We start from the raw sequence: 288,358 nt of genomic DNA on the forward strand, positions 1-288,358 counted from the left end.
TAAATTCCTTCATTATCCAGGCAAAGTGTGATTTAAAGATAGATGCAAAGATAGGCTGGGTTCGATTGACTAGAGTTACTAGATATGCCAATTGGGAAAAAGTTTCCTGCATTATCCTGATCACTCAGATGTTTACAAGTGTTCATTTGTCAGTATATCTTAAAAATGAATCTAATTGATAATAGCATTATTTGCGGCATTTTCATCGTTTTCTAACTATGAAAACTCAATTTTAAAGTAATTTAATGAACAGGTTGTGTACATAATGTCATTCTTTTGATAGCACAGTTTTTGTTCATTGTTTTTAATTTGTCTCCAGTAAATCCTTTGTACTATAAAACATGAGCCCCTGAAATCTGTACAGATGTATAGTTTTAATCATGACATGTACAGGCAAATAAATAATTTTGTGCAAAATCATTGAATTAAATGTTGAAATACAGCTCTTTGTCCATAAAATTAATCCATTTGAAAAACTGGAAGGACCTTAAAGACCACCTATTTGCAAAAGTACAGATCACAGGTATGCATGTAGTTCCTCTAACGCAATTAAAGATCATAAGATGCTTCACAGGAATGTTATGCAGCAAAATTTGAAACTGAACTACATAAGCTTTGGGTGATCTGCCCTGAAATCTTGGTCAGACCAGTAGGCTTCAAAGAGCAACGTAAAAGGAGTTTTAAGGAGTTTATGGAGGGAATTCCAGAGCTTGATGGTCAAACACCAGTGTTGAAGTAATTAAAATCTGCAATAGTCCTGAGGTCGGAATAAGTGGAGCACATCTATCTCGCAATTTTCTTAGTCTTGAAGCTCTTGGGGGAGATCTCCGATATAGAAAGGGAAGACATGAGGAAAGAATTGAAGACAAAACTCAGTATTTTAAATTCTAGGTTTGCCAAATCATAAGTCAATGCAGACAAAAGTCAAATGGAAATAAGAGTTAGGATATTGCAGTTTTTGATGGTCTCAAAGTTATGGAAGATAGAAGGATGCTGACTAGGGCTGCTTTATGTTGGGGAGAATCTGCTATCGGGGTACCTACATTGGGGCTAGGGAGGGGAGCACCATTATTAAAGCAGACACTGTCAGGTACCAGCTAAAACACAGCCATGTAAAGTAAACCCAGCCACTGCAGGACTGACTGCCTGAGGCCACATTCCTGGGGGATTAGAACATGTCCGTCAGTTTCAGATCATCCTGTTACACTCTCATTGTTAATAAAGGAAACCGGTAACTATCGGATAGTGTAAATCGCGCCGATACTACACTTGATTGATAAAGTACTTGCTAATGCCTCTGCTGACGTCAAACTCATTCGGGTCCTGTGTTAAATGATAATACCTGTATATTCAACTATGGAGAACTATTGTGAACGCCCAGACAGCCAGGCGCATAGCAATGAGGAAACCCTTCCAAACAATAAACTTTTGAATTACAAGATCGGAAACTGCTGAACCCAGGATGACTACCCATTGTTCAGCACAGCAGGAGCTGGACAGGTATCTCGGGGCAGCCAATAGAGACACTAATCCCTTCACAGACAGGTGAACCGATCAATGAGAGAACCGAACGAGGGGAACCTGACCGGGAACTCGAGGAAGCGCGAAGTATAACTGCTCCAGGACCGTAGAGGGAGACAGAACGCCTTCTCCAACGAATTGCATGCCTTTGAATTCGTTGTATAGTTTGCCAGTCTTGATTCTGTAATAAACGGTGTTTTTGCTCCAAACTATAGCCGGTCTGATCTCTCCTTCCAAAAAAACACGTGGAGACGAGACCCTACGGGTCCGTCCCAACAGATGGTGAGCCTGAACGTGGGAAGGGAAAGAGACGACCGCAAGTTGGCCACGTTGGCGGACCAGAGGGCAGACAAACTTTCGGCCGAACTTTTAAAAGGTCAGGAAGCGCCTGTTAAAGCAAAGACTTCCAGTAGGTAAATTTTTTAGTTAGTCAGTCTTTGTCTGCTCCCTGATCCTCACCAACACAAACAGTACTTTTAAATCAGTTTGGCAGCAACATTGCAGAGTCCATACTGGTAAACTATTTTCTCACTTCTTCACTAATACCTGCCTGTTTTCGCGGTACTGAAGTGACTAATTGATCCATGGCTAGCCTTAAGTTAATGCGCAGTTTTTGAGTTGAGTTAATACGTGAATTTTGGATCCTGGATGAAGTTTTTGAGTTGAGTTAATACGTGAATTTTGGATCCTGGACGAGGTTTCTGAGTTTTTAAAGTGTGTTTTTCCCGGAGGTCACAAGTGGTTCCGGCAGCCCAATTTTCAGAGGTGACAAAGTGCTCTGACGGGCAATTTTCAGAGGTGACAAGGTGCTCTGACGGACAATTTTCGAAGGTAACAAGGTGCCCTGATGGACTGTCTTCAGAGGTAACGAAGGCTCTGACACGCGAGACGTCCAGTGCTGCAGTAATTTTCTTCTGAATGGGGGATTTTGTCGGGCCCGACGCGCTAGTTGGAAAAAAAAACTCTGGGTCTGAGTTAAGGTACAGCGTGGCTTACGGAGCCTGGACGCTTTTTGAAATTAATTAATACAGCGCTGACCGCACTTGACTGATTGGATCCTTTCTCTTTTTAATAAGCACTTTAACTCTGACACCTATCGATAGACACACTCGCTGCTAACATCCTAAGGGGACAGAGGGCGGATCTCATCTCCTGGTTAGGGTTTACCTGCACAGGCGTTTGCCTTAGACCGGTTGTTAAGAGCAGAGATCTGCCACGCGAAGGTCAGGCTTTTGCAAAACGCTCTGTTTTTAAAGCGGAACCCACCAGGTGAGATCCGTCATGGGGGACTTGAACTTTGGACCACCAAAAATGACCCAATTTCGACCATTACGCCCCGGAGTGCCCTGGTGGCACCTCACGGTTGGCACAGACGTAACTTGGCATGCCCATTTACTACTGGACAGTGTAGCAGTGCACAAGACAGCACTGGATCAAGTGTTTAACCAAGCGCCCGCCCAAAAAGACCTGATATTGACCAAACTAAAAGAGACCTTCACAATTACCGCGCTAATGAACAAAATTTTAAACGGTCTCCTACTCTCGCCGCAGTATTCAGTGCGGCAAACAATAGCCCTAGGGAAACCCCCTACTGATTGGGCACCACCGACCGCCAATAAATCCCTGGGGTGGAAGACGAAACTGTTAGTCACATTCAACCCGCAGTGGCAAGGGGGCCACTGTACCTCCACCACAGCCCCAGCCATTTCGGACGCCCCCGACCGAGATTTGCTACGATTTCACAGATTGTCAGTTTCTGCGAGGATATAATGCCTCGAAACATGTCACTAAAACTAGGGACAAGGGACTGCGACAGGCTGAGACGAGAGTACGGACACACCGACAGTATGCATGGATTGGCATGTATGTGGATGAAAACCAGTGTGGGGCCGGCCCAGTGAGAGAGGGAGTGAGTGAGTGCAGTGATTTTTAACAGATGTGGCGAACGGAGGTGTCGCAGCAAATGTTTCATCCCAGGTCTCGGTGTACAGTGGACCGGCGCCGACAGCCTGAGTGACGGAGAGGGACCGTGGGAAGCCGCCCAGCAGCCGAAAGCAGTTTTACTGCTGTCGGAGTACGTGAGTGTTGTTCCCTACACTTAGCGGTTTGGGATTGATCACTTAATGGTCTGGGATTTTTCTCCATAGTCTCGTCTTGATTTTTAGGATTAAATACCACTTGTTCCCCCACTATCACTTTTAATTACTCTTATACTTGGAAAGGAATACCTGGATGTAGGGAGGGGGCGCAGGAAGGGATGGTGGAGCTTTTTATTTTAATAACACTACGGTTGTGGAATCCTAAGACGGAAAATCCCAGGGTGTCCCGTGCTCACCCTAGTTTTGGCGGGTCACCCTTCTCTGGGCAGGTCACCTCAGTTCTTGGCGGGCTTTCTTGCTTTTGGCGCGAAGGCTCAGGTTGGGCGGGGCCAGCTGACTTTTGGCGCGAACGCTCAGTTGGGGCGGTGCCCATTCGCTTTTGGCGCGAATGCTTACTCTTGGCAGGATTGCACAGTCTAGAAGGGGCTGCTCGCCTGCGGACGTTCCGCCACCCTATTAGCTCAACTACCGCGCCACCACTACACCGATGGGTCTCTCAAGCGTCATTGCCCTACTCCATGGCATTACTCGATGAACAGTTCCTCTTCAGTTACTGGGATGTCGATATGAATCATGCCTCTAACCACATCTTGTTTGACAGGTTGTACTTTTTACTTTTAACTATAACGTCCCGACCAACAACATGCGCATTGCCGTATCGCCATACTGTGCGTTTTCATTTACAATGTTTTGTATGTCCAGTGTTTGGCCGTCCCACTGCCCAAATATCCCCCAACCCACTTATTTTTGTGTCTCTCTCTTTTTCCCCCGCTGGTCACAGGCCTCAGGCCTCCAACTAGGACGTGCTACTCAGCACACAGCAGGGTGCTTGGCCCATCTCTTTTCCTCGCGGCCGCTCGCTCATCTTTTTGTCCGCCGACATGGGTGTTTAGGCCATCCCTTTCCCCTTCTGTTCACAAAGTGCCAAGAACGAGGGGGGGCCCACCTACTCCTTCTTCCGTCTATGCCCTCCACATTTTAATGCCCCTTCTCACGCACCCATTTTTATCTTTTCTCCCAAGTCCACAGATTTTTTCTTTCGCTAAAGCATTATGGACGCTCATTTTAAAGCAATTTCCTCCTGCTACTTGTCCCCCCCTCCTCAAGTTTGCGGCTAGGGAGGGTTGAGCTACTGCTGCCACAGACACTGCCATTTCCAGTCCCTAAAGCGAGTATTGGCAACCATGCGGGGTGAAGATGCCAGCCAGTCTACCTGTCTGAGGCTACACTCTCCAATGCTTTGAACATGCAACCTGTAACTGCCAGTCAGTACCAAACCTTCCCATTGAAATCTCCTACAGACTCCTCTTGCCGATTGTGCTGCCCTATCCTACAACCCCGCTCCCCATTCCCCGCGCCATAGTCACGCCCCTTCATCGTTTTCTCCCAAACCCACACACTTTATGTTCACCGCCGGATCTGAGGTCGTCTTAGTTCTGTCTTTCATTCAGCTTGCATGAATTCAACTGGGTCTTGCTGAATAGAAGATCCGCGGATCCTTACGCTCCATCTCTTTTAAGGTTTTCAGCTCCCTGAGGTTTTCTACCAGGACACAGTAACTCATCTTCTAGCCTCATCTCTCCATTAGGGCATTTCACTCACTATGCTTCCACTGCCTTGCTCTGCGCCCCATCTTCTTTCCAAAGTCTTATGCTCCCTGAGGTTTCCTACCAGGGTTCGGCACGTCGTCTCCAAAAACTAAATGGCTTCTTTCCCCAATCTCATGCTCCCTGAGGTTTGCTACCAGGGCTTTCCCCACTCTCATGCTCCCTGAGGTTTGCTACCAGGATTCGTCACGTCATCTCCAAATAATAAATGGTGCCACCGCCACTGCAAACTTAAAGGTTCCCGACCCCTCTGTTGCACTGTGGGTGCTCACGCCTGCCTTTCATTTTTCTCTGTTACACTCCTGGCCAACGCTCTCTTTTGTCCCCCACCGCACCTACAGTATCGGCAGCACTTTGTCGTCGCCTTTTGCTTGAAGGCATTATACATACAATCGCCTCCCACAGGGATCAATACTCAGCTCCTGCCCAAATCCTTCAGTCTCTTCAACTGCAAGTAGTCCTCTCCAACTCATCTGTTCGTATCTTTTGCAAGGCGCTGGTTCGCGCTGACAACAGCAGGGTCACCAGGTTCCTTTATGATTCTTTTCCCGGGGTATCTTTTAAAGGCTGTTACTTCCCTCAAACTGATCAAATCCTCAAGTGTCAAACGGAGGAAAGTGCTACACAGACAATTTCTGTCCTGACCTGTCTGACCATCCTTTTATGATTCTCTCTCTCTCCCTCTCCTTTACACAGGGATGAAGTCCGATATGCCGGCAGCACCTGCGCATTCTCTTTTGGCTATGACACACGGCCCTTCACACACACAGATCCTTGCATACACAAGGATTATACTTGCACCTCTCTCGTTCTGTATCTCGTTTGGGGGGTCAAGTCCCCTCAGGCAAACAGTCCAATTTCGTCCCACCGCAAATCTCCTAATTGCCCAGAGTTTTACATTGTCCCCCTCTCCATAATCATCATCATCATATCTTATACTGAGCTGGCTGGAAACACATAGGCCACCGCATGCACCACTCCTCTCATTGCTCCAGGTCAGCACAACCTTGAGACGGGACCTGACGGGGAGGTGCAGAAAGAGAGGGGATCATGCAACCCCACCTTGGCACGGTTTCTACGTAGAGTTTGGGTTGTTGCCCTTCTACACCGACATGGGTCTGTTCCTCTTACCACAGACCTCATGTCCAGAAGTATTGACTGGAGAATTTGAGGACTGACTCCCGTCCACTCCGGTCTCCCAGACATGCCACCCCAAAGACCCCATACAACACAACACTTTATTTCCCATTGTAGTCACATAGTTCCTGACTGACCCTGCCATATATCACCCTGGAGATGCGGGGACTCCTTTTTACTGCATTCCCACAGCCCCATCTCACTGATTTAAAGGTGATGAGGTATCATTACTTTTCAACCGGACCCCCATACGTTGAGCTCCACAGGAGACGCCGCTGCCACCAACTCCGACAACACGACAGCCTGTGTGTGACCTCCTACAAACGGACAGGGACATATCCAATACATGCTGTAATGCGACTTCCGCTCGTGAGCCATGATACCGGGTTTTTTTTTGCTTGCGGCCGGTTGCATTAAGGGCGGGCGACGGGGGACCTGCCAGTTAGTCTCTCCATTGGTCTATTACCGCCTTTGCATGAGCTCGGGGTTCGGGCGTAGTAGATGCTATCTCTCCGGTGCATGTCAGCTCCCTCAATGGTTTTCTTCCGAATTCATCTGATCCTGTTGTACCCATGACTAACTTTTCATCTTCATCCACACTGAATGAAGCCTGGTTGTCCAAAGAGCCCCTACTTATTTATTTTGCCCATTTAAATTGGGGATATGTGAATTGATCCTTCCATAACAGCGGGTGGGGGAGATGTACTGTGTGCCCTGGCAATCGAGACACTGCTGTTCTCGCAAGCGGCCCTTGCGGACTGTCCAGTATTCCGGACTAGCCTCAGCCACTCTCGGAGGCCACTGACCATGCTACTGAGCTGCCCACGTCTGTCCTTGTGGCGGTGAAATGGATGTCGCCATCTATTACTCAATGCAGCACGACTGGTTAGCCAATGACGGGTAAGATCCCTCGGGCGAGGGACAACCTAAGACAGGCACAGTCGCGCATTGACATCGGAACGGGTGGCCTCCGTTCGTCTCCATTTGATGAGATTTCTGCCTGCTTGCATCCGTGTCGGACGGTTGGACAGCACTGCTGCTCTCTGGACCATACTGATCTACGGGACCACCGGGGCACAGTACAGTTTCACACTGGGTTTCAGATCTCTAGCGGGTACCTAACTGCTGGTACCAGGCTGTTCCTACTCCCTTTCCAAACTTACAATGCCTATTTACATTTGCCGGCTCTTTGGACTACAGACTTGCGTTTACTAAATGGCTTACTCATTCTAACGCACTCGCGTACATTTCGCCAGCTCTGAATGACTTATTGCAATGCTTGTCTAATCCTGTGCTTTTCGTTATTTCTGCAGACACTGCCTCAATTACTTCAACTATTAGTTTAGCTTAGCATGCAGCTGTGACTATCTATTGCTTAATTGTGTAGCCGCGCATTTTTCAGGGCACCCTTCATCCCCATATGACTGTCTCCCTAGAACCGGTGAGTCTGGTCGATACAACACCGGACACCAGTCACCTCGTGGGGTTGCGTTCCTTACGGGATAAGGGGGTGTGGCCTCTTTCGAGGCCAAGGGAGGGAATGTTGGGGAGAATCTGCTATCGGGGTACCTACATTGGGGCTAGGGAGGGGAGCACCATTATTAAAGCAGACGCTGTCAGGTACCAGCTAAAACACAGCCATGTAAAGTAAACCCAGCCACTGCAGGACTGACTGCCTGAGGCCACATTCCTGGGGGATTAGAACATGTCCGTCAGTTTCAGATCATCCTGTTACACTCTCATTGTTAATAAAGGAAACCGGTAACTATCGGATAGTGTAAATCGCACCGATACTACACTTGATTGATAAAGTACTTGCTAATGCCTCCGCTGACGTCAAACTCATTCGGGTCCTGTGTTAAATGATAATACCTGTATATTCAACTATGGAGAACTATTGTGAACGCCCAGACAGCCAGGCGCATAGCAATGAGGAAACCCTTCCAAACAATAAACTTTTAAATTACAAGATCGGAAACTGCTAAACCCAGGATGTCTACCCATTGTTCAGCACAGCAGGAGCTGGACAGGTATCTCGGGGCAGCCAATAGAGACACTAATCCCTTCACAGACAGGTGAACCGACCAATGAGAGAACCGAACGAGGGGAACCTGACCGGGAACTCGAGGAAGCGCGAAGTATAACTGCTCCAGGACCGTAGAGGGAGACAGAACGCCTTCTCCAACGAATTGCATGCCTTTGAATTCGTTGTATAGTTTGCCAGTCTTGATTCTGTAATAAACGGTGTTTTTGCTCCAAACTATAGCCGGTCTGATCTCTCCTTCCAAAAGAACACGTGGAGACGAGACCCTACGGGTCCGTCCCAACATTTAGAATATTCATGTTTTGAGATAACACAAAAACACGGATGAAGGAATCAGCAGCAGTTGTCCTGAAGCTGGGAGTGAATTTTTTTTTCATTTTGCTTCCTTCTGTTCAAATTAATTTGACTAAAACAATTACATTTGTTTCTTAAACTGGTTTTAAAAAATCCTACTTGCCCAGTTAGAAGAGACAGCTTCATTCTGATTATTTCCTGTTCATTCATTCTACTGAGAAAGATATTTGGAGAGAGGGAAATCAGAATTACTCCCAAATAATAATAATGGAATTTCAGAAGAACAACAGATTAATGTAAACTGGCCTCATATGTCAGAGGATATCTGTGAAATACTGTCTGTTCTGATATAACACAATAATGCAATTTTGCATTATATTGGCGCCATTTAAACTAATGGGGCTAAAATTGTATTATAGCCAACACGGATAAGGAAAGCTCATGTTCTACAAATAATGGTCTATATTCTTCAAAAGCAAAAAAGTCAACTTGTTGTGGAAAAATACATATTATAGTAGAACCAACTGTAATTGGCACACCTTTACTAATTCTAACACTGCCTTGACCTTCCTGTTAAATATCTAAAGAAAAACTATATCAGTTCAGACTACATTCACTGAAGTTTAGAAAAATTCAGAGTATCTCATTTGAACCCTCTAATATTGTAATAGGACTAGACAGAATGAATGCAGGATTGATGTTCCTGATGATTGGGGAATGCAGAACCAAGGGTAACAGTCTATGGGTAGGCCATTTGGGACTTAAATCAGGAGAAAGTTCTTCATCCAGGGAGTGGTGAGCCTGTGGAATTATCTGCCACGGACTGTGGTTAGGGCCAAAATAGTGAATGTTTCAAGAAAGACTAAATAATTATTGGGAGAAAGCAGGGACAGGGTATTGAGCTGATCAGCCATGATCCTATTGCATGGTGGAGCAAGCTCATAGTAGGCCATTCAGCTCTCTTATCTTCTAAAGTGTTTGTATGTGTCTTTCAATGGTCTATTTATCATTAGCAAGGACCTAAATGTCCTTTAACGAATGGTACCTGCCATCGTTATCAAATCTAGCCTATTTGGAACTCAACCTTTTCTGCTCTCTAACCTAGGAAGCCATTCATTTTTATCAACTGGCAGAGGTTAAAGAACTGGCAGGTGAATTGGCCATGCTAAATTGCCCGTAGTGTTACGTAAGGGGTAAATGTAGGGGTATGGGTGGGTTGCGCTTCGGCGGGTCGGTGTGGACTTGTTGGGCCAAAGGGCCTGTTTCCACACTGTAAGTAATCTAATCTAATCTAAGAAGGCCTGTCATCAGCACCTGGAGCAATGGGCAATAATGCCATCTTGAGTGATGCCCATAACCTGTGAACATTATTGAAAAATGTGGCCATGTTTATGTATGCAGCTCATTTCAGGAGTGATTTTCTTCCACAGGGGATCAATGACCACAAATGCTTTCACCAAGGTCTACCAGCCAATTGATGTACTCAATGAGTATGTTAATAGGCTTAGTGTGTTATTTAGTGACAGATTGTCATTTAAATAACAATACTCCATATACCCTCAGGAGAAACCCTTCATATTAGTAGTATTGCAGACAAGTGAACTATGATTGATGACAGAAAGGCACACCTCATTTAGATTTAAAATTAGATTTGTTGACTTGTGTACTCCAAGTTACAGAAGAAAAAGAGTGCACTGATAAGTGCATAATGTGACCCGACACGCCGCCATCTGGGGTACAAAGTGCCGAGGTACAAATCTTAGATGCAAAAGGATAAGAAAATGCTGAAAAGCAGTTACAATGCATTATGGTAACAGCATAAGTTAGCAAAATAAGAAATAAAGCTTAAAAAAATAGACATCACAGTCTCTCCACAAGAGCTTCCACGTAGTCTGACCAGATTCCACTCCCAATTAGTAGCCATCCTTGCTCCAAGGTTGCTATTTGGGCCAGGAGAACAGAGGAAGAGCAGGAACTTGATACCTTTTGGTTCAGTTCTTTGTTTTATTCATCTCATTTGATCCAAGATTTTATGCATTCTTACATTATAATGATGCACCATTTCTGAACGGGCTTTTCATACCATTGTATCTGAGCAAAATGAATATTCCAAGACATTGGAAGCAGATTGGATGAAGTAAGGTGACAAAGTACTTGTAGGTGATGCCAGTTTGTGAACCTGACCTGCTTCTACCCTCTTGCTTTTCCCCAAGGTAGCATTGAAGAGAACCAGAGAAATGCTCCCTGACCAGTTGGGTAAAGAGAGATTTTGGTGAGGTAGTTAATTTAATTGAAAAGTCTGAAAGCCTTAAATCCCAAATTTACAGTATGAAACATGCCTTGATGAGTTGCTGATAGGTCAGAAGACATGCACGATAAGCACAAATGTTTTGATGAGGCTGATTGCCTGGAAAGGCTTTAATCTGAGAAGCTGAAAAGACTACTGTTCAAAGTACTTTTCTCAGTGTGCTTTCACTGTTGCACTTTTTTTTAGAAGGCACTTGACCTGCATAACACTTCCTGTGTCACCTAACCCTGAAGAAAACTGAATAAGAGTATATTTTTTACTTTTATTTTGAGTATTATTGACTTCTCACCTTCAGCTGTGCTTTGTTGGCAGCCCTTACTGCAGCAAGGGAGCAGATTATTCAGCTCCACTTTGAACTCTGTTGTGAACTAAGAACAAACGTCATGCCACCATTAGCAATTCCAGCAGCAGCCGGAACAACGTGTGTAGCAGCAGCATCTCCTTAGCTGCAAGCTCCTCCATAGGACAGAGAGATCCAGCTGGAAGGAGACAAGAGCATTGAAACAGTCATCAGGCAGAGGTGCAGAGCCCTCTCGATTATAGCTGGAAAATTCATGCCTCAGAAGAGTCAAAGTTTCACAATAAGTTGTTTCTGGCATCTGAAGCTCCCTGGAAGAAGACCACCTTCCCAATTGAGCAAATGGACAGACCTCAGTAACTGAAGAAGGACTTATGCCTGAAGCTTCGACTCTCCTGCTCCTCAGATGCTGCCTGAACTGCTGCGCTTTTCCAACACCATACTTTTTGACTCTGGTCTCCAACATCTGCAGTCCTCACTTTCTCTACACCTCAGTAACTGCTGACAAGGTGCTTCCCACTGGAGGCTAACCTGCTCCCTCAGTCACCAGGTTATGTACTTTATTCCCTGCGATGAGGGAAACTGGTGTGACAATTCAAAGTAGTTAGCTGAAGACAATGGAGATGCATCATTTATGAAGGATGACTAAGGCTTCAGTGGAAGAGAGCAACAGGGAGAGAAATGGCCAACCAGATGAGGATGTAATGTGCAATGGAGAGACACTGAGAATGAATGGAGCTGTCCAATGTGGTGTTCTGAGCTTTCTGTTGTAGGGGGATGTTGGGAAAGTCATGTTTGGGCTTGGTACCTGCAACTATCACTCACCCCTCTGACCTCTCAAATGTCCTGATTCCTCCTGGTGAACTGTACCCAGATTGGAGGGAGCAGAAGTCTGCTGCTGTTTCCTTGGCCACTTACATGTACATCTACTTGGTTAAAGAGCTTGTCAACTTCCTCCCATCTTTGGTAGAGCTCACAACGCTGTGTCCCTCTGACTCCCATAACCTCTAAGTAACACTGAAAGATCTGGAGCAGACCTCCACGAGGTCCCCTTTCCCTTTGTGTGATTACTGAAAGCTGAAAAATCTTAACATTGGTGATTTACATATTGTGGTCCCTTTTTAATTAGAAATTCTTGCTTTGACAAGATGGGTCATCCCACCTGCTTCCCAAAATGATCAGGGGACACATGTGGAGGATAGCATTTGGGTTGTTCTGATAAAGTAAGTGGTGGGCATGTGTCCAGAGAATCCGGTTTCAAATCAAAACTGGCTCTGTCACCTTTTCCTTAAAGACTAAAGCTGGAAGATTAAATTTGGGTCATATGACCTCCTCCTTACCTTCGTTCTGATCTTTACTACTGCTTCTCTGTTGATATTATTCTTAATGGTAATCGTCTAATTATTCACCTATGAGATGGAGCTATTTGACACCCTTTATCTTTATTTTTATTTTCAATTAGCCAGGAAGGATCCACTATCCTACCTCTTCCTCCCAGTTATAAAATTTGCATCGAACATTTAATTATTCCAATTGTATAAAGTAGATTATAATTGTGTCCTTAACTTCCTGATATAGCACAAAGCTGTAGGCCTTGCATAATGAATCCATAAGGAAGTCATGGGTCACAGTTTTCATAGAATCCCTACAAGTGTGGAAGCAGGCCATTTGACCCAGCAAGTCCATACTGACTCTCCAAAGAGCATCCCTCCCAAACACACCCCTCTACCCTATCCCTATACCCCTGAGCCAGGGTGTCACCCCGTGATAGGATGCAGTGTTATATGTTAAGGTATGAGGATTGATCATCTTCACAGTTGCATAGTTTGTAAGTAAAAAGCAGACCATAGCAATTAAATTTCAGGTCTCCATCTACTCTTGCTCTGAACATTCTGAAAAGTTAAATTAAAGCAGCCTGTAATTGCTTTGCTCTTAATGTCAAGGAAGTTACTGAACAGCTACACTGATAGTTTAAAGAATAAGAGAAAGGGATCCAGCAAAAATATTTTTGGAAGCTTGGAAGGCGATTAACAAGTAAAGCCTCAAATACATTCCAGAGGCAAACAAAGTAAATATGAGACTGGGGAGGGAGGAATTTATTTTCCTTGGATATTGGGGCTGGTTTTCAGGTAGATGAGATCAATAGAGACCAGAAGGTTACATTTTACCAGAATCAAAATCAGTAGTATGATGGTATGAGGGATTTATTCTGTCCTGGTTCTGTTGAAGAGAGGTGTTATCAACCTGTTGCAAAGGTGTCTGCTTTGTGGAAAGCGGAGTAAATAGGTTTGGATTTAATTTTAGACAAAGAAGTATGAGTGGGTGGAGTCAGGCTCACACACACATGGGGTTTTCGTTTTTGCTTTCAGTTGTTCAAGATTTTTTTGGGGGGGAGAATTGAAGCTGCTAGATCAAGCTCTCTCGCTGCTGCTGCAAAAAGCTTGTGGTCTCTCTCTCTCTCCATTGCTAGATTCATTCTTTGTGTTACCTTCCTCATGGACTGGAGGAGAGAACAAGTGAGCAAATTTGTTTTGCTGAATTTGACCTTAAGGCTTTTTTTGGGATGCTGCTGAACTGAAACAGTGGATGAGTAGTTAAAGAATATTTTATTAAGTATTTCAGTAGTAATAAATTCTTTGTATTATAGCTGTATAAGCAAAATGTATTTTGTTCTTAAAGTCTAGTCAGTTTGACTAATTGAATCACACCTGGAACACAATGCCTTACACTTGCCTTTAAATCAGATAAAAGTTAGTATCTAAGCTTTCTCCTTGATATATTTTAAGTGGGGGGGGGGGTTCATCTGGTCTGTGACAGTGGTTTAAGGGTTTAACATAAACTTGCAGGGTAACAGGACCCATCATGTAGTTTTACGAAGGAGAAAGAAGGTGCACAGATATTGGGAGAGACCTGCTAATAATGTAGGAGTTAACAAGGTATGAGCAGAATAAGAGAGAATGTAATAACTTTGAAATTTCATTGTTAGTGTATCTTTGTAAGCACACAAACCATGGAAAATACATTGGTAAACTATCGTCTTTTGACATCAACAGGGAGGTGGTCTGGAAAAGTGGGTGTTAAACATTTGTGGATTTGCAGAAAAAAAAATAGGAGAAATTGACAAAGGAGAACGTTATTATGTTAGTAGGGTTGGCCTGAAGTGGCCAGATCTATTTTGTACATAGCAGCCATAGTGCCAAGGGGGCGTGAGTACTGCAGGTGTTGACTGAGCTGTTAATTAAACAGGCTACATTGTCCTGGATGGTGCCTAACTTCTTAAGTTGCATTCAACCAGGCAAATGGAGAGAATTCCAAACTATCAGGAGATGAAATAGCCATTGCAGGATTCCTAGTCTCTGACTTGTCCTTTCAGTAACAGGATTGATAGGGCTGGTCCAGTTCAGCTTCTGTCCAATGATGACCCAGAGGATGTTGATAATCGTGCACACTGGCTGCTGGTCACTGCCAGGCTGGTAGTCTGTGCTAGTGATAACCTGTCTTTGGGAAGAATACCTGAAGCCTGGATTGTGTCTGGCCATCCATGAAGCACCTCAGAAATTCCTCCCGGTCTCACCTTGAAGCCTGCCCCTATTGGACAAAAAGGATTCCACCCAAAAGTTCAGATCAGTGACCTTTCAACAGAGGAAAAGACTTTTATTTCATAAGTCCTTCAATAAATTCTGTGTAATGCTGCATATCATTTTGCAGAATGACATGTTTCACAGTGCCAAGTTCTTATTTTTTTCATAAATAATTTGAGTAAGTAAATGACTGATCTTTGTGCAAATTCAAACTTTTCTGAAGAAGAGTCAACTTTTCAACAGCGGGTGGTAAGTTTCACTTAACGGCATTTGGATAGTCTTAAGAACATCAATGACCTGACACGGGGTTTGTCAAAATGGTGAGGTTAGGAGCTGAAATTTTGGCCTCCAAAAAAAAAGTGACCATGTCGAGCTCTGACTGAGTTATAACAACTGCTCTCGCTAACAGAACCGGCCCCCCATCATTACCCTTCTCAGTGGGAGACCGTGACTATTTCCAAGCCAAATAGGATGACAGTGAATGGGAGGGTGGGAAAGGAGGAAATTTTGGGAAGCACTGGTTTAGAGAAACAGCTCTGCTTGGGGGGGGGGGGGAGGATGTGTTATCTAAAGAAAGGATTCTCAGTCAACTCGCTTTGCAGCTGATGGATAACGCGATTTGATTGCAGCCAAGTGGTTTGATTTCCCATCATCGAGAAGAAAACAAACAGTGGTGACATTATTGTTCCTCATTGCAGGATTCTGGGATGTAGGCTGGCTTTATCTGGACTGCTGCATCGAACTGGAATGCAGCAGGTGCCAAAGGCTCGGAGCGGAATGAGAAAGAATCTCCTCTTTCATCCTCGGAGTTGCTGATGGAACAGACTGCGGGAATATGATAGACAGCTTCCAGCCCCTCTGCAGATCCTCATCATAACACCTTCCTTTGTATGAAGAGGGGGCGGGGAGGAGGGGGGGCCAAGGCAAAGGGTTGGGGAGGGGGGAAAGTAAACTTCAAATATAGATTTTAACCTTCAACATTGTGTAAAAAGATATGCAACCATGACTTTTGTGCCGTCCTGGATTCTTGTTGTAATCTCCTACCTCAGTTGTCCTACAGGTAAGCTAGTGCACTTATTTTCCTTTTGAAAATTGGCGCTTTTCGGATAAATGCCGATGCATCCGTTTTTTCCCCCCTCTTCTCGTCTGGGCGAAATTTAGCTTACACTTTATTTTTGGGAACCTGCAATTCATCCATTATTTTCAATGCGGTTGCTGCATCCACACTCTCTGCATTGCTCAGCAGGATGGGGACCGTCATCACCACAGCGTCGCCTCCTGGGCTGTTCCTTTTCCTCACAAACCAGTCACCCTTCACACCCAAATTTCAGAATCGATCCCTAATCGGGCATCTTCGATTTTTGCAGTGTACTTTTTCACGGTATTGTTGTTATTCTTGAAGGGTTTATCAAAGCTGAGCTCCAGGCGGGGAAGAACGTCAGGTCACTCTTACAAGAGACCACTAAACCTCAGCGATTAATCCACGATGTTCACTCAGGAAAGGAAATCAAACACAACCGACTGAGCACCAGGGTCCGGAACAACAGCACAGCTTCTCATGTAGGTTTTTTTTATTTAGCGTTCTGTGTCCAATTGCTATTTTTCTGGGGAAAAAAAGGTTAAAGATGTTTTTTTGTTTCAATGCCATTATGGACAAGACTTTATTTTTACAATCAAAGAAATGTTCGGCAGAATGAATTGTTACTCTAGTGATAATACTGTAAATGGTGCTTTGGGACAGGACTGTATGCACAGCCTGTTTAACTCCTGCGGGGATCTTGTCGTTTGAACAGTTTCCTTCGGTTCATTTTATAAACCATACATGGAACAGGATTCCGCAGCACCACCACCTTCTGTTTGCTCGGTGTGTTGTCTGCCACTGCATTGCATGCGTCAGCTGGGGCTCAGTTGGTAGTACAATCCCTTTTGAGTCTCAATGTTCTGGTTTGAATATGAGAGTCGAGGCTGACAGTCCAAAGCAGGACTTAGGGAGTGTTGCCCAATGGGAGATAGCCGCCTTCAAATGAGACCAGAGCCTCATCAACTTCCCAGAGTGAATTTAAATAATCCCCTTTAGTACCATGTTGAGGAAAGCAGGGGTGTAGTTTCCAGCTGTCCCACCCAAGGATCATTCTCTGCCAATATTGCAAAGTCATTATCCAGGCCTTGCTGGGAGCTTGCTGTGTGCATATTGACCATCATATTCCTATATGACAGCAATGACCACACTTAAAAAATATTCCTTGGCTGTAAAGCACTTTGAGAGGCTGGTAATTATGAAAGATGCTAGATAAGTGCAAGTGTTTTTGTTCAAGTCAATAAAATGCTGGTGAATTAGTTGCAGTTTACAGTATTTTTAATGTAACAGATACCAATCAAATCCTAAAAAGAATTAAACGTACATTAAGCAGTTTAGTTTTTGTTTAATTTGCATTTAAAATGTTTGGAGATAAGGTCCTATTGGAGTATTTTTAAAATTGTCATTTTTTAATAACACCGTCTATTCTGTTTTATAGTTTATTCACCTTGCACAAGCAAGCTTCCTGATAGAAGTATTTGGTTCATCCTTCATTTTGGACCTAGATTTGAACCAGTGAGTATTGTATTCAGAACTGTCAAACAACAGGTGAATGTGAGAGTGGAATTGTTCACCCAAGAGAGTGCAATAAGTTTAAAGGGGCTGGGATTTCTGATGGCCAGATAATTTTTTCTGCAGTGTAGATGGGAATTACACATGGAAACCCTGAGGAATTGCTGGATTCCATAGCTTAAGAAAATGTCTGTGTAAACCAGAGGGTTCAGCACTGCTGCCTGACAGCACCAGGGACCCAGGTTCAATTCCAGCTTTGGGTGATTATCTGTGTGGAGTTTGCACATTCTCCCCATGTCTCTGTGTGGGTTTTCTCCGAGTGCTCTGGTATCCTCCCACAGACCAGAGATGTGCACGTTGGGTGAATTGGCCGTGCTCGATTGCTCATAGTATTCAGGAATGTTTAGGTGAGGTGCATTAGTCAAGGGAAATGTAGAGCAATAGAGGTAGAGGTTGGGGAATGGGTCTGGGTGGGTTACTCTTCGGAGGGTTGGTGTGGACTTGTTGGGCTAAATGGCTTATTTCCACACTGCAGGGATTCTATGAATTGAATACATAGTCTAACCCTTCAGTAACTGTTAAACTGAATTTCCAACTTTATGCACACACGCATCCAAGTACGCCTCCTCTTGACACCATATGCCCCCCCAGATATCCTACAGCTCTCCTCTGGGACCCAGCAACACACTTCTGCCCAGGATCTAACATACTAGGTACTGGACACAACTATGTATGCCATTCCAGGAAGCTGGCTCCTCATCACATCTCTTCCCCCAACACACACACACACACACAATCAAATGCTAACACCCCAACCCCACCCCCCCAAACTGACCAAGGTCAAGAGAATGAAAGATTAGTGGGGATATGCAGGAATGTAGAGTTGAGCTTAAAATCAGATCAGCTATGATCTTATTGAATGGTAGAAGTTTGAAGGGTAAGAGAACCTAAGTTCCTTTTTATTTTGCATGCTTATTTTGTAAAGGATGTAATAGCATCGGCATTGTAGGCAGTGCAGAGATCAGGACGAATTTCTTCTGAGGGCAGTAAATCTGTGGAATTCTTTACTGTCAAAGCTGTATATGCTCAAGGATAAAGTTAACAGATTTTTAATTAGTAACAGAATCAAGGGATTTGTGGTAAAAGTAGAAAAATGGAGGTGAGAATGATCAGATTTGCAATGATTTCATTCAGTGGTGGGGCAGACTCAATGGACTGAATGGCCTATGTCTGCTCCTGTCTTACGGTCAAATGGTCCAAGCAAGAATCAGGTGGAGACAATCACATCACTACAGATCCCACTTTCTCCAGACTGGTGTCAGTTCCCATGAACCATAACCCAATTATCCCACAGCAGTGTTTGAGCCACACCTTAATCTCTCTCATCTGATCTGCCCACACCAATTTGCACATGGCACAGTTAGTAATGCAGAGATTGCGACCTTTTAGGGTTCTGCTTATTAATCTGGCACCTGTCTCCTCATACTGACCATAAGAATTTCCACGTACATCCTGCCTGTGTCATTTGTACATACATAAACCACAATGTCTGTGTCCCCCCACACCCAATGCAAGACTCTTTCCAGCCCTGACTGATGTCCCAAACCCTGCCAACTAGGCAGGCAGCTCAATATGTAGAGAAGTTGGTTAAGATGTGCATCACTTTGGTTTATCCTTAGTCCTTTCCTGCCACCATACTGAGAAATATGGGATGGATGAATGCAAGTTTCAAGGTATTTGGAACTTAGACAGGGCAGGGAGGCAGCTGTGGATAAAATTGACCTTCCATTGATTTTCAATTGACTTTAAGGAGTTCAAACAGCATGTGATTCTCTAATTAGCCATTTTGTGCTCACATTAAAGACTAATTTTACCTCTAATGGGTCACTTTTGAGAGTGCCATAAATGCTGGGGATTTTAAATTATTTATTGAATGAACTGAGAGAAATTTGAAATATGACAATGTTGGGGAGTGTGCAGCAGCAAAGTGTTGAGGCAACCAATTTTGAAGATTGTGAAGTAACTGTGCTTTTTGGAAAATAATTTTCTTGTGAAATAAGCAAACCATTATTCCAACCTCATACATGCTCTGATCAAAATGTACTCACTGAACACTCGTCACATCACAGAGCGAGCCCATTTACCTCGGGGATATGAATTTGGCCATCGTCTCCCAAGTTCCTTGATTTTTGTTATTCAAGACCTGAAACAATTGTCCAAAATATCTGCTCCTTTGCTTCTCCCAAGTTCTTGCCCAGTGATGAGGAGACGTACGGCAGCAGCCGAGTAATAAAAGAAAAGTTTTACTTCTCTTCTTCAGAAGGAGTTCCAGTCAGCAGGTTACCACCCAACAGTGTACGAGAGGAAAACTTTCTGAAGTTGGGAAGGAGTGCATTGGAGAACTGACGTTCCAGAGGGAATGCCTGTGTCCTTTCTTCTGTCTTACTTTGCATTGTTGATCACTTTTTATAAAGCGCTCTTAAAAAAAAGTAAGAGCCTGTTGTGATAAAATTAATCTTCTAAACTGTGGCACTTAATAGGAAATTGCAATTGCTATTAAAGTCTTTGATTTATTGAGCAATAGATGAGTATTTTTAGCAAAAGATGTCAAGCCAATGCATGTCTAGATGCCTGGTTTCTTGTCTCCAGTTAGTCTTGAGGAGAGCAAGTTTGAAAGTGGTTTTGTAAAATCTAAATTGTTGGACCTCCCCCATTTGTTAGTGCTTCTGGATGACAGTATGTTGTGTTACAATGTAACAATCAGATATTAGGTCACATTGGATGCTCAAGAATTAGTAGCAGATCAAAAATCCCAAACAAAGCGATTGACAGAATAGGATGTGAATGCTGAAAACTAACAACACACCAATTTTTCTAAGAAAATCTGACGCAGGATCTGAAAGTGAGCCTTGAGTAATTAGAAAGTCCTTATCTATCTTGGAATGTGGAAGTGTACAGTAATACTTATGAACATGTGCACAAAATAAAGAAAATAAGATTAATTGTAACAAATACTCTGCTAATGCAGTTGTAATTTAGCTGCATTATCTTCATTGCCACTTGTATCTGGGTGAGTTTTACAACTGTTTATTCATTTAGACAGAGTGCAATGACTGAATGTTGGCACTTGTATAAAGTGATTGTCATTGTCAAGGCCAATCTTTTCTTTGCTCTTTGCTGGTTAGAGATGCTTTATGCTGGGAATTATTGAAACCGTTATTTTTTATTGAAAGATCTGGATAGCACCTTCCCCCCCGCACCCCCTTCTTCGGAATGTTAGGGATGTTATCAAACAAAAGTCTCCAATTTTCCTATCTCCAAAATGTCCTACAGCTAATGTAAAACGATTCAAGAGATTGGGTAAAAAGATACATAAACTTATTAGAGCTCATGTTTATATAGACCAAAAGGCATTAGGTAATGTAGTATATTGTAGTCTGTAGCAAAATTGAAGAGGCATTCGTAGTGTAGCTACAAAACTGATGGAGAAACAGAAGCAGAGAGATTGGTGAATGGTTGAATTTCAGATCAGAGAGAAATGTATAGTAGGGCCACATATTTTATATATTAATAACTGGGACATGGGTATTATAAAGGGGATAATTTCAAAATTGGAAATAAAGGAATAAATAGAAACAACAAATTAAATGGTACAACTTTAAACAGAAACAGAGTAGGTTTCACGGGTACAAATCTTTAAAGTGGGAAGCAATGTTGATAGCTGTTTTTTAACAAAACATGAGGACCTGGGCTTCGTAAATACAGTTATGAAGGTGTACAAAATATTTTGAAATCACTGTTTATGCTTCAGCTGGTGTTTTCTGACTATTTCTGCATAAACATTTTCAGAAGGATGACAAAGCTTTAGATGGGGCGCAGAGGGGATTTACAAGAAAGGCAACATGGATGAAGGTGTACTTATGGTTCTGTTCGCCGAGCTGGGAATTTGTGTTGCAGACATTTCATCCCCTGTCTAGTTGACATCCTCAGTGCTTGGGAGCCTCCTGTGAAGCGCTTCTGTGATGTTTCCTCCGGCATTTATAGTGGTTTGTCTCTGCCGCTTCCGGTTGTCAGTTCCAGCTGTCCGCTGCAGTGGCTGGTATATTGGGTCCAGGTCAATGTGTTTGTTGATAAAATCTGCGGGTGAGTGCCATGCCTCTAGGAATTCCCTGGCTGTTCTCTGTTTGGCTTGTCCTATAATAGTAGTGTTGTCCCAGTCGAATTCATGTTGCTTGTCATCCGCGTGTGTGGATACTATGGATAGCTGGTCGTGTCGTTTCGTGGCTGATTGGATGAAGGTCTCCACCTTTGTGCTAAATGGGAAGATGATCAGGTTGATCTCCTTAGAACAGAAAGTAAGGGCAGATAGGTGTACAGGTTTTCAAGATGATGCAGAATTTCTTTGGAGTGGTGAGCTGGTATAGATTGAATGGCCTTATTCTGCACTGTATAATTCTTATAGTCTCCTGACAAGTTAACACGTTAGGAGTCAGGAGTGTGGTGCTGGAAAAGCACAGCAGGTCAGGCAGCATCCAAGCAGCAGGAGAATCGATATTTCAGGCAAGAGCCCTTCATCAGGAATGAGGTTTGTGGGTCAAGGGGGCTGAGAGATAAATGGGAGGGGAGTGGAGCTGTGGGGTTAGGGTAGCTGAGAATGCAATAGGTAGATGAAGGTGGGGGTGAAGGTGATAGGTCAGAGAGGAGGGTGAAGCGGATAGGTGGAAAGGACGATGGACAGGTAGGGCAGTTCAAGAGGGCAGTGCCGAGTTAGAAGGTTGGATCTGGGATAAGTTGAGGGGAGGGGAAATGAGGAAACTGGTGAAATCTACATTGAATCCATGTGGTTGGAGGATCCAAGATGAGACATTCTTCCTCAAGGCAGCAGTGGTAAGGTTTTGGCGATGGAGGAGGCCCAGGACCTGCATGTCTTTGGGGGAGTGGGAGGGGTGCTTAAAATTTTTGGCCATGGTGCGGTGGGGTTGCTTTGTGTGTGTGTCCCGGAGATGTCCTCTGAAGCGTTCCATGAGTAGGTGTCCTGCCTCCCCAGTGTAGAGGAGACTGCATCGGGAGCAACAGTAACTGACGTGTGAAATTGCAGATAAATCTCTGACAGATGCGGAAGGCACTTTTGGGCCCTTGGATGGAGGTGAGGGGAGGTGTGGGCATAGGTTTTGCAGTTCTTGCAATGGCAGGGGAAGGTGCCAGGAGGGGAGGGTGGATCGGTAGGGTGGTGTGGACCTCACAAGACAATCGCAGATGGAATGATCTTTATGGAGCACAGATAGAGGCAGGGAGGGAAATATATCACTGGTGGTGGGGTATGTTTGTAATGGGCGGAGGATGATGCCATGTATCTGGAGGTTGATGAGGTAGTAAGTGAGGGCTAGAGGGATTCTGTCCCTGTTGCGTTTGGAGGGGTAGGATTCGAGGGACTGGATGTCCATGGTGAAGATGAGACTTTAAGGTCCAGGTAAACAAAAGCCGTGGAGGACCTGGAGGGCGTGAGTGGTGTCCCGAATGTAGGTGGGGAGTTCCTGGACCAGAGAGAAAAGACGGTGTTGAGGTATGTGGAGATGAGTTCGGTGGAGCAGGAGCAGGCCAAGATGATAGGTCAGTCGGGCAGTCATGTTTGTGAATGTTAGGTTGGAGTTAGAACCAGGCAGTGGTAGGGTTCCCAGACTATGAGGTTGGAAGCTGTGGGTGGGAGCTCCCCTGAGATGGAGTTGTGTACAGTCTGGGAGTTGATGGTTTGGTGATGGGATGTGAGGTCATGGTCAAGAGGGTGATAGACAGTTAATAAGTAAACCAATCATCTGTAATTTGATTTCTAGCATCTGTAAATGCTCTTTGTAAATATTAAACAGTAGTTGGAGGACAAGGATCATGAATTCTGGAGGTTTGTCCTGTCTTAAAATTGAAAATGTGTTGCTGGTTAAGACTCCTGTCTTAAAATTGCAAAGCATATTTGATTTTAATACATAAAATCCCAACAGTGTGGAAACAGGTCATTTGGCCCAATGAGTCCACATTGATCCCTCTAAAGAGTATCCCACCCAAACCTATTCCCCTACCCTATTAATCTACATTTCCCCTGACCTACTCATCCATGAACTCTGTGGATAATTTAGCATGGCCATTTCCCCTAACCTGCACATTTGTGGACTGTGGAAGGAAACCAGAGCACCCTGAGGAAACCCACACAGACACGGGGAGAATGTGTACACAGACAGTCACCCGAGGCTGGAATCGAACCTGAGTCCCTGGCGCTGTGAGGCAATAGTGCTAACCACTGGACCAGAGAAACTCCTGGGTTGACAGTATTGTTAGAAGCTTAACTGCCCCTTTAGTTTTAATCTGTTTCTTTATTTTAAGCAGTGGGAAAGGAGGTAACGTTTTGAGAATTACATGATTGAGAAGCCTTATCACAAAAATTGCTATGCTGGACATCAGTGACCAATGTCAGTGAGGACAGATGTCATTTACTGTATCAGAAATATTGTTCAATATACATAAACACGCCTTCAAGAAAACCTGTGGACTTTTTCCATACACGTGAACAATGCTTTGTATCTCAGGACTGCCTTACCTTTCAGAGTCCTGTTTTAAATTTTGAATTGAAAAAAGAAGGTACTAACTATTGACTTTGCTTCACCAATCGGTCACAAAGATGCAAATAGTGGAGCACCCCATGAATATCTGACCTGATACAGAGAGGCTCAGTGTAGAATCCTCACATTAACTGAGTGCCTTTTGAAAATCTAAGATGTTTATCGGATTTATTATTTTGAAACAGTGGTGCTGAATTAAGTATGGATTGTAAAATGGGGGAAATGTGTTCTGTTTATATTTTGCTTCTATTTAATCCTTTTAAATATGATTATTAGTTGAAGTCAATTCAGTTTCTCAGTGCAGATGTTTTGTGTTGAAGGACGTTTTTAAAAATTTGTACACAGGGTGTACGAGTATGAAGTGCGGCTACTTATTGCCCATCCCTAACTGCTGTTGAGAAAGTGTCGATGACCCAGTCCATGTGATATAGGCACACACATGGTGTTGTTAGGAAGGGAGTTCCAGCATTTCCAGCTAGCAACAGCGGAGGACCGATGATCCAGTTCCAGGTTAGGATGATATATGGTTTGGACGGGAACTTGGAGACGTTGATGGCCCCACATATCTGCTGCCCTTGTCCTTCTAGATGGTAGATGTCACAGGTTTGGAAAGTGCTGTTGAAGGGGCTTTGACAAGTTACTGTATATCTTGTTTTGGTGGACGCTGCTGCCGTCCTGTTTTGGTGGAGAAGGGAAAACGGTGTGTTGAAAATGATGGCTAGGGTGCCAATCAAATGGGCTGCTTTCACTTGGACAATGTTGAACTCTTGAGTGTTTTTGGAGCTTCATTAATCCAGACAAGTGGTGAGTATATGATGCCACTCCTGACTTATGTGTTTTGTAGATGATAGTCAGGCACGAGACAGTCAGGAGATGAGCATACATCACAAAATGCCAAGTCTTTGACCTGTGGAGCAAGCTCAAGTAAGAAGATGGCAATGTCACATACTCAACACTTGCCAATTCAAAAGAAAAGCCCTGATCAAGATACCAAGCTAGTATGTGATAATTCATTTTTAAACACTTTAACATCAAATGCAGAAGTAATTTTCCACATCCTCTCTGCCAGCAAATAGCTGTGTCCACTGGCAGTCTAAATCAGCAACACAGATTTGCATTATGCACAATCCTGCATTCCAGTTTTAAGATGAGACAATCGTGGGCTGTATATGCCTAAATTTCCAAGGAGTTGTCAGCCTCCCTGTTGGGTCTGCAAATCTGGAGAATGACTTGATACATGTTTCCTTAATGACTTTGTGGAATTTCAATCAGAGATCTCCAGGTTTGTATCGACTTGATTGATCCATACTTTGGGAATTGAAAAGGCCAATTCCTTTCTAAATGATAAGGAACTTCAAACTATGGAGAAGTAGACAGATTTAGGGTCTGTATACAAAATAACAAAAAGCTAGTGGTGGCAAATAAATATTTTTAATGGCAACTTATCTCAAAGGCTGAAAAGGAAAGTGTGGTAGTTAGCTTACAGCGATGTCACGTTTATGTTCAGACCCTCTTAAGAGTATTGTGTCCAGTTCTGCAGAAAACACCTCAGGAGGAAAGTACTGACTTTGGAAGGTTTGCAGTGAAAACTTACTTTATTGATAGCAGGGATAAATTATGAGGGGTGGTTGCACAAGCAAGGTTTATAGATATTTCCTGATCAGCCTGTTTTGCACTCCTCTGCAGCAGGTGGGACTTGAACCCATACTTCCTGGCTCAGAGGTAAAGACACTACTACTGTGCCACAGCAGCCTGATCAAACTAGGTCTGTATTCCCTTAAATGTAAACAGTTTGAGGTGGTACAACTGAAGTGTTGAAGATTAAGGAATTTGACAGGGAGAAGAAATTCCATTGTGTGAGAGTCCAATAAGGGACAATAACCCAAATAAGTGTAGCTGATGGCATAGTGGTAACCTCACTGGACGCGCAATCTAGAATCCCAAACTAAGGTTCTGGGGATAAGGGTTCTGAAACCCACCATGGCACTATGCCCATCGATAAATTGGCTGAAAATGCAAAACTTAGATTTGATGAGATGTCACATTCCTGATGAAAGACTTGTGCTCAACTTGTCAACTCTCCTGCTCCTCTGATGCTGCCTGACCAGCTGTGCTTTTCCAGCGCCACACGTTTTGCCTCTGATCTCCAGCATTTGTAGTCCTCACTTTCTCCTCTTTGACGTTGCTGTATGGATGTAAGTTTGCTTGCTGAGCTGGAAGATTTATTTTCAGATGTTGCATCACCGTGCTAGGTAACATCATCAATGAGCCTCTAGTGAAGCACTGGTTTTTGTGACCCACTTTCTGTTTGTGTTTAAGTTTCCTTGGGTTGGTGATGTCACTTTCTGTGATGTCATTTCCTGTTCTTTTTCTTAGAGGGTGGTAAATGGGATCCAAATTGATGAGCATGTTGTTAGAGTTACAGTTGGAAATGTCTGAAAATGAACTTCCCAGTTCATCGAGCAAACTTACATCCAGAACCTCAACCTGAGTTACAAATCTTCTCAAAACTCGCCATGTTGCTATATGGTTTCTTCCATAATTGTTACCGCTAATAGTCTCCCAGGAATACTGGAATCCAACTGTTGATGGCATGTGAACATGAGACAGCGGAGTTTTAAGATGAGCTGATGGCTTCCTGACAGTTGGAAGTTCTGTTTACAGAATAGCAACATAAGAGTTAAATACATTCCAACTTGTATTCACACTTGGTTCCCTCAGCAACTGCCTCCTCTGAAGACTTACCTTCAAGACAAGTTGCAGTGACATTTTTAAGATGAAGTGGATGCTTCTTGGTGTAAAAGCACCAAATTTTGATGATTATTCTCACTGCATTTATAAAGTTGTGCTTGGAAGCAGGTAAGGGAATAGCGTTAGATGGTTGTGAATATGGCGCAGGGAAATTTCCATTTCACAAGTGTCGTTTCTAATAGTGTATAATTGCAATGCTGACATAGAAATGTGGAAGTACTCAAGTGCTGTTTGAGTTTTATATAACTTTGAAAGCTTTTGTCATAGCTGAGGAGTAGTCTACACTATGCAGACTTGAATTGTTCTCAAGCATGAAGATCTGCAAGACGAGCCCTTAATAGTCAACATGAGCGTAAACCATTACCAACCACAGAGTGAAGGCTATTGGTCACATTAGCCTGACAGCATTAAATATCGCTCGCTCGTAAATGTTTTTCAATATTTTTATCTTTACTACAGTAGTGAATTATCAACTCCTAATCCAAGCTCAAATGTACTATTACCCCCATAAGTAGATTAAGTCCTTCAGATTATAATAGTTGACCAGGAGCAGTGATCTGATCTGCTTGGCTATTTGCAGGAGCGCCTGTAACAGCATGGTGGCTACTGGGAAGATGGGGAATGGCAGGACCATCGGAGGGTCAGGACAAAATAACAAGGGAGCAATGATCACTGTCAGACTAACAAAATACTGGCAGAAATTCAGCAAGAACTTACATTCATACAGTGCCTTTAACATCGGAAAGACTGTAAGGTACTTTAGAGAGTGGGGAGAAAAGAACAAACTGGACAAAAGGAATCGATCCTGGGCTATAAACTGACAAGTTAGCAGAGATGACAGAATTTTGGCTAAAAAAACTGGACTCTGAGAAGTTTATTTTAGAAACAGAAAAGTGGCAGTAAAATTCAATGGATAGGTAGCACAACAGGTTTTAAAATTAAGAAACCAACACTGATATTTAAGGATAGAAATGATATGCAAGTTAAAGTTAACACACGTGAAGATTTATAGCTGGCCGTGTTTGGATAAGTTGGAGTTCATTGATGCAAGAAGGTGAGAAGCGTGCTGATATTGAGCATGTAGTTTTCTAAGAGTGACTGACTAAGGATTTGCAACAGCATTGGGAGCAGTGGTTGGCAAATGTTACACAACATAGGTGATGAATAGGATATTGGGGAATGAAGATCGGCTCACCATCAGACAGGCAGGCAAAATGTTGAGACAAAAACAGAAATTGCTGGGAAAACTCAGCAGGTCAGGCAGCATCAGTGGAAGAAAAAGCAGAATTAACATTTTGGGCCCAGTGATCATTCTTCAGAATTGATTTTACCTCAGAAAACATGACTATATACACTGAAGGTGGAGTGGGGAGGAGTAAATGACAGGTGGGGCAGACAATGGAATGTATAAAGGTCACCCTGGGAGAATCGAGCATTGCTAATGGGCACCATAAGTGGCTGAGAATTGGTTGTTTTTAGTAGCTGTCCATGTGATGACAGGGTTGGGGTAAGGACATGGGAGGAACTGCTCAGGCCCTAAAGTTATTGGACTTAAAATTGAGTCTTAAAGGCTGCAGGATCCCAAGGAAAATGAGATGCTGTTCTGTCAGCTTGTGTTGAGCTTCACTGGAGCAATACACCAAGTTTGAGATGATAGAGATGTTGGCCAGGGAACACGGTGTGTTAAAGTGGCAGGCAACTCAGAGTCATTTTTGCAGACAGAACGTAGATATCATGCAAAGCAGTCTCTGTGATGATATTACCCCTTTTTAACAAGGTTATACTGTCCTTGGCTCTCTTTCTTAGAGAGGTCGTAAAAGCAGTGATTCCGAAAGGTCTTGGTTTGAAGTGTTTTAGGGTCCATTTGATCATAGCTAACAGATACTGCCTCAGGTAAAATGCTTTCAAGTTTTTCATTTAAAAAAGCACTTGTACAATGAAATGGGAGTGGCCAGTTCTCCCAACCCAGCTTTTCTCTGGTTTGGTTTGGATTTTGCACACTGGCTGTTCACTGAAAGCAGGCTGAGGGGCTGCTGGTACAAGAAAGTGTTCCAAGCTGAATCCCTCTGCCATCTCTCTCTCTCTCTCTCTCTCCTTTTTCTCTGTCTCTCTGTCTGTCTCTGTCTCTCTGTCTCTGTCTCTCTCTGTCTCTCTCTCTCTGACACTCTGTGTTTGACTTTTTTTCCTCTTGTGCCAAGGGCTGTTCATGGGTATTTAAGGGCAAACATTTGGAACAGCATCATTAAGTTCGGATAATATGTTAGGTTTTTGGATAGGTTAAGTTATTCTGTTCTCTTTTGTGTTTCATTCAACAATCTTGCAAATAAATTCTGTTTTCTTTAAACATGGTAGTTGGGCCAACTGCATCCCTCCTGGAAAATCCACTGTACACCTGCTTAAAACAACTCACAAAATTAGGGCCTGGGCTACTTTCTTGTAATGTTTTGAAGGGACCTGGCCTCATCCATCAGTCTCCCAGTTTGCATATAATGTCTCCTATGTAGAACAGGCCATGTTGTGAGCAGCAAATAATGTAGACTATATTGAATGAAGTGCAGGTAAATCACTGCTTCACCTGGAAGGTGTGTCTGGGATCTTGGATGATGAGGAGAGAGGAAAATACAGGCAAGTGTTGCACCTTTTGCGGTTTCCTTGGAGCTTGTGGAGGAGGGTGTGCTGTTGGGAGTAAAGGAGGGGTAGACCAGCATGTTTCAGAGAGAATCGTGTTTGTGAAAGGCTGATAAGGGATAGGAATATGTGTCTGGTGGTGGCATCCCACTGGAGGAGGGAGAAATGGTGGTTAATAATCCTTTGGACATGAATGCCGGTAGGATAGAAAGTGAGGACTGAGGGACCCTATTGCTATTGTGAGCGGTTAGAGAGGTGGTGAAGGCCACAGTCATACGTGACTGAGAGCCAGTCAACAACAGTGCTGGGGAATCCTTGATTGAGGAAGTTAACGTCAAAAATGTGGCGCTGTAAAAGCACAGCGGGTCAGGCAGCATCCGAGGAGCAGGAGAATCAACATTTCGGGCAAGTGCTCTTCATCAGAAATGTGGCTTGTGGGCCGGGAGACTGAGAGATGAATGGGAGGGGATGGGGCTGGGGAGAGGTAACTGAGAGTCCGATAGTTAGGTGGACTTTGAGAGGATCCCCTGGTAGATGCTGGCATCATCGGAAAAGATACAACAGAGACTGAGAAATCAGGAGAATGGTGTAGAGTCTTTACAGGAAGCAGGGTGTGAGAATGTATAGTCCAGGTAGCTGTGAGTCAGTGGAAGCTGCAGTGGTAGAAGCCTCACTATCCACTAATCTAGCTTCTTGTGACACATTACAGCTGCAGGGAAGGCTTTTTCAGAGACTGTCAGCTGACACTGACTTGCCCGGCAAGGGTCAAGCCATGAACAGCCTGCTCCCCTGCCCCTATCATTTTGGAGAACAGCCAGCACAAGGCTACCCACGGCAGTAAATACAATGCTACCAAGCCTCTGAAAATTCCGTTTTGGGAGGTCTTGAATTTTCAAGGTTTTAGTTAGACTTGAAAGGATTTGCAGCAAAATAAGTGTTCCTCTCCTTTGGTTTTGAAACAGTCAATCATAAGAAGATTTCACAACAGCATAGATTCCATTGAAGCTAAACTCAAACTTATTTATTTATTTCCTTGTTAATTAGTGAGCTGCTGTGAAATAGTTATGAAGATACCTGAAGCTGTCTAATGCTTATTAAACTTTGATTTTGGGGTGAACATTGAATAAACCCCTTTGTATGTTGCCAAATTCTTTGGCTTCTTCCGTTGTTTATGCATAGTATTGACACTGAGCTCCAGCCCTCATGACCAGCCTCATGATGAGCTTTGATAGTATCAGACAGGAAGGCTGACACAAAGTCATGGATGGGCCAACATTTGCTGCAACTGAACGTCAAGCAAAACCCAGCTGCTCTGGGACAAAATCTGGGAATACAAGCAAAGCCAGAATTGAAAACACGCTGAAACTTAGATTGGTTCTAGGGCAGGAGGAGGTAAAATGTGTGGAGGTGGGAACCTATAGGAGGAATGTGAAGACAAGGATGAATAAGTATTTTAAAACTGAGGTATTGAATTTAATTTTAGACGTGAAACAGTGTTTGTCCTTGATGGAACAAGTGTTCCTTTGCAGTGGAATGTAGCTTTATATTCTTGTATTATTTAAGACTAGCTGTATCGTAAATAATGTAAAACTGTGAAATTATTCTGGATGAGAGAAGTTCAACATGACTTGTATTGCTGAGATGGGAAACTGGTGAATATTTCATGTAAGAAGAAAACTGTTTTTGAAATGAGTGCATTTGTATGCGGAACTGCACTGTGCAACCATAGCAGCCTCTTTATGGAAAACATTCGCTTTCCAGTTTTTTCTTGATATCCCTGAAGGCACGAGCTCTTCAAAAGTGCACTCCATTGCCTCCTGTATTCAAATCGTGTAAACCCATTTTTATCTTGATATGGCGCCTGTTATATCTGTCTGCATTTCCAAGCATGGATCACCAGATGCAGTCGAGAGTGGAGTGGGTTCCAGAAGCAGTCAAATATAAGAGGGAAGTATAAGGCAGGAAAGTTTCTAGCTTTCAAGCTCCAACAAGACTCCAGCAGCTTGGTACGATCCCAGACAAAGTTTGACTGGTACCAGATCCATAAACCATCACTTAATCCACCACTGATGTTCAGTCACAGCCGTGTGTCCCATCTATAAGATGCACTGCAGGAATTCACCAAAATTCCTTCAGACAGCACCTTTCTGGGTTTTACTTCTGGCACTTGGAGAAACACTCCGGTGCTCTCTGGCCCACCAGTAGTGCCAGGAAACCACTTGTTTAATATAGAGCCTTCAATTTATCACTGGCAGGTTTTGCAATGCTTCATAAACCCACACAGAATCAAGTAAATTTAAATTGGACTTCTAATTGCATGTGCAAAGCCTATTTATTTTTTAAAATTTATTTGTGGGACATGAGCATTTATTGCCCACCCCTAGTTGCCCTTCAGAAGGTGATGGTACAGCTGCAGTCCAGGTGCAGGAGGTAGACCCACCATGACCTAGTGATAGTGAAGTAATGGTGAAATATTTTCAAGTCAGGATGGTGAGTGGCTTGAAGGGGATCACAAAGGTCATGGTATTTTCTGCTGCTGTTCTTTTGGATGGAAGTGGTCATGAGTTTTGAAGGTGCTGTCTGAAGGAATTTTGGTGAATTTCTGCAGTGCATCTTAAAGATGGTACACACGGCTGTGACTGAACATCAGTGGTGGATTGAGTGATGGTTCATGGATATGGTACAAGTCAAACTTTGTCTGGGATCGTACCAGCTGCTTGAGTCTTGTTGAAGCTATCCAGGCAAGTGAGGAGTATTCTACCACACTCCTGACTTGTGCCTTTTAGGCTTTGGGGATTCAGGAGGTGATTTACCCACTGCTGTATTCCGAGCCTCTGCCCTGCTCTTGTAGCCATTGTGTCCAGATGATGGTAACGTTCGGGATGTTGATAGTGAGGTATACATTGACGGTAACACCACTGAATCTCAATGAGGGGTGCTTAGATTGTCTGTTATTGGAGAAGGTCATCGCCTGACAGTTGTGTGGTGCAAATATTACTTGCCTATCAACACCAAAAGCAGCGCTTGGATGGGCTCGGAAATCATACAACATTGCAGCAGAGTACAGCACATCGACCCTCGATGTTGCGGTAACCTGTGGAACCAATCTGAAACCCATATAACTTACACTATTCCATTCTTGTCCATATGTCTATCCAATGACCATTTAAATGCCCTTAAAGTTAGTGAGACTAGTACTATTGCAAGCAGTGCATTCCACGCCCTTACTACACTCTGAGTAAAGAAACTACCTCTGTCATTTGTCCTAGATCTCTCTATCACACCTCAGTTTAAAGCTATGTCCCCTCGAGCTGGCTGTCTCCATTGGAGGAAAAAGCCTCTCATTGTCCAACCTGTCTAACCCTCTGGTAATCTTTTGTCTCAATTAAGTCGACTCTCAACCACCTTCTCTCTAATGAAAACTGTCTCAAGTCCCTCAGCATTTCCTCATAAGACCTTCCCTCCATACCAGGCAACATCCCAGTAAATCTCCTCTGAACCCTTTCCAATGCTTCCACATCGTTCCTGTAATGCGGTGACCAGAACTGTACGCAACACTCCAAACGTGACCACACCAGAGTTTTGTACAGCTGCAGCATGTTCTCATGGTTCTGAAATTCAATCCCTTGACCAATAAAAGCTAACACACTGTATGTCTTCTGAATAACACTATCAACCTGGGTGGCAACTTTCAAGGATCTATTTACCTGAACACCGAGATCTCTCTGCTCATCTACACGACCAAGAATTTTACCGTTAGCCCAGTAATCTGCATTCCTGTTACTACTTCCAAAGTGAATCGCCTTTCACTTTTCCACATTAAACTCCATTTGCCACCTCTCAGCCCAGCTCTGCAGCTTATCTACGTCTCCCTGTAACCTACAACATCCTTTGTCACTATCCACAGCTGTACCGTCCTTAGTGTCATCCGCAAATTTACTAACCCATCCTTCTATGTCCTCATTCAGGTGATTCATAAAAATGACAAACAGGAGTGGACCCAAAACATATCCTTTCAGTACCCCACTAGTAACTGAACTCCAGGATGAATATTTCCCATCAACCACCACCCTCTGTCTTTTTTCAGCTAGCCAATGTCTGATCCAAACCACTAAATCACCCTCAGTCCCATGCCTCCTTATTTTGTGCAATAACCTACCGTGGGGAACCTTATCAGATACTTTACAAACCACATCAATCGTTTTTCCCTCATCCACCTGTTTGGTCACCTTCTCAAAGATTTCAATAAGGTCTGTGAGGCACGACTTATCCTTCAGAAAATCGTGTTGACTATCCCTAATCAACTTATTCCTTTTTCGATGATTATAAATCCTATCTCTTAAAACCCCTTCCAACACTTTACCCACAATGAAGGTGAGGCTCACAAGTCTATAATTTCCAGGGTTGTCTCTACACTCCTTCTTGAACAAGTGAACAATATTTGCAATCCTCCAGTCTTCTGGCACTGTTCCTGTATACAATGACAACATAAATATCAAAGCCAATCTCCTCCCTGGCTTCCCAGAGAATCTTAGGATAAATCCCTTCCAGTCCATGGGAGCTATCTATTTTTACACTTTCCAGAATTGCTAACACCTCCTCCTTATGCACCTCAATCCCATGTAGTCTAGTAGCCTGTATCTCAGTATTGTCCTCGACCACATTGTCTTGTCCTACTGTGAATACTGATGTAAAGTATTCATTTAGCACTTCCCCTATCTCCTCTGACTCCACGCACCACATACAACTACTATGCTTGATTTGCTTTAATTTTACTCTCGTCATTCTTTTATTCCTGATACAGCTGTAGAAAGCCTTAGGGGTTTCCTTGATCCTATCTCCCAATGACTTCTAATGTTCTCTCCTGGCTCTTCTTAGCTCTCTCTTTCGGTCTTTCCTGGCTAACTTGTAACTCTCAAGCGCCCTAACTGAGCCATCACAGCTCATCTTAATGAAAGCTGCCGCCTTCCTCTTGACAAGAGATTCAATTTCCTTAGTAAACCATGGCTCCTGCGCTCAACAACTTCCTCTCTGCCTGATCAGTACATACTTAACAAGACCTGCAGTAGCTGGTCCTTGAATAATCTCCACATTTCAATTGTGCCCATCCTATGCATCCTAAATCTTGCTTAATCTCATCGTAATTGCCTTTCCCCTAGCTATAACTCTTGCCCTGCGGTATATACCTATTCCTTTCCATCACTAAAGTAAACCTAACCGAATTGTGGTCACTATCACCAAAGTGCTTACCTACTTCCAAATCTAACACCTGGCTGGATTCATTACCCAGTACCAAATCTAATGTGGCTTCACCCCTTGTTGGCCTGTCTAGGTACTGTCTAGGAAACCCTCCTGCACACATTGGACAAAACTGATCTATCTAAAGTACTCGAACTATAGTATTCCCAGTCAATATTTGGAAAGTTAAAGGCCCCATAACAACTACCCAGACACACTTGCTCCTATCGAGGATAATCTTTGCTATCCTATTCTCCTCATCCCTGGAACTATTCAGAAGCTTATAGAAAACTCCCAACAGGATAACCTCGCCTTTCATGTTTCTAATCTCAGCCCATGCTACAACAGTAGACAAGTCCTCAAATGTCCTTTCTGCAACCGTAATACTGTCCATGACTAACAATGCCACACTTGCCCCTCTTTTACCATTTTCTCTGTTCTTACTGAAACATCTAAATCCTGGAACCTGCAACAACCATTCCTGTCCCTGCTCTATCCATGTCTCTGAAATTGCCACAACATTGGAATTCCAGGTACTAACCCATACTGCAAGTTCACCCACCTTATTCCAGATGCACCTAGTTGAAGTAGACACACTTCAATCTAACTTCATGCTTGCCGATGTCTTTTTGCAATCTTGAAATCTTAGTTCTGACTTCACTATTCTCATCCTCCCTTATAGTCCAAGTACAATTCAGGTTCCCAGCCCCCTGCTGAATTAGTTTAAACCCACCCAAAGAGCATTAGCAAGTTCCCCCCCACCCCCCACCCTGTGCAGGATGTTGGTACCCCTCAGGTTCAGGTGTAGACCATCCTGTTTGTAGAGGTCCCACCTACCCTAGAATGAGCCCCAATTATCCAGGAATCTAAGCTCTTCCTCCTGCACAATCCCTGTAGCCATGTGTTCAACTACTCTCTCTCCCTATTCCTCACTTTGCTAGCACATGGCACGGGCAACAAACCAGAGGTTTGTTGTTCGAGCTCTAAGCTTCCACCCTAGCTCCCTGAATTTCTGTTTTAAATCCCATCTCTCTTCCTACATATGTCGTTAGCACCTATGTGGGCCACAACTTGGCGCTGCTTCCCCTCCCCCACAAGGATCCTGAAAACACGGCATCGTGAACCCTGGTACCTGGGATGCAACACACCCACTGTGTCTCTCTGGTTCCCACAGAACCTCCTATCTGCCTCCCTAGCTATGGAGTCCCTAGTGACTAATGCTCTGCTCCTCTTCCCACTTCCCTTCTGAGCAACAGGGACAGACTCAGTGCCAGAAACCTATACCATTGTTGTTCTGCTCAACAACGGTTGCTGAAGGGAACGGCTACAGGGGATCCCTGCACTGCCTACTGCTTCCCTTTCTGTACCCTGACGGTAACCCATCTACCTTCTTCTTTTACCTGAGGCCTGACTATCTCCCTATAACTCCTCTCCGTAACCCCCTCCGCCTTCCCAATGATCCGAAGTTCATCCAGCTCCAGCTCCAGTTCCCTAACGTGGTTTTTGTGAAGCTGAAGTTGGGTGTACTTCCCACAGATGAGGTCAGCAGGGACATTAGTGGTGACCCTTATCTCCCACATTGTGCAGGAGGAACATTCAATTACCCTCACCTCCATTCCCATTATTCTAAATTCCTAAAAAAGACTTCTGAAAAACTTTAAAAAACCAGTCAACTTATCAATTGGTGCACAAAACCTTTGTTGGTTCGAGGAGGAGGACAGGTGGGAGACACTACCCAAGTAGCATTTCAGGTAAAGCAACCACGCACATGTAAAGTCTCACTTATTCGACAGCCCCATGTCTGCTGCTGCTCAGTGTGCGTTCCACCTATACACGAGGTAAACTTTTATATATTTTAAAATTTACCTTCCCGTCGGGCCCCTGGTCCTCACTGTCGCTCCTCCCACTCCAACTCCTGCCAAGAAAAAAATGAACGATGCTGAATTCCTGAAGTAAGCTATTATATCTTTTAAAATTTACCTTCCTGTCGGTAGAGATTAAAATCAAGCACAATGGAAAACAGGATAACGGAATTAAATTCTATGGCTTCAAACACGGTTGGGTTGACTGGTTTTGGCTTATGTCGCCTTAGTTTGGCCATGAGTGTGTTAAAACATACAGCAGGTATGAAGTTTTTCCTTTGGCAAACCGTACAGCTGGGATATCATTAGAGAACGAAACATTCACCAGTGTCTCCCTTGCAATGCTGCAGCTGGTGTGTTTCACAGTTGACCTCTGCTGTCTGAGTTGGACCTCACTTGATGACAACATGAACTGCAGAATTGTGCACAAAGCTCAATGATTTGCCTCCTGTCTGATCTTGCCGGAATTTACTTCTGTTGCAGGAAGATCACCTTTGCTGCAAACGGAATTGACTCAATCTGATTTTACTTTTTGCACTGAGCAGCACTGAGAATTGGCATTAGTCAAATTTTGAATTTAAATATATAGATATTTTCTAATCCGCATGTTCAGTGATGTTATGATTCACCATCTGGAACAAGTGGGACTTGAACCCAAGATTCCTGGTTCCGAGGTGGGGACACTACCACGGCATTACCAGAGCCCCTTATACTGAGCCAGTGTTTTCATTGTACAAAATACTTAGTTCTCCAACAGTGTACAGTTTAATATCTGGTTTGTCATACACCTAGAGACTTACTGTATATCTGCTGAGAAACAGAGCACTGCCAGAAAACTGCTCACTTTCCACAAATCATTCTGCATATTTGTCTAACCCAAATTATACATGAGACTTTCAATACATTTCCTCATTAAAGGAAAACCAATCTGCTGGATTTAAAAGAACTGAAAAAGACAAGATGATCCCTTACAGAATAAATAAGTTTATTGAGGTCCTCTATTTGGAATTATGCTGCATTTACACTCTGAACCAGGGATTGAAAACTCTCTCTACCTATTGCAGTCTGCATTGTAAGACAACAGATGTAATTTCATCAGTTGTTCAAAGTGAACATTGAGAAATCATTTGTTGATGGAGAGTGAGCTATTAATAACTTGGTGCAGAGTACTTCAGTTATCACTGATATTGTTGGCCTAGCAACAAGGAATGACCCGTATTAATGTGACTTTTTCAGCTTCTCTGCTTTCATTTTTGTTTGGCATGATAGCTGCATTATTACAACTGAAATTGTTCATAACACAAAAGTTGTTTTGATAAAGCATTAATCTCTGGCATTGCATATTAATCAGTGTACTCTTGTATAAGATCCAATAATGATCGCTTGTCATGAAACAACAGTGTTGGTAGCAGTCTAATTTCTGATGGGATCTGCAGTAAGGTAGATGTTCACACTTTGGAAAGGCCTGAGGGAGTGGGTTGGGAATATTTAAAACACTGCCCACTGTGATTCAGTGTTCTTACATAATTTACATTTCTTTGGGAAGACAGTTCAAACCAACTTATTGGGGAAAGCAGTTCAATTGAAAGATGCACAGAGAGCCTGAGAGATGAGCAACATTGGAATAAATCATTGTTCAGAATTGGGTGGAATCTGAACAAGGGAGAAAGAAGAGGAAGGTTCATGCAGGTCAGGTGACTAAATTCATTGAGCTGGAATTGTTTAAAAATTGTGCCGAAAGTACAAATAGCCACATGATCTAATAACGGTAATAGAGACCTGGCTCAAACAAGAGGAAGAAAATCTACTTAATATTCCAGCCTACAATGGACTTAGGATAGGTAAAGCAGAGAGATGCATTGCCAGTGTTACCGTCACATTCAAGCAAACTCTGATATGCTGGAGAGTTCAAAGACCAAATATATTTGGTCTGAATTAAAGTGTAATGGATGAGCTGCTCCATTTACAGGGGAAACTATAAAAGACCAAATAATTGCAAGGGGTTAGAGGAGGACATTTGGTCAGGCAATTGCGAGTGAAATAATAATGGGGATTGTCATCTATTCTAATATAGACTGGAAAAATAGCAATGTGAAGGCCAACACGGGAGGGAAATTTCTGAAATGTGTACAAAATAACTTTCTGATCATTTCCCCAAGAAATGTTTTGTTTGCCTTCTTATTTACGATCTACATTTTGACCGCATAGTAATATAATCTACAGGCAGAGGTTTGACTTCACTAGGATGTACTTCTCTGTCACAATCATCAACCCCAAGGCAGTTGCATTGTCCAACTGCTTGCCTGACCTTGAATCTTAAATGTCGTGCTGCTCAGTTGTGTTTGCATTTGATGACACTATCAGGCTCTCGTCTGAATGTGCCTCAGGGCTGCACCACCTTCTTTAGTTGCTCCATGAAGCTCTGCCAAATGGGCACCACCTTGATGCTGCTTGACTGAGTTTCCATCCTGACAAGTCATAAGATTACTATCATACATCTCTGGAATATCTCCTTTTTGAATCTGTCCTTTTCTCTCTGTGTCTCACAGATGCAGACATTCTCTCCCTCAGTAATATGGGAAAGCATGAGGTAGGAAGAATAGAAAATTGGTGAAATGGAGAGAAATGCAGTGGTATAGCGATATCTTCATAGATGAAGTACAAAAAACTCATAGGCACAGCAAGTACAAAGGAGGCAAATAGAATCTTGGCTTTTGTGTACTGTTCAGGTCGCCACATAACCAGAGGGATGTGGACGCTTTGGAAAGGATACAGAAACAGTCTGTCAGGATGTCGTCTGGTTTACAGGATTTTGGTTATGAGAAGAAATTGGATAAACTTGGTTTGTTTTCACTTGAATGTTGAAGGATCACGGGTGACCTGATAGAGGTTTACAAAATTATGGGAGGAATGGATAGAATGGATAGTCAGAGTCTGTTTCACCTGGATAGAAATGGCAACTACTAGAGGAGCAGTATTTCAGGTAAAAAGAAGGATGTGTTTAAAGTAGATGTGAGAGGCATGTTTATTTACACAGAGGGAGGTAAATGCCAGGAATGCACTGCCAGAGGTGATGGTGGAAGTGGTTACCATAACAATGTTTAAGAAGCATCTTGACAGATGCATGAGTCGGCAGGTAATAGAGGGATAAGAACCATGTAGAGGCCAAGGGCTTTAGTTTAGATGGGTGTCATGTTGGCATAAGCTTGCTAGATTGAAGGGCTTATTCTTGGGTTGTACTGTTTTTTGTTCTTTTTCACAGTCTTCAGCTAATCCAAAATACCTCTTTCATAATGCCCTGTATTATCCTCTTTGACCTGAGAAAGGTCTACTCTATCTTCAAACATATTTTGATCAAGATCCTTATTCTCATTTATAAGTCCTGCCTCAGATTCAATTTGCTAATATCTGCCCCAGCCATATATCCAAACTTACTCTATTAATTCTCCCAATTTTTTTATCATTAATAAGTATATCTACTGTCACTGCACCCTTGCCCTGTCAACACTTTTCTTGAAATTTGTGGTTCCATGTTTTTTCTCTTATGATTGTTGTTCAGATTCAGCAGATTCTGAATTGTTGCTTCTGTCAACTGGTATTTGGCACTGACTCCTGTACTTAATATTTGTTGTATGATCTTCTATTCAAGCAGTTTTTCTCCTCCATCCATTAGTTGGTGATTGTCTGATCTGAAGCTAGTTAGTTAGAGGGGAGCCAGATTCTTCCGAAAGGTACTCAACGAGAAACCAATGACACTGACGCCCTGAGCTATTGTCGCATATCTCCTGATCTCGAGTTTTTGGAATAAATAAGTGACCTGTCATCACAGTATTAGCATGCAGTCACAGGAAATAGCTGCCCAAAAATTGAAACAATTTGCTTTTTAAATAAAAGGCTCACCGTCTGCAATCCTATCTTAAGAGGAAGTTAAATCATGAGCCTTTTATGATTCAGTACATTTGTATCTGTGCGTGCAGCTGGCAAGTTATTCCATTAGAGTGATATGCCCTCTGGAAAATTCAGTTTTGCCTTCCATCTCCTGATCATAATCTTTTTTTCTCTTTGTGCTTTCCTCTCCCAGTACTATTCAGTCTAGTATGCAACCTGACTGTCTTAATTAATGAGTTTGTTCTGTGGTGACATAGCTTCTTTCTTCATCTTTGTGTCTTTAAGTTTTTTTTTGTCAGAGACAGAGAAATAATATAATAAAGTGGAAATTACGGTGTTTGAAATGAGGAACTCAATGCAAATTTATCTAAATCAAAGCTGTTAATATCTGAAACTGTAGAACTTTACAACATAAGGATAAATTATTCAGCTAGTCAAGGTATTTTATTTTCCACCCCCCTCCACTTTTTATTTGCATAACAATGTGAGATCTAATCTCTTATGAGTGAACAATATTAGGATTTATTAAACGTTATCATTTACAGAGGATGGTAAGAGAGAGCTATGTGTTCTGACCTCATGATATGGCTCCTTTTGCAGATGCTCAGTAGCTATACTTGGAGTAATGGTAGAATTCCCTTTGCACTATGATGTGGAGGTGCTGATGTTGGACTGGGGTGGGCAAAGTCAGAAGTCACATGACACTAGGTTATAGCCCAACAGGCTTATTTGAAATCACAACCTCTTGGAGTGTTGCTCTGTCATCAGGTGAAGTCCAGAAGTTTGTGATTTCAAATCAACCTGTTAGGCTATAATTTAGTGTCGTGCGACTTCTGACTTTGTCCCTTTACCTTGTAGTAAAGGGGTACTCCTCTTTCCAAGCAAATCTAAGCCGCTTTAAAAGCACTCCAGCACATTTTAACCAGTGATGAAGTATTCTCTGCACTTACATGTATAACTGATCCCTGTCTGTATCGACATCCTCATTGTCAGTCTTAGACCCATCTCTCTGAGATATCTCTATCATGGTCTATCATACTCATCTTAATTTCTGTTGAGCAATTGACCATAAGATCATTATTATTAACTTGAAACTGGCCATACTATCTGGTGTCACCCATAATCTTAATTATTATACTTCTGGCATTTCTCTCATCACTAATGAGCAAGGACAGTTAGGAACAAGTCATAAAAATGTTGAATTTACTACTCACAGCCAAATGCCAAGAATTAATTAAAAACTAAAAAAAGGTAGGAATCTAATGAATCTGAGGAAGCCTATTAGTAAACAAGTCTCACTGTAAGGTTATCCTATTTAAAACAACCATTTATAAACATTTTCATAGCCAATTTATCATCCATCTTCCAATTTCATTCCACACTATTAGATCAATGTTTATTTTTTGGCAATCTCTCATACCAAAATACATCAAAAGCCTTTAGTTGATGAAGTTTACTAAGTCTCCTTGATTATGCATTCAGAAACTTCAGGGTTCTGTGGGTGTGATCTTTTTGGGTTGAATGTTCCCTGTAATCTTAATATACTCTACATGCTGACTTGTAGTACTCCTTATGGTTTGTCTAGCACTATGTTTTTGACATTGTCTATTGTTTCTTGGATAAGAGGTGGAAGAAGAATAGGGAATATGCATGTGGACTAGGCCTAGACAGAACAGATGTGTAAATGCTTTAATAGGTATGTATTAAATAAAGAGATTAGTGCAAGCAAATATGCTTCCTTCAGAGACAGAAAGCTGAATATTGAATTGAAACTGGAGTCCATCGAACTTCAAAGTCAGGACAGGGCCCATTTCAGCTTGGCTAACTGCAACCATTTAATGGCCGTTAATTGATTTCAGGCAAAACTTCCATCCTACTGAGGAGAAAGTCTTCCCTCCGAGAGCTGCTGTCCTACCCCATTTCCTCTAAATCCATGGGATGGTCATGGGCACTCACATGGGCCTGAGCTACATCTGCCTTTTTTTCAGTGACATTGAACAGTCCCTCTTCAGTACATACACAGGTACAGTTCCTCAACTCTTCTGCTGTTACATCGATGACTGAATCAGTTCTGCATCCTGCACCCAGGCTGAACTGGAGCAGTTCATCGACATTGTTAACAACTTACACCCTGTCCTCAAATTCATTGGTCTATCTCGGACACCTCTCTTCACCTTTCTTGATCTCTCTGTTTCCAGTTTATGGACTGACATTTGCTACAAACTTACAGACTCCCATAATTACCTGGACTACCCCTCTTCCGACCCAGTATCCTGCAAAAACTCCATCCCATTTTCCCAATTCCTCTGTCTCTGTCACATCCGCAGTGTCGAGAAGATATTCCACTCCTGAGCATCCCAGATATCCACCTATCTTCCTCTCTCTGTCATCCAGACAGCCCTCCACCGGGCCCGTAAGGGGAAACCTGGACTCCTGGTCACCGCCCATTTCAATTCCCCCTCCCATCCCCTCTCTGATATGTCCATCCTTGCCCTCTTCCATTGCCACAGTGAATCAGACTCCAGGTTAGAGGAGTAACACCTTTATCTTCGGCCTGGGCAACCTACAGCCCGGTGGGCACAACATTTGAGTTCTCCAATTTCAAATATCCTTCCCACCCATCCCCAGACTGCCTTTCCAGCCACTCCCCCCTCCCTTCCAATCCTCTGGAGGATTCATTCCTCTCATCGACCAACCAAGCCGTACCCACCATCTGTCCCTACCTCACTATGCTGACCCTTGCCCGACCCAACATCCCCCACAGCCCCATATCTGCAACTCCCCTACCCCCCCTTACACCCAAAACCATAAGACCAGAACACATGGGAGCAGAAATGAAACCATTCAGCCTATCAAATGTCCTCCGCTATTCAATCGTGGCTGTTTCTCAACCACATTCTCCCACTTTTGTTAACTTCTCCCCCTCCTGATGCTGCCTGGCTTACTGTGTTCTTCCAGCCTCCTGCTTGTCTACATCATTACCAGCAGCACCACCAGAACATATAACCTGTTGAAGGACTTTGCCTGAAATGTCAATTTTCCTGCTCCTCGGATGCTGCCTGACCTGCTGTGCTTTTCCAGTGCCACACTGTCGACTCTAATCTCCAGCATCTGCAGTCCTCACTTTCACCCAGATAACCAGTTCACTTGACATCAGTTGTAGTGAAAATGCTAGGACATATTGTTAAGAAAGTGGTGTCAGCGTATGTGGAAAATCGTAATATGACTAAGAAAAGTCAGCACATAATCATAAAAGGAAGATACGTTTGTCTATCTGTTAAAGTTTTTTGTTGAATTTATATCCATTAGGTTGGATAGGGATAGTCCAGTGGTGGTAGATTTGGATTTTCAAAAAACATTTGAAAAGGTGCCACATGAAACTGTTAAACAAACAAAATGAGAACTCATTAAATTGTGGGTAATAGGAGGGCGTGATCTTGATTGATTAAAGGACAGCAAATGGACAGAGTAAGAATAAACAGGTCATTTTTGGAAGTCTGTAGATGACATGCTACAGGATCACTATTTGTGCCTCAGCTATTTTCAACGTATCAATTATATAGATGAGGCCACCAAGTGTAATGCGTTGGAGTTTCCAGGTAATAGAATGCGAGGTGGAAAAGTAAGCTGTGAGGAGGATACAAAAGGCTGAAAAACAATATAGACATGTTAAGTAAGTGTGAGGGAGCATGTTAGATGCAGTGTAATGTGGGGAAATGTGACATTATCCATTTTTGAAAAGTCAAATTCAAAAGCAGAATATTTTTCAAATGGTGAACGAGACGTTCACAGGAATCTGGGTACATGAATTGCAAAGTTGTTATGGAGCTACAGTATACAATTAAGAAGGAAAATGATGCCTAGTCTTTATAACAAAATAAATAAATCTTACTGCAATAATATTGGACCTTGGTGAGATCACAGCTAGAGTGCAGCAAAGGTTTTGTATCTGCTTTGCAAAGCAAGTACAACAAAGATCCATTGAAATGGTTCCTAAAGTGAAGGAATTGCCCTATGAGGGAAGATTGAGTAGTTACCTTGAATTTAGAAGAATGAAAGGTGATCTCATTGTTACACATAATCAAACAAGAGACAAACTCAGAAAAATACATTAGTGGAATTAAAGAGGTTAATCCAAAGCATTATTAGAAGCAATAACAGAACTAAAGGGCAAGAATATAATCTGATCAAAGGCAAGCTTTGATCAAGTTCCGAAAGCGATTTTTCCATTTTAAGTGTAATTAAATAGAACTGCCATCTGGCAAGGCAACGTAGGTGGAATCCCTGCATTGAATTAAAGTGTAGTTAGAGATTGTAATGGAGCGACTGGGATTTAATTGTAAATACCTTTGTTATCTTTTATGATGCTCAATATCCTGAAGTATACTGATAAATTGAGATCTAATCCCTGTAGAATACCAGGTCAGTTTGTATGCTCACATTTCCATTTTTTGTTCCCTTGTCTTTATCAGTGAATTGCTGTCAGCACATTACGTTGAAAGGCATTTCGGGGATGAAGGAAAGACCACACAGGCTTTGGTAAGGCAAACATATTATCGGCTTATAGAACAATGACAAATTAAATGACAATATAAATACATAAATAGAGTGTGAACAGTTCAGAATGGGAAGAAACAGCATTTGAGCAGCAGGTAACATGAGCACACAAACTTCTGCAGTAATTACAAAAGATTTCTGAGACATTGAGGCGAAAACCCTCAAGTGATGTCCAGAAAGGAGCCTCCAAAAACTGCAACTAATTTTATCTGAGGACCCCTCCACTTCAACAACCTATTCTAATTTGTACAGACTATTGTTGTGAGTAAGAACTGTCAAACGTCAGCCACATAGAGATGAAAATGACGCTGAGGTCTCAATGACGTTTAGATGTAATCTTACAGTAGGAGCTTAGCTTGCTTCTCTAAACGTATGGGAGTTATTTCCCCCTCCCCCACAAGAAACTAAAAGATCTGGAGGCAATATGATTGAGACCTTTAAAATTGTGTCTGAGTTGGACAAGATGGATATCAAGAGACATGGGAGGCCTGATTGTATCTATGGAGAGAGTTTCAGTATTGTATGTTCAAGATTCTGGTTACTTGTGCTGTAACCAGAGGTGGAGCACTTTGTCTGTAAATGCAGTCTGTGTCTGCGATGTCACTGTTAACACCATCCCCTGTATATGTTTGTATTACAGACAGTCAAAGATTAAAGAGAGAGATAAAAGAGGGATTAGTCAACAGCATTCTGGATCCCCCCCTCACTCCTTTCCCAACTGCGGACAGTTTCTCATACTGGGCCCTTGCCACTCCCTTCACTGCTCCCTTGTATTAACCTTTTACCCTGTTAAGCCTCTTGCTGCTGTTTTAACCACTCCATTATATCTCCTTCCATTCCACCCCCTCCAATGCCTTGCTGCTTCATCCATTGCTCCCTTGCATTTCCCCATTAGCCCCTTGTTGTTCCCTTTGTCACTGGCTCATCCCCCCCCCCCCCCCCCCCAACATCCTACCATCCGCCAACTCCCTCCTACTTTTCTCCTTTCAGCCTCTGTGCTCCCTGAACAGTCCTCCACCACTTCTTCCCACCCACTCGCCATATACTCTGTTGCGGTGAGAGGCCTTGTGTGGCATCAGCAAAGGGAGTGGTAATGTGTGGAGGAAGGGAGGAAGGGGTGGAGGAGTCAGGAAAGAGACTAGTGAGGGGAAGCAAGCCCATGGTGAATGGAGCAGTGAGGGGATGGGGAAGGAGAAGACCAACGATGCATTATGAATGAGACCCAGGATTTTAGGAAGAGGATAGCGGGTGGTGGATGTACATTGGGATGTCAGTGATTGGAGAAACATGTGCTCTCGCAATTGGAGCGAGAACTGACTTAGTGATTTGCTGTCTGGGGGCTGGTTGCAATTACAGGAAATACTCAATGTAATACTTCAGGTAGGTGTTGAAAACTTCCCAAGTGTAGGTTGAAAAGGACATAAATGCTGCAGAAGTCAACATTTCCAACAACTCATTTAATTCGACCACTGGCTCATTTTAGGGTGAAAATGCGGCAGTAGCAAGACATGAGCCTCCCTTCTTGTCTCATTTTGAACAACCTCTTGTGTTAGAATATTTCATTCATTATTCAAGTTCATCTTTGTTCTTCACATTAATTTTTAAAATGCTAATTATCATTAACCAAGATAGCAAGAGATCATTGAAGGAATGCTGCAATATCCAATCCTGTCTCTCAACAGGGAACGCATTATATAATAAGCCTAATGGCAGGCTAAATTTGCTATTCATAAGGCCTCTTGGAGGAGCAGGTTTTGTACAAAACTAGTGAGTTAAATGAACATGACAGTAATAGAAGGTTACCAAGCCAGTAGCAGTGTAGTTCATCTCATTCATGAAAGGGAATAACTTCCATAATGTTTTTTCTATAGTAAATGCACTAAATATTTGACAGTTCTTATCTAAACACTATTTAGGAAGGATTGCTGCTCTCAAGGTGCATGACAATTTGTGCTCCAACCTTTCTACTGGTTGAAATTGTCAGTACTTTAATAGTATCGACCAGAAGGAACCTTACTTCACAAGGGGATTCTGGTGTACTCTTTGTCTTCCGTGACTGTTGTTGGTCTAAACTATTGTTTGAGTGCAGTCCTGAAAATAATGAAATTGAATTTATGTAGCACCTTTTATATTCTTAGTGTCCAAAAATGCTTCATAATTAGTGAGTGACTTTTGAAATAGCACCAATCAGTGAAGCAGAATATTCTTTGCATACCAAACAGAAGGGAGATGGTTGTTCAATTGATTAGTTTGGGTGATGGTTTTGAAGGACCAACGCTGCATTTTGTAAAGACTGAACCAGTCTTTGAATCCTTCCTTTAGTTATTGCTGTTGCTTCAATATCTTGACAAGATGTCCAAATGCTGAGGGTTTAACTTGGTCTGACAATGTCTACTTTCAAACTGACTGAAAATTCACAAATTGACCCTATCTGCAGGAGCTGCCAGATGAGAACAAGGTACTGTAGATGCTGAAGGCACGAAATAAAAGAATTGGGAATGTTGTCTAGTCTACTGGCATCAAAGGAGAGAGAAAGAGTTAATATTTCAGTCCAGTGACTCTTGTCAGACCTTCAAGAGTTAGGAGGGTATTACCAGGAGGCAAGATGGATGTTATGGATATACAGTAAGCCTCCTCTTTGTCGAAGAAGAAAGTCAATTCCTCTTTTAAGATAATCGAGAGTTAGAGGCCACTCACTAAAAATCGGGTCATTCCTTTAAAGAAAGGTGAAAGGATCAGTCTTGCAACTTAGAGGGGGCATTCATTTAGAATGCAAACTTGCAGTTACAATCAGATCGGCCAGGATTTTATTCAGTGGTGGAATAGACAGGCTTGAGGGGCTGAATGGCCTACCTGTGCTGCTAATTTGTGTCTTTGTTTATATCTATATATAAGAATCGCATGCATGCACACACAGGCTCCAAAAGCAGAATCAGAATTAGGGTACAGAAGGCGGCCACTTGGTCCATTGTGCCCGTGCCAGCTGTGTTATCTATCCCGTTTAGATTATCTAGTGCCAACCTTTTGCTTTTTCCCCACATCCATGCGCACCATTTTTATCCAAAAAGCTATCCATTGCCTTGAGTGAAGGTCGAAGCCTCAGAATGCAGTGGCAAATAACTTACCTCCTGACTCCAAAATTCTGTCAATTGTCCATAAGGTACAAATCAGGACTGTGATACAATATACTTCACTTCCCTGGGGGCTGCTGCTCCAACAACAGCTAAGAAGCTCAACACTTTCCAGGACAAGGTAGCCCATTTGATTGGCAACACCGCTGGCAGGTCAATCATCTCAGTCACAGGACATCACTCCAGGCACTACACCAAGATAGTGCCTTAACCCCAAATATGTTCAAATGTTTTTTCAGTGACTTCTCTCACCATAAGGTCAGAAGTATGGGTGCTCGCTGATGATTGCAGTGTTCAGTAATAGTCGCAACTTCTCTGATAGTGAAGTAACCATGTCCAAACGCAGCAAGATCTGGATAATATCCAGGTTTGAGTTGATAAGTGGCAAGTAACATTTGTGCCACTCAAGCACCAGTCAATGGTCATCAACAAGGCAGGATCTAACCAACAGTCCGGAGCATTACCATTAGTAAATCTCCCTAGATCATCATTTTGGGGTTAATATTGACTGGATCAACAATAGAGACAGTCTATCTACAATAGCAAGTCAGATGCTAGACATCCTATGGCAAGTAAATCACATCCTGTCTCCCTTAACTGTTCACCATCTGCAAGGCATTAATCAAGAATGTGTTGGAAGAATTCTCCATTTGCCTGGGTGAGTGCAGCTGTAACAACACTCAAGTCTGACACTATCCGAGACAAAATGGCTCGTATGATAGACACGGTGGCGCAGTGGTTAGCACTGCTGCCTCACAGCGCCAGAGACCCGGGTTCAATTCCCGCCCCAGGCGACTGACTGTGTGGAGTTTGTATGTTCTCCCCGTGTCTGTGTGGGTTTCCTCCGGGTGCTCCGATTTCCTCCCACAGTTCAAATATGTTCAGGTCAGGTGAATTGGCCATGCTAAATTGCCTGTAGAGTTAGGTAAGGGTAAATGTAGGGTATGGGTGGGTTACACTTCGACGGGTCGGTGTGGACTTGTTGGGCCGAAGGGCCTGTTTCCACACTGTAATGTAATCTAATCTAATCTAGTCTAATCTAACATCCTGTTCACCACATTCAACATTTGCACCCTCACCGTTGACACGTAGCAGCAGCAGCGTGCCATCTATAAGAGGTGTTGCTGTAACTTGCTAAAGGTTCTTTTACTGCATTTCCAAACCCATGACCTGAAGGATAAGAACCACAGACAAATACAAACACCATCACCTTCAGGTTCCCCTCCAAATCATAGCCAACCCTGATTTGGAAATAAATTGCCATTCCTGTATCATTCAAGTCCTCCTTCCCAACAGCACTGTAGACAGTGTACAGTGTACAGACTGCAGCAATTCCCCACTACCTCCTCAAGAGCAATTAGAGAAGAGCAATAAATGCTGACTTAACCAGTGATGTTGGCATTCTATGAACAAAGTAAAATAGGACCATTATGCCTTTTCTCTGTAGAACATTTATGGTAAAACCCAGTATATATTGAGACATTGTAGTCGATATTTATTTAAATGATTTCAGAGTAGTGGAGAGTGAATAATTCATCATTGCAGTTTACAATCAATATACACCAGCTGCCACACTTTAAACATTTCTAACTGATTGCCATGCAGTTTCAATGAGTCATCATTGCCCTATGTGGCTGAGTGCTGATTCTAGGCATATATCTAGGAGACCCTTTTGTATTTATTGACAGGGAGTTGGGGAGTTCAAAGGCCACACTGTTGTATATTTTTGAAATGTAAGAGAGTGCATTTTTAAAAGATTTGAGTGTATACGTCGGAGAGCAGTGGGAAGGATTAGAATTGCAGTTTCCCTTAAATATTCAACAAACCTTTGTCCAGTCAAATATTTTCCTGATAAACTTTGAAAGGTTTTCTTGATAAAGGAAAATTGGAGGTTCTGATAATCATGAAGAAAGCAGATTATCAATATTTTGTTTCATTGTGACTCTATTATCCTGGATAAGCCAACCAGATTGATTAAAACTTGAATAAAACGATCTCCTTGAAGATATGAAAATCAAAATAGTATATGAAATCTGATACCATAGGCAAAATTCTCTGTTTGCAGTTAGTAGCTGAGGGTGATTACTGTACATTTGAATGAATTGTAGACTTTCTCTATCACAGTAATCTCCTCCAGCATACTAAAGATCCCTGCATTCCTCCAATCCTGCATGCACGCATGCCAGGCAGCGAAAGAAAGGAATGGAGACTAATCTTTACACACTGAAAAGCTTTTACTTACAGAGGGAATCATGCGTCTCTACACTCAACTGCCAGTTTAATTCTGTTCCTGTAAAGATCCAGCCATGGATCACTGCAGATCGGTATGAGATAGACTGCATGAGCAGACAGATGATATTATTGTTTATTCTTAGTGAAAGTACAACATTTTACAATGTTGTCTTGAAGGCATTTTCTACAGAATAGCACGTTATGAAGATTGAAAGTATAAAGTTCTCATAAGAGAGAAAAATCAAGCTCCATATTCAGGATGAAAGTAATTAGAGGAAACCTCGCTCGAGTATGTAAAATATTAACCAGTACAGATGGTAATTATGGAATATTACTTCAGTGTAATCTAGGACAGCAGGATCATAAATTAATTTAAATTTCTGAAGCTTAATTTGAAACTGATGTTCGGAAAAACTGCATTAGACAAAAATTTCACTTGCATAATTATAGTAATTACTGTCTTTGGGAAAAAAATGGGCTGATTGTGAAGCAGTGTGAAATCTCCTTCGCACATGAACTGTACTATAAAAATAGAAGGTTTTCTTCTATAATGTTTGTAATCTGATTGCTAGGAGCAGGAGAGGCAAGTGATTAGATACATTCAGAGGGCAGTATCATGATGTGACAACAGTTGGGTTATGAAACGAATGGGGTTTGATGGCACAAATGGGTTTTTCCCATTCTTCACTCTATTGTTTGTTGCTAATTCAAAAATGAAATTAAGCCTGGTGCACAGAATCCTATCCAGAAATGGGTGTTGTTTGCTTCATGCTCCATGTCAATTGAAATGAGTTGTCGATCAGATTGTTACAAACTTTTGACTTCCTGTCAGAAGCTCAAGCTTTTCAAATGTAGCATCTATAATATGCCATATTCTGCTATTTAAGTCTGTCTTCCATGTGACATGTATAGAAGTTTTTTTTAAAGAAAATAAGATAGTCAAGTGAGGGGAGGATGCTAATTGTTTTGGCTGCTTTCTGGCTCACCTAATCCAGGGATGGTTTCCTTCCCAATCAGTCCACTCCATCTAATCACATTAATTCTGTTCAGTAGGAGATGGCCTAGTGGTAGTACCGCTAGAATATTAACTCAGAGACTCCGGTAATGTTCTCCAGAGTGGGGTTTGAATCTCACCATGGTAAATGGTGGGGTTTGAATTCAATAATAATCTGGAAATAGGTATTTTATGGAAATAGGACCATAAAACTGTTGCAGATTGTCATGAAAAACCTATCTGGTTCAATAGTGTCCTTCAGGGGAGGAAATCTTCCATCCTTAACTGGCCTGGCCTACATGTGATTCAAGATCCACAGCAATGTGATAGACTCCTAACTGCCCTCTGGGCCATTAGAGATGGGGAATAAGTGCTGGCCGAGCCAGAGATGCCCTTATCCTGTGAATGAATTAATAAAACTTTATATAATCTGTTGAGTTCTAATCTCACTGTATTGCTGGCTACGCTTTAATGTTCCGTTTAAAGTTCCTGCTCCTTTAACCAAATGTGTTGAGTTTTCTTAGATTAAAATGTATCATATTTTGAGTTTTACTTGATGTGAATAACTGAGATCTCACCAAGAAAATCACACATTCCCTTTTGGCTCCTTGGTGATTCATGGCAGGTTAATTGCAGGTTTAGAATAATTTAATTTTTTTTTTAATCGTTGTGTTGGAATAACACTTTAAATGCGTTACAATATACACGTATGTAAACTACAGTTTATTGGAAGTTCATGTAGTACTCTATCCAAACCAAGACAAGTAAGTGCAGTGGGCTACATGGAGGAGTGTCTATGCCTTGTACTTTGTTCAAATTCAGAAACAGGGTATTTTATGGTGAGCACCTCACCACCCATCTCCTACACACCACTTATCCACCATCTACAAGGGAGAGATCAGGACTGTAATGGAATGGAGCCCACTTGCCAGGATCAGTGCAGCTCCAACAACACTCTAATATCTGACACCATTCAGGCCAAAGCAGCTGCTTGATTGACACCTCACCTGCCTTCAACATTAACCCTCATCCTCAGTGATGTACAGTGACAGATGCACTGCAGTGATTCAGCTCGGCCTCTTCAACAGTGCTTTTCAAACCTGCAACCTCTCCCACCTGGAAAGACCAGAACAGCACATACATAAGTATACCAGCAGCTACTTCTGAGTTCCCTTCCATTGGGAAGGGGAGGTGATGGCTTAGTGGTATTATCACTGGACTGTTAATCCAGAGGCCCAGGTAATGTTCTGGGGACCTGAGTTCGAATCCCATTATGGCAGCTGGTGGAATTTGAATTTACTTTTAAAGAATCTGGAATCAAGAGTCTAATGATGGCTATGAATCCTTTGCCAACTGTTAGCAGAACTCATCTGGTTCACTAATGACTTGTAGGGAAGGAAACTGTCATTCTTAGCTGGCCTGGCCTACATGTGACTCCAGGCCTACATGTGACTCCAGACCGACAACACCATGGCGGATTCTTAACTGCCCTGTGGGATGGGTAATTAATGCTTGCCTAGCCAGCGATAACTTCATCCTGTGAATGAATAAAACAGAAATCATACACCATCCTGACTTGGAACTGTATCACTGTTCCTTCACTGTTGTTGAGAAAATCCTGTATCTCCCTAACACATGGACTGCAGCAGTTCAAGAAGGCAGCACACTTCTGTGAACAAAAAAAAAGCACAACTGCTCCTTTAAATGTGTCTTAATATCATACAAAACAAGAATCATTCCTTGGGAATCAGTATCTATTGAAATCTGCTTATCATTCTTCCTGAAAAATGTTTGTAAGTATTTTGTCAGTCTAAATAACCCATTTAGTTAGATACCTGCATATGCAATGTGTGATAAAAGTAATCCCAGAATATCAGTGCATACAGTGCATGTTTGTAATTGTTGTTAAACATAGACAATTTTAGTTAACAAGCGTAGATGGCCAGTTGCACAGTGAAAGATTACAGAAAGAGTGTCTCTGGAAGTTGTTCTCTTTCTCAATCATTTCAGCTATCTTGCTTAATTTTCCCCTATTTGGTCAGTGTCTATACTGTCCAGTATTGCGCTTCAGCAGCATGTCTACTGAAATTGGAAATATACAGAGACGATTAGCATGGCCCCTGCACAAGGATGACATGCACATTCGTGAAGTGTTCCATATTTCACACTTCCACCACATTACATTTAAGGGACAGCACGGTGGCCCAGTGGTTAGCATTGCTGCCTCACAGCACCAGGGATGGGGGTTCGATTCCAGCCTCGGGCATCTATCTGCATGGAGTTTGCACATTCTCCCAGTGTCTCTGTGGGTTTCCTCTGGGTGTTCTGGTTTCCTCCCACAATCCAAAGATCAGGTGAATTGGCCATGCTAAATTGCTCATAGTGTCAGGGGTAATATAGGGTAGGGTAGAGGAGTGGGTCTGGGTGGGTTACTCTTCGGAGGGTTGGTGTGGACTTGTTGGGCCAGAGGGCTTGTTTCCATATGCAGGGAATCCAATCTAGTTTGGGAAATGTTTCAGGTAATTTGTCCTGTAAATTACTGCTGTAATTTTCCTGACCTGCGGAAAATACTGTGATGAAGGAAAATATAGCACAACGATCTATTTCAGCAGCAAGGATACAGAAGATTATATAGAGCTGGATATTTTGCTGCGATGGAGGAAAGTCTTCAGATAATCAATGACTACATAAATATTGACTTGTTTTTGTTTGTTTGCTCTTAGGATATAGATAACACTGCAGACTCAGTGCTTACTTTATACCATTTAGTTCCTGTAAAAGCATTAAGTGTCAATGTCAAGGTGTAAGGGGAAAGTGATACATAGAGACCGATCAGGTACAATCCTGAAGGACATTAGTGTTTTTCTGATCATCATAAAAAATATCCCAGTCCAAAGTGGTGGAGAAGTAGCAGTGCAATGTGCAGGCTCCTCAGCCCACAGCTCATCTGCTCTTTTGCTTTTAATTTTTTTAACATGTTTCCATTTATTATGGTACGTTACCGTTTTTTAGCAACTTTGGCGGAAGGCCTCTTCTCCTGGCCCAGGTCCAGTGACAAGGTGGCTACCAGTGGCCCAGAATGGCAGTATGGGCCTGTTGCCGGGTGCGGCAGTCTCCTGGTTTGGCTGGTTTGTTCAGGAGGGGTGATCTTGTCCCGCCGTAGACATCGTGTTCTATACTAGAGGTTCTCGGCAGCTTCTGGGTATTCCAGCAGCTCTGCACAAAGGTCTAGTCTTGGTGTGGGGTATCACCTTGGTGTGGAGGTCTTGTCCTGACTTTAGAGGTGGCTTCTAGGTATTCCAAAGGCAGAGTGTGAAGGCCTGAGCCGAGCATGGAGGCCCCGTCTCGCAATCTCAGTCCAGGTTTCCAGTGTACCCCAAGCCGAGGAGCTGTTAACTGAATTGTGATGAGTTTTGCTTATTTTTTCTTCTTATTTATGATTTCTGTCATTAATTTAGGGCCTATGATGACTCTGTTCTTCACCTGAGGCCTAGCCGTTTTTCATAAAGATTTTAGTACAACTGATTGGTTTCCTTGTGTATTATAATTAAGTTATGGCTTTAAGAGGTGTATTTTATCCCTCTTTTTTTGTGAAGGAAGGTTGAGACAGAGGCGCCGAACAATCTGTTCAAATCGAACAAAGTAAACAACTTGTGAAGCCTTGGGCTTTTTTTAGGTTGGAACAATAGAAGCAGCCTGAATGGAGGGGGGTGGGGACAAGCTCCCACGGAATCAGAACTTTTGGTTTTAGCTTTCTGCAGTTGCTGGGTCTTGAAGCTGGATGTGGGAACTCTTATTTCTCTCTCTGTTACAGCCGAAATTCTTCCTGCTGCTAGAATTACATATGAGATAATCTATTTTACTGAAATTGCCTTTACCAAGGGGATAGTTATAGGATATTACTATCATTGGAACAGATAATGCGTAGTTTATTATTTTAAGTATTTCAGTCGAGTCACAGTTAAGCCGATTCTTTTCTTCTTACTTTATTCGTACCCTATGGTTAAAATATGTTTTGCTTCAAACCTGCTAGCTTGACCAATTGAATTGCATTCCTGAAGAAGGGCTCATGCATGAAACATCGATTCCCCTGCTCCTTGGATGCTGCCTGACCTGCTGCGCTTTTCCAGCAACACATTTTCAGCAATTGAATTGCATCCAGACTGTAACGCCTGGCACCTGCCTTTAAAGTAAGCAAACGTTAGGGTCAAGGCTATTTTTTTGACATGCTTGGAGGGGTTTTGGTCTGGTCCAATACTCAATTCCTCCACTCATAAACTAGTCTTCAGAACACCTACAGCCTTCTCACTCTTCCTGGCATTTTCAAAGATTTTGGTGCATCCATCTCCAGATTTTCCTCTGTTCTTGCATTACCTTTGAAACTATGACAGTTCAGATCTCATCTTCTCATCATTTCTGCCAAATTATTATCAATTCACACTTTTCTCAGTTGAATTTAATCTGCCAGTTTTCTACTTCATTCTGCAATCTGGATTGTCTTCTGGATTAGCCCCCAATCCATAAACTTTGAAATTGTCGCCTGTTTATCCATGTTCACTTCATTAGCATATAATAGAAGTGCAATGGCCCTAGAGAGTGCTGTTATATACTTCCTTGCAATCTGCAATACAACTAATCACCATCATCTCTGCTTTCTGTCTTCCAGCTACTTTTGTAACCGTGCTGTCACTATCCTTTCAATACCAGGAACTTTAATTTTGCAATCATGTCCATTATGTGATACTTACTCACATGCCTGTTGAAAGTTGATAAACACTGCATCAATTACACTATTATAATTATCTCTTTTTCTCTGTGCTTCATCAAGTAACTCAAATAAGCTGACAAAAAGCAATTTGTCTGTAACAAATTATTTTAATTTATTAGTCCATGCTCTTCCAAGTGGCAATTAATTTTGTCTTGGATTATTGTCTCTGGAAATTTCCCCATCCTTTGATAAGGTACCACATAAAAGGTTTTTGCACAAGTTAGGAACTCATGTTACTGGACTAAGGTATTAGCATGAATTGAGGAATGATTAATTAATTCCTTAAATCTGCACTAAACCTCCTGTCTCTTACACTAAATCAATGCCCCCACTCCCCGCCCTCTGGTTACTGAGAGTTAGCATTAGTGGGTCTTTTTCAGATTGGAATGCCACTAGGATACGTTGTAGGGCCTCAATTATTTGCAATCTGTATGAATGGGTTGGAGGAGATCAGAGAGCAATATATCCATATTTGCTGGTGATTCCAAAAAGATATGGAACGGCATGTTGTGAAGAGGGCTAAGGAATCTGGAAGAGTATATAGATACATTGAGCGCTTGATTAATAACTTGACAGATGGCATTAGTCTAAAGGTGTGTGGTCATGCACACTGGGAGAACAATTAAAGGCAGATTATTACTTAAGTAGAGAGACTCCAAATTGTGAATCTGGGTAAAGGTTTTCTTGTAAATCATTATGAACCCAAAAGGTATTTTGACCTTTACTGGAAGGGGGAGTTTAAAAATAGAGACGTCTTGATACGACTGTACAGGGTGGAGGTGAGTCCACAGCTGGAGTACTGTGTTACAGTACTGCTCCTTGTGTTTGAGAAATGATATATTACTATTGGAAGCTATTTAAAAGGGATTCACTAGGCTGATTTCTGGAATGAAGTAGCGACTCATCAAGAACAGCGAAACAGGTTAGACTTTTATTCATCAGAATTTAGAAGGGTGAGAGGTGATTTCATTGAAGCTTACAAGATTCTGAGAGGGCTTGAATGATTGATGTTGAGAAGATGTTTCCAGTTGTGGAAGAGTGATAAACTAGGGGGCATGGTTACAGAGCAAGGAGCATTTTGTCTAAAACTGTGAAATGTGAAGGAATGCAGAAGATGGCGAATGTCTGGAATTCTCTACCCCAGAGTACTGTGGAGGTTGGATCACAAAACATTGAAAAAGGTAGATTGATTTTTGAAATATCGAGGGCTGTGATGAGCTGTTTGTCATCGAAGAGAAGTCAAAGCCTGAGACGGATCAGGCATGATCATAGTGAATGGCAGGGCTGGCCTTGCTTGACGGGCTGAATGGTCTAATTCTGCTCCTATTTCTTATGTTCACCATCAACATAAAACTGAGTGGATTGTAGTTACTGGCTTCTTTCCTCTCTTCCTTTTCAAACAGGACTGTAATATTTGCAATCTCCAGTTCTCAAACACTATATCCCAGGTGGGTGGATGATTGCAACTAGAGCCAATTCAGTTTCCACTCATTCTTCCCTCCTAACCTAAATAGCATGCCATCTGGAATGCATGACTTCTGTGAAAAATATAGAACTTCTAAATACATCCTCTTTCTCTATTTTTATCCCATTCAATATCTCGACATCCTCCTTTTATTGATACCTTGGCAGCATCCTCTTCTGTAATGAAGGAAATTGAATCCATTATTGGCTTAGTGGCAAGAGGCAGAGGGCGATTGGCTTCTTTTTTTTGTGACAGGAAGTCTATGTCAATGATGTACCACAGACTTTGATGTTGGGTCCCTCATTGTTTGAAGTGTACGTTAATGACTCAGACACAAATGTAGTGGTATGATCAGTATGTTTGCTGATCGCGTGCAAATTCTTTGTGTGATAAGTAGTAATGAAAACCAAAAGGCAAGAAAGATGGGCTATCGGGTGTGGGGGTGGGGGGGAGGTGGAAAACCTTGACAAATGGAATTTATCTAGAAAGGTGTGAGGTCATGTCTTTGGAGGATGAGCAAGGCAAGGAAGTACTGATAAAACACTAGGAAGAGTACAGTATCAGAAGGAATTTGGTGTAAATGTCCGTAGGTCCTTGAATACAGCAGCACACATGGGTAAGGTAATTAAGAAGGCATACAGAACACTTGTCTGTATTAGTCAAGGTGTCAAGGTATTGAATACAAGAGCAAGGAGGTTTTGATGGAGCTGTATAGGATGTTAGTTAGGCTGAAGTATTGTGCAAAACTCTGGTCACCACAATATCAAAAGGATTTCATTGGAAAGGGTTCAGAGGGAATTCATCAGGATGTTGCCTGGCTGCAGTGCTTCAACTATGAAGAGAGACTAGTTACGCTGGGTTTGTTTACCTTAGAGCAGAGAAAGCTGAGGGAGAGTGGACCTGGTTGAGGTGTACAAAATTACGAGGGGCATAGATAGTGCTAATAGGAATAGCTGACCACTGCTTTCATAGTGTGGTCAGTAACCAGAGGGCGGGGAGTGGGGGCATTGATTTAATGTAAGAGACAGGAGGTTTAGTGCAGATTTAAGGAAGATTTCTTTTCACCCAGAAGGTGATAAGAAGATTTCCATTTAGATTCCTTCATAGAACCACTATTTTCTGACTACCTTTTGGTCTTTCAGTGATTATACAAGTCTTTGGCTTCCTTACTATGTTCGCCATTAATCAATTCTCAACTATCTAATCCTTTCAATCCTTTTTGTTTTAATCTCCACCCTACTTTTTAGATTTGCCTTGATACCTTCTTATTTTAATTGACCTAATCCTTTCACTTTTCTGACTTTTATCTTTTTATCTTTAACAATTCAGGAAGCTGTAGCTTTGGTTGGCCTTTCCTTCCCCTTCATGTGAAGGGATTTAGACTGTGCTGAGCTGTCTTTGTGAAGGCCTCCTGCTCAGTTATTGCTTTGTTTACCAGGCTTCTATTGCAATGGAAACCTTATGGTGCAGTGGGAAGCGATCCTGCCTCCAAGCCAGCGGTTCTGGCCCTGAGTCCACTTTGGAACATGATGACCACACGTATGTTACAAATGCTACTAACAGGTTGATTATCAACCTGCAAATGTTTTCAACACACTTACGACAGCAGTTAGGAGTAGGATTGTCCTCCTTGCAGAGCGCTTTAGGGAACATCTCTGGGACACCCGCACCAATCAATCACACCGCGCTGTGGCCCTACATTTCAACTCCCCCTCTGCCGAGGACATGGAGGGCTTGGGCCTCCTTCACATCGCTCCCTCACCGCCAGACACCTGGAGGAAGAACACCTCATCTTCCGCCTCGGAACACTTCAACCCCAGGGCACCAATGTGGACTTCAACAGTTTCCTCATTACCCCTTGCCCCACCTCACCCCAGTTCCAAACTTCCAGCTCAGCACTATCCCCATGACTTATCCTACCTGCCTATCTTCGTTTTCACCTATCCACTCCATCCTCCAACCCCCCCGACCTATCACCTTCACCTCCTCCCCCACTCACCTATTGTACTCTATGCTACTTTCTCTCCACCCCCACCCTCCTCCAGCTTATCTCTCCACCCTTCAGGCTCTCTGCCTGTATTCCTGATTAAGGGTTTTTGCCCAAAACGTCAATTTTCCTGCTTCTCGGATGCTGCCTGAACTGCTGTGCTTTTCCAGCCCTACTAATTCAGAATCTGGTTTCCAGCATCTGTAGTCATTGTTTTTACCTTGTCTCCTACTGAACCATATTTGATACAAAATGGTACCCTCAAGCTACAGCTTTTGGTCAATAGACAATAGACAATAGGTGCAGGAGTAGGCCATTCTACCCTTCGAGCCTGCACCACCATTCAATAAGATCATGGCTGATCATCCTTAATTAGTATCCTGTTCCTGCTTTATCTCCATAACCCTTGATTCCACAATCCTTGAGAGCTCTATCCAACTCTTTCTTAAATGAATCCAGAGACTGGGCCTCCATTGCCCTCTGGGGCAGAGCATTCCACACAGCCACCACTCTCTGGGTGAAGAAGTTTCTCCTCATCTCTGTCCTAAATGGTCTATCGTATTTTTAAGCTGTGTCCTCTGGTTCAGCACTCACCCATCAGCGGAAACATGTTTCCTGCCTCCAGAGTGTCCAATCCTTTAATAATCTTATATGTCTCAATCAGATGCCCTCTCAGTCTTCTAAACTCAAGGGTATACAAGCCCAGTCGCTCCAGTCTTTCAGTGTAAGGTAATCCCACCATTCCAGGAATTGACCTTGTGAACCTACGCTACTCTCCCTCAATAGCCAGAATGTCCTTCCTCAAATTTGGAGACCAAAACTGCACACAGTACTCCAGGTGTGGTCTCACCAGGGGCCTGTACAGCTGCAGAAGAACCTCTTTGCTTCTATACTCAATCCCTCTTGTTATGAAGGCCAGCATGCTATTAGCCGCCTTCACTACCTGCTGTACCTGCATGCTTACTTTCATTGACTGGTGTACAAGAACACTCAGATCTCTCTGTATTGCCCCTTTACCTCAATTGATTCCATTTAGGTAGTGATCTGCCTTCCTGTTCTTTCCACCAAAGTGGATAACCATACTCAGGTCTCAGATTACTGACCTTTTTCAAAAAGAATAATAAATAAAAACAGATTTTTATGTCAGACTCACCTGCCTCTTGCTTCTCTAAATGTGAAAATCTTCTAAGTTCATGATTGAAATTTATCTTGATCAGATCCATTTTCAATTCACGGAAATTAGCTCTTTTCTGGTTAAATTATTTTGTTTGATCATAGTTGACCTTTTCCATATTTGTTTGAAATTATGATATGATCATTGTTCCCCAGATGCTCTCTTACTGTAACTTGCTTCACTTGTCCCACTTCATTTCACATCCATCCTCATTAAACTGGAAACAAACTATCAAGAATGTTCTCTTGTGCACATGACTGTCATTCTTTCCCCTCCCTGCTATATATACCTTCACTAGTGGAAGTTCCCCATTTGTACTAACTACTCTCCATCTCTTGCATCTTTCTGTAATTTGACTGAAGGTTCTGCCTTTCAGTTCTGAACCCTGTCACTTTCAGCGCTGTAATTGTTTGTTCTTTGTCATTTTTGCAGAGTTTTAAAATTGAATTTCGTAACCTGTCACAACAAAAATCTTAACTTTCACCTCTGAGTTAACAGTCTGTTAGGACCACTGGGGAGAGATACCACATCCTTAAGTGGAGTAACAAAGTATTGCCAGATGTTTTGAACATCATGTTGGTGTGGGTTAACAGAGAAAGATGAGAGCTCTGGGTTAGTGGGGGATCAGTGAGCAGAGGAGAGTCTATTATTTCTGTCCTGTCTAAACCTGAAGGCTAGTCTCTCTTGTACTGGGAACAATTCCCAAGTCTTGAAAATGTTTCAGCTTTAAATTGAATTCATGTGAGAGATAGATTTGGGGTGATTGACTGTATTAATCAATGCATGATGGCTAGATTGGTTTCTAAGCAAGAAACAATTGCTTTTCCAGAGGGAAAGTACTTTAGAAATGGATCATTTAAGTATTTGATGACTGTGCTTTTTAAACCAATGGAGAAAAGTAATCAATAAATGCAGTTGTCTTCTCTGATGAAAGGGTCACTAGACCCAAATTGTTGCTTCTGCTTTTCCTCCTCATACTGTCACACTTGCAGAGTTGCTCTTGCAGTATTGGTTTTTGGCTCCAATTTCCAGCATTTGCAGTTCTTGGTTTATATCAGTGCACTCGTTTTATTCTGTTGTTCCTTAATTTTTTAATGGATCTGTAATAAATGAATGTTTAGATATCTAGAAATTTCTTAGTGGCTTTACTGGAACACTGTCAATACAGAATTCATTTCACGACACCCATTACTGCACATTTTTTCACCCAAACAATAATATTTTGGACAACATCTTTGGAAGCATAAGAAAGACAGTTCCAATACTGTTACCAAGTCCAGAAGTGCCTGAGTCTGTTGCATGGAAAGTACTAAATATGAACTGTTGGAATGATTCACAGGAATGAAGTGGATCTTAAGTGCAACTTAAGAAGTGCAATCTTCTCTTACGTATGATTATTTTTTAAAAAATCAGTTTTAAAAGATGCTGGTTTATAATCCTGAATTGATGCAACTTTTAAAAGTTCAAATGTAGATTTAGGTTGAGTCACTTTTTATTGTCTAGTACAGATTTGATTGACTGTGCTGTGAATTTTCTGTGTTTCTAATTGCTTGGATGTTATGAGGATAATGAACTGGACCCACGTGTAAACCTGAAAACACTGGGCAGTCAGATTACGTACTTGTGTGCTTAAGAGCACTGAAAGGCAGGTGGGATCTATCTGAGAGGGATTTAAAAGGCTGGGGGAAAAATGAGAAGTTGTACATGTGTAAAAGCTTAGAAATCTTGGTGTGCAAGAGCGAGCTGCATTGATCATGGGGCTCCAGGCACCACATTACATTAATGCTGAGACCTCCCAATGATTCAGGCATGTAGGCAATAATTGCCTTCTCTGGCTATTTTGGGTGTTAGGAAATCACAGATCTCTCATGCCTCTATGCCAACCAGACCCTCATAGAGGAAAATTGCCATCTGGTTACAGAGCTAGGAAACTTTAGGGATGAGAAAAGTGTTATTTAAACAGGTTCAGAATCTCTGATGCCTCTCTGGAGGTTCATGTCTGAAATAAAAAAAAAGTGTTGGAGAAATTCAGTGGGTCTGGCAGCATATGTGCAGAGAGAAACAGAGGTAATCTGTTCGTCTCCCTTTCAGAAAGGATAACTACTAATCACTGATCCTTGAATTGATCTTTGTGACCTATCAAAGCACTCTGAGACCATCCGACCCTTGTTAGATTGCTGGTTACAGGTGTTGGAATATCCTGTGCCTTGAATGTTACACCCTCCAGGTGACACTCTCTCTACAGTTGCCAACTTCAAAACGTTAGCAAAGAACTTTTATTTGGTTACGCCATCTTCAAGTTTGTTTTTTAACCTCTACTCATAATACCAAGTTATGTCCATAAAGGATCAGTCATGATCTCCGACCTGATGGGATGAATGGCTTCCCAGTACTTCAGCTCTTACGGACCGAAATGTTTTTAGCTGGGGAGGAATCTTGGACAAGTCATCCTGATGGTCAGCATTATCTTCTTGGATGGTGTCTTCTTTTTTAAGTGCCCAACATGATATTGGGCATGAGACTGACATTCAGTGTGCAATTCCTGACTGCTGCTGAGGTAGCAGGCTTCAGTTATCGTGATCGTGGGTCTGTCATTATTTGGTTCCAAGTACCTGTTTTGAATGACATTTCCAGGGGAAAGCATGTATGTTGAAATAAAATAGGAGCTAAGTCATGATCATCTGTGATATCCCTGATAGTATAATTTCGCACAAAAGGACTGCTACGGAATGCTAACCTGGAATAATGTAGCATTTCCTGGAGAGGATGACATTAAAAACATTTATAATATTTTGCTGCATGTATGCAGACGCATGAATATGTGCTGAGAGCTTTTCAGAAGAATTCCTGATGAAGGGTTTATGCTCGAAACGTCGATTCTCCTGCTCCTCAGATGCTGCCTGACCTGCTGTGCTTTTCCAGCACCACACTCTCGACTCTGATCTCCAGCATCTGCAGCCCTCACTTTCTCCCATATGAATAAGTGCACCAGTTCTTTGTATAAACGTTCAGATGAGAAAGTAAAGGTTAAATTGTTCTTGTTCAAAACAATGAAATAATGGGTCAATTGTGGGAGAAATTTAAACTGGTTGGAACAGTTGAACTTAACAGTTGACAGGAGTTTTACTTATAACTTGAAAACACGAAGGGAACAATTTTGTTATAGGATCTGTAATTAATTTTGAGGGCATCAGTCAAGACAGTAAAATGCTGTGATGTGATCAGGAAGTTATGCAAGTCTCCGTATTGGTAATCAATCAATTAGATATTGAAGAGCAGGTGCTCATTAGAATATTTCTGTAAAATAAACACTAATGCTCCCTTATCCATAGATTTTTGGCACCTGTTCAGAAGCCACATACTGTGTAAGCAGGCTGGAGGGAATATATTGCTTCATTAGTCTAACCCTCTTGTTATTTCAGGCGCTTAGACTAAACATTAAAATGAACATATCCGCCTATCTTCCTTTCCATCTATCCACTCCACCCTCCTCTTTGACCTATCACCTTCATCCCCACCCCCATTCGCCCATTGTACTCTATGCTACTTTCTCCCCACCCCCACCTTCCTCTCATTTACCTCTCCACTCCGCAGGCACCCTGCCTCTATTCCTGATGAAGGGCTTTTGCCCGAAACATCGATTTTCCTGTTCCTCGGATGCTGCCTGACCTGCTGTGCTTTTCCAGCACCACTCTAATCTAGACTCTGGTTTTCAGCATCTGCAGTCCTTGTTTTTACCCTGAACATTAAAATTGTCCGTTCTGCATGTTAGTACCAACAATTCTTACTCAGCAAAACATTAGCTTTGTTTTCTCCTTTTTGCTCTGCACATCATTTCCTGGCAGAACAACCTCCTGTGAGAGTGACCCAGATTCATTTCCCTCCCAATAGCCTTCCTGCTGTGTGGGACAATGAGCTCCTCATTAAGTTCCCCACTGGCAGATGGAACAACATTAAAATTATGATTAAAACATATTAAGTAATATTAAAATTAATACAAAGTTACTAATCTCATTTCAGTTAATTCTTCACTGACAATTTGATGGATGAAGAAGTGACATTTCATTTTTGCCAATTTTGGATTTATCAGCAACGATTCGCAGAGATCCATCCACTGACATGAGTTTCAGTTGTGTTGTCAAATGGACATTGAGATGCCAGCAGCTGCTCTTTTCAATATGTCCATAGAAAATATTGACATTTTTGGACATATTCTGCTCATTGCTGTATTTTTGTTTTCACTCATCCACCTTGGCCTACAGTGATTACAGAGGAGAAAGTGAGGACTGCAGATGCTGGAGATCAGAGCTGAAAATGTGTTGCTGGAAAAGCGCAGCAGGTCAGGCAGCTTCCAAGGAGCAGGAGAATCAACGTTCCGAGCATGAGCCCTTCAGGATTCCTGAAGAAGGGCTCATGCCCGAAACATCGATCCTCCTGCTCCTTGGATGCTGCCTGACCTTCTGCGCTTTTCCAGCAACACATTTTCAGCTACAGTGATTACACTCAACTTGGATCAGCTTTATCATCTCCTAACTTGACTTAAATATTTCCAAGTGTTGATGCTTCCCTACATTTAAAGGTATGACTACCTTGACTATCTTTCTAGCTGCAGTTCCTAGTCCAGAGTCCATTTCTCTATTGCCACCTTTTTCACTTTTCTCTTTACCCTGCCTGCTCTCATACCTCCTTTCTTTTCTTTATTCCTTCGTACTAAACCTTCACAAACCCCAGTCATTTAGCATTCGTCATCTTGCCTGTTATTCTGCTACCACCTTAGGCTTAACCCACCTTAACCTATCTTGCAACCCTTCTGTGTCTCACTTGGTCTCTTCCAAAAGATGCACCAAAGTAGTCATCACTGCCTCCCAATGAGCAGCACTCCCAGTTGCGCCATTATATTCTTGCCCCATTGTACAGGCTTCCCAGGGGATATTCTTGATAACTCCTCTTTGTGCCTCACTTACTTCCTACTTCTGACATATGGAGCCCACTTTTCCATGCTAGTACAAAGCTAAGCTTTACTGGGTAGGCTTGGGTGGCACATGGAAGCCAGTCCAGGATTACATACCCAAATCTGACATGCCTATGTCCAACACAGAAGCCATTTTGGAGCTAGCAGTGAGCAGTTTGACAGGTGCCCATCTCTAGGTTACAAGTCAATTTTTTGCAACATCTGGCGTGTTTGCTGAGTTTGGTAAGATAGCTTAATATTAATGAGGTGGATATTGAAGTTAACCAAGCTATAATTCTCCTTGAATTAGCAGCTCTCTGTTGCCTAGCGAAAAACTCAATTCACTGCCACAAATCTTGCCAAAGCCCACATCCTTCAGGCCATAATGGATTCTGCTGAAAGGCACTCTGGAATTACGAGGAATATGATAGCCTATTTGTACACAGCAAGATCCCACCAATAGCAATGTAGTAATGACCAGATAATAGTTTATTTTTGCATGTGCAGGAGTAGTCTCTTTTGTAACATAATGGCTTGGAAAGATCCCTGTCACAGTACTTCAAAACAGTGCCATGGGATCTTTAATCTCTGCTTTGCCTGTGACAGGACCTATGTTTAACATCTCCTCTGAAAGGTCCCCCTTCTGATAGTGCTGCACTCCTTTCGTACCACATTGAACGTTGTCATTGTTTGAGGACATCTAAACAGCAAATGCCATCATTATTACTGTGTTTTGATGTTTCTTCTGGTTTTGCCAGAAACACAGATGAAGTAAAATCAAGATGTACATCACTTTCTGTCAGCAAGAAGCCAAGAGCTACAAATACATTGTCCAAAATTCTCCAGTGAATTGCATGTTCTAGGGTCAGAGCATTAAATATTTGTGGCTATAAGTTGTGACTGCAATGTCACTTGATTAGAATTTAGTTAATTAGAAATATGAAATGGAATATGAAGAAGGTTATTTCTCCTTATTCTGTGAATCTGTATTGGTAGTATTTTTTTTTGAAAAGGATAGCAATTGGAGAGGGGAATCCCTTTTGAGAAATGGGGCAGTTCTAATCCAGACTAATTCAGCTGCGAAAGAAGACCCAATGCTGTAGCTACTTTCTCAGAGCTACTGTCTCAAAGCCCTAATCAGCTGTGTGACATCCTTTTTATTTAGCTATTAGCTCTTCAGTTGTTAATTACAGAGATTAAACTGCCTTTAAAGAAAATAAGAAAATAAAGTGCTTGCTGGTAGGATGTAACAGTGTTGTGGGAACCTTGCAAAGGATTTGAAGCACCAGCCACAGGCTGACAACAGCTGTTGTCGAGGAAGGTTCAAACAGGAAATAGAAAATTTTTTTATGAATGAGCTCATTAGCATCAAGTAAAAGCAAGTTCATACTTTTCTGATCCAAAGAAGTCGTTCTTTCAGACACTATGTTGATGTAAACGTTTTTCTCATAAGATGGTGTAGTGCTGAGTGAGATTGGTATCTATTATCCATCTCTAACTGCCCTGGAGGGGGTGATAGTGAGCTATCGTCTTGAACTGCTGCATTCCTTGAGGATGTAGGAACACCTGCAGAGCTGTTGGGAAGAAGGTTCCAGGATTTAGACCTAACAAAAGTGAAGGAACGGCAGCATAGTTCCTAGTCAGGATGGTGAGTGGCCTGGAGGTCAATATTGCAGGTGATGATTTTCCCCATGAATCTGCTGTCTCACAATGTATCTTGTAGACGGTAAACAGTGCTCCCACTCTGGCCGGTGGTGAAGGGAGTAAATATTGAAGGTGGTGGATGGTGTGCAAGTCAAGCGGGCTGCTTTATCCTGGATGGTATCAAGTTTCTGGAGTGCCATTGGTGATGCTGAGGTGGAGAGGGTACATCACTCTTCTGACCTCTGCCTGGTAGATTTCTTTTTACAGTACCAATTGTAATTTAGCACGTAAGCCTATCTTCTATCTAAAAAGGATACAAAAAGATTGATGCAGAAGGCATTGCAAATCCTGAATTGGAACTATAAAATTCTAGGAATGCATAGTAAGTCTGTTAATTCCAGTAAAGGGAATAGCAAAGGTCATATCTGGGAGGAAACACTTCATTGGCTGCAATGGATTTCTTTGTTTTTATTTTAATGTCAGAAAGCTACAAATAATCTGAATGCATGATTTCAGTCTTCCAGGCAATCACAGATTCTTTTGGCTTTTCCATTCCATGCTGTATGTTTTTTTCTCAGAGTTGTCAGCGTGAAAGACTTCCTCTTGTCGAAGGGGGAGTGAATTAAACATCAAAACATTGAGTCAATAACCAAATTATTTTCTCTGAAGTCAGTCATGTTTTTTCAAAGTGCAATTCAGTCATGTATCCACTAACTGTTCGCAAACAAATCAATCTCAGTCATAAATCAAAGAACTGCAGATACCAGAGATCTGAAACAAAGAAAAACACAGACACTGCTGATGAATCTTGACCTGAAACTTTAATTCTCTTTTCTCTCCCCAAATGCTGCTAGACCTGCTCAAGTTCTCCAGAAATTTCTGTTCTTATTTTTTTTTCCCAAATCTCAGTCACTTTGTCTGCATGTATTGAAAATGCACATTCTGTGGATACGCCAATTCCTCACCATCATACTGTTGAAAGTGCAAAATGTAATCAAAACTGTATTGCAAAAAAAAAATTGTTTTCATGACTTTAAAATATGACTGTTATTACAAATGTGTTGTTTACAAATGATAATATGGAATATGTGGTCTGAACGACAGTGTTGTTTGCAACTCCCCAGTACTGATGAATTCCTCCTTGAAACATGCACTACTGACGAAAATCTGAACACATTGCCTGATATTGGTGGTGGGATAATAAATTATAAAGTTAATAGTAGTTCTAGACATGGCAATGAGCTTTATATATTTCATGATGAAGGATTTCAGTGACAATAAACTATGAACATGCAGTATGTATTTTATTAAGCATAGGGACCCATCAGAATTATTGAAAATTGTGCTACTTGTGATAAAGTGCTTAACACTTGAATGTGATTTGTTTGCCCTTCTATTATACACACTATTAAAAACATCAATTCCAGTTAAGAATGTAAGAAATAGACATAGGAAGAGACCATTTTGCCCATTGTATCTGCTCCAACAATCAATACAATCACGCTGCATTTAACTTGACTCCACACTATTCCCATTTGACTTAATTCCCTTATAGATATTGAAATTCTGGTGATCTCTATGTTGAATCTATTCAACGACTGAGCTTCTACTACTTTCTGGAGCATCTCATTTCCACATTGCAAACTCTTCATTCTGAAAATGTAAGCCCCAAGGCCCTAGTTCTTGACTTTTCACTCAGAGAGATGTCACCTGAGCATCTACCTTGTCAAACCTGTGAAGAACTTTACATGTTTCAATAAGATAACTGCTCAGTCTTCTAAATTCTCAGAAACATAGCCGTAGACGACTCAGTCTCTCCTCAGGAGAATCCTCTCATTGCAAGAAATAATTCAATTGCATTAAGGTAAGTATAACCTTTCTTGTGTATTAAGGCCAAAACTCTGTACAGTACCCTCTGCACCGGTATGCCAAGACCTGATGCAATAGCCTTAAGACTTCTTTTACTCATGACAATCTCGTTTAACAAAAAGCTTTCTAATTCATTATTGTATCTACATGATAACTTCCTTTGACCTATGTAGAGGGACACCAGAGCCCCTCTGAATCCCACCTTTTGGAGTAGCTAATTTTCAGAACTTATTCTGTTTTTGTGTATTTCCTTCTAAAATAGATAACTTTGCATGTTCTCACAAAAGTTGTGCGAAACTGATTTATGATCAGCATACCTTGCAAAGTGCTTATTGATTAAGTCCATGATCAGACACCTGAAGATAAGGCGATTAATTGGCCTGTATGTTATATATGAATAATGAATAGGCATTATATTAAAGCTTGGTACATAGATTTTCTCTCGGTAAAATATTACTAACTCTCTCAAAAATTGATATTACTAACTTAACATCTGCTTAAACTTATAATTTGAGTCCTTTTTTTCAAGGAGTTGAGAGAAATGTAGTTCACATGATCTGTCACAAAATCATTTCACACTCAGAATTCATAGTCAAGGGCTAGAACTGTAAGAAAAACACAGGATGTAAAGCTGTTTTGACGTGTTATGCTTGAAATGCATCTTATGATGTACTGAAAATTCTCTGACCTGTGAAAGCTGTTCACTTACTGCAAACCCTCGTGCATTAGAGTGATACAAGAGAGACATGGCTTCATTGGAAGTGCATTGTCCTTGATGAGAAGGTTGTAGGTTCAGATTGCTTTCTCAGGCTTAAGACAGTTGTCAAATCCAACACTCCTGTGCAGTACTAACGGAGTGCTACTCCTGCCTTTTATAGAACTGGCCTGCCTGCCTGCCCTCTCCAGTGGCCATAAAGAGTCTCATGAAGCTATTGTAAAGAACAGCAGGGGAGTTATTCCTCTGGTCATTATCACATTGACTTTAATAGAAACTCAGTGTGTGCATATTGTAAAGCATTTTGGGACATTTTGTGGTCATGAAAAGTGCAACATAAATGCAAACCTTTCTCGCAGCAAGGTTTATCCCCTGCATACCTTCCAAACTTCAGGCAGTGATCAGAGATGCAATGGGGGTAGAAAAGGGAATGGTGGGGGTTGCCATGCCAAGTCAGCCAGCTGCTTACCTCTCAGTTGTAAAGTATTGTTGGAGCTGAGGTGGATTATCATGTACATCAAATTAATTTATTTAATCTGCCTTAAAACTAGAGTGGACAATCACTGGAATCAATGAAAAAGAAAGTCTGGTGGTGTGTAAAGTTGAACATTGTTTTGCTTTTGCACTGTTGCCCAAGCCCATAACTCTGGTTTTTAGTTCCCTTATAGCAATTTGACAGTTTGCAAATGTCACTTAGTTTCCTATTTATCTCTGCTGAATTATTCAGATCAGTGCAACATTATCCTGAATTTCAGAGAGAATGGCTGTTCTTTGAGAATATAGTCTGATTTGTAGCTACCTGTTGTAACATGCATACAGTCCACATCCAACTGGTACTGACCTCCAAAAGAAAATCCATTTGTGACCTTTATCACAACAAGAGTAAAGCACAAAGATAAAGGGGGTTGAAGAAAATAGACTGCTGTCGAGTGAGGTCTTAGAGTGGTCACTGTCCAGTTTGATTCCTGAAGAAGGGCTTATGCCTGAAATGTCAATTCTCCTGCTCCTTGGATGCTGCCTGACCTGCTGCGCCTTTCCAGCAACACAGATCTCCAGCATCTGCAGTCGTCACTTTCCCTCACTGTTCAGTTTTACACTTACTAGCTTCAAGCCTATTGCAGAGCAGGGTTAGCACTAACCAGAATGGTATTGATGTTGTCTTTCAGGGCAGTGAACATTGTTATTACCATGGAAACATCAGAGGAAACCCCAACTCCTTTGTGGCTATGTCAACATGTCATGGACTGAGGTAAGTAAAACTGCCAAGGAAGCACCTCTGTGCCACAAAGGCTTTGGCTGTTTATGTCTATTGGGTGGAGGGAACAGGGAGATACACATGCAAGGAGAAAGCATGGATGTGATTGGAGGACTGAGATCCTGTTGTGTTTGATAGCAGGACCTCTTTAGCATTTGTATTTCTCAACATCCAGCCGAGTTGCAAAGGTGGCTGACTGACAGAAAATGCTGCAGCAGAATCATAGAATTCCTACAGTGTGGAGGCAAACCATCCATCCCATCGAGTCCACACCAAACCTCCACAAAGTATGCCATTCAGACCTGACCCCCAACTCTATCCCTGTTACCCTGCACTTAACATGGCTAATTTACCTAGCTTGCAAAAAGGACCTGAGGGCAAACTTTGTTACACAGGGTGATGCGTGTATGGAACAAGCTGCCTGAGGAATGGTGAAGGTGGATATACAATTACAACATTTTAATAGGCATGTGGATAGGTATAGGAACAGGAAGGGTTTAGAGGATTGATATATCTTTCGATTTCAATAAAATCAAGGGATTTGGAGAGACAGCAGGAATAGAGCATAGAGGTAGAGGATAGTCCATGATCATATTGAATGGCAGAGCAGGCTAGAAGGGCCAAATGGCCTCCGACTGCTACTAGTTTTGATGTTCCAATGAGAAATTGATATAAACATGGTGATAAATTATCCATCACTGATACTGGGATGCCCAAATAGACACAGTCTACACACACACACATTCTACACACATACACACATTGTAGAGTAACAGATGGGTTGCTGTCATGATACATAATTCACTCCATTGGCTCTCTAAAAATGTTACTCAACAAAATAAAGTCATTGCTGGAGAAGCTCAACAGGTCTGGTAGTATCTGTGGAGAGACATAGAACAGTACAGCATGGCGCAGGTCCTTCGGCCCTCAATGTTGAGCCAACCTTTTATGCCACTCTAAGGTCAAACTAACCCACGTATCTTTCATTTTGCTATCATCTATGTAGCTATCCAAGAGTCACTTAAATGTCCCTAATGTATGTGACTCTTCACTTCGTCCTGACCTTAATTAGATAGGTTAATATTTGAAGAACAAATACATGTGTTGCAAAAATTATACAAAAGGAAATTGTTATAACTATGGGTAACAAAAGAAACAAAGAATAGCATTAGATCTAATGAGGAATCATATAAAGTTGCTAGAAAAAGATAACGAGCCAAAGGATTGGGAGAAGTTTAGAATTTAGGTAGATAAAGTAGATGGAGCTGGAAAGTATGGACGCATTGTTCGTCATCTTCCAAAATTCTGTAGATTCTGGAACAGTCTCAGCAGATTGGAGGGGCAGATGTAATTGCAATAGTTATAAATATTTTAAAAAGAATGAGGGCGAAAACTGGAGATTACAGACTGGTTAACCTAACATCAGTGGAAGGGAAAATGCTGGACTCCATTATGGAGGATGTGCTAACAGGACAGGGAAAAACACAACAATGTTACACAATGTCAGTATGGAATTCAGAAAGAGAAATCATGTTTTGATAAACCTACTAGAGTCTATTGATGATGTGGCTTGTAGAATTAATGATGGACATTCCGTGGGTGTGGTCTCTTTAGCTTTTTGGAAAGCCTTAGATGATGTTCTACAGAAGAGATTAGTAGGCAAAATCAAAACACGTTATGTTGGTGGTAATATACTTGGCGGTAATATACTTGGCACGGATTGAAAACTAGTTCATAGACAGGAAACTGAGATTAGTAATAAATAGTTTTTTTCCCAGAGTGGAAGGCTGTGAGACGTGGGAGTCAGTTCTTGGTCTGCACCTGTTCATTGCATATATCAATAGATTAGATGGGGAATCAAAAGTAATATTTTACAATTTACAGATGACTACAGGGTGGAATTGTGAGTAGCGAGGAGGATGTAAAAAGAACTTTCAAGGTGATTTAGACCAATCGAGTGAGTGGACAAGTGTATGACAGATGCAGTATAACTTAGCTAAGTGTGAAGTTGTCAACTTAGTTTGAGAAAACTGAATAGTAGGGTCTGTTTTTGGAAAAGCCGAATGACAGCGTATTTTTTAAATAGATTGAAAAATGTTCTTTTAAGAGGCACACAAAGGAACCTGAGCATTCTTGTACATGGGTCACTGGAAGCAAGCTTACAGGTGCAGCACACAGTTAGAAAGACAAATGGTACATTGACATTCATTGCAAGAAGGTCTGAGTCTAGGAGCGGGAGCAGCTGTACAGGGACTTGGGGAGAGAGAGCACTTGGACGGTTGTGTGCAGTTTTGGTCTCTTTACCGGAGAAAAAGTCTACCTGCAATAAAGGGAGTTCAGTGAAGTTTCTGTAGGTTGTTTCCTGGGATGCTAGCTTTGTCTTATGAGGAGAGATTTGGTCAATAGGGCTGATAGTCTCTGGAGTTTAGGATAAAAGGATATCTCAGTGAGACATATAAAATTCTGTCAGGGCTGGACAGACTGGATACAGGGATGATGTTTCCTCTGGCCATGGGGTCCAAAACAAGGGTTTACAGTCTCAGGATGCTTGAATTATATACCCCTGCTCCCATTTTCCTTTGTATCTATATTTCTAAGCTAGTGCAGCTCATTCTCTGGCTACGATTAGCAGATAAAGCAACTCCAACCCAGATGGATCAGAGAAGAATTGGTATAGTCAATTGTGTGAAAAGCTGCAGACGGGTTAAGTAGGCTGAGGGAAAATAGGTTTCTTCTGTTATAGCCATTTAGGATGTGACCAGTGTGTATAATCGATCTTCGAGTGAACTCCCACGCTTGCTGTTGTTAGTCAGTGTACATCATTTACTTGGGTTGAAAATTATGATGTATCTCTCAATTCACTGTGGATTTTCTTCAACATAAAATGATTTATTGAAATATATAGTTTTACATAAATGCTATACTTGATCAAGAGTTGGTAATGGGGAAGATGGATTTCAACATTGTGGGTGTATGCCGATATACAGAAGTGACCAAATGAATTATAGGAGGAACAAAAGGTCCCGGGAAAAAAAAGACTAATTTTTTTAAAAAACAGATAGAAGTTATAAAGAAGGACTGCGTTTTAAAGATAAAAGCAGGTTTTCTATTAATGCAAACATTTCTAACACATTCAGCCTACAAGAGATCAGTCAGGATTGTGAATATACTTTAATAAGATTCCTTTGAGCTAACACCTAACTATGAATTCTCTCTCTCTAGTGGTGTGTTTAATGATGGAAACTTCACTTACGTTATTGAAGTAATGCATGGCAAAACTGATCAGGTAAGCCCAGATCTTCTTGTCAGATCTTCAATAACTTTCTCCATCTGTCCAATGTTGTGCCAGTAAAATATTTTCTTTGGAGCTCTCGCCATTACAAGTAGTTAAAAGAAGCTGTCTTTCAAATTGTTCTGAGTGTCTCCTTGAAAGGTAAGATCTGAAGTAGTGCAGCATGGTGAGTTGGAAACATCTTTCTTTGATAACTGCATAACAAAGGTAGTTCTTGGAGACTGTATTGAGAAATGGCATGGTAATTCTGATGGTACTCATCTTGCTTCAGTGATAACAGAATAGGTTCACCTTGTGCCTGACAAGAAATATGTCCCACTACATCTGCTTCCTTACAAGCCTCATTCCTAATGAAGGGTTATAGCCGAAACGTCGATTCTCCTGCTTCTCTGATGCTGCCTGACCTGCTGCGCTTTTTCAGCACCACACTATCAACGTCTGCTTCCTTGTCTAGCCTTTTCAGCATCTAACAGAATAACTTTATTGGCTCCTGTGAGATTAGTTTAAAAAGAAAGAAGCAAGGGAGGTGGTCTCTGGACTATACTGAGCTGTCACTCAGCAACTTGGAGAGCATTGTCCTCACAGCAGCTAATCTATGTGTGAATGATCCATGTGCTAACATCTGAAGTAAGGAATTAATTACAAGTAGGTCTAGTAAGCAGAGTATCACCTGGAAATCTAGAGTATCAAAATTACTGATATATTGCAAATTGAATTGCATATGTCATTTCAATTGGTTGAAGATTGCGATCCTAGATTGGGTTACCGTCTGCTGCAGGACATAACATTTGATGAGGCATGCTCATCTATCCAAGGTTTCAACACTATTTGGAATTACTGCTCAGTATAGAATGGTGTTCACATATATTGCAGATGAGAGAACACTAGCTATACTGATTAGTTACGCTGCTTGTCTCACCATTTGGCTCTGCTTTCAGTATTGAATGACCACGAAGTCTGGCTTATTGTACATCTGCCACCAAAAGGCTGAACTGTCCCCAGCCAGTTTTGGATAATCCTGCATACCAAGGCCCAAATGGGCAGGCTGATCCTGGCTGAACAAGCAACTGGAAGCTTACCTGTGCATACAAGCTTCAGATGGTAAACCTCCAGCAGCACTCCCCTAATCTGTCGAAGATTTTATCAATTCATGCCTGAGTTCCCAGGGTTAAAAATATATCTAGAGATTTGAATGTTTGATGCACCTGAAAATGCATTGAGATATTTGAATCTCCAGCAGTTTGTAAATAAACATCTTGCATTGATGTTTGGAGACTTGGCTCCTTTATTTCACAGGATTCTGAAAGCTCAACCAGGTAAACATTTTGAGCTGGATTTTTGCCAACAAGATGGGAAGGTTGAGTCAGAAAGTTTCTCAACTTGACAGAACCGTCATCTATAAAAGTGCCCCCACCTGTCATAATTTCAGTTCAGGGATGCAGGGATTGAATCTCTTGGATGGGAGCTTGCTATTTCTGGAGGTGAGTGAGTGCTAATGGGGAATTATTAGAAGGCCAATCTTGGTTTGCTAAGACTTTGGCCTGGTTATATTAAAAGCCCATTTGCCCTTTTCCCTCCCTCCCTCAAGTTACGTCCTATCCACTTCCAATAATACCTCTATGCCCCTTCCTCATATATATCCTTTGCCACTGTAGGCAAACCATCTCCTGTGGAGATGAGTGTAAACCAACTTCCAATAATCTTCAAGATTCACATTCACACCTGATATTGTAAAAAAGTGCGTTCAAAAAAAAATGTAAAATTCTCACAAAGTCTCAATAATTTCCAAAATTAACAAAGATCTGCCCACTTAGCACGTTGAAAACAGCTAATCCTTTAATATCTTCTTAAATCCATGAATTAAACTCTGAATGTAGTGCCCCCCATCCCCACTGAAATAAATAGTCTTGAAGCTTTTGAACCTCAGCCAAGCAATCATAATGAGCTCCGTTGTAATAATAGTTCTTGAGAAATGGCAACAATTAAGTCTGCTGAATTTGCAAGAACAGATGAATAATTTTTTTTCCTCCCTAAGCTGTAACAAATGACCTTTTAATCAATTCCCTTGGCAGTGGATATCTGCTTTTTTTACTCAAAAGAGCTGCAATTTAACTTCATTTCTAAAGGATTTGGAATTTAAGTCACTTCAGATAATGACACATAAACAAGCCCAACCACCCATTATAAGCATTTACACTTCCTTCACAAGATCATAGTGCCCGTGATACAGATTGAGGCCATTAGAGCAGCAAGACTTCTGCTTATTGGAACTCTGCATTAACTTCAAATGACCTTGTTGAGTCAAGTTTTACCACCTGCACGATCATGCCATTTTGCCAACAAAACTGGGATTTATGAGAAATGGGTCAGGATTTCCATATCTGGATTACACGTGTTGTTTTTAAAGACCCGTGGAGTTTACCCAGTATCACAAAAATCTATCCCTCACTCATAAATTAACAGCACATAGGTTTCTGGGTTAACATAAGATAACGAGAAGGAGGACGTGAGGAAAGTATTTGGCCATTTGAACTTCCTCTACCATTTAATAAAATCATAGCTAAGTCTCAGCCTCACTTTAATTATTGTCCACTTGAGCCCCATGTTCCTGAAATAAAGCAGTTTTAATGCCAATCAAAATAGTTAGCTCACAGGCGAGAAGATCCTGGCCTACGAATTAAAATTGTGCCACTAGACAACAGCAATACTACCAGATGCTTTTATTAGAACAGCCAGTTAAATGACATTGTGGATTTATTTTCTGAGCTGCTATATTTATCTGCAGATATTTCATCACCTCGCTAGGTGACATTGTCAATGCAGAAGTTACACCGGCCCGGTGAACGAATCTACAACCTCATCCACAACCCAAGCTACAGATCTTTTCAAACATTCGACCCAGTTAAACATTAAAAATCCAAATATGCTGATCTATTTATAATTGTAGTTTAAATGTTATAGCATCTAGTAGCGTGTCTTACCATTTTATCGTTGTCACTCATCGTTAAACTTGGTAACTAACAAGACTCTCCAGCATTCAGTATAAATAAATCAAGCTGTATGGCAAACCATTGAAAACACAGTCACTTTAGTGTCATAGCTCATATTTACTGCAGTGTTGACTTGGCAATGAACTGACATAGTAATTAGGTTACTGCAGTGCAGGCAGACATACAGACAGGATTAGATTTTGTAAGAGTTAAGACTGTCAGACTCTGTGAAGGTCTTAGGAAAATAGAAAAATTGTTGAATGGTCAGGGAATAAATGAAGAATGCTAACCTTGTTAGTGATCCCTGAAAGGGTCATCTGTATTAATGACTCCAATATAATGCTGACAATGGCTGTGATACTACAAGCGCTTAGAGGAGAAAGGGTGATTTCTGGCTAACTCTAAATCACACGTAAACAGGGTGGAGCTGGCCAGAAAATTCATTGGGCATGTTTTTTGCCAGACACACTCTGGCCGTAATGCCCAACATATTTTTGAGGAAGTGTATTTGGATCCCCAATGCGATGCATGCTCAGAGCTTCGATTGTTTTGTAAGAGACCGTGAGGAAAAGCGTCATTCTATCTTTTATCCCGTGAATGTGTTTTTTGCCACTATCTGAGAAATGAAGTCTGATCGTCTCTGCCTCTACCACCCGTTCCCTTCAGCACTCCCCACATCAAACTTCCATCATCTTATCTGTCCATTTCAGATCGTACTAATTAGATCCCTGTGAAGTTATTTCAAGATCTCAGTACACACATCTCAAGGTTTCTATCACCAGTCGAGAAAGTATTGATGTATCTCGAATATCCCGTGGTTTGCATGTGGAATGAACTTCCTGAGGAAGTGGTGGATGTGGGTGCAGTTACATTGTTTAAACGCCATTTGGATAAGTACGTGAATAGGAAAGGTTTGGAGGGACATGGGCCAGGAGCAGGCAGGTGGGACCAATTTAGTGAGGGATTATGTTCAGCATGGACTGGTTGGACCAAAGTCTCTATTTTCTTGCTGTATGAATCTATGACTGTACAAGGAGGAGACCTGTACCTTCATAACGCCTAGCACAAATGTTAAGCAACCGATCTCAATAGAGTCATGGCTTTGTACTCAGCCTTCACTACTTTGCTGGATGTGGACACCCTTACACATCATAGAGGAGAAAGTCAGGACTGCAAATGCTGGAGATCAGAGTTGAGAGTGTGATGCTGGAAAAGCACAGCAGGTCAGGTAGCATCCAAGGAGCAGGAGAATCACTAGGAATGAGGCTTGTGGGTCGGGGGCTACTGAGAGATAAATGGGAGGGGGGGGATGGGACTGGGAGGAAAGTAGCTAAGAAAGAAGGTGAGGAAGAAGGTGATAGGAGGGTGAAGCAGATGGATAGTAAAGGTGATGGACAGGCCCCCCCCCACCCCCCCAACCCCAGTCCTCACTTTCCACCCCACCAACCTCCATATACATCACATCATCCTCTACCACTTCCCTCCCCCACAAACGGACCCCACCACCAGAGACATATTTCCCTCCCCATCCCATCAGCATTCCAGAGAGACCATTCCCTCGGCGACTCCCTCGTCAAGTTCGTGCCTCCCACTAGCCCACACCCCACTCCTGGCACCTTCCCCTGCCACCACAGGAAGTGCAAAGCCTGCATCCACCCCACTCCCCTCATCTCCATCCAAGGCCCTAAAGGATCCTTCCACATCTGACAGAAATTTACCTGTACCTCCACCAAAGTCATCTACTATATCCATTGCACCGAATGTGGTCTCCTTTCCATTAGGGATACAGGATGCCTACTTGCGGATCGTTTCAGAGAACATCTCTAGGATACTTGCACCAACCAACCTCTCCGCCCCATGGCTGAACACTTCAACTCCCCCTCCCAAGAAATGCAGGTCCTGGGCCTCCACCATCGCCAAACTCTTACCACCCAACCCTGCAACCTCATGGGATCAATGTAGTTTTCAACAGTTTCCTCATTTCTCCACCCCCCAGTTTATCCCAATCGCAAGCCTCCAACTCGGCACTGCCCTCCTAACCTGTCTATCACCTATCCGCTCCAACCTCCTCTCTTGACCTATCACCTTCTCCCTCATCTTCATCTACCTAATTGCTTTCTCAGCTACCTTCCTCCCCAACCCCACCCCCTTTCCATTTATCTCTCAGCTCCTCCACTCCTCCCCAGCCCACAAGCCTTATTCCTGATGAAGGGCTTTTGCCCGAACCATTGATTCTCCTGCACCTCGGATGCTGCCTGACCTGCTGTGCTTTTCCAGCACCACACTCTTCACCCTTACACATCATGCCCTTCACAGATTTCAGAAGAGGCACACAGGATCCCAGAAGTGTCCAATAATAAAACTACCTTTAGCTATCTAGAGAGAAAAAAATGTTTGTATCTGCTGGATATCTCCCAGACCCTATCCATCCTTTTACCAATCTGGTGTGATATTGAACACTCCGATGCCTTTGCCATAGGTTAGGCTTGAATCAGATTTGATTATAACATCACTAGAACTGGTCTACATCTTTTATTGGATAGAATCTGTCCTATTCACAGCTGAGTCATGTAGCATGGAAACAGACCCTTCAGTCCAACCAGTCCATGCAACCGTGTTCCTAAACAAAAATGTTTGGCCCACTTCCCTGCAAACATTTTCTAGTTTTGAACTGCCTCATTCTAGGGAAAAAAAACCCTTGTCATTCACTGTACCCCTCATGATTTTACAAACTTCAATAAGGTCACCCCTCAACCTCCTCATCTCCAGTGAAAAAGTTCCAATCTTTTCAGTCTGTTCTTATTACTCAAACCCTCCATTCCTGGCAACATCCTGGTAAATCTTTTCTGAACCCTCTCCTGTTTAATAATATCCTTCCTATAACAGGGAGACCAGAACTGCACAAAGTACTCTCGAAGAGGCCTCATCATTGTCCTATACAACCTCAACATGACGTCCCAAGTCCTACATTCAAAGGCCTGAGCATTGAAGGCAAGTGTGCTGAACACCTGCTTATGTGTGATGCAAACTTCAAAGGATTGCATCCCTGAACCCCGAGGTGTCTCTGTTGTACCTCACTGCCGTTAATTGTATAAGCCTTGTCCTTGTCTATGTTACCAACATGCGATACCTGATATTGCAAAATATTCCAAAAGCTGCTTGACAAAGCTCACTGTGCCCAGCATGGCCTTTTTCAAATTATGCATACGCTCGAGGACGTAGCCATGGTCAAAATAAACAACCTAAATGGAAGAGTTGAACCATATATCCATTCCCTGACAAACCCCCTGTTAATTCTTTGAACCACGTTTGCTTTCAGATCCATAAATTCCACAAAGAGCATTCGTGAATTGGGAAGGGGAAGACCTAGCCTGTCAGATAACTGAGTAAGACCAAAGGAATGCATGGAAACAGATCTAAATGAACACTACCTGCAGCAGAATGTGCATGATCCAGTTCGTTGTCCTTACGGAACATCATACTGAAGCCTGAACTATTCGTGCTTTCCTGGAGAAACTAATGAGAGACACGTGCTCCTCTTTCTGCCTGCCTTTTGAACAAGATAAGACCGCAGGTTCCCCCCAGACGTGATCGACGATGCCCTCCACCGCATCTCCTCCACTTCCTGCTCCTCCGCCCTTGAGCCCCGGTCCTCCAACCGCCACCAGGACAGAACCCCACTTGTTCTCACCTACCACCCCACCAACCTTCGTATACAACGTATCATCCGCCGTCATTTCCGCCACCTCCAAACAGACCCCACCACCAGGGATATATTTCCCTCCCCTCCCCTATCAGCGTTCCGCAAAGACCACTCCCTTCGTGACTCCCTCATCAGGTCCACACCCCCCACCAACCCAACCTCCACTCCCGGCACCTTCCCCTGCAACCGCAGGAAATGTAAAACTTGCGCCCACACCTCCTCCCTCACTTCCCTCCAAGGCCCCAAGGGATCCTTCCATATCCGCCACAAGTTCACCTGTACCTCCACACACATCTATTGCATCCGCTGAACCCGATGTGGCCTCCTCTATATTGGGGAGACGGGCCGCTTACTTGCGGAATGCTTCAGAGAACACCTCTGGGATGCCCGGACCAACCAACCCAACCACCCCGTGGCTCAACACTTTAACTCTCCCTCCCACTCCACCGAGGACGTGCAGGTCCTTGGACTCCTCCACCGGCAGAACATAACAACACGACGGCTGGAGGAGGAGCGCCTCATCTTCCGCCTGGGAACCCTCCAACCACAAGGAATGAACTCAGATTTCTCCAGTTTCCTCATTTCCCCTCCCCCCACCTTGTCTCAGTCAGTTCCCTCAACTCAGCACCGCCTTCCTAACCTGCAATCTTCTTCCTGACCTCTCCGCCCCCACCCCACTCCGGCCTATCACCCTCACCTTGACCTCCTTCCACCGATCACATCTCCATCGCCCCTCCCCCAAGTCCCTCCTCCCTACTTTTTATCTTAGCCTGCTGGGCACACTCTCCTCATTCCTGATGAAGGGCTTATGCCCGAAACATCGAATTTCCTATTCCTTGGATGCTGCCTAACCTGCTGTGCTTTAACCAGCAACACATTTTCAGTTTTGAACAAGATAGTAGAACACAGCTTTGAATATGACAAGTCTCGTAATTCATGTAGATCTGGGTTTATGGTTGAAGTGTTTAATTACTAGAGCAGCATTGCTACTACAAAACAGCATGGATCCTTCTGGAACTATCTAACTGCTGTCATTTCAGAGGATCACTAACCACAGCAACGAAGCATCACTAGAGCTCACGTTAGTCAGAAAAGGCACAATATGAAGTGGAAGGAAATACAAAGGAAACCAATTACTGTGAACCTGGACTTCTCCCAGACAGATCCCACAAGAAATGCAATTAGAAGTCTCCACAGAGGACATTGCCCAAGCTTTGCAATGCCAGAGATCAGATTTGACAACTGCTAACTGAGACAACTTGCCAAATGTTGTCAACTTGGCTGGACTCCCAGATAGCACTTTGTGTGCAAAACATAGTACCTTAACATGCTGAATGATTAAAACAGCAAAATACTGCAGGTGTTGGAAATGTGAAATACAAACAGAGCTTGCAAATACTCAGCAGGTCAGGCAGTTTCAGTGGAGGGAGAGAGGCAGAGACAGGTGCATGAACCAATATGCGGTGTTATTTCTGTCTAGTTACTAGTACCTACAGTAAAATGGAGTTCATGCAAATAATGAGAAGGAAGCTGGATAAGGTTCTGTTTGAGTGGGAAACACATACATTTGTCCAATAGGGAATAGACTTCACCTTGTTAGTAATAAAGGTTGTGCTTATCTACAGTACATTTATACAGCTTGCTTTTTATTGGAGTAGAATGCAGTGAATTATTTGCTCTGTCGTTGACAACAATGGGGAAGCACAAGGCGATACCATGTCAGAAGTAAGATGACGCCAGTTTTTTTTCCTGTATTTTAAATCAATTTCCTGCCACTAAGTTAAAAAGCACACAACACCAGGTTATAGTCCAGCAGATTTAATTGGAAGCACACTAGCTTTTGGAGCATTGCTCCTTCATCAGGTGATAGTCAGCATCACTCCGAAAGCTAGTGTGCTTCCAATTAAATCTGCTGGACTATAACCTGGTGTTGTGCGCTTTTTAACTTTGTACACCCCAGTCCAACACCGGCATCTCCAAATCCCGCCATTAAGATTTTGAACTGAGAAATTCGCTGAAATTATAGTTGCTGATCTGGATATGACTTATGTTAATTGTTTGGAGAAATGCAGCTTTCCGCTAACTTCCAAGAGTTAGTTGAATGGAGGAGTGCAGAGAGAAAATATGGCTTTTAATGAGAATAAATTCCTTTTTGCTGGGGGTAATTTATATTTTATAAATTCTAATGGATTGTATTCAGCCATGGTGGCTTTTAAGTTTAGGTAATTAAAAATAGGTATGCAAACAGCAAGAAAATGGGTACCTTACAAACAAGACTGAATGGTTTGCATTTGCTGAAATTACTAGGAGCCAATGCATATCTCAGCCAAGTTAGTTTCAAGGGGTGTGTTAGCCTGTGCATTAAAAAAAACAATGCTCAGTGTTATGTATTGCTTATGAAACCATCTCTATAGCCTGAAGTTTTAAGGCTGCCTTCTAACCACATGGTTAGAAGTTCAGTATTCTGAAAATGCAGCTCTCTCCTCTTCCTTTTGTGACAAAACTATGGCTTTAAGAGGTGTACATTGTCTGGTTTATTATGAAGAAAGGTTGAGAGAGAGGTGGAGGGCAGTCTATGCAGAGCCAGTAAAATAGGCAGCTTGTGAGGCCTGAAGTTTCTTCTAAACATTGGAACAATAGAAGCAGCCTGAATGGGTGGGGTCAGACTCCCACAGAACCAGGATTTCTAGTTTTAGTTTTTCAATAGCAGTTGCTGGAGTCTTGAAGCTTCATGCTGAAGTTGTTTTCTGTCTCTCGGTTACAGCTAAAGCCGGGCGATTCTCTTCTTGCTGTTAGAATTGCATGTGAGACGATCTGTTTTACTGAATCTGCCTTTGCCAAGGGTGTGTTAATAAGGTGTTGCTATTATTGGAACAGTTACTGTTCAGTAGCTAAAAGTTTTGTCATTCTCTTAAGTTTTCCAGTAGAGTTGAAGTTATTCCAATTTCTTTTTTTTGTTATCTTTTATCTATAGTATATCAATAAAGTGTGTTTTGCTTAGAGATTGGTAGTTTGGCCAATAAAGTTTCATCCAGAATGCAATGCCTGGCACTTGCCTTTAAAATAAGGAAAAGTTAGAGTTTAGTTTTCTTAATATATTTTGAGGGTGTTTGGTCTCATCCACAGCACTTTCTGCTGTGATTCATTTGGGACGGCTGTCATCTCTTAGCTGGAAGATTCTGAATTCCAAGTGGATATAAGTACCTCAAGCAACATTAGACAGATGTGTAAAGTGCTCCCGTATTTCATACATAACAGAGACTAGAAATCCACAGTGAAAACAAAGTGTTGGAACATTTAGTGGATCAAGTAGCATGTCCCTTCAACGTCATTGACTGAAAGGTTAACTCCACCTCTCTGTCCACAGATGCTGCCTGGCTTGCAGAGTGTTCCAACACTTTCTGCTTTCACTTCAAAAATGCTAAATCGGTTGTAAAGTGTTCGGAAGCGACCTGAGGCTTTGGTGGATACTTTAAAACTGCATGTTGTTCAGCCTTTTCTCTGTTGCTGAAACAGGCAATGGTACGTGATTCATGTAGACTAAAGCAGTAACAGAGATGACACAATTGACCTTGATGTTCCTGGATTCCTTCTCCTGCTTCCGCCAGGTTTCCTCCTATTAATCACTCTTCATTGGAATAACGAGAAGTAGGTTAGGGAGGACAAGAGAAACGGGTGAGCAGAATGATGTAAGATGGTGGCAATGATCATACTCAAGATAAAGAAGAGTTTAGTTTAAGGTTGAATTTTGAATGCATAGCAATCAGAATAAGACACCAAAACAATGGAAAAGATTTTATGCTGCAAGATGGTGAAATGTGCAGAGGTGGGCAGCATTGAACAGGTTTAATATATGCTCCTAACGGCCTAACTCAGCCTGAATGAACACCCTCAGAAAGGAATGGATTTAAGGATTTGATCTTTGGCTCCTTCTCCCGGTATATGTGCAGTATGGTGAGACTGCCATGGAATTTCAGAGAGGGCCAATTCTCCTTCCAACCAGCGCACACTGCATCACTTCCAATTTCAGATATATCCTACAGGGAGCTGGAGGTGCTGAATCCATCATCAGTTCCTGCAGACTCATACATTTTCCTGGGATTCCCTTTTCCATCATTTTTGCCAGTCACTTTTCAGTCTTTCCTACTTCAAAACATGATACACACAATATTTTCCAACTGGCCCACTTCCATTGCAACGATGTACTCAGAGGAATTTAGTCAGTGTCACTAAAAAATATGGTGAATTAGAAAGTTCACCAACTGTGGGACCCTAAATAAAAACAGGAAGTGCTGGAGAAACTCAACAGGCTTAGCAACACGCCTGTGTTTCAAATAAAGAATAATAACAAAATGCTGGGAATCTCAGCTTCTTTGGAGGCAGGAATAGTACTAAAATGTTTTGAGTGGGAGAAGACACAGCTATGTGTTCAGAATGGGCAAGAGTGAGGACTGCAGCTGCTGGAACCCAGAGTTTAGATCAGAGTGTTGCTGGAAAAGCACAACAGGTCAGGCAGCATCCGAGGAGCAGGAAAATCGATGTTTCGGGCAAAAGCCCTTCGTCAGGAATGAAACGCTTTTGCCCGAAACGTCGATTTTCCTGCTCCTCGGATGCTGCCTGACCTGTTGTGCTATTCCAGCACCACTCTGATCTAAAATTTACGTGTTCAAAATGCATGTGCTTCATATTGTTGGTCATTGCCAGGGTACTCTCAGAAAAGAGAATTGTGGTCCACAATTGAGCATATTGCAATTGGAATATTCCAGTAGTTTAACTGATTAGTTGTTTGCAAAGTGAAGCAAATATCAAAGTCTCTCAAAGTCAATGTATTGTTAATTTAGTACTTTTCATTTGATAGCACCTGCTATGTTCTTTTTCAAAAAAATATTACTACACTATCACCCTTGCTGTAATATAATTTTGGTTTATTTCTGATGTGGCCACATGGCACGGGTAAGTATTATAAAGTCCCTTGCAACGTGACATTATGTATTTTACACCTTTCTGTCGCCACTTCCTGCAGTGTGATAGTTTCATGGCGCTCCCATTTTGTGCTGACTCATGTTGTATTATGTTAAGTAATTACGTACAAGTGCTTAGCACAATCTATCCAATTCCTTTATTATGTTAAGTGAAGTGGTAGTTAATTTAAAGTAATGGCTACACTTTAAGCAATTATAATTCTGTTTTGAACTGCTGTCAATTTGAAAATTACGTAATTGTCCATCGGTGCTGCTGTTACTTTTCAGTGATGTTAGAACTTTGCCTAGAAAGAGATTCTTGCTCCCACTCACTCTGCACTACTTCATTTCAGGGTACAATCTGACCAGGGAAATAGTTTTTATTTTACTAGCTGGTGAATTGCTCCAATTTCTTCAGGCCTCTTGAGAATTGATGTGAGATATTTTTATGTGAAAGTTGTGGTGTAAATGGATTTGATGTACTTATACTTGTGTGCTATATTTGTAGTATAATTTTAGGAATTCAACAGCTGACAGACTCTAAATAAAATTAGGAAGTGCTGGAGAAAGTCAGAGGGTTTAGCAGCATCTGTGGCCAGGAAAACAGTTAATGTTTCACTCTTCTCCAAATTGTCAGACTCCATCTTGGCAAACATATCATTTTGAATTTAGTACAGTTTACTAGTGTTTTTCCAGTGTTTTTATAGGTTAAGACTGCAGGACTGATTGGCTGGGAGGAAGAAGTGCAGGCAATTTTTGGTTCAGGTGCACCAAACTGTAAATATTTTTATTTAAATTGCATATAGTTTTGCATTAGAGTTTGGAACAGAAATACCAAGATTTTTTGATTTGAATTTAAATTCCACCAGCTGCCTTAGAGGAGCCACAAGGGGAGCAGGAAACGAGGCAGTGAGGATGGCAGATAGCACAGAATGGGGTAGCTGAATTTTTATTTAGGTTAGATGTTGTATTTTCAGGAAGCTCCATACATCGATTGTAAAATATACATTTTCTTCAATCTATTTCAGTGTTTTGCGCACAGATTTTATTAGAGCCAACTGAGTTTTAGCTCCAATACACTTTTCACATAAATTAGGATTTTAAAAATGGTGTAAGCATGCCTAACATTGTAACAACTAATTAAGCAAATAACAGTGTTAATGTGACATTAGTTCTTCAACATAGAGTAAAATTACCTCCGTTCTATTTTTGTCAATGTTCTGATTTAGATCAGAATGCAAAGTTTGTTCATACGATCATTCTGGTCAAATACAGTTCATTTCAGTTTAAGACTATTGTGAGTGAATGAAACCAGTGAATAGTGATCAAGGTCCGATAGTGAATAGGTCCGATCAAGGACAAAAGTGGGACACTGTGTATTGAGTTGGAAGAGATGGGAGAGGTCTTGAATGAGTACTTTTCTTCAGTATTTACAAATGAGAGGGACCGTATTGTTGAAGAGGAGAGTATGAAACCGACTGGTGTGCTAGAGGAGATACTTGTTAGGAAGGAAGATGTGTTGGGCATTTTGAAACACTTGAAGATAGACAAGTCCCCTGGGCCTGACAGGATATATCCTAGGATCATGTGGGAAGCAAGAGAGGAAATTGCAGAGCTGTTGGCAATGATCTTTTAGTCTTCACTGTCAACGGGGGTGGTACCAGGGGACTGGAGAGTGGCGAATGTTGTGCCCCTGTTCAAAAAAGGGAATAGGGATAACCCCGGAAGTATCTGGAAAGACACTGCTTGATTAGGGACAGCCAGCACGGATTTGTGAGGAGTAGGTCTTGCCTTACAAGTGTTATTGAATTCTTTGGGGAGGTGACCAAGCAAGTGGATGAGGTTAGAGCAGTGGATGTAGTGTACATGGATTTTAGTAAGGCATCTGATAAGGTTCCCCATGGTAGGCTTATGCAGAAAGTCAGGAGGCATGGGATAGTGGGAAATTTGGCCAGTTGGATAGAGAACTGGCTAACCGGTCGGAGTCAGAAAGTGGTGGTAGATGGTAAATCTTCAGCCTGGAGCACAGTTACAAGTGGAGTTCCACAGGGATCAGTTCTGGGTCCTCTGCTGTTTGTAACTTTTATTAATGACTTGGAAGAGGGAGTCGAAGGATGGGTCAGTAAATTTGCAGACGATACAAAGATTGATGGAGTTGTGGATAGTGAGGAGGGCTGTTGTCGGCTGCAAAGGGACTTAGCTATGATGCAGAGCTGGGCTGAGGAGTGGCAGATGGAGTTCAACCCTGCCAAGTGTGAAGTTGTCCATTTTGGAAGGACAAATAAGAATGCGGAATACAGGGTTAACGGTAGGGTTCTTAGTAAGGCGGAGGAGCAGAGGGATCTTGGGGTCTAAGTTCATAGCTCTTTGAAAGTTGCCACTCAGGTGGATAGAGCTTGTAAGAAGGTGTATTAGCGTTCATTAGCAGAGGGATTGAACTCAAAAGTCGTGAGGTGATGTTGCAGCTGTACAGGACCTTGGTAAGGCCACATTTGGAGTACTGTGTGCAGTTCTGGTCACCTCACTTTAGGAAAGATGTGGAAGCTTTGGAGAGGGTGCAGAGGAGATTTACCAGGATGTTTCTTGGAATGGAGAATAGGTCATATGAGGGTAGGTTGAGAGTGCTAGGCTTTTTCTCATTGGAACAGCGAAGGATGGGGGGTGACTTGATCGAGGTTTATAAGATGATCAGAGGAATAGATAGAGTAGACAGTCAGACACTTTTTCCCCAGGTACAACAGAGTGTTACAAGGGGACATAAATTTAAGGTGAAAGGTGGAAGGTATAGGGGGGATGTCAGGTGTAGGTTCTTTACCCAGAGAGTGGTGGGGGCATGGAATGCGCTGCCTATGGGAGTGGCAGAGTCAGAATCATTGGTGACCTTTAAGCGGCAATTGGATAGGTACATGGATAGGTGCTTAAGCTCGGACAAATGTTCGGCACAACATCGTGGGCCGAAGGGCCTGTTCTGTGCTGTATTGTTCTATGTTCTATGTTCCATGATATCCAGTGGTGACCTTTTGTAGTTGATTTGCAAGTATTCCAACCTTGCAGTCATAAGAGCAAGACTCTAAGCTTTTCAGTTACTTTTAAATCTTTCTGATAATGTTAAAACTTAATCAGCAACAATGCACAGTAATGTGATCAAATTTATATTTTTCTAGATTAGGATTGGGATAAATTTGTCCTGGTTGACAAGTTGCTTTATTTTGAATGGTTCCTCGGAATACTGGCTTGCTTTTTCCTTCAGATGTTTTCCTATGATTGTATTTCAATTTTGCTTGTATCACTGCAGTAGTTAGATGGTGAAACAGTACAATCATTTATCCTTTAACATTACATTACATTATGCAGAAAATGGCCCTTGCAATCTAATAATGGCCTGCTGTGCAAAGTATCACTTTGAATGCATAATATGTATGAATGCATAATCACATAAATAGAGATTTCCTCAAATTGGGTCCTGAAATGTATTCAGATTCATCAAGTTATAGGGTTAATTCAACATGTTCGACACTGCTCAGATATAACATTGTTGTTCTCCTCTTACATATAGCATGATCAACAACCTCATATTACATACAGATCTCCTGGGTTTGAGATTCCTGTGGGATGTACATCATCTGGTAAGGAATTTTTCTTAAACTATTTTCTGGTATACATTAATTGAGTTAGTGTCATATGAGAGGGGACGAGATATAAATTGACCGTTGTCATGTTTCACTCTGCTCCAGCTAGCATTGAGTTGTTACGTTGCACAGCCCAACTCTGATTAAGAAGATTTTTTCAATTAGAGCATTGGGTGCAATTTGATAAAGAAAACTTGCAGTCAAAGAAATAGGTTGGTGCTGGAGGACGTGTTGTATAAAATAATGTTTTGGAAGGAATTTATGTTCAAATCATGTTGAATGCCACCATTTGTATTGATATTTCTCAGTCTGTGAGTGTAGATAATGAGTTCTAGACTGTCTGGGGAGCAAATGTATTCAGTACAGCTCCTGACAGTCAAAGTAACTGCCTGACTAGTAATGTGGTTGCTTTTGTTGCTTTCATAAACATCTTGTTGACCAAGAAGAATGTCTTTTCTGTGCATATCCATGGCAATGTCTCCTTTACAAATGATCACTAGATAGACCATACATTCTTGGTGAGTTCCAGAAACAACTTTTCACTCTAAATTATGTTTGTTGCAGCTGTACAGTACATTGGTTAGGCCACTGTTGGAATATTGTGTGCAATTCTGGTCTCCTTCCTATCGGAAAGATGTTGTGAAACTTGAAAGGGTTCAGAAAAGATTTACAAGGATGTTGCCAGGGTTGGAGGATCTGAGCTACAGGGAGAGGTGGAACAGGCTGGGGCTATTTTCCCTGGAGCTTCGGAAGCTGAGGGGTGACCTTATAGAGGTTTACAAAGTTATGAGGGGCATGGATAGGATAAATAGGCAAAGTCTTTTCCCTGGGTCGGGGAATCCAGAACTAGAGGGCATAGGTTTAGGGTGAGAGGGGAAAGATATAAAAAAGACCTAAGGGGCAACATTTTCACACAGAGGGTGGTACTTGTATGGAATGAGCTGCCAGAGGAAGTAGTGGAGGCTGATACAATTGCAACATTTAAAAGGCATTTGGATGGGTATATGATTAGGAAGGGTTTGGAGGGATGTGGACCGGGCGCTGGCAGGTGCGAGTAGATTGGGTTGTGATATCTGGTCGGCATGGATGGGCTGGACCATGCTGTACATCTCTATGACTCTATGGCAGATACCAAAAGATACCCATAGTGGCATCAGGACAACAACACATAGTGAGCTACAGTGTGGATTAAAATTCCTTGCAGAGACCTTCAACATGAGAAGATGATCCAGAAAATGAAATTTGGAAGACAGATGTGTTTACCACTTTGAAAAGGATTGCCACTTTAAGAATACAGATCGTCAGCAGCTGAAACATGATAACCAACAGAGAGAGAGATACACCCACTGTGGAATTAGCAACAGGACAAGCTTAGAACTGCAAAGACAAACCTTCAACAGCATTAGCAAAGGATGCGTGGTGGGAATGAAGGAAAGGATCCAGGAGTAAAATTTGCTCTTCCAAAGGGAAAAGGGGTAAACTATGAATAAAATGCAAAGACCAGTCAGGAACGCCAGATAGTGATAAAAGAGTTCTCCCTCTCTCACAGTGTGTGTCACTTCCATCAAGATGAGGCTCCATGAGGTGTGGCTGTAAAAAAAAATCAATGAAAGGCCAGAAAATACATTTATATATGCTCTGTGGAATTGAGAAAACCTCTAAATATATTTAAGCATGCAAAGATCACATTTAAATAAAACTCGTGAAAGATTCTAGTAGAAGAAGAAAAGTTAAGAGAGGTTAAAGATTTAAAATGACTAAGTTACAATAATTAAACTGTATAACATTTATTTTTAGAAAGTTGCGTAGGAGAAAGCGTTTAAGTGTTTTAGACCATGCAGGCTAAGAAAATATTCTTTTTGTACAGGAAGAAATGGGAAAAATAAAAACCATGAAAATCCTGGAAAAGATAGGTAGTCACCATTTTGATCAATAAAAATGAGGAAAATCCCTAAAAAAAATGGTGAGGATACTGTATTACAAATTAACTGTGTTTAATAGTTTAAAGTAAGTCATGACAAAACTTTTGGTTACAGAATTTAAAACTTAGTTAAAGAATTTAATAAAGAATCACTGCTAAGCAGAATTTAAAAAGGCCAGCAACTAAAACATCACAGCAAGTTCTACAGTAATTGAACTTAAAACAGTATTGATGAATATAAGAATATACAATTAGCAAAGGTTATAAGCAGTATTGAGGTGATTTATTGCCTATCCCTAGTTGCACTTGAGAAGGTGGTGGTAAGCTGCTTTCTTGCACCATTGCAGTCCATCTGCTATGGGTTAACCCACAATTCCCTTAGGGAGTGAATTCTAAGATTTTGACCCAGTGATTGTGAAGAGCAGAAATATATTTCCATGTCAGGATGGTGAGTGGCTTGGAGGAGAACTTGAAAGTGATGGTGTTCCCATATATCTGCTGCCCTTGTCCTTCTAGATAGAAGTGGTCATGGGTTTGGAAGGTGCTGTCTGAGAATTCTTGGTGAAGTTCTGCACAACATCTTGCTGCGACTCCGCATCAGTGGTGGAGGGAGAGGATGCTTGTGAATGCAGTGTCATGCACAAAGTGAGCTGCTTTGTCATGGTTGGTGAAAAGCATCTTGACTGTTTTTGGGGCTGCACTTATCCAGACAAGTGGAAAATATCCCATCACACTCCTGACTTGTGCCTGTCGATGGTGGACAGGCTTTGGGGAGTCAAGGAGTGAGTTACTCGCCACAGTATTACTAGCCTTTGACCTGCTCTTGTAGTCACTGTGTTTATGTGGTGAGTCCAGTTGAGCTTCTTTTTTTTAGACTTACAGTGTGGAAACAGGCCCTTTCGGCCCAACAAGTCCACACCGACCCGCCGAAGCGCAACCCACCCATACCCCTACATTTACCCCTTACCTAACACTATGGGCAATTTAGCATGGCCAATTCACCTGATCTGCACATCTTTGGACTGTGGGAGGAAACTGGAGCACCCGGAGGAAACCCACGCAGACACGGGGAGAACGTGCAAACTCCACACAGTCAGTCGCCTGAGTCGGGAATTGAACCCGGGTCTACAGGCGCTGTGAGGCAGCAGTGCTAACCACTGTGCCACCGTGCCGCCCACATCTGGTCAATGACATCCTGTTGACTTAAAGTTTGATACAGGACCAAGTGTTGCTCTCGTGTCAGAACCTTGGCTGAAGAAATAGAAACTACAGCCTACAAAAATGAGACTACCAAACACAATACCGGTCAAGAAAATGGTACAAGTCACATTGCAACGTGAGATTTGAAGATTTTTATGTTGTTTGTACTCAAAAACTTTTGAGCTCGACATCAAATTATCAGAAGAACTGGAGAACATGGACAACCTTACCCAGAGAACTGGTTCAGAAACAATGTTTTTGTTATTTATTTATTCACTCGTGGGAGGTGGGCATCACTGGCTGGATCAGCATTAATTGCCCAACACTGGTTTCCCTTGAGAAGATGGTGGTGAGCTGTGGTTCATGTGCTTGTAGGTAGACCCACAATGCCCTTAGGGGAACAATTCTAGGAATTTCACCCAACAACAGTATAGAACATAGAACATTACAGTGAAAAACAGGCCCTTCGGCCCTCGATGTTGCGCCGACCTGTGATCTAATCTAAGCTCACCCCCCTCCACTATCCCACCATCATCCATATGCTTATCCAAGGATTGTATAAACCTCCCTAATGTGGCTGAGTTAACTACATTGGCAGGCAGGGCATTCCATGCCTTTACCACTCTCTGCATAAAGAACCTGCCTCTGACATATGTCTTAAATCTATCACCCCTCAATTTGTAGTTATGCCCCGTGGAGGGGTGATATATTTCCATGTCTGGGTGGTGAGTAGCTTGGAGGAGAACTTGTGGCTGTGGTGTTCCCATGGATGTGCTGCCCTTGTGCATCTAGAACATAGAATGGAACATAGAAAAGTACAGCACAGAACAAGCCGTTCAGCTCATGATGTTGTGGCGAAGATTATTTCTAATCTGAAACAAAATAACCTAGCCTATGCACCCCTCAATTCACTGCTGTCCGTGTACATGTCCAGCGGTTGCTTAGATGTCCCTAATGTCTCTGCTTCCACCACTATCGCTGGCAATGCATTCCATGAAATCACAACTCTCTGCGTAAAGAGCCTACCTCTAACATCTCCTCAAAAGCTTCCTCCTAATATCTTAAAATGACGACCCCTCATGCCAGTCAATCCTGCCCTGGGGAAAAGTCTCTGGCTATTAACTCTATCCAAGCCCCTCATTACCTTGTATACCTCAATCAGATCACCTCTCTTCCTCCTCCTCTCCAGAGAGAAAAGTCCGAGTTTAGTCAGCATCTCTTCATAAGACAAGCCCTCTAGTCCAGGCAGCATCCTCGTAAACCTCTTTGCACCCTCTCCAAAGAAGGCTTCCAGGTGGAAGTGTTCATGGAGTCACTGGTGGAAATCTCCATTGGGCTTCCTAGACTCATAGCAGTCCAAACAGAAGAAAAAATCCACTGAGATTACTCCGAATTAATATAGAGCTGTTTAATATTGTTAACATGGGGGACATTAGAGACTTCATAGGGCTGATGGAAATGTACACTTCTCTGTGTTCTAAAACAGTCAGTGCCTGTAAAAGAAATAGCCTCAAATGTGCAGTGATCTCTTAGTAACAACGTAGGGAGTCTAAACAATCTATTTCACCACTCAAGCCATCACAGAGGGCAACTGAAGATATCCAGCTTGATCAGTAACTGAGGGAAATAAGCTTTAATAAATGTCATGAGATTCCATGCCCACAGATTCAGGATACTCTCAAGAGCATTTAGAATATTGTGAAACAGAGACTACTTCTTCCAATTACATGTTGCCCAGTCAAAAATCTAATCTGCTACAAAGCATAAAATGCTTGTTTCATGGAGCAGCCATCTCCCTTGATGGACATTTGTGAGTTTAAGGGTCCCCCTGATGATGTAATGGGTCAACTACCTCAGTTCCCAGGGAAGAGTTCAACCTTGGGTGACTGCCTCTGTGGAGTTTGCACGGTCTCCCTGTGTCTGCGTGGGTCTTCTCAGACTGCTCTGGTTTCATAGAATGCCTACAATGTGGAAACAGGCCATTGGGTCCAGCAATTCCAAACCAATCGCCCCCAAAGAGTAACCCATCCAGACCCCATTCTCCTACTACTCTACATTTACCCCTGACTTATGCTCCTAACCTACACATCCCTGAACACCACAGGCACTTCAGTGTGCCCAATTCACCCAAACTGCACATTTTTGGACTGTGGGACGAAACCAGAGCACCTGGAGGAAACCCATGCAGACATGGGGAGAATATGCAAACTCCACACAGACAGTCGCCTGAGGCTGGAATCGAACCCGGGTCCTTGTGAGGCAGCAGTGCCAACCATTACATTATCCAATGTCATGGTACTGAGCCACCATGTGGCCCGACAGTTCTCCCACTGTCCGCAGATGTGCAGGTTATGTGGATTGGCTGTGCTAGTGTTCAGGGATGATTAGGTTAGGAGTATTAACCAGAGGAAATGTAGGGTGACATGGATAGGGTTAGGGAATGGTTTGGAGGGTCGGTATGGGCTTGTTGGACTGAATGGCCTATTTCGACACTGTGGCGAGTCTATGAAGAGATTCTGTGCAAAGGAAATTTAGAAGATTGAGAATCCTCCAGATCAGCAAATGAATCAGCACCAAAGTCCACAAGGAATTATATCCTCTGCAGAGGATATCTCAGAGACAAAGATCCTCCGGAACTGATCAGAACCAAGCTCAACAGTCCTCAAGGTGAGGACGTACTGATTTTCCAAGTCTGAACAGTCTTCAATATTCTGAGGTTGGAGGCTGGGGATTGAGTTGGATAGTAGTAAATGTTATGTGTACTTGCGTTCAATAGGTTAACTATGGGAGAAATAGCTAGAGGAGACATTGTATAACGTAATGGTTCTGAGTGAGTGAATGTTCCTGCTACACTGAGCACCACCTACACAGTTTGTCCATGGAGACAGTAAGTTATACACTAGCCTTAGGGGGACAGCTGTATTTGTATGCCTCCCCAGAGTCTGAATAATTGTGCCTAAAGAGTTGTTCTTATTACTGTCATGCTGATGAGAAGCAATGCCTCTTCCGGTGGGAATTTTCTGATGGTGTATCCGTGACTTGCATGGACCAAAGCGGGGGGTTGGACCTTCTCGATCCTAGGTTGCTGTGAACCAATCTGTCAGCTCTCAAGTCATACAGTCATAGAGATGTACAGTATGGAAACAGACCCTTAGGTCCAACCTGTCCATGCCAACCAGATATCCCAACCCAATCTACTCCCACCTGCCAGCACCCGGTCCACATCCTTCTAAACCATTCCTATTCATATACCCATCCAAATGCTTCTTAAATGTTGCAATTGTACCAGCCTCCACCACTTCCTCTGGCAGCTCATTCCATACATATACCACCCTCTGTGTGAAAAGGTTGCCCCTTAGATCTCTTTTATATCTTTCCCCTCTCACCCTAAACCTATGCCGTCTAGTTCTGGACTCCCCGACCCCAGGGAAAAGACTTTGCCTGTTTATCCTATCCATGCCCCTAGAACCTTGCCATTAAGTTTATAAGTCCTGCTAAGATTTGCTTTCCCAAAATGTAGCACCTCATTTATCTGAATTAAACTCCATCTGCTACTTCTCATCCCCATTGGCCCATTTGGTCAAGATCCTGTTGTAATCTGAGGTAACCCTCTTTGCTGTCCACTACACCTCCAATTTTGGTGTCATCTGCAAACTTACTAACTGTACCTCTTATGATCACATCTAAATCTTTTATGTAAATGATGAAAAGTAGTGGACCCAGCACCGATCCTTGTGGAACTTCACTGGTCACAGGCCTCCAGTCTGAAAAACAACCCTCCACCACCATCCTCTGTCTTCTACCTTTGAGTCAGTTCTGTATCCAAGTGGCTAGTTCGTCCTGTATTCCGTGAGATCTAACCTTGCAAATGAGTCTCCTATGGGGAACCTGTCGAACGCCTCACTGAAGTGCATATAGATCACATCTACCACTTTGTCCTCATCAATCCTCTTTGTTACTTCTTCAAAAAACTCAACCACGTTTGAGATACATGATTTCCCACGCACAAAGCCATGTTGACTATCCCTAATCAGTCCGTGCCTTTCCAAATACATGTAGATCCTGTCCCTCAGGTTTCCCTCCAACAATTTGCCCACCACCGAGGTCAGGTTCACCGGTCTATAGTTCCCTGGCCTGTCCTCACCACCCTTCTTAAACAGTTGCACCACGTTAGCCAACCTCCAGTCTTCCGGCACCTCACCTGTGACTATCGATGATACAAATATCTCAGCAAGAGGCCCAACAATCACTTCTCTAACTTCCTACAGAGTTCTAGGGTACACCTGATGAGGACCTGGGGATTTATCCACCTTTAATCGTTTCAAGACATCCAGCACTACCTCTTCTGTAATCTGGACATTTTTCAAGGTGTCACTATCTATTTAACTACAGTCTATATCTTCCAGAAAATCCACAACACAGCAGTGGCAATTAATTTCCAATTACTCATTAGGTTAGATCTTTGTGTTGATTCTAAAATGGGCCAGGAGACATGTTTTTCTTACTTCCGTTCAATCAAAACAAAATATTGAATTGCTGTCATCCTTTTTATACAATTTCACAAATTATGTTTATGTTTACCTCAACAAACCTATTTTGGTCATGGAAAATACTTCCCATTTTATCCAAATCTTTTGAACTATTGTTGCTAAATGTGAGTAATTTAATCCTTTGGAGACTCTCGTGTTCCTCAACATTAAAATTTTCAGATGTGAAACATTCTTCAAACAGACAAGGAAGTGATGGATGAAAGGAGAAAATTCTGTGCAGAAAGAACACTTTTGAAAAAAAATTAATTAAATGCTGCACTAAATCATTGGTCCAATACATACAAAGCATTATGATTAAGTGCAGTCAGTACTTTGCCTGTCACCAAGACTGCTGTGCTTGCTAATTCTTTTGCTTTCTACTGTCTGTACAAAGAACCCATCCATTTCTGAAATATTATGTCTATATTACACAGAGCGACCATATTTTTACATATTCTTTCACTGTGTGTCTTCTTAGGGTGCTTTACTGATGCCAACATGCAACAGAACTCTCCTCCAGAAGTTCCAAGGACACGAACCAAACGACAGGTGATTGTAAAGTCTTCACAATCAATTAATGAGGAGATGGTGGTGGATTCACCTGTTGTGACAACTGAAAACAGAAATCAGCAGAGGTTTAGTTGAGAAGAGAGTTGAATTCAGAAACAAGTTTTAATTTCTCTCCTGGCAAGCATTTTGCATTCAAACCAGCCACCACAACAAGCAGCGTTTTTTTCCAGTTTGTGAAATCTTCTAAACCAGGAGAAGTTTGGATTAGAAATCTTTAGGTGGTTAGAATTGAATAAGTACACCCCATCAGAATTATGAAAAGTTCATACTGTCAGACTCTGAGAGGAATTGTAAAATTGTCAGTACAGTTCAAGGAAGAGAATCTGGATTGTGCCAATTGATTAGAAACTTCGGGTTGAGATCAGGGTATACTTTTGCTGGGCCTGAATCTTTGTAATGGATAGTGTTGAGAAAATTGTGGAATCTTTGTTTTAATGTTTGTGTTAAGATCTTTCTAACTGATTACAGCTTTGTTTGTGTACACTCACTCTATTGTTAAAGAACATCTACAGTCATGTGAATGTGATTCAGTAAGTAACCACCTGGAGGACATATAAAACCAGATTGTTTTTCGTGGATCTATCTCATCTAGTAATACCATCGACTGGGATTATCGCACTAATGGTTAACTACTAGAGCAATTCCCCAAAACTCTGAGCATCAAATTTGGAATTGTAACCAAATGCCTATCCAGATACCACCCTAATTTTTGACTGAGTTTCATGAAAGGGGAATTATGTTTAAATTTATTATTTTTATGAAATTCTACAGGAATTAGTTCTGAGGCCTCAATTGTTTACAGTCTATTTGTGAGGAAAAAGAAGGTGGCCAGTCTGCAACGGTCTATGGATAGGTTACGTGATTCAGCAGATGGAATGTACAATGTGGGAAATTCTGAATGTATCTGTCTTGACAGATAGAATAGAACAGTAATATATTTAAATAGAGGGAGTTTACAGAACAAAAGGAATCTGGATGTCTTGCTGTGTGAATCTCTCAAAGTTGGTTTGCAGATGCAGCAAGTGATTCGCAAGGCAAGTTGAATTTTTAAGTTCATTTCCAGGGGAATGGAGTATAAAAGTAGGGAAATTTTACTGATCTGTACTTGATGAGATCACACTACTGTGCACAGTTTTGGTCTCCTTATTTCAAAACTGAAAAATAGCTCAGTGAAGGTTCTCTTGATTCAGTCCTCAGTTGAGAAGTCATGGTGGAGGATTGTGTCCAGTTCGAGTTGCCCAGTTATAGGAAGAATATTATTAATCTGGAGAGGGTTCAGAAGAGACTTACCATGATGTTGCCAGGTATGAAAGATTTGAGTTATAAAAAAAGGCTGGATAGGCTGGGACTTTTACTGGTGCGTAGGAGGTTGAGCGGTGACCTTATAGAGGTTCATAAAGTCATGAGGGGTATAGATAAGGCTAATGGTGTGTGTCTTATCCCTAGGGTGGGGAATTTCAACACCAGGGAGCATGTTTTTAAGATGAAGTTTTTTAAAAAGACACGAGAGGCAAATGTTATACACAGAGGGTGGTTCATGTGTAGAATGAACTTCCAGAGGAAGTGATGGATGTGGGCACAGTTACAACATTTAAAAGACACATATATTAGTACATGAATAGGGGTCTGGAGGGATAAGAGCCAGGAGTAGGCAGGTGGGACTAGTCTAGTTTGGGATTATGTTCAACATGGACTGGTTGGGCCAAAGAGTCTGTTTCTTGCTGTATGAATCTATGACTTATTCCTGGATGAGCAAGGGGTTTGTACAGATGTTCTGATAGTGTTATTGGATTGGGAAATACAAAGGCCGAGGCTAATGCTGTCGGGATAAAGGTTCAAATGTGGTGGAACTTAAATTCATGTAATACCTGTGATTTATAAAGTTCGCCTCAGATGGGGTGCCATTAAACTATCAAGAATTATCACACAACTCACATGGCCCCTATACCTAAGCCTCCATGTGACTCCAGACGCAATGAGGTTGACTCTTAAGTGTCCTCTGCAATGACCAAACAAGCCACTCAGTTCGAAGGCAATTAGCAATGGCCAACATATGCCAGCCTTGCCTGAGATGCCCACATCCCATGGTAGAAAGGAGGAAAAACGGGTGAACAGTTTGGGCTTTAACGCTTGGATTTTTGGGGTAGCTGAACTGGATGCTGAGAGAATGTTTGTCCTTAACGGAGAGGCAAGGAGAAGGGACACAACTTTAGAATTCAAGATCTAATTTTTAAGACCGAGTAAGATTTTTTTCTGAATTGTTAATCTGTGGAATTCTCTTCCCCAGAAAACATGGATTTATTGAGGCTCAGTTAGATTATAAGAAGTCAGGTGTGGCGGAAGCTGCAGGAACAGGGTGGTGAGGGTGAGCAGGGTATCTCGAGCAGTTGTCCAGGACCTCCCAACAGCAGGTGGCATCATGAGTTGGTCGCAGGGAATGGGCATCCAGCTGGGCTTTCGGAGCAATTAAATGGACTCTTTCTGGAAGAAAGTGTGTCTTTGGGGGAATGAGGACTCTTGGAGAAAAGGATCAGCTGGACAAGGGATTTCCTCAAGCAGATATAACCCATAAAAGGATCATGTCTTCCTTGTTTCCAAGGACATTTTCTCACCACTCCCCCACCCAACCTTTGAAAGACATTCACGCTGTCTCTCAATCTTACTGAGTTCCCAGTGGAACCTTACCTGCAGGAACCTAATCCCTTTCATAGAGATGGTTTTCTCGCGAGTTCACTCTCCAGTTTTGTATTTTAATCAGTTGTAGCACTCCTTGTACTTAAATCAGAATATTGTAACTGATGAAATGCAGTGAGTGTTCACACACTCCATAGCTGCCCAAGTGAACTGGGCTCATCTTACCTCGCGATGTCAGTCTTCAACTTGTTAGAAGATTTCTGCCTCTGCAGGTTATTATTGATGAATTCCTTTGGTTTTCTTGACCTTCTTATGAAGTAATAGACAGGCTTTAATATTTCAAATATCTTTTGATCTCTTCCATTTGTAGGTACACCGAGGCCCTCATACTGTTCTGAGAGAAACCAAATACATTGAGCTGATGTTGGTCAATGACTACACCCTGGTACGTTAACCATGTTTAATTTTAAATTGGTTTGTCAAATACTGTTGCAGTTTTCATAACATTTGCAAACTGACTTTAGATGATAATTGCCCTAATTGAGGTTTAAATCGATCCCTCTTCATATTGGAGCTAAATTAGGAATTTTCTTTTGTTGAGAAAGTGGCTGTTTGAAAACCAAAATGACATGGAAAGTGCAACAGATAACAATAGCAGATAGTCCTTGATGGAATCATTTGACCCTTTGATAAGGTGCCACACGGGAGGCTGCTGAGCAAGGTGAGGGCCCATGGTGTTCAAGGTGAGCTACTGGTATGGATTGAGGATTGGCTGTCTGCCAGAAGGCAGAGAGTTGGGATAAAAGGTTCTTTTTCAGAACGGCAGCCAGTGACAAACAGTGTCCCGCAGGGTTCAGTGTTGGGGCCACAGCTGTTCACATTATATATTAATGATCTGGATGAAGGGACTGGGGGCATTCGAGCGAAGTTTGCCGATGATACGAAGTTAGGTGGACAGGCAGGTAGTACTGAGGAAGTGGGGAGGCTGCAGAAGGATCTAGACAGTTTGGGAGAGTGGTCCAGGAAATGAATTCCAGATGGAATTCAACGTGAGCAAATGCGAGGTCTTGCACTTGGAAAAAAGAATAAAAGCATAGACTACTTTCTAAACGGTGAGAAAATTCGTAAAGCAAAAGTACAAAGGGATCTGGGAGTGCTAGTCGAGGATTCTCTAAAGGTAAACATGCAGGTTGAGTCCGTGATTAAGAAAGCGAATGCAATGTTGTCATTTATCTCAAGAAGGTTGGAATATAAAAGCACCGTTGTGCTACTGAGACTTTATAAAGCTCTGGTTAGGCCCCATTTGGAGTACTGTGTCCAGTTTTGGTCCCCACACCTCAGGAAGGACATGCTGGCACTGGAACGTGTCCAGCGGAGATTTACACGGATGATCCCTGGAATGGTTGGTCTAACATACAAGGAACGGCTGAGGATCCTGGGATTGTATTCATTGGAGTTTAGAAGATTAAGGGGAGACTTAATAGAAACTTACAAGATAATACATGGCTTGGAAAGGGTGGACGCTAGGAAATTGTTTCCTTTAGGCAAGAAGACTAGGACCCCTCGGACATAGCCTTAGAATTAGAGGGGGTCAATTCAGAACAGAAATGCGGAGACATTTCTTCAGCCAGAGAGTGGTGGGCCTGTGGAGTTCATTGCCGCAGAGTGCAGTGGAGGCCGGGACGCTAAATGTCTTCAAGACAGAGATTGATAGACTCTTGATGTCACGAGGAATTAAGGGCTACCGGGAGAATGCTGGTAAGTGGAGTTGAAATGCCCATCAGCCATGATTGAATGGTGGAGTGGACTCGATGGGTCGAATGTCCTTACTTCCACTCCTATGTCTTGTGGTCTTATGGACCCATTACTGCAAAAGTAGCAATAACCAACCAATGTGTAAATTAAACAAAGGAATGTCACATAAATTCTTTTAGATTCCAGTCACTATTATTAACAAAGGCTATTTCCCAACCCCCTAGTGTGTTGGCCAAGCCTGTTTTGCTATTCTTTGCTAATCCCATTGTTTTATAAGTTCATACAGGTCTTGAAATCTGATTGTTTAGAAATAAATCCACACTTCAAAATATAATAATTTTAGAATGTTATAAATAACCGATGTTAGAATTAAGCTAATAGCTTCAACTTGAAGAAGCACATGGGGACAGAATTTTATTGCGGACAATGAAAAGTGTCCCTCACCAAGTTTCTGCTCAAACTGATTTTAATATCGGTAAATACGAAATCTGTCATGAAACAACAAAATCAGTCAGAATTTCTGCTCGGAATCTAAAAAGGCTTATAACATAATATTCCTTATGTATTTAAGAATGGAAAACTTGGTATTGGTAAAGTTTGACATCAGATGAATTGGTTAAATATTTAAATTACAGTGTTTGTCAGAGAGAACGTTTTCTCTATTAAATAAGGCATCTGAAACGCTGACTTTTCTTTTAATGCTGAGCATTTATCTCTGTCAGAAATCAAGGGTCTTAATGTTTAAAAAAAAGAAATTGATAATAAAATAATACCCACATCTTGTATCGTGATTTATTCTGCCTGTTTTGCTTGTGTTTCACATGCACTGAAATTCAGTCTTTGTCCTCAACAGTTCACAAAGCGACACTACTCTGCTTCACTTACCAGCAATTTTGCCAAATCAGTTGTGAATCTTGCCGATGCTGTAAGTAACCTCTGTAAGAATCACTGTCCTTCTGTCTAATCAATGTTTAAAAAGGGCAACAGTGTTGCTCTGTTGTTCACTCTAGAGTCAGGGTTTCTAACTATCGGATCGTGAACGAGACAGTTTATGAGCCCTTTTTGTCAATTTACCCCTTTGCCTGGTGATGTGGAGCCATCAAATTTTAAACTCCCGGGTTTTAGTCAGTTTCTATTAGCACCAATTCAAATTAACTCAATCTGTGATCTCATGCAGTGATCTGTTTGCGTTCATTTTGATAAAATGCAGCACATCTTTTTAATTTGGCAAGAAGGAATACCGTGTCGATTTGTACTCTGTGTGTCAGTCCTTCAGAAGTATTAGATGATATTCCCTTTTCTCTGGTCAACAGAGATCATTTGATTAGTCACTCAATGTGTAGCTGATTCGGAATCCAAATGTGGTAAATTGCATATCTAACTATGTAAAAAGAATTAATAATGGACACTGTCTTTCAGCAAATAATCTCATGCTCACATGGTGTAGGTGTATACTTGATAAAATAATAAGATGAGAAATACTTTATCTCTGGTTTCTGAATGTTTACATGCTTATGCTATATGCAAAATAATTTACCTGGGTCCCATCTTCAAAGATTGGTAAACAGTGTTGACCAGCACCAAAACAATAATAACATCAGAATATTGTTCCTTATTATCCCAGAGTTGTGCAGAGGAGAAAGTCACCAGATTCTTGCACCTGATCTCAGGCCTCTTTGTGCAAAGCATTACATATGTGTCGTGTGTATAAGTAACATGTAGGGTAAAATCAAGCTTAGACTGACTATATTTCAGTATAGAGTGTCTTCTTTGACATGATGCTTATGAGCATCCAAATTAAGAAGCCATTCAATCCCTTGAACCTGCTCTGCCATTCTGGTTTTACCTTATTGTATACTCAAATATGAATTCCTGCCTATCACTGATAATCATTCCCTATCCCTTAGTTAGCGAAACCTATATATTCTGCCTGAAAGATATTCACGGATTCTCCTTCCACCATCTTTTCAAGATGAGAGTTCCAAAGACTTGAGGGGGAAAAAAAAATCGCCTCACCTTGGTTTCCCTGATTTTTAAACAGTTGGCCCATAAGAAGAAACATTTACATTTATTCTTGTCAAAATCCTCTAAGTTTTATATGTTTCAATCAGACCACCTCTTACTCTCCTGAACTCCATGGCATTTAAGCCCCTAATGCGTCCAGCCTTTCTTTATAAGTTACTCTCTCCTTCCAGGTATTAGTTTGATAAACCTTCCCTGAGTTGTATTCAGTGTATTTATATCCATTGATTAAATAAGGCAACCAACACTGTGTGCAGTGCTCCAGATGCATTATCATCAATGTTCTGTATAACTGACACTCTGTCTCTCTCTTTTTGTTTTAAATACCCCTCACAATAAATTATAACGTTCTATTAACTTTCTTAATTACTTACTATATCTGCATACTGATCTTTTGTGATTTCTGCACAGAGCTCTCAGATTCCTCTGCAACTCTGCACTCAATGATCGCTTCCTATTTAGCCATTTTTAGTGTTCTTCCTGCTGAAACAGGGAATTTGTGATGGACAAAATTGACTTGCATTGTTCACTGCATGACCTGTCCTACCTGCCAATCTCCCTTCCCACCTATCCACTCCACCCTCCCCTCTGACCTATCATCTCCATCCCCACCCCCATACACCTATTATACTCTTTGCTACCTTCCCCCACCCTCGTCTCTGACCTATCACCTGTATCCCTACCCCCATTCACCTATTGTACTCTTTGCTGCCTTCTCCGCCCCCCGCCCCCCTCTCATTTATCTCTCCACCCTGGAGGCTTCCTGCCACTATTCCTGGTGAAAGGCTTTTGCCTGAAATGTTGACTTTCCTGCTTTCGGGTGCTGCCTGACTTGCTGTGTTTCCAGCACCACTCTGATCTAAACTCTGGTTTCCAGCATCTGCAGTCCTCACTTTTGCCTTGCATTGTACTCTGTTTGCCCCATCTTTGCTCACTCACTCACCCTGCACATAAAATAAGTTCTGGACCATGAGGCTGCTGTCAGATTAGACACAAGGTGATTTAACCTGAGGGTCATCATGCCTTAGGCAAGCAGAAAGATTGAGAAAGAGATATTTTCATGCTAACCTCAGGCAGTACCCTGCATTCAATCCAGCTGTCCAGCCAACTAAGCCAACTGATCCCCATATCCTTTGTGCAGGACCGTTGTGTCCTTTTCACAACTTAATTTGTGTTTCACCAAGTTTCATAACCTCACTTTCCATCCCCTCATCTAAATCATTAGTAAAACTTGTAAACAGTTGAGGTCCCTGCATCGATCTCGATGGCACAACACTTGTTACATGCTAGGTGAAAGTGAGGACTGCAGATGCTGGAGATTAGAGATGGAATGTGGTGCTGGAAAAGCGCAGCAGGTCAGACAGCATCCGAGGAGCAGGAGAATCGACATTTCAAGCAAAATGATGAAGGATTTGTGCCTGAAGCGTCGATTCTTCTGCTCCTCGGATGCCGCCTGACCTGCTGTGCTTTTCCAGCACCACACTCTCTACTTGTTACATGCTGCCAACCTGAAAAAGACACATTGATACCTACTTCCTGTTAGCAAGCCAATCTTCTATCTATGCCATCCCTACACCATGAGCTTTCACAATAACCTTTGATGTGGTACCTTATCAAATGTCTTCTGGAAATCTAAGCACAGTACATCTCAATGTGTATTATCGCTTCACATAAAGCCAGTTGGTCAAGTATGATTTTGTTTTAACAAAAACATGTTGACTCTAGCTGATTACCTTGACGCTACTTAAATGCCTGCTATGACCTCTTTACTAAATAGCTTCTAACATTTTTCCAAATATTAGGCTAACTGGCCTGTAGATGTTTGCTTCCTGCCCTTGCCCTTTTGGCAAAGAAGAGTTGTATTTGCCATCTTCCAAACCACTGGGATCAACTCGGAATCAGCTCTTTCACTAACCATTTCTCCTCAGGCTATTAAATGAAATCCATCAGAACCCAGACATTTGTCAATCTGCAGCACTAACAATTTACTCAGTGCCACCTCTCTGCTGATCCTCCTGAGTTCCTACATCCCTTCTAATTCCTGATTTATTGTTGCTCCTGGAATGTTACTTGCGTCCTCTATAGTGAAATCTGAGGCAAAATACCCAACTCACCTGCCGTTTCCTTATTTTTAATTCTTTAAGTTAAGATTTTAAAGGACAGTCAGTCTATATGGCATTAAATTCTGTCTTGTCTCCAGAGAGGATCAGACAAACTTCTGAAAGTAATGCTGTGATAGATACCCACTATACGAGATCACAGTGTAAGCAGAAGTACATACTGAAGTTTCCTTTTTAGTGAGTTGGTCAGTCTAGGCACTCTGCCCAGTAAAAGTGCCGAAACAAAGGAAGGTGCTAAGGCTGTTTTGTTTAAAATAGGTCATGGAATGTGGGTGATACTGGTGAAGCAGATTTCTGTACCTCCTTATCGGAGTCATTACAAAAAGTCGCATCAGGTGATGAAAGGTGTGTGACTGAGTAAAGTTAGAACAATGGGCAAGATGGCTAAAATTTACAAATTGTTATGGACAAGACCAGTGTGGTAAATAAATTCCTTTCTTTTCACTCCTGGCATCGATATGACAAAGTGTTGTTTTTTTTTCTTTACATGTGCTTCTATCAATCCAGTTTGTGTTTAATCCGATGTGAAGTTCTGAAGGACAAAGCCAAACAGATAGCTTAAAAATGCACGAGTTTGTTCTATTCTAAACTTGCTCAGTCAGAACTATAAATATTGTCAGAAATGTAAAACCCATTCTGAATTCTGCAAAACATATGCCAATCGATTATACATTCCAATTTTGATCTTGAAATTTCCATTGTAGCTGAGCTGGCTGTTCTCCTCAAGACGATTTCTTTATATTATAATGGCAATTGACATTCCACTGATTTTGAAATTCTCTATCGCTGTAATATATTCCAACTTGTCACAGTGGATGTGTGTATGGGAGAGAGAGAAAACATCCTACAATGGCTTCTCATAGGAAGGTGTTTTGATGTGTGAGTACTGGCTGTTCATCCACAATGGAGACAATCCATTTTTAACATTCCACTTTCCCCAGATAACCTTTGACACAAATTATTGATTTCAATCTTTCTCTTTGCGTAATGGCTATCAGAAGATAGTCTTTGTTCCAGCTATACCTGTAGTACAGAAGTTTCATTCCCAAACACATTTGAAGTTTGACCTGTTAGCTATACGTTCCAGATGATGATTTCAATGTCTAAGTATTAACACTTGGAACACCTTTTGGATGTATGGTAAACAGCCACAGCCATGCTATTTAGATATTTCTATATAAGTTTTTATAAGCTCAACTGTTGTCAGGTCAGGTGACTTTGGCAGTCATTTTAAAGTGCCCCAGATCTTTTTAACTCTTTTCTTTCAAACCAAAGTTCAAGGTTTTTGAATTAGTCAATGCGATTCAAGAATTAATGGTCTGTATTTATACCAGCATGACAAAATGGAGAGGAGAATCTGTTTTGGCAAGTATAGGTTTAACATGTTGCTGATATTTTTCCTGAGAGAGAAATGTTCAGTCTGAACCATATTAAAAAAAGAGGTTGTGTTAGAAGCCTTGGGCCACCCCTTGGATACCATAGCCCCCTCCAAACATTGGTCCATAAGTCTAGATATGCATGAGCATTAATCATACATTCAAAATATATTTCTAACAGGAGATTTATAACTGCAATCATCGATATTTGGTTTGTGACGTTTTCATTTTGTGATTTAGATATTCAAAGAACAATTGAATACACGGGTTGTACTGGTTGCTATGGAAACTTGGGCATCTGGAGACAAAATAGATATCAATGCAAATCCACTGGTGACGCTGAGAGATTTCATGAAGTACCGACGAAGCTCTGTCAGAGAAAACAGTGACGCCTTTCACATGCTTTCGTAAGATGACTCTGGTTTTGTAGGTTTACATAATTTTATAAAGAAAAAGGAAGTACATCACAAAGTTCTTATCTTGAATGTATTTTTGAAATTTGGTATTTCTCTTTGAAGTTTGTCTTCTGTTGACAAAAAAATCTTGTTTGTTAAACTTTAATGAAAATTACTGCTATTTGATGACATTATCAGCCTTAATTGCTTATTTCCAATTAGGTATCATTAGAACTAACTTGCAATTCATCACCATGTTAACTATTTTTGCACGTTGTATCCAAAGTTTATGTTGCCTTGGATCCCATCAGGTTTTGGATTAGTGGTGCTGGAAGAGCACAGCAGTTCAAGCAGCATCCAAAGTGCAGCGAAAGAAGGGCTTTTGCCCGAAACATCGATTTCGCTGCACTTTGGATGCTGCCTGAACTGCTGTGCTCTTCCAGCACCACTAATCCAGAATCTGGTTTCCAGCATCTGCAGTCATTGTTTTTACCTCCCATCAGGTTTTACTTTCTTAGTCTCCTATGAGGGACTTTATCAAAGACCTTACTGAAGTCAACGTAGACTACATCTTCTGCACTACCCTGTCCTATTTACAGTACAAACCTCTGGAGGCAGATCAACCCTAGCATTCACTGTGTGCCAGCTGGAACCTTAACAAGCATCCTCTAAGTTCTTTGGGTTTTGAAGAGTAAAATCCTTTTACTTTAAACCTCTACATCCCAAGCTCTTTCTCTATAAGAATGGGGGTCAGCAGCTGTGCCTGACATAACAAGGTATGAACATTCAGTTTAATGATCAAATTTATGAATTCACTAGAATTTATTAAGTAAGATTTTATAATTAGTTATCAAAAAAGGACGACAAACATTTCTTGTTCTTCAAGGCCCAGGATTATTTGAATGCTTCCAGCAGAGGCCATAGTAAACAGTGCCAAAAGTAATTTGAGTTTCTGATTCTCGTCCCTAATGTTGAGGATTTTCTCATCCCTTAGTAGGGAATAATCTGAGTTGCACCCTTTCATTGGCATCAGGTAATTGTGATTGGTGTCATCTCACCTCTGGAACTACATTCATGTAGTCCAAAAAATGTCAGATTCTATTTTCTTAAACCGCAGAAGTTACGTTTCATTGTGTGAACAAATGGTATAAACTTTTAGATATAGAATAGTTGTGCAATTATTGGTATCAATATTGAAGACAATTAAGAAAAAGTTCTCCTAACAGAATTTCAGGATGTCCTTTTAAGTTGTGGATGTTTTGTCCGACACACGCATTTGAGAGATCACGACAGTCATTAAACTACTTTTTTTTAAAAAGTGCCAAATTCAGTTTCAGCCATTGGGTTCAATTTCTTTTTACGTATTTCTTTGAAGCTGATAAAAAAAGCCTTGCACCTATTGTAATCAACCAGATAAATTGAAGCTAGACTGTTTGGCATCTTTAATGCAATTTAAGCCAGGGAGATCAGTATTTTAAAATCAGCTGCCTTAACTGTCAAGCATCTCACTAGGAGATATTCAAACTAAACTATGTAGAAAGATAGCTGAGACAAATCCTAAACTGTTACATCAAACTAACATAGAATTTAGTGGAGCCCCAGGAGCTGGGGCAGATACTAAAAGAGCATTTTGCAACAGTATTTACTGTGCAAAAGGAGATGAAAGGTATGGAATGTAGGGAAATAGATGGTGGCATCTTGAAAAATGTCCATATTACAGATGAGGAAGTGCTGGATGTCTTGAAATGCATAAAAGTGGATAAATCCCCAGGACCTCATCAGGTGTGTCCTAGAACTCTGTGGGAAGCTAGAGAAGTTATTGCTGGGCCTCTTGCTGAGATATTTGTATCATCGATAGTCACAGGTGAGGTGCCGGAAGACTGGAGGTTGGCTAACATGGTGCCACTGTTTAAGAAGGGTGGTGAGGACAGGCCAGAGAACTATAGACCAGTGAGCCTGACGTCGGTGGTGGGCAAGTTGTTGGAGGGAATCCTGAGGGACAGGATTTGGAAAGGCAAGGACTGATTAGGGATAGTCATAATGGCTTTATGCTTGGGAAATCATGTCTCACAAACTTGATTGAGTTTTTTGAAGAAGTAACAAAGAGGATTGATGAGGGCAGAGTGGTAGATGTAATCTATATGGACTTCAGTAAGGCATTTGACACGGTTTCCCATGGGAGATTGGTGAGCACGATTAACTATCATGGAATGTAGGGAGAACTCGCCATTGGGATACAGAACTGTTTGAAAGGTAGAAGATAAAGGGTGGTGGTGGAGGGTTGTTTTTCAGACTGGAGATCTGTGACCAGTGGACTGCCACAAGGATCGGTGCTGGGTCCACTACTTTTCATCATTTACATAAATGATTTGGATGTGAGCATAAGAGGTATAGTTAGTAAGTTTGAAGATGACACCAAAATTGGAGGTGTAGTGGACAGCGAAGAAAGTTACCTCAGATTACAATAGGATCTTGCCAGATGGGCCAGTGGGCTGAGAAGTAGCAGATGGAGTTTAATTCAGATAAATGTGAAGTGCTGGTAAGGTAATGGTAAGGTCCTAGGGAATGTTGCCGAATAAAGAGACCTTGGAGTGCAGGTTCATAGCTCCTTGAAAGTGGAGTCACAGGTAAATAGGATAGTGAAGAAGGCTTTTGGTATGCTATCATTTATTGGTCAGAGTATTGGGTACAGGAGTTGGGAGGTCATGTTGTGGCTGTACAGGACATTGGTTAGGCCATTGTTTGCATGCAATTCTGGTCACCTTCCTATCGGAAAGATGTTGTGAAACTTGAAAGGATTCAGAAAAGATTTACAAGAATGTTGCCAGGGTTGGAGGATTTGTGCTGTAGGGAGAGGTCGAATAAGCTGGGGCTGTTTTCCCTGGAGTGTCGGAGGCTGAGGGATGACCTTATAGAGGTTTATAAAATTATGAGGGGCATGGATAGAATAAATAGGCAAAGTCTTTTCCCTGGGGTTGGGGAGTCCAGAACTAGAGAACATAGGTTTAGGGTGAGAGGGGAAAGGTATAAAAAAAACCTAAGGGGCAACTTTTTAATGCAGAAGGTGGTACGTGTATGGAATGAGCTGCCAGAGGAAGTGGTGAAGGCTGGTACAATTGCAACATTTAAAAGGCATCTAGATGGGTATATGAATAGGAAGGATTTGGAGGGATATGAGCGAGGTGCTGGCAGGTGGAACTAGACTGGGTTGGAATATCTGGTCAGCATGGACGAGTTGGACCAAGGGATCTGTTTCTGTGCTGTATATCTCTGCGGCTATGACTCTGTAACTATTATTAATTATAGCATCAAAATCTTACAATACCAGATATGAAGGTGTTCATCTTTGCCTCAAAGATGAATAAGGAACAGAATAGACTGCAGTCCGCCTTCTGTCTGGTTAATTTCTAGTGACAATATGTGAGAAGAATCTGTATTATAACATTTTAATTAATCATAAACACTGTTTCCTTTGAAACTGCATAGCATATGAAGGTGGTTAAATTACTTCATGATTTACAATTCATATCTGGAAACAGGAGAGTCCAGAGATGCCAATGCATTAGCTAATTATATCAGAGCTTTCAAAAACATCTCTATGACTCTATAACTGTCGGTCACACACAGCTTCCTGGCTTCTATTGTTCTGCACCTTGCTTCACAGCACTAATAATCGTAGTGTCCAAAGACGTCCTTGAATATTAATCAAGACAGTCATGCATTCCTGTGAACTTCTTCTTCGAAAATTTTAGTATTCTGTGAATGAGCAATCTGAATAACAGTTTGCAGCCAGTTGGAATCTGGTTAAATGGGTTGTCAAAATGGTGTCTTCTGTGTGCTGGCCCATCAAAATGAAAGGATCTCAAAGTACCTGTTCTTCATCTGTATGAGAGGTTGGAGATAAACTTTGTAAAGGTGCATTTTCAAGTGCTGATACTGACCAACCTGAGGGGAATTCTTATTTGCACATGGGATGTGAACATCCCTAGCACGGCCAGCATTTGTTACCTGTTCCTAAATGTCTGTAAGAAGGTGATGGTTAGGTTTGGTCCTTTAGTGTGGGGAGGCCCACTATTCTGTAAAGGTACAAGTTCCAGGATTTTGTTAGGATGATGTCTGACCCCGCGAGGGTGGGGGAAGGAGTTATCTAGTAGTGGTGGTATGATGTTGGGGTGGGGGGTGGGTGGGAGGGGTGGGGGGGGGAGGTGGTTGGGGTGGTTACCAAGTGTTGGTGTGGGCAAAAAGGCATGATCCATTCCTTAAGACTGAAAAATCAGAAATATAGTGTTTTCTCTCCTTAAGGAGCAATTTCAAAGAGACTCAGTAAACTTGGTAAATCTTGCACATGCAAGGCTTTGAGACCGAGGCAGATTTGAAATTGTCCTTTTTTTTCATTTTAGCAGTTTCAGTTTGGGTTCATATTTGGTCTTTGTAAATGTGATCCATCACAATAAGTATTCAAGTCAAAGCCAGGTCATTGTATTTAACTATTCTACCATTTTGCCACAGAGCCAACAAGTTTCGTCTAATAATCACAGTCAGTCTTTTGATTAAGCACTTTGTATTCATTATAATCCTTGAATGTATGGACTGAGAAACTGTTTCATGTTGTCTCGCAATTCATTTGTTCAGCAACATTGTGCCTGTGCAGGTGAGTCAATGAGGAGAGAAGACGCTGGAAATCAGAGTCGAGAGTGTGGTGCTGGAAAAGCACAGCAGGTCAGGCAGCATCCAAGGAGCAGGAGAATCGACGTTTCTGGCAGAAGCCCTTCTTCAGGAAGGGCTAATACCCAAAATGTTGATTCTCCTGCTCCTTGGGTGTTGCCTGACCTGCTGTGCTTTTCCAGCATGTACTGTTAACCCTGTGGAGGTGATTGTCTGTCAATAGGGAGCACATTATTGAGGTTGGTTATTATAGGTTTTTCTCTTTAGTCATGGAATGTGGCCATTACTGGCAGGGCCTGCATTTATTGCCCATTCTTGTTGTCCAGATTAAAATTTTAATTTGTGTTGTGGTATTCCTTACTGATGGTGACTGTCCCTTATTGGCTTTAGAGTAGCTGGAAGTATTGTGTGACACATTGAGCAGGATTTTTCAGCCTTCTGCCAGCATGTTTATAAGAGGGAGTGCTCTTAAATCACAGCACGTGACCTGTTCACAATCTTCCCCTGTTTTAAAGGAGGGCAGTGGAGCTGCCAAATGGCGCAGCCTCGTCCGTGGTCCAAATGAGATAATTAAATGGCCAATTAATAGTCATTTAAAACCCTTATCCCACCATGGGCCACTCCTGAACTTGCTGATTCCCCAAAGCCTGACCATTCCCCTCCAAACCACTCTGAAGAAGCTCTTCCTTCAGTGTCATTCGGTCAAAATCAGATTTGCAAGTGAATTCTACTTACTGCCATGACATGAATATGCAGTATAGCCCAGGGCATACATAAGGTATCATTGGTGGCATTAAGAATTAAATAAAGGCTATGTAAGTGGACCTTGAAAAGGATGGTTTACAGGAGTCATAGAGATGTACAGCATGGAAACAGACCCTTAGGTCCAACCTGTCCATGCCGACCAGATATCCCAACCCAATCTCGTCCACCTGCCAGATTTGGTCCCAATACATCAGGAGGCAGTAAGAGTACTAAGTCTATTGTCATGTAAGCTCAGTTTAGAAAGTAGATTACATATAATTGACCTTTCAAGCAGATTTTCAAAGAGAAGTGCTTTTGAGAAATAAGGCAGGTTTCATGAGAAAACCCCAAGTATGGGAATGATCTGTTTCCAATGTGATTTTGGTATCTGGTTTTCTCTTCCACAGAGGCCAAACATTTGAGTGTAGTCACAGCGCAACAGCCTACATTGGAGGAATGTGCTCTTTATCAAAAGCCGGAGGGATTAATGAGGTTTGTTGTTTTCTTGCCCTGCCACTTGCCCTGGCAGTTTTGTCTATATTCTCTTTCCCCTATCCATTTTAACATAACTAACATCCCACCCTTGTTTCTGTACTTGATACATATATGTGACTTCTGTTTACCATTGACTCCTCTGTTATAACCTGTTGCAGCAACATCATCATCTTAAAGTAAAACGGCATCAACTGTTAACTTTCTGGTCACAGGATCCTTCCAGGCAATAGCAAGGGTCAGTAATGCATTACTAATGTCTGGGTTGACCCATCAGGGACTGGATTAATTTCAGCACTGGGTACAACAAGAACAAGAGGGACCCACAGGGTGGAACGAGGTTGTCTTTGTGCTAAACTGATGGAGCAGGTCAGCAGCCTTTTATGAAATCTGCTCAGGGGAGGAGTATGGATAAGGTCTGTTCTGCCATATTGCTGCCCACTGTGAAGGCAAAAGTCTATTTCCACAGAGTATTACCAATGCACTAAGTGTTTACACAGGTTTTGTATCTCTCCATGTTGGCATTTAACAATTGCGATTGCGCCACACCCCAAACAATTTCTTTTCTTCAGTTTTGTGTGTGTGTGTGTGTGTGCGTGCTGCTGACTGGCCAACATTTATTGCCCGTCCCTAATTGCCCCTCGAAAAGGCAGTGGTGAGTTGCCACCTTGAACTGCTGTAGGTGGACCCACAGTGCCCTTAGAGAGGGAATCCAATGATTTTGAAGGAATGGTGATATAATTCCAAGTCAGGATGGTGAGTGACTTGGAGGAGAACTTGCTGATGGTGGTGTTGCCGTGTATCTGCTGCTCTTGTCCTTCTAGATGGAAGTGCTCATGGGCATGGAAAGTGCTAAGGATATTTGGTGAGTTTCTGCAGTGCATCTTGTAGATAGTGTACACCTGCTGCTACAGTGATGGAGGGAGTGGATGTTTGTCAATGTGGTGCCAATCAAGCAAGCCCCTATAACTGAATGGTGTCAAGCTTCCTTTCATCAACATAAAGGATTCTATATTGTAAGAAGCAAAATTATCTGCATTCATTGCTGAAGGATTCTAAATATAGATGCCGCTGATCAATAAAGCCTTGGCTTGCTCATGTTCAAAGGGATCATGAGTTTTCCACTTACTACAAGGTGACAATAGGTGAGCGGTGTGTTGTTCAGAGCTGTATTTAACACACTGGAAATGTGTTTCTTGATACTGATAATTAAGCATTATAACCATCAGTCCAGTGTCATCACAGGCTATGCCTGTGAGAGGTAGAAAACTCACTGTGCAGATATTTGTGCTGCAGAAGCAATGGGCCTGACAATTTGGGGCTAGGAAGAGTGTGCCTTGTCAGGTATGTGAGATGGACATTGAGGTGACAAACCAGAAAACAAGGGCTTCTCACCAGCCCCTCCTGAATTCAGTGGGAGGATCAGTTTTGAATTGCCTCAACAGGTTTCCTGCCTGACAACAAGACTGAGGGGCAAGGAGATGAAACATCCTGTGGCGTGGGCTAGAATGGTTGATGACTTAAACGATGGGCTGAGTCATTTTGGAATGCACCACTGCTCCTCTTGTTCCACATGGGACATCATAAAGAGCTCCTAAACCATGGATTCAGCCGTTCTCACTTCCTTTCATTTTGCTGCATTTTCCAAGGTTTGGCAAACCGAGCTTGCAAACCTAATCCTGGCAAGATTGTCATGGAGGTGTGGGAAGTGCTCAGTTTTAGCTTAACCTGTTGCATATATGCTTCTCAGAATGTCTTGAAGATTCCTGATAATTCATAGAATTCAGTCGTCGAAACATTTATATCCCATTAAATCTGCTGAGTACGATTCACCTTGTGCATGTAAGCTCATCTGTCTGTAACAAGTACTTATTGAGTCAGTTATTCCAAGAGCATATATGGGTCATTGTTGAGCATCAAATAAAAACCAGAATCCTGCATTAAAATTGCTTGTTCAGCAAATGCAAATGGAGCAAGTTTGGCTCGACTTAATCTAATTCTTATAGTAATACCAAGCCATCTGTGATCTTTGCTGAGCTGATAGTCTCAGCCAGAAGATCGTGAGATTAGCCAGCCTGGCATTGAAAAAACTTCACCCAGTAAATTGAAACAAGGAACTAAGGATGCTGGAGTTCTGACACGAAAAACAGGAATTGCCGGTGGAACTCAGCAGGTCAGGCACCATCTATGGTAAGAAAGCAGAGTTACCATTTTGAGTCCGGTGACTGACGAAGTTCTGATGAAGAGTAACCAGACTTGAAGCATTAATTCTGCTTTCTTCTGACAGATGCTGCCATTCCTGCCGAGTTCCATCAGCAATTTCTATTTTGTTTCACATGGTGGCGCAGTGGTTAGCACTGCTGCCTCACAGCACCAGAGACCTGAGTTCAATTCCAGCCTCAGGCGACTGACTGTGTGGAGTTTGTACATTTTCCCCGTGTCTGCGTGAGTTTCCTCCGGGTGCTCCAGTTTCCTCCCACAGTCCAAAAATGTGCAGGTTAGGTAAATTGGCCATGCTAAATTGCAAGTGTTTGGCGAAGGGGTAAATGTAGGGGAATGGGTGTGGGTGGGTTGCGCTTCGGCGGGTCAGTGTGGACTTGTTGGGCCGAAGGGCCTGTTTCCACACTGTAAGTAATCTAATCAAATGTTCTGCAAGCTCTTCTCAAGTTGGGATCAAGACCTGTTGAATTTTGCTTTTAGCAGCGGTCATGGTGGAGGCATGACTGTTGGGAAAAGAAATACAAGAATATCCCATTCTTCAGCACTGCTACCTGTTAATTTAATTTAATTTTATACAATAATAGGAAGAAGGCATTATTTGGGGACAACAACAACTTGGTGCTGCTCCCCCTCCAACCACATTACTTCCTCTGAAATGCATGTGGAAGCAGGTCTTCCCCAAAGTAGAGTCACAGGAGCAAGTTGCCAACCAATCTGCATTTCCAAAACATAAGGAAAGAAATATCTTATGACGTCATATGAAGAAAAGCTTTAATGTCCCTGGGATAGAACTAGGAGCTTTTTGGGAAATCTGTACCCAGGACCACAGGGTTAAAATTTCCAATGTGCAGTCTCACACAATCCAATGTGCATATTCCACAATCCATTAAAGTATCCACAATACAATAAAGTATTGGATAAACTGTGAACTTACTCATGGAATTGATAATAAGAATATTTTATGCGGTGGTCGGGATATTCCTTATATCTTGTGTTATTGTAAAGCTGAGTCCACTCTATTCTAAGCTGTTGCCCTGCAGGAACTAATTTTGATTAGATTAGATTACTTACAGTATGGAAACATGCCCTTCGGCCCAACAAGTTCACACCGACCCGCTGAAGCACAACCCACCCATACCTCTACATTTACCCCTTACCTAACACTACGGGCAATTTAGCATGGCCAATTCACCTGACCCGCACATCTTTGGACTGTGGGAGGAAACCGGAGCACCCGGAGGAAACCCACGCAGACACGGGGAGAATGTGCAAACTCCACACAGTCAGTCGTCTGAGGCGGGAATTGAACCCGGGTCTCTGGAGCTGTGAGGCAGCAGTGTTAACCACTGTGCCACCATGCTGCCCACTTAACAAGTGACCAAATAGATACTTCACAATTCTTGAATGTGTGAAAAGTAATGATACAGAAGATGAATGATTAGCTGCTTTATGAAAAAAGTGTATTATCAATAATGCGTTGAAGCCTCTTACTTTTTTTGTTTAGTATGGAAATTTAGGTACAATGGCCGTCGCACTCGTTCAGAGTTTGGGTCAAAACCTTGGAATGATGTGGAATAAGCATCTTGCAGGAGCAAGTAAGTTATTTTAATTGAATTCTATACACACTGAGCAATCACATGCATAAAACAGTATAACTAGCTATTGGAACAGAATTACTGCAAATTAAGCTATGTTTTAGATTAAATTAGATTCCTAACAATATGGAAACAGGCTCTTTGGCCCAACAAGTCCACACTGACCCTCCGAAGAGTAACCCATCTAGACCCATTCCCCTTCCCTATATTTACCCCTGACTATGACCAATTCACCTAACCTGGATTGTGGGAGGAAACCAGAGCACCCTGAGGAAATCCATGCAGACACGGGGAGAATGTGCAAACTCCACACAGTCAGTCACCCAAGTGTGAATCTAACCTGGGTGCCTGGCGCTGTGAGGTAGCAGTGCTAACCACTGAGCCACCGTGCCACCCTGAATGCTGTTGGCATTTTGAGGTTCTAGAAACTTTCTTATTGCGATGTACATTAATTTCAACTTGTGCAATCCCTTCAGCAATTTCTTGTTTTATTTTAAGATAGCTGGCTGGTCATTCTCAACATTGAAACTCATTCTTTCTTTGTATATTCAGATAATTTTGGTACATCCAAATTTGGCATATTCATGGACTTTCAGTAATGGTACCTCTTTCCTCTTACATTTCCTTATAGGGTTGAGGATAGATAATACCTGGTTCTGATGCCTAATATTATGGACCAGGCCAGGCCCCCTCAAAACATTTCAAGAAGGTAGCCTAGAGCTTAACTTTTCTCATTGTTTTGAGCAGGTGTAATTCAAGAGTAATGCTGCTGGTCAAAACCCCTCGGTTTTCAACAAAACAGAATTTATTTACAGAGTACTGAATGAAACACAAACAAAAGAGAACAGAATACAGAATAACTTAACCTCTCTGAAAACCCAGCAGATTATCCCACCTAGTGAAGCTGTTCCAAATTCCTGCAATAATCTCCATAAACACCCCTTTGCAAAAAAGGTAAAATCAAACACAGAGTCTTACAAAGAGAGAGAGAGCAGATAGATTCAACATAGAACACCTCAGTGTAGCTGTTCCTTTTGGATTTCCAGCTAACAACTGACCAGCAGCTCTGAACAGCCAGACTGCAAAAACCAAACCAAACCAGAGAAAGGCAGGGCTGGGTGAACTGGCCACTCCCCTTTCATTGTACAAGTGTTTTTTTTAAAACTTAAAAGCTTCTTCAAGTAGTCAAATACCGACAGACAGGAACCTCTGTCTTTACGATCCCTCTGAAAAGAAAAACTAAGGACAACCTAACCTTGTTCAAGGAGCCGTATCATCACACTAACATATATCAAAATCCTGTAAGATCAGGAAGCCTTTGTCCTGTGCATGAGTGAGGTGAATACTTGATTAAAAACATGACTTCAGTAAAAGTGATTTGGTTGAGTAAAATAGCCTTGTTTTGCATTTATAATTCTTGCTTATTTAACAAAGGCCCATCTATATTTTCAACTGCCACTTTGGGCAGTTGTGTTTTGGTGAGTGAAAGTGGACTGCGTTTCTGGCTTCCCTTCCGTTGTGCGATGTCTCATCTGCACCTACTACAGGTGGTGGAGTTTGAATCAGAACATTGCCGTGTTGGGGATAACTGTGTGAACCCCCTGGATGCAGTCCCCTTTCAAAAGGGACAAAGTTAGACCAAATTTGGTTAATATTTTATGCTGCAAAATTTTTTATCATGCAACAAATGCTCCCAACGGTAAATGATGACAATGATTAACATGGATGGCTTATGGAAAATATAATTATTGCTAAGGCATTTATGTAAGCTCATAAATAGCATATTAAAGGTTCAGCATATTTATTCATGCTAAATAGGCTGCAACATCTTACATCATTTGGAAGCTGTTCTCTTTTTCTTCCTGTTTGAGTCTGGATAAGATAATCATCATTAGGATAAATCTCTCTCGTTATTGCTCACTCAATGCTTTTACTCTCACCTTCACCCATTCTTTCATGTTTGAAATGAGAATTCCTCAAGTGCCTACACTTTATTCATTATACTCCACTGCTGTTAACTAGATTGTTTATTTCTTCTTCAACACCAACATGTTTTCCGAAAACCAACTACAGATTCTTCACATTCTTCACTCTCCTGCTACTCTACGGCAGTTTTCACTGACTGCATATCATAAACTCTGAAATACACTAGAGAAAAGATTGTAAATATTTCATGTGTCACAGTTAGATATAAACATCCCAATAATGGTAGAATTACACAACATATTTGCCATAATCTCAACCATGCATTTAACAGCTGAGCAGACTGTCCTGCAATGACTCTCTATCAGTACCATCTTGAAATTTATTCAAATTCACAGGTCAGAGCCAACTTGACATGTATCTGTGTCTGACCTCCAGGTGGCAGTGTTAGCTGGTCAACTTTGTATCTTAATTTTTTATGACATATAGTCATAGAGTTATACAGCATGGGAACAGACCCTATGTGTATTTATTAGTGCACCGAAGCAGTTACTCATATCTAGCATCAGGTGCTCCCAGAGACTGAGTAAAGCATTTTACCCATATAATAGAATACAGCAATGTTCTACAGTTTGTACAGTTCCAGCTCTCACACTGGTACTGAAACAATGCCAATGTTTCAGTGTTCAGGAAACAAAAGTGTCAGAATAGTATATTTGTCAATTGTCAGTGAACCTATCTGGTTCACTGGTCACCCAAGGAGGCACTGTGGGTCATCATCAGCACCAAGATTATACTCCAACGCAGTCTGCAGCCTCATGGCCCATTCACATTCCAACCTTATAACCAACACTAGTTCAACTGAAAGTGCAGGATGGCACGCCAGGAGCAGCACCATGCATACCTTAAAATGAAGCGTCAGCTGGGTGTAGCTACAAAACAGAGCTACTTGCACCAAACAGTATAAGCTGTAAGTGATAGACAGGGCTAGGTATTTTTACAACCAGTGGATCAAATTTAAGCCCTGCAGTCCTGCCACAGTCATGAAAGGTACTAGACAATTAAATAAGAGGAGGCTCCATAAACATCCCCCTCCTCAATAATGGGGAAGCCCAGTACATTAGTGTAAAAGACTAGGTTGGAGCATTGATATCCATCCTCAGCCAAGGTTGCTAATTCACTGTTCCATCTTGGCCTCGTCCAGTGGTCCCCAGTATCACAGATGCTAATCTTCAGCCAGTTTGATTCACTCCATGTGATATCAAGAAATATTTGGAGGCACTGGATACTGCAAAGGCTATGAGTACCAACAATATTCTGGCAATAGTACTGAACACTTGTGCTCAAGAATTACCGTATCCCTCCATCGACGTGCCAAGCATGTGATTTTTTTTTACTGAATATTGTACTAGAAATCTAATCACCATGGCCTGCTGTCTATGCAAAAAGCCTAAATTTAGGTCGACATCTATCTTTCTCCTCATGCTGTTATGTTGGGCAGAGAATTTTTTACCACATTCCTGACTACCATATTGGAGAATTGGACATCCATTTAGTGGCTGAAGCATGGATGCTGCACCATTGAATTTCTAGATTGTAACCTTTGCAAAATAAGATTTCTACAGATGCATTGGTAACAATGTTTCTCACAAGGTATTCCAATGGGCTCCACGTTGTCTATGTTTCACTAATCCAATTCCTGTTTCCCTTTCACAGGTGAGTGCTGGTGTCCTGATGCCTGGTCTGGTTGTATAATGGATGATATGGGGTAAGATCATTTTTCTCAAAATATAGAAGCATAGAAGATGGGAATAGGAGTAGGCTATTTGAGCCCTTGAGCTTGCTGCACCATTCATTATGATCATAAAGCTCAATGCCCCAATCCTGCCCTTGCCCTTTATCCTATAGCCAAGAGCTATATCTACCATCTCCTTGAAAACACCTGATGTTTTGGCCTCAACAACTTTCTGTGGTAGTGAATGCCACAGGCTCACCATTCTCAAGGTGAACAAATTTCTCCTCATCCCAGCCCTAAAAGGTTTACCCCACATCCTTACATTATGACACCTGGTCCTGGGCTCTCCCATCGTTGAGAACATCTTTCCTGCACCTATGCTGTCTCGTCTTGTTAGAAGTTTATAGGTTTTTATGAGATTCCCCACCACCAGCCCTCCCACTTCCAACCACCATTTTTCTAAATTCTTGTGAATATAATCCTGACCAAATCAATCTCCTCTTATACACAAATCTTGCCAACTCAGGCATCAGCTATACCTTTTGCAGGTACACAACAAACTGTCACCTGGAAGGAGACTAAACATTTGATTTACAAAACACTGGTTAGTCTCCTATTTGGACCATTCTGATCAGGTAAGCTGAATTTCCTTTTAGGTGTCTGGACTGCATACAGGTCCCGAGCTCATGCCTTCACTCATCGGATCAAATGTATATAACGTATATAATGCATACATTAGATGTGCATCTGAAATTCATTTGAGGGGAAGAGTTTGAGATGCTGCAGTGAAATATAAAGACCAACAGCTACTTACTTAAAGGCATAAAATTGCGTAAAATGGGAGAAGGGAAATCAACAACCTATTTAAATTCTGTCTAATTTTCTTTTTCAGCTTCTTTGTGTGAAATAGAGTCTGGTTAGTCCAGTTGACTGGATGGCTAGTGTATGGTTAGAATAATGCCAACAATCTGCGTTCATGGAATGCCCTGCCAGTAGCAGTGGTGGACTCTCCCTCTTTATCAGCATTTAAACGGGCATTGGATAGGCATATGGAGGATAGTGGGCTAGTGTAGGTTAGGTGGGCTTGGATTGGCACAACATCAAGGGCCAAAGGGCCTGTACTGCGCTGTATTTTTCTATGTTCTATGTTCTATAATTCCCATTCTGGCTGAGGTTGGCTCTTGCTCGCCTCCTTACCCCGGCCTGAGAGTAGAAAGTCATGGCAACCAGACTCTGACAGAAAGTGTAAATTATTGGTTCAGCATTTTCTCTGCTTCAGATGCAGGATTGACTGTTTGCATGGTTCCCGCTCACTCACTTTTAGATTCTGACAGAATGATGTATTCGTGTAATTCAGGGATGCCTCAAGAAATCTGCATCTCAACAATTCAGTGGCTTTCTAGACTTTCGCTAACATGCATTCTAATGTGACGTAAATCACATGGGCCTTGTACTCAGAGGTGTATGAAATCATGAGGGGCATGGATAGGATAAATAGACAAGGTCTTTTCCCTGGGGTGGGGGAATCTAGAACTAAAGGGCATAGGTTTAGAGTGAGACGGGAAAGATGTAAAAGAGACCTAACGAACAATTTTTTTCACACAAAAGGTGGTGCATGTATGGAATGAGCTACTAGAGGAAGTGGTGGAGACGAGTACAATTGCAACATTTAAAAGGCATCCGGATGGGTACATAAATAGGAAGGGGTTAGAAGGATATGGGCCAAGTGCTGACAAATAAGACTAGATTAATTTAGAATATCTGCTTAGCGTGGACAAATTGGACTGAAGGGTCTGTTTCTGTTGTCTATAACTCTGACTCTATAACAATATGTAGAGGTGTTAATTCGCTATCCTCTAGACCTCGACTCTATTCTTTCTTGGAATTAAATAGATAGATTACAAATGTCAGACTTTGTCAATGTTCGTTAATGTGTCCCTGTGAGACTTGGATATGACCAATCTGCCCAGAAACAGTACCAATGCTCATGTCATTGTCAATGGGTATGAATACCTTACACCTTCTTCCCAGTAAAGCAACTTATACCACCACTCGCCCACCCCACCCCAATTTTCAAAAAATCCTCCAAGGAGCCACTCCATCTTTAACTTTTAACAAATGAGCTTTCCAAGACATTGTCAGGCAGAATTAGAGTGGGTCATATAATCCCACTTATTTCCGCTTTATCCAAAGTAAACGAGAGAGTCCAAAAGCATTACAATTGTATAAACTCCATGTGGAATTTTCCCAGCCCTTTTGTGACATTAGCATTGGTGAAGAAGGTGGGAAAGTACAGAGGCGGTGAAAAAGTCAGAATCTTGGTGTTGAGAAACCTCTTTGTAATTTTCCCATCAAGTCCTAAATGAAAACTTCAGGATCTCCCAATTGAGCAGCGACTACCTATTTCATCAAATCACCACCTCCCCTTCTTTTATACATTTACTTCTAACGATCCTCTCCTTCCCCAAGAAACTAGACAACAACATTTTGTTTAGACCAATTTACTTGAATAACCGCTGTACCTGCTCCATGACTTGCACTTTTCCACTTGTCCAGACCTCAGCTGTCACCATCTTGGCCTATGTTTCTTTCCTTTATTACCATCATGTCTGATCTGCACTGAGTCTCCAATGAAGTAGCTGGAGAGGTCTTTCCTGGAGCAAAGCATTACAAAAATGATAATTCAGCCCTGACAAAGGAATTTAAGTTCCTGCAAACACAAACTCAACTTAGTTCTCATTGTAGTCTAATACAGTACATTTCAGTTTCTTTCCAGTATTGCTATTCCCTCTTTCTGGCTGACACTGGTTTTCAGTACTCAATCAGGTAAAGGTTCTGATGAAGAGTCACTGAACTCAAAATGTTAACGCTGTTTCCTTTCTGCTAGTGCTGCTGGATTTGCTGAGTTTCTCCAGCAATTTCTGCTTTTGTTTCAGATCTCCAGCATCTGCAGTTTTTCATAATATCTTCTCTCAAACAGAAGTTGTTGGCTGCTTTTTAATTTCCAGTATTTATTTTTAATAAAAGCATCATTGAAGCATTGGTTTTTGGAAGCCTACTAAAAGGATAAACCTGCGTAACAGGCAAGGTCTTCTAACACAGGGGTAGCCATTTTAAATGGCTGTCTGTTTCCAGTTGAGCATTTCATGAACAAAATTCATTTAAGATTAAAAAGTGTTGAATCAGGTCTTCCCTGAAGTGATTGCTGAGAAAGGATGTTGCGGAGCTGGAGTGCTTCTCAAAGAATGTTTATACCAACGGTCCTATTTTTAATGTTTAATCTTGAAATGTGGACATCACTGTACAGCCAGCATTTATTGCTCATCCTAAAACACCTTTGAGGAGGCGATGGTTAGCTGCCCTCTTGAACCATTGCAGTCAAGTGGTACATGTGCAGTCAAGGCACTTATGGAGGCATGTACACAATTATTCTGTGTTTCCTGTCTGCATTTTCCAATGAATGATAGACCTTAAACTTCCCAGGTCCAGGTTCCTGAAGTGTTCCAGAACCCAAACATTGCAGCTAACATTGTTATTAAAAAGGCAGGCTGTTGTTATTTTTTACTGCAATGTACTCAGAAGCCATTGAAGTCCCAAAAATCTGACAATTCTTTTATTTATTTAGATTTTGATGAATATAGAAATTTCTGTTCCAGGCCTCGTTCTGCTCATTCAGATCTTCCTTGTCCATTCCTGTCAAGTTGCCAACATTGGCTATTTGCATAATGCGTGTTTGGCATCAATGTCTTTTTGCTTCCTATCCAGCTTATTACCAATCTGCAGGTTTTCACCTCCTGACTCCCACGCCCAGATATTTTTGCTACAATATAGCGAATGTATTTTACCGATACCAGCAGCTAGATCCAAAACAGAGATTAGGTACGGAATGAGAACTGGTGAACGAGCGCAAGGAAGGTGGTTGAGAAGAGGGTCTGCTGAATGAGTTGAGTTGGAACATGTGGGTTGGAAGAAGAGGCTGCTTAGTGAATGACTAAGTGAGGGAGTAACTTGAAAAGCATGACTGGTGGCAGGGAAGGGCTGAGGAAAGGGGTGGTTGGGTATGTGTTGAGGGGGAGAATGACTTTACAGTATTCAGTCATCAGGGAATATAGAAATATTGGCTGTACCCTAAATGTGTATATAAGATAATTTTGAACTGTTAATAAAGATAAATGTTCATGTGTATATGATGTTCACGTGAACTCTTATGACATTGACTTTGAGTCCAATGCCAGGACTTGTGGAAGATGCATTGGTAATGTGGCCAAACAAATTGATAGTCAACCTGTAAATCCTTCCATTAGTCCTGATGCTGGGCAGGAAGAATGGGAGAGAATCACCTGGCCTGCTATTGTGCTGAAGGAAATTACAAAGGACCTGGTACTTTGCCGTAAGCACTAACCAATCCAATGGAAATCAATAACTCATCCCTCAGAAATCAGGGTGGCAGGAAAGACAGACTGTTCCATAACACGCACACATTAATAACTACATACTGAATGTCAGTGATGCGTTGTTTGCTATTTTGTTTTGCTTGCATCTGGGTGACATTAATATTCAAGTGTTGATGTCACATTGAAAGATAGTTTTGTAAATATTGTCCTGGAGAATTGAGTTTCTGTTTCAAGTTTAGTATGCTTTCCTTTATTGGTCAGAACATTGAGTATAGCTATTTGGAGGTCATGTTGCAGCTGTGTAGGACATTGGTTAGGCCACTTTTGGAATATAGTGTGCAGTTCTGGCCTCTTTCCTATTGGAAGAATCTTGTGAAACTTGAAAGGGTTTAGAAAAGATTTACAGGGATGTTGTCAGCTATGGAGGGTTTGAGCTATAGAGGGGCTGAAGAGGCTGGTACTGTTTTTCCTGGAGCATTGGAGGCTAAAGGGTGACCTTATTGAGGTTTATAAAATCATGAGGAGCATGAATAGGGTAAATAGGCAAGGTCTTTTCCCTGGGATGGGGGAGTCCAGGACTAGAGGGCAAAAGTTTAGGGTGAGAGTGGAGAGATATAAAAGAGAATTAAGGGGCAACTTTTTCACACAGAGGCTAGTGTGTGTATGGAATGAGCTCCACAGGAAATGGTGGAGGCTAGTATAATTACAACATTTAAAAGGCATCTGGTTGGGTAAGTGAATAGGAAGGGTTTAGAGAGAAATGGGCCAAGTGCTGGTAAATGGGACTAGATTAATTTAGGATATCTGGTCGGCATGGACAAGTTGGACCGAAGGGTCTGTTTCTGTGCTGTATGTCTCTGAGTCTAAGTAGGATTTGAATGAGTATTTGTTTATGTTGACAGTTTCATTAGCATCTCTAAGACATCCCAGTGTTTCCTTTGGACTCTTGAGCTCAGTACATCGTGAATACTGGATAAGTGGGTTGTGCAATTAGGGAGTATGTAGAAGTCAGGTGGGTATGGAGAGGGCTTGGGGATGTAGGAGGGCATGGCTGGCTGAGGATTAAGGAGAAAGTGAGGACTGCAGTAAAAGCACAGCAGGTTAGGCAGCATCTGAGGAGCAGGAGAATCGACATTTCGGGCAGGAGCTCTTCATCGGGAATGAGGAAATGACTGAGGACTAATGTTCATTTGCATTTTCAAATATATCAATGAGATTAGCAGACAGGGACTGGATGTTGTCCCTTGAACTGGCACTGAAAGTCAGGCCATTTCCTGACATTGTGTCCTGGCTCCTGTTATTTGCCTGCCCACAGCTGGAATCTGGCTGCAGTGGGGCTGCTATTTCCAATTTAGGTCTCCAGTTCACTCTCGAGCCTTTTAACCTGTCACTCTGGCAGCTGCCTCCCTTCCTTCCTGAGTTGGAAGCAGCAGCCCCACTGCAAACCAGATTCCAACTGCGGGCAGGAAAAGAACAGGAGTCAGGAGACTAATCACAATGTCAGGAAATGGTCTGACTCTCAGTGCCTGTTCAAGGGACAATATCCAGTCCCTATCCGCGAATCCCCTTTATATATTTGAAAATGCAAATGAGAGGAGGCAATGGTCTAGTGATATTATTGCTGGACTGTAAATCCAGAGACCCAGGAATGTTCTGGGGATCTGAGTTCAAATCCCACCACGATAAGTGATGGAATTTGAATTTGATAAAAATCCACAATTGAGAGTCTAATGATGACCATGATACCATTGTCAGTTGGTGGAAAACACTTATTTGGTTCACTAATATCCTTTAGAAACAGAAACTGCAATTCTGACCTGGTCTGATCTACATGTGACTCCAGACCCACAGCGATATGGTTGACTCTTAACTGCCCTCTGGGCAATTAGGGATAGCCAGGGATATGCTGGTAGACAGCAGTGCCATCCCAGTAAATGAATTACAAAAAAGCTTTCAAAATTTGAAGGTACAAAAACCAGATAGTCTGTCAAGACTGCTCCTTACTCTCACTGGAACGTTACAGATGAGAGCCTTTGAACCCCCTGCAACAGCTCTATGGTATAACCTTTTCTCATAGGCAAAACCGGGAAAGTAATTATAGTGTCAAAATGCCTTTTCAACTCCCTCAGTTTGCCAGGATATCGCATGAACTAAGTTTTAGCTTTGAAGATATTTACCTTCTCCATGATATGAACTTTGTCTAATACAAAGATTGAAGTTTTATAGATTTGGACACTGTAGTGATGACCTTGCATCTTCATTTGTATCTCTGCACTCAGTATTATCAGTCGAGCAAACCATTTCAAAGGATAATTGTACCTGGGGATAGTGCCCCCTCAGATGAAAGAAGTAATTTAAAACAATGATTTAGACAGTAACGTAATTTTTCTGGTAAGTGCTGTATCAGGTAAATAGAGGGCATTTATGTGGGTGACAAAGACTGTACTAATCATGAGTGTGGTTTGTACCCACTTGTGGTTGAAGTAATCCTTTAGATCCTGTTTTATGTAAAGTACCTACTATTTTCTAAGTGTAGGTTGCTGTAGATCACAGACATGAGCAGGCTAAATTTGGATCAGCTTTGATATGTCACTATGGGTCCTATCCTCAGAGATGCATTTCCTGAAGTATAATTAAGTGGCATACTATAACGCATTATCCAGCTCACAAACTGCAAAGTGCATCTGCCTTGTGATGGTGCAAAGCTTTAATATAAAAACATCTACTTTCCTGAATATTAATGCATTGTTTGAGAAGATTATACTTTTTTTTATTTCAAAAATATAGTTGATTTGTAAAATAATCATAAAATAATTTGATGGTCTGTACATTTGGTCATGCCATACATATGTGAACATCTACATACAGAGATCAGAAATTATCATTGTTATATACAGGTCTGTGCATTTCTCACTCATATGCCCATACATTTAGCTGAGGCATCAGCAAAGCCCAAACGACTGCATGGGCCCCCTGCTCCTCTTTAGGCAGGCAGATGTTACACGGTGGCCTTTCCCCTTTGTACCTTGGCGGCAGCTGCCCCAAGCTTCAGCGCGTCCCTCAACACGTAGTCCTGGGCCTTGGAATGTGCCAGTCTGCAACACTCAGTCGGGGTCAACTCCTTCAGCTGGAAGATCAACAGGTTTCGGACCGCCCAGAGAGCGTCCTTCACCGAGTTGATGATCCTCCAGGCACTTGAGAAGATTATACAGTATGGTAGAAAACATGATTAGCATTGATAAATTTTGTTTAATGGCATCTGAAAGTTTTCAGAGTTCAGGGAATGCATTGCCTTTTGGGTTGCCTTTATTGCCAGCTCACTAACAATAGGCTGAGACATTTGTGACCAATTACTTAAGGTGGTCATATGTCCTTTCTGTCTCAGTTATGTTGGAGGAATATTAAATCCAATGTTAAAATAGCAGCCCAAAGCTCATTGCATGAACCTACTAAGTATAGGTTGGCTAAAACCACTTATAGTCTCATAAAATCAAGATTGTTGTGGTAAAATACAGATTCATGATTTCACTATGGAGCCAAAACACATTGAGGTAATGGATGGTGTTCCTGCATTATCTCACAGTCTTAGATTTGCTACGCTTTTCTCCAACAACTCGGATGCTATTTAAGCCATGCATTATGGTCACTGTTTGACTTTCAAAATATTGACATGCCTGATTATGCAAAGCATCCGTTATGTGGGTAAGTTCCTGGCCCTTGAACACTAAGAAAGTTTAATAGAATGTAGCCAGTTGAAGAGAAATTGATACAGATAATAATAAACTGGCCTTTCCAAAGGCTACTTTAATGAATATGTTTCAACCATTGCAAAGGTTGTTTGCTAACAAATAATGGCTGATATAACATATGGGGAAACAGAAAACAGATTGGCTCTGCAGTTTAGCGATAGAACAGTGCTGGACTTCAATGCTGTTTCATGTAACTGGTGGAGCATGAGGTGTTGGCGAGGGACAGGTCTCTACTTACCACTGCAATGCCTACCTGGCATAGGTAGCATGTCTTGAAGAAAATGGAAGAAGAGAATCTGAAGGCTGCAACTGAACCTTATGTCCATAGCAAGTCTGGTCCTCTGGTGCATGGCGTGCTGCTATTTGTGGCTTGCTTTGCACATGTTTCCATAAAATACATTCACTAATATTCCTGTCCTCCCATTATACAGATCTAACATGACTGAGTAAACAGGTGCAAATATTAGGAACACACAACAATATCTAAGAGATTTTTATATACTTTTTCTTGGAAATTGGCTGGTGCTGTCTGGAAAATTGGATGGGGCATCAAGTTGGCAGGAAACTGACATAATGGGTTACAAACATAGAAACTAGGAGCAGAAGTAAGCCTTTTCAGTCAGCTCTGCCATTTAAAATGATTATGGCTGATCATCCAACTCATTTTGTCCTGCTTTCTTCCCATATTGCTTGATCCCTTTATGCCCAAGAACAAATCTAACTCCTTGAAAACATTTAATGGTTTGCCCTCAACTGCAAAGAATTCCATAGGCTCACCACTCTGGGTGAAGAAATTTCTCCACATCTCAGTCCTAAATGACCTACCTTAGACCATGACCCTGGTTCCTTGTTACCGCATCATCCTTCCTGCATTTACTCTATCAAGTTCTGCTGGAAGTTTATATGTTCCTATGAGAACTCCCTTTGTTCCTATAAACTCCAGTGAATATGATCCTAACTGAAACAATCTCCCTTCATACATTATTCTTGCAATCCGAAGAATCAGTCTGATAAACCATTTTTCCAACATTTCCCACCAATTCATTTCTTAGGTTGGTCCTTGCATTATTTGCAAGTAATTAGTTGGAAGATCTGCTGAGTTCTGTGGGCTATTAATTATAAATGCCTCTGCATTAAATTGAAGGTGCCTTGCAAAATATTTATTTGAAATTGCTGTTTAGTACATCTAATTGTCACTTTTGTCCTTCCTTTACTTACCAATATCCCAAGCTCTTCTGTTAAGTTCTTATTTGAGTCGAGATAACAAATGTTATCAGCATGTGACTGATGGCAGCATTGAAGTAGAATCCAACCTTGTCTTTATTCAGGCATTTCTTTTCCAGCTATAATGGTTCTGAAACTTTTTTGTATTGCCACTGCTAGCCCAGGGGATACTGAGATCTGTTGTAATACTTCCCCCGATCCTGTAAATCAGGTCAGAGTCCTAGATTCAGTTACTGGTCGGCATGGACTAGTTGGACGAAAGGGTCTGTGTCTGTGCTGTGCATCTCTATGACACTATCTCACTGTAGATTTCACTCAGCAAACGGACAAGGAACACAACTGATTGCAGCATCTACAGGGCAGGGACTGGAAACATCAGTTGGAATTTTCAATTTTGGGTCCTGTGACTTCTGCTGGCCAGTGTGCACAAGTGGTTGGGTTGAGGACCTGATTAAACCTAGCTGTGATCTTGATTTGAGAAACACTTTCCCAAGTGTTAGAGACTCGCACACAAATTCTGGCCATTTATTGAAGTGCGAGGGCTTTGGAAGGGACAGCGTTGTTGAGGCGGTCCGGAGATGAGGGGAAGAGAGAGGAGAGAAATTGCAAAACAAAGTAATGGTCAGTATACAACCACTCACTGGTCAGGTTTTAACAAACAGTGTGTAAGTGCCCAGAACAATGCATCAATGATGCCTAATAAACTCTAAGAATACTCCTTTACCTGGAAAGTGCTATGAGATGTCTCATGGTCATAAGAAGCACCATATGTGTGAATGTCATTGAGTCATGACATTACAGAAGAAGGCCATTCAACCCATTGTGTCCATGCTGGCTTTCCTAAGGAATAGTTCATGAATTGCCCCATGTCCACTTTCTCCCCATGTCCCTACTAATTCCTCCCCTTTCGCTATCTAGAAGGTGCCCATCTTGTCTATGACTAAATGATGAACCTCCCAGCCTAATGCCATTTTCTGATACTTGGTCAATATCCCAGAGATTGCAGATCTTCAGGTACGTAAGCAGACATTTTTCAGATGAGTTAAGGTTTTCTGTCTCTGCTACCCTTTTCACGCAATGAGTTCCACACCCTTCTCACCCTCTGAGTCAAAAATAATTTCCTCATTTCTCATCCTTCTGCCTTTAAATCTCTGTCCCCAGCCACTGACCCCTCTGCAAAAGTATAATCGATCCTTTCTGACCACGTGTCCGGGCTCATCACAACCTACTGCAGACAAGTGAAATCTCCGTTCAGCTTCCCCTGTCCCAAGGGAACACCCTGCCTTTCCCCAAAGCTGCAATTTTCCAGAGAATCCTTGTAAAACTCCTCTGTAACCTTGACAGTGCAGAAGAAGGTACAGAGAAGATTTGGAGGGAAAAGAGGAGTCTTTCTCAAGCTGCTAGAGTCATTCGGCAGGGTGGTGCCAAATTGAATTAAATGGCAGATTTACGAAATAATATTTCATCTATGTTCCTTGGTCATCTATGTTCCTGTTTATTCCACTAGATACTATTTCCCGCAAAAATTTTCAAGGTGCAGTACCAACGAATACAGACAGTTTCTGCAGGCTGGAGGAGGCACCTGTCTTTTCAATAAGCCTCAAAAGGTAAGATCTTCAATAAACAGTGAATATACTTTACAAGTGACCATATGGCATATAGCATTTTGTAGGTTGGAAATTATTTTATATTTGTCAATCTCATCAATGATAAAGAAAGAAGAACATTTTAGTCTTTGTTTCCCAGAATTACTTTAATCAACTATGGTTCAGTAATTTCAGATTGAATTCAGTTGAGTATCTCCTGTGTTTATCCTTGTGTATGATGCCTTAAGTGCACCCAGTGTTTACTTAATAGTGACAGCAGTCCAAACGTAATCAATTAATCGCAAGCACTTTGCAATCCTCTGGGGTTATGATAGCATGTTATAGAAAAACAACCTTTAGATCAGTCTTAATGTCCTTCGATTGCCTCAGTCGTTGAAGGTTTTCACCTGTTTAAGGTGCTTACTGGTACACAATAGATCTCTATACCTAATGTATGGACTAGGAGAAAGTGAGGACTGCAGATGCTGGAGATCAGAGTTGAGAGTGTGATGCTGGAAACGCGCAGCAGGTCAGGCAGCATCTAAGGTACAGGAGAATCGATGTTTCGGGCATAAGCCCTTCATCAGGAATAATGAAGGGCTTATGCCCGAAACATCGACTCTCCTGGCCTTTGGATGCTGCCTGACCTGTTTTGCCTTTCCAGCGCCACAGTTTTTGACGTTGCTGTAGACGAGGTGCATTCATGTACATAGTGAAAATTAAAGAGGACCAACATCACTATTGTGTAGATATGAACAAACATGCCTTCATGTGAATTATGAACAGGAGTAAGTCATCCAACTCCTTGAGCCTGATCCAGTATCCAATACATTCATGGCTGACCTGATTACTATACTGTCTGCCTACTGCCAATATCCTTTTGTCTTTTAGTTATCAAGAATCCATCTATCTCTACCTTCAGGATATCCCGGAACTCTGCTTCCACTGCACTTTGAGGAAGAGAGTTCTGTCTGTGGGGAAACAAAAATTCTCATCACTGTCTTAAATGGGCACCCCCTTTATTTGGAAACCGCAAACACCCAGCTCTAGATTCTGTCAGAAGGAAAAGCATCATTTTCACATTTATCCTGTCAAGGCCACTCAGGTCTTGTACATTTCATACAAGTTGGAGAAAGTAGGGACTACAGATGCTGAAGATCAGAGTCAAGTGTGTAGTGCTGGAAAAACACAGCAGGTCAGGCAGCATCCAAGGAGCAGGAGAATTGACGTTTCAGGCATAAGCCCTTCATCAGGAATGAGGCTTGTGGGCCGGGGGGGGCTGAGAGATAAATGGGAGGGGGTTGGGGTTGGGGCTGCAGGGAAGGTAACTGAAAATGCAACAGGTAGATGAAGGTGAGGGAGAAGATGATAGGTCGGAAAGGAGGATGGAGCACATAGATGGGAAAGACGATGGACAGGTCAAGAGGGCGGTGTCTGGGATAAGGTGGAGGGATGGGAAATGAAGAAACTGGTGAAATCCACATTGATCCTGTGTGGTTGCAGGGTCCCAAAGCGTAAGATGAGGCATTCTTCCTCCAGGCATTGCTGGTTAGGGTTTGGCGATGGCAGAGGCCAAGGACCTGCATGTCCTTGGTGGAGTGGGAGGTGAAGTTAAATGTTTGGCCACAGGGCGGTGGGGTTGGTTGGTGTGGGTATCCCACAAATGTCCTCTGAAACAATCCACACGTTGGCATCCTGTGTCCCCGATGTAGAGGAGACTATATTGGGTGCAACGGATACAATAGATGATATTTATGGAAGTACAGGTAAATTTCTGTCGGATGTGGAAGGATCCTTTGGGCGGAGGAAAGGGCGGAGATGTGGGAGTAGGTTTTGCACTTCTTGTGTGGCAGAGGAAGGTGCTGGGAGTGGGGTGAGGGCTGGTGTGGGGGGATCCGCAGAGGGAATGGTCTCTCTGGAACGCTGATAGTGGTGGATAGGGGAATGTATCCCTAGTGCCAGGTCTGTTTGTAGATGGTGGAAGAGGTGGAGGATGATGCAATGTATACAGAGGTTGGTGGGGCGAAAGATGAGGACCGAGGCATTCTGTCCTTGTTATGTTGGAAGGGATGGGTTCAAGGGCAGAGGTGCAGAAAGTGGAGGAGATGCGCTGGAGGGCATCGTCAACTACGTGGGGGGGATGTTGTGGTCTTTGAAGAAGGAGACAATCTGGGATTTTCTGTGGTGGAATTGGTCATCCTGGGAACAGATGCAGCAGAGGCAGAGGAATTGGGAATAAGGGATGGTATTTTTACAGGAAGCAAGGTGGGAGGAGGTGTAATCCAAGTGGGAGTCGATGGGCTTGTCGTGGTTGTCCATAGTGGTCACCAGAGGTGGAATGAAGAGGCCCAGAAAGGGAGGGAGGTAACTAAGATGGTCCAGGTGAATTTGAGGTCAGGGTGAAAGCTGTTAGCGAAGTTGATGAGCTGTTCACCCTCCGTGGGAGCACGAGGTAGCACCAATATAGTCATCGATGTAGCGGAGGAAAAGATGGGGCATGGTGCCGGTGTAGCTGTGGAAGATGGACTGTTCGATGTAGATGGGATTAATGTGGATTTCACCCGTTTCCTCATTTCCCCTCCTCCCGCCTTACTCCGGTCTCAAGCTTCCAACTCAGCACCACCCTCTTGACCTGTCCATCGTCTTTCCCATTTATCCCCTCCAGCCTCCTCCCCTTGCCCCGATCTTCATCTACCTGTTGAATTCTCAGTTACCCAGCCCCACCCTCCCTCCCATTTATCTCTCAGCCCCCCAGCCCATACGCTTCATCCCTAATGAAGGGCTTATTCCCGAAATGTCGCTTCTGCTGCTTGGATGCGGCCTGACCTGCTATGCTTTTCCAGCACCACACTCTCGACACTGTTTCAATTACATAACCTCATTTTTCTGAACTCCAGTGGATACAAGCCGAGCCTGTCCGACCTCTTATCATTAGATAACTCTCCTCTTCCAGGTAATAGTCTAATAAAATGGCTTCCAATTCATTTAAGTAAGGAAATCAATATTGCATACATTTTTCCAGATGTTGTCGTCTCACCAGAGTCTGGTATAACTGAAGCATAACATACCCTCTTTTGGATTTAATTCCCCTCTCAATAGATAACATTCAGCTTTTCTAGTAATTAATTCTTAGTTATTTTCCTAATTACTTGCTGTACCCACATGGTAACCTTTTACAGTTCATCCATTAGCACACCCTGATCCCTCTTCATCTCAGAGCTTTGTGATCTTTCACTATTTAGATCATGTGCTTTTTTAATTCTTCGTGCCTAACTGAGCAATTTCACACTTTGCCATGTTATATCCCATTTGCCCAGTCTTTGCCCACTTGCTTAATCTGTGTATTATCTGTAATTGCCTCCTTATGTCCTCTTCATATTTATTTTCCTATCTCTTTTTGTATCATCAGCAAAATTAGCAACTGTGCCTATGGTCTGTACATCCACTTTATTTACATATGAATTAATACATTGATCATAGCAATTCAAGCATGACATTCCAGAAGCAATGGGTTCACATTTAGGAAGTGAGTAGTTCACAGACTTTAGAAAGAAAGTATAATTTGGGGATAGGGCCATAGTTGGTTTAGATGAAAGATGGCAGATTTGAGGAAGAGGGAAACACTATGTGAGCAGATGGATATATAACCAATATCAGCTAAGGTGGACACAGGTGGAGAAATGGACACAATGTCCAATCTAAGCTGCAAAGATCAATGTAAAAGGGACCATTAAGTGCAAAAAGCTGACCATGAGCAGCAATGGAACTTAAAGGGGAAAATTTGGTTTCAATAGCAGCAGTGGTTTCAAGAGAGGTTGAAGTGGGCATCATTGACAAGATTAATGTGAATGTGTGATGAGAGAGAAACAAGAAAAAGGTAAAAATTCAGAGTAGGGAGGAGATTTTTTTTTTGTTTAGGACATTTGATCCATTGGGCTGGGGTAATGGCAGAGGAAGCTGATCAAATGATCTCCATCTTGGTGACAAAAAGGTCAGTGAGCTGTTCCCACTCTTCACAATGGAGAATGGTTTTAGAAGCTACAGTGGTGATGAACAGAGGATTATATGAGTGTTTTCGGAAAAGTAAGCCAATTAGATCTGTCAACGTTTGTCAGTCAGAAGAATGAGTGGGGTGAATGGAAGATGGTAGGAATCTGGGGTGAAATCAACTTAAATTATGCCAGCAATGAGGTTTGAGGTGAATTTTGGCTTTTGTAATTTTGACACAATATTCAAATTTATCAGGAATCTTTGAGCCTGTTGTGCTCATCAGTTTTTTTTAAGGTTTTGATGGGACTTTGGTTTATCAAAGGAACAAAAGGGGAAGAGTGATGGATGTGCAGAAGTTCTATTCTACCCCCGCCCTGTCTCCTGTTGTTACCAACTCCAAACATTTCTTTTTAGTTCACTCAGTAATGTTTCATTCAGTAAGTGGTCTTTTAGAAGCACATTGTCACTAAGTTTTATTAAAAAAACTCAGGATTTCATGATTTTATGTTATTTGTTTTTGAACCTTGTTTAGAGTTTTCAGTAACTGAGCTAAGTCTCAAAATGATCTGTTCAACTATTTCCACAGCTAATTGATCCTCAAGAATGTGGAAATGGGTTTGTCGAAACAGGAGAAGAATGTGACTGTGGTTCTGAAACTGTGAGTAAATTTCTCTCCAAAGCTCAATGTGTGTGGTTCTATTCCTGTACTTTACCAAATGGAATTTGCTGAATTATCACATGAAGTGTGTTTAAGCCCAATTTTGATTTGCATCATTATTTACTGTGGCGAAAGACAAAGAAGCTAGACAACCTGGAGAAATAAATAGTGATATCTTGAAAAGAGTCCACATCATATTGACTGTTTTGGAATATTGTGTGCAGTTCTGGTCTCCATCCGATAGGAAGGTTGTTGTGAAACTTGAAAGGGTTCAGAAAAGATTTACAAGGATTTTGCCAGGGTTTGAGCTGGGGTAGAGATTGAACAGGCTGGAGCTGTTTTCCCTGGAGCATCAGAGGCTGAGGGGTGACAAGAGAGAATCATGAGGGGCATGGATAGGGTAAATAGACAAAGTCTTTTCCCTGGGCTGGGGAGTCCAGAACCAGAGGGCAAAGGTTTAAAGTGAGGGGGTAAGATTTATAAAGGACCTAACCAGGCAACTTTTTCATGAAAAGGATGGTGCGTGTATGGAATGAGCTGCCCGAAGAATTGGTGGAGGCTGATTGATGGGAAGCAGAGTGTTGTGGTAAATAGTTGTTTTTCAAAGCAAAGGTAGATATGCAGTGAGGTTCTCCAGAGGTTGGTATTAAGGCACTGTTTTTCTCAATGTCCTTACTGACCTAGACTTGAACGCAAGGAGACAAGTTCAGTATAATGAACTGTCATAGGCTTCAGTAGGGGACAGATTGGTAAAATAGGTGGAATAAATAAGGAGAGACAATGTAAAACAAATGATAAAATTATAAAGGTATGCAGGTGCAGAAGTAACAGTATGGTGAGGCAAATTAAAATTTCACAGGGTTTGGGAGAATGGGTGGGGACTGTCTGAGGTGTTCTTGCAGAGACCTGACAGATATGATGGGCTGAATGACCTTCTGTCTTGTCCTATGATTATTCTTTGACTCTGTTCTCAGAAGTGGGAAATAAGGGAGTGTTGGGGGAGGGGGTTGCAGGACAATGTGAGTGGGCACTTTATTGTGCAGGGGATTAACATCAGCTTCTTGAAGGCAGGATGAAATTACAGTATTAAGTTGAGGAAAATTGAGCTTCCTGAACAAGCATCACAACCTCCTTATTATATTTGCACATCATGTGTATACTTTAACGGACAACTTTGCCAGAGTTATGTGTACCTTTCCAATTGAGTAATTATCAAATGAGAAACATGTGCCTTTGATTTCCTGTCAACTTAAGCATGAGCTGCAACAGACATTATTGGACGATCTGGTGTGCGCTGAGTCGGAGCTTCTTTTTCTGCTATGGGTGAGCTTTAAGAAAGTGGGATATTGATGGCTGAGTTTGGTGGAGGCAGTCAAAGGAAACGTTGCAAATTGAGTGAGGGAGAGAGGGAAAGAATTGGCCATCTCACAGTGTCCTCTTAAGAACAGAGGAAGGTAGGTAGAGCCATAAAAGGAAGATGAAATTCTAAAGATGACATGTCAGCATGATTACGGATTATCTTAAGTTATACAGGGGAGGTGAATGGAGAACATCCGAGAGTCAAGATTAACCAAGGACAACAGAGCATGAAAGAAGGGAAGTTAGTGATGATAATCAGCAGGGATGTTTCAGTCTACTGAAGGAAGTTCGAGAGCCAATGGCAGCAGGTCAAAAATGATAGGAGGTGGGTCAAAGTCAGTGTTGAGAGAGGGTGGGAATGTCAAAAGTTGATTGAAGGGAATTGCATTGAGAGTGATGGCTTCAAGCTTGGGGGATCCGGGTGGCAGGTGGAAACTGGCAGCAATTACAGTTCCCAAAAGCTCCTCAGATAGTGAGAATGGTGCTCTTGACTTGCAGGAAATGCGCTTCCTAAACCTTTGCACTCAGGAAGTAACAGTGAGGGCAGTGACTTCCTGTCTGCCTTCTCCACATAATTTCCCAAGTTCCTCTCACATAAACACCTAATTGGTTGACTGCCACATGACCATATATGGCCAGTTGTTTGTTAGGAGAAGTGGAGCTCATTTATGATTCCACTTCTGACTATTTAACCCCTCCGGAAGATTCCACTCTATGATTCTACTGCTGCCACTTTAATGAACAAAATGTTGGTTAACATTGAACAAGCACACAACATTTTGTAGTGTCTAATGTAGTGGAACCGTTGGGAATTATGAATAAGTTACAGAAGTGATACAAAATGGAAAACATGAAACCAGGTGGGAATGGTTGCATTTATGTCATCCACTACTCCGTTAGTAATTTTCAAGATGTGAAGTAGACTGGAAGCCACCTTTAGATCAGAGACAGCAGGGGCCTTACTGCAACCTGATTACCCATTGTCAATATGTTCTTACTGGAATTATGTTGAGAGTCCCTTTTGATGTTGGTACTGGGAGTTCATGTCATTGGCACCTGTTAGCCACACTCTTCGACGGACTATCACCCATGAATCTCACAAAGTAAATGAGTTCTAATTGTTGATTCTGATGGGTTCGTTTGAAGGTGCACCACGGCAACCTGATTTCCACACCTTGCCCCCTGGCCCACAACCCACAAGCAATGTATGGGGGTTGGACATTTTATTATTTGTGAACTATACCAGTTTTCTATTCACTAATTTAAATAGGCAGTGTCACACACAGCTCATGGTTTTCTGATTCAGCAGTCTCTCATCAGTGAAAACATTTAATTTAAGAGTCATCTCGCTGTTGCCTACAGACACCCAACAGTAAACAATACTCTTTTTGACCAAACAGACTATTTGTGTGCAGCTTATTAAAGTTCTCAATTGGTCAGGTTATTTGTATAATTTCAGCAAAGCTCACTCACAACTATCGTCTGCACAATTTCTGCTGCTTACAACAGGCTTATACGTCATGCATACCAATTTTAAGAAACAAAATAAATCAACATCACTCTGAATTTGGGTAAATACATAGCTGAGAAAGAACTTGTATTCACTAGTGGACATTACGTACACATTGATGATGAGTTCTTTTTATTTCATGCAGGAATGTGACAAAGTTGGTGGCAAATGCTGCAAGAAGTGTACCCTTACCCACAATGCAATGTGCAGTAATGGACTCTGTTGCCGAAATTGTCAGGTAAGATGTTTGCTTTGCCACACACCTCAGCAGACAGAGATCTACACACACTGTTTTAGTTATCTTTTCAATCATGATTCTAGCCTTTGTACACAATCTTCATACACAGGGTAAAGGTCTGTTCTTGATGATTGGGAATAGTCATGTGTAATTCAGCTGGACATTCTGATCCACTAAGTTCCCAATAAATTAGTTGCTAGCATCAAACTTTGCTGCAATCCAATATAGCTCAAAGCACAGAACATTTTGCTCAATAAAAATTCTCTGGACCCAGAAGAGGGCACACTGATCAGGGTTTTGAGTTGTCCCAGTGTCTGTTCTTTCCAAGGGCCATTTGACTGCACTCATTCTCCAGCTCTTTTCCACAGCTTGCAAGGCTTACTCAGCAAAATATTATTTCAGGATGTTAGCACAGTATAAACTGTAGGTCAGAAAATGTTTGATTAATGTATTTATCCCAATAAAAAGAAGATATGGTTATAATGTCATATGAAGCATATGCACCATGTACTGTCAGTTCTGCTATAACACGGTAGTTTCATTCTCATGCAATCAGTGTTAAAATTAGCAACATAATAATGGGGTCAGAATTGCATTATAACCAATACACTCATGAAAAGTGTGCACTGCAAAAACATTGTCCCCAATTCGTATATGGTATTATAGTGAATTTGCATTAACAAAACGCGTGTTAGAGCAGAATGACCTGTAAAACATTACTAAGCTTTTTTAACCCTCCCCCTTGTCAGTTGTCCTTTATATCATGGAAAACACCTAGTCAGCATTGTACATGACTGTCTTTGGGTCTTTAGATGCCTAAACTGGCCAATTCTCAACCCACAGTTGTTTGGGCACATGAGGCGAGACGTCATTCAATAAAACATTGGGATCTGTGGACACGTTGTCATCATTCTAAATGATTTGTAGCAAGCTCCTCTCAGTCACCAATGTCAATGCTTCCATACTTGCCTGGGAATGTTGGCCATTTGATCATTGAGAAAACCAGATGACCCAGTGGGAGAAACTGTTTTTCATTGTCCAGACACTGTGTACTATTGCATAAAAGTTGGTTATGAAGCTACAACTATTACCTGTCCGTAATACAGTTTTAAAGGTGAGTAAACAAATACCTCTCTGCTTTGCGATGGTGCCTCACTTGTCAGCCTTTCCCAATACCGGTTGGGTTCCCATCAGGTTGTCCACTGCTTTGATTGATTGATTGGCTCAATTCTTGCTCTCATTCCAACTGGTTTATGGCACCAAATTCCTCTGATCTCTCACTCTCTCTTGCACTGGTTTTATGGCCTCAAACATTTGCTTTGTCTCAGGGTTCTCTCCTCACCTGCTCCTCACATAAAAAACAAACTCGAGCACCATGTGTCTTCCTCAATGATTCTATGATGTCTGCCCAATTTCTATCCAAGACCATTCACTTGGTGGGCAAAAACAATAAACAAATCCCTATGGCTGCTAAGACAGGACACTGGCCGGTATCGATGTGAGCCTTATGTCATCATCACCATGCTGTAACTATCTGGGTTAGTCAGCCTGCGGGGCTCTCTTTGTTGTGTTGAGTCTAAGGACCTGTCTAATTGTAAATAAAAAATGGTAGATCACATGAGTCTTCACAAAAACAGGTGCTTATTTGACATGTGATGTGTCGTGTATTGTATGAAAGCAATAGGTGCTATTAATATCGATTAGTTTGACATAATTACAGTCATCAGGAGCCAGGTTATATCATCTCTGTTGTGAGAACACTGTGGTTTTAAGACAGAAGTGACAAATTGTCTGTTTGAGTCCAATAAAGTAAACATTTTGTGAGTCCTTGGGAATTTTTTTTAAAGTTGGTACAATAGAAGCAGCCTGAATGAGTGGGGTCAAGGTCCCACAGAACCAAGATTTTTAGTTTTAATTTCTCAGGAGCAGTTGCTGGGGTCCTGAAGCAGGTTTTGAAAACTGCAGTACATTTCTCTTTGCTGCCCTTTCTCTCTCCGAGTTTTCTCTTGATGTTTTCCCTCCTGAACTGGAGAATTGCCTGTCAGATAATCTATTTTACTGAACTTGCCTTTGCCAAAGGTGTGTTTATGGGATGTAACTGTATTGGAACAGTTACTGTTTAGTGGTTAGATAATCTATTATTGTGTTAAGTTTTCCAGTAGAGCCAACTTATTCCAATTTCTTCTTCCTTTTGTTGTATTCTAGTGTATGAATAAAGATTGGTTTTGCTTCATGACTGATAGTTTGACTAATTAAATTACATCTGGAACTCAACACCTGGCACTTGCCTTTAAAATAACAAAAGTTAGGATCTAGACTATCTTCTTAATATATTGTGAGTGAGTATGGTCTGGTCCATAACACAGTCTCCTTTGGGACCTTGGGCAATACTAACTGTTTCTCCTCTCAAAGCTTGTGTAAAATAACTGAGTTGGGTGACACTAATGCAGCTTCAATGTTACCTCTCAGAATCATTTCCTGATACTGTAGATTGATACACAATTGGTTTGGCAATATTCAAGGAGCTCCTTCATTTTTTTACATGCAGAATTGAAGAGTTTGAGAATGGGCATCAACACTGCAGTTATCCTCAATCTGTACATTATGTATGCCCATGGTGAGCTGTTTAGAGTTTTCTCACAGAGGCAATTGAAGTTAGCACTTTCTACCCAGATGGAATTTAATACTGATAACAGAGGGCAGTCGATCTTTGAGATGAACGGACACTGTCAGGTAGTGTGAGGGCTATTACACAGTCTTGCTTGACCCCAGTCTGTATTGGAAGGCGTCTGTTTCAGAATTTCCACTGAAGACAGTTGTAATGGAACCATCATGAAACAGTTGCAGGATTGTCATGAAGTTTCTTGGACGTGCAAACATTCAGGGATAATCCACAGGACCTCGAAATTTGCAAAGCCAAATGCTTTGGTTTATTCTATGAATGCAATGAAAAGTTCACAGTGTTGTCCTTGACATATTTCTTGGTATTTATTGCCAGACTAATCCATGTTTGAGCTTTTACTGGATGGTTTAAACTCATTGTGTTTCTAGGAGAAATCCCTCAATCCCAGGAAGTAGACGATTCAGGTGAGAATGTGTCAGAATTTTCCCTGCTATGGAAAAAATAGTTTGGATGGCATGACTACAATTGTCATACTCCTGAATTCGATGAGCAGTTGTTTTGCCTCCTAAATCTGCATAAGCCCTCTAGCTTTGAAGACCTCTGTTGAAATTACAACTTTGATTTTTCTTTCTCAACAATCTAATTGATTGCTTGCTGCAGCTCTCCCATTAATGGTGGTCCATGATGGATTCCACCAAACGTGCTTGAGAAATAGCGAGAGAGGAATAACTGCGACTGTGGATTCACAGTTAAGAAGTTGTTCACATTTGCCTATGTTGGGTTGCTCTACCTGGAGCTCCTGACAGCAGGAATTTTCAGAGCAGAGAAACCCCTGCATAATTTCAAGATAATTTCAATACCTGGAGAAATATTTTAATCCCAGGCAGAAAATGAACAGAGTCAGTATCAGATTCACATCTTGACCGCTATTCCTAATGGTCTGGTCTTCAAATATGTGTCACCCCCATTGCCTGTGTTTTTGCTTCATCCACCAACTTGACCTCTGCTGCTGATAGTTTTAGGAATTTTCACTGATAGAACTCATGTTTGAGTTCCTGCATATTTGGGTAAGGTTTGAGCTGGGAATTATGTCTGCAATAAAAATCCAGACATAATGCAGCTTGCATACATCAACAGCTGAGGGATGGGAAGGGCAAAAGGAGAAAATGTCCAACACTGATGGACTGTCCACAGACAATCAAGCAAAGCCCTGGACAAGGTACTGGTTCTCTGGATCTCAAATCTGCCCTCTTTTAGTGGGACTTTAAAGGCTGTTGAATTAAGTCCTGGTTTGACTCAAAAGATAGCAGCAGCTCCGTAACAGTTCCTGTATGAGTGCAGTGCACTCCTGTGAGACAGCAGTGGTTTTGTAACACTTCATTGTCATAGAGCCATTGAATTTATTTATATTCAGTGAGGCTTGTGTCCAGCTCTTTCCCAGAAATGTTTCCCTGCAGCTAATGGAACACATGCACACCCTCATGCTTTGAAGAAGGGTGCAGAGTGCAGTGACTGAGGACTATAGTGTTTGATACCAGAATAAACAAATGACAGGCCTTTGAACAGGCTAGATTTGCATAATTCCGAGGCCAGGGATGTGTGGGAGAGGGTGGAAAGATGACACAGCAGATACAATCATTTTCTCTTCCTGATTCAAGATTTACAGTTCTAATGAAATGATCAACACCTCGATCTCCTGAGACAATGATCGAAACAAAGTGCCTCTTTTTTACCATACTATTTCTGATTTTCTTTTGTGCGGAGGAGCCGGTGTTGGACTAGGGTGGACAAAGTTAAAAATCACACAACATCAGGTTATAGTCCAGCAGGTTTATTGGAAAGCACTAGCTTTCGGAGCGCTGCTGCTTCGCCAGGTAGCTGTGAAGGGCAGCTACCTAATGTTGTGTGATTTTGAACTTTTGTAGTAAGCCATTCATAAAGTTCTCTTTGCACAAGGATTTATATTTCCTGACAGCATTTACTATGTAATCAGAAAATTAGACCATTGAATGTCTCTTCATCCCAGCAGAAGGACATCACACATTTGGCTCCCCAGTCAGTCAACATCAGTGCTCCCCAGACTTTATTCTTTTTCAGGCTACACTGAGCATAGTATTTGAGTTCAATGTCTAATTAACACAGCCATACTGCGCAGAAACAGACCCTTCAGCCCAACCAGTCCATGCTGACCATGTTCCCAAACTAAATTAGTCCCACCTGCCTGCACTTGGCTTATATCTCTCCAAATCTTTCCTGTTCATAAACTTATCCAAATGTATACCAGTTCATCCACCAATGGGAAATCCAAGCCCAGTATTGCTTGTACTCTGTGCATAAAGTGAAGCCTGCATCCTGCCTTTTCTCCCCCCAGTATGAACCACGAGGTGTGATCTGCAGGCAGGCAGTGAACGAGTGTGACATTGCAGAGACTTGCCCAGGAGACTCCAGCCAGGTAGGAGAGTTTCTTCTTTGCTCGTTTCAGATGCTTCTTGACCAACCCATACTAATAGATGTGACTGATCTCCTGATCTGTCTAAGCAAAGAGAGAAAAGATTTGGCATTGCATTTTCAAAAAGATATATTTCCTTCAAAATTTGTGTCTGGTATCATCTCTTTAGTTTTAATTCAAAAATAAAACTATTTTCTAATTGACCTTTTTGAGAGATGTCATTATGAACCTCTGGAGAAAGTGAGACTTGAAACCAGGTAGGGAATCTCCCACTGCACCACAAGACCCCTTTAATCAGCATATAAATGTGACAGGCAGTGGTAATTATAATGGGCATTTATACATATTCATCCTGCAGCCAAGTAATGTGAATATAATACAGTCAGATGTACTGGGGATGAAGGATGCAGTGTTATGATAACTCCTTTCATACAATGCCTAACTTTCAGTCTTGTATGAAAAGCATATTTATTAGTAATAACTTTGTTTTGCAAACAAGTTGCAAATATAAACTACAGGTCTTCAGCATCTTGGCCTATATACTGATGTACTAGAGTGCTTTAAACATGTAAATTTCCTAGCATTTGCAGGTTTATTCTTAGTTGTGAGAGAAACAAATATTTTGAGTTTGATTTTAGACCCGTTTTCTAGATTTCAAGATGAACAGATAGAAGAGACCTATACAGAATGTTCCTAACAGGTATAACTTACCCTCTCATGCTTCTGGCAATGGGAAAGTTTGTACTTGTGTGCTTTAATCTCCAGAATTTGAGTCACATTCCATGCTTCGACCCTAACATATTATTTCCCATAAATGCCCACAGCTCAAACATTGCAGCAGAGGCAGCAGCAACTTGCAATGTTGTTGTGTTTTTAACAGAGCAAACATGCCGAGCACATCACCGAGGAGTTGGGGGTTGGATGAATGAATACGAAAGAATGCATTGAGATCTTGTGGGATAGTCCATAGAAGTAATTGTGAACTAGACTGAGAAAAAAGATGCTAAGATTTTTAAATCTGAGAGAAGAATTAGAGAAGGATTGAACTCTTTGGGAAGGAGAGCGAAGGCAGTTTAAGATTATTTCATCAACAGTTGTGTGATGGAGAAAGTGAGGAGTGCATAAGCCTGATGAAGGGCTTATGCCCGAAACTTTGATTCTCCTGCTCCTCGGATGCTGCCTGACCTGCTGTGCTTTTCCAGCACCCCACTCTCGACAGTTTTCTGATGGCAGTGGCAAATCCATTAAAGGCCAGAGGCCAATAACCAAATGATTTGAAGGGTCTATAAGATTGGAAGTGATTTTAGAGCTGGGATAGAGCAAGATCGAACAAGGTAAGGGATTTACTGAGGGCTGAGCAGCTGATCACATCAACTTGCCAATCAAATATTATCGTGTGCTCCCATTTGGACGAGGAGGATTAATAGTTTTAAAGCATAAACTTATAGCTTGCTTGCATCATCACATCTTGATATTTGAAAAATATGATCTTGTTCACCTATGTTCATCTATACCCCAGTAAAAACCAATTCAATTTTGCAGATCTTTCTTTATAGCTTACTCAGAATCATTAACAATATCCAAGAGCCTCCAACATACATTAAAATAGGCTACAGTATTTCTGTAATCTATGTACTGTGTAATTTAGTAAGGCTGGATACTTAGCTAAATGGAGAAAATGTGAAGAAATTCATGTGAAAGATATTTTTGCAAATCTACAAAAGGGAACCATTCTAAATTTTCTATGCAATAAGGATATTACTATTAGGAGTAGTGGTGTCTTTTGTTACTGAATTGATACTTGTTCATTTTTCAGGGCAGAGTGGGAGCAAGTGTCCAAACTAGTGTGGAGCTGGTAATGTCACTGGACCAGTAATCCAGAGGCCTAGACTAATGCTCCTGGAACATTGGTTCAAATCCTGACATGCCAACTGGTAGAATTTTAATTAAGTAACTAACCCTGACAATACAAAGTTAGTCTATGATCATGACAACTATTAATAAATGTTGTAAAAATTCCACTTGGTTCACTAATGTCCTTTAAAGAGACAAATTTGCTGCCTTTACCTGTTCGGGCTTCATGTGACTCTTCACTCTCAATGATGTAGTTGACTCTGAACTGCCTTCGAAAGCAGGTCAGGCAGCATCCAAGGAACAGGAAATTCGAGGTTTCAGGCATAAGCCCTAAGAGCTTATTTCCTGTTCCTTGGATGCTGCCTGACCTGCTGCGCTTTTCCAGCAACACATTTTCAGCTCTGATCTCCAGCATCTGCAGACCTCACTTTCTCCTCTGAACTGCCTTCTCCAATATCTGAGGAAGCCGCTCGGTTCAAGGTCAAGTAATGATAGCCAACAAAAAAATACTGAAGACCTCAATGAAGAAGGAAAAACTCAGAAAGACTGTCAAATATTGATGGCAATATAAAATATGGTCTAATTGAATAAATACTTTATCTCTCTCCAGTGCCCTGGGAATGTGCACAAACTGGATGGCTACTATTGTGACAATGAACAGGTAAGGTGCTTTGTCAGTCAGACCAAAGATTGGGCAGTTCTTTTGGAGTAAAGGCAGGCTTCCAGTTTCTTTTATCACTCTGTCCTGTTTGGATTGTTTCCCTGAGATACTGTGTCCAGTTCTGGTCACCCTGTTAAAGGAAGGATATAATAAAGGTAGAGAGAATTCAGAAAAGATTTACCAGGATGTTGCTGGGTATGGAAGGTTTGAGCTAGAAAGAGAGGCTGCATAGACTGGAGTCTTCTCTCGTAGGAGCATAAGGGATTGAGAGGTGATCTTAGAGATGGTATTCATGATTTGGACTGGGGTAGACAAAATTAAAAATCACACAACACCAGGTTATAGTCCAACAGGTTTAATTGGAAGCACTACCTTTCGGAGTGCTGCTCCTTCATCAGCTGGTTCATCAGACAACCACCCGATGAAGAAGCAGTGCTTCAAAAGCTAGTGCTTCCAAATAAACCTGTTGCACTATAACCTGGTGTTGTGTGATTTTTATCTTTGATCTTATAGAGGTTTGTAAAATAATGATGGATGAATGGCAGTGTCTTTTCCCTGGGTGGGAGATTTCAAGCTTTGGGGGCGTATCTTTCAAGCTGAGAGGAGAAAGATTTTACAAAAAGGCATGAGGGGCAATGTTTTTGCATAAAGAGTGGTTCATGTGTGGAATGAACTTCCAGTGGAAGTGATGGATGTGGGTACAGTTACAATGTTTAAAAGACATTGGAATGCACATGAAAAGAAATTTATTAGTAGATTAGATTACTTACAGTGTGGAAACAGGCCCTTTGGCCCAACAAGTCCACACCGACCCGCCGAAGCGCAACCCACCCATACCCCTACATTCACCCCTTACCTAACACTACAGGCAATTTAGCATAGCCAATTCACCTGACCCGCACATCTTTGGACTGTGGGAGGAAACCGGAGCACCCGGAGGAAACCCACGCAGACACGGGAAGAACGTGCAAACTCCACACAGTCAGTCGCCTGAGGCAGGAATTGAACCCAGGTCCCTGGCGCTGTGAGGTAGCAGTGCTAACCACTGTGCCACCGTGCCGCCCTATATCTCTCCAAATGTTTGGAGAGATATGGGCCAAGCGCAGGCAGGTAGGCCATGTTTAATTTAGGATTATGGTTGGCATAGATTTGTTGGACTGAAGGGTCTGTTCAGTGCTGTATGACCCAATATCTCCTTTCAAATAATCAATCTTCACGTTTAGGTATCTTGCTTAATATGCATTTATCTTGAAAAAGACTCACAGTTGAATGTGTGGTTTGTCCTTGTCCTTTCTCTCCTTTTTTACGTTGATTCTTTGCCAATCTTTTGGGTGGCACGGTGGCTCAGTGGTTAGCAGTGCTGTCTCACAGTGTTAGGGACCTGGGTTTGATTCCTGCCTCAGGCAACTGTCTGTGTGGAGTTTGCACATTCTCCCAGTGTCTGCGTGGGTTTCCGTCAAGTGCTCTGGTTTCCTCCCAAAATCCAAAGATGTGCAGGCCAGGTGAATTGGCTATGCTAAATTGTCCATAGTGTTGGGTGCATTAGTCAGGGGTAAATATAGGGTGGGGAATGGGTCTGGGTGGGTTGTTCTTTGGAGGGTCGGTGTGGACTTGTTGGGCCGAAGGGCCTGTTTCTGTACTCTTGGACATCTAATCTAATCTATTTCTTCCTGAGGCTGTTGGGTCTTTGCCGAGCACAACTCCATCAGTGCCAGTCACCTATATATCCCACAAAAGTAGACATCCCTCTAGTGTGAGCCTAACTAGTGAGTACTTACAGGCTATTTGACTCCAGGAGCCATTACACATGACCTGACACACCAACAATACACTTTTCAACAGATCACTCTAGACATAAATTAAGAATGGAAAATGCAATTGATATTTTGTTCCTCTCCTTGCCTTGCCCAGGTACTTAAGTCAATTGGCACCCTAACTGAGAGTAGTTAACTCAATACAGATCAGGTATTAAGTCAGAGAAATTTTAGCTTGCATTGTAGATCCTATAAAAAACATTTGTCTATGAGATATGTAGATATGAGTTGAGTTTCAGGTACTCAATTGACCAATGTTACTTTAGCTAGAATTCAGAATAAATGCCAGATTAATTTTTAGGGTTCCAGTAAAATAAAGTAAACCCTTTGAATGGAGGCCCTCTTTTAGAACTAGAGCAGGGTTACCTTTGCCACATTAAAAAGGTAAGGTTGCCGTAGTCTTTTCAAAAAATAGGGCTATTCTCTCATTTTAGAAAAAGAGAGGGAGAGAGAGAGATGGCTGGTGGTGGTTTAACCTGAGGGCCACCATGCCTAACGTGAGGGGAGAGGTTGAGAAAGACATCCCTCATGGTGACCTCAGCTGGTGTGGGGATTGAACCCACGCTGTTGACATGCCCAGCCACTCACCTCCACCCCCACCCAACAACCCCCCACTTCTCCCTGCAACATCAGGGTCGCACTGTCAGGGTTAAACAGAGTCTAGATCACACTGTAAAGGAAACAATAAGTTGACATGATTTTCCATCAAATTGATCAATTACTTTCCAGATTGCTGTCCAGGTAAGGATGGCGAGTGATGGACTCTCAAAGCCGGAGGGTCTGTAGAATTCACTCCAGCTTAGAAACAGCAGCAAGTTGCCATTAGCAGGAAAGCAGCTGTGGGGGTATGGGGGAAGACCCAAAATGGAAGATGTTACAACATGGCGGTGAACCCTTCTACTAATTAAACTAAACACCCAGGAAAGCTCATCTCACCTCATAATCTGTTAAAGTATGAGTGACAGAGAACTCCCAAATTTCCACTACCTAAGGAAAGAAAATATCAATTTATTCTTTAACTCTAAAAATGAACATTAAACAACAACTATTTATAACTCTAAGCCTCCTTTCTCCGAACTGCTTGTTATCTGCCTTCAACTCTATAACAATGTACTGTTCCAATAAACACCCTTATTAAAATTACATCAACTTAATTTACAAAATGCTACAGCAGCTGTCATTTGTAGTGTCTGTCTTCCTCTGGCTGTAGATCTCCCTGGGTCATCTTTTGGTCTTTTGCTGCAAAGATAGTTCATATGAAAAGGTCCCTTTAATAGAGAGTGTTTTGTTAGCAGTTACTGTGATGATTGCAGTTTATTCTGTCAGGCTAACTCTCAGAATGCCAGTTTCTTTATACCCCAAACATCAGATCATCTCATTGGTTCAATGTTGTCAAAACATTAACTTCAAATTTGATTGGGCTTTAGTATCCTGAGGCATCATTTAAACTGATCAAACACGAACTGTTGTGAGAACAGCCAAATGTTACGTATTTTCAATTTTCCAGTCCACTGAGACTGCCGGTCAGTCACATGACAGGTGTTTACAAGTCTCAGTGCAAAACAGTATTGACTTTCTCTTAAAGGTACAGTACATGCCTTCAACCTCCTATCAACGATCCCCTTTCAAACTTGTTAAAATTGAAAAACAGATTATAGATCTGCCTGCCAAGCCACCATTGTTGGGCAGAAAACGAGAGCGACCAGTCACTACGGCTCACCTCAGCCAGGTAGAGATCTCTGACCCTGCCTGTGGGAGCTGGTCCCTGATACACATTGGGGAACCCACTTCCAGGCAGCTGCATTGACTCCCACCCTGTGGAGGCCACCTGGAACACTGGCCTTAAACATTGAATATCAGGCTTAATTGTGTGCCTGGCCACCTACTCATCCCACCTTCTGGCACTAGATGGAACCAAGTACTGGTGGACTGATCGGCAGTGCTATTTCCTAGCACCTACCTGCCTCTGTGATCCAGAAAATGTCAATCCATGGCTACAGTGTAAAGGGTTAGTGTAAAAAGGCAGTCTAAATCTATGGTGATAAAGATCACATTCCACTGGAGTCTAGTGAGGGATGGTTCGATGGGAAGCCTTGCTCTATGTATAATTGAGTTTGCCTACAGCCTTGCCTCCAGTAAACTATCAATCCTAACCAAGGACACAACTTAAACTAAGACCCACAGCAATGGCATCTTTAAAACAAAATAGGAAGTAGGTGCAGGAGTAGGCCATTCGGCCCCTCGAGTCTACTCTGCCATTTGATCAGACCATAGCTGACCTTGTACTTCAAAACCCTTTTCCCTTTCAGCACTGTCTACGTAACCCTTGATATAATTAACTCAAGAAATCTGTTGATTACTGTCTTAAATATATAAAAAGGCTGAGTTGTCCATCATTATTTCAGGTAGAGAGTGATACTAGCCAACACCCTTTGATTATTTGTCATTACTGGATAATCTGATGGGCGAATTTAATAAAAAAACCAACTCAGGTGTAGTTTGATCCCAGTGATGTTTTTGGCTATCGTGCAACATGCAGTTGATATCATCATCAACTCTTAGATCAGAGTGGTGCTGGAAAAGCTCAGCAAGTCTGGCAGCATCCGAGGAGTAGGAAAATTGGATATTATTTGGATTGATTAAGTACTCACCGATAAGATCCCTAATGGGATCACTCACTGAAAGTCTTTTCGGAAGCACCATCACAAAGAAATCTTGAATCATCAGGTCTTCATAGGTGCTTAAACTAGAAATGAAGATTGGAGATTTGTGTTATTTTGACCATGACTTGGGCAGACAGGCACTGTTCCACACTATTCCTGCCACAGCTTTCTCCTGAATTGACTTTAGCTAACTATATTTCTGTTTTATTAAATTGCATAAGAGTTTTGTGTTTCTGTTTTCAGGGGCGTTGTTATGGTGGAAGATGCCAAACCAGAGACAAACAGTGCAGTTACATCTGGGGTCGCAGTAAGTAAGCTTTCTCATGCAGAGAGACGTCGGAATAGACCATTTTTCCCCACAAGCCTGTTCCACTATCTAATGAGATGAAGACCAATCTGACTGTGCCCTCAACTCATGTTTCCTTTGAGTCCCTTGTTAGTCAATCATCTATCAAATTCTGCCTTAAAAATATTCGGTGACCCAGCCTGCACACCTCTCTGGCAAGAGAATTCCACAAACTCTCAACCTTTTGAAAGAATAAATTTCTCCCATCTCTGATTTATTTCTAAATAGTGCCCACAAGGGAGACATCTTTTCAGCATCTACCCTATTGAGTCCACCAGGCATCTGAAATCGTTCAATAAATTACGTCTCATTATTCTAAACTGTGGTGGAAATTGTGTTGGACACAGTTCCATCCTGTGTAACCTTTCCTTCTATGATAACTCCCTCAGCTCAGCAATCACTTGAGTAAGTTGAATGGTTTAAAGAGATTGAACCCATAAGATCCTGATGAGACCTCCTTTTAATTTTAAACAAAGTAGCACAAATGAATTAATGTATTCATAAAGCAGACCATTAGTTGTTAATGTCATAATTTAGCAATTATGTTTGTAATGCATTTTTAAGATCTAACGTTAATGTTTAGAATCTTGGAGTCTTGTGAAGTGGTCAAGAAGACATAAAGAAAGTAGTCAGTATTTGTATATTAACACCTACCACACCGGGCGGCATTTTCTCCAAACAGGTCTGCATGTAGTGAGGATGCTGGGAGTGAATCAGGAATCCATTTGTAACTATGGCTTTCGCCTTCACTTTCTAACCTCACCACAGCCTCAGCACTCTGTGTCGAAGTTTCCTGAGTAATGATATCGGGGAGATGTGATGTCATATGTACCTCTCACAAATGTCTGCTATTTGTCTGTCTCCCTCTTTTTCTCTTTTGAAGCAAAAATTAGAAAACCCCTGAAAGCAAAACGTTTAATTTTTTTTTAAGATTCGGCTGATCGATTCTGCTATGAAAAGCTGAATGTCGAAGGGACTGAGAAGGGAAACTGTGGCAAAGATGGCCAAAGCTGGCTTCAATGCAGTAAGCAGTAAGTAGCTGCTATTCGGCCAATCTCAATGAGCTGCAGCAGATGATTATGCATCATTTTTGATTCACTGTTTTATCAGTTTGTATTTCCTTTTCTTTTTACGCACTCATATTTGTGCTTGTGTATTCTGAGGAAAAGAAGACTAACAAATGCATCCAATCTCAGTCCCACCTCAGATTCTTCAAATGTCTTCATTATCAGGAATTAATTTTTACTCATTCCTTTGAAATCTTGCTCTAATGGTCTCATCGAGACTTTTGCAATCCTCTTCGACTGTCCTTAATAATCTTTTTAAAAGCTTGTAATTAAATCCTCCCCCATTGCCAACAGAATTGATTGTTGCTTTGAACTATCTTCAATAAATATTACCAGTCATAGATTGCTGATTAGTTGAAATATTGGATGTAATTAGAGGATTTCATCAAACGTTTTACATGCATGTTGTAGTTCAGGGCTATGAATAGTGATGATAGAGGTTCCAGTTTTCTTTCCATCACATTCAAAAGTACACAATTATGCTGCAAATATAATACTGAATTACCAAGGATAATCATTTGTAATGCACAAATCAACTGGTATGTTCAAGAAAAAAAACAGACACACCATGAATTATGAGCCAGCATGAGCTGCTAGTAAATTTGGGCCAGAGTTTAATTACAGTGGTGCTAGAAAAGCACAGCTGGTCAGGCAGCATCCAAGAAGCAGGAAAATCGACATTTCGGGCAAAAGCCCTTCATCAGGAATGGCCTCTAGCACCACTCTAATCTAAACTCTGGTTTTCAGCATCTGCAGTGCTCGCTTCTACCTAGTAAATTTGGACCACTCTGCCATTTAGTTGGAGGAAATGGCGACTTTTATGATAGTAAAATGTAGGGTATGTAGGTCAGATTGATCCTAGAGTAGGATTAAAGGTCGGCTCAACATTGAGGGCTGAAGGGCCTGTACGGTGCTTTACTGTTCTAAGTTCTTTGTCTACTATTTTTTTTAAAATGCTGGATTTTTAAATTAAACTTGTTGGAGCTGGTTCTCTCCTAATCCAATCTTGCCTTCCCTCTTTTCACTTCTCTTTCTATTCCTGTTTTTATTGTGATCACCTACCTTCTAAGTTGTTCCTCTGTTACTTTCTCTCTCCTGATGTGCCACTGATTGAGAATGTGCACCAAAGTCCAGATGACTTCTATCCTTTGCCATACTATTATCAGCCCTGAAGGAGGGCTTATGCCCGAAACGTCGATTCTCCTGTTCCTTGGATGCTGCTTGACCTGCTGTGCTTTTCCAACACCACATTTTCAGCTATTATCAGCTTGCACTTCCAGGGAAAAAAAATTTGAGCTGAAAAATCTGCAAGTACACATTGCCAGATGCCTTGCAACCAGCAAGATTTGAGCCATCATTTGTTAGGAGGCAGTTTGAAAATAACTAAATCTAACAACTGCAGAGTGTGTTTTCCAGCAAGGATTTATTGAGACCATCCTTCAGCTTTCTTGTTCAAAATGACAGAATTTATGGAATGCCAAGTCCTCTGTGAATTGAGAGCTCCATTTGGTTTTTATTTCACTTTTACAGTTTTTTTTAAACATTTGGTTGATATTAGAATGTATTCTGCTATTGTACAATGATATCATGAAATTGTGTATGAATGCAATAACTTAGGATAACATATTGTGCATGATTTGTCACTGGCTGAAGACGTTGCCTTGAATTTTCATTGGAATCTCTTCCAGATGTTAGTAACTGAATTCTCCCTGTTTTATATAGGGATGTGCTTTGTGGTTATCTTTTTTGTTCCAATATCACTCAGCCTCCAAGACGTGGGGAACTTAGTGGAGACATTACCAGCATGGTATTATACCATCAGAACAAGTACATAGATTGCAGGTAACAATCCAATTCCACTGAGTTTTGTAACAAGTGCTGAGGTAAAACTAAAGTACTGAATGTGAAATTAAGTTATTTTGAGATACAGTTACCGAGCAAGGTTTGTGAAGTTTAATCTTCGCATGCTCAAAATATATGCTGATATGATTTCCAAAACCACTTTCAAACAGGGGTAAAAGATGATTATTAAAGGTGACCACAGTGGTCTTGTTTTTGCTGCCTATGGCATTGTTATAAACTGTAGAACCTTACTGCAAACTGTGGCACATAGAAGCTTACAACAGTTGTTATTTTTTTGCCTGTCGTTTAAAATTAAAACTTGTCCAAGTCAAAAAAGTAATTGTCTCAATAAATTTTAAGTTAACTTGTTTGCACTATTGTTATTAAGAGCAGAGATAATTGTTTGCATGTTATACAATATATTATAGAAATAAGTTATTAATTTGATGGCTCATTCAAATGAAATCAATATTCTTGTTAAAAATTTCCTTTGCTCCACACAGAAGCTTTTCAGATATAATTAGACCAAAATGACTTTGTGTTCCCTGCTATGGACCAGACCAAACCCCCTCAATATATATTAAAAAGTAGCCTAGACCCTATTTTGTCTTCTCTTAAAGGCAAGTGTAAGGCGTTGCATTCCGTATGCAATTCAATTGGTGAAAGTAATCGATTTTAACCAACCACACACTATTTTTGCACTGCAGTTAAAATACAGACAAAATAAAAAGAAAAGAACTGGCTTAACTATAATGCCATCAAAATGCTTAACAAACTAATATATATAAATTACAACTAATTAACTGTTCCAATATCATAACATCCCATAAACACACCCTTGGCAAAGACAAATTTAGTAAAATAGATTGTCTCATACACAATTCTAGCAGCAGGAAGAGAACCCAAGCTTTTAGCTATGAGAGAGTGTGGAATAAGAACTTTCACATCCAGACTCCAGCAACTGCAGAAAGCTAAACCTAAAAGTTCAGGCTGCTTCTATTGTTCCAATTTTTTTAAATCCCCAAAGTTTCACAAGCTGATTGCTGCTTTGTCTATGACCTGACCATGCTGCACCTCTTCATTAAAGAATAAATACACCTCTTGAAAGCCATTGTATCGCCACATATCTCAAATTAGTTTGACAGTTTGGGGCTTGTTACTAGATTCTGGGAGCATCAGCATAATATTGCTTACCTTTAGGGGTTTTCTTGCAGTAGTCTAGCTGACTGGGGAATTGGGAAGGTTCACCATGCTTTAGGCTTTCATGCCTCATTATGTCACCTGGCTAGTGCAGTATTTTGAGTGCACTGACATATCTCATTGCCCCAGGTTCAAAAACGTTGTTTTGTTAATTTGGGATTAGGGTGCCATTCGCAAGTGAAGAATTCATTGTCCATCTTTGATTGCCCTCGAGAAGATGTGCGTGAGCCATCTACTTGAGCACCTGAAGTCTGTCTGATTTAGGGCGAGACTTTAACCTAACAGCAGTTTAGGAATTGTGATTGAGATTCAAGACAGGATGATGTGTGGTTTGGAGGCAATTTGCAAATGATGGTCTTCCTTCACATCTCCTCCTTCCAGCTTGTAGAGGTTATGGGTTTGGAACTTACTATTGAAGCTGCAATGTGTCTTGTAGATGGTACACATTGCTGCGACTAAGTATCGGTGATAGATGAGTTGAGCTTTCAAGATTATGCTTTCTCGATGGTGGACAGGCCTGCGGAGTCAGGAGGTGATATCTGAATTTACAGCTGTGATTATTCTCCAGTAAATAAACCCAGAAGTACAGCTATATAGGAAACCTGAACAGAAGCAGATTCAGACATGATGCTTTCTTTGGTTTATAGTCTGCTGAAAAGCATTACTTGGAATAGGACATGAAAGTTGGACTTATTATGAGGGAAGGTATCTCAAAACAGTCTGGAGAGAAGGGGAAAATATGGCAGAGAGTTTTTTGAAGTCCACATTTTATGTACAGTATTCATAGTCATAGAATCATAGAGATGTACAGCACGGAAACAGACCCTTTAGTCCAACTTGTTCATGCAGACCAGATATCCCAACCCAATCAAGTCCCATCTGCCAGCACCTGGCCCATATCCCTCCAAACCCTTCCTATTCATATACCCATCCAAATGTCTCTTAAATGTTGCAATTATACCAGCTTCCACCACTTCATCTGACAGCTCATTCCTTACATGTACCACCCTCTGCGTGAAAAAGTTGCCTCTTAGGTCTCTTTTATATCTTTCCCCTCTCATCCTAAACCTATACCCTCTAGTTCTGAACTCCCTCACCCCAAGGAAAAGAATTTGTCTATTTATCCTATCCATTGCCCTCATGATTTTATAAACCTCAATAAGGTCACCCCTCAGCCTCCGACGCTCCAGGGAAAACAGCCCTACCTTATTCAACCTCTCCCTATAGCTCAAATCCTCCAACCTGGCAACAACCTTGTAATTTTTTTCTGAACCCTTTCAAGTTTCACAACATCTTTCTGATCGGAAAGAGACCAGAATTGCACGCAATATTCCAACAGTGGCCTAGCCAATGTCCTCTACAGCTGTAACATGACCTCCCAACTCCTGTGTTCAACATAGTGTCCATCTCTGAGCCACATTTCTGTAATTGCTATGATATCCAAGTCCCATGTTCCTAACCATGCCCTGGGTTCATCTGCCTTCCCTGTTAGGCCACTTGCATTGAAATAAATGCAGTTTAATTTATTAGTTCTACCTTGTTCTCTGCTTCGTTCCTGCCTGCCCTGACTGTTTGGTACAGTTGAGAACAAAGGCGAGTCAATCTCAGATTGAAATCTTTCCTCACTATCTCCCTGGGTCCCCCCCCATCCCCATCCCCCGCCTTTATTAGTTTACATCCTCCCGAACAGCTCTAGCAAATCTCCCTGCTGGTGTATTAGTCCCCTTCCAGTTCAGGTGCAATCCGTCCTTCTTGCACAGGTCACTTCTACCCCAAAACAGCTTCCAGTGATCCAAAAATGTGAATCCTTCTCCCGTACACCCAAAAACCTTGACACCATCCAAGCCAAGATCTTGAAAACTCCTCAGCCATTCATTCATCTGCTCTATCCTCCTATTCCTGCCCTTACTAGCTCGTAGCACCAGGAGTAATCCAGATATTACTACTCTCAAGGAACGCCTTTTTAAATTCCTGCCTAACTTTCTGTAATCTCCCTTTTCCCTTCCTATGTCGTTAGTTCCAATGTAAACAGTGACCACCTGCTGGCCCCTCTTCCCCGTGAGAACATTCTGTATCCTCTCTGAGACATCCTTGATCCTGGCACCAGGGAAGCATCACGCCATTCTGATTTTTCACTGCTGGCTACAGAAACTTCTTTCTGTACTGCGGACTAGAGAGTCGCCCAATATTATCGATCACTTGGAACCTGACATACCTCTCATTACGTTACATTTCAGAGGAGAAAGTAGCATTTTAGTAACGTCAAAGTGTTGATTAGATCCAACATTGACAGGATTAAAGTGTAATTACAATGTTCTCAGGGGAGGCCATGTTGTACTGGATGATGGGACCAGTCTTGGTTATGTAGAAGATGGCACTGCCTGTGGACCCAACATGATGTGTCTCGATCGCAGATGCCTACCAATACAAGCCTTCAACCTGAGCACGTGTCCACAGAGCTCAAGTGGAGAAGTTTGCTTTAACCACGGGGTGAGTTCATTAGAATTTCAAATAATGCAGAATGTTGATATTTGCCAATTGGTCGCATGTTTGCAGAGTGTGAAAATCTCCATAAGTCATGAGTAGGCTAAATACCTGTACCTAACACTGAAATCTTCAATGTATGATGTTAGTGATGGCCAATGTGTCTTCAAAGCAGGAGGTTTTAAACTGTAACTTGCTCATGTTACATTAAGCATACAACACTGGCAAGAAGAAAAAAGACCAGCTGTACATGAAGCCTGCCCACACCGTGGTCGCTAAGACACTATAACTAAACATTTTGTGCAGAATATTGACCCAGATGAGGGACCTGCAGGCATGGTTGTGAAACTTGCAAAATACAAGTAAACAGATAGGAAAGGATGTTGAGAACAGGACATAGGCTGAATAAGTGGACAAAAATCTGGCAGAAGGAGTATAATGACAAAAATTATGAAGTTGTTCAGCAGGAAGAATAAAAATTAGAGTTTAAATTAAATAGAGAAAGAATGTAGAATTCTAAAGAGCTAACAGATCTTGGTGTTCCAGTGCAAGAGTCACTGGAATGCAGGTACAGCAAGGAATTAAGAAAGCTAATAGAATGTTAATCTTTATTATAAGAAGAATTGGAAGTAAAAATAAATGTATATGTTTCAATTATAAAGGGCATTGGTAAGACTTCATTGAATACTATGTGCAGTTTTGGTCACTTTGCTTAAGGAAGGATGTATATGTGTTGGAGGTAGTTCACAGGAGGTCCTGGATTGATTAGCGTAGTGCAGGAAAAGCACAGCAGGTCAGGCAGCATCCGAGGATCAGAAAAATCAACGTTTCAGGCGAAAGGATTCCCGATTAAGGACTTTTGTCTGAAACGTTGATTTTCCTACTCCTCGGATTCTGCCTGGCCTGCTGTGATTTTCCAGCACTACTCTAATCTTGGCTGTAATCTCCAGCATCTGCAGTATCCACTTTCGTCTCCTGGATTATTGCCTAGAGTGGACTATAATATTGGTCAACATTGGGTAGGTTTAACTTGTTTCTGTTGGAGTTTGGAAAGGGTGAAGTGTGATTTAGTGGGCATGTAGAAGGTCCTGAACAATCTTGACAATGTACATGAGGAAAAGGAGGTTTTGTCTTGTGTGTGACTCCAGAACCAGCGTGCACTGTTTTAAAATTGGGGGTCACTCTTTTAGGGGAGAAATGGGAAGAACTTTTTGTTTTCTCAGGGAGCTGTACAACTTTGAAACCTTCTGCCTCAGAAGGAGGAGTCAGGATCATTCATTGTTTTTAAAGCACAGATTGACAGTTCTTGTTAGGCAGCAGAATCGAGGTTATTGAGGGGTTAGGTGGAAATGTGCAAAGATCAGTTGTGATCTTATTGAACAGCGGAATGGGCATGAGGTCTGAATGGCCTACTATTGCTCTTAATTTACATGTCTCTGAAGAGGTCTCACCTCTGGCTGTGATTCCAGTGTCGAGTGCCTGTAAATTCTCCCCAATCCCTTCTCCAGCTTCAGCCAAAGGCCAATATGTGGACCCAAAAATCTGCATACTGTGGTCCCACAATACCAGAAAACCCAACACACGCTTGGTGACGGCACAAATGACTTTTCTGTGAAATCTGTTTCCCAAGGCTAGGGTTGAGGAGTGTTAGTCTGTTAGAAAATTTCTTGTGTTTCAAAAAATCGCCCTCACCTTTCGAGTCTCGGTCACTTCCCAAAGTGGGGCCTTTCAGATGGCAGTACTCAGACATACTCCTAGTCCTAAAATGGGCCAAGGAAGTGGGAACTCCCAGTGTAAGTAGCCACTGAGCATCTCCGTCAATAAATACGTGGAGGCCGGATGGAGGTTGTGTTCCTTATAATGCCAGCTGGGACTTAGACCGTGTATGTGCATTGTCATATCTCCACCTACTTTCATATGAGTAATTATATATTCTTATTGTTTATAGTGTAAGTTTGTTGTGAATTAAAAACATTTCATTTGTAATTTTTAGTCTTACTTGGATTTTTGGTGACATGCACTCAAAATTTTGATGACAGCTTAAACTGATTCTAAAAGTAATTGAAAATATATATAGTTCATATAAATGTTTATAAAATGAACTACAAGCGAGATGAACTGGTTGTTGCTTTGAGATGTGATCTGGTAAGGTGGTGAAATGGTTTCTCAAATAGAACAGGCATTTAATGTATGCTTCTGTTCTGTTATCAGATATGTAGTAATGAGGCAAAATGTATATGTGTCCGTGACTGGACAGGGAAGGACTGCAGTGTCTTTGATCCATACTTGGAACCAACTCCAGCAGGGAGTACTGATGGACAGTACAAGGGTTTGTATCTATCCTTCGTATAATTCTCTTGAGTGTTGTATGCTTGTTTGTTGTGTGAAAAGCAGGGTGTAATTGTGTTTGTGGACAGCACAAAGATCTCCACTTCACTTTGTAAAGCCTTTACGATAAATTGCAGCAGTAGCTAAAAAAAACACTATGATGGAGATCTTTCAACTTGGATCAAAATAGTGCTATCGTTATGCAGGAACATTAATATGCTTCCTAAAAACATTTGTCCAGTTCTGTGAATAGAAATGCAATTGTCTTCGACAAAGAAGAAACTCAGTTTTAGGTCAGCACAGATTTTGAAACTTGGAAATGACTGACCTGGTCCTCAGCAAAATTGTTTTATCATGTTCTAGAAGAAATTGGCTTGTTAACTTGGCTTTAGCAGTGAAATGAAATTTACAAAAGTTAAATAGAATATTAAGTGCATTAGTTAGGATTGTGCTTCCAGAGTAACTGATTAATGTAATCAAATCAGAAGAGGGAGACTTGGAAAGTAGTATGGCTCATAACTGTGGACAAATCATTCTCAATACACAATGACACTGCAAAACATTTAAGGAAAGTGAATGCTTGAACATGTAATCAGAACACAAATGAGTAACTGTTCGAGTTCACCCTTCTAGTAGATCCACTCAGTGGCACCATCCATCAGGAAGTCATTAGCAGTCGACATCCATTCCCCCTTTAGCTGCTGCCTGAACCCAAGCTCCCCACTGGAAGCATGAAGTCAAAACCTCCAGAGATTAGGATGCGGCATAGTGGCTCAGTGCTTAACACTGCTGCCTCACAGTGCCCGGGATCTGGGTTCAATTCTACCCTCGGGTGACTGTGCAAACTCCACACAGACGTTCTCCCATGTCTGCGCGGGTTTCCTTCGGATGCTCTGGTTTCCTCCGACAGTCCCAAGGTTAGGTGGATTAACAATGGGAGATGCAGGGATAGGGTAGGGGGGATGTGTCTGGATGGCATGCTGGTCAGAGGGTTGGTGTGGACTTGATGGCCCAAATAGCCTGTTTCCACACTATAGGGATTCTATGATTCTAAGATACAGCACGGATCAGAATATACTTGCACAATTTTATTGGGTCCTGGTTGCTAGAATACATTAGACAGGGTACAGGGAAGAGGTCCAAGTTGGGTGCCAAGTGTAACATTGCTGAGCTATGTAGAAATTTCAGAGAAACATGAGACTTGCAGTCTGGGAGAAAGTTGTTCATGGGGTGCCTTACCAAAGGTATTTTAAAAATTAAATGATCTCACCTAGGTAAATTTTTTAAACTAATCTACAAATGTAAGGCAAGAGAATGTAGATATCAACTTGTAATATTAGGAATATCTTTATTTGTAAGGTTTAACCACACAAGATAGTAATAGCAACAATATTAGATATTTAAAACAGGCACTAGAATGGTGAACTTTAATGAACGTTAGATCACTTCAACTTTACCTCACACTTTTATATTTTCTTGGTTCTTACATTTTTATAATTGATGTGAGCATGTTTTTTGGTATAAAGGTCTGCATATGTTTGTAGATCCCAGTATGTTCTACCACGGATATTAATGTGTTTGCTTTAATTAGCATTAATGGATAACAGAATTTAGCATTTCATTCCCTGCACAAGATAAATTCTAGTTAATAGGACACACAATTTGTACATGGAATTGTAATTTCATATCTTAGTGATATTTTGTGTGTCTAGAGGCAGGCAGCCTGTATGTGAAATAAGCCAAAGATGTGCCTTATATGACCTTATTGGGGGGGGTTGGGGAAGGGAATCAATGAGTCTGCAAGACAGATCATGCTGTTTGTGTGAAAGATGGGAGAGAACAGGGATGTTTCTAGCCAGAAATGCCTTCTATTGCTCACTGTTCGGATTTAAAGGTGAAAGATGGCCACAGGAGTTACAAAAACCGAACCAATGTCAGTGATTTACTCTCAGCATTCAGCCAGTTCCTTTTGAAGAGGGTGATTTAACAAAAGCTAAGGTTAAACAAAACTCACCATGTAAGGACATGTAGACACTAATACAGGAGTATGCTTCCAGTAACCAATTAGCTGATTATAAATTTTAAGAAAATGATAGGTATCTTTTTGTAGAGCGGGTGGTTAAGTTGATACAAATTGGGTATAAAAGGGATGGAAACAACTGAGACAATAGTGTGAAACAAGCTGTGTATATATCGGGCAGAGTATGAAGTAAATGGACTTTTCACTATTGTTTGAATTGAACAGTCAGATGTAATTGTTATACAGTTTGGCTTTTAGGAATAACTGAAAGGAATTTGGTGACCTTTATTAGTCCTTATCGAGCACTCGCAGCAAGTGCTCCCTGAACAGCCTCCACATTTCTGTCATGCATTTACCTGAGAATATCTGCTCCCAATTTATGTTCCACAGTTTTTGCTTAATAGCATTGTAATTCCCACTTCCCCAATTAAATACTTTCCCATACTGTCTGCTCCTATCCCTCTCCATAACTATAGTAAAGGTCAGGGAATTGTAATCGATATCACCGAAATGCTTTCCCACTTGACACCTGATCTGACTCATTGCCAAGCACCAAATCCAATATGACCTCCCCTCTAGTCAATCCATTTACATATTGAGTCAGAAATCCTTCCTAGACGCACCTGACAAAATCTGCTCCATCCAAACTATTTGCAGTAAGGAGTTTCTAATCAGTATTTGGGAAATTGCAGTCACCCATGACAACAGCCCTGTTACTTCCTCACCTTTCCAAAGCCTGCCTCCCAATCAGCTCCTCTGTGTCTTTGTTGCTATTGAGGAATCTATAGAAAACTCCCAATAAAATGACTGCTCCTTTCCTGTTTCTGACTTCCACCCATGCTGACTTGTAGACAAACCCTCCTCGACGACCTCCCTTTCTGCAGCTGTGATACTATCCCTGATTAGCAATGCCACTCCCCCACCTCTTTTATCTCTCTCCCATTTGAAACATCTAAACCCTGGAACATCCAACAACCATTCCTGCCCTTGTGATATCCAAGTTCTGAAAAACCTGGGGAGGAGATCTGGGGTGGGGGGTGGGTAACAATGAGTGAACTGGGGGAGATGTGACAGATGTGGGGGAGATGATAGTGAGACAGTCTCTCTTTCTCTCTCTAGCTCTGGTTTCAGCTCTTGTCTGAGGCTTCCACCTGGCAGAATGATTTGATTCTCTCTGTCTCTGCATAATTCCCAAGTTACGGCTCTTGAACGAAATCTCCTCAAGGTGGGGGGAGAGGGTTGGCCCCACTGTGTGCAGCTTGTCGAACAGGCCAAATCATCAGGGAGAGTAATAGTGAGCCCAATGGCCTTTATTCGTGTTTCTCTTCATACATCCACAAGGTTTTCATTCAGGCACAGTGTTATTGAGCTTAAACATTTGTGCTTCTTTTTCCACAGTCTTCCAAAGAAAAGTTTGGTGACAAAGTAGGACGCATAATTTAATGCAAACATCCGGGCCTCCAGTAAGCAAGACATGCGATGTGATAAAGATGTCTCACTGATAAGTTTGTGCTCTGATTCTGACATTTGTATTCCCATGGTTTCGTTCCCCCTCCCCTTTGTCACAGGTCCTAGTGGTACCAATATCATTATAGGGTCCATCGCAGGCGCCATCCTGGTGGCAGCCATTGTCCTAGGGGGGACTGGATGGGGATTTAAGTAAGCAACAAGCATGCCTCTTCCTGACTGCTTCTTACTTTACTCCATTCAGAAGTTAATACTCAAATGCTTTTGTGCTAAAATTCTGCAGTAGATGCAATAATTTTGAGGTTGTTGGGTGAAAATTCATGTAAATATTTCAACTGTTTTCTCCCTGCACAGACTGAAAGGGATATCCTGTCTCCAATGCTCAAAGCCACAGCCCATTTTAAAAGAATAATATAAATCTCCGTCCACAATTTGACTAACATCTACTTAATTTTCAATTTAATAAATAATAATTCATATTTGTCAATTCAGCCATTAATAACAGCTTTTGTTTCTTTAGCACTTCTTTTAAAAGCCTGATTTTTTTTCAAAGTTTAGTATGTATAAGTGTGATACTGAACAGCTAAAGTATATATTTAAAACATCTGAAATGATTAAAACCAATTGTAGAGCTTGGGATTTTTTTGTTGCCATGTGTTTTTAAGCCATTTTGAAGACTATATCCAGGAAGCAATCTCAGACTTTTGCCCTAACAACGAAATTTGCCAAAAATCAGTGAGAATATGAGTAAAGCTCCTCAAAATCACAACCACTGGTTATGAGCAACAGGCAAGGATGTACTGTAACTTGAAAAGGGGTAACAATCGAGTCCAGACTTTGAGTCAAAAGCAAAATGAATTTGTAATTTATCTTGTGTCTACAGCAGAATTTCTAGCTTTAAAAAGGAACAAAATTTAGTGCAACTTTATCTGCATGGAATGGAATCGCTGCTTTCACATTTATTGAAATGTGGAATGCTTGGAGCATGTGTAAGATTTTATTATGCAACGCATCACACCTCACTTATTACAGGCCAAATGTTGGTGTGCCAAAGCAGAACATCTACTAACATTGCAAATGCTATTATTGAAACCATTTCAGTCTTGGCAGGTTTAAACACAAGTTTAAAAAGTTAAAGTAATTTATCACATCCACTTTACCAAAACACTTCATAATCACTGAAATGCAGACAGTTTAGCATCTATATATTGGCCAGTAGTGCACTGTTCTGATGGTCACAAACATTCAACAAACAATTTCATTTTGACAATATATCTACAATGCAAGTGTCAACTCAGGAAAAACTGAAGGAAATCCTTATTTGTCAGGAAATAGTTTTGGGGAAATTGATGAGATTAAAATCCGATAAAGTCCCCAGGGCTGCCACCTACCTGCTCCACCCTCCCCACCAGCCTATCACTATTACCCCCCCCACCTGCATCCACCTATCGCCTTCCCAGCTACCTTCCCCACAACTCCACCCCTAACCCCTACTTATCTCTCATCCCCCTTACCCCCTTCACATTCCTGCTGAAGGGCCTATACCCGAAATGTCAACTGTCTAGCTCCTCGGATGTTGCTGACCTGCTGTGCTTCTCCAGGGCCACCCTTTTCAATTCTGATGCTCTGCATCTCAGAGTACTTAATGAAGTGACCCTAGAACTGATAGACGCATTGGTGATCATTTTCCAGCATTCTGTAGACTCTGGAAGAGTTCCAATGGGCTGCAGGGTAGCTAATGTAACCCCACCTTTTAAAAAAGGAAAGGAGAGAGAAAGCGGTGAATTATAGGCTGGTTAGCTGACGTCGGTGCTGGGGAAAATGCTGGAGTCACTTATTAAGGACGTAATAACTGAGTATTTGGAAAGTGGTGACAGGATCAGTACTAATCAGCATGGATTCACTAAAAAGAAATCATGCTTGACAAATCATCTGAAATTTTTGAGGATGTGACCAATAGAGTAGACCAGAGTGAATCAGTGGATGTTGCGTATCTGACTTTCAAAGGGCTTTTGACAAGGTTCCACACAAGAGATTCATTAGGAAAATTAAAGCTCATGGTATTGGAGGTATTGTATTAATGCGGATAAAGAACTGGTTGGCAGACAGGAAGTAGAGAGTTGGAATAAATGGGTCTTTTTCAGAGTGGTAGGCAGTGACAAGTGGGGTACCACAGGGTTCACTGCTGGGACCCCAGCTCTCCACAATATATATTAACGTTTTGACCAAAGGAAGTGAATGCCATATCTCCAAAGTTGCAGATGACACTAAACTGGGTGGCAGTGTCTGCTGTGAGGAGGATACTAAGAGGCTGCAGGGTAACTTGAACAGGCTGACGGAGTGGGCAAGTACTTGGCAAATGCAATATAATGTTGATAAATGTGAGGTTATCCACTTTGATGGCAAAAATAAGAACGCAGATTGTTATCTGAATAGTGGCAGTTTAGGAAAAGATGAGGTGCAAGGAGACCTGGGTATCACGGTGGAACAATTGCCGAAGGTCGGCAGGTGCAGCAGACAGTGACGAAAGCTAATAGCATGCTAGCCTTCATAGCAAGAGGATTTGAGTATCAGAGTAAGGATGTCTTGCTGCAATAACATAGAGCCTTGGTAAGGGTAAGGCCACACCTTGAATATTGTGTGCAGTTTTGGTCTCCTAGTCTGAGGAAGGACATTCTTGCTATGGAGGGAGTCCAGCAAAGGTTCAGCAGACTGACTCCTGAGATGGCAGGAATGACACATGAGGGAAGACTGGGTTGACTGGGCTTGTACTCATTGGAATGTAGAGGAATGAGGGAGGATCTCATAGAAACATATAAAGTCCCGATGAGACCGTACAGGCTCGGTGCAGGAAGAATGTTCCCGATTTTTGGTGATGTCCAGAAGTAGGGGTCTCAGTCTAAGAATAAAGAGTAAGCCATTCGGAGCTGGGACGAGAAAGAATTTCGTCACTCAGTGAGTTCTGAGCCTGTGGAATTCTCTACCACAGGAAGCTATTGTTGCCAGTTCATTAGATACATTCAAGAGGGAGCTGGACATGGTCCTTGCGGCTAGAGGGATCGAGGGATCAAAGGATACGGAAAGAAAGCAGGAGTGGGATACTGAGATTGTATGATCAGCCATGACCATATTGAATAGTGATACAGGCTAGAAGGGCTGAATGGCCTACTCTTGCACCTATTGTCTATGATTCTAAAAGCAGTGTGACGAGAAATTACAATAATTGTCATTCCTTAGCCTAGTAACTACACAGTGTTGTTAAAAATATATTTTCTGCTCTTTGTTTTGATGTGGTAAAAACGGGCTAGCAAGCTTTGATTTCCTTGTCTAATTTTTAATAGATGGAAAATCTCCTAGGCTAAAATGGTTTTGAAGGAAATCGCTGACGTAAGGTGGTTGCAGGAAATCATCTGACCTGGTTGATCCAGTACATAAAATCATCAATTAACAAGATCCATGGTGAACTGAAATTAACATGACATCCAGATGACTGAAACCAGTCTTTCAGATCTGTGTTTCATGTTTAATTTATAGCTTCCTGAACGATTTGCATGTTAAAATAAAAATCATCTGTTGATCATCCATATTAGGAAAAATAATGAAGCACCAGTCCTTGCTGCACGCCACTGGTCTCAGGCCTCCAGTCTGAACAACAACGCTCTATTACCACCCTCAGTCTCCTATTGTCAAGCCAATTTTGTATCCTGTTGGCTAGTTCTCACTGGAACCCATGTGATCTAACCTCACTAACCAGTCTATCATGCGGAACCTTGTCGAAGGCCTTGCTAAAGTCCCTGGGTAGACAATGTCTACTGCTCTGTTCAAAATCCTGAAATTGCCATTGTATGTGAAAACAAAACCAAAAATGTAGAAGCCCAAAGGAAGGCTATTGAGCCCATCAAATGTTATAAAAATCATACTTATCTGTGCCAAATACAGGGAAAGCTTTCTCCTTTTACTTTGAAATAGATCTGAGTTTTTTCTTTTGATAATTAAGTATTTGATATCTGTTAGATGTCTGAAAGTTTGCAGCCATTTCTATCTCTGTCTGCTTTCAGCATGTTTATTTGTATCATCGTTGTCTACTAAATTTTCAACTTGTGTTCTTTTGAACCAATTAATCTTACAGTGAAAGCTTCTCTTATTTCCAAGAGGAAAAAGCCGAGTGACTGTTGACATTGCATGCTAACAATTCCAGCCTTCGCCAATACACTGGAAGCATGTGCTTCCTCCCCACTGAGGCCTGTAAGGCCATTTAGTAACTAACAAATAAGTGGTGTATGGATACATTTCTTAGCCACACTCGAACATTTCTTTTGCTTTTTCCATTATTTTCAATATTTACAATATTGTTACAATGTGCCATGTAAATAGTTATATATCACACAGCACAAAGCTAGTGCTTCCTACTAAACTCGATGCTTTTATTCTTTTTGCCAAAGTGCAAGACCTCGCACTTGCTCACGTTGAATTCCATCTGCCATTTCCTGGACCACTCTCCCAAACTGTCTAGATCCTTCTGTAGCCTCCCCACTTCCTCAGTACTACCTGCCTGTCCACCTAACTTCATATCATCTGCAAATTTCGCTAGAATGTCCCCAGTCCCTTCATCGATGGGCCGAATGGCCTTACTTCCGCTCCTATGTCTTATGGTCTTATGGTCTAAACCTGTTTGCACTATAACCTGGTGTCGTGTGATTTTTAACTTTGTACACCCCAGTCCAACACTGGCATCTCCAAATCATATCTTGTAAATGTTACACATATCCTTGTAGATCCAACATAATAGTTTAACTTCAATGTGCAAATTTTGTTCTTATTTTACTGGGTTTGTTAAACCCAGCAAATAATTTTGGACAACTAATTTCAACATAGGCTAACTGAGCTGAGATCAGAGCAATTTTAGTCCATGATTGCCAACAATTGTCATGACTAATGGCTTGATTTAGTCAACAATGCTATTTAATTGATGGGCTTTGACCCATTTACTACTGATGAAGGAGGTGAATGCTTAAAGGCAAAAGTGGCTTATTTGCTTATGATCCATCCATTTCTGAAAGAATCAAAACAAAATTGTCTAGAAGCAAAAATATCCTTTCATGTCCAAATATATCTCAGTCGCCAAAAGATTGTGTTTCAAATGTAAACCAAACTTGCTTCCTGCAAGGTCTTGTATTATTCCACCTCAGCGTTAATATCCTGCTTAATGTTAATTATGTAGATTAATTTTCAGGTACATGAAAGTACCATATTGATTTCCATGCAAGTTTGTTCCAGATACAGATTCCTTCCCATTCACTCCTGTGGCACTAAATTCTTATAAAGGAAAAAATGATTTTCATGTAAAATTGTTTCTTTTTGTGCAGTTTATTCCAATGATGTGCAGTTTATTCCAATGATGTGCAGTGTTTTGCTTTGTTTAAGAATATAATTGTTGCTAACACAGAGATGAATTCCTCATTGTAAGAATTCCCTTTTTTTGGTTGGGATTAGTTTTGATTTCAAAGAAATCACACATAAATGAAATATTCTTCAAACCACCAATTGTCCACACTAAGCCAAACTCCAGGGAGGTGAAACCCTCAGTGTGTTTTCTTATCTGTGATATGTGGCCTTTCTTGCCTCCTTTGTAATTTTTAACTGACTTAGCACCTTGCTGGAATTTTATAGCCGTGATTCCTATCTTCACTAATTCTTCTCGAGTTATAAGGGAAGCACATTTTCAAGCAATTGCTTAGCAGTTATGCTTCTTAAAACTCTAGAGTGCATGAGGTGTTGTGGTGTTTAAAAATACCACAATTGTGAAACAGCAATAGCTGATCCAGGTGGAATCAATGAAGATAGTAATATTAAACATGCATGTTGTGCTTCCATTACACTGTGCATGTCTCCACCCTGCTTGTATTTTGGTCTTGATTTGCATAACAGCCAAATGTATTTGGAAAACTGAGCCTTAATTCAATATACAGGACTCTACAAATTTGAACATTAAAGTATATCGTGTATTTTTGTGTGACATTAGACTGAAATATCTCGCTTGGAAATCTAAAGCTTATTCATATACTTGTTGAAAGCAATTGTGCTATATTTGAACTCTTCCATTTGAGATATTTAATTTAAAGATAGTTTCTACAGTTAATGTTTTTTTAAAACATCATTTAACATTCAGACTTGTTTTATCTATGCTCAAATGAGCAAACCTGTTCTTTTTCCAGAAGGTCTGTATGTTGTTTTTTTTTCAAATTCAATCAGTAGAATGCATTCTTCTTGAGAGATGCACAGCAACAAATATCTTTTATAACTTTCTCAATCATCTTGAACTGAGCAGTGACATTTCAATTAGGGCAGAACAGGATGGAAGAGACATTTTGTTACACAGTGTTGTGGGTGACTGCTTTGCACCAATTATGTGCCCAGTTACAGTGAACAGTAAATATCCCTGAAATGAACTTGGAATCACTTTAAGAAGAACTCATTGGCCATTAAACCAACCCAAGTGCTTAGTTCTGACAGCTGATATGTGATATTTATTCAAGGGTGTTCAACATTTTGGTGTATTATGTCAATCAAGTCCTAATTGATTACTAACTATTAATGATTTTCTAGTAAGTGTTGAAAACTAAACGTGTCTCTTTTTTTCTTTGCACCACGGAAAGGAACATTCGCAGAGGAAGGTATGATGCCACACAACAGCAAGCAATTTAACTGCCTGCATTAATTCACACCACTTTATTATTATAAACCAGCCTTGTTTCATTGTTTCCGGATATACAATTTACAATTGTGAAGCAATTACTTGATCATTAAAGATTTGTATGTTCAAAGTTAATAAACAGGTCAAATCACATAATAAGCCAGTGTAAAATTGAATAACCACTTAAAAAAAGGGTGAAAATGAGACTGCCACTTGAGTTAATTAGATTAGTATGCGACATTGGTGTGTGACTGATACATACAGAGCAGACTGATCCTTATTTTGACCGCTGACCTGTGATAACTAAGCTGGGGTCAGCCAGGTCAAAGTGTTCCTGATATCAATAGCACCGCTAAAGGAGGACAATAACCAGAGCTCCCACTTCTGGCCATTCCCTAACCCCTGCTGGCAGGTGCAACAGAATGATGGCTTCTCATTTCTGTCGAGGTTTAGTCAGTTGACCGGTCTCCTATGACCCTGGCCAAACGACCTATTTTCTCCTCGTCCCCAGTACATGTATGACTACTGAAATGAAAGTGTTCAAACAAAAACACTTATCTTAAATATTGTTATGATTTTCCTTCTCTGGAGATGCCAGGATTATGCTGGAGGGTTGCCATGGCGACTGTATGAAATCAGCAAAGGATAGACTCAGCCTTGATGCTTCTTCTTCAGTCCCTGGTCATTTAGATTGATAACACTCAATGTTCTGCTTCAAACATAAAACTAATAATTTCGGCTGACAACCAAAATAATTTTGTTACTTTTGAGATTGGGGGGAGGGGTCGTGGAGGAATGAGTCAGGGATGAGGGGTGGGTGAATGGTTGATGTTAGTTTTGGGATAGGAAAGGGCGGCAGCAGGATCATTGCAAAACAGTAAAAACAGACGTAGAAGAAAGGATTGCGAGGATGATTCATGAGAAGAGTGAAAGTAATAGGGTGGTTGTTATGGGGGACTTTAACTTTTCAGATATTGACTGGGAAAGCTATAGCTCGAGTACATTAGATGGGTTGGTGTTTGTCCAATGTGTGCAGGAGGGTTTCCTGACACAACATGTAGACAGGCCAACAAGAAGTGAGGCCATACTGGATTTGGTTCTGGGTAATGAACCAGGCCAGGTGTTAGAATTGGAGGTAGGTGAGCACTTTGGGGACAGTGACCACAATTCGGTGACTTTTACTCTAGTGATGGAGAGGGATAAGTGTGCACTGCAGGGCAAGAGTTATAGCTGGGGGCAGGGAAATTATGATGCAGTGAGGCATGACTTAGGATGCGTGGTTTGGAAAAGTAGGCTTCAAGGGAAGAGCACAATCGATATGTGAAGCTTGTTCAAGGAGCAACTATTGAGTGTCCTTGATAAGTATGTACCAGTCAGGCAGGGAGGAAAGGGTCTTGTGAGGGAGCCGTGGTTTAATAAGGAATTGGAATCCCTTGTTAAAGGGAAGAGGGTGGCCTATGTAAAGATGAGGCGTGAAGGTTCAATTGGGGCGATTGAGAGTTATAAGGTAGCCAGGAAGGATCTGAAGAGAGAGCTAAGAGCAGCAAGGAGGGGACATGAAAAGTCCTTAGTTGGTAGGATTAGGGAAAACTCAAAGGCTTTCTATAGGTATGTCAGGAATAAAAGAATGACTAGGGTAGGAATAGGTCCAGTCAAGGATAGTAGTGGGAAGTTGCGTGTGGAGGCTGAAGAGATTGGGGAGACACTGAATGAATACTTTTCGTCAGTATTCACTCAGGAACAGGACATTGTTGCCGATGTGAATATTGAGTCACAATTAATTAGAATGGATGGCTTTGAGGTATGTAGGGAAGAGGTGTTGGAAGTTCTGGAAAGGGTGAAAATAGATAAGTCCCCTGGGCCTGATGGCATTTATCCTAGGATTCTGTGGGAAGCAAGGGAGGAGATTTCAGAGCCATTGGCCTTGATTATTATGTCCTCGTTGTCTACCGGAATAGTGCCAGAAGACTGGAGGATAGCAAATGTGGTTCCCTTGTTCAAGAAGGGGAGTAGGGATAACCCTAGTAACTGTAGGCCGGTGAGTCTCACTTCTGTTGTGGGCAAAGTCTTAGAGAGAATTGTAAGGGATAGGATTTATGAACATCTGGATAGGAATAATGTGATCAAGGATAGTCAGCATGGTTTTGTGAAGGGCAGTTCGTGCCTCACAAACCTTATTGAATTCTTTGAGAAGGTGACTAAGGAGGTGGACGAGGGTAAAGCAGTAGATGTGTATATGGATTTTAGTAAGGTGTTTGATAAGGTTCCTCGTGGTAGGCTACTGCAAAAAATACAGAGGTATGACATTGAGGGTGAGTTGGAGGTTTGGATTAGGAATTGGCTGGCTGGAAGAAGACGGAGGGTAGCAGTTGATGGTAAAGGTTCATCTTGGAGTGCAGTTACTAGCGGTGTTCCGCAAGGGAGGATCTGTTTTGGGACCATTGCTGTTTGTCATTTTTATAAATGACCTGGAGGAGGGGCTAGAAGGTTGGGTGAGCAAGTTTGCGGATGATACGAAAGTCCGGTGGAGTTGTTGACAGTGAGGAAGGATGTGGCAGGTCACAGCGGGATTTATATAAGCTGCAGAGCTGGACAGAAAGGTGGGCAAATGGAGTTCCTGGCTAATGGTTGGATACTTGGTAGTGTGGATGAGCAGAGGGATCTTGGTGTCCATGTACACAAATCTCTGAAAGTTGCCACCCAGGTAAATAGTGCTGTGAAGAAGGCATATGGCGTACTGGCTTTTATTGGTAGAGGAAACTGGGCGGCACGGTGGCACAGTGGTTAGCACTGCTGCCTCACAGCGCCTGAGACCCCGGTTCAAATCCCGTCTCAGGCGACTGACTGTATGGAGTTTGCACGTTCTCCCCGTGTCTGTGTGGGTTTCCTCCGGGTGCTCCGGTTTCCTCCCACAGTCCAAAGATGTGCAGGTCAGGTGAATTGGCCATGCTGAATTGCTCGTAGTGTTAGGTAGGGGTAAATGTAGGGGTACGGGTGGGTTGCGCTTCGGCAGGTCAGTGTGGACTTATTGGGCCGAAGGGCCTGTTTCCACACTGTAAGTCTAATCTTAAAAAAAAAGGAATTGAGTTCCGGAGTCCTGAGGTCATGTTGTAGTTGTATAAGACTCTGGTGCAGCCGCATCTGGAGTATTGTGTGCAATTTTGGTCGCCATACTATAGGAAGGATGTGGAGGCACTGGAATGGGTGCAGAGGAGGTTTACCAGGATGTTGCCTGGTATGTTAGGAAGATCAAATGAGGAAAGGCTGAGGCACTTGGGGCTGTTTTCATTGGAGAAAAGATGGTTTAGAGGTGACTTGATAGAGGTGTACAAAATGATTAGGGGTTTAGATAGGGTTGACCATGAGAACCTTTTTCCACATATGGAGTCAGCTATTACGAGGGGGCATAGCTTTAAATTAAGGGGTGGTAGGTATAGGACAGATGTTAGGGGTAGATTCTTTACTCAGCGAGACGTGAGTTCATGGAATGCCCTGCCAGTAGCAGTGGTGGACTCTCCCTCTTTATGGGCATTTAAACGGGCATTGGATAGGCATATGGAGGATGGTGGGCTAGTGTAGGTTAGGTGGGCTTGGATCGGCGCAACATCGAGGGCCAAAGGGCCTGTACTGCGCTGTATTTTTCTATGTTCTATGATCTTGAGGTCTGATTTTCAACTAAACTAATCATTGTTACATAGGCTATGCATTAATTAATATTATGTTCTGCGGAGGTTCAGATTAGGTTTTCATATTTGCTTGAGGTTGTTTCTAATTTGTTCCTCGCAATTAATTTGTAAGCTGAAGTGCTGAGCCATTTGTAACTTCAATCGTCTTGCAGTTCAAAGAACATCTGTGTGTGTTTTAGTACTGACTGGTTGATATGCTTCCTCCAGCTGAACTCTTGAAAGAAATATTGAACTTTATGACCCCAATTATATAGAAAATCCACATCAACACAGAGCCTTTGTGATGCTGTGCAACTATTGAAGCCGTGAAAGATAGTTCTTTGAACCTTAGTTTGCACAATATAAATAGAACATTTAGAAACCACTCAAAAAACCCTGAAAGCTTTACAGATTAAAGAACAGTGTTCAAAATCCAGCGTCCAGCTCAGGTTTTAGTGAGCCACCTTTATAGTGTTCTTGTTTTGAAAAATAAAAGTCAACCTTTCAGCTCCAACAAAGAAGCTTCTTGTTGTCTTCATGGGGAGATTTCAAGCTGTAGCTATGTTCTTCCAAACACGAGACATTGTGTAATTCTCAAATATTAACTGTTTAATGTTACATTTTATCAACCTATTCATGCCTTTTGGTTATTCTGTTAGCTACAACTCACTTTAGTTTTCAAATGATTTTATCAATCAGATCTCCAGACTGAAGTTGCATTTCTCCACAATCATAAAGCCTTAAGAAATAGGAACAGGAGTAGGCCATTCAGTTAATTCAATCTGCAATTTAGTAGGCTCATGGCTGATCCGACATTCCTCACATTCACTTTCCTACACTTTCTCTGTAACCCTTGATTCCCCTACTAATCAAGAAACCATCTATCTCAGCCTTAAATGTATGTGAGCATTCTGCCCCCACCATTCTCTGTGGTAAGTAGTTCCAAAGACACTCAAGCCCACAAGTGAAGACATTCTTCCTCATCCTAGTCTTAAATTGGCACCCCTTTATTCTGAGGCTGTGCTCTCTGGTCCAGGACTGTCCCATGAGTGGAAACTTAACCTTAGTATTTACCCTGTCAAGCCCCTTAAGGATCCTGGCATTCAGCAAAACAGCTTCCAATCATTTGTATTTTGAAGTGGCAGTAACTCTCAGTATTTCACTAAAAGAAATCGACTTCTCCATTTTCTATTCTTCTTCCACCTGTTACCTGTAAGGTAGCAATGTAACTTCTAACTTGTTTGTTGCAGATCTGGAGGAGCATAAAAAGCCTTTCATCTGTATACGATACTCTCTTTACTCCAATAAAACCAATGTCTTCCGATGCTCAAGGAACCAGACCTTCTCTGTCTTGTTGCTGTGGAATACACTTATAGGTAAACTTCAGGGCCTGGAAAAAGAAAGGAAAGTTGAACCGATGCTCCAATGAAAAGCTGAAGAAAACACTTCTGAAACATACTGAAATCTATGCTGTGTCTTTACTCTGTTAAGAGCTTTGGTGCATGCTCCAGCCCATGAGAGTAAAAATAGTAGTTTCAGGCTTTGGGTGAGGTAGGTGGCTATACTGTAAAGCATGCCAGTTTTGGGTTTAAAAAACAACATTCTAGGTCTTGCCACAGAATCTATGTGACCCTGTAGATTCACTCAAATAATCACTATATTGTGAGAGAGCACGAGAGCACAAATTGTCCTGAACGTCACTGCTTTACTGCTGTCCTGATGTCAAAGCTCTAAGGATCTGGCCTGCAAACCTACCTTTTTGTCCTTGTATTTCACATTTGCTGATAGCCCTGTTTGAATTTTCTTATGTTGGAGTGTTATTCTTAGCTCAAATGAATCCTCATCTACTAATGTAAGCAACATGAGATATGTGCAAACTAATGTAAAGATGTATTTAAACTTGCAAGTAGTTCCCAATGTTCTAAATTTGGCTCTGAAATAATTCATGGGGGCAACATATTTTTGCCACCTTTCTAACTTCAGTGGTGGAAGAAACTTATGAGTTATTGAAGAAAGCTGGATTTTGTCATGAAGATATTTAGTGAGTTGCCTGCTCGTTCTTTCACTTGCAGAAGGTCTAAAAGAGGGAGAGAGAAACTTACAAATGGTGACTCGATGTGGTGAGCCTTAGCACTCCCATACTAATCCAGCAATAAATCCTGGCTACTCAGTTTCCGAAGTTAGGTACATTGGGCAGGAATACACCAGCAGAAATTGTGACAGCTGAAGGATCAGGGAGCAGTGACATATCTGGATGATTTGTACAAAGCAATGTTAAGCCGAGATGATATTTTTCTTCGAAAGAAAATCATGAGAAGAGGGAAACTTACATAAAAATTGGCTTTTGTGAACTATGACTGCTTCTTAGAGTTTAACCTGAACTAAGAAAATTGCATGTTTGTAACAAGTATCCTTAATTTTACAGATCAAGAATTTGAAGTTAAATTGTAAAGATTAGTTTAAATTAAGTAAAATACAAAGCTGGCTTAAAATATGGGACACAAATAAATTGACAACTTCAGATTTAAACAGGGGAGGGGGATCCAAGATGGCGGCGACCCAGCAAGTCTGAGTCTACAGTGTTCCTCCCAAGACTTGGGCAAAGTGGGTCACCCACCCCCACTACACTCACCAAATCATTTAAAATAGCTGTTTAATTAGTTGCTTAGTATTAAATTTAAACAATCTAATCTTCAGATTTAAACAGGGGACATGGAATGTTTGTTATATGATGAAGGTTCAGAAATGAAGCTACCTCGATTCTTAGAACAGTTGATACTATCAAACCTTGTTATGTTAGCTCAAGTTAACTATCAGAAATGTATCTTATTATGGTTAAAAAAACTCTAAGGTTGAGCTGGGACCAACAACTTGCGTAAAAAGTAGCATTTGTTTAAGTGAAGAACTACCATTAACTCCATGAAAGTAGCCTTTCTCAAAATGGCTTCTCCCAGTTTCTAAACTAACACTGCCAATATTACTGTCCATGTCATTATATTATCTTGGTGTGTTTTTCCTCTGTAGTCTTCCACTGGAGAATTATCACATGAAGTGCACAATGATTACAACTGATGATTGCATTTAATTAAAAAGGGTTTTTCTTTCTGGACTTTGCAAACTCAAACTACTTATTAAAAGTTGCAAATATAGAGTGAGTAAGCTCAAGATTTACTGCAGCACTTCTATATAATTTTGGTTTATACCCATAAAAATCCTACACTGTATACAGATATATGATTATCTGTATTTCATGCTATTCAGTCTAAATTCTCAACACAACTCATGGCCATCCAAGTGAACATTCCTGGCTCTTCACCTTCCCACTCAGGAGGGTGGAGCAAGGGAGAAGGAAATTCTGAATGACAATTGGAATTTATTATTTTTCTAAACATGAAGTTGAGAATTATCTTTCTTCAGGCAGATGGCGTGGAGTCAGGGAAATCTTCTACGAGCAGTCCACTCCAAAAAGGCAAGTCCCACAGTTGTACCTGTCACCACGTCAGATGTGGTATTTTCTCAAATCTGAGAAACCTCTTATCCAGCAGAGAAAATAGTAGCCTGTCAAATGGAGAGAAAGATTGTTCGCAATCTGAAGATTGAAAGTATAAAACATTTTTCGAGAGCAGCCCAAGTATAACCCATGCTGTATCATGAGGATGCTACCTAATAAAGACAGTGTAGAACAAGAGCTGCAGGATATAAATGTAGATCACAATCCAGGAATTTTGAGGTAAGAATTAGAAAGATAGGCAGGGGATATTTTTTGAACAAGGACATGAAGATCTTGACAGCTAATACATAATTTATCCACACCTTGGATACTTGTGCAGCAAAGACTTATGGCCATGGGTCTCTACAACTGCAGCCATGGGTGTAAGCTGGGACTTACTGATACAGGACTGAGAAAGTTCAGTGAATTATCTCACCTGTTGGAGATGGAATGGAGCTGGTTACATCTTATCTGGTTATGAATTCTCAATAGGGTGAGTTCCGTCACGTCAACTAATTCACACAGCTTAAGTACCACCTTTGTGTGTTATTGACTGGCTGTAATGTGTGGAGTTTGAGAGACACTCCTTGAATCCTTCTTTCCCAACTACAGTGCTCAGATACAAATGTTTCTATCTGACTCAATTGAGGACATCTATGGTTTATACTCAGGATGTCCAAAGGCAGCTTGATTTTCCTGTTTCTCCAGCCTTGGGCCAGTCTTCTCCTCCCACTCTCTCATACAAGGGAGGTGATGATAAATAGCTCTACATTCCTTGTGACAAGTTCTGCACTACTCAGGCATCTAACCTCTCCAAGAGACTCCGAATTCAAGAGTCTTTGATTGTTCTAAGCAACAACAGCTTCTTGGTCCAGATTAATGCCCTAGCCATCCTCCTCTGCATGGTTGTCCAGTTGGTCTTCAGCTCACTCCTGCAAGACATTAAATGCTTCTATTTCTAACTCCTCTATTGCCCACTCTAATAGAACAATCATCCTCTACTGGTATTTCCCCTACGCTCAAAGATTTTCCTTGTGCTGCCAGGACAGAGTACCCATATCTGTAATCTCCATTTAACTCAATCCACCATAATATTGTCCCCGTGAGCATATTTCCAGTTTTTCTCTGTTCGGTAAAGGTTTTCCAGTTTTCCGCTCATTTCCTGTTTCAAAATGTACTTGTGTCTTGAGTGGCTTCTAAAGGGCCCACAGTCCTCTAGGAGTTTACTACTTTGGTACATATTGTCACACAACAACTGACCCCGATCTTCACCCAAAGCCTTGAAATGTGCTTCCAAATTGCCTTGCCCTCCATTAAAGATACAGCAAAGTTGCCATCCAGCACATGCCGGACCAGAGAACGTGGATATTACACCGTCCTGATGTAAATACATACCAGGCCTTACATCAAGACTGCAGCTTCATTTCACCATTGCTTCTTTTGCTAATTATTTTAAATCCATGCCTTCTGGTTTTTAATTCTTCTACAGCTCTCGATTTTCACTTTGTTGCATATTGTTATCCTTTTGGAAGAATATTTCTTGAAAGATTTTGAAATAAAAGCAGTTAGCTAGACTTATCAGAGTTTCTGTTATGAGCACAGGAAACAATTCCAGATATCAGTCCCCCAATATCGCACCAAAGTCCTGAGTTTTATTTGTGTCCTAAATGATACTGGAATGCTTCTTTTGGTTAGTGTCCTAATCATCTACAACTCCGCATCTTGCTTTGCATGCAACATAAATTGATAATTAGCATCTATAATTATTACTGGAAATAGCAAGAGATTGTTTCTACAAAACTTGTAAAAACAAATATTGAATGTAATTAAGACAACAGAATGTTACTGAACTGAATTTGTACTGTTTTAAAGGTTATCATACAAAGCTTCACATTGTAATGCATCCGTTAATGTAACTAATCTAAGTAAATTCATAATTAATACACCGAGCATGTACACACTGGTCTATTGGAGTCCTTTAACTAGAGGAAGTACTTATATGTACCTGTTGTTGCCATGTTGCATCTAACATCTGTTATTCTTTCTGAACATTATTTATGGAAATTACTCATAGTCTTAAAAGTTACAGCAAAATCTAAGAATTAATTTTGTTCACCTCATTTGTCTCACTTCCACGTAGGATTGCCTGAACTGCTGTACACAGAGAACAAACACTGTCTCAGGGGGAATTTGATGCTTTGATTTGGTTTCTCAGACATGATTTTTCTTGCATTATGCAGTGAAGTCTATTCTGGTAGCTCATACAGTTCATTGTATTGTTGCTAATCATTTATTTGATGTCTTGAGCCAGGAAACATATTCTTCCTATCTTATCCATGCTGCTTCCTCAAGGATTATTTTAAATAACACCAGTGACTTCCGGTTAGAGGGAACTAAAGTCCTCACATCAACACTAAGATAGGAGTGAGGTTCTGTTCAAATTCTGTAATCAGCTTGTGTTCAGTCATGCTCATCCTTCCTAGTTCAAGATCAGATACAAACTTTAAGGAATTTGTGTGATGTTAAAGTTATTTACTTTAAATCCTACAGACTACTCCTTCATTCTTTAATGCTGATTATTCTCCACGCACCTAGTTACAAGACGTTAATTTTTCTCTTGGGCTTGAAACTGTGTTTGTGTGAATACGTGCTATGTCAGTATCAGTTTAGTTCTTTTAGAAGAAGCTGTGATGCTGTCAAAGGTGATCTTAAATACAGCAGGATATGGGAGAATTAAGATCCACATGTGGCTAAAATGGGGTGTGACACGGTGGGCTCAGTGGTTAGCACTGCTGCCTCACAACACCAGGGACCTGGGTTCGATTCCCGCCTGTCTGTGTGGAGTTTGCACATTCTCCCCATGTCTGCGTGGGTTTCCTCCCATAATCCAAAGATGTGCAGGTCAGGTAAATTGGCCATGCTAAATTGCCAATAGTGTTAGGTGCATGAGTCAGGGGTAAATATAGAGTAGGGGAATGGGTTTAGGTGGGTTACTCTTCAGAGGGGCGGTGTGGACTTGTTGGGCCGAAGGGCCTGTTTCCACACTGTAGAGAATCTAATCTAAAGGGCAGTGACCTGTGTGTTTTCTTTTTCCTCAGTTTCATGATACATTATCATATGCATGCAAATCTATAAAGAGGAAAACCATTAGGAAAAAACAATCACTTAGAATTGTATGTCCATGTGAGCTTTCAAACACAGAATGTAATGCTTTTTTTTAGTAAGCTCCTCCAACACAACTGAAAGCTCCTCACAAGTTTCTAAACTCATATTATCACAAAAATATTCTAAGATTTGTCACATCAAAGTAAATGATCATTTCAGTTTTACTAGTGATTTAGTTGTTTTAGTCAGAAATCTTTTGTTACTTTTCAGACAGTCATTCAAAACAATTTCTTCACAGTATATGTGTTATAAATGGATAAAGTAGTATTACACTGTGTAATCGGTTATTATTTAAGGAAGAACTCAACTTGTTTAAAATACTGTAAATTTTATGACAATTTGCAGTTATGTAGCACGTTTAACATGGAAACATTCCAAGGCCCAAAGAACAGAATGTTGAGTCAGGGATCAGGTTGGTAGAACTTGTAAAACTTTTGAGGCGGCTTGATGGAAAGGAGGTTTTTAAAGAATGCAAAGGTCTCAGGGTGATGAAATGGTCCAGACAACAGAATCCATGTAGCGTGAAGCAGTGAATGCACAGAGAGGAGCAGCAGACAAAAATTACATCCAGGGTCGCAAAGATGTGATTTCTGACATGCAGCATTTCAAACTTAATTCTCCAGACAACAGGAAGGCAGTGCTGTTCTGTTATGATGAAAGGGATAGACAAATGAAGCTTTGTACAGCTGCATTTGGGTCTAGTTGAAATCTGTGAAGAATGAACACATTAATGAAACTGGAGTTGACAGACAGCTAAAGGCTTCTCTGGTAGAGAACTGGAGTAGAGTCAGGGGCAGGCAACATTCCAAATATGAAAATATATGGTTTGGGGAATGGAACAGTACTGGATTTAATGTTGAATGAGAATTGAACAGAGAATTGAGATAGTGGTGAGTGCCTAAAACAGTGGCTGAGACTTCCCATGATTTAACTGAAGGAAGTTGTGATCCATCCATGATAATAGAATGGTGGTGGGGGGATTTGGAGGTAGATGTTACCCATTTACGTACAGAAAATGAAGTGCAATCTTCAGGTCATGGAGGTTAGTTAGCTTCATTGGGGGATGACTAAAGCCAACAGGGCGGGCTCCATCCCTGAACTCGCTGGAGTAGTTCAGGGAGGCCTGTCTTGTCCCCTTGCTCCATAAATGGTGTGGTTACCCTGAAGCTATTACACAGCCAATTGTCTTCCTCAACTGGAGAAAGATTCCTCTGGTCCTTTGTGGACTGTGGGTCCTTGCCTTACTTCCAATTCAGTGACACTAAGGAGCAGAATATAGGGATGAGAAAAAGCGAATGGGGTTGATCAGAAAACTTTGGTGGTGATGTTACAATGAATGGAAGAAATTACTGGAGATGTGACAGCTCTATTTGTGCATCTAGGAGCAGGTCTACCTAATAGAGGTTAACATGTTATGTTAACATGTTATTGCTAGTGAATTTTAGAGGACTTTATTCATGACTTTAACCAGGTTGTTGTCTTGACTGTGATCTGGGTAGAAGCAGAACTGGAGAGATACCAACAAAACAAATGTTAGAAAGAAAGTGTTGACATGAGTGGTAAGGGTAAATTTGAGAACTTTAGAGCAGAAGAGGTGATTGGAAAGGGTGTGTTGGTGAGCAAATATGAATGGAATAAATATTCCATCTTTATTGAGCTTTGAGAGAAGTAAAGTTCCCTCAGGGATCGGGAACCTCATGACTGAACCAACATGTCACTGTTCTGTAGAAATGTGTCAACTATTGGAGACATGATTTAATTGTGAAAAGCATCTTGATGACCTAGATCTATGTAAAGTCGCTATTCTACTGCAGAGGTCACTCAATGCTGGACTGTGATTGCATAAATTGGTAGGACGTGCTAGCTTTTAAACAGTTGATTCTTTTACAGTAATTCTATTAATTGCACAGCTTGCTTGTGTAAATTGTATATAAAAATGTATATAAATTGACATAAGTATGAACTTGTATATTGTGTATATTTCAGAACTGTATTTGCAGTGGTATTGTGTAAATAGGCACAAACCTTACTGACCATTTGTAAAAATAAATGGCTTCTTTGTGACGATGTGGTTCAGGATTTGCTGCTCATTAAAACAATGATTCTTTGTATCTATAGGGGCTTATAATGGAGAGCTTGCTCCCTGGAAGAAGGCGAACAACTCTCCTAAATTAGTTGATCTGTCTTTTTAATGCTATGTTTTTACAATGCTTCTGGTCGTCGGCATAAGTGCATTTGAACCCAGTACAAATAAACAGAATCTGCTGCACATTGCGGTTTTGTCTGGTTCCTCACGTTGAAAGTGCATGTAACATTCAGGTTTGAGTGGCGGATCGGGCTTTAATTTCGGGTTCATACCTCTTCCACTTCTAATACAATATTGATGCAAATACAATTGAGGCAGTAGTCTCTACAAAAATGCACCATTAGGCATCTCGTATAGCTATGGATATTAATAATTATGACTATTATATAGCTTTGATTTTTAATGTTCAATTATAATGACTAGGCTTTTGTTACTTGTTTGTTAAGTTTTAATTTTCACAAACTTAAGTACCTTAGAGTAGGCACATAACATAAGACTTATATGCAACAGGTTTGAGGTTTTTTTGCTATTGTTCTTTCCACAAAGAAGAACAAAGCATGTCTACTGTTTTTTACAAACTATACAAATTGGTGATGAAAGCCTTGTGAAGTAGTGTTCCTTTGGGGATGATGAATAGCTGCAGTTAGATGAAGCAAAAGCCATTGGGAATGTTCTTGTTTTTTGGTTGATTAACAAACCATTAAGAACCAATCGCCTCAAACATCTCACTCAATAAAGTTTAAAAATCACACAACACCAAGTTATAGTCCAACAGGTTTATTTGGAAGCACTAGCTTTCGGAGCACTGCTCCTTCACAACCACCTGATGAAGGAGCAGCATTGCGAAAGCTAGTGCTTCCAATTAAACCTGTTGGACTATAACCTGGTGTTGTGTGATTTTTAACTTTGTACACCCCAGTCCAACACCAGCAATGCCAAATCATTCAATAAAGACAGTCACAAATCTTTCAAGCATTCCACATGCCAGCTTCAGGTTATTTCACTTTCTACTGAACACTAGACCATAAGATGTGGGACCAAAAGTTGACCATCTTTCCACAGTCTGCCATTCAATAAGATCATGCCTGATCCGATAATCCTCAACTCCATTTTCCTGCCTTTTCCCAGAAATCCTTGATTCCCTCTGTAGTAAAAAATTTGCCTATCTCCACCTTGAATATTACTGAATGCCCCAGCTGCAACAGTTTTCTGCATAAAAGACGTCCACAGATTCACAACGTTTCGAAGGAAGAAATTCCTCCTCATCTCGGACTTAAACATGTGACCTTTCATTCGGAGATTACGCCCTAGTCTCTCCAAGGGGAATCGACCTTTCTACATCTGTCCTGTCAAGTCTCTTAAGAATCTTGTATGATTCAGAAAGGTTGTATTTCATTATTCTACAGTTCAGCAATTACAGGCCCAATTTATTCAACAGCTCCTTATGCTGGTGGCAGTAACAGAGTAGGTGGTGTTCTGGCTGTGTGCCTATACGCTCCCACTCCCGCTCAACTAACCAGTTTCATTCTCCATTTTCTTCTCAATTTTGTTTCATTATTTCTCTTTTGTGTCAAAGTACTGTTTTTCTTTTGGTGGCTGTGGTGGAGGAAGGCAGTTCCAAGGGCCAGCTGTGGCTTTGGCAGTGTGATAGATAAGAATGTCCGTTCCTCACGGCCAAAGTGGCTGCAGCTTCACTGAGGGTCGGTGGGTCTGTTCTGTTCCTCCTGGCTGTGGTGCAACACTTTCAGTGGTGGCTATAGCAGTGGCAGCCTGGTGATTCCGGTACATTCCTCGTGGCTTTGGCAGCTTCAGGCGGCAACTGAAGTGGTAAGGCCTTAAACGACAGCTTCAGTATCTGCGACTTGGTGGATCCAGTATGTCTCTCGTGCCATAGTGGCAATGTAGCAGCTCTGGTGCTGGTTTTGGCGGTATCAGCGTGGTAAGTTTGGTCAGGAAATCCTTGCCTTGGGCAGCTTCGGTAGTGGTGTCCCAAAGACGCTCTAGAAACCCAGGAACCATGGAGGAGACTAAAGATTAACTGTGTCTCGATCATTTTCTAATAATTTCTGTAATTAAAATGGCACCAAATTGTGGCGACTTACACACATCTCACTGTATTTTCATAAATACAAGTAACAATAAATCACTATTCTAGTCATATGACAGTCTCTCCATACTTGGTATTGGCTGAGCGAACTTTCTATGGACTGCCTTAGATGCCAGTATACCTTTCCTTAGATAAGGGCCCAAAACTGTTCATAGTATTCCAGTTGTGGTGTGATGGTGCTTTGTACAGTTATAGCAAAATCTCTCTACTTCTATACACTAACGCCTTTGAAAATATTATTTACTTCAGAACAGAATTCGAGTAACCCAAGGGTCCTCAGAGGTTCAAGAAAGCAGTTTGTTACCATCTTCTCCTGGGCAATTAGGCCGGACAATAACTCCTGAACAAGGAACAATCCTCAACTATTTAATTCCTTATAAAAAGGTTTCCTTCAATTACTTAATCCTTATAAATACAACTCCCAGAGGCAGCTAGCCACCTGCAATGAGGTCCTTGGTGTCTGGAATCCATAGTGCGGAGATTATACCAGTCTATTTCTTTCAGATAGTGACGGTACCACTGCAGAGCTGATGTTCCTGTGGATGTGGTCCCAGGACACCTTGGTGGTAGGATCTAGGAGATTCTGTATAAAGTATCCTTTACATGTGGAGGTCATGGATCTTCCAAATGGAAGACAGTGGAGCGAGTCAAGTGCCCTTTGGGACTGGTAACTGTGGAGAAAATTGGAACTGTCAAACTGCGAAGGAATTGACTAAGAAAATGTGCGATGTTAAAGTGATAGGTGTGTCAGAATGCATGTTCCCAGACACTATTATAAGGTTTGTGCTGCGTGACTGATATCCCAAACTATCATTCTCTCAGTTGGAAACAATAAGTGAACTATATGTTGGAGAACTCAACTCCTTACTGACTGGAAAGGTTTGTTTACGTAAGGGATTACACACTTATGGGAAACTAGTTTAATGAAATATTTGTTTTCAGAGTGAATGAGTTGTAATAATTTAACATTGTTGAGTCTTTGTTACTAATGAGTTTTTTTTTCCAATAGTCAAGCCATTGATAGTGTGGTTCCCAAAGTTTGACCATAATAGATTCTAAGTGGATTTGTGTGGAGAGAGAAGGACAATGTTGTCTGTAATGTACCATTTGGAAATTTTGTACGTCAATCCATGTGCCAATGCATGACTTCCACTTTTGGAAGTCATTGTTACACATGGACTTCAGAGGTCCACGCAGTAAAAAGAAAAGCAGATGAAATGTTAGTAGTGGTTGAGGGGTGTGATTGGAATTGGGACTATAAAGGGTCACGATGATGATGCTGGTCACGGGAATACGTGAGATAAAAAGGTTCAGGGAAAGACAACTGGGCATCACCTGATACAGGATTCATAAAGAGCTGTGGGAGTTGATAGATGCAGAAAAGCTTGGATGGGGAATGTTTGGGGATGTGAGGTGGTGTGCAGAATGGTTGTTTTTATGTTTCCATGTCTATTTTTCCATTTTCTCCACATTGCTGAAGCACTGAGTTCAACTGCCAATCTAGCCTGCCCCCTCGAACTAAACATTAGAAATGTGGGTGACCATTTTTTTCATATCTCTGCCATTAGCTGACAAGACCCAGGAATGAAACCTTTCCTTCAAAGGCTTAACCTCTTATAAAAACAACCTTTGCAGCTTAACAGCTTGGTGCTGTCAAGCAAGTTTAAGTTTACACAATCAAAATGAATTACTAGATAATATATTTTAAGTATTGTTTGGGAGAGAAATGTTCACCAACACATGAAGGAATGTTTATTCTTCAACAAACACTATGGGATTGTTTCATCCATGTCAGCAGGTAACCTTTAAGATTGCCTTCTCACCGATGAGCAGCTCCTCCAAATCCCTCCGTATACAGCATTAGTCTCGTTTGAATTAAATGCTCAATCTCAGATATGTCTAACAAGGCTGCAAAGTGAGATCAACCACATTATTGTGGCACATTGGTAACATTATTAACCTTGGCATAAATAACACACTAGCTGTCAGTGAAATAGAGATCCATTAGTACCAGGAAACAAACTTTTGGAGGCAGACTTCAGTAAAACTTATGTCAGATTTGCGTATAGCCACATATTAGGGCTTATGCCCGAAACGTCGAATCTCCTGTTCCTTGGATGCTGCCTGACCTGCTGAGCCTTTCCAGCAACACGTTTTCAGCTCTGATCTCCAGCATCTGCAGACCTCACTTTCTCCTATGAACAATGGGTTACCTACTAGAATTTCTATAAACACAGCAACATCTAAATCAAAGATGCCCCTATCCAGACCCTCTGACCATGACTTTCTGCAACAGGAAGATGCGGAATTACAGTCACAACCAGGGCTGTATAGTAAAAAGGCTGGGAGTTCCACTCAGCAACTCGGAAGAAAATTATCTGGCATTAGATCATTCGCAATTTGATCAGAAAATAGATTACTAATGCAAGTAAGTTTTTTTTTGCTATGATTAAAAATGTATTTCGTTGAGGAAAGTATTGAAAGAAGTTGAACGACAAATGGTACAATAACAATTGTTTGCAGAGCCAAGCTAATTATAATTAGGATGTACAGCAAAGTAGTTGAAGTGGATTTGTTCATTTTTGATTCATTTTGATGGAAGTTTTCAGTGTTCTTCACTCACAGGATAACAATCAAGTGGGTGACTGTCACAAGTGCACTCGTGACGCAAAATAAAAATGCATCTCTTAGTAGAAAGCAAGGGTATAAAATTAAGCGACCCAGACAGAGAGAGAATAGGACAAATCAAAGACTGTCTGAAAGGTAAGGTAATTTTCACTATTTAAAGATTCTAATGAAAGATCTGCATATTAAAGTCTGAGAAATGTTTTAATTTTCAACAGACATATTTTCAGTATTTTTGTTGAATTGAGGCATAAGTAGCTTTAAGACTGTTATACAAGTACCAGAGGAATTATTTGAGTTTGCTGTATTTCCAGCTATTATTCTACAGATCTCTGGCAGTGGCATTGTAAATAATGCAGTTCAGAAGTGAAATGAAGTCTTCAAAAAAAAAAGAACTGTTTAAAACCATGAGCTTTTTTCATCGTTTTTAAAAAATTATTTAAAAATTTGGTGATATTGAGAGTCAAAATATTAAGATCTTTTCCTGAAAGCATTTATCTATTCCATTGTTTTCTGCTCGCTTGCTCTATTTCGTATCAGAAATGCTATCATTAACATGACGCAAACTTCTCAACACAAATTTTTATCTAAATAATTTATTCTGCGTTATCTGAATAAGGACGTGCAGTCAGTCACTATTGAATTCTCTGTCTGGGTTTATAATAATACATTGCAGGGGGAAGCCACTCTCATAATGTTTTTTTCAATCCAAGCTGAGGAAATGGCAAGGATTCTGCATTTGCAGGATTTTGTTAACTATCAGTTGTTGGATAAAATTCCAAACATTAAGAATCATGTTTTCTTTTATAACAAAAGCAATGGAATGCCACTAATTAGTGCTTTCTTCAGAATGACCCCAGGTTCATACAACATGGAAACAGACCCTTCGGTTCAACCAACCCATACCAACCGCGTTCCTAAACTAAACTAGACCCACTTGCCTGCATTGGGCCCATATCCCTCCAAACCTTTCTTATTCAGGTATTTATCCAAATGTTTTTTAAATGGTGTAACTGTATCTGCATCCATCACTTCCTCTGGCAGTTCATTCCACACACGAAACATACTCTGTGTTAAAAACAAGTTGCCCCTCATGTCCTTTTTAAAACTTTCTCCTTAAAAATATGTCTCCTTGTTTTGAAGTCCAAATGGTCTCTTTCTGCATTGTGACTGTAAAACTCAATGAAATGGACCAGGAGGCAACTATTTAAAGCTAATGTGAAAAAAAAATGAAGTCCTACGCTATTATGTTAAATTTGCAGAGATTATCTATAATTGTAACTTACTCTCAGCTATTGTATTTTCAGTATGATTGAGCACCATTGCCTCCGAATGGCTTTCCTTGTCTTGTTATTTGCCTGCACCCACGGATCCCCTCCTAAAGTGATAGACTTTCTGTCCCAAGGTGAAGTGGACAATCAGTGCTTTGATGCATCATCCCTTGCTCTCGTTGAAACACAACACATAAATGCAGTTGAAAGTGTACACGACCTATGGAAGTTCCTGATATACCTGAGGGAGTCCAAGATACCCAAGCACAGATTCCTCTTCTGGGATTTGGCTCAGCTGTTCTGGGATGTTTATGTGGATTGCGTGTTGGCAAGAACTCATGGCCTAGGCAAATGAGAAACAATCTCTGATGGGAATTTCACAGTTCAAAGGTAATGACAATCATTCCCCACTTCTATGCATGCAGAGAACATTCAAGAAATGGGTTAATCAGGCCACCCTGAACTGTATCATCGTGATACTGCAATTGATAGCAATCTTTTGTTACGTAAGGAAGTTTAAGCCAATTGAGGTGCAGTGTTGAATTGAGACTGATCTTAGAGCAATGGTCAGTTTTGCAAATAAGCCTATTTTAAAAATATATTCCACTGAGTACAGTAGTTAACTTTGGTTGAAAACAAGTTCTGCTGAAGAAAAACACTTGCAACTCCACAATTCATTTTAGATAAGTAAAGATTGATATGGATAATCTTTCTTTACTTTGCACCACCAAATATATAACTAGAATATTCTATCTAGATTGGTAGCACCAAACCTACCAGCATAATGCTGGTGCATATCACTATTTTACCTAATTAACTTGAATATATGCTGCACTAACTCAAGAGCTCAATATATATTTATGTAGCTCCTTCAATACAGTACCTTGTTACATGGTGTTCATAAGTGCATCATAGCTGAAAATGTGTTGCTGGAAAAGCACAACAGGTCAGGCAGCATCCAAGGAGCAGGAGATTCGACGTTTCGAGCATAAGCCATTCTTCAGGAATGAGGAGTGTGCCAAGCAGGCTAAGATAAAAGGTAGGGAGTATCCCACTGAACCATGAGAAAATATTGGAACTGGTAATAAAAAGTTGGTTGAAGAGGTAGGTTTGAGGAACATCACAAAGAAGGTGGCGGGATACAGAGCCTGAGAGGTTTAGGGAGAAAATTCTAAATCTTTGGGACCACATAGTCAGGGATACAAATGGCAGGCATTGGAAACTGGGGCTGAACATGTCAATGTGAGCAACTTCAGTTATCTGCAAATTGTACAGCTGGAGGAAGTTTACAAATTATGAGAAGCTATTCTTAAACTGACTGGGATGGGGAGTCTTCTATAGCTAAGTGCATGTGCTCCATGTAGAGTAGGTTCAACTCTATGGCTGTCTTGGCCGCCTTCACCTTTCACAATACTTGGCTGACTGTCAAGGAATTGGGTTTTATCGTCTGGAGCACTCACTGGCATTCATCACACTTCTAGTTCCTCAGGCTTGTCCAACTATTACAAAGTTTAATACTAGAGAAAACAAAACTGAATTCCTTATGTACTGCAGTGAATCCCATTCAGCATCAGTGCTGCACACATTGACACTGCTCGCAAAGATTTCTGCACGCTGACCCTTCATCCCAGGTGAAACATAAGTGGAACCTGCCAGATATCCACAAGGGAGACTGCCAAATACAAGCAAAGACAAACAAAGAAATGTGGAGAATAGTAGTAGATCATTCAACCTCGGTCCACCTTTCAATGTGATCATCCTGCTCACTACCCTGCTCCTGCTTCCTCCCCATGCCCTCTGATTCCTTTAGTTCTAAAGAACGAGAAGGACATTTTCCCTCTCTCTCCCTCCTTTCCATACGCCCCCACCCCCACAGATGCAGCTGCCATATTTCAGAAACTTTTTAAAAATCTCAAGTCTTTCAAAGAGTGATTGCATGAGAAGATGAATGAGTGAGGGGATAGAGAGATGGGCAATATTATTGTGTTGATGTGAGGGGTCGGTTTTGGTGCTGAGTTGATTTAAGTCGGCTAGTTGCAGGTGCTATATAAATGTAGGTAATCAGTGTAACATTTCCAGGGTAAGTATCCAGGTGTGTCCTGCAGATCTAACTCAAGACTTATGAAAAAAAATAATGTTTAATCCATCTGTTGGAGTTCTTTGGGGAAGCAACGTAATGTAAGGAGCTGGTGAATATACTACACATAAACTTCCAGAAGGCATTTAGTAAAGTGTCATAGCAAAGGCTTTTGTGAAACATAAAAGTTCATAAGGTTGAGGAAAGCCTATTGGCATGAAAGTGATCATTTGCTGGCTAACAAGACGCAGAGAGTATGCATAGAGGAAACTTTTTCAGGTTGGGAGGATGGAGGGAGTGGTATCTGCAGGGATTGGTGTTGGGAACTCAACTGTTTATATAAATGACTTGAATGAAGGGACCATAGATCTGGTTGCCAAAAGACACAAAGATAGGTCAGAAAACAAACAGAGAGCATAAGGAGGTTACAGAGTGGCAAAAGTAAATGGATGCGGAGAAAGTGTGAAACTGAGTTTTGACAGGAAGATTATAAAACATATAATCTAAACAGTGAGAGTACAAGGCTCTAAGAAACAGAGCGATCCATTTGTCCTCATGCATGTTTCACAAAAGGTCAATAAGCAGTTCCAGCAAGTAAGTGAGAAAGTAAGTGCTATCATTTATCACAAGGGGAACTGAATACAGAAGTAGGAAGGCTATGTTTCCATTGCACAAGGCTCTGAAGAGACTACATTGGGGAGGAAGGATGCACATGCATTAGAAGTAATTTCAAGAAGATTTGTCAGATTAAAACCTGGAATGGGCACATTGTTGTGATGGGTGAGGCTTGTCTCCACTGGACGTCAGAGTATGGGGGGTGACTTGATTGAAATATACAAGATCCCAGGGACATTCACAAGAGAGATGTGGACAGGATGCTTCCTCTTAGAGAATCTAGAACACAGGGTCACAATTTAAAAATTGGGCTGCCCAATTAAAACTTTTTCTCACAGAGGACTGAGTGTCTTTAGAACACTTTCTTCCTGATAAAGTGTTGAAAGCATAGTTCTTGAACATTTTTAAGGCAGTTAGATAAATTCTTGCTAAACAAGGGGAATGCAAGATTATCTGAGTAGGCAGGAGTGTGGTTTTGAGGTTAAAATCAAATCAAATGTTAAACAATGGGGCACACCGGAGAGCCTGAATGTTCTACTCCTGCCCCTTGCTCATATGCTTTGTATTTGAGACATTGAACTCGGAATGGAGACCTTCACAGAGGGTTCCAGGCAATGGAAATCAGTCCTTTGGAAACTTACACTTTCCAGACAATTTCAGCTCATGTGGTAGGATTTCCAAGGGATTGTGTGTGTGTCTATCTCCCAACTCACATAAATTCTTCAACTATCTAGATAAGAGGATTTGGGTCAATGTATTTTCTACATTTCTACAGACCTTCATTGATCAGAAAGGTGTCAGAAGTTATTCAGTTTCATTAATATTTATTGGCTCTTAAGTTTTAATGTTTAAACACACAAAGCTTGATGGACTTGAAACTTAAAACAAAATTGATGAAAAAAGTCAGGTACCCGATAAAACCAAAAGTGGCAATCTATACTGAGCAATGTAAATACTGGTATAAGTGCATTGTAATGAATTAGTGTTTTCACTAATCAAATTTTGTTCTTCTTTGCCAAAGCCACAACATTTGTGATGCTGAAGAATTCCTCTTAAAATAAGGAAGCCCGGTAGTGATAGGATCAACTTTTGGACTCAAGTCGTCTCTGAACTTCTGTTTTATAATTGGATGTGACTCTTTCTTGTACTTATTGTCTCAATCCTAAAATGCTGCATTCCAGAATAAAGGCTGGCATAAAATAGGAAATTTAACATCCACTGGTTTATATAAAGGAACATTTTTTGCTATAAGATTATTTCATGTGTAAAACAGAAAGAGGCAGACGTGAAAAATCTGCATTCCACTTTCAATTGTTCCTGACCTTGGGTGTAGTCTTCAAATATTTTTATGCTATATAATTAGAACAAATGTACCTCAGTAATACCTGTGTTATCACTATTAAAACACATTGATGCTTCAAACTTGACAAATGAATGCTTACATTATAGATTAAAATGAAAATTATTAATAATTCTCTTTTTGGAAAACTGTTGGGACTGGATATATTGGAGAATACAGTGTAAGCTACACTAAACAAGTCACATTGGAGACTGTTGTGAGAAACAGAAACATACGCATGTATTTTAAACAATGGTTTAAGCAATTGAACGTACAAACAAAAATCCAATCCTGTGTCCCTTCCCTGTTCCAAAAGTGATAATTCAGCAAGATTTCAGGATCTTTCTAACTACTGACGTATCTAACATTCATAATATATCTTGGGCAGTTATCTTCCTTGCCTTGTTCCTGGCAATTTATAAATCATAATTTATATGTAAGCTTTTAACCATAATCCATAAACACTGTTTAAAAAAATGCATAACATTGTTTAATCCACAAATGGTATGTACACATTTCAATTTTCCCTGCAGTCATCTTACAAATTCTAACAGTAAAGTTTGATTTCATTTATATGTGTTTCAAATAAATCCCATTATAGTACCAGCATACAATGCAGTTCCTGCAGTTTATTAACTTTTATCTGTAAAACCATGAAACCAAGCTCTTTCCTCCAACTTTTCAGCCTTTCATCTCAGTTATAAATTTCAAATAGCATTACTTACAATACAGTTCAGCTTACAACCATCATTTGAAAATTGTGGTTAATGACTGATTCCAGAACACTGATTGCAGAAGTAATGCTGAACTAATACTGATTAACACACTGATGTTATCAAGTTTATTTTTTGCGGGATGAAAACAACAATTAGCCTGTGTTTCATGGGAAAGATCAAGTCTGATCTGCACTAAAGACATGGGGGAAGAAATTGATATGCATTTTGCTGTGCAAGTATGAACAACAGAGACCTGTAATTTGAGGCAGAGTTTAACCTACATTTTTCGATCAAAAGCAGAAGTTGCTGGAAAATTTCAGCAGGTCCCGGCAGCATCAGTAGAGAGAAATTAGAGTTAACATTTCAGGTTGAGTGACCCTTCCTCAGAACTGTTGGTAGCTAGGAAAATGTTGGTTTATATGCAGAAGGTAGGGTGGGAGGGAGGAGGTTAAGGAATTAAAATTAGGTGGGTGTAGAACCCAAAGAAAGAATAGTTGGACAGCTAAAGGAGTGGATAACAATCCAGTTAGGAGGGTGAACAGCTATTAATGGGGACTGTTAGTGGCTAACAATGGGTTGTGTGTAATAACAGACTATGTGAGACCAAGGCCTGGTGTATAGGTGTTGGAGTAAGGACATGGGAGATCTCAAGTTCTAAAGCTACATTTTCAGCCCCATGTTTGACCCGATTGTTTGCCTAAAACACGCATCAGCCATCTTGCACAAGTTAATTAAGGGAGTCAAACCTTATTTACAATACCTCTGTAAAAGCAAAATACTATGGATGCTGGAAATCTTAAATGAGATACTCAGAAGGTTGGCTGACAGGCCGCTATCTTGTAAACTGCTGGTGGTGGGGGAGGGGTTACATTCTGACACCTGTAAAATGGTGAATAGGTCTTAATATTGTTGTCAATAGGGTAATAATTACTCTAAGTGGCTGTCTAGCATCTGTTGAAAGAGAAACAGAGTTATCAGGCAAGTCCACCTGCACACACACAACATGCGTGCCGGGGAAAAATAAGCACTACCACTGTCAGGTGGTAGTGTGCAGGAAAATAAAAAATAAATAAACAAGAATGTCATAAAGAGCAGTAAAAAAAATTAATAGGCAAACCCACTGAGGGGCTCGCTGTGTTCCCATTACTAAGCAATATGTTCAAAAGGGGAAATGGCAGTGATTGGGCAGCCACTTAATTATTTAGTCTATTGACAGCCATTTTATGGAGAAAGTGAGGACTGCAGATGCTGGAGATCAGAGCTGAAAATGTGTTGCTGGAAAAGCACAGCAGGTCATGCAGCAGCCAAAGAGCAGGAGAATCGACGTTTCGGGCATGAGCCCTTCTTCAGGAGTCTGCCTGACCTGCTGCGCTTTTCCAGCAACACATTTGCAGCCATTTTATGACCTACCACCCATTTTACTGCTGTCAGAATGTAATGCCTCCCCCACCATGAGCAGTTTGTAAGATGGCAGCTTCCTAGCCACTCTGGGAATGGGGAGATATCCTTTTATGAAGTTCCATGGCCCAAAGAGCAACTCAGTATTGGCAACACACTCTCATTATCTCCATTACTATTGCAGAAAGGGTTCAGTCATCCACTTCTTGGGTCTGCTGACTCTTCGAGGCACTTCAATATGGAGATGCCCTCTCTCCCAGCCCGATCAGTGACCACCTTTATCCATGACCCTACACAGGAGCCAGCCCTTTAATTTGACCAGCAGGTTGGAGAGCAGGTTGCCATCTCTAATGAGTGGGTAGTCTTGGTTCTGAACTGGACATCACAGGTTTAGAAAAGTGTCATCACAGTTCACCAGCATAGACTCATTCAGTCCCAATTTTACTGCCAATTATATGCTGGTGAAATTTCAGCCAACATTTCAGATTCATGACCTTCTATTATCATCCCTATCTTCCAGTCATTACTATTTACAACTAAATTTGTAGTCAAACTCCCAAGTTGTGGATTTAGAAAAATATATGTATTTCCTGTTCAGAGTAGCATTTCTGGAGCTGACGAGATGTGAATCTAGGTCTCTTGACTCAGCGATAGGTGCACTACCACTGCAGCACAAGACCCCTCCCCCACCTAAGTTGTAGATACTGTTTTTTTGTCAATAACCAGAAGTGCCAACTCACACAATTAAGCAACTTTACCACCACAAAAATCGCCATGTCTTTTTTTTCCATTTTAAATACTAACCACCACCAATTACACATCCTTACAGCCAATTCAAAGTTTCCATGCAAAGCCCCATTAAGGCAGTGCAAAGTTTGAAAAGTGAGGCAACATTAGGAGAGGGAAGGGGCCAACTCAAAATGGAGTTGGAGAGTAAAATAAGAGCACTGTATCCAACTGAAATTACTTCACAGGGGCCAGTATTCATCACTGAGTCACCCTTTATTTACACAGGACCAGTCCTTGACTATAGTACTGCCTCATTTAGAGTCAGGTACCAGAGTGTCAGTATCTCTGACACTCCCCTTTTTTAATCAATCAATCAGCCAGGGCTCCCTGATTGGACCATATTAACAGGGAACCCATTTTCTATGAGGTCCAACTGGCTGACTTTGTTACAATCATGACACCAATCTCTCTCTAAAGGCAGTGAGAGCGTAGATGGATACCACATGCTTTCTCTTCAAAAGGTGTTGAGGTATAAACATAACTGTAAAAGAGAGGCAGTAAGCAATGGTGACCCCCACCCTCCCCACCCCACCCCACCTTTCCACAGCCCACTGCCTGAAGCTGTTTAAAGCAAGATGTGGATATTTTGGGCACTTTTGTAATGTGCCCTAATTAACAGAGCTAATACTTGTCATTCAATTCACCCAATGACTACTTAATTGTGCTGAAACACCAATGCTGCTCAGAAGTTGTCCTCGATTCAAAGATTATTGTTCAAAAGATATCAGAAACTCAAGCTTAGAAAAATCTTATTGAGTAATACGTCCGCACAAGTGTAACACTTAACCTATTCAATTTGAATTATTCCAGGCCTTTTCTATTGTTTAGAAAGGCGCCATTCCTTCAAGTGTTTGGAAACAAAGATTTGATGGCATAAGAGAAACAGAAGAAAGGAGTTATTCATCCTTTAATATTGAATGAAACAGCATCAATCTGTTAACAATCACATTCATACTTAGGGTCAATTCCCACCTCAAACTATGAATCGATGAAATCACAGAGTCCATTTAAAGTAAGGTTAATAAATCTTCTCAATGTAATCAGCTTCTAATGAAATGCAGCATTCGACTGTGAGAATCTTATTTTGTGCATAATTGTGCAACCACATCATTCAGACTTTCGTGTCTCTTTTGAACATGCCGTAAATGCTGAAACTTTACCTAAATCTGGCAGGTTCTCGGCATCAGCAGTTTACCATTAACTATGTTAAAGAACAAGAGTTGCTGTGTAACAACAATGCTTCTTCCTTGAGGTGGAACCGATCAACTTTTGATAATAAAGTTATAGGATTATTTCAAACTGCATATTAGACATTTATTTGGAATCAAATAACTGTAACAATTCAACTCACCTTAACAAGGTTAAGTACACTCATGCCCTGAAGGAATCCAAATTCCAGAGGAAAGCCTCACTCCTAGAGAATGCATTTATATATCAGTTAATAGAACATAATACGAAATAAAAGCATTTTTAAAAATTGTGGACACTGGAGATCTGAAATAAAAAACAGAAAAACATTGGAGAAGCTCAGTGGGTCTGGCAGTATCAGTGGAAAAAGGGTCAGAGTTAATGACTCTTCCTCGGAACTTGATAGAATGCACAGAATATAATGTACTCTGGATGGGCAACAAATACCTTTTAGGTTTTGTAGATCAAAAGTAGAGACAGTTAGGGTGTAGGTTTGCTCGCTGAGCTGTAGGTTTGATATCCAGACGTTTCATTACCTGGCTAGGTAACATCATCAGTGGCGACCTCCACAAACCTTGCAGTAGAGACACTATTGAACAAATCAGTTGAATACTAAAGCTTTAGCAGCCACCTCACCGCATGAAATGGATACTTTTTGTTTCTGTAAACTAACATTTTTATTGTTTTCCTGAATTAAAAGAATTGGCAGAAACCATGACCCTGGCATCAATACATTCACTTAATGCCATTGTGAAAACATAGAACATTACATCGCAGTACAGGTCCTTCGACCTTCGATGGTTTTACATGTTGGTGCAACAATCTGAAACCCATCTAACCTACACTATTCCATTGTCATCCATATTTATCAAATGACCATTTAAATGCCCCTAATATTGGCGAGTCCACTACTGCTGCAGGCAAGGCATTCCACGCTCTGAGTAAAGAATCTACCTCTGACATCTGTCCTATATCTATTCCTGATGAAGGGCTTATGGCCAAAATGTTGATTCTTTTGATCCTCGGATGTTGCCTGAACTGCTGTGCTTTTCCAGCACCTCACTCTCGACTCTATATCTATCATGCCTCAATTTAAAGCTATGACCCCTTATGTTAGCCATCACCATCTGAGGAAAAAGGCTTTTGCTGTCCACCCTATCTAATCCTCTGATCATCTTGGAATACCTGTATTAAGTTACCTCTTAATCTTCTTCTCTCCAACAAAAACAGCCTCAAGTCCCTCAGCCTTTCTCATAACATCTTCCCTCCATATCAGGCAGTGTCCTGGTAAATCTCCTCTGAACCTTTTCCAGTGTTTCCACATCCTATAATGCGATGACCAGGACTGTGCACAATACTCCATGTGCAGCCACACCGAAGTTTTGTATCGCTGCAACATGCCTTCATGGCTCAGAAACTCAATCCCTCTACCAATAAAAACTAACACACCATACGCCTTCTTAACAACCCTATCAACCTGGGTGGCAACTTTTAGGGATCTATGCACACGGACACAGAGATCTCTCTGCTCACCACACTACCAAGAATCTTACCATTAGCCCACTACATATTCCTGTTGCTCCTTCCAAAGTGAATCATCTCACACTTTTCCACATTAAACTCCATTTACCACCTCTTAGCCCAGCTCTGTCCCATCTATGTCCCTCTGTAACCTGCAACATCCTAGTCACAACTCCACCAACTTTAGTTGGATTAGTGGTGCTGGAAGAGCACAGCAGTTCAGGCAGCATCCAAAGTGCAGCGAAATCGATGTTTCGTGCAAAAGCCCTCCACCAACCTTAGTGTCATGCACAAATTTACTAACCCATCCTTCTATGCCCTCCTCCCAAGTGATTTATAAAAATGACAAACAACAGTGGGCTCAAAACAGATTCTGATAGTACACCACTAATAACTGAACTCCAGTATTAACACTGCCCATCAACCATCACCCTCTGCCTTCTTATAGCTAGCCAATTTCTGATCCAAACCGTGAAATCACCCTCAACCCCATATCTTCATATTTTCTGCAATACCTATCGTGGGGAACCTTATCAAACACTTTACTGAAATCTATATACACCATATCAACTGCTTTACCCTCATCCATGTGTTTGGTCACCTTCTCAAAGAACTCAGTAAGGTTTGTGAGGCACAACCTACCCTTCACAAAACAGTGTTGACTATCCCTAAACAAATTATTACTTTCTAGATGATTATAAATCGTAACTCTTAAAATCCTTTCCAAAGGAAAAAGTGAGGACTGCAGATGCTGGAAATTAGAGTTGAGGGTGTGGTGCTAGAAAAGCACAGCAGTTCAGGTAGCATCCAAGGAACAGAAAAATTGACATTTTGGGTAAAAGCCCTTCATCAGGAATGAGGCTGTGAGCCGAGGGGGTGGTGAGATAGATGGGGTGTAGGGGGGGTGGGTAAGGTAGCTGAGAGAGCCATAGGTAGATGTAGGTGGGGGGTGGCAGGGGTAATGGTGATAGGTTGGAGAGGAGGGTGGAGCGGATAGGTGGGAAGGAAGATGGACAGGTCATGAGGGTGGTGCAGAGTGGGAATGTTGGAACTGGGATAAGGTGCAGGGAGGGGAAATGAGGAAACTGGTGAAATCCACATTGATGCCATGGGGTTGGAGGGTCCCAAAGCGGAAGATGAGGCGTTCTTCGTCCAGGCATCAGGTGGTTAGGGAGTGGCGATGGAGGCGGCCCAGGACCTGCATGTACTTGTCAGAGTGGGAAGGGAAGTTGAAGCGTTCTGAGTAGACGCTCTGTCTCCCCAATGTAGAGGAGATCACATCGGGAGCAAAGGGTACAGTAAGTGACATGTGTCGTCCTTTCCAAAACTTTGCCCACAACAGAGGTAAGGCTCACTGGTCTTTAATTAAAAGGGTTGTCTCTACTCCCCTTCTTGAATAAGAGGACACCATTTGCTATCCTCCAGTCTTCTGACACCATATGTCGTCATTGTCTACAGGAAAGAATCAAAGCAAAAGGCCCGGCAATCTCCTCCCTAGCTTCCCCATATAACAAAAGGGCTTCAAATGAACATTAATGTTTCAACTCTTGAACTTTAACACAGTTAGGATCACATCCTGCCATCCAGGAAGAGCTATATATTGCTACACAGGCCACACCTTAACATGACGAAGGGACCAATGCACTGTCAAGTGGGAGACAATAGCTCTAGACAGCAAGACGATTGTGCATTTGGAGATAGTTGAAAGCTCTACTTACTGAGGAGGCAGTACCACCTGTTTCAAATGTAGTGACAGTGATTCAGGATATAAACATAACCTCAATTAACGTGCTATGTTATCTTTTATCCCATGTGCTGTTAAATCCTTTATCAGTCTACCATTGGAACCTTGTCAAAGGCCTTACTGATATCCATATTAATGACACCAAGTTCCTCACTCTCATCTACAGACATGGTCGTTGCCTTGAAATATTCAAACAGATTTGTTAGACATGACCTCCCTTGATAGAGCCATGCTGACAATCCCTGATTAAACCTTATCTCTCTAAATGGATTAAACCTTAACTCTCCAAATGGAGATTAATTCTCCTTTTGAATATCTCCAGTTGTTTCCCAACCACTGATATGGGACTGAGTAGTCTATAACTTCCTGCTTTATCTCTACCACCCTTGTTGAAAAGTGGAATCACATTGGTTAACCTCCAGTCCTCACTTCTGGAATCATTCTGATGAATCTTTTCCTAAAGTGTGGTGTCACAAGCTGGACACAATGCTCTAACATTGGTATAATTAAAATCAATGATGTGTTCAGTGTTGACTCTGTCCAAGCACAACAGGGACTCGCAGTTGACTGAAGTCCCATACAAATTGATGAAGGAAATCATTTGAGGTTTGAATACACAAACACACACTAGTAAGAAGATAAGGCAGACAATATATTGAACAAAACCTCTATTTGCAGTTACAACTTTGAAGTATTTTTGAAACATGCAGAAAACAGACATTCAAACTTTTTTCTCCAAATACATAGACACGTATTTTTAAAAAAAAACATCCATCTGTTTCATATAAAACTAGAATAATTTGCATAGATGTTGCAATGACATGTTATATTTACTTAGACAACTGTGTAACACAATTAAACGACAATGCACATTTTTACTGAAACAAAATACTTTTCCTGCAGTTTGGAATGTAGCATGAAGTCTGTTTTTGTTTTGTAGGTAACAGCAACATAAAAAGGCACCTGTTTCTGTTCCTTATGGCAATATCATTGTTTTTGTAAAGTGACTCACTGAAATCATCACATTAGATGGTTTTACCATTTGGCACTCCAATTACTTCATTAAAGATGTGCTGTGTAGCTAAATTCAAAAACAATTACATAAGAAGTACACTTATTTTTACACAGTTCAATATTCTTGAAAATATTTAATGTTTTATCTCTTTCCCTTTTAGCTAGAAGCTACCCTTTGGAGAATACTGCTTTAATATTGATTCACAATGGTGCTTTCAACCAATCAGAAGTAAACTTTTCACCATGAAGTGAACAATCAGAATACTGCCAATAACTGGAACAAAACCCTACTCTGTACCTAATATTACTTGAGCTCATTAAACTTTCCATTAAAAATATATAATGATGCTTAAACTAAAAATGTTCCCTATCAGCGATTTCTCTATCATTTTGACCTAAAAAAGCACTTAACCAAGTACAAGGTCATATGCAATAGACTGAAACCAACCAAAGGCATTCTTCAAATGTTACAATTTGTTCCAGTATATAAAAAGGTACATTTGGTTCCTTGGAAGTCAGAGTTGACTGCTTTTCGAAATAATATTTGAAGACAGTGGATTTTAATTTGGCAATTCCATTCTTAAAAGTACCAAAGGGGAACATGAAAAATTCTTTACAAGAAATGTAAAATACAAAATAAGCAAAGGATATTTCTCCTAAATGTGTGTCATTAAGCATATACTAGGATAACTTGTATTCCAAATTTGCCCTAGATGACATATATATTCTACACAAACTGTAAACATCTGCTTTTAAACAATAAAGCAATCAATATTGGCATTCAGGACACTGCCATTTAGACAATGAGGGTCATAATTAAGAAGATCGAACCATTTTATAAGCTTTGGAACACTAACTTAAAAATGCTGAGTCACCAAAGTAAATGTGATGGCTTCTTTTTGGAACGGATTGACAACTTTAGCAAATATTGATGAAGCTCAACAACTGACCATATAATGTTCACTTTGGTTAATCAACTGTGAAAATAAGAGACAAGTGATACTTGGAAGTCTTCTCTCAAGAAACCTTACTGCCTAACATGCTATGGTAATTGCCTGCTCTTTGCACCTCAGCATTCTTCAGAAAAAGCATCTTATTCAGGAACGCATCAAAATATTGTAGTTCCTAAATTCTAAGATCCTGTGGTACCAACAATATGTTCCATAAACATGCTCTTTTACTCACAATGCATACAATTCAAAATTAAAACCGAACATCTTCTGACTGAAGATGAAAAGTAAAAAGCTGCATTTCAAACAATAAGGATAATTTAGCATCATCAGTCTCTTAAATAGAGAACTTTTGATTTATGAAATGCCTCTATTAAGTATCAATTTCAAACCTTATCCCATTTGATTTCAACATATTTTTGTGCTACTTGCTTGTCTTCCTTCTCATTATGTAGAGTACTCCATAACTGATTTGGGAACAAGATCATGATTACAAATCAAGTTTTGGACCATGCGATTCCTTGAATGTACACTGCTATCAATGTCACCTCAAATTAAACATTCCTACCGTTATTTTACAGTAACACAAGTCAAAACACTAGACTCAAAAGAGATTCTGCAACTATAACAATCATTACATCAAGGAAAACCTATTGTAATCAGACATAATTTTGACAAAGTGGGAATTATCCAAAGAGACAGCCATTATTCTCAAAGTGTTGTATAATGTGTCTTATCTTATTTGAAGTCAGTATCTGGTCTTGGTAAATCATTATCCTTAAATGTTGTGTGCAAGTATCAATATATAAAAAAAGATATAGAAGTACTATTGACCTGAATATCTAAAGAACATCATTTTACACAAAATTCTTCAAATAACCTTTCATTAACTATGCAACACAGGCTATAACTACAACCAGCCTGTATCTTATGTTTGTTCCTGCCCTTTCTCCAAGGCACTTATATATCGCTGAATAGTTAGAGCTGCATTCAGTTTTCAAAATACTTATGCCAAACTCATCAATACAGTAACTGGAAACAATAGGTACATCAAATCCAAGAATTGCAATTAACTTACTAAAGTCTACCGAACAGAAGCAACCTCCCAGTGAGCAGAGTTCTTCAAAACAAAGCTTAATGTGTAGCAAGTTCCAACGTAGACCTCCATAGATGGAGTCAAAATAAACCAAACCTGTAGTAGGTAGCACTTTGTTTTTCATGAGCTCGATCTCAGATGCTTATTTACCTTAACTGACAGAAATGTATGAACTATTCATTCATAATAAGTTAGCTTCAAGTCTACAAGTAACTGAACTAGTTGAGCAACAAAACAATTATCAGATCCACACGGAAGTATTCCCGTCTCCAGATTTGTTGCTTATGCTGCTCTTATTTGATCCAGACTTTTTCTTGTCGCTGGGATGGTTCGAGGGGTTATTGTGCTCATTATAAGCCTTGAAAGCCAGGTCCAGTTGTTCCTGAGCCATTTTCAGCTGTTGCTGCACACTTTCCAAGTTGAATGGGATGTTCTCATCATTGCTACCATATTGCTGCTCTTGAGCAATATTTGCCTTATTTTGTTTGCAAGCCATTTTAGCATTTGACAGTTCTGTGTATGGAATCTGATCTGGTTTGATTGCAATGTTGTAACCTGGGGGAGCTGAAGGGGTATTCCACGTGTATGGGTAACTGTAACTTGCCTCCGTCATTGAGTTTTGCTTGCTTCGTAGTATATCCCTAATCATGCCAAATCCCAAGTGAATCAACTCCCATATGTCTATTATTAAACAAAGACAGCTTACTGCATACATTATTAACAGAAAAATGGTCTTTTCTGTTGGCCTAGACACGAAGCAGTCTACTTTATGAGGGCATGGAGAAGTTTCACACTGATATTTCGCTGCCACCTTAAAGCCATATAAAATATACTGACCCACAAGAAAACTCAACTCAAAGGCAGTCCTGGCGAGCAACTGCATCACATAAATTTTCATTAAACCATCCCTTATTATGAGACGCCTCCCATCGTGCTTGGTCGGGTGTTTGTGATCTTGGTTCTCTTTATCACTGTGCAGTTCTATCTCTGGATATAGAATGGGATCCTCAATGTTGTCATCTTCAGCTTCCTCCAAGGCACGGTGCTGTCTCCACTGCACTGCGTACTGGTGTTTCTTTGGCTTTCGCTGTCCATATTCATGATCTTCTGCTGCAGCAATTTTGTGGACAGCATAACCCAGATATATAACAGACGGAGTTGCAATCAGGATTATCTGGAATACCCAGAATCTTACGTGGGATAACGGAGCAAAGGAATCGTAGCAGACATTCTCACAACCTGGCTGTTGGGTATTGCAAACGAACTTGGTCTGTTCGTCATAGTAAATAGATTCTCCTCCGACCACTGTCAGCACAATGCGGAATATAACAAGGCAAGTCAGCCACAATTTGCCAACAAATGTGGAATGGTTATGGATTTCCTCGAGAAGGCGTGTCAGAAAACTCCAGCTCATGTTATTCAATCAGATTCCCAATCAGCTCCTGCAACACAGTAAACAATTTTTATTAAATCACAGAAGAAAGCATTTGTTTGAACAAGTTTCAAGATAATACTAAATTAACTTTTCATTAAACAATGTTATAAAATCACAACGTAATTTGAAGAACCTGTAAATGTTTTTGTTTTTATTAATATGTTCACTGGGTATGAGCATCGCTGGTTCGATCGGCGATTAACATCCACGCCTATGGAAAAGGCAGTGGTGACTTGCCTTCTTGAAGCATGTGGTGTAGGTAGGTGCCCATTGCCAGGGGGAGTCCAGTATTTTGACCCAGCAACAGTGAAGGAATAGCAATATACTTCCAAATCAGAACGGAGTGTGCCTTGCAAAGGCATTCCCATTTATACACTGCCCTTATCCTTTCAAGGTCAAGGTTTTGACCAACTCTTTCCCACCTTGGCCTCATTTTGAGGCTTGAAAATTGTCACGAAACCTCAAATGAGAGGTGGAAGTGATACAGGAAGCTCTGCGAGCACGAACGGTCCTGCGTAAGACTCACTGTTGGTGTGGACACAGCTATTATAACTCAACCGTGGCACCACAACACACAATGTTGTCTCAAAGCTTATGACCCCAAAGTTCAACACACAACCCCACACTTAGGGAAGCTCTGTTCTAAGTGGTGGAGGTCCCACTTTGGAAGGTTTGCAAGTTGAGGAGCTTTGGTGAATTTCTGAAGAACATTTTGTGGATTGCTGCTGAGAATATGTATCAGGCATGAGCAGGCAGAGAAAGAGTTAAGTTTTGAGTTTTGTGAAACAAGAGGTTCAGCTGAGCATGACTCAGATCAGATAAGAACTTGCAGTTAACAATGGGGTGCTGGAGGCAAGGGTAATGGGTTAACAAGGTGGAAAAGCAGTCATTATGTAAAACCATTTAACAATATTGGAAGCAATCAGTATGTAAGGTCAGTTAACAAGGTGAAAAGTATTCATTATGCGAAGCCAGTTAAGGTTAAGAACATTCACTGTGTAACAGCAGATGGTTTAATCTTTACTATTGACGCTCGCTGATTGTAACGGTCACCCAATCAATATGGATGTTGCCTTACCTGGATGCTCCTCCCTATAAAATGACTATATAATTTATGAAGAAACTGCTATTCCAGAGAAGACCATGAATTCATGTCTCTGTGCACATGGGTGGTCATTCCCTCTCCCTCCAGGACCAGGAGTAAAAATGAAGGAGGTAAAACTATACTGTGCCTCTGAGCGTTTTGCTTCGACTGAAGGGGAGTAAATGGGACGATGCTGCCACTGTGCTTTGGCGAAGAAGAGATTGAATGTTTAATCCAGCAGATGAGGGTTCCAATCAAACAACTACAAGCACATGGCAAAATTGACAGAAATCTTAAATTGCGTCTGAAATGTAAAGCAAACACTTCAAAATGAAAGCGGGTCACGTTCGGTAAGGCACTTCATCAAAAGTCAATGAAATAGAAAGGGTACAGAGAAAAAAAATGTTTGAGGTGGAACAAGAGAGGAACTATGACAGGCAAAGAATCCAAGAGAATAAGAAAGAGAGAATGCGAGAGTGAGTGCAAAAGGTTACAGCGAGATAATTTATCAGAGAAAAAAATAGGTTTTGAAGAAAGACGTAACAGTACAGCTGAACTGTTGCTGATACTTCAGTGGGATTCTATTTCATACATTGAATATAGAACAGCACAGGCCCTTCTGCCCATGATGTTGTGCCAAGTATTTATCTTAATCTAAAATCAACCTAACATACATACCCCTCAATTTACTGCGGTCCATGTGCTTCTCCAGCAGTCGCTTAAATATCCCTTGATGTATCTGACTCTACTACCATTTCATGCACTCTCTACTCTCTACATAAAGAACCTACCTCTGCCATCTCCCCTATACCTTCCTCCCATCACTTTAAAATCGTGAACCCTCTGTGACAGCCATTTTTGCCCTGGGGAAAAGTCTCTGGCTATCTACTCTATCTGTGCCTCTCATTACCTTGTACATCTCCATCAAGTCACGCCTCTTCCCTCTTCTCTCCAGTGTGAAAAGCCCTAGCTCACTCAACCTTTCTTCATAAGACATTCCCTCCAATCCAGGCAGCATCCTGGTAAATCTCCTCTGCACCCTCTCTAAAGCATCGACATCCTTGCTATAGTGAGGCAAACAGATTTGGACCAAATATTCTAAATGTGGTCTAACCAGAGTTTTATAGAGCTATAGCAAAACCTTGCGACTCTTAACCTCAATTCCCCTGTTAACGAAAGCTAAGACTGCACACATCTTCTCAACAACCCAATCAACGTGGGTGGCAACTTTGTACATGGATCTATGTACATGGACTCCAAGACCCTGTCGTTCCTCCACACTGCCAAGAATCCTGTCTTTAACCCTGTATTCAGCATTCAAATTCGATCTTCCAAAATGAATCACTTCGCATTTATCCAGGTTGAACTCTATCGGCCACTTCTCAGCCCAGCGCTGCATCCTGTTAGTGTTTTGTTGTAGCATGCAACAGGCCTCAACACTATTTACAACACCAGTGACCCTTGTGTCATCGGCAAACTTACTAAGCCACCCTTCCATTTCTTTATCCAAGTCATTTGTAAAAACTACAAAGAGCCGAGGCCCATGAACAAATTCCTGCGGGACACCACTGGTCACCGACCTCCAGGTGGAATACTTTCCATCCACTACCACTTGCTGTCTTCTTTCAGCCAACCAATTTTGTTTCCAGACAGCTAAGTTTCCCTGTATCCCTTACCTCCTAATGTTCTGGATGAGCCTACTATGGGGAACCTTACCAAATGCCTTTTTGAAATCCATATACACCACATCCACTGCTCGACTTTTGTGAACTTGTCTCGTCACATCTTCAAACAACTCAATAAGGCTTATGAGGCATGACCTGTCCCTCATAAAGCAATGCTGACTATCTTTAATCAAACTATGCTTTTTCCAAATAGTCATACATCCTATCTCTCAGAATCCTTTCCAGTACCTTGCTTACCACAGACGGACTGGTCTGTAATTCCCAGGGATTTCCCGATTCCCTTTCTTGAACAGAGGAACAACATTCGCCTCCCTCCAATCATCCGGTACTATTCGCGTTGAGAGTGAGAATGCAAAGATCATCGCCAGAGGCACAGTAATCTCAGTCCTCACTTGCAATAGTAATCTTGGATATATCTGGTCCGGCCCTGGGGACTTATCTATATTGATGCTTCCCAGAATTTCCAGCACATCCACTTTCTTCATACCAATCTGTTCAAGCCTATTACACAGTGGTACACAGTGTTCTCACTATCAACAAGGTCCCTCTTTCTAAGGAATACTGAAGTAAAAATTCATTTAAGGCCACCCCTACCTCTTCAGACTGCAGGCACAAGTTCTCTCCACTATTCCTGATCAGGCTTACCCTCTCTCTTATTATTCTCTTATTCTCTCTCTTAGGGATTGCTATTAGAACAAGAGACAATGTATCAGAGAAAGGAGAAGTCAGAAAACAGGAGGAAAGGAAATAGAGGGGAACAAAAATTATCCTCAAAAACTAAGACAATAGATTGTCACTTCGTTCAGTGATAATTACGAATCAGATTATGGATTAAGGGACTGCTTTATGACTTCACAGCAGTAAATAAACACAGTACTGAGGGAGTGCTCCAATATCAGAACTGCCACCTGGGAGTTTCTCTCAGCAGAATGCAAAGGACCCCTGGTTCCATTTGACAGGCAGGGGATTATACTGCTGTCCTGGTCAAAACTCAACAGATTTACCTGTTCAATTATCTCATTTGCTGTTTCTGTGGGACAGTAATGCATACAAATTGATTTCTCCAAAAACAACAACTCTTCAGGCGTGAAACATTCTGGAAAGTCCTTAGTATCTGAAAAAGACTGCAGTCTTCTCTTGATAACTCAAAGCCTTTTATATCCCCAAATTAAAATGTAGGGATCAGGGCCCCACAAGATACAGTTCCAAGTCAGTGGTGGTTTGCATCTCACACTGTTCTGGGACACTTTGGAATTTGAAATGGAAACTACTCTTCATGTAATATCTGGGCTCTTCATAAGGTGGAGCCATAACACTGCAATGGGACAAAACTGTATACACAGGGATGGAAACAGAGAGCAAGGCATGCCTGTAATTTACCTTTGAAATAGCTCATTCATTGACTAATTAATAAATAGTTAAAAATACACTTCACAGCAGAGACAGTCACCGGAAGGAGGCTGACCGAAAGCTTGTATGCTCTAATAGAGGGGAATGTGGAGATCAAGAAGGGATTCCAAAGCACAGGATGCAAGGGATTAATGGCATGACCACACTGATTGGGCAAAGAAAAAATGCACAAAAGGACGAAACTATAGCAATGGAGATACTTAGGAGCTCAACGAGGGAATACCTTTCAGTATTATATGGGGCACAATCAATATGGCTGACATGGTGGCTCAGTGGTTTGCACTACCACCTCACAGTACCAGGGCTTGATTCCACCTTGGATGAAGTTTATATACACTCCCTGTGTGTGCATGGGTTTCCTCCAAGTGCTCCGGTTTCCTCCCACAGTCTAAAGATGTGCAGTTTAGGCGGATTGGCCATGCTAAATGGGCGGCACGGTAGCACAGTGGTTAGCACTCCTGCCTCACAGCGCCAGAGACCCGGGTTCACTTCTCGTCTTGCACATTCTCCCCATGTCTGCGTGGGTTTCCTCCGGGTTTCCTCCCACAGTCCAAAAACGTGCAGGTTAGGTGAATTGGCCATGCTAAATTGTCCGTAGTGCAGGGGAATGGGTCTGGGCGGGTGGGCCAAATGGCAGATAAGGTCTCAGTTTAATGTTTCTTCAAGGTACCTCCAACAGCGCGCACTCCTTCAGTACTGCACTAACATTTCAAGCTCTGGGGCAAGACTTGAACCCAAAACTTCATGACAGAACTGGTGAGAATGTTACCAACTGAGCCTCGACAGACAGTCATAGATTTAAACAGCACGGAAACAGACCTTTCAGTCCAACCAGTCCATGCTGAACATAATCCCAAACTAAACTAGTTCCACCTGCCTGCTCCTGGCACATATCCCTCCAAACCTTTCCTATTCACGCATTTATCCAAATGGTTTTTAAAAATGGATCTGTACCTGCATCCATCACTTCCTCAGGAAGTTCATTCCACATGCAAACTGCTGTAAAAAAATATTGCCCCCATGTCTTTTTTAAATCTCTCTCCTCTCACCTTAAAAATGTGCCCCCAGTCTTGAATTTCCCCATCCTAAAGAAGAAAGCAATTACCATTAACTATCTACATGCATCACTATTTTATAAACTTCTAGAAGGTCACCCCCAACCTCCTACATTCCAGTGAAAAAAAAAGTCCCAGCTTGTCCATCCTATCTTCATAACTCAAACCTTCCATATCCAGCAACAACCAGGCAAATCTCTTCTGAACTCTCTTCAGCTTAATAATATCCATCCTATAACTGGGCAACCAGATTTTTTTTAAGTATGACAGTGAGGAATGCAGTACTTCTGGAACTGGTGAATGACTGTTAGGTCAGGGAGGACAGGTTGTTAAGAGAACAGGACTTGGCACTGGGAAGGAAATGGGTAACAGAATTTTGGAATCACGGAAGTTTTCTGAACGCCAGAGACTAGGTTGACTGTAAGGAGACCATTGCGATAATCAAGTCCAAAGAGGACATAATTATGGATGAGACAATCAGTAGCAGATAAGCAGCATAAAAGGAGGCAAGAGCAGGTGATATAACAGTAGAAACAGACAGCTTCTTCATTAGAGAACACATGGGGTCATGGGCTAAGAAGCCTGCACAGATTCCTGAGGTTGTAAGAAATCTGGCTCGATTTGAGACAGAGGCCAAAGAATGTAACATAACATTGATTTTGTGCACAGTCCAAAGACAATCAATTTTTTTTAATCATGGGATGAGGGCATTACTGACTGGGCCTGCATTTATTTCCCATCCCTAATTGTCGAAGGGCAGCTAAGAATCAACCACGTTGCTGTGGGTCTGGAGTCATACGTAGGTCCGACCACGAAAGGATGGCAGCTTCCTTCCCTAAAAGGCCTTAGTTGGGTTTTTCCTAACAATTGACAATGGATTCATGATCATCAACGCCAGATTTTTATTGAATCTAAATTCCACCATCTGCTGTGATGGGATTCGAACCCAGGTCCTCAGCACATTACCTAGGTCTCTGGATTAATAGTCTCGTCATTAGGCAGCCACCTCCCCTACTGGTTAACTGGAGGTGGGGTGCATGTCACTGGCAAAGAGGACACAGAGTTTGTGGCAGGATCCTACACCATGTTTAACTGGAGAAAATTATGGTTAATCCAAACAAGGATTGCAACAGGACTCCAGCAATGCATAAACAGCATAGGTAGCACAGGTCACAAAGAGTCATGATGGTCATCACTGTGGATATTGCCAAGGGCTACATTTGAAATGTTGTAATTTGTTCAATGAGTGGGGAGATTGTAGACAAGGCCAGTAATTTACCGTTCAGCAGATGATACTGAGACACTTCTTGAAATGCTGCAGTGAAGGCAATGCAGAATGCAATGAGGGAGAGGTGTTTTTAGGATGAGGAAGAGGAAACGGACAAATGAATTCTTCAGAAGTAGGTGACAGCAATGGATGAGAAGCCTCTCAACATGATCGGATAAATAAGATCGAGCCAAGCAAGGCAATCTACCTGAAATTTAAAATAGAAAAGATTTGACAAGGATACTCAATTGTGTTAATGGTCCCAGACAATCTTCATAGAGTCCGATGTTCCAAGCCATTTAATATTTCAAGCTTGTTCCACCATTTTTAAAAATTATTCATTCATGGGATGTGGCCATCATAACCAGGTTATTACCAAATGCCCATCTCTGCTTGCCCTGGAGAAGTTGGTGTTGATCTGCCTTTGTGAACCACTGCAATCCTTGTAGTATAGGTACGCCCAAAGAGTTTTAAGGAAGGAGATTATGCAAAGGTGTTATGACTAAATAGGACACTAATTCAGTTTATCCACATTGGTTCAATTATTTGTAATACAACCGACTAACAAAAATTTTCCAACCTTAGATTTAAATCATTAACTGAGCCCAATCCACTGTTTTACATGAGCAACAGTCTTACCCATACTTTTCATGAACTGTTTCCTAAATTCTCTCATAATTAATGTGGTTCTGATTTTTCTGGCCCCTTATCTTCAGATTCGCTGCAACAGCAGAAAAGCTTTCCATGTGCCCTGTCTTCCAAAATCTTAAAAACTCAACTTCTGGAGAGACAACCCAGACTCGGAAGGTGATAAATTGATTCACAGGAAATAGAAGGGAAAGGTGAGGCAGTAGTTTAGAAGGGCAGGAGAGATGAGGGTTTTTCTTGAGAAATTGAAATTAAGACAGTTGCTTTGGATAACCTCCCGAGCCAAGTGCATTCTGAAGGAAGAACGCCTCATCTTCCGCCTCAGAACACTTCCACCCCAGGGCATCAATGTGGACTTCACTAGTTTCCTTATTTCCCCTTCCCCCCACCTTACACCAGTTCCAACCTTCCAGCTCAGCACCGTCCTCATGACCTGTCCTACATTCCAATCTTCCCACCTAACCGCTCCACCCTCCTCTCCGACCTATCACCATCATCCCCACCTCCATCCACCTATTGCACTCTTCGCTACCTTCTCCCCAGCCCCACCCCCACTCCCATTTGTCTTTCCACCCCGGAGGCTCCCAACCTCATTCCTGATGAAGGGCTCCTGCCCGAAACGTCAATTTTCCTGCTCCTCGGAAGCTGCCTGACCTGCTGTGCTTTTCCAGCCCCACTCTAATCTTGCGTGCATTCTTCACACTGGCCCACCTAAGTAGTGGGGCAGGAGATGTGGCAGGCAACAGTTTAATGGAAATAGGGCAAAGGACCTATTGGTAAGGACCCTCTTGTGGCACAGTGGTAGAGTCCCTATCCCTGGATGGGAAAGCCAGGTTCATACCCCACCTGTTCTCGAGGTTGACTTGGGAAAAATAGGTCAAAAATCAAGGAAACAGGAATTGGATGACAATGACACAAAAAGCACTGAGGCAGCACAATGGAAATATTAGATTAGATTAGATTAGATTACTTACAGTGTGGAAACAGGCCCTTCGGCCCAACAAGTCCATAGAGATGGGAGTTTGGGGTTAGATAGGTCCGAGTCAAAGATTGGCTGCGTGAACATCAGACAACGCTAAACGGATAGTTTGTGACTTGAGGTCAATGAACTGTATTTGTTAGAGATAAGGATGGAGTGAGTAAGATATAAAAAACACAGAAACGCAAAGAAACTATTTAGGTCCTCAGGATTAGGACTGTTGTAAGCTCCAGTTAACTATGTTTGACCCATAACCTGTTCATGCTCTTAACAAATAAAACTATACAACTCTGGTTGCCTTCTGGGCAAAACCAAGCCTTCTGTAATGCTTTGGATTAAAAAGTGCTTCTTGCTTTCAGTCCTTAGTATTTTCACTCGCTCTGTGATTCCACATTCGTGTTCTGGCTGGCCTGATCAGAGCATGCAGCTTCTTCACTTCTACCTGAGCAAATTCTTTTAAATATATTGAATATCTCAATTACTGCATCCTGTTCTCAAGGAAAACATACAACTTTATGCAGGTAAAAACAATGACTGAAGATGCTGGAAACCAGATTCTGGATTAGTGGTGCTAGAAGAGCATAGCAGTTCAGGCAGCATCCGAGGAGCAGGAAAATCAACGTTTCAGGCAAAAGCCCTTCATCAGGATGCTCGGAACGTCGATTTTCCTGCTCCTCGGATACTGCCTGAACTGCTGTGCTCTTCCAGCACCACTAATCCAGAATACAACTTCATGCAACCTGTTGTCTTTATAATATAACCCTTTGGCCCCATTGTAATTTTGATAAATCTTCTCTGTCCCCCCTCTAGGCCCATATATGCACACATGCTTGGGGTGGGGGGTTGGGTGCCACTGACAAAGAGGACACGTAACGTTACACGTGCATATGGGTATTAATCACAAAGCTCCCATGCAAGCAACTGCAGTGTCCAGAACTGAACTCAGTAATTCCAATATCGTCTAATCAAGGGCTCTATACAACTGAAGCATAACTTCCTTTTCTATTCCACACGGTGACAGAATAGAGTTTAGTACAGTGTGGTCTCTTATCATGTTTATGTTCCTTTGTAATTTCCTGATTACATCTAGACAACTTAACCCGCCTCTTCACTTCAGTCAGCAGTTGGATTCAAGAGTAAACCCTCGGAGTTTCTCAGTATCTGGTTCTTCAACTCCCCAAACGACAAAGCTCAGTGTCAGGAGAGAGTGGCAGGCACAGTGGCACAGTGGTTAGCACTGCTGCCTCACAGCGCCAGAGACCCGGGTTCAATTCTCGACTCAGGCGACTGACTGTGTGGAGTTTGCACATTCTCCCCGTGTCTGCGTGGGTTTCCTCCGGGTGCTCCAGTTTCCTCCAAGGATGTGCAGGTTAGGTGAATTGGCCATGCTAAATGGCCTGTAGTGTTAGGTAAAGGGGTAAATGTATGGGTGGGTTGCGCTTCAGTGGGTCGGTGTGGACTTGTTGGGCCGAAGGGCCTGTTTCCTCACTGTAAGTAATCTAATCTAATCAAACTATTCTAATAGCTCCTCACCAGTTCATTAGTATTAGCAAATCAGCATTGGGAACGTACAAATGTGGAAAAAGCAGTGATTGAATTATCCGACTATGACTGTCGAGCAAAGTATCTTCAGAATATAATAGCCCTATAATTACAAAAGAAACTGACCTGTAATTAGCAGCATAGAAACTGACAATATTGCTATAAATAATCACTAAACCATCATTTAGAGAGATTAGATGGAAGGGTGTAGAGTTGAATATCCTCTACAATTCAAAGTAGCTCTAACTTTCACATGTTACCCTTGTCTGTAAAGTTATGGAAAGGGCACTTTCCTAACCACAGTACTACAAAAGTTACAGCAACAGAGACATCAACAAAAGAACTGTATCTAAAGCAACCAGATTCATTTCGCCTGCAAGCAACAAACTGCAGTCAGAAAGTTCACTTCCAGTGATGTCAGTTATCGTACTTCTCCACAGTCATTTCCTCAACCAAAATAGAAGGAGGACATGACTAAGGAAGCATCAACTGCAGAACAGGCTCGTTCATCTCTTTACTCACCCCTGGCCGAGTACCCAGTCCTGAGCAGGGAAAAAAATGAAAAAGTTTTCTGTGGGTGTATGCTTTTCATGCTGACGGAATAACTAATGGGTGAAATAAAATTGTATGATCTTAAATTTCCCTTCATCTCCATTGCCCTATTTCCAAGGGGTTTTATCTAGCTCAGAAAATATGTGTTTAAGGTACAGAATATCAACAAACATATATCAATTGTCAAAAACGTAAGAGAGAGGGGGCTAAAGTATAAATGTTTTTTGATAGCTGCCTACATTAAAACATTTGTATGTAGGGTTAGTCGAACAGTACGAAACATATGACTAACTTTACGACAAAATGATTAGACTTTTGTAAACTTCACGTTTGGAGTTATGCTGATGCAGACAGAATAACAGCTTCCCCTGATAACGGTACTTCGTGAATGCATGAACAATTATTCAACTTTAAAACTACTGCAAACAATACCCCAACCCGTCGCAGTGAAAATGGAACCACGTCCTGTTCCCTCTCATTCTCGACATTCCGATATTTTCCAGAAACCTATCGCGGGTGTCGAAACACCAGACCCGGGGAAGCAGACCAGAAGCTAATGCATCAGTCGTACGTCTCGACGCTGACAATAAAGTCGGAAACAGCAATGTACTTTGCTTTCGTTTGAATATGTGCAGTCTGGGGGGAAAAAAAACAGCAGAGCGCGAAAAAGAGAAAAACAAAGAAAAGCAGACAGGAAGAAAAAGTTACAACTTCAACATGTAACGACTTTGACAGTAACAAGGCGATTCCCTGGGAGTGTTAATGCTGGAAATAATACAATGCAAAACTTTAAATTAATAGGGAGGATCTGTCTTTCTCCTATTCCAGTCCGGAATGTTTCCCTCCCTTTCTCTCTCTCCCCCCCACTCCTGAAATTACACAAACTGTAACTTTCGGTCGAATGCATCATTTCGTTTCAAAGCCTAAAACCGCAGCAACGATCTGCACTAGGAACATCTCGGAGCTGGATTTGGTTGTTTGCAAATGTTAGACAAGAATGTTAACCCAAGCGGAAACTTTGTTTTCAAAGAAAAGTAACTTTTTTTTCAAAAACTTCTTACCTCTCCCTATTTCCAGACAGTCCAGCGGCTTCTCACCGTCACTGGGGGAAGATTTTAACCACCTCCTAGGACTAGCCTCGAACCCTCTCCCTGTGTCCCAAATCATCCCGTTACCCCCCGGGTGAGAGTAACATGGTCAGGTAGGGCGGGATTTCCCTGAGCGGAAACTCTCCTCCCAATCCCGAGCTGACAGTAGAAGCGATTGCAAATATTCCCAAATATAACAGGCGCATCGAGGGCTGCTATCTGACTCATAATGTGTGTAGCTTCTGTCTCAACAACGCTGGGGCACAAAGTTAAACGAATTTTATCCTTTTACTGAGTTTTATTTTCCCACTTAAAAGTACGTAAGAATGTAAAGTTCCACCGCACACATGGGTATTATTCACAAAGTCCCCTTGCAAGCAACTGCATGTTTCAGTTTTTCATAAAACTAAGCCTGGCGAGTCTAACTAAAGTGACAGACGGTAAGAAGGTCTGTGACATAACATTGAGGACGTTGGTTGTTTGGGAAAGGTTTTGGCTGAAATCTTCCCAATTCCTGATCATCAGAGATCGATTGTTGTAGTAATTGGGATTGTGAAGAGGTCAGAGTCAAGATTGGAGTGGTGCTGGAAAAGCACAGCAGGTCAGGCAGCATCTGAGGTGCAGGAAAATAGACATTTCCGGCAAAACCCCTTCATCAGGAGGTCAGCCAGGTGGACATCATAGAATATGAGTTCTCTGATTGTGGCTGTTACTCTGATCCAATCAGAGACCCCTAGCTGACAGAGATTAAACTGGAGTCTCAAGGGCAGTGCTTGTCACTGGCCAACCGGGTGTTTTCCTATCTTCCTGGTGGTGGAAATTGAATAAAGATCCGTGCACTTTGTGTCTGTCACTGTGTCTCACACCTGCACACACACACCATGGGTGCTGGGGAAAAATAAGCACTACCGCAGTTAGGCGGTAGTGTGGGGTTAAATAAAAAAAAGAGCAGGAGGGTCACTGTGTCTCACAACTGCACACAAAAAAAAATAAACAGGAGTCTCTGGAGTTGTTCAGGGAAAGGTGGGCGCCACAGGGAGTGGAGTGCATTATTTCCCCCTACAACTCTATTTTGATTTAGTCCCTGCCCTCCCCTTCACTGTTTTGATCACACAGCATTGCCCTTTGATGTGAAGGGCACTGCTTGCCACTGGCCACTCGGGTGTTTTCCTACTTTTCCTGGTGGTAGATATTGAATAAAGATTTGTACACTGTGTCTCACTGTGTCTCACACCTGCACACACACACCAAGAAAAAGAGAAAAAAAAATACAAACAGGGGATTCCAACTCTATTTTAATTTAATCCCTGCCCTCCCCATCACTAATTGCTTCCGCAGCATTGCCCTTTGATGTGAAGGGCACTGTTTGTCACTGGCCACTCGGGTGTTTCCTTTCTTCCTGGTGGTGGGAAATGAATAACGATTTGTACACCTTGTGTCTCTCACTGTGTCTCACACCTGCACACACACAACATGGGTGCTGGGGAAAAAAATAAGTACTACCGCAGTTAGGCGGTAGTGTGGGTGTTAATTAAAAAAAAGAGAAAAAAGACAAAAAAGCATAAACAAGAGTCTCAGAGGTTCTGGACACTCAGAGAGCCAGTTCAGAGGAAACCAGACCATTGTCAAGTACCATGCTTGTGTAAATAAAGGGTGACTTGATGACCGGATTCCGGCCTCTGTGGAATTATTTCTGATGTGAGTTGTCATTTGGAAATGTGCTTGTTTGTGCAGCCTGGGACCCTTCGCTCAATGTCTGATTTGAACCTAGCATGCTTACCCTGGAAACGTATTTGGAACAATGAATATGTGAGGACACTGTTGATCTTTCAAAAATGTCCATCCATTCAGACAAATCAAAACAGACCTCTGGATCCGATTGGATTTGAACCCAGAAACAAACAGAAATAGAAATCACTGGAAGAAGTTCAGCAAGGTCTTGCAGCACCTGTGGAGGGAAAATAGCATTAATGTTTTGAGTCTAGTGACCCTCCTTCAACTCAGAAGAAGGGTTTTGAAGAAGAGTCACTGGACTAGAAACCTTTATGCTATTTTCTATCGACTGATGCTGCAAGACCTGCTGAGTTTCTCCAGCAATTTCTGTTTTTGCTTGTTTTAGATCTCCAGTATTGCAGTTCTTTGTTTTATTTTAACCAGACCTTCTGCCCCAGAGGTAGAGCCACTACTGGAAGAACCCAATGTAAAGTCACTGTACACTTGTGAATAGCTATAAATGTGTGTCCCCATTGTGCTTTCAGTTATAGAGAGAGAGAGGTTTTTAAGATGTATACACATGAAACATTGAGAAACAAATGAACAGTTGAAATTTTGTGTGGATTTTGAGAACTGTATGAAATTCAGTTACTGTAAGAAATAGGAGGAGAAAGTGAGGTCTGCAGATGCTGGAGATCAGAGCTGAAAATGTGTTGCTGGAAAAGCGCAGCAGGTCAGGCAGCATCCAAGGAACAGGAAATTCGACATTTCGGGCATAAGCCCTTCATCAGGAATGAAGGGCTGATGAAGGGCTTATGCCCAAAACGTCAAATTTCCTGTTCCTTGGATGCTGCCTGACCTGCTGCGCTTTTCCAGCAACACATTTTCAGCTACTGTAAGAAATAGCAAGGAATAAAGAAGGACAGAACTATTATCCTCAGGGTGAATCAGAATGGCTGTAGATTTCTCACTCCTTGCTCCTGTAGAAATAAGAAGTGACGAGAGTTGGGCACCTTCCAGCCTCAAAGGTGAAATTGAGATTGCCACAGAACAGAAAACCTGAACAGTTAAGACTGGCAATTTTTAACAGGGCTAGGCAAACTAGTGGGCGGCACGGTGACACAGTGGTTAGCACTGCTGTCTCACAGCGCCTGAGACCCGGGTTCAATTCCCGACTCAGGCGACTGACTGTGTGGAGTTTGCACGTTCTCCCCGTGTCTGCGTGGGTTTCCTCCGGGTGCTCCGGTTTCCTCCCACAGTCCAAAGATGTGCAGTCAGGTGAATTGGCCATGCTAAATTGCCCGTAGTGTTAGGTAAGGGGTAAATGTAGGGATATGGGTGGGATGCCTTTCGGCGGGTCGGTGTGGACTTGTTGGGCCGAAGGGCCTGTTTCCACACTGTAAGTAATCTATACTACAAGCTGTATTGTGTTCTAGACCTTATTGAAGAGCAGAAAGACATTAGGTGGAAATGTATTGAAGACCTTGTATGATCTATCTCCAGCCCTCCAGTTACTTAGGAATGTGTTCAGTGGCAGAGTTCAGGAAAAGAAGATGATTATTAATTAATATTGCAATCAAAATTGTGTAAGCTTACATTCTCAAGCTTATGAAGAGTATGTGTCAGCAGACTGGGAAACTCATCAAATTGTCTCCACAGTCCAATAGAAAAGAAGCCCTGGAAGCTATCAGTTTAGCAGAAAGTTAAAGAATTAAGATAGGACTGTTATTTCCCTGCACTTGAGTCTCTACTGAATAGTATTTGGAAACGGGTTAAGTTTGTTTTAAAGTTTGTGTTAAGATCATTTTAGCTGCAATGTATATGCTGTTTGGTTAGTTTGTTTACTTTCTTTTATGCATTAAATTTATGGATTTGTCTCATTACTCCAACTATAATTTCTCCATTTACCAAGTCACTTTTTAAACCAACTCAGTGTCTTGAGACCTCCATATGTACCATCAATTAATATTTTGTCTTTTATTATCACCCCTGGAAGACAAATTATATCATGATCCGTATTAGGCTGCTCCAGTATCTCTTGATTTACCTCCTAGACTTGAACAATAAGGAAATAGTTCTCACTTTGAGATAAAATATTCAGAGCCCATGATCATTTGATTTTTTTTATCACTAGTTGATAAAAAATATTCCCAACTCATCTTTCCCTGCTTAGTAGATTCTAAGTATATTCTGTTCAAAATATTGGCAAAGTCTTAACACACATTTCCTTTCCTGATGCATCCTTTTCTGAGGATTTCGTAGACATTCCTACTATTACAATTGGTCTCCCATTCAAGCTCTAGCAACTGACTTTGGTACATCTTATCTTATTGCAGCAGAAACACATTATTTCCTTACTCATCCATCCCTTTTGGTTGGTTGCAAGAAAGCTAACTTGGAAAGTATTCCAAGCTCAATGAGCATGTGTTTTAAAGAAGCCAAGTTAAGCAGGCTTCTTGAATTAACAAAAGGACTGAGTTCATTAATTACTAACGCACGAGACATACAACCAGAACAGGAACAACAGGTGAATCCAAAAAGATAAAAGTTATTTTTAAAAATCCATGGATCCATCTCTGAATTGCTCATGAATTGTACATTGCAACTGTTGCAGTGGAGGTTATTGGTAGTATTGATATTGATAGTTGAACAGTTGTTTTTTTTTAAGAACCTTGATTTTAAAGGATGGTCAAAGTGCCTTTGAACAGATTCTTTTTTTTAAATTGGTTGCAATACTCAGAATTAGAGAGGGTCTTTACCTGTGATACAGCATAACTAGAGGATAGTTCTTTGACTGCAATGTATCTCCGCATTCAGTCCCTCTAGTCCATTCCAGTAGAATTAAAACAGGTTTTCATTTAACCTCTGTCCTTATGAGACTTAAAAGTACAAGATGTGTCTGCAGTTTGGGACCTAATCCATAGGGGAAGGCTTGCCGCTGAGCAAGGGTCATCAGCCTCTCATTATATTTCTGGTCACCAGAGATGACAAGTCCAGTTTATCTTAAGTTAATTTGACAGCTTTCGCTGTTCCATCTCATTGGATCCACACAGAATTGTTTCACACTTGCAGCTACCAGGCCCCTACAACAATCTTTGTGAATTATACAAAGAAATACAATTAGTTCCATGTTCAAATTGTATCTCACTTATTCAAGTGAATATTGAGTGATTTGGGAATAAAACAATTGATCATTGCCCAAAACTCAAGGTGTGTTAGAAATTGGATCTTTGAAGATTACAATTAAAACTAATGACTGGGATAAAATAATTCTTTTGTTACAGTTTGCCATTAGGCTTGTCCCTAATGAGTCCACAGGATTCAGTCCCTTTGAATTGATTTGTGGGCATGAAGTCAGAGAATTAGCAAATTGTTTAAAGAGAAATTTATAAACCAATTTTCAGAAACTGCCCTTTCAGCCCACATTTCGAGTTTCAGAGAGAAACTAACCTCAGCATTTGCGCTGGTCAAAATCATCTGGAAAGCGTTCAACAACAATGAAAACTGGAGCAAACAAAATAAAATTAAACTTCAAAACTGTGTGCTGGAGACAAGGTATTAATATTATTATCTGTCTCTGGAGAATCAGTAAAAGCAAAGTTCATTGACTTCATCAAATCAAGAAAAAACTCAATGATGTGAATAATGTAGTGACTGGAATCATAGAGATGTACAGCATGGAAACAGACCCTTTGGTCCAACTCATCCATGCCAATCATATATCCTACATTAATCTAATCCCATTTGCCAGAATTTGGCCCATCTCCCTCTAAACTCTTCCTATTCATATACCCATCCAGGTGCCTTTTAAATGTTGCAATTGTAGTTGCCTCCACCACTTCCTCTGGCAGCTCATTCCGTACATGTACCACCCTCTGTGTGAAAAAGTTGTCCCTTAGGTTCCTTTTAAGTCTTTCCCCTCGCACCCTAAACCTATGCCCTCTAGTTCTGGAATCCCCAACCCAGGGAAAAGACCTTGTCTATTTACGCCATCCATGCTCCTCATGATTTTATAAACTTCTATGAGGTCACCCCTCAAGCCTTCAATGCTCCAGGAAAAAAAGCCTCAGCCTATTCAGTCTCTCTCTATAACTCAAACCCTTCAACCCTGGCAACATCTTTGTAAATTTTTTCTGAGCCGTTTCAAGTTTCACAACATCCTTCCTAGAGATGGGAGACCAGAATTGCACACAATATTCCAACAGTGGCCTAAACAATGTCCTGTACAGCCGCCACATGACCTCCCAATACTCAATGCTCTGACCAATACAGGAAAGCATACCAAACGCCTTCTTCACTATCTTTCCTACCTGGGGCTCCACTTTCAAGGAACTATGAACTGCACACCAAGGTCCTTTTGTTCAGCAGGACCTTACCATTAAATGTATACATCCTGTCCTGATTTGCCTTACCATAAAGCAGCATCGCACATTTATCTAAATTAAACTCCATCTGACACTTTTTGGTCCTCCAAGCCATGCACCTTCCTGACATGGAAATAAATCATTGTTCCTTCACCGTCACGGAGTCAAAACCCTTCGTGACTGCATTGAGTGAGTAACTACACCAGATGGACTGTAACCATTCAAGAGTGCAGCTTACCACCACCTTCTTAAGGACAACCAGAGATGAACAATAAATGCCAGCTCAGCCAGTGAAGCCCATATCACCTGAATGAGTTAAAAAAGAACACTGAGTTAACATGTTAAACTAGCTTAGGACTGGTTAACTGATTTAAACTAGATATGAGAAAGTGTTATAACAGATAGCATCTAGATCAATGATCCACGGCTGCAGACTACAGAATTAATAACTTAGGACAAACTAGTTCCTCCTAGAGACATTTCTATCTCAATAGATGGAGCTATTCGAAGTTTCTGTGTTAAGCCTTTCAGGCCAACTGTCTTAAATGAGCAGATTGATGGCTCAGCAGTTAGCACTGCTTCTCACTGTGCCAGGGACTTAGGTTTGATTGTAGCTTGGGTAATGATCTGGGCAGAGTTTGTATGTGTTCCCTGTTTCCGCCAGGTGTTCTGGTTTCCTCCCATTGTCCATGTGCAGGTTAAGTGGATTGGGCATACTAAATTGTCACAAAGTGTCTTGGAATGTGCAGGTTAGGTGGATTAGCCATGGCAAATGGAGGGTTGCAGAGATAGGTGTGGACAGGATGCCCTTCAAAGGGTCAGTGCACAACAGGTGGGCCAAATGGCCTCTTTCTGCGCAGAAAGGATTCTATGATTATAACAACATTGTCGGCTTAATATTTTTGTTTAAATAGATTAACACTTACTGCAACACAAATTCCCAGCTCGGTGAACAGAACCACAACAACACGGTGCGCTGCCTCACAGCGCCAGAGACCCGGGTTCAATTCCCGCCTCAGGCAACTGACTGTGTGGAGTTTGCACATTCTCTCCGTGTCTGCGTGGGTTTCCACCAGGTGCTCCAATTTCCTCCCACAATCCAAAAATGTGCAGGTTAGGTGAACTGGCCACGCTAAATTGCCCGTAATGTTAGGTGAAGGGGTAAATGTAGGGGAATGGGTCTGGGTGGGTTGCTGGTCGGTGTGGATTTGTTGGGCCGAAGGGCCTGTTTCCATGCTGTAAGTAATCTAATCTAATTTTACTCTGTGATGAACAGAATACAATAACATTTTCATCTACTTGTTTGGTGATAAGGCTGATGATGTTGGGGAGGAAATAATGTGAGTTTGAATACACATTTCACAATTAGTACACTTTACTTATATTTATGGGAAGTGAATAATAAGGTATAAAAATTATTCCGGACACGTATTTGAAAATCAGTACTGAAATCATAGGTTATTCAGGACTGCATCTGATTTCAGGATCAGCCTCCATTTTAATGTATCCATGAGGAGCTGTTCCGGCCTCATATTACCAAATGAGCCTCTCACGTCCAAATGCTGCCATTGCAGCACTAACAATGACATTTCTGCTGCTATATATCTGTGCATTGCAATCCCATTGATAGCCCCAGCTCCTGGCCCCTCACACTATTCAACTTCTGCTCCAAATCTCATCCCCTGCTGCTTTTTGCTTGTCATCAGATTGCAATCTGGCAGATAGGGAAAGCATTAGGCCACAGCTCACTTGCTCTTCATGTTATAACATGCCAAGGACTCCAGATGCAAAATGCCTTTTCATAAAGTGAAGTGTAAGATGAAAACAAACTGAAACAGCCAAGCAAAAGCATGAGTAAAAAAAGTGCTACCAAAAGACAGAAAACAAAGGAAAAAGTTTTCAGCATGGAACAAAGGAAAGCAAGAAGCCCTCTCTAGAGAGACAAAACAACATGAAAAATATTTTATCATAAGTTTATAATCTTCATTGTCTGAGAAATAATATTGTAGAATAGAAATTGTACAAAGTTAAAATGCTCAAGTTATTTACTTATAGTCAAAAATGGTAAATTGGCCCTTATGTTGATTCTAAACTTGTGGTGTGAATCCTTCATTTGTAAGTTGACATGTAGGGGCCATAGTGGTCATAGAATCATATAACACAAGTCAGTTTTAATAATATACCTGATATATAACTGCCTTGCAATGTCATCAAAACCTCAGTTTCCTCCTTCAAATGTGAACTCCAGCACGAATCCTGTGACCTGTGAAATGTGTGAAAGGTAAATGTCGGCTTGATATGCACAGCAAAACGACTGTGAACCCAAAGTATCAAACCTCATGGCACTACTTGAGCACAATAGGATTATCGGTAAATTTAGTTCCAAAGTGGAGTTTGACGTTTCAAGAACTGGATCAGGATCAGAGAATAGAATCTCCACAATTCAGAAAGTGACCATTTGGCTCATTGAGTCTGCACTGAGCCTGTGAAGAGCATCCCACCACATCATTGTATTTATCTTGGCTAATCCACCAAATCTGTCCATCCCTGGAAACTATGGGGCAATTCTTAGCATGGCCAACTCACATAACCTGCACATCTTTGGCCTGTGAGTCCTGGTGTTGTGAGGCAGCTGTGCTAACTGAGCTGCCCAGGGAATATGTTGCCAGGGAATATATATTTATTTTTTTTGGCTCCTTCAACATTTTTAATGATTACTGGAGATTTTAATCCTTAACCAAGGCTATATAGATTTCCTTAACCTAAAACCTACAGGACACACACAATCCTTCATCTTGTCATGAGTCCAGTTTAATTTAACAAGCTAATTTTTTATTTGTTGGTTTTTCCTGGTTGAAATTTACAGACCTGGTAGGGCAGTTTATAATGCTGTTTCCTGGAATTAAATCTTAAATTAGAATATCAGAATATATTCAAAGTACTAACTTGAAGTGTTAATGGGTACTTTGATTAAAGTTTATAGCCCCAGTGCTCATGCAATGTTCATGAGAAACTCATAAAATCAAATGGCTTGTTATGTATTTTTCCCAAAAGACATCAAGGTAATTCAAATTTATAATACAATCAAATCACCATTGATTAGGCCACTGTTGGAATATTGCGTGCAATCCTGGTCTCCTTCCTATCGGAAAGATGTTGTGAAACTTGAAAGGGTTCAGAAAAGATTTACAAGGATGTTGCCAGGGTTGGAGGATCTGAGCTACAGGGAGAGTCTAAATAGGCTGGGCTGTTTTCCCTGGAGCGTCAGAGGCCGAGGGGTGACCTTATAGAAGTTTACAAACTTATGAAGGACATGGATAGGATTAATAGACAAAGTCTTTTCCCTGGGGTTGGGGAGTCCAGAACTAGAGGGCATAGGTTTAGGTTGAGAGGGGAAAGATATAAAAGGGACCTAAGGAGCAACTTTTTCACACAGAGGGTGGTACGTGTATAGAATGAGCTGCCAGCTGATGTGTTGGAGGCTGGTACAATTGCAACATTTAAGAGGCATTTGGATTGGTATATGAATAGGAAGGGTTTGGAGGGATATGGCAAAAACAATGACTGCTGATGCTGGAAACCAGATTATGGATCAGTGGTGCTGGAAGAGCACAGCAGTTCAGGCAGCATCCAACGAGCAGGCCGGGTGCTGGCAGGTGGGACTAGATTGGGTTGGGATATCTGGTCGGCATGGGTTGGACGGAAGGGTCTGTTTCCATGCTGTACATCTCTATGACTCTAATAGGTGTCTTGTTGGGCAGTGATTGAGTCTCTACCTCTGAGCCAGGTTTAGGGTGAGAGGGCTAAGATATAAAAGAGCCCTAAGGGACAACATTTTCACACAGATGATGGCACGTGTATGGAATGAGCTGCCACAGGATGTGGTGGAGGCTAGTACAAATTGTAACATATAAAAGGTTTGGAGGGATATGGGCCAGGTGCTGGCAGGTGGGACTAGATTGGGTTGGGATATCTGGTCAGCATGGACGGGTTGGACCGAAGGGTCTGTTTCTGTGCTGTACATCTCTATGACTCTATTTCTCTATGACTCAAGTCTGACCTACTCCCAAAGTATGTAATAACACCTGAGAACAGGTAGATTAGGAAATATCTAAAAGTTACATTATTTTTTCAGAAAAGCACAATTTAATTGAAGGTAATATAAATTGAAACCATTGGGAATAGTCAGCAGGTCCACTACCAACTGTGGAGAGAGGAATAAATGTTTCAGATCTGCGACCATTGAAAGCTGATGAATTTCATTCGTATTTTATATTTTTATTTTAGATTTCTAACATTCCTTTTTTATTGCATTTTTTATTTCGTTGAAGTTGTTTTTTGCCTTTTTAATGAAAAACATACATAAATGATCAGCAGATTAGGTGAATTGGCCATGCTAAATTGCCCGTAGTGTTAGGTGAAGGGGTAAATGTAGGGGAATGGGTCTGGGTGGGTTGTGTTTCGGCAGGTCGGCGTGGACATGTTGGGCCGAAGGGCCTGTTTCCGTACAGTAAGTAATCTAATCTAATAAAAGATAATGTGGAAGAGTTTCAATAACTGCATGTTCAAATCAAGATTTTTCAGTGAAAGCTAGTAATCTCTGCACTCTTGATACTTGGCCAGTGAACAAACAAAGCCAAAAGAAAGGTTTTACTTTCCAAAAGAAGGCCTGGTCTCCAGGCAGAAGGAGTAAAGGTTATTTTACCCTCCCAGATCTCTTTCTGAATGCTTGGCCAGTCCTCTTGCGTCAAAGAGCAATGAGGAACAAATATGCACACAGCGCTGCATGCATACAAGCTCGTTCTTTGTGTTGTGAGGCCTCTCCATTCACAAAGGACGGCTGGAAGTAGTGTGACTAATGCACTATCCCAGGCCCTTTTGTTTGTGCCATAATAATTTCCATGTGAAAAGACATGACATTGAGTCCAGCTGGAAGAATGAAATGTTAGGTCAAATTACAGAACTCAATCACTGCCTCAATACATTGAGCTTTTGTATGGAATTGAAAGGGTGAATTTTGTTCCCAGTAATTCTTGAAAGACAAGTTATATCACTACTGAAATGGAAAGTAATGATCCCAAAATGTGAGTTTTTTTTTAAGAAGCTGCAGTTTCTGTTGTCTGTATATTTCTTCTATAATTTCATTCGCGTGTATATTTTAGACATGGCTTTGACCCTCAGGTTAAAGCACCACCAGACATCCGCCTCTAAGGAGAGAGTAGCCAGATGATTATAGTCATTTTTACTACCTTTCAAATTTGTACTTAAATTAAATACCAGGTACAATAACTTGGCACAACAGAAGATGGTTATTGTTGGAGGTCAGTCATCGCAGTTCCAGGACATAGAGTCAGAGTCAGAGAGATGTACAGCACAGAAACAAATGTTGTCCCTTAGGGCTCTTTTATATCTTTGCCCTCTCACCCTAAACCTGGCTCAGTGGTAGAGAGTAAAAAGTGAGGTCTGCAGATGCTGGAGGTCAGAGCTGAAAATGTGTTGCTGGTTAAAGCGCAGAAGGTCAGGCAGCATCCAAGGAACAGGACATTCGACGTTTCGGGCATAAGCCCTTCATCAGGAATGAAGGGCTGATGAAGGGCTTATGCCCGAAACGTCGAATTTCCTGTTCCTTGGATGCTGCCTGACCTGCTGCGCTTTAACCAGCAACACATTTTCAGCTCAGTGGTAGAGACTCTATCACTGCCCAACAAGAGACCTATTGATTTGATTGTATTATAAATTTGAATTACCTTGATGTCTTTTGGGAAAATCTCTCCGAGTTCCTCAAGGTAGTTTTCTAGGACCAATAAATAGGAAGTGACAAGTAACTTGTGTATCACACAAATGCCAGGCACCTGCCATCCTGATGAAGGGCTTATGCCTGAAACGTCAATTCTCCTGCTCTTCAGATTGTGCCTGACTCACTGACTGTCTCCAACAAGAGAGAACCCGAACCATTCAGTGGAGTTACCATTACCAAATCCCCCACTCTCAACATCCTGACTAAATTGGACTAGCCATATAAATACAGTGGCTGAAAAAGCAAGTCAAATAGCTTACCTCCTTAATCCTCCAGCATCTAACTATCTCATACAAGGCACAAGGTACTCTTTGGTGGGTTGGTGTGGGCTGAATGGCATGCTTTCACTTTGTAGGGATTCTATAAATCTATTCAATTTCTTTTGTATTTCATCTGTTGCATGTCTTAGCTTAAAGGATGGTTCAGAAAAGGTTTACTAGGATGTTGCTAGGGTTGAAGGATTTGAACTGTAGGGAGAGGCTAAATCGGCTAGGACTATTTTCCCTGGAGCATCGGAGGCTCAGGGCTGACCTTATAGAGGTTTATAAAATCATAAGGGAGATGGATAGGATAAATAGATAAGGTATTTTTTCTGAGGTGAGCGAGCCCAGAATCTGCAAATGCTGCAATTACAGCATTTAAAAGGCATCTGGATGGGTCCATGAACGTGAAGAGTTTAGGTGGATATGGGCCAAGTGCTGGCAAATGGAACTAGATTAGGATATCTGGTTGGCATGGACGAATTGGACCAAAGGGTCTGTTTCCATGCTGTACATCACTCTGACTCTATGATTGAACTTTTCACCCATATATATCGGTAACTCAGCCAATTGGCATCCAACATGTAGAAATAATTGAGCTACATGTGTATTTGCTTTTCAAGGGTGGAGATAAATTGACTCCAACTGTAATTTCAAGCTGCATAGAAATGACCAACAATCATATATTCAGGCAAAAGAATTGTAGAATTACAGATTGGTTACAGCCCAGGAGGAGCCCACTTGGTGCATCATGTCTGTGTTGGCTTTCTGCAAGAAAAAAATCAGCTGGTCTCAATATCCTGCCCTTTCTTTGTAATCATGTAAATTTATTCTCTTTATGTGCTCATCCAATTCCTGTTTAACAATCTTGACTGATTCCATCTCCAGACACACTCTCAGCCAGTGCATTCCAGATTCTAACCATTCACTGCATAAGACAGTCTCTCATGTTGCCATTGGTTTGTTTGCCACTCATTGTATACCAACATTCTTGATTTCTCGATTCTGTTCCATGATTTTGAACTTTTCTATTGACTCTCTTCTCAATTTTCTCTTCTCCGGGGAAACAACTCCAGCTTCTCCAACTGTCAGGATACCTGATGTCTTCTTCATCTCGTAGAGTCATAGAGATGTACAGCACAGAAACAGACGCTTCTGTCCAACTCGTCCATGCCAACCAGATATCCCAACCTAATCTTGTCCCATTTCCCAGCACCTGGCCCATATCCCTCTAAATCTTTCCTATTCATATACCCATCTAGATGCCTTTTAAATGTTGCAATTGTACCAGCCTCCACCACTTCCTCTAGCAGCTCATTCCATACACGCACCACCCTCTGTGTGAAAAAGTTATCCCTTAGGACTCTTTCATATCTTCCCCCTTTCACCCTAAACCTATGCCCTCTAGTTCTGGACTCACCCACCCCAGGGAAAAGACCTTGTCTATTGATCCTAAACATGCTTCTCATGATTTTATAAACCTCTATGAGGTTACCCCTCAGCCTTCGACGCTCCGGGAAAGTAGCCCCAGCCTATTCAGCCCCTCCTTATAGCTCAAATCCTTCAACACTGGCAACATCCTTGTGAATCTTTTCTGAACCTTTTCAAGTTTCACAACATCTTTCCAATAGGAAGGAGAGCAGAATTGCACGCAATATTCCAACAGTGGCCTAACCAATGTCCTGTGCAGCAGCAACATGGCCTCCCAACTCCTGTACTCAATGCTCTGACCAATAAAAGAAAGCATACCAAACACCTTCTTCACTATCCTATCTACCTGTGACTCTACTTTCAAGGAGCTATGAACCTGCACTCTAAGGTCTCTTTGTTCAGCAACACTCCCTAGGACCTTACCATTAAGTGTATAAATCCTGCTAAGATTTGCATCCCAAAATGCAGCACCTCGGATTTATTTAAATTAAACTCCATCTGCCACTCCTTAGCCCATTGGCCCATCTGATCAAGATCCGGTTGTAAACGGAGGTAACCTTCTTTGCTGTCTACTACACCTCCAATTTTGGTGTCATCTGAAAACTTACTAACTATACTTCTTATTTTCATATCCAAATCATTTATATAAATGACAAAAAGTAGTGGACTCACAGTGAATACAGTACCAATCCTTACAGATTCCTCTAGTCACAGGCCTCCAGTCTCAAAAACAACCCTCCACCATCACCCTCTGTCTTCTACCTTTGAGCCAGTTCTGTATCCAAATGGCTAGTTCTCCCTGTATTCCATGAGATCCAACCTTGCTAACCAGTCTCCCATGGGGAACCTTGGTGAATGCCTTACTGGAGTCCATATAGATCACGTTCACCACTCTGATCTCATCAATCCACTTTGTTACTTTTTCAAAAAACTCAATCAAGCTCATGAGACAAAGCTATGTTGACTATTCCTAATCAGTTCTTGCCTTTCCAAATACATGTAAATCCTGTCCCTCAGGATTCTCTCCAATTACTTACCCATCACTGACATCAGGCTCACCTGTCTATAGTTCCCCGGCTTGTATTTACCATCTCTCTTAAATAATGGCATCACGGTAGCCAACCTCCAGTCTTCTGGCACCTCACCTGTGACTATCTCAGATACTAATATCTCAGCAAGGGGCCCAGCAATCATTTCCCTAGCTTCCCATAGAGTTCTAGGGTACACCTGATCAGTCCTGGGAAATTATCCACCTTTATGTGTTTCAAGATATCCAACACCTCCTCCTCTGTAAAATGGATATCTTTCAAGATGTCACCATCTATTTCCCCATATTCAAATCTTCCATGTCCTTCTCCACAGTAAACACTGTTGCAAAATATTTGTTTACTATGTCCCCCACCTCTTGTGGCTCCACACAAAGGCTGCCTTGCTGATCTTTGAGGGGTCCTATTCTCTCCCTAGTCACCCTTTTGTCCTTAATGTATTTGTAAAAACCTTTTGGATTCTCCTTCACCCTATTTGCCAAAGCTATCTCATGCCCCCTTTTTGCCTTCCTGATTTCCCTCATAAGTATGTTCCGAATGCCTTAATACTCTTCTCTGGAACTATTCTTGTTAATCTTTTCTGCAACCTTTCTAATGTCTGCACATTCTTCTGAAACTGTGTGGTGCACTGAATTCCACTTAGGCTAAGCAACTTTTTTTAATAAAAGTTTATTATACATTCCCCGCTCTATAAAAAAACTCTTTCTAAAACTCAAGATCACTCTTTCAGTGCTTTCTCAATCTGCCTTTCCATCTTCAACATGTAGGATTGGTGATAATTTACAGAACAGGATTTAAAAAAACTGTTCAAACCTAATGTTCAACCAAAACCAAATTGTCTCCAAATTCGGATGTTGATCTCCAACAAAGCAGATGCTACTTGTCTCTCTGCCTGTGCATAGAAATGCAGCTCCAGGTCATAATTCACTTCTTCCCTGAAAATGGGCCTTTCTTCAACCATCAGAAAAATGCCAGGCCTCTTCCGAGCAGCCCTCACACTTTGACATGGCCCCCTACCCTTCCCCCATCAAATAGAACAGTCCTGGATGTTCTAAACCATTATCTATATTCTGGAAATTTCTTCTTGACAAAAATGGACACAAATGAAAAACATTCCAGCAGCAAGTGGCAATAGTGATGGAGGGTTCTGATCTAGGAATTGGGGCAAATTCTATGAGACCTCCACCTACTATTGTCAGTGGTGAGGGAGGATAGCTACAGCATTGCAACAGACTCTTGAGGAAGAAAGGGGACATTTGGTGGGAGGGGGTGATGGGAAGAGAGAGCAGGCAGACAAAAGGAATTCCTCAGCTCAATGAAATCCACACAATCATCACATACATCAGTGTTTGTCCTTAATTTTTTTCTTGTTTGTAATGACTTGCTGCCATTCAAAGAAAGAATTCCTGCATCATGAATTTGGGTGGTCAAATCTCATGCTACCATTTCATCTTAGTCCGAAATGCCAATTCAGATTTTGAGGAAAAGAATATTAGAGGACCAGGATCTCAAAGCCAAGATTAAGGTCATGTTTTACCAGCAGTACAGCATCTGAGACTTATAGCAGACACCTCAAAACAAAAACTGGGCAAGTACACTGGATGGTGCCATAGCAAGATCTTCCAAATCTGGTGACTCAAAAAGTGATCCAACGCCGATGCCCTCTCCCAGCATCGAGGTGCTAATCACTGGAAACCTGCTGTGCTGTACAGGACATGTCATGCACACCCCTGACACAAGATTCCTGACGCAATTACTCTACTTGGAACACGACTATGGCAGGAAACCCTTCATTTATCAAAACAAGTCTGATTGCCTGAAAATAGCAGCCATGGGAGTTGGGGTTGTTGTCTTAGATACCATACCCTGTATTCAACCTGGCAAGGTTAGCACTGTTGCATGAGGGGTCATTACCCACAGCCTAACCCTCTTAAAAAAAAAGCTGGCAATAGCTAAATGGGACTAGAATTCTCGAATCAGATTCGGCCTGCCACTTTTGAAGTCCACCTCCTTCCATTTCTGCGTGAGTGGATGACCAAAGATCTAGCTCCTCGTAGTTCACATTTACTGAAATGTAATCATTGTAGATGACATATTCTGCTAAGTTACTGAGTTTTATTGTTGGATAAATAATGCTATTTATCTGTCATAGAGTCTTAGAGTCAGAGACATATACAGTATGGAAACAGACCTTTTGGTTCAACTCGTCCATGCTGACCAGATATTCTATGTAACTCTAGTTCCATTTGCCAGCAATTGGCCGATATCCGCCTGAATCCTTCCTATTCATACACACATTCAGAAGCTTTCCAAATGTTGCAATTGTACCAGTCTCTACCACTTCCTCTGGCATCTAATTCCGTACATGCATCATCATCTGCTTGAAAAGGTTGCCCCTTAGGTCCCTTTTATACCTTTCCCCTCTCACCCTAAACCTATGCCCTTTAGTTCTGGACTCCCCCACCCTCAAGGAAAATACCTTGCCTATTTACCCTATCCAAGCCCCTCATGATTTTATAAACCGCTGTAAGGGCACCTCTCAGCTTCCGACACTCCAGGGAAAATAGCCCCATCCTATTCAGCCTCTCTCTGTAGCTCAAATCCTCCAACCCTGGCAACATCCCTTTCAAGTTTCACAACATCCTTCCTGTCGGAGGGAAATCAGAATTTCCAAACCGTCATCTCTTTACATCCCAAAGCCTTTTTGTTTTAACCTTGCATGTAAAAGTAAGCAGCTCTGGATATAAGGTGAAAACATGAAACATTCCCTTTTAGATTGGGAGCTTCATACTAACAAGGAAGTTTGATTCAATAATTAAATTATTTGACTTTCCTGATGTACATTTACAGATATACAACTGTAATTTACTTCTATGATGTACCAGAGGAAAAGTTCAATCCAATTTTAATTTTATGGTATTATTATTAAAATAACTTATCCTTTTTAAAGGTTGACCAAATGTTTTGAAAAAAAGTTATATCATCATTTTACAGTCAGATTAAAATAGATTTGATTTTCTATACTTAATATAAGTGATTACTACCGGCCATTTTCAAACATTTGTTGCATGTGACAATAAATCTAATTCTAATTCAAATATTATGGTAGACCTTCCTTTCAAATGGCCATCATTCGTGCCATTGTTTTTTGCCAAAATTGTCTAATACAGTCTGAAATAACTCCACAGAGGCTGGTAATCCATCACCAAGTCACCCTTTATTTAAACGTGCACAGTACATGGACTCTGACCAGTTAGCTCAGAGTTCCTAGAGTGAGGAGAATCCCTGAGACTCCTGTTTATATCTGTCAGCCAGGGCTCCTTGATTGATCCAGGTTAACAACCACAACCAGGGCACTGATACTTAGTGAGATCCACCTGGTCAACATCGTTCCAATCGCTACAGGGGTCATCAATAATATACTTGAAAGTGAACTCCCCTTTATATTAACACGGCTTCAGACTCACTCAAAAACAAAACATACGAACAGTAATACACAGGCAAAATTTATTTGACTATCAAATTTATTCTCAAACAGCCAATATCTAAGTTGTTTTCTCTTCTGACTTGTATGACAAGAATAATTAAATCACTGTTTTGCAGTAATAAAGGTATTTGTATCTGGCTAACTTTATCAAATATTCATTAGCTTGCCTTGAGTCCTTGTGGTGACTTGCACTTTGGTTCAGTTCACCTATCTTTAATGAGAGCATGACTGAAGGTTGCCATTTTTATCTCATCCTGGTCACGCAATCTACTGTTTAATGAATAATGTATTGGAAACAAGGATTATAATTGAAAATATCTTCTTACACACAGTGTAGTAACTACAATCTGTTGAGTTTCTAACCTTGATAACTATGGATTAACCAGCTTCAAGAGGTATTTTGGTCTTCCTTGTCACTTTTCAATTTTACAGAGTTTGGCTTTCATTATTTTACATGATAATAGAAAATGAGTTCTTTGGCATAGATTAAAACATTTTCCTCCATCAGGCAGAAGCCTATTCATCTGTTATGGTTTCTTTTATAGAATATTGCACACATGTCAAATTGTTCATTCAATGAAATCCCTGTAGCATTAAAAGAGCCCAATAAGGTGAATGCTTTTGAAAAGATGGCACATGACCAGGGAACACTCTAAAAGAGAATGCAGCATACCAAGTGAGGCAAAGTAAATTTGGTTAGTCATGCATCTGTCACAAATAGCGTGAGGCTAGAAATCTCCTGCAGCAATCTACAATGGATGCCTGTGACGGACCAGAGATTTCACAAACGTTTCAATTTAGATATGTAATATTAGTATGGATTTTTATCTCAGAATTAGCTTAAAAGTTGTAGTTATCTTAAAAAAAAGCAGATCCTCAAAATGGTTTCAGAATTCTATACTGGGAGAATGCTTTGTATTTTTTGACTTTTCATTAAGCATGTAAGACAGGGAAAGACCTGTCACCTTGGCTGAGTAGTTAAGCCCAAATAGCTGAAATGTACAGAGGAACCCCGGTTATCCGGCATTCAATTAACCGAACGAAATACTTCCCACCTGTGTCCTTCGGATAATCAAGGTTTCTCTGTATTGGGTATACCCTATGTAGGTTCAAATTCCAGAGATCTTGAGGTGCAATGATAGTATCCCTCCATCTGGGTTAGATAATCTGAGCTCAAGTCCTACCTGTGTGTCATAACGTGTCCAAACTGTTTGATAAGATTAGCTATAAGACAAATGGCAATTTATTTGATGATTCACTTAAATGTATATATTAGTTAATAATCAAAGTAGATTATTGCTAAGTAATTATTACAAGTAGTATACATTAACATCTATTAATCAATAATATAATTGGATCAACAGAAATGATATTTATCAAATGCCTTAGATGTTCATTGCTATGTATTTTTGCATATTATTGAGCCTATTGGCCAATGTTTGAATGAACCTATTCTATCTGGCAGACTAACTTATCTGTGGTGATGCTGTACATCATTAAATTTTCCATCCATAAAATCATAACACTTCATGATTTTGTGACAAACACACAGAAGGTACCATTCTGTAGGCAGGAACACAGTTGTTCCATGTACTGTAACTAATTGGAATCATGTGTCGATTCCCATTTTAAAAAGTGCATGCCCATTCATATTTAAAATTTCTCAAAAGAAATGTCAACTGATGGACGTACCGGTTTAACACTCCGATGAACTGACTCAAAGCTATTTTAGTTTGGACTACCCTCAACTCCTATTGCTGTATGTGCCTGCAAATTACTTTTGCGAATAAATCTGTTTAGACTGCTATGCAAGTTAATTGGTAATGGAAGTAACCATGGAAGCGAGTTCTTCCCCTGCCATCATAGGAATTGCAAAGCTGCGCCCACACCTCCCCTGTCACCTCCATCCAAGGTCCCAAAGGAACCTTCCACATCCATCAAAGTTTCACCTGCACATCCACAAATATCATTTATTGTATCCGTTGCTCCACTGCCCTGTGGCCGAACATTTCAACTCCCCCTCCCACTCTGCCGAGGACATGCAGGTCCTGGGCCTCCTCCACCGCCGCTCCCTCACCACCCGATGCCTGGAGGAAGAACCCCTCATCTTCCGTCTTGGAACACTTCAATCCCAAGTCATCAATGTGGACTTCATCAGTTTCCTCATTTCCCCTCCCTCCACTTTACCCCAGTTCCAACCTGCCAGCTTAGCACCATCCTCATGACCTGTCCTACCCTCCAATCTTCCTTCCCACCCATCTGCTCCAACCTCCTCTCTGACCTATCACCTTCATCCCCACCTCCATTCACCTATTGTACTCTTTACTACTTCTTGCCAGCCACATACCCCTCCCATTTATCTCTCCACCCCAGAGGCTCCCAGCTTCATTCCTGATGAAGGGCTTTTGCCTATAAGTCAGTTTTCATGCTCCTTGGATGCTACCTGACCTGCTGTGTTTTTCCAGCATCACTCTAATCTCGACTCTGATCTCCAGCATCTGCAGTCCTCGCTTTCGCCTAATTCTTCACCATGGTCCTGTCTGCTTTTAAACTAAGGTAAAAACTAGGTAAATATGGAGGTCCTGGACCTCCTTCACTGCTGCTTCCTCACCACTTGACGCCTAGACGAAGAACGCCTCATCTTCCGCCTTGGAATACTTCAACCCCAGAGATCAATGTGGACTTCACCAGTTTCCTCATTTCCCCTTCCCCCACCTCACCCCAGATCCAAACTTCCAGCTCAGCACTGTCCCCATGACCTGTCCTACCCGCCTATCTTCCTTTCCATCTATCCACTCCACCCTCCTCTCTGACCTATCACCTCCATCCCCACCCCCATTCACCCATTGTACTCTTTGCTACCTTCCCCCACCCTCCTCCCCAACCTATCACCTTCATCCCCACCCCCATTCACCGACTGTACTCTATGCTACTTTCTCACCACCCCCACCCTCCTCTCATTTATCTCTGCACCCTTCAGGCACTCTGCCTGTATTTCTGAGTAAGGGCTTTTGCCTGAAATACCGATTTTTCTGCTCCTTGGATGCTGCCTGAAGTTCTGTGCTTTTCTAGCACCACTCTAATCCAGAATGCTTTTAATCTAAGTTTGGTTTGCCTCAGTGCCTTAGTGTTGAACTGATTGGTTGTCCATATCTGCAATTAGTTTGGACATTTCCATGGTAAAATAGTTTCAACTTCTTGTTCAAACTAGATATATTACCACAGCCAAGTACAGGATATTTCTTCTCTCTCAGTCTCTGACTCAGATTTTTCCCTCTGAGTGATCTGCTTATGTTTGTTGCATCACTGATTTACATGATCAGTTTTGGAATTTGTACTGTTTTAGAAAAAGAGCTAGATGGATGTGGGTTACTGTTGTGAGAATGTTTTCAGCATTATATTATGGAACAGTGAACGAAATCCAACATTTCTCAGAAAGCATGTGACTATAGCCCCCTGTCATCATTGGGGTCAACAATCCAGCAATGGCTCTGCTTCCCATTCTGATGCTTCCAGAGTCCTTCAAGCAGCTACGTTCAGCATCTTTCTCTTCCTCATCCACATACCACCTACCTTAACCCTGTGCTATCTCTTTCAATCCCTCTGCTATCATATTGATTGTCAAAAATTTAGCCCTAGAGGAATGTCAATTTACTCCAGTCAAATATTGCCTCTGGTTCCTGCTGCCATTGGTGCTCAGCCCATTCCCCTCATCTGGTAATGACTCATGCTGAACCACAATGTTCACATATTTTATGATTCCAAGTTCGATCTAACGCCACATCCTCACCATCAAAGACTGCCTTGATGTACAGAAACAGAGACCCAGCTCATGGAGCAGACTAGGCTGTTTCTCAGGGCTGCTCTCTTAGCACTGCTCTCATTTAGCACTGGCCTAAGTCTTCACAGATCTCTTGCCAAACCAATTAGCACAGTCACACAAGCGTGCAGCGAGTCCTCAGTCATGCAGCCACACGTTTTGTGTACAATAGTGTGGTACATCAATCTCATACCTCTACGATGGGCCAGCAGCTAACATGACAAACAAGAACATCCACACAAATGTTCCTGACATCAACAGTTCTGATTCATTGGCCTCTCATAATTCCATGCTATTTAAATTGCCAGAATCGTCAGTATGGTTTTCAAGTTACCAAAGGCACTCTGACATTCTTTTATCCATTCAGATTTCTTGATTTGGAGGAGCCAATGTTAGACGTGGGAGTACAAAGTTAAAAATCACACAACACCAGGTTATAGTCCAACGGGTTTATTTGGAAGCACTAGCTTTCAAAGTACTGCTGATGAAGGAGCAGCACTCTGAAAGCTAGTACTTCCAAATAAACCTGTTGGACCATAACCTGATGTTGTGTGATTTTTAACTTCAAATTTCTTGCCTTTCTTCAATAAACTTATCAAAGGAGGTATGACAATTCTGAAATATTGAAAGGATATCCAATACAATTTACTTATGCCAATATATATTGTAGGATTTCATATTTTGTCTTCAGCATGGGATAATCCAAAATAGCCCTTTCGCAATTCTAAATGCTTTTCGACGTGTCTCATGGTTGAGCCCAAATAAGTCGACCTTGCTTTAGCACATTCACTTTAACCAAATTTATGATCAAGTTGTATCTTTGTAACTGATCAAACAATTTGTTCAAGAGATGCAAATGTTCCTCCCAGATCTATTTGGATGCAATCAAGTCATCGTTATAAACTATATACTCAGGTAGTATTCAATAATTCTCTTGGTTAATCATTGGAAAGTTGCTGATGTATTTTTCTTTCCAAATGGCATGACTTCACATTGATAAAGGCTATCCGGTATCATAAAAATCAACAATTGTTTCACTCAATCAGTCAATACAACTTTTCAATATCCTTTCAACAAGTCAACTTGATGATGAACCATGTCTGCTCAAATCTTTCTATACTTCAAGTCATGCAATTGGAAATAAATCCACTTTTGTTACCTCATTAACTTTGTAATAATCTATGCAGAATCTTTGCAAAATATCCAGTTTCAGCTCCATCAAGACAGGTGAGCTTAGCTACTATGACTCAGTTCAATAATATCATTGTCCTTATTGAACAAATTTCTTTGGATTGAGTCTATAAAGTTATTGTTTTAAAAGTAATGCATTCTCTTTATTAACATCATGTATAACCAAAAAGGTTTTTCCAGAATATTTAACAAATTGCTTCATAAATGTCTAATAGCTTTTGTAAGTCACTTAAGTAATTTTCTAGAAAACAAAGTATTCAGCTATCCAGTGTTTTAAACATTTTGATAGTAACTAATTTTAATTACTGGTAGATCAACTTTAGAAGTTTTGGTCTCTGACTAATTTTCAAATTACTCTGCTATATTCATTTAATTCCCTTTTTCTCTCACTAAAATAAGTATACTGTTATCCTGACTGTTCTTGCTGGCATAAAAATTCCTCCCATGACATTCTCACTGAGTTTTTTTTTCTGCCTGGAGTACTGTGGGAAGGATGTTGTGAGGCTTGGGGGATGTTTGGAGGGGATTTGCGGGGATGATGCCAGGGTTGGAGGGTTTGGGCTATCAGAAGAAGCTGAATAGGCTGGTGCTGTTTTCCCTGGAGCATCATAGGCTGAGGGGTGACTAGATTAACTTAGGATATCTGGTCTGCATGGATGAGTTGGACCGAAGGTTTTGTTTCTGTGCTGTACATCTCTATGACTCTATGGTGGTATTTCCATGTATCTGCCACCCTGTATCTCCTTGCTACTCAAGTTGCTTTTCCCAAAGATACCTTCAGCATTTAATATTTGCAAGCCCTATTGACTAGTGTTGGAAGCAAGGTTTATGGCAAGAAATATATTCAAAGAAAATCCTACCAGAACCAGATGTCAATAGCAGGTATCTTTTGCAATATAGCAGCAAGCGGTGTGTACTTCTTACTACACGGTGGAGCAGTGTTTAAAGTGTCAAAAGTGAAGAAAACATCAGCAGAAAAAATCTATAGAAATCCAAAGAGAAGATTGAAGAGAAACTCAGCAAAAGAAGAAATGTTAAGAATTCAGCAGCCTAAAAGTCACACAGAATCAGTCAGCCATTGTGACAGCAGCAGCAAACGTTTAAAGGCTGAGACAGCCATAGCAACAGTGAGACTTCCTTTAAAAGTTTAAATCAGCCAGAACCATGCAAAAACAAAAGTATTAAAAAGCTTGTGAGGACCAGGAAGAGTCTGCCTGAAGCTACAACTTGATAAAATCTGGGAGAGAAACTTTTAACATCAAGCTCCAGAAGTAAACTCAAACCTTTGCAGAAAGGATAAAATACTTCATTTTATGATGAAATTCAGCGGTTGGGAAGCTGAAGAAAGCAGACTTTGTTACCTTTCAAACAAAACAAGCATCTTTTTAACCACAAAAACATTATCATGAGCTGCAGCAATTTTTTTTCTGAAAGAAGAGAATTACTTTAACAGCTCTTCAAGCTTTCTATTAAAAACAAATAATTTGCATTTTAAAATGAATTTATGTTCTACAACAGAAAATATTTACAGGCATGGAAATGCTGCAACGTCAAGTGGGACATTTAAAAAATGCACTAAATCCAGAATTTGCTGATTATATCTGCAAAGAAATCATAACATAATACCATACACCATTAGAAAAACATTTCTGACTCCCGAGACGTACTTACATTAGAACATGCATCATTAGATACTGATGTATCTATTTTAAAAGAAGCACCACAGCCATTTTTAAAGGAAATAAATGACCCATCTGATTGAATTCAACCATGGCAATTGACATTAAACTTAATTAAGCTTGTGCCCATCACTGTATTAACTGAGAGAAACCCTTGGTTGAAAAACAAAGTTACAACCTACCAATCTGATGTTACATAGGGCAGACAAACAAGACCTAAGAGTAAAAGAGTTGAAATGTATCTTTATGAAATAAAGATTATCAGTTTGCAGAACATGCTTAGGCAATCCAGAACAGAAAATTTAACTTCAGAGCAGATGTTTTGCTCTAAATTTGCTTTTCAGCCCTTAGCTATTTGCTGCTGCTGCTGTTACAGTGGCTGACTGAGTCTCTGTGACTTTTAAGCTGTTAAATTCTTAAATTTACTTCTTTTGCTGAATTTTCCTTCTCTCTTTTTGGGTTTTTGTAGATTTTTTGTTCTGCTGATGTTTTCTTCACTTTAAACACTACTCCACCACATGGTAAGAAGTAATGATGTCCATACCACTTGCTGCTTTATTGCAAAAGAAACCTACTGTTGACATCAGGTTTAGATTAGATTAGATTCCCTACGGTGTGGAAACAGGCCCTTCGGCCCAACCAGTCCACACAGACCCTCCAAAGAGTAACCCACCCAGACTCATTTCCCTCTGACTAATGCGCCTAACACTATTGAACGTTTAAGAAAAACCCAACATTCAAAGAAGACTTCTCTCATTACCTAAATATATATGGGTCAGCACCACGTTTTAATGGTTTTCAATGTTTCTTGTCTGAGCCCAGGAAGAGGCATGCACCAACTGAGATCAGCTATTTTGTGACTAAATAATTGTTTCACATTACCAACTTGATTTCATTAGGCTGAAGGAACTGTTTACTTGTTCCTCTCCTGTCGAAAAATTTTCAAGGCTTGATTTCCAAAATCTGTGGTAGAACCACCATTGGACAATCGGTAAACTCATACTCCAACTCAACTAGAGACCACAAACTGTTGAGAGAAGAGTTTGCCAATACTGTACAGCACTGCACTGACAACATCGGTAGCAATGGAAGATCTTGACCAGGTGACAATGTCAAAGGAAGAAGATTACTTCTTTCACTTACTCAATTGTCTCCCATTGCATACTTTGCAGAACATAAAGATTCTACAAACAGGATAACTGCTGCACCAACATCAAGAAACATCTTTAGTGAAAGATATTCAAGAAATCAAAGAGCAGCCACTGGCACAAAATGACAAAAAGCAACATCTGAGCAGATCATTGTTAAGCCAACAACCACCTACTCATCCAAGTCAAAAAAAGTTTACAAAGTCAGAACACTGGACAGGTGAAGGTACACTGGTAAGCTAGTTATACTTAGTAAACAATTGTATTATGGTTTAAACAAAGGAGAAACAGCTTGGGGATTGATTTTGTATAAACCTGGTGACATGAACTGGTTAAATTGAACGCTCTGGAATAATGACACCCACTGATATAGAAATTACCATCTCTGGGAGGAGCTAGTCAGTTCTAAGTTGTGAATTCTATAACCTACAACCATTTGGAATGGACCTAGTTACTATCTCTTAGGAGATAACAATATTGCTTACCTAGTTAACCAATCTTAAATTATGATGTGGAGGAACCGATGTTGGATGGGGTGGATAAAGTTAAAAATCACACACAACACCAGGTTATAGCTAGACGGGATTATTTGGAAGCACTAGTTTCAGAGCACTGCTCCATCATCAGGTAGCTGTGGAACAAGATCATATGACACAGAATTTATAGCTATAACCTGGTGCTGTGTGATTTTTAATCTTAAGTTAATGTAACCTGTAATCTTACTATTATGTAAGAGATAATTTGATGTTACTCAGCATAAACCTCTTCCAAAGATATATTGTGGTTATTCCTTCACCATTTATCATAAGTAACCCCCATATACTAGTATTACAAAAAGTATTAGTGGCAGAAAATCTACTCGAAGATTCTGCCAGACCACATGCCAGCAGCACAAATCATTTACAACGTGGTGGTAATTGGTGAAAATATTGCCATTTCTTACCATTATCCACTTAGTTCCAAAATTAATTTTTAATAAAGTCAGCAGTCAAATGAATATTTTAAATTTCAATTATTCAAAGTCAACACAGCCAAAGGACTAAAACTATTCTACAAACCTGAAACAATTGCAGAAAATGGCTAGGCCAATCCGACAATAATTGTCAGTAGCATTGCTATGTGCCTGATTCTTTGTGCAACACTTTTGGTTGTCATTGCCTGGTCGTAATTGGGTTTGTAATTAGCTAGAGTCAAGATTAGAGTGGTGCTGGAAAAAGCACAGCAGGTCAGGCAGCATCCGAGGAGCAGGAAAATCGACGTTTCGGGCAGGAGTCCTTCATCAGGAATGAGGCAGGAAGCCTCCGGGGTGGAGAGGTAAATAGGAGGGGGTGGGTCTGGGGAGAAGGTAACTGAGAGTGCAATAGGTGGATGGAGAAAGGGGTAAAGGTAATAGGTCGGAGAGGAGGGTGGAGCGAATAAGTGGGAAGGAAAATTGACAGGTAGGACAGGTCATGAGGATGGTGCTAAGCTGGAAGTTTGGAACTGGAGTAAGGTGGGTGGGGGGGAAATGAGGAAACTGGTGAAATCCACGTTGATGCCCTGGGGTTGAAGAGTTCAGAGGCAGAAGATGAGGCGTTCTTCCTCCAGGCATCGGGTGGTGAGGGAGTGGCGGTGGAGGCGGCCCAGGACCTGCATGTCCTCAGTAGAGTAGGAGAGGGAGTTGAAATGTTGGGCCACAGGTGGTGGGGTTGATTGGTGCAGGTGTCCCAGAGATGTTCTCTGAAGCGCTCTGCGAGAAGGCATCCATTCTCCCCCGTGTAAAGGAGACTGCATCAGGAGCAATTGATGCAATAAATGGCATTAGTGGAAGTGCAGGTGAAACTTTGATGGATGTGGAAGGCTTCTTTTGGGCCTTGGATGGAGGAGAAGAGGGAGGTGTGGGCGTACATTTTGCAATTCCTGCGGCGGTGAGGGAAGGTGCCAGGAGGGTAAGGTGGGTTCTTGGGGGGCTTGGACCTGACCTGGTAGTCACGGAGGGAACGGTCTTTGCGGAAAGCAGATGGGGGGAGGGAAATATATCTGTGGTGGTGGAGTCCATTTGTAGGTGGGAAAAATGTCAGCGGATGATGCGGTTTATGCAGAGATTGTTGGGGTGGAAGGTGAGGACTGGGAGGTTCGGTCCTTGTTGCGGTTGGAGGGGTGGGGTTTGAGGGTGGTGGTGCGGGAAGTGGATGAGATGCGCTGGATGGCATCTTCAATCATGTGGGAGGGGAAATTATGGTCTTTAAAGAAGGAGGCTATCTTCTGGTGTGTTTTGTGGTGGAACTGGTCCTCCTCAGAGCAGATAAGGCGGAGGCGGAGGAATTGGGAATACGGGATGGCATTTTTGCAGGAGGTAGGGTGGAAGGAGGCGTAATCCAGGTAGCTGTGGGAGTCGGTGGGTTTGTAAAAAAATGCTGGTGTTGAGTTGGTGTTGTAACTAGCTAGGCTACTTCTAAGATCAATGCTGCACACTTAGATAGCTTTACCTAGGATCAAAATCTCAAGAAAACAGCATAAAAATTCAAGCAGTAGGGACTGGGATTATTTCTGTTTCACCAGAAATAGAAACTTCAATCCTGGTTGAAATGAAATGTCAACATGAAGACTTCTATGAGAGTTGGTTATGGATAACTCTTACTAAATTGCCAGTCACAGGTCACCACTAAATTGTGCTACAATTTCCAAATGGAGTATAAATTAGAATTGGCAAAACTACATGCTCCCAAAACCAAACTGCACATGGCTAAATATTTTGAGATTGAACAATAACATTTTCTTCACCAAAAGTTTTAAAAAGATAACTCAAGTTTTCAAAATTTTGTCAAGCATCATTTCAAACAGAACCGAATACAGTGGTGCCTCGGAATCTGACTTTAATTCGTTCCAGGAGGGTGTTCGGCGAAAAGTTCGGATTCCGAAACTATTTTCCCCGTAAGAAATAATGGAAAGTGAATGAATCCCCTGTTTCTGGACTCAAAAAAAACATTTTCAAGACACTTGGCAAATACACATGGTTAAGGTAAAATAAGACGTGTAAATGACCTAAATATCAAGTAATAATAATAAAAGTAAGAAGTAAATGTACCAACATGAAAATAACTTCATTTACCTTAGTGAGGAGTGCTAATGGTGAATGCACTTATTTGCTTCACTGCTCTTCTTGGGTGCCATGGTGAATGCACAAGGATGATAATTAAAATAAAACAGCACAAATCAAGGTGAAAACACGAGGTAAACTAGTGATGAACACACGAGAGATGCTTTCATGACTACTTCCCGGGACAAACTGAACAAACAATGCGCGACCTGAACAGTACGTGGTGTTCAGATTCTGAAAGTGTGTTCAGATTTTAGGGCAAAATTTTCTTGAAATAATTGTTCGGATTCCAAGTTGTTCGAACAACAGGGCATTCGGATTCCGGGGTCACCACTGTATTTCACACAAGGAGTATCACTGGCAGCACTGTTGGAAGCTCAGACATATTTTATATAAAAGTAGCAACTATTCTGATGTAGTTGTGGGGAGGGGAGGGCTTTTTGTTCTATATTAATTTATAGGATATGGACAACAGTGGCTCAGTCAGCATTTATTATCCATTCATAATTGCCATTGGAAGGTGTTGGTGAGTGACGTTTTTGTATCACTATAATCATGGGATTCAAAGTCTCCTTTAGAACTGCTGAACTTCTTTTATTGTTCTTGATTGTAACATCCTTTCCCCTATCTGATACCTCCTGAGAATGTCTTTTCCAGCATCTGTCTGCTACGATGTTGAAAGGCAATTCAAGTGGAGAAAATTATTCCATTTAGCATGACGGGCATTTCCTAACTTTTTGAAAGCAAAGATGTAATTAATATTTCTCAATATTATGTTAGTATATTACACTTCAGAAGTTCCTGTTCTTATGGGTTTTTGCCACTTACAGGCAAATAGATTCTTTTTAGTCCTTAGTTACAATGCCTTTTTGACCACTGCATGAACTAAATGCTGTTGACACCAATACTTGCAATCTGTAAGCAATATCAACAAAATGAGCAGACTTTTATAAACTGGCACATAAATTTGATCACAGTGTTGAGATTGACATAATGGAGAGAAGCCTTTTACAGATGTATTTAAAATTAAAAGCAGTCAGTTAATGTGTTTGGCTCTAGTAAGTCTCCTGGTTTCCTAATAGGCATGGGAAGAGCTTTGGAGACATAATGACTCAGATACTATTCAACCAATGCAATTGCCAATAAAATTCTTTGATCATTATGCCAAATAAGCTACTGTACTTAACCAGCCAGAAGAACTGGCTATTCTTCTGCTTAAAAATGAACAATCAAGCACACCACATTCAGGGTGACAACTCAAGTGGTCAAAGCCAAGACTGCAATTAACTCATAGTATTATTTTGCAGGGCATCTGTTGCAGGGCAAGACTTAACTCCCCTCAGTGTTATTCTTGGCTCCTCTCTTACTAGCACATAGTTGCATAAGTGTTGGCAATTGTGTGACTGATCTGATCAGAGTTAAAAATCACACAACACCAGGTTATAGTCCTTCGAGGAGCGCTGCTGTGAGAGCTAGTGCTTCCAATTAAACCTGTTGGACTATAAACTGGTGTTTTGTGATTTTTAACTTTGTACATCCCAGTCCAACACTGGCATCTCTAAATCAGATCTGATCTGAGTCAACTGTCAAAGAGGATATGGCTTTTCATAAAATATTAAAGCATTTTTAAAGATGGGCACAAACTAAAATCTGATGAGCAAGCTGAACAAGGAAAGTGGTCAGCAAAGCTGATAAACAATGAAGAAGAATAGTTCATATTTCATATAAAAGAATACAGGAATTAGCTTTACTAATAAGAAGTCCCACCAGCTTGTTGGTGGACTAAGTCTATGTACTCAGTACATCATACATTTCCCCTCATCCTTCTAGAAATGCATCTAATTGCAGCTTGAATCCATTTATACTGTCCTCTTGAATATCTTTCATAAGTTGTGCATTGCCATTGCCCACAACCCTCCAGATGAAAGGATTTTGCCTGAAAAGAAAGAAGTATTACCCAAAATATTCATCGTATACTTATTAGGACAAATGCAAAAATACCAAATTTCAAGCAATTAAAACAATTCATGCCATGGGGAAGAGAATGCTGTTGTTGACAAGTTGAGTGTGATTGACCGTCAGACTGCTATGGAGAAAGGAACTATTAGTTACCCAAGCTACTGGGTAATTAAAAACTGTGCAAGGCTAGAACATATTCCTTCTGCTTGTAGAGAACAGCTCCATATGTACGAATGTATGTAACTTGTAACAAGTGCAAATGAGTCATGTTATGATCTAGATTGGTTATCATAATTTAATTGTTTCTGTTCTATCTACTATAGACAACCAAAGAATCATAGGGTCTAATTTCCTCCTCTCTGGAAGTCACAATTTGTTTTATGGTACAGATCCCAGACAACACAGCACTGTACTTATAAGACATCATAACACGTAACATTCCAGTATAAAAGTAGTTGCCTTATTCTCATTGTTTGTCATGGAGACTGTATAGTGTGTTCAGTTATGTGTAACAGAAGTTAAATTACCATTATCCCAGTAGAGAGAGACAATTAGCATTGAGTTTAACTCAAGGATCACTACACCTCAGGCGAGGTGAAGATTGACAAGGGAATATCTTCATAGCGACCTCAGCCAGTGCATGAGTTCAACCCACACTATTGGCAGCACTCAGTGTCAGAGACCAGCCATCCAGCTAACTGGGATAACCAACTTGTTGACAAAATGTGTAAAAGCTACAATATTTTGTTGAACTCAATATAGTGAAACTACAAGGAAAATCATCACTCAATCTTAGGGCCTGATTGACATACTTATATCCTTATAAATTCTTTGCCATTGGTCTACGAGAACTATCATGACCACTACATATTACTTCATAGCTAAAATTTAAACACCACAAAATGTCTGTAAGAACAACAGCAATGTTGGAAACCTTGTAGCTTAAAATTAGAAGGCACAAAGGCCGGATAAATAGCAGTTATACCAACTTGGGAGACATTGATCAAAGCCCGAGTAGAACCTGACATCCTACACATGAGGCTTTAATCTCAAGTTCCAAGAATATTAAACCAGTCAAACCCTTTAATTACATTGGCGTCCAGAGCTGTTAAACATTACTTGGGGGAAAAAAATGCTTAGAGATATCTCTTTGCGTGAAGACACTACATTCTGAAGTTCACAAACTAGCTTAGTTTGTATTCATATGCTGTTGGAGAGCATGTTGAAGGTCAAAAATGTACAAAGGCTTGCATAGAATCAATGAATAAAATCAATCAATTAATCAAATTAAATAATTAGTTCAGTTATTCTATTTAATTATCTTAATTGACCACATCAATCAATCAATTAACATTATTAAGCAGATTAATCTAATTGTTTAGCTCAAATGATGTACTTATTCAAATCAATTAACATTAGTTAATTCAATTAGTTGGTTAAATCAATTGATCTGGTTAATTAATCAAGTCAATTAATCTAATTCCTTGAAAGTGGAGTCGCAGCTAGATAAGATATTGAAAAAGGCATTTAGTATGCTTGCCTTTATTGGTCTGTGCATTGAGTATCAGAGTTGGGAGGTCATGTTGTGGCTGTTCAGGACATTGGTTGGGCCACGGCTGTTGTGAAACATGAAAGAGTGCAAAGAAGATTTACAAGGACGTTGCCAAGGTTGGAGGCTTTGAGCTGTAGGGAGAGGCTGAATAGGTTGAGGCTGTTTTCCCTGGAGCATTGGAGGTGACCTAATAGAGGTTTATAGAATCATGACGAGCATGAATAATGTAAGTATTCAAGGCCATTTCCCCAGGGTATCTGAGTCCAAAACTGAAAGGCATAGGCTTAAGGTGAAAAGGGAAAGATTTAAAAGGGATCTAAGGGGCAGCTTTTTCATGCAGAGGGTCGTGTGTGTATGGAATGATCTGCCAGAGGAAGTGGTGGAAGCTGGTACAATTGCAATACTTGAAAGGCATTTGGATGAATACATGAATAGGAAGGGTTTAGAGGGATATTGGCCAAGTGCTGGCAAATGGGACAAGATTAGGTTGGGATATCTGGTCAGCATGGACTAGTTGGACTGAAGGGCCTGTATCTGTGCTGAAGTTGACATTTTGGGTGTAGCCCTTCTTCAGGACTAGGGGTGGGTGTGGGGGGAGCTGCAGATAAAGGGGGTGGCAGGGGCAGGGTGGTGAACTAGGGATAGATGAAAACTGGCAGAGGTTGGTCAATGGGAGGAATGAATCTGGTAGGTAACTGGGAGGTGTGGAAGTGAGGGGAAAGGCATGAGAAGGGAGTTGGGGGATGGGAAGGGAGGTTATTTGAAATTGGAGAACTCAATGTTGAGTGCTTTGGGCTGTAGACTGCCCCGGCGGAAGATGAGGTGTTGTTCCTCCAACTTGTGGTTTGATTCATTGTGGCAATGGAAGAGGCCAAGGATGGTCAAGTCAGAAAGCAAGTGGAAAGAGGAATTCCCACCAGGCCCCTGCCTACCTGGCTGAGATGCTTGGTGAACCATTCCCTAAGTTTCTGTTTGATCTCCCCAGTGTAGTGAAAACAGTTTGGGAGCACCTGATGCAGTAAAGAGAGGCAGGTGAACCTCTGTCTCACCTGGAATGAGTATTTGGCACCCTGGATGGAGGTTTTACATCTTTTCCAGTTGTAGGGGGAGGTAATTGGTGGTTCGGGGTTTGGTGGGCAGATTGCTGCAAACTGAGGACTGTCAAAGGGAACATTCCTTGTGGAAGGCAAAGAGGGGTGGGGAGGGGAAGATGTTCTTACTGGTGAGGTGTAGTTGGAGTTGGCTGAAGTGTTTAGGGATGATGTGTTGGATGCGGAGACTGGTGGGGTGGTCGGTGAGGACAAGGAGGACTCTCTTTATTGTACTTGGGGACAAGTTAGAGCAGGGAAATGGGAATGGAGGTGGTGCAGTGGAGGGCTGTATGGATGACAGAGAGGAAAAGCACGTTGTTCGAAATAGATGGACATCTTGGATGCTTGCGAGTGGAATATCTCCTCGTCCAAGCAGATGTGGCAGAGGCGGAGGAATTGGGAGAATGGGTTGGAGTTCTTGCAGGATACTGGGTGGGAGGAGGTGTAGTCCAGGTAGTTATGGGAGTCTGTGGGTTTGTAATAAACGTCCGTCAGCATATTGTTGCTGGAGATGGAAATGGAGAAATCAAGAAAGGAGAGGGAGGTTCTGAGGTGGACCAAATGAATTTGAGGGAGGGGTGGAAGTTGTGGGCGAAGTTGATAAACTGCTCCAGTTCAGCCTAGATGCAGGATGCTGCACCGATGCAGTAACCGATGTAACAATGGAAAAGTTGGGGCACAGTGCCTGCCTAGGGACTGTTTGGCATAGCCAACAAAGAGGCAGGTGTAGCTGGGACCCATCTGGGTGCTCATGGTCACCCCCTGGATTTGGACTAAATGGGAGAAGTTAAAGGAAAAATGATTAAGGGTGAGGACCAGTTAGATGAGGCAGAGGAGGATATTGGGGCACGGGGGAGGTACTGGAGGCCATCCTTGTGGGGTATCAACATGTATAAGGACTGGACATCCATAGTGAAGATAAAGTGCTAGGTGCCAGGGAACTGGAAGTTATGAAGAGATGGTGGGCATGTTTGGTGTTGCGGATGTAGGTGGGAAGTGCCTAAACCTGGAGGAGAGGATGGGTTTGAGGTAGGACGAGATGAGTTCAGTGAGGCATGAGCATGTCGAGATGATAGATCGGCCAGGGTAGTTGGGCTTGTGGATCTTGGGGAGTAGGTAGAACCAGGCAGTGGAGGGGAGATCACTAGAGGCAACGAGGGCACGGACAGTACGAGTGATGTATGGAGTGAGGTACCAGAGGAAGTGGTGGAGGCTGGTAAAATTACAACATTTGAAAGGCACTTGGATGGATGCATGAATAGGAAGAGTTTAGAGTGATATGGGCCAAATGCTGGCTAATGGGACTAGATTAATTGAGGATATCTGGTTGGCATGGACGAGTTGGCTGGAAGGGTCTGTTTCTGTGCCACATATCTCTTGGACTCTAATTGATTCAATTAATTCTAAAAAGAAAAAGAAAAAAAAATTATCCAGAAAGCTTTTATTTTCCATGGTGTGTGTGCAAGTGTGAGACACAGTGAGAGACACAAAGTGCACAAATCTTTATTTAATTTCCACCACCAGGAAGAAAGGAAACACCCGAGTGGCCTGTGACGAGCAGTGCCCTTCACATCAAAGGGCAATGCTGTGTGATCAAAACAGTGAAGGGGAGGGCAGGGACTAAATCAAAATAGAGTTGGAGGGGGAAATGATGCACTCCACTCCCTGCGGCGCCCACCTCTCCCTGAACAACTCCAGGGTGTTGGTGGACACCGCGTGCTCCTTCTCCAAGGATACCCGGGCTCTAACGTAACCACGGAAGAGGGGCAGGCAGTTGGCCCTAACGACCCCCTCCAAAGCCCGCTGCCTGGACCTGTTTATGGCCAGTTTGGCCAGGCCCAGGAGCAGACCCATGAGGAGGTCTTCAGACCTGTCCTTCCTCCTCCGTACCGGGTGCCCGAAAATCAGGAGCGTGGGACTGAAGTGCAACCAAAAGCAGAGGAGAAGGTTTTTGAGAAAATCAAAGAGGGAGTGCAAACGCCCACACCCAATATACACATGGTCCACGGACTCCACAGCGCCACAGAACAAGCAGTTGGGCTGGGAGTCCGTGAATCACCGCAATCTGTGGTTGCAGGGGACTGCTGCGTGCAGCACCCTCCACCCCAGATCCCCGAGAGAAAAGGGGAGGACTCCCGCGTAGAAGGATCTCCACCGCCCGGTGGCAGATGGGCACGCCAAGGCGTGTCCGAACGTTGGATGAGGGAGAAGAGGTGGACGGTGTGCAGCAGCAGTCGATACAGGGCCCGCCTTTTCACCCCTGAAAGGAAACAAAATTAAAATTTCGGAGGCGGCTCAGGTTGTGGGGCACAGACTCCCGCAGGAAGCTTTTAATGAATGATCATTCAAAAACTATTTGATAAGATTTAATTGTGTGGAATTGGGAGAAAGACAGAATCAGTGATTTGGAAGTATCTGGAAACAATAGGCATTAAATGAAGTAACTCAGTGTAGAATCAAATGAATGCTGGATTCCTATGAAGATTGAATTCAAGATTATCGCTCATCACATCTTCCTTTATGATTTCAATGAGGACATGAACAAAAGTTTTTGCAATTAATTTGCAATACAGTAAAAAAGCAAAAATTATTAGTAACTGAACTCAAGTACAAAGGCCAGGATTTTTTGCTGACTTCGGACAACTCCAGATATCTTTAAAATGAGAAGTGGAACAGGGTCCTCAGAATCAAAACATCGTTTCATTCCAAATGCTTGACTGATATTTAAGACTCACTTATAGATCAGCTCAGCAGGAGTCTGTTTGATATTTAAACAACCTGTCTGGATATAGAACACTAAAAATCACACTACAACAGATTATAGTCAAACAGGTTTATTTCGAAGCACTAGCTTTTGGAGCACTGCTCCTTCATCAGGACCTGTGCTCTGAAAGCCAGTTCTTCCAAATAAACCTGTTGAACTTTAACCTGGTGTTGTGAGATTTTTAACTTTTCCCACCCTAGTCCAACACTGGCACCTGCACATCATGGATATATAATGACACACCTGAGGCAGGTGAGACTTGAACGCACATGTAGAAAGACTATCATTGTGCTACATGACTGTCATAGAGTCATAGAGTCATAGAGATGTACAGCATGGAAACAGACCCTTCGGTCCAACCCGCTCCTGCCGACCAGATATCCCAACCCAATCTAGTCCCACCTGCCAGCACCCGGCCCATATCCCTCTAAACCCTCCAAATCTTGAATTGGATCTTCATAGTTATCCAGCATTCATTTGATTCCACACTTTGTTACTTCATTTAATACCTATTGTTTCCAGACACTTCCAAATCACTGATTCTGTCTTTCTCCCAATTCCACACAATTAAATCTTATCCAATAGTTTTTTGAATGATCATTCATTAAAAGCTTTCTGGATTTTTTCTTCTTCTTCTTTTTAGAATTAATTGAATCAATTAGAGTCCAAGAGATGTGTGGCACAGAAACAGACCCTTCCAGCCAACTCGTCCATGCCAACCAACTCAATTAATCTACCCATCTAAATGCCTCTTAAATGTTGCAATTGTACCAGCCTCCACCATGTCCTCTGGCAGCTCAATCCATTTGCATACCACCCTCTGCATGAAAAAGTCTCCCCTTAGGTCTCTTTTATATCTTTCCCCTCTCACCCTAAACCTATGCCCTCTAGTTCTGGACTCCCCGACACCAGGGAAAAGACTTTGTCTATTTATCCTATCCATGCCCCTCATAATTTTGTAAACCTCTATAAGGTCACCCCTCAGCCTCCGACGCTTCAGGGAAAACAGCCCCAGCCTGTTCAGCCTCTTCCTGTACCTCAGATCTCCCAACCCTGGCAACATCCTTGTAAATCTTTTCTGAACCCTTTCAAGTTTCACAACATCTTTCTGATAGGAAGGAGACCAGAATTGCATGCAATATTCCAACAGTGGCCTAACCAATGTCCTGTACAGCTGCAACATGACCCCCCAACTCATGTACTCAATACTCTGACCAATAAAGGAAAGCACACCAAATGCCTTCTTCACTATCCTACCTACTCGCGACTCCAATTTCAAGGAGCTACGAACCTGCACTCCAAGGTCTCTTTGTTCAGCAACACTCCCTAGGACCTTACCATTAAGTGTATAAGTCTTGCTAAGATTTGTTTCCCAAAATGCAGCACTTGGCATTTATCTGAATTAAACTCCAACTGCCACTTCTCAGCCCATTGGCCCATCTGGTCCAGATCCTGTTATAATCTGAAGTAACCCTCTTTGCTGTCCACTACACCTCCAATTTTGGTGTCATCTGCAAACTTACTAACTGTACCTCTTATACTCGCACCCTGTCTTCAACTACTTTATAGAGATTTTTGATTAACCTGTACATTTTATCACAGTTCTGGACTGTGGACTTGAAACCAGGCCTCTTGATTCAGGGGTAGGGACACTATCACAATGCTAAAAGAGGGTCCTCACAGGAGTCTGTTTAACAAAGGCTGAAGTGCATTGTCAGTTTTAATTGATTGACATCATTATGAAGTTATAATAAGTAACTCTTTAATATTTTTCCCAATGTCTAACATTTATTTGGACATTATTGATATGTATGAAACTAGGTTCAGACTCAGTTATTGAATTATGAATGGCAATGGCTAATGAACACTTTTTATAAGGTTGTAAGAGCAGCAGTTTTATTTTCAAACAATATTTATGAATGGATGCCTTTATTGATGAATGTTTCAAAACTTGCAAGTGTTGTTATATGTCTCAATGGTTCAGCACATAATACATAATGTGGGAGTGGGCATGGAGGAAGAATATTGATATCAGGGATGTGGGGGATAAGAGTGCCTGGGTTTGAGGGGGAGCTGGGTGAGGGTGAGAGTACATAAATGCTGATGGGCATTTAATGTTAATGGGATTTTAGTTGCAGAGCGTCAAGGCAAGCCTTCTAAGCTGCCTGCCTTGGCTCTCATCAATCTCTGTGACCAACTCCAAATCACATCCAGGGTCATCCCAACTCTCCAGGATCGAAATATACACTCAGGAGTCATTCACATGAGATGGTTCTGCCAAGTGGGGAAAGTTCCTGATTTAAGCTTCCTGCCTTATTACTGGAAATTAGGCCCAAAGGGTACAACACAATTCCTGGGCACACCGTAGTAATGAATCTTTGTGACAGTCATCTTTCAATATTTGGAGACAAAGTGTGATCAGTTGTGGGTTGGGTTATTCCAGTCATTAAAGTAATGGCTCCATTTAATCTAACATAGCCACTAACAAGTACAATAAGTAACTTATTCACCTAGAAAGTTCATGGATGTGACAATGAACATCAATGCATTTGAAGGGAAATTTAGACATATGAAGGTGAAAGGAATAGTGGGGTATGTTGATGGATGTTTGAATGGAGAAGGTAGTGAGGAAGTTAGTGTGAAGTATAAAAACACAGCATAGGTCTAATGATGTGTTTCAGGGCTGTACATATTATGTAACACAATGCCAGGAAACCCAACTAAGAGCTGGATTAGGAAGATCCGCGTAAATAAATCTTTAAATGTTCACATGGAATTTGTGGATTTAGCTGGAAAGACATAGATATTGGATGTATGATTGAGGTAACAAGAATGGTAAAGATTCTCGGTGGGCAATATGCTACTCAATCTCAACCAGCCTGTGTTTGCAAGCTTTAGAAAGGCACAAATAATATTAGTTAAGATTTTGCTACTGGAGTAATCTGGACTGTGCTACTGGAAACCAAATTTCAGGTCATCATTTGAGCTTGTAGTGCAATGTGCTTGTAGGCACATATTGGAAGCCACATGCTTAAATACTCAGAGCCCTGTTTAAACTAGCTGAAAGGAATTTGTACATGCATCACTCCTTTTTCAAAACTAGGGACTGCAGAGACAACCAATCTGTGCTGCATCCCCATGGCAACAGCCTAACCAATCAGAATCTACCCATGTGGTCTGAGCAATAAGATTGTCAGGTAACTGCTCATGCTGCATTTCCATGTTGATGATAGCCCAACCAATCAGCACCCTCTTTCTCATTCTGTATAAAAAGGTGTTGCACTGTTCAATTATGTTTCTTGTATCCAAGATCTGATGTGTATAAGATGAATGTTCAACTTCGAGTCTTTGTTCATCAGTGTTTAATTTGGGGACTACTGAGCAATTATTATTAAAGAAAATAGAGTCTGCCAACATGTAATGCAGCCAATTGACAGCAAATAGAAGTTTAGGTTAGAATTGTGCAATATAAAACCAGAAATTTATTCTTGCACGGTACATAATTTGTTACAGCCACATTCACAGGACACGTCTAGTTTTGGTCTCTACACATTTTTTCTTTGGAACTAAAGCCTTGAAGCCAAAGAAACTTGAATAAAGTAACACTCATTCTTAGGATTGTTAGCAATCAGGATAACTTCAAGTCATTTGTCATTTTCAATGGAGAAATATAGACACAGGATTCAGGTATCAAATAATGGTCAAAATATCTTATCAATATTGTATCAGTGAGAGAAGGATCAGAAACCTCTTTCAAATAAGTGTAAGTTTTCCAGACTTTTTTGTGATATTGGTCCTGAATTTTTATTTCTTTTGCCTTGAAGATTAGATGACTGCAGAGGGACTGGAGCATGTATTAGGTATGGATTCCTTCTCAATTTTCAAAAGAGAGTTGTGATGATACTATGTCTTTCTGGGCTGTATTTTGTCCTGGGTTTTTTTAATGAAGAAATGTTGTGGCAGAGGTGACTAGCAGTCTGTTTCAAAGCCAATAAAATAAAAAGCTTGTGAAGCCTTGGGCTTTTTTCCAAAATTGGAACAATAGAAGCATACTGAATCGGTGGGGTCAAGCTCCCACAGAATCAGATTTCCTTTTTTTTATTTTTAACCTTCAGTAGCAGTTGCTGGGACCTTGAAGCTGAATGTGGAAGCTCTAATTTCTCTGTCACAGCTAAAGGTTGGGGTACTCATCCTGTTGCTAGAATTACATGTGAGATAATCTACTTTATGAATTAGTCTTTGCCAAAGGTGCATTTATGCGTGATTACTATATTGGAACAGTTAATTAAGAGTAGTTAACATATTTTGTTCAGCATTTTTATACAGTTACAGTTAAGGCAGTTTTTCTTTTGTATTTTATCTGTGTTTTAAATGTAGTATAAAAATAAATTGTGTTTTACTTAACATCCAGTAGTTTGACCAATTAAATTACATCCATATCACAACACCTTACACTTAGCTTTAAAATAAGAAGAATTTATGGTCTAGACTATTTTATGAATATATTTTGAGGGGGTTTGGTCTTGTCCATAACAGTTCTTCACAGAGAGAAGCAATTTCAAGTTATAAAAACTTAGATTACACAGAAGTTTGGTAGAACATGCTTATTTAGGTCCTGAGATCAGAGAGGGAGTTTCCAGAAATTTTTCTAAATTGTTAATTTTATTTGCTTTTCCATGGAAATTACAAAACTGGCGGTTGAGTTAACTGAGTACAAATGTTCACATCTCCATATCAAAGGACTTATGGACCAGATGGTTATTATTTAACCTTTTTCATGCATCCAGAAACATGAATTGTCATGTTAGATATTACTATTGAATTAATATAAGAACATATTAGTCTAATAGTAATCAACAATATTACATCAAGTTTAAAAGGCTGGAGTACACATTTATTGTACAAAAATCACCAACAATTTGTAGTGCGGTGTGATTTTAGAATGAACAGCTTGATACTATAAATTATATATATGTATATATGAAAACATTTCCAGTAGCTCTGGATTCAATCACTTCCACATTTGAGAGCATGTACACGCTAGACAAGTAGCAAATAGATACAGCTCCGAAGTTCAGACTGTAGATGACCTTCCTCTTGCATTAATGCACACATTGATTCTAATGTTCAACGTTAAGTGTAATTGGTCAATAATTATCAAACAGGCAAACTGCAGTGTTGCAGGTCTTGCTTTCAAATATGTGTTAAATTCTAGTGAATCCAAACAGCTTAACAGGTTTATTCAGAAGAAATATAAGGGTGAGGCTGATAGATTGAAGAAATACTTGTTTTGAAACTTAATTTTGGTTGCTACCTGTCACGAGTGGATCACTTTGTAGCACTCATATCTCTGGTTACAAGTTATGTCCAACCCAAATGCCAAATCTAGGTTGGTACTCCAATGCATTACTGAAGGAATGCTCCACTGGTGAAGGCGCTGTCTTTCAGGTAAGCCCCATCTGCCAACCCTGGTTGACATAAAACATCCCATTTGAAGCCAAGCAGGGAAGATATCCCAACTAACCCAGTGGATATTTGTCAATCAATCAACAGCACAAAAATAGATTATCAGATTGTTATCATAGTAATATGTGTGGGAGTTTGCTGTTTGCTGCTGTTTGTCATGTGATACAACAGGGACTACATCATTGGCAGTAAGAGCTTTGAGATATTTGGTGGATATGAAAAGTTTCAATGCAAAAATTTTATTTGATTGATCAGTCATTGATGGAGAATGTGTGGTTTACTGTGAAAATTATTTAAAGCCTTGCACTTTGTTCTATCCTTGCCTTCTCCAAAATGGGCAGCATGGTGACTCAGTGGTTAGCACTGTTGCCTCACACTAGGAACCTGGATTTGATTCCAGCCTCAAGTGACTGCGTGCGGAGTTTGCACGTTCTCCCTGTGTCTGCATGGTTTCTCCAGTTTCTGGTTCACAAAGATGTGCAAGCTAGTTGGTTTCGCCATGTTAGATTGCCCATAAATTGTTGGGCTGAGCAGGCTAAGTGGATTAGACATAGGAAATGCAGGGTTGGGTAGATGGGATGTGGCTGGGCAGGATGCTCTTTGGAGGGTCAGTGTGGACTTGATGGGCCAAATGGCCTGCTTCTGCATGGTAGGGATTCTAAAAATAAAATGCTGCTGTTCTAATTAGGGAGAAAATAATTGGCAACACTGTATTACAAGAACTTGCAATAATTTTAAAATAAAATCTATGTTGATATAAATCTATTTTGAGAGAAAGACAAGTTAAACTTTTAAATTTACAGATTACATAGATTTACAGTCCAGTAGAAAAAAGAAAAAAATTAAAATCATGAAAAGGTAACTAATTATTAAAAACACAACAGAAATTAATGAGAATATCTACAAACTACATTTACTAGAAGGAAGTTAAATTACTTTCCATAAATCAGTACTGTACATGAATATGTCTGGACTATAATTTACTTTTAAATTATTCCTCATGGAATGTGGACTAAAGAGAATGATTTTATGTCTATCATTCTTCCACATTATTGTGGATTACAATAAATATTGCAGATCAAATTGATACACAAGTATGTGCAGGAAATGAGAATTTAATTATACTTTTAAAAAAGTATTTCTAAACCTTACAAGCAGAAGCATGTTTTAAGTTTCTATAACTTGTCCAATACGTTTCATTTCAGGCGTAAAACAAAGTTCAGGATGATGAACTTTTAGAAACATGTACAACATTGGGTTATACTTGCAGATTACCATTTTATAAACCTGGATGTTTGTGATTGAGAATAAGAAAGTTTTAAGCTAGGGATGGCTTTCTGCTAACCTTGTATCAAATTTGGGAGCCAGTTAGCTCAGTAAGCTGGATGTCTAGTTTGCAACATAATAATGCCAACAATGCATGGTTCAATCACTGTACCAGTTACAGTTACCATAAAAGTCCCACCTTCTCAACCTCACTTGAGGTGTGGTGACCCTCAAATTAAACCTCTGCCAGTTGGCTCTCTCTCTGTCTCTTTAATGGGAGGGCATAAAACAATAAGATACAGGAATAGAACTCGCCTTTTGGCCCATCAAACCTGTTCCATCATTTGAAAATGGCTGATATGTTTCTCAGCTCCATTCGCTTATCTTCTCCCATAATCCTCGATTCCCATACTGATAAAAAATGTATCTATTTCTTGCTTAAAGACTCTCAATAACCTGGCTTCCACAGCCTTGTGAGGCAATGAGTTCCACAAGTTCACCATCTTCCTCCTCAACTCAGTTCTAAGTTATTCCTTCATTCTGAGGCTTTGCCCTTGGATTCTAGTCCCTCCTATTAATGAAAACATCTTCTCCACATCCACTCTGTCTCGACCTCTCAGCATTCTTTGTGTTTCAACAAGATTTCTCCCTCATCCTTGTAAAGTCCATCGAAAACGCATCCAGAGTCAAATCAAACAGAGGACCTCAACTGCTCCTCCTGCGACAAAACCTTCCAGCTCAGTGAGCAAACCTACATCCATAAACCCTTCATCCCCGGGATCATTCTTATGGACCTCCTCCAAGGCCAGTGTATCCTTCCTTGGATATGGAACCCAAAACTCCTCACAACATTCCAATTACAGTCTGACCAGAGCCTTATACAACCTCAGAAGTACACCTCTGCTCCTGTATTCTAGCCCTCTCCAAAGGAATACTAACATTGCATATATGTACCTCACTGCCAACTGAGCCTGCATAGTAACCTTAACAGAATCATAAACTAGGGCTCCAAAGTTCCTTTGAGCTTCAGATTTCCCAAGCCTTTCCCCATTTAGAAAATAGCCTATGCCTCCATTCTTCCCACCAAAATGCATAACCTCACACTTTCCCACATTGTATTCCATGTGCCACTTGTTTGCCCATTCACCTAGCCAGTCCCTGCTTCCTCAACACCACCTATCTTTGACTTATCTGAAAACTTAGTAACAGTGCCTTCAGACCCTTCATTCAGGGTATTAATGTATTACATGAATAGTGTGATCCTGGCACTGATCCCTGCAGACCTTCACTAGTCACTGGCTGTTATGCTTTATTTCTAAAAGACCCTTTATATCTACTCTCTGCCTTTTGCCAGTCAGTCAATCATCCATGCAGTAAATTGCCACTAAACACCTTGGGGCTCATATTTTGATTAGCAGCCTCCTGTACTACACCTTGTCAAAGGCTTTCTGGAAATCCAAATAGATCATATCCACTGACTCTCCTTTATCTAACTACTCATTACCGTCTCAAAGAATCCTAACAGAGTTTTCAGGCATGACGTCCCCTTGACAAAGCCATACTGACTCAGGCCTATTTTACCACACACTTCAAAGTACTCCAAAATCTAATCCTTAATAATGGACCTTAAAATCTTACCAATGACTGAGGTCAGGCTAACTGCTCTGTATTTTCCTGTCTTTTGCCTCCCTCCCTTCTTTAACAGGGGTGGTACATTAGATATTTTCCAGTTCTCTGGGGCACACCCTGAATCCAGTGATTCCTGAAAGGTCACCACCAATGACTTCACAATTTCCTCAGCTATCTCCTTCAAAGCCCTGGGCGTAGTTCATCTGATCTGGTTGATTTATCCACTTTTAGACCATTCTCATTCCCCATCACCTTCTCATTGTTTGACCACTACTCTCACCTCTGCTGCCTGACTCTCTTGAATTTCTGGTACGCTGCTGGTGACTTCCACCATGAGGACTGATGCAAAATACCTATTCAGTTCCTCTGCCAATTCTTTGTTTCCAATTATTACTTCTCCAGCCTTATTTTCCAGTGGTCCAACATCCGCTGTTGCCTCTCTCTTACCTTAACATCAATTTAAAAACAACTCTCTTCATCTTCTTTTATATTACTAGCTAGCTTACCCTCGTATGCCATATTCTCCTCTTATTGCTTTTCTTAGTTATCCTCTGCTGGAATTTGAAGGTTTCCCATTATTCCTCACCACATTGAATGCTTTTCCTTTTCTTTAATGCTGTTCCTGACTTCACTTGTCAGCTATGGTTGCCTCATCTTCCCTTTTCTATGGAGTTTATAAATTCTTTTTGGGATCAATGTCTGCTGTGCCTCCCTTATTAACACCCCCTCCCCAGAAACTCATGTCATTGCTGCTCCATTATCTTCCCTGTTAGGCTCCCCTTCCAATTAACTCTGCCAGCTCTTCCCTCATGTCTTTGCTGTTACCTTTACTTGATTGCAAGACCATTACGTCTGATTCTAGCTTCTCCCTCTCAAACTACAGGGTGAATCCTATCATTTTATAGTCATTGTTCTCTAATAAAATCTTCTAATCAAGTCATCCATATCACCAAATCCAGAACTGCGTGTTGCCTACTGGACTGAACCACAAGCTTTTCCAAAAGCCCATCTTGTAGGCATTCCACAAGTTCCTTTTCTTGAAGATCTGCTAACAATCTGATATCTTCCAGGTCATCAGCATATTAAAGTCTCCCATAATTATTGTAATTGTGCCTTCCTTTCATGTCCTTTCTATTTCCTTATTTATTTTCTACCCCACGTCCTGACTACTGCTAGGGGGCCTAAACCTAACTCTCATCAGAGTCCTTTGTCCTTTGTGGTTCCTCAACTCTACCCACACAGATTCAACGCTTCTGACCCTGTATCATTTCTTGCTATTGATTTAATTTCATTTCCAACTAACAAGGCAACCCTGCCCTCTCTGTCTATTTGCCTGTCCTTTCAATAGGAAATATATCCTTTGTTAATTAGTTCCCAGCCCTGTCCCCTTTATAGCCATTTCTCTATGATGCCGTCAACATCATACTTGCCAATTTCAATTCGAGCTACAAGTTCACTTAATTTGTTTGTTATACTCCATGCATTTAAGTACAATATCTTCTTCAGTCATGTGTTGACTGTCCCCCTTCTCATAGCTGTCCACTCATTTGCTATGCCTGAAGTTAGATTCCCTAGCACTCCCATACTATCTGTCCTATTACTTATTCTGGAAGGTTTAATAATCTCTCCTGAACACTTGTCATAGATGAACCACAATGGGTTCACCATCTCCCACAATATGCAGTACAACACATTGCCTGGTCCTGCATTTCAAAATGATTTAACTAGTTTTTAATTTGTATTTTAAAATTTTCTACTCATCTTTAGTTTTTAGTCTGTAAAATATTTCTCCAATTTACTTTTAATCTGAAAGTTAATTAGAATTGGTATTCACTCTACTTAACGATTTTCTCCCCCCCCCCCCCCCCTTGGTTTCTTTTATTATTCTATATATAGATATATATATAGACCGGGGGGGGGGGACGCGGGGAGTCTAGTTAATGTTGGTGGGAGGAAGTGGTTACCTTATTCTATTTTACCTCTATCTCTAGGAGCAGCATTGTTTTCCCTTGTTATTTTGTATTATTATATTTAGTTATTACTTGTTGAGGTTGTAATTTTATAGTTATATATGTTTGTACATGGTATTAACATTACCAAATATATCCAGGTGTTGGTGTGGGTGGGGGGGGGGGGGGGAGTGGGGGTAGGGTGCTCACTGTTAACTCTAGCTTTGTAGTATATTTGAATTTTTCTCATCCTATTGAGGAGCGCCTGGGTCAAAGGTGGGGCACTGGTTGGGAGAGGATATGATGGACCTTTGGAAAGGAGTGATACCCCCTGGAAACAAGGGGGAAAATCTCCATTTAAATACATTTTTTTAATTTAGAAATAGCTTTTTTATTATACTGTTGTGAGTGTATTAGAGAGCCTTTATTTTTGTAAATTTTATATGCTCTATGCTCGGGATGTTCTGGATAGGGTTTCCCCTCCTGAGGGGTCTCGGATTTGCATGGACGATTATGGTTGATCAGTCGGTTAAGTGGTGCACCTGGAATGTCAAGGGGAGTAATTCGCCAGTCAAAAGGAAGAAAATATTATCAAATCCCAAGAAAGAAAGAGTTGATATAGCTCTCCTACAGGAGACAGACTTGTTGGATAAAGAACACTTGAAATTACGACATGCTGGATATGATCAGGCCTTTTTTTCTTCTTTTAGCTCAAAAAGCAGGGGAGTTGTTATTCTTATTCGGAAGAATTTCCCTTTCAAAATTCTAAATCAGATAAAAGACAAATCTGGATGATATATTCTGATTAAAGCTCTCATAAATGGAGAAGAATATGGGATTTTAAATTTGTATTGCCCCCCAGCACATCCTTTTAAATTTATAACGGAAGCCTTCTCAAAATTGATGGCTCTCGGTGTCCGTCATACAATTATAGGGGGAGGCTTTAATTGTATTATGGATCCGGAAATAGATAGGATTCCCAAAAGTACTGCAGGAGTATCTCCCAGATCTAGACAATTGGTGGATCTGAACAAAGAATTAGGACTAGTAGATGTGTGGAGATGTCTTCATCCACAGGGCAGAGATTTTTCTTTTTATCCCAATCCACATAAATGTCACACCAGAATTGGTATGTTTTTTGCCCCCACAATTTTTTTAAATTCCACATCATCCTGTAAAATAGGTAGTATAGCAATTTCCAATCACGCTGCTGTATATATGGAAATCAAGGCGAGGAACAATGAGACATCCCCTTAGCATTGGCGTATGGGCCCCTTCCTGATGAAAGATAGTAAATTTGTAAGGCACTTCTCTCGAGAATTTAAAACTTTTTTAGAAATTAATTTAGGTACGGCTAGCAACCCATCAATGTGGGAGACCATCAAAGCTTATGCGCAAGGTTTGATCATCTCATACTCAGTGACCCAGAAAAAAATTAAAGGGAGAACAACAGCATCTGCTCGAACCTCGCTTAAAAGGGGCTGAAACAGCATACGCTGACAGACCTTCTATTATCACTTACCCAAACGGCTAAGAGGGAAATATTATTTGCAAAACAAAGGTTATATGAATTTGACGATAAACTGGGTAGATACTTAGCAAAGAAAAACAAGGCCCCTCAAACTATCACATCTATCAAGGAAAGTATGGGTATTTTGATTCATGATCATAAAAGGATTAACGCATTCTTTGGAAAATTTTATTCTGATTTATATAAATCACAGGATTGTGAAGACAGGACTAGGAGGATGCAATCATTTTTAAAAAATTTGACCTTTCCGAGCCTAACTCCGGAACAGGTATCGGCCTTGAATGCTCCCCTAACAATCCAAGAAATACTTGACGCAATCAGACAACTTTAGAGTAGTAAGGCACCTGTCCCAGATGGCTTTCAAGCTGAATTCTATAAAGAATTTACAGGAGTATTGGCTGGTCCACTTATGGACATATATAACTACGCGTACAGTCAGGGCTGTCTCCCGCTTTCGTTGAAAGAGGCAAATATCTCTCTTATCCTTAACAAAGGAAAGGACCCAGAAGATTGTGTGTCATACAGACCAATATCCTTGCTAAATGTAGATTTTAAAATCCTTTCTAAAACGTTAGCATTGAGGCTAGAAAGGGTATTGCCACATATCATAAAGGAGGATCAGACGGTGTTTATTAAGGGCCATAGATCATCCAATAATATTAGAAGGGTTTTGAATATGATTCAAGCCTGCCATCAGGGAAAGATACCAGGAGTAGTAGTCTCACTAGACGCGGAGAAGGCATTCGATAGGGTTGAATGGTCATATTTGTTTTACACACTGGAAAGGTTTGCTATTGGAAAGGTGTTTACCAAATGGGTCTCAACACTGAAAAGTGATCCCAAAGCAGTTGTGGTTACCAATGGATTAGGTTCGGATAGCTTCAGTGTGGGTAGGGGCTGCTGTCAGGGATGTCCTTTCTCGCCATAGTTATTTACGCTAATAATTGAACCACTAGCAGAAGCTATAAGGGCTGATCCTAATATAACGGCCCCGAGGACTGGTACAGGTAAACATAAAATTACTCTTTATGCAGATGGTGTTCTTCTATTCCTCAGTAATCCTCTGATGTCTGTGCCTTGCTTAATCCAAGTTATTAATACATTTAGTGCATTCTCAGGCTATAAAATTAATTTCTCAAAATTGAGGCTATGCCAATGGGTGGCCTTGCTATGATACTCCACTTAGTGGATGGATCTCACTTTCCCTTTTGGTGGTCCCTGGAGGGTTTCTTATATTTAGGCATTTTTATTACCCCAGTATTTGATCAGTTATACAAAGCTAACTTTGTGCATTTACTGGAAAGGATAAGGCAGGACCTCCAGCAATGGGGAGACCTTCCAATTTCCTGGCTGGGTAGAATAGCACCAATTAAAATGAATGTCCTGCCCCGTCTCCTATACCCTTTGAGAATGCTTCCGGTGATGCTGCCGAGGATGGCAGTACGTAAATTATATGGCCGGTTGGGTTCCTTTATCTGGAATCATAGACAGCCCCTCATTAAGCTGAAGAAGCTACAGCTTCCACAGGCAAAGGGAGGATTGGACTTCCCAGATTTTAGGAAATATCAGTTAAGTTCCCTATTAAGTTACATAGCTGATTGGGTCTTGTCTGGCCCGCAATCAATCTGGCTGGACATCGAGGCTTCTCAAGTAAAATGCCCACTTATTAACCTTTTATTTTCAGACAAGAGGAAAATCATTACGGATCACTGTAAAAACCCTACAATACTAAACACAATTAAGGCTTGGAATATAATGCGGCAAAATGATGACTACTCACATAAAACATCCCCCTATGCTCCAATAGTGGGAGCATGGGGATTTCAACCGGGGTTTACAGATGCCACTTTTAAACTCTGGAGATCCAGGGGTATCTCATGTTTAGGGGACCTATTTAAAGAAGGGGTCCTGATGTCTTTTGAATAGCTGCATCAGAAATTTGGATTACCTAATAGAGACCTCTTTTGATACTTCCAAATTCGAGATTATATACAGAAGAAGACTACGTTATTAGATAGTCTTTATAACTCAGATCGAGAATGTAGAGTGCTACAGCCAATGGGGGTGTCTTCCGTCAGTAATATTTATCATTTACTACATGATGAAGTATCGGACAATCTGCTTAAAACATGGGATCAGGATTTGGGACTAGAAATCTCTATAGAAATATGGAATGACATTTGGGAAAATGCCAGAAGAATCACCATCTGCAACAGAACTCAAGCTATCCAGCTGAAGATACTTTATAGGGCCCATATAGCACCGGATTGATTGGCAAAATTTAAGGCAGGAGCATCTCCAATGTGTCCCAAATGTAAAATAGAGGTGGGCACTCTTGTACATTGCCTATGGACCTGTCAAAAGATCCGTAGATATTGGACTAAAGTAGCAAGTACTCTGACAGAAATTTTAGGAACGGAAATTAAAGTGGACCCTGTATCTCTCCTTTTGGGCTTTTCAAACTTATCCTCCCTGGATATGCACGGGAAAAGATTATTTCTATTCTCTCTTTCTGAGAAAGGAAAAATATTTTGGTAAACTGGGTGGCTGAGGGCCCCCTTGGATTTTCAAATTGGCACAGATTAATATGGAATATATTACCCTTGACCTCCTTACAAATATGGTCACCGAAAGACTGAATTATTTCATAAAATATGGCAGCTCTTCTTGAATTATGTAAATACAGATATTTCGGCTATCCTAACAAGGGCTTTTATTTAATTGAGATTTTGAACCTGGCTGGTCCGGGGCCCGTTGGGAGAAGAATCCCGCACAAATACAGGTTTTGTTACATTTGATGTTAACACATTCCAAGCATATATCTCACTATCCAATTTCTGTGTTATCTGTTGTTTTTTTCTTCTTTCTTTCTCTTATTTGAATAATGTAAGAGATGTAATTATACACACTGGTTAGTTGTAGGTTAGATTAGTAATTAGTTGAGTTTTGTTTCTTTTCTCTCAATATTTTTCTTTGTTAAATTTTGGTTATTATTTATTTAAGATTTAATTGTATATCAATGTTTGTACTTGAGATTTTTTTTATTTTTGTCAACTTGTAAAAATGTTAAATTTCCAATAAAAATATCCATTAAAAAAAGAATTGGTATTCAAATAAACAGGTCAATATTAACATAATTTGTCCAATTTTTAATTTAATTTATTTTTAAATTGCAAATCTTAAAAATTAAACAAGTAATTAACACAAAATAAATAAGAAAGACATTGTTTGCATTTTTGGGTGTCTTTCACACCATCAAGATGTTCAAAAATTCATTATAGATAATGTATTACTTTCACTAAACTCTGTAGGCACAGTGTAGAAAGCAGTCAAATTGTATGTAGCAAGGCTTCACAAATAGGAAATGTTGGGATATAATATCCATTTGAATCTGTGAATTAGGAGTGCAATAGCTCACTTAGTCACTCAAGCTGATCTGATTGTGGCCTTAACCCCATTTTCCTACCTACTCCCATCATCTTTGATACAATTATCGAACAAGAATCTGAAGTGAGCCTTGAAAGTATTCAACAGCCTTGCTTCCATTGCTCTTATGGGAAGAGAATCCTGTAAACTATAACTTGCTAAGAACAAAATAAAACTCTTCATTCCAGTCTTTAATGGGAAACCCCTTATTCTTAAACTGTGTCCCCAGTTCTAATTTCTCCTACAAGAGGCAATATTCTCTCAGCATCTACCCTGTCAAGTCTCTTTGTAATGTTATATGATTTAATTAGATCACCTCTCATTTTTCTAAACTCCAGTAGATACATGACCAATTTGTTTCCTCACAAGATGTGGGCGGCACGGTGGCACAGTGGTTAGCACTGCTCCCTCACAGCGCCAGAGACCCGGGTTCATTTCCCGACTCAGGCGACTGACTGTGTGGAGTTTGCACGTTCTCCCCGTGTCTGCGTGGGTTTCCTCCGTGTGCTCCGGTTTCCTCCCACAGTCCAAAGATGTGCAGCTTAGGTGAATCGGCCATGCTAAATTACATCGTAGTGTTAGGTAAGGGGTAAATGTAGGGGTATGGGTGGGTTGCGCTTCGGCGGGTCGGTGTGGACTTGTTGGGCCGAAGGGCCTGTTTCCGCACTGTAAGTAATCTAATCTAAAAGTAATCTAATCTAATCTAAAAATAACTCCCATGTCCCAGGAATGAGTGATCATTCTCTTAACTACTTGTAACACCAATATATCATCCCTTCTTAAGTAAGGAGACCAAAACAGTACACAAGGTGTACTGAGGTGGTCCATCAGCACTCTATAGAATTGGAACAAAGCTTTTCTATTCTTCTACTTGATTTCCTTACAGTAAATGTCAACACTCCACACCTTCCTAGTCACTTACTGCACCTGCCCACCAAATGTAGAGATTTCAGTACCAGGATACTGGGCTCACTGTTCCGCAAAGTTCGGTAACCTGAATCCTTTGAAATAATATGCTGCTTTTCTGATCTTCCTGTTGAAATGGACAGGGTCACATTCTCTCACATTAAACTTCTTCTGCCAATTTTTCTTTTTCTCACTTAGTTAATCTGTCTATGACCCTTTACAGTCTCCTTATATCCTTTTCAACACATACCCTTCTACATAATTTTGCATCATTGGTTTAATGTAGATTAGATTCCTTACAGTATGGAAATAGGCCCTTCAGCCCAACAAATCCACACTGACCCTCCAAAGAGTAACCCACCCTGACCCTATATTTACCCCTGTCTAATGCATCTAACACTACGGACAATTTAGCACAGCCAATTCACCTGATGTGCACATCTTTGGATCGTGGGATGAAACTGGAGCACCCGGAGGAAGCTCGCACAGACACATAGAGAATGTGCAAACTCCACACAGGCAGTTGCCCGAGGCTGGAACTGAACCCGGGTCCCTGATGCTGTGAGGCAGCAGTGCTAAGATGCTACCTTGGCAAAATCACACACTCTTCAATAATTCTTCCCTCTCTCTCTTTTCCTGTCATGCTTCCTTCCTTTTAGAAATGCCAACAGGAATTACCTTCACCATATCATTGTTTATAGAAATCTTAATAACGTATGTTTTATTAGAACAGGACGAGCTAGAGAGAGAGTAATGGTCACAAATTCAAACTGCTGTGCAGATCTCATGAGTGTACTTTGACTGAAGGTCTTGGGAATTCAATCTTTCATTGTAAAAACATGTTTGGAAATACGACCAGCTGCATCATTTCTCAAACCGCTTCTACAGTTTGTGGGATGACAGCATGTTCTCAAAGTGTATGAGAACATGAAATGATTCCCAAGACATTTTGATGTGCCAAAACAAGCAGAGGAGCAGGCCAATGGCCCGAATGATAATGCATTGAAATTTGTAAATGTTGACGTTCAGAGAGATTTGGATGTCTTCATGCAAAGGAATTCAAAACTTTAACCTGCACGTACAGCAGTCACTCAGAAAGTAAATGACATGGTGGCCTTTATTTCACGGAGATTGTAGTGCAGTATTCACACATATTAAATACCATGTGCAGGTTTGGTCTCGCAGGTTTGGTCTCCATTGTAAGGAAGGATATCTTTGCATTTGATTATTCATTAGATCGGTCCCAAATTATCCCATGTTGAAAAGCTAAGTAAATTGTGCTTATGTTCATTGGAAATAAGGAGAACAGAAAGTGTTCCCATTGAACGATTCTGGAGAGACTTGACTGGGTAGGTGCTGACAGGTTGTTTCCCCTGGCTGGAGAATCTAAAATCTAAAATCTAAAATCTCAGGATAAAAGGGTGATCATTTCGAGCTGAGATGAAATGGAATTTCTTCTTTCAAAAGGATTGTGTAACTTTGGAATTCTCTACCTCTTGAGTGTGCTACTGTTGTTTAGGTTGAAAGTGGAGTTGAGGTTGAAGATCAGCCTTTATGATGCCGCTGATATGATGAGCCACATGATCCACCCCTGCTCCTTTTTCTTGTATTTTCTTCATTATTGCAGTGCTAGTACTTACATTCAGAAGTAATTCCCAAGCTTCATGTCTGAACTGGTTTCAATTATATACAATTGATTGTCTCATGTGTGTCTAGAGCCTTTTACTGTGCGGGATAGGCCAATTAATACCATCTTTTCTTGTTCTCCATTCTAAGCCACTCCTGTTGTTCCTAGCTGAAAATGCTGGAAAAGCACTTACCTGTTAAATCCAGGAGTGCTCAAGTTTCCAACCCCTGAGAAATATGGCCATTAAACTCAAAAAGTTGCTCTATTTAGGGGCGTGCAGCCTGAATAGCATTAATGTTTGTTATAGTAGCTCAATATTGAAGATTGAATTTTAACTTCCATTGTTTAATTGTTATGTCAGAGACCTGTCATGGACTAAAATGGTTTCTAAAAGATAGGAAATAATTACCTAATCACAGATTAAGCAAGCTTTGAGGAATGAATAAAACCATGTGCACTGATATTACCATTTGTATCTGAAGATATTGAAACCAAGCTTTCCTTCTAGTTAGCCAACTCAGAAAGACAAGGAGGCCATACTCCAGAATATACACTAAACTATATTTTAGCAGCTGCTTTGAGGAAGAAGGAGAAAAAGTAAATTTGTAACAAGAGCTGGAACCTTTTCTCTCTTCATGCTGGTTTCTCTCACTAGCTTGGAATAGCACCCAGTGAAAAAGCAAATTGGGAAATTGACCATTAATCAAGAATTCAAAAAAATCTATTGATTCTACTATTGCTGAGCATACTAGTCAACAACTATGCAACTGTGGTTTCAGGTAAAGAATCTAAAACCCCAAGGATTCTCAACACTTTATGTAAACTGCTGTCTATACCAGGCATTAACTTTTATAAACTTATTACCTTTGTTTGTGCATATGTTTGATGTAGTGTCTTTATTTTTTTTCCCAAGGGCTAATAAGTAATAAAATTCCTACTCTTTCACTCAATAAAGCCTTCGTGATTTGCTCCTCTATTTTCTAGTCAAATCTGTGTTTAATTGTAGTCTGATAGTTGTGTGCTATAAGAAATTGTTGCATTAAAATGAAGGGAACCAATTTTCCTTTTCACTTGACCATTGCAAATTCTTGACTTTTCACTGTGTAAGTGAGTTGATGATGACTTGTAGTTGGATTTCCCATTTTCACCCTTTTAATCCAGTTTTTGTTGGCCTCTCTCTCTTACCTTTCTAGGAGTGCAACTTCCCCCTCTGAGGCTAGAGCTTTCTTACTTTCTGCTCTCTCCAACTGGGCATTGTGATGATATTTATCTTTAAAAGGGATTTGTTCTGTCCTGTTTCTCTGGAAGAGGAGTGTTGTAAACTTGGTGGTGATGTGTCTGCTTTATGGAAAGCAGAGTAAATAGCTTTGGCTTTTTCTTTAATGTTAGACAGGGGAAGTGGGTGGAGTCATGCTCTCACACACCCGGGATTTTAGTTTTTGCTTTCATTTGATGAAGTTGGGGTTTTTTTGGAGTTGTAGCTGCTAGACACAGATCTCTCTCTGCTGCTGCAAAAAGCTGGAATTCTCTCTCTCTCTCTGCCTCACAGCGCCAGAGACCCGGGTTCAATTCCCACCTCAGGTGAATCTCTGTGTGGAGTTTGCACATTCTCCCCGTGTCTGCGTGGGTTTCCTCCAGGTGCTCCAGTTTCCTTCCATTATTCAAAGATGTGCAGGTCAGGTGAATTGGCCATGCTAAATTGCCCGTAGGGTTAGGTGAAGGGGTAAATGTAGGGGAATGGGTCTGGGTGGGTTGCACTTCGGCGGGTCGGTGTGGACTTGTTGGGCCAAAGGGCCTGTTTCCACACCGTAAGTAACCTAATCTATCTCTCTCTGCCTCTAGATTCATTCTTTCCTTTCTCCTGGAATGGACAAAATAGCAAGTGAGTGAAATATGTCTTGCTGAATTTGCCTTTGTCAAGGGCATGTTTGTGGGATGCTGCTATAATGGGATAGTTGATGAGTAGTAGTTATATAATACATTGTTCTGTTAAGTCTTTACATAGAGTTAAAGTTATGCCAATTCTTCTTTTTTTGTTTTTAGTGTAGTGTACAATGTCTTACACTGGAGTATAAGACTCCAGTCTTATACTGGGCGGCACGGTGGCACAGTGGTTAGCACTGCTGCCTCACAGCGCCAGAGACCCGGGTTCAATTCCCGCCTCAGGCAACTGACTGTGTGGAGTTTGCACGTTCTCCCCGTGTCTGCATGGGTTTCCTCCGGGTGCTCCGGTTTCCTCCCACATTCCAAAGATGTGCGATTCAGGTGAATTGGCCATGCTAAATTGCCTGTAGTGTTAGGTAAGGGGTATATGTAGGGGTATGGGTGGGTTGCGCTTCAGCGGGTCGGTGTGGACTTGTTGGGCCGAAAGGCCTGTTTCCCCACTGTAAGTAATCTAATCTAATCTAAAAAGACTAAAGTGTGTTTTACTTAAAGTCTAGTACCAATGGATTCACATGTGGAATACAGCAGATTACGCTGGCCTTTAAATAAAAGTTAGAGTCGAGGTTATCTCCTTGATATGTTTCGAGGGGGTTTGGTCTGGTCCATAGCAACATGGTTGGGAAGGCCTTCTCTATGGATCTGATGGAACTCTGCTCTCAGAACTCCAGCAATAGTGACTCAATAAAGATAGAGCAAGATTTTGATCAGAACTGAAGAAAGAATTCAGGATAAATCACGGGAACGTTTCAAACTGAAAAGTATAGAAAATTCAGGTATTTCCAAAATCACACGGTCAGAAAAATAGTCAGTAAAATATACAAATGATACAAACAGGAGCAGTTTTAAAAATAAAAGTTATTCATAGGATGGGGATATTCTCGGCCAGCATTTATTGCCCATCCCTAATTTCCAAGAATCAGCCACATTACTGGAGTCTGACTTGTCAGCCAGACCATGTAAGGACAGCAGATTTCCTCCGTAAAGGACATTAGTGAACAAGGCAGGTTTTTACAACAATCGGTAATAGTTCTATGATAACCATTAGGCTCGATTTTAATTCCAAATTTTTAAAATTGAATTAAAGTTTCACCACCTAGCATGCTGGAATTTGAACACTTGTCCCCTGAATATTTGTCTACAGTTCTGGATTACTAATCCAGCAACATCACCAACTGACACCTCACAAACAAAAACCCATGTTGTTCACTAATATCTTTCAGGGAAGGAAATCTGCCATCTTTACAAAGCAGAGCCCAGCAATGTGGTTGATTCTTGACAAATTATGGATGGGCAATAAATGCTTGCCGAGCCAGCAATACCCTTAGCCCCATGAATAATCTTTTTAAAAAACTGGACCCTGTTTGTGCAGCACAAAATGGAGCTCCAGTCTGATGAAGTTGTTAATTTCCAAGTATTACATGCTTTTCGTTCTGACAGTCCAGTCCCTCAGGCAGGGTCCTGGGGATGGGTGTGAGGAGATGGTTTGGTAAACGTGTGATCCTATTCAATATGGGACATTTCAAAGATATACCTGAATATATTCATACAGCATGAACAGCCTAGTTTCCTGATTGATGAGAATATGGCTATCAAATTCATCCATTAGCTGACATCAGATGCTAAAATATCTTTGACAAACACATTTAGCAGCATGATGCATCATCCAAAATGATAAAATTATAAGTCAATCTAAAATCTTGCCATAAATCATTAATACTATCACACATTACGGTAGCAACCCAAGAATGGAGGGACTTAAAACCTAAGAAGAACCTTTAATTTTATATGTGTTGATCTTCATCAGAGCCCGATGAGACACATTCAGGGTCATATCCAGAGTTGCTCAGCAGAAAAGGCATTAGCAAAAATAAAATCAGCACTAATATTCCGGATACTCCATGGGAGAGTGTTTGGAGCAGCAGGTGGGGGAGGATTTAGGATTGAGAAATCTGGAAAGATGTTTTCCTCCAAATGGCATGGAGTTTCAAGCGTTTTTACAGAATGATTTCCTGCCAAACGTTAGCCTGATTGAATACTTACCCATCTATTCAGCAACCCAGAGGAGTGTACTGTTGAAGACAACTTAATTCCTTGGTTGTTGGAAGTAGAGGTTGTGGAAGGTATATGCAGGGGTTTAGATTGTGGTGTGGTCAGGGAGGTCAGGCATAATTAAAGATGTTGACATTTCCATGGTGTAATTCAGGAAGACTGAAATGGCTCTGATATCCAATCTGGATGCTACATTAATATACTACACTTGGATGCTCATGGCATAATTTCAAAATTGTCAGATGACATAGAACCTGAAAGTATTATGAGCTATGGGAACAGTACAGATAAATTTCAGTGGTGAAACAGGCAAACATTTGGAATTGAAATTTCAAGCAGAGAAATGATTAGTTTTCACAGGGATGAGGAGAGACAACATGAAAAAAGCAGGACTATTAAAGGATAGAGGAGGAGGAGAAGGACCTGTGGGTAATTTTGCATAAGGCTGCCAGGACCAGTTGGAAAAGGATCCTGGTCTTAATAAGGCCACAGCATATGAAAGCAGGAAAGTTACACTGAATCTTCATAGAAGATTTTTGTCCTCATTTGAAGTATTGTCCAGTTCTGGCACAACAGCTTAGGAAGAATGTCAAGGCATTAGGGAGAAAAGATTGGCAGGGTTTCCAGTGAAGATGAAACTCTGTTCCAAGAACAAACTTAAAAACCTAGGACCCTGCTCCTTTGCAGAGAGAAGGTTTATTAAGATCTTCAAAACTGAATGATCTAAATAACAAAAAACAGTTCATGTTGGGAATGAATTTTAGGTGATGGGTAAATAAAGGAAGAACATTTTTAGGTCGTCTAAATCTGGCTTCATGAATTGAAAAGACAAAGTAGATATTTATCTGGAGAGGACACAACAATTACAGAGCTATGAACATCAGGGAAGAGCAGTAGGTGAATTGGTCTTGCACAGAACAAGCATGAACACAATGGGCTAAATGGTTACCTTTTATTCTGTAACCTCTCTATAGATTGAATTGGTTGAAGACCAGCATCTGTGCAGCTGCTTATCCATAAGTTAATTCCATTTTTGAATTCTGTTTGGATCTCTTTTAGTCCTGGTATAAATTCCTAGTTTATCGTCTGAGCTGAAAAATGTGTTGCTGGAAAAGCGCAGCAGGTCAGGCAGCATCAAAGGAGCAGGAGAATCGACATTTCAGGCATAAGCCCTCCTTCAGGACTCTGGTGAGTTTCTATGAAACTAATTCTGTTGGAATAAAATGAATTGTGTGAATTTGAATCCTTTTCTGTTGTCTGTGAGGGAATCTCTCTGACTTTCTTTGTGTAATGTAGCTCATATTTTTATTGTTTAATAAATAATGCATCCTTTGATTTCAAAGCACACTGGCATCTTCCTGTGAATATATTGGGTAACTAACCCCCACAAGTGAAAAAACAATATTAGGATCTAACAATCCACGTTTCACTATTGGAACTGAGTTATTCAGTATGAACATCACCTGGGATCATAATGTTACCCCCAGTGCTTCTTCAAAGTGTTTTAAGTTCATTTGAGAACGTAGACAGGACTTTCAACAGCACAGTCAACAGTACAGCTTCCTTGGTGTTGTAAACCCAGATGATTTAAATGTTAAATAATCCGCAATCTTTGAACTCATAGACTGTGCTGACACTTTAATCAGAATCTATTTGGCTGTGGTTTCAAACTTCACTGGAGAACTGAACATATATATTGTAATCACTGAGTTATCATTTATCCAAGATCTAAAATTGATGATCAGCTCATTTATTTCATTTTCTTTTTTCACACAACAAGTACCTAGGTTATAGAATGCTGTGGCTGGAGATGTAGAGTGGTTAAGCTCAAGGTGATATTGGATGACTAGTTAATATAAATAATACAAACGGGCATGGGTAAAAAGCAGGAAGTTGACAGTAGGTAATGGCACTCATTTGAAAAGCTGGTGCAGATATGATAGGACAAATGGCCTTGTACTGCATCATAACATTTCTGTGAATGCGTAATATTTGTCAAATATCCCTGTGTAACACAGTAACTGCCATGTTGCATAAATAACAGCAATAACTACTCTTTATGAAGTTAAAAGCTTTGGGACATCTCAAAAATTTAAAAAGGCATATATAAATGCAAGTTCTTTCCTTACTGGTGCAGGGCCATGCTAAATATAGGGTGAGTGTGGGAACAAAACAAAGTTAAAAATGACTCCTATTTGTTAAACATCTGGTGATAAAAATAGGGAGCTGGAATGTAATGTGAAAAACATGGATTTGAGAATGCAAAGCAAAAGCATTCAAAACATGAGAAAAAAAGAATGCCTTTAGCCTCACAGAAATTAAATAGATTTTGCTTTCTCTCAAAGAGGCTATTGAGTTAGTGGGATTCCCAGAGGCCGAAAACACAAAACTAAATTAGAGAGGGGATAGTGGGTGCATGTGGAAACTCACAGAGCTTCCCAGCTGCAGTGTAAGAACCACACTGACTTCAGTGATAATACAACAGTGCTACCACAAACAGATTTTTTAAAAGTCAATAAATCTAACTGAGAAATATTTGCATGAAAGTTAAACCCATTACCAAAACTTAAAGCAAAATCTGAGCCTTCAGAATTCAGTGCTGGTACAGATCATCACAAACACAGTAAATGACTGTTGAATTCTTGTCACCATCAAACAATTCACTGTATTTAATTTTCACAAAGCAATAAAAATGCAAGAGAGAATGTGAAAAATTGAAGCCCTGTACCATTATCCCGTCAGGACTGAGAATGCTTCGCCTAATGCTGTTTTCAAGTGGCAGTGATGAGTGCGGTATGCTTACAATTAATGCTTTTGCTAAACTAAAACTGTCTTGTTGCAAAGGTCAGGAGCAGTTTCCCTGAATCTTACCTTCAGAAAGTCTTTGTTTTGTTCTCCATCAATGTGCCGCAGTTTGCCAAACTATTTGGAGCTGACCCGATCAGGAATTCCACAACAGACTCCTTAGCATCCACTGCTTCCCAAGATTAGCTACAGCCTATCAGTGGTGGGAAAGCTGTCTGTTGTAAATGCTTACATAAATGTGTCCATGCATCAACGACAGAGGCTTAAGCCAAGAACAGGCTCCAGTTTTCAGTACCCATATGTCCAGTGCCTGTAGGCTTCGTTAGTGGCAGAGACAAATGAGGACTGGTATAAAAACTTCATAACTGGTCAGTTCTGGCTGAGTTTTAAATAGTTAATGAGGCCCCCTTCCTTTTTTTTAAATAAATTTATCTGAATGCAAGTCTACATGCAGCAACTCAGGCACAAATAAATCCTGTCATGGATAAATGGGATCTGGAGCATTTATTCTGGTTATAACGGTAAAGTCCATAGTTTGATTGGACCATAGGCTGCACTTTCATTAGGGAGAGACAACTGGTGGTGGTTAAACCTCAGGGTCACCATAGTTCAGGTGAGGGGAAGAGGTTGAAAAGAAGAGTCCTTCAAAGTAACCTCAACCAAGGCAGCTGTTGGCGTCACCTGACACTGCAAGCCAAGCCATCCAGCCAACAAAACTAAAGTGGAGTCCAGCTAGATAGGATACTGAAGAAGGCATTTGGTGTGCTTGCCTTTATTGGTCGCTTTATAAGAGTTGGGAGGTCATGTTGTGCTTGTGTAGGGCATTGGCAAAAAAGTGTGGTGCTGGTAAAGCACAGCAGGTCAGGCAGCATCCGAGGAGCAGGAGAGACAACATTTCGGGCATAAGCGCTTCAGGGCTTATGCTTAATACGTCGAGTCTCCTGCTCCTCAGATGCTACCTGACCTGCTGTGCTTTTCCAGCGCCATACTTGTTGAATCTGATTTCCAGCATCCGCAGTCCTCGTTTTTCCAGGACATCGGTTAGGCCACTGCATGCAATTTTAGTCTTCCTGCCTAAGGAAGCATGCTGTGAAATTTGAAAGGGTTCAGAAAAGATTTACGAGGATGTTGCCAGGGTTGGAGGGTTTGAGCTATAGTGAGAGGCTGAACAGACTGGGGCTATTTTCTCTGGAGCTTTGAGGCTGAGGGGTGACCTTGTAGAGGTTTTTAAAATCATAAGGGGTACGAATAGCATGAATATTCAAGATCTTTTCCCCAGGGTAGGGGAGTCCAAAACTAAAGTTCACTCAGTGATTAGCACTGCTGCCTCACAGCGCCAGGGACCCGGGTTCAATTCCCGCCTTGGGCAACTGCCTGTGTGGGGTTTGCACATCCTCCTCGTATCTGCGTGGGTTTCCTCCCACAGTCCAAAAATATGCAGGTTAGATTAATGGGTCTCAGTGGATTGATCTTCGAATGGTCGGTGAGGTCTCGTTGGGTGGAAGGGCCTGTTTTCACACTGTAGGGAATCTAATCTAATGTAAAGGGCACAGGTTTAAGGTGAGGAGGGAAAGATTTTAGAGGGAGCTAAGGGGTGATCTTTTCAAGCAGAAGGTGGTACATGTTTGGAATGTGCTGCCAGAGGAAATGGTGGAGATTGGTACAATCGCAACATTTAAAAGGCATCTGGATGGGTATGTGAATAGGAAGGATTTAAAGGGATATGGGCCAAATGCTGGCAAATGGGACTAGATTAACTTAGGATATCTGGTTGGCACGGATGATTTGGACCAAATGTTCTGTTTCCATGCTGTACAATTTTGTGACTCTATGACTGTATAACTGACCCATTGACATTGTGAGTAGCTATAACCTATTGATGGACAACAGGCTCCAGAATTATGAGGCATTAGCGAACAATTTGCCGTGTTTGACAACTCTCGCTGTAAAATGCCCGGTGCTCTGATCCAGTCACAGCTAAACACATGGCATCTTCAAAACTCCAGATGCCCCATTAGATTTCCCAAACTTTATTCACTTAAACTAATGATATGCTCTCCATGGTGAAAAGATGGAGCTGGGCACAACCATATGGCAATTCAGGCTCCTGATGAAGGGCTTATGCGTCGAATTTCCTGTTCCTTGGATGCTGCCTGACCTGCTGCGCTTTTCCAGTAACACATTTTCAGCTCTGATCTCCAGCATCTGCAGACCTCATTTTTTCCTGGTTAGACAAGAGTAAGGGAGAGATTCTTTATTGGAAATGACAGGAAGGCATGGGTCTAATGTTACTAGGGCCACCCATGGGAGGGAAAGTCAATGAGTGCACCATAAATTAGAGTACTGTGTGTGTAGCCACATGCCCTCTGCCAGCCAGCACCCCTTGCCATCACTGCCGCTGACCTTTATGAGCAACAGGGATGAGTCAAGCTGGTTGTCTTCTCAATGAATGTCATTATTAATTATTATCTAATTAAGGGCCTCATCCTGCTGCTGATTTAATATACTTCAGGAGAGTTTGGCAAGTCTAATTGTTACACCGGAAATGTTGACTTCTCTACCTTCGAATGCTGCCTGGCTTGCTGTGTTCTTCCAACTTCCTGCCTGTCTACCGAGTTATAAAGAGCAGGGGAGGGGTGTTTCTTGCTGGGTCCCTGCTGCTAATCAGAGGTCTCGCCAATCAGAGGTCCTCCCACTTCCACCTTCCCCCTATAACCTTCTCCTGCCCCTCTCATCCGAAATAATCCAGGATTTTAAATCGGTGGTTGGAAAATTGTAGGAGAATATGCTTAGGGACAGGTTTTATTCACATTTGGAAAAGAATGAACTTATTAGGGATGAAAATTGTTGGGGGTAGAACAGTGGATGTTGTCAACATGGATTTTACTAAAGCATTTGACAAGGTCCCTCATGATAGGTGGGTCCAGAAGAATTGGCTTGGTCATAAAAGACGAAGATTAGCTGTGGAGAAGTGCTTTCTGACTGTACGTCTGTGACCAGTGATGTTTCGCAAGGGTCAGAGCTGGTACCTATCTTTGCAATTTAACGTTATAGATGAAAATGTACATGATCTGATCATTAAGTTTGCAGGTGGCACAAAATTTGGTGGAGTTGTGGATAGTGTGGAAGCTTGTCAAAGGATGCATCCGAATATTTCAGTTGGAAAGTTATGCAGCGAAATAGCAGATGGAGTTTAATCTGAACAAGTGTGAGGTGATGCATTTTGGGAGGTCGAATGCAAGAGGAAAGTATAAAGTAAATGGCAGTAAATGGAGCGCGAACATACAGAGGGATCTTGGAGTGCAAGTCCATAGCTCCCTGAAAGTGGCAACTCAAGTGGATAAGGAGGGAAAGAAGCAGGTGTATGCTTGACATTATTGGTTGGGGCATTGAATGTATAAGTTGGCAAGTCATGTTGCAGCTGTATGAAACTTTAGTTAGGCCACATTTGGAGTATTGTGTGCAGTTCTGTGTGGCAGCTTTGGAGAGGGTGCAAAAGAGGTTTACTAGGATGTTGCCTGGTGGGGAGTGTATTACCAATAAGGTGAGGTTAGAGAAACTTGAATTGTTTTCACTAGAGTGTTGGAGGCTGATGGGCTGATAAAGGTATCTAAAATTCTGAAAGGCGTGGATAGGATGAATAATCTGAGGTTTTGTTTTCCCCAAGAATAGAAATTCAAATACCAGGGGGCATAGGTTTCAGGTGAGGGGAGAGAGTTTAAAGGCGATGTGTGAGGTAAGTGTTCTACTCAGAAGGTAATACGTGCCTAGAATGTGATGCCAGGGAAGATGGTAGAAGCCAAAATGTCTGCAAAGTTTAAGAAGTGTTCAGACAGACACAGTTAGGGGAGAGAGGGATACAGACCTTGTAGTATTAGTTTAAAGTGGTAACATGGTTAGTACAGACATGATGGGCTGAAGGGCCTTTCCTGTACTATACTGTTCTATGTACCCAAACACACCAAGGCCTATCAGTCTAGCCCCAGCAAGTTCTCATATACACCTAGATGCCCTGACTCTACGGTGATTGCCACCTCTATGGCCCACCTGCTGCACAAGCAGTGATATTGATACTGGCAATGGACAGAACCCCCGCCACATAATAAATAAAGGGCCATCTTCTGAAAGATTAAAGTCGGGCAATCAGGCTAAGCAGAGGCAGACTTGCCCCCCAGCATTAACATTGAGATTGTAGGGAGCTGACCCTCAGTATATAAACCAGCCCCATGAGTGCAATCACACTGAAGATTTTAGATTAGATTAGATTCCCTACAGTGTGGAAACAGGCCCTCCGAAGAGCAACCCACCCAAATCCATTCCCCAACATTCACTCCTAACTAATGCACCTAACATTACGGCAATTTAGCATGGCCAATTCACCTGACCTGCACATCTTTGGACTGTGGGAGGAAACCAGAGCACCCAGAGGAAACCACACAGACACTGGGAGAATGTGCAAACTCCAGACAGGCAGTTGCCCAAGGCAGGAATTGAACCCAGGTCCCTGGTGGTGGTGTGAGGCAGCAGTGCGAACCACTGAGCCCCTAGTTTTTCATGGCTGGCCTCTTAAATATATCTCCCTCACTCCTAAAGCTTTTTTTCGTCTGACACTGCAATAATATTTTGCTCACATAAATATCAAACTGATTTATTCCTCCAAAATGCACTTTATTCATGAAATTTGTAAAAGTACGTTCCAAAACATTTCAAATGAAAACAGTGAAAAATGCAACAGAATTGGCAGCATGGTGGCTCAGTAGTTAGCACTGCTGCCTCACAGCTCCAAGGATCTGGGTTTGATTCCAGCCTCAGGCAACTGTCTATGTGGCATTTGCACATTCCCCCTGAGTCTATCTGGGTTTCCTCTGGGTGGTCCAGTTTCCTCCATTAATCCAAAGATGTGCAGGTTAGGTGATCTGGCCAAGCTAAATAGCCTGTAGTGTTCAGGGACATGTAAGTTAGGTACATTAGTCAAGGGAAATGTAAAGTAATAGGGCAGGGGAATGGATCTGGTTGGGTTCCCCTTCGGAGGGTCAGTATGGGCTTATTGGGCCGAATGGCCTGTTTCCACACTGTAGTGATTCTATGTTTGAATCCAGTTCAACTTTTCTCCATAAAACATTTTCCACTCTGAGGTAGTTCAAATGCAATCTTAACATTCTTCATGTTTATAATATATATTCCATGTATGCATTCCACATATATTTTCCACTTCACAGCACTGGGAGTATTTCCACTTCAAATACAAGTTCAAGAAGTCAGTGCACACAATGCAGGATTCCTAAGATACACGTCATATGGGTATCAGTCTCTGCCATAAATTCCGAATCACCCCTCCCAAACACCCCCCTCCCGGAAAAGAAAGCACCATTTGAAGGACAATTAGGAATGGCCAATAAATACTAGCCTAGCCAATGATGTCCACATCCCACAGTTTTGACACGATGACTGAGCAGGAATAGCAATATTACTTCACGTCAGAATGGTGTGAGGCTTGGAGGGGAACTTGCAAATAATGCTGTTCCTATGCATCTGCTGCCCTTGTCCTTCTGTATGTTAGAAGGTCATGCCTTTGGAAAGTGCAGTTGGAGGGGGCCTGTGAATTGCTGCAGAGTATCTTGTGTCAGTGGTGGAGGGAGTGTACGTTTAAGGTCACGAATGGGATGCAAATCAATTTGATTTGAATGTTGTGCTTTTTAAAGTTTGACTGATATTCCACCACATCCCCTCTTTCCACATATGGATGGTGGACAGGTTTTATAGAATTAAGTAGTGAGTTAATTACTTCTGTTGCTGCAGTGAGAGTAGATTTAGGGCTGGCCCAGTTATTTAAGGTTGGAGGATTCGGTGGTGGTAAAGAGAGATGGTTATGTTCTCTCTAATTAACTAGGAGAAAGTGAGGACTGCAGATGCTGGAGATCAGATTCCAAAAGTGCAGTGCTGGAAAAGCGCAGCCAGTCAGATAGCATCTGAGGAGCAGGAGAGTCTCCTGCTCCTTGGATGCTGCCTGACCAGCTGTGCTTTTCCAGCACTGCACTTTTTGAATCTTATTAGCAGTGGTGTTTGCCCAAGTACCTTAAATTATACAGAAACAGAACCTGATACACTATTCAATTGACCCCTCAATTTTCCTGGAAGCCTCTCTTTTGTGATTATTACAGTATTTTCCGCTGACCTATTGCATATTTTATGAAAATAATGCACCTCTCAGATTTTAAAAAGCTGTTCATTCATGACATTTTTTTGGATTTGAAGTTGGCAGAAATATGTCCCCTAATGTTCTTGAGCTGGCAGTTGGATATTGAACTCTCAAGTTAATTCTGTCAAGTCTAATGCCTTTCTCCAGGACTAAGTGCATCAGAAGAATTATTAATGCAAGGAGGCACAAGCAGAGAAAAGGCAAATTAGATAAATTCGAATAGCTAGGAAGGAGGAGAATAAAACCTGGACTGGAACAATTGGACTTTCAGAATAATTCAGTTAAGATGAAAATCAAATTTGCTGTGTTTAATATTGCATAGCACTACATAAAACATCAAAGAATCTAGTGATCCCAGCTTATATGGAAAATATAATACATAAGTGTAATGAATAATTACCAGCTTGCGATCAAAGTTGGACAACCGTTTAAAAAAAGTGATGTCTAAACCACAAAAGAGTCAAGCGATGACCATCTCCAACCAGAAGATTATTAACCATTTCTCTATGATGTTCTATGCCATGATAATAGTTGAATGCCCCACCATCTTCATATTGAGGGCATCACCATTCGTTAGAATGGTACATAAGTACATTGTTAAAAAAACAGGTCAGAGGCTGGGAATTCTGTAGCAAATGATTCACCTCCTCAGTCTCTGAACTTGTCCTATACCTACAAGGAGAAAGTGAGGACTGCAGATGCTGGAGATCAGAGCTGAAAAATGTGTTGCTGGAAAAGCGCAGCAGGTCAGGCAGCATCAAAGGAGCAGGTGAATCTGAAGAAGGGCTTATGCCCGAAACGTCAATTCTCCTGCTCCTTTGATGCTGCCCGACCTGCTGCGCTTTCCCAGCAACACATTTTTCAGCTCTATACCTACAAGGCACAAGTCACAGAGTCATAACATCATAGAGATCTGGAGTACTGAAAAATGCCCTCTGGCTCATTATTTTTGACCAGTGCAGACACAATCATCTAACAATTCTAATCCCATTTTCTAGCACTTTCCCAATGGCCTTGCATGCTTTGGGATTGCAAATGTACATCTAAGTTTAGATCAGAGTGGTGCTGAAAAAGCACAGTAGGTCAGGCAGCATCTGAGGAGCAGGAAAATCGACATTTCAGGCAAAAGCCCTTCATCAAGAGCTTTTGCCCGAAACATCGATTTTCCTGTTCCTCAGATGCTGCCTGACCTGCTGTGCTTTTCCAGCACCACTCTGATCTAAACTCTGGTTTCCAGCATCTGTGGTCCTCACTTTTTCCTAATGTGCATTTAAATACCTTCTTAAATGTTAGGAAGGTTTTGCCTCTACAACCACCACAAACAGTGAGTTCCAGATTCTCACCATTGCCTGGGTAAAAATACCTTTAGTTCCTTACCTTAAATCTGTGCTCCCTGATCATTGATCCCACCACAAGAGAAACTTTTCTTACCATCTATCCTGTCTACGCTGCTCATAATTTTAGACATCTCAATCATGTCCCACCTCAGTCTCCTCTGCTTCAAGATAAACAACCCCAGTCTGTCCAGTGTCTCTTCAAAACCGAAGCTCTTCAGCCCAGACAATATCCTGGAAAATCTCTTTTTACACCGTCTCCAATGCAAATACATCCCTCCTATAATGTGGATTCCACAACTGCACTCAATACTCTAGCTGTGCCCCAACCATGTTTTATACTGTTCCATAACTTCCCTGCTCTTAAACTCTATGCTTTGGCTAATAAAGGCAAGTTTCTCACTTGCCTTCTTAACCACTTTCTCTACCCATCTCGTACCTGAAGGGACTGATGGATATGCATTCCAAGGTCCCTCTGATTCTTTGTGCTTCCCTGGGTTCTACCATTCATCATCTATTCCTTTGTTTTGTTCGTCCTGCCCACAAACTGTAATGACCTTGACACTGATCCCTTAAGCATCCCACTGGACACAGGTTTCTAGTTACCATAACACCTCTCAACCATCCCCTTCCACTTTCTGCCACTCAGCCAATTCTGGATCCAATTAGCTAAATCTCCTGGATCCCATGGGCTCATAACTTTGCTATCATATGGGAACATAGAAGACGCTTATCAAAAATCAGGAGAATGGCATTATATCCTTGTATCTCTTGCAGCTCCAAAATACTGAAGAAGCTTGACCTGGCAGCAGTGTGTTCCATCCACGCAATTCACTAAGTGACTTAAGGACTAGACTCTTTCAAACCTCCAACCTCTACCACCTTAAACAAGAGGGACAACACTGTACAAGAACACCACCAATCAAATCACTTCCCATCTTGACTTGAAACAATATTATTCTTCCTTCATTGTTGCTGGGTCAAGATCCTCCATCTCTCTCCCTCACAGTTCTATGGGTGGACACACACCACACACTGTTGCCTGTACCTGTCCAAGAAATTAATTCACTACCACATTCTCAAAGCCAAATAAGGATCAGCGAATAGATACGGATTTTATCTGCAATGTCCAAATTCCAAGAACAAGTGCAAAACAAAATGCATCGATGTGTACTGAAACCTTAGTGCATGATCTAATACAGTTAATTGGTTAATTGGTTGTCTAAAAACAAGAACTTAACAGTAAGCTCCAAGAGAAAATTAGAAGAAGTCTTGGTAAAATATTTTGGCTTTATAAATAATGCCCAAAGGCAAGATATTATATTGGGACGTTATATTCTGTAGGAGAAAGTGAGGACTGCAGATGCTGGAGTACCAGAGTTGAAAAATGTCGTGCTGGAAAAACACAGCAGGCCAGGCAGCATCTGCACGTTATATTCTGTATAATTATATGCCTGTAATAAGGTGTGTAGTGTTGTTTTATTCACAATGTATTTTCGTGTTTCATATATGAATGTGGTTACTTAATCCAACCTGCTAAAAATACCAGTAGAATTTTAAATATTTGAATGCCATTTATCTATTCAATTGAATATAATAGCAGTTTGACTTAGTTGAGTTACTGTGTTAGGACGCTCTGACCAAGAGGTACTTCCCTTTACTTGACTGTGGACTATTGACAACATGACAATCTCCTAGGAAAGCAAGACACACATACTGTGAGCCTGGTATCACTGGCTGAGGGGCAAGGTGCAAAAAGGCAAGGCATGCATGCATCCAGGCTGACTCAGAGTGAGTGAGCACTAAGACAGCACATGAATAGACCTGAGATGCAGTCTGGTCCAGTCCATGAGCTGGGTGCGTATAGAGTCATAGAGATGTACAGCACGGAAACAGACCCTTTGGTCCAACTCATCCATGCTGACCAGACATCCCAACCCAATCTAGCCCCACTTGCCAGCTGGCCCATATCACTCCAAACCCTTCCTATTCATATAACCATTCAAATGCCTTTTGAATGTTGTAATTGTACCAGCCTCCACCATTTCCTCTGGCAGTTCATTGCATGCACACACCACACGCAGCAAGAAAAAGTTGCCTCTTAGGTTTCGTTTATGTCTTTCGCCTCTCACCCTAAACCTAAACCCTCTTGTTCTAGACTCCCCCACTACAGGGAAAAGGCCTTGTCTATTGACTCCATTCATGCCCCTGATATTACAAACCTCCTTAAGGTCACCCCTCATCCTCCGATGCTCCGGGAAAACAGCCCCAGCCTATTCAACCTCTCCCTATAGCTCAAATCCTCCAACTCTGGCAACATCTTTTCTGAACTCTTTCAAGTTTCACAACATCCTTCCA

The 288,358-nt window shown here is 41.3% G+C and overlaps 2 protein-coding genes and 1 non-coding gene across 4 annotated transcripts; 2 read left to right on the plus strand and 1 right to left on the minus strand.

The window, feature by feature from the left end:
* Positions 1-15,891: 15,891 nt before the first annotated feature.
* Positions 15,892-171,898, plus strand: adam11 (ADAM metallopeptidase domain 11). The gene is made up of 26 exons (XM_060848589.1): positions 15,892-15,949; positions 16,292-16,449; positions 17,406-17,482; positions 44,927-44,993; positions 71,108-71,190; positions 74,419-74,482; positions 89,699-89,768; positions 97,900-97,970; positions 100,996-101,070; positions 103,234-103,305; positions 108,139-108,305; positions 114,110-114,194; positions 117,919-118,009; positions 121,649-121,700; positions 132,542-132,641; positions 137,197-137,268; positions 140,283-140,375; positions 145,370-145,450; positions 147,912-147,962; positions 152,683-152,746; positions 153,717-153,816; positions 155,575-155,694; positions 159,216-159,384; positions 161,590-161,707; positions 165,295-165,385; positions 171,850-171,898. The coding sequence occupies exons 1-26, from the start codon at positions 15,892-15,894 to the stop codon at positions 171,896-171,898; spliced, it is 2,298 nt and encodes a 765-aa protein (XP_060704572.1).
* On the plus strand, positions 53,431-53,533 carry LOC132831064 (U6 spliceosomal RNA). Its single transcript, XR_009646475.1, has one exon. It is a non-coding gene; the product is annotated as a U6 spliceosomal RNA (small nuclear RNA).
* Positions 171,899-202,421: 30,523 nt separating the features above from the next.
* Positions 202,422-217,637, minus strand: LOC132830715 (gap junction gamma-1 protein-like). Of its 2 annotated transcripts, none has more exons than XM_060848539.1 (2): positions 217,462-217,637; positions 202,422-206,185 (listed from the first exon to the last, which is right to left on the minus strand). In XM_060848539.1, the coding sequence occupies exon 2, from the start codon at positions 206,155-206,157 to the stop codon at positions 204,985-204,987; it is 1,173 nt and encodes a 390-aa protein (XP_060704522.1). In that variant the 5' UTR covers positions 206,158-206,185; positions 217,462-217,637; the 3' UTR covers positions 202,422-204,984. The 2 variants fall into 2 exon arrangements, with proteins under 2 accessions (XP_060704522.1, XP_060704523.1); XM_060848540.1 differs by lacking the exon at positions 217,462-217,637 and adding an exon at positions 216,833-216,879.
* Between the last annotated feature and the right edge of the window lie 70,721 nt (positions 217,638-288,358).

The sequence above is a fragment of the Hemiscyllium ocellatum genome, chromosome 32 (assembly GCF_020745735.1).
Source record: "Hemiscyllium ocellatum isolate sHemOce1 chromosome 32, sHemOce1.pat.X.cur, whole genome shotgun sequence".
Classification (NCBI taxonomy): Eukaryota; Metazoa; Chordata; class Chondrichthyes; order Orectolobiformes; family Hemiscylliidae; genus Hemiscyllium; species Hemiscyllium ocellatum.

Excerpts from the sequence above, each read along its gene's own strand:
- LOC132830715 (XM_060848539.1), bottom strand. The coding sequence starts at position 206,157 with ATGAGCTGGAGTTTTCTGACACGCCTTCTCGAGGAAATCCATAACCAT.
- adam11 (XM_060848589.1), top strand. The coding sequence starts at position 15,892 with ATGACTTTTGTGCCGTCCTGGATTCTTGTTGTAATCTCCTACCTCAGT. Across the intron at positions 89,769-97,899 it reads TGTGGGATGTACATCATCTG|GGTGCTTTACTGATGCCAAC; the intron begins GTAAGGAATTTT and ends GTGTCTTCTTAG. Across the intron at positions 152,747-153,716 it reads CAGTTACATCTGGGGTCGCA|ATTCGGCTGATCGATTCTGC; the intron begins GTAAGTAAGCTT and ends TTTTTTTTTAAG.